The following is a 205,825-nucleotide window of genomic DNA, read 5'->3' on the forward strand; positions in this document are numbered from 1 at the left end:
CAAGCTCTGGTTGCAGAGGTTAATGCCTCCATCTGTGATCCAGACAAGCACAATCCGGTTTGTTTTTGCCTCTGCTTCCGGACAATTGATTCGCTCGATACCAACGCCGGTCTGGTTCGCTTCTGCACATGCAAGTCAGAGCAGACGCAAGGAGCTAGGCGCTAAGGTACATGTAGTCAAGGCCAAGGTTCCTCTGCGGGTTCATGACCCTTTCTGTAGCCGGTCGAGATATGGTTTCTGCAAGGCGATGCGAGGTCGCAAAACAAGGAAGACAGAGGTCGATCGTGGAGGAGCATGGGGCACGACAGCTTGTTATATGCTACGAGGCTATAGTCGTTCGATCTTAGCCATCAGTTCCCGGTTCACACGAGATGGGCGGGCCATCGGTTGCCCTTGGAAGTGAGGACGGAGAGCTGCGCCAGGCCAATGACGGGCGTTAGCGGGTGAAGCTCTGGAACAGCGGGTGATCAGTAGCGCTTCGGAGCAAGCTTTCAGTGGGCTCACAGTGGGCCTCACCCCTGCACGCGGGCAAAGAGATAAATGAGACGCCAGAGGAGGTATTAAGAGAATTACCATACTCCTTCCTTATGAATATAACTTATAAAAATTAGTATAAAATAATAGAATAATTAGGAGATTCTTATAGATTTTTATTATAATTTATTGATTATATCTAGAGTAAGATTAACTACTATATTCATCCGCGTGTCTCTTTTTTTCCTTGACCCAGGTGCCCTGCCAAAAGCGTGCGACAGCGGGGTAGCGGTGCTGAAACACGGACCCGTGGACCGCCCCGAAATAGCCCACCAATGGCTGGAACCCTCTCGGGACGGTGTTGCCATGGCAACTTTCTGTCCCCATCCCGGTACCACTGCCCGTGAATACTTCGCTACAATTCACTCTGCTCTCCCACTCCGACGCACACTCTTGTCTCAGCCATTTCTCGTCTCTCTTTCAACTCCAACCCTTCCTTCAGAAATCCGCAACGGCGGTGCATGGCTATCGACCGCTCATTGCGCAAAGGATGCTATTCCCGCCTCGACGATTTCGCAACTGCTCGATGACCAACTGGGAGAGAAAGTAAACAACCGTTACTAGGAACACGACTGTACCGCACCGAGACGAAGACATACGTTATACCTCCCCTTCCTTGATATCGCACACCTCTCACGCCTCCATCACCGACCTTCTTCCCCTTACCGGCTTTATAGCATTGTTATCGCACTACACTCCTTTCTCGCACAACGGTCCACACATCTGAACACAATGGTGGACACCAGCTATCTGGCCCAGCAGGTCAACAGCAGCATTGGCCAGCTGCATGGTCTCTTTGATGAGATTGGTGTTCCTGATCATGAGCGTGAAGCTCGCGAGACCGAGGTACGTTTGGTTCACGGTTAGGAGGTGACGGCTTGCTAACTTGAGTGCAGCTCTTCTCGGCTCTATCCGAGGCCCTCAACAGCCAGGTCCGACTCGTCACTTCTGAGAAGAAGGAGATGATCGACGAGGCAAAGAGGATTATTACTATTATCCGGCAGATGGAGTCTTCTCTCGACGACTCGAAGCGTCGCCGTGACTATGAAGAGGACGATGACTTGGTCATCACATACCCCTTGATGCGATGCTTGCAGGTGCTCAAGGAGAAGCATATTCAGATTGGCCGACTCCACAAGGAGCGGTTTGAGCAAGTCAAGAGTGAGTTTCTCTCACAAACTCGCCCCTATGAGCATCCCGCTAATTATTTGCAGAGCTCGTCCAAGCCCTCGAGTCTTACTCGTCTCACCTTGAGCCCACATTCGTCCAGATCGCACTCCCTCCCACAGCACCGAACCAATCCATCCCCCCGAACTTTGATCTTTCCCCTTCCTACGTCGACAAGCTCGATAGCGAGTTTACGCGAGTATATGAGGAGTATTCTCGTCGCATAGCCACCGTTCAAGCCCTCGCCGACCAGATCATTGGACTTTGGGCGGAACTCGGCGTTCCCCAAGCGCAACAAGACGGCGCCATCGTCAAGTACTACCGCGACGCGCCCGAACAGCTCGGTTTGCATGAGGAGGACATTGATCGCCTGCGCACCAAGCGTGACAGACTCTCAGATGAGAAGAAGAACCGAGAGAGGAAGCTGAAGGAGCTTCGATCTGCTGTTGAAGCACTTTGGATCAAGCTTGGTGTTGATGAGAGTGAGACCAAGCCTTTCCTCAACTCGAACCGTGGCTGCGGCGTCAGGCAGATCAACGAGTTTCAGGATGAGCTGGCACGGTTGAACGAGTTGAAGCGCCAGAACCTCCACCTCTTTGTCGAAGACACTCGCATCAAGCTTCAAGAGCTGTGGGATGCACTGTACTTCAGCGAGGATGAGATGCTCGAGTTCACGCCTGCCTTTTCCGATGTCTATAGTGATGCTCTTCTGGAGGCTCATGAGCGTGAGGTTGCCCGACTTGAGGCTCTCAAGGAGCAGCGCGCACCCACACTTTCTCTGGTTGACAGGCACAAGAGTTTGATCAAGGAACGAGACGATCTCGCGACGTCGAGCCAAGATGCTTCGCGGTTGATGGCTCGAGGTCAGAAGGGCGAGAAGAGAGATCCCGGCAAGCTGCTTCGCGAGGAGAAGATGCGCAAGCGCATTGCCAAGGAGCTGCCCAAGGTCACGGCTGATTTGCGCAAGGCGCTCGCCAGGTGGGAAGACGAGTATGGACGACCATTCCTTGTGTTTGGCGAGAGATACTTGGATGAGTTGGAAGCTGCCGACGGGCCGAGGAAGAACGGCATCCCGCCAAACCGCTCCAAGACACCATCTGGACATCCTCCCTCAGCTATCAAGGCTCCCAAGTCGGTTCCCGCACGCGCTCCTCCCAAGACTATTCCTCCTAGGTCCATGACCAAGACACCCACAGCTGGTGGTACTCTCACTAAGCGCCCTCAACCCCCCGCATCCTCCACCACCAAGGGCAGCCCTTCACGGAGCCCTTCCCGAATCCCTGCACGCGTCCCTCTCTCCAACTTGAAGCATGGAAACAACTCTCCTGAGCGACCCCGGCCAGAGTCGAGAGCCGATTCTTTCCGACAAGCCCCTGCATTGATGAGAGCGCCTCCTCCCAAGATGCGAGACCTTGTGCCTCTGCCTGAGTTTGAGGCTCCTGCAAACCCTTACAAATCAGCTGGCCTAGCGTCAAGCATCGTTCGACATGTTGAGCCTGAGGATGTTTACGATGACCGGCCGCGAACAGAGCGTTCCAACTCTGGTCAGTCCCAATACAGCCAGTCTCAGTATAGCCATCCCAGCTACAGCGAGAGCCACCCTAGCTATAGCGAGGATAGTTATGACGAGCGATTTGCCACCATTCGATCACAGCCCAGCTACCGTCAACCTGTTCAACCGCCACGACAAATTTCTGGCAACTCGATGACCTCGACAAACATTTCAGGGTCCGAGAACTGGGAGACGTACGACGATAATAGCGAGCCTGAACCAGACGCGTCGGACGCCTACTATGCCAAGCTACGGGCAGCTCATAGCAAGCGATTCACCCCCGAGCAAGGTCATCGACCAGGAAGCAGTCAATCCAAGCGCATCCGAGGAATCCCTCCATCGGCATCGTATGGTGGGCCGGTGATGATTGACCAGGATGGCAACCGCATCATCTCTGGAAGTGAGTGGACTGATGAAGACGCCTACTGAGCGTCATGCATGATATGAGTCGATTGCAAAACGAATGATGCAGTAGAATGGCGTCGCCGTTCTAGACGATCGATGATGGATTCACGCAAGCTTTTCATGATGATGCGGGCATCTCGCGACGGCCTTGGGTGAGCTTAAAAAGAGCACCACGAGGACAACACAAAACAAAGCCTGTCTTGTTGCGGCGTTGGCGCATAAAAAGGACATCTCGCCTGCGACTATTCAAGTCAAGACAGGCGTCTTATCATCTCTCCTTTGGACATGTTTGCTCAATACCTCTTTCCGTTCTGACTTTTTATTCTCTTCTTACTGTTCATGTTACATTTCGTCGGGCCCGACGCCAGGTTCTGTATTCTTTTTCTTTTTTTGTCGAGAGCCTGTCTTTTTTGCAGCCTCCCCACTACGAGAGCGAGGCTTTGCTGATAGGAATACTCGGTTGTGTGCCCAGGTTAATGAGGGATGTGCATCGAAAGGGGGCGAGGGCTTTGGAGGGAAGGGTAGGGTAGGGATGGATGGATGGAAGGCGTCCCGGATGGTTGGCGTTTAGTGTATATATGGATGGAGTGAGGTCGAGCTCCTCAGCTAGGTTCTTCAGCGATGCCAATTTCCTTGTTGCTACTTTTGAGTTGTTTCTGTGATATCTGGGATAGCTTGCGAGTGTGGCAGGGTGTCTTACGGCCATAAACGAGCTGGTGGGCTTGAGCGTCCTACGTTACAAAGAGGCTCATAAAGGCTTGGGCTAGAAACTGGTCTATGCACAGTAAATGTATCACCCTGTACGGCACAGAAGAGATGTATGCTGAGTACGGAGTAGCGCTACGGTCATAGTGAAGACCAGTTGGCTCTCAGCGAATAAGCAGTGCGCACTCTATGGCCATGGCAGCTATTCTTGGTACAAGCTTGGCTTTCAGCCTGACAAGACGTCAACGTCGCTTGGAGGCAAGTCATGTGTTTGACTCCAATAAGACACTAGAGGATACAGCCAGGTGATATACCGTCGGAGCGTTCCAGAATCCGGTGAGTGAGCCTCGCCCGACTCCCGGCTTGGCGAGATGATCCCCCGGAGGTGGGGCCGCTGAAGATCGGATCTCGCCCACTTCCCTGAAGCGAGAGAAGCACAGAAGCGAGGGAAGTGATTATAATAGACCTGCAGTAGCTTTGCATTTCGGGATATTCTTGCGACCATGCCAGCTGAGTTCAATTTGTTTCAGGATCCGCTGACATTGCCAGTCAGTCTTTCCTCCTCTTCAGCTCATTTCATTTCCCCTTCACCGTTAATAGAACAACAAGCCAGCCTTACCAGAGTGGGAAACGCTTGTTTTGGTCGACGTCCATTTTTTTCTGTGCCGTTTCTAAAGGACGACGCCACAACTGGGTCTGGCGCAGGGGAGGGGGAGTCTTTTTGTTGCTTGTTTACGTGCGACGGCTCAGGAGGGAGGTTACTCTGGGTTATTACTTTTGGAGAGTTTGTGATTGGGTGTCAATGTCTGTAGGGATGCAGAGGTTGGATGGAAAGGAGGGAGTATGGAGCTGATTTGACATATCTTGACGTTAAAGAGTTCCATTAGATGTTGTCAGCGACATGTCTGCTGTCCTACTTTACATCGTGGCTGAGTGTCTCATCAACGTTGAAGCGCGTAAGTCGTTTGCTCTTCTCACCTGGCGTAGTGCAACGCCAACACTCTCAACATCAGCTAGGCAATCCAGACCACCTCCCGCCTTTCAATATTGACCAGGGCCTTGAACCACCGCCTGGGGGCCCATCACCGTGGAGCACACTTGCAGGCCGATCCTCCGGAATTTGAGACTTGGCGTCACGGGCGCTTGACTTTGAATAGACTTGCGGTTCGTGTTCTGTCCAATGGGATTTGTACAATTCCAAATCGGTTACCCCGTTGGGCTTGTGATGGCTTCGTTGGAGGATGATGGTTGCTGATACGATATTACATGCAGACGCGGCACGACATGACCAAGTTTTCTCCTTGAGAGAGGAATATTCTGTTCCTATGTGTCAATTGTCCATGGATACGGAGTATGCTGCTGGCTACACCGACTTGTTCTTTAGTGGTGATACTCAACTGGAACACAGTCTGCAATGAACTCGCCAGTTCTCAACACCATCATCACCTGAAGTTTCTCTTAGGATAATCAGGCCAGAATGGTCGTGATGGGCTCACCAGACACCAAGCTAAGGGCGTTGGTAAAGATGGACGGAGGCGTCAACGCCTGGCGCTATTCGGCTCCACAACCGAGCTTTTCCTTGATCTACAGCTCAGCTTGAGCAGGTTATGCTAAACCACTTTGGCAGGTTCAAAGACCTTGTGAAAAAAAAGAGAGTCCCCATATGGTCAGGGGTAGGGAAACACATGGCGTCCGGGCAACCCATGTTCGTTTTGTTTCTTCGCTTCGTCCGCGATCGAAGGGGGGTCCCAGGGGGGCTGGAACTGCCGTGCCGAGAGTTCTCGGCGTCCGGGCTGCGGATCAAGGTCCAGAAGTTGAGTATATATCAGTTGGTCCTCTTCGTCGAGTGTTGAAGAGGTTTGCTTGGAACTCACACCTTCTTTCTCCATCTATTCTTCTCTACACCTTTTTATTAGTCTCATTCTACACTCGCTACACACCTTATACTCAAGGATCTTTTACACACCATCGTTTATATCAACACTCACTCATCTCTCAACTTACATTCTATTCAACACTTACAAAGACTCTTTTACACACCAACAATATGAAGCTCTCTACCATCGCGGTAGCCGCTCTCGCGGCCGCCCCCATCTCCGAGGTTGCTGCTCACCCAGGAATGGGAGACACCATCCGTGAGATCAAGCGCATCGCTGCTCGTACTACATGGGGTAGCAGCAACAGTCAGAACAACAAATGGGGTAGTTCTGGTAGCTCGAGCAATGGCGGCAGCAGCTGGAACAGCGGAGGAAGCAGCAGCAGCAGCTGGCCAAGCTCTGGGGGAAGCCAGAGCAGTGGAGGTAGCAGCTGGCCCAGCAGCGGCACCAGTGGTAGCAGCCAGTCTGGGAACGGCTGGTCCGGCGATAGCTTCAACCCCAACCAGCTCCTCGGCGACCTCCGCACTCTCAGCGACAGCTCCCTCACCCGCGTCGGAAGCGACATCAAGAAGATTCTCCAGGGCAGCGGTAACCCCGAGAGCCGGGACCGCTACTTTGGAGTTCCCCCCATGAACACACCTCGCTGCAAGCGAGACACTTGCTGTGTGTGGAAGTACATCTCTGATGAGCTGCACACACTGTTCCAGGGTGACTCTGGTCGCTGCAGCAAGTGGGCTCGTTATGCCGTTCGCATGGGTTTCCACGATGCTGGTACATGGTCTACCAAGACCGCAGCTCAGGGCGGTGGTGCTGATGGTTCCATCATCCTGGCTGGTGAGCTTAGCCGTGGTGAGAACCTTGGTCTTCAGGATATGGGCAAGAAGTACCAGGAGGTTTACACAAAGTATCACGACAACCTTGGCTTCGACCAGGTCACCTACGCCGACCTCATCCAGATGGGAGCCAACATCGCCGCCGTGACATGCCCCCTCGGCCCTCGCGTGCGCTCCTTTGTCGGTCGCCAGGACACCAAGAAGGCTAACCCCAACAACCTCCTCCCCAACGTCAACGGAAACGCTCTCTACCTGATCAACCTCTTCAAGGACAAGACCATCGGCCCTGATGATCTCGTCGCTCTTATCGGTGCCCACACCACCTCTCAGCAGAACCACGTCAACACCGACCGTGCTGGTGATCCTCAAGACAGCACCCCCGGTGTGTGGGATGTCCTCTTCTACAAGGAGACCATTGGAACCGCCCCCGACCGTGTCTACAAGTTGCCGAGTGACGTTGTCCTCTCCAAGCACCCCCTGACCCAACCCGCTTTTGAAGCCTTTGCTGGTGGAAACGGAGCCCAACGTGCCTGGAACGTGGTAAGTTCAACTCTTCCTTCTCCTAAAGAACATTCACTGACTTTTATAGGACTACGCCCGTGCTTACGTCCGCCTTAGCCTTCTGGGCGTCAACAACATCAACGACCTCACAGAGTGCACCAAGGTCCTGCCACAGCCCATCGACGGCTACAAGCATCGCGACGGCAGCCGGTTCAGCAAGTGGCTCCAGAGCGACGACAACTCATGGGACTCGAAGAAGATTTCTCAAGAGGTTGAGAACGGATACACAATCTCGACGCCCGACAACAAGATCCCTACTAAGCGTGGACCCTGGCGCAAGTGGTGGTGATCTACACGGTCATATCCATATGATGCAAAGCACGGCGTTAGGGGTAGTAAGAGCAGGACAAAGGATACGGGACTTGGGCTTATACACATGCCACTTAGAGGCACAATTAATATACCTTTCTAATTCAAAACTCTTCTATACTTGTTGAGGCAATCGATAGTCATGTATGGCGAGTGAGTGAATCAGGATTGAGCCCATCTTCATGGCTCCTTGATTCGTGGCCGCACCTCAAGCCATCGTCCAAAGTATAATAGGTCTCCGCACCTTTCCCTGGCCCTCGTGGTTATACTGACCGCGTCCCAGGTCTTCTCGCTTGCATCTTCGAGAATCAGCTCATTGACCTTCCTCGTCACCATGTTACGAGGCACATCGACGATGATCCTACCTCCGAGAGGTTGTAAGACTGCCTCTATGTTGATTACGTAGAAACTATGATTGTTGAATCTGATCCTCCATTCTTTAATCGGAGCATATTCGTTCGTCATGTTGCACAAGTGCACCTTGTGAGGTTGAGCCACACCGTCCACCTTCTTGCCGAACTCCAGGGCCACGATGGCAATTCGAGGTAAGAGTTCCAGATCCGGGTTAAGAGGGAGGACCTCGGCCGGATACTCATCAGGAATCGCACCATAGCTTTCCATGTGACTCCCGAGACTGCCTCCACGTTCATAGCCTCCCTCTGTTGACGATAGCGACTGGCCTAGAAAAGCCATCAACAGCGCGTCCCAGGTGCCGTCGGAGTACTCGATATAGATACCGCCATCCGCTGCCTTGCCATTCTCAATTGTCCACTGTCCTGTGCTTCCTTGGTTTCTGTGTACGTTGCGTATCCGGCCTTCGTCGGCTTGTCCAAAGATGTAGGCCGTGGCATCACACTCCATCGCCCTCTGCACAAGATGGCCGATGTATCTATCCAGGTTATGGCCCACCGGGACAGTTTCGCCGGCCTCGGGATTGAAAATGACTGTACCGAACAAGTTGGGACCACGGCCGGTTTCTGTCTTGATGGGGTTCTAGCCCGATTTGATGCCTCCAAAGGGGTTTTGTACTGTGGATCGACAGTCTTGGTGCAGCCAGAAAATAAGACCCGACTCGGGGCTGGAGCCTGATCTGTTGTTGATAATTGCTTCGTAAATCCCTGTCTTGTCCCCTTGGTCGAGCAATATGTAGGCGTGGGTGTCTATCCTGAACGGGGACGACGTGAGGCTGAAGAACTTTCCTTTCCAAACTCCAAAATTCCTGATGGGCATGGCCGATACTGGAGGTTTTATGCTGTGTGATGGATGTCTGGATGTGTGTTGTTTGTCATTAGATGACTAAGTTTGCCTGAGTGCGCTGATGCTGTACGTGTTGTGTTGATGGTGCGTTGATGTTGATGGGAGGTTCTGGTCGACATCGGTGTAAGTGCCGGTATGTATGTCTGTATGCCGCTCAATATTCCCGCGATTCATGCTGGGGAGTTACTACTGACGCACCTGGCCAAGATCTGACTAGTCATTGACCAACTGAGAATCGCTTTGCAGCACAGAAGTGCCAACAGAAGGAACGCTGTCAACAGTCCGTCGTGTACAATTACCCATATACACTACCTAGTTCGACCCCTCCTTAGCCGAACAGACAGGAGGAGACAGATAATTATGAGATTAAGCTCTAATTAACGCTCAAGTAAGCCCCAAACATCACCCCTCGGCTGCCCCGTTAACCTGCTCTCGTCTCTCTCCTCTAACCAACAAAGCAAGACTCGTGCCTTCTCTCGTCCGGCATACACCCGCTCCAACAGCCGCCTGAATCGCTCTAATTGCGTACGAATGCACTGTCAAAGAAATAAACTGGTTATCCCTGGCTTCTTCAAAGATCTCTTCCAGCGCCCGCTGCTTCCTCTCGATATGCTCTCCCTTCGTCTCTGGTCCGCTTCGCTTTCTAAACCCATCATCCTCAGTGAACCCTTCTTCGATCTTGTAATTGGGATAGTTCTCGGCTATCCAGGTGCGTGATCTTCGAAAGTCGCATGTGTGCATGGTGATGCGCTCTCGGAGAAGTTCTTTCACCATGGGTTGGAACTCTGCGGAGTGAGACGACATGAGCGAGGAAAAGACGAGGGATGTTGTTTGTAAACAGCGAGCAAGGGGACTAGTGTAGATGATCTCGGGGATAGGTGCACCATCGATGTTGATGAGATTGGTCCAGAAGGTGTTGAGTTCAGCTGCTTGTTGAATGCCTACGTCGGTAAGAAAGGCGTCGAACCAAGTCTCTTTATCGTTTCCATCCTGAAATGATACCCTACTCTACTTTATTGTCAGAATCAGAACCTGAAGGCCGCAGATCAACTCACATTCCAGGCCTCGCTTCCCACCTCAGTATGGACCTTGTTGTGTACTCCAGTTCCATGTCGCGTTAGGTAGAGCAGCTTGTAGCAGACATTCTCGGGGCACGTCTCATTTAGCCATCTCACGTACGCTGTCAGCCGAGCCCAGTCCCGCTGATCTGAAGCGTTGGGATCGTCGGAGGGATATTTCTGACCCGGGATGAGACCCAGGCTGGGCTGAGTGGTGACCTTGCCTTGAGGATACTGATGGGCGATATCCGCAATCTCAACAAAGATGCCGGGCTCGGCCTTGAAAGTCCAGGTGGTCATGCCTTGAGCGGGCAGTATCTCGAGTGGTGTGTTGAGTCAAAGTAGGTCACTGCTAGCATATCATGGTGTTTGACTCAGATAATGACGTAGTTGTTCCGGCAAAATTGTCGCCAGATTCGGACCCGGAAATGCGGGGCTTCCGAACTGAGCGGCATCGGAGCTCCGGTTGGTTTCGGGGCCGGAAGTCGGTGTAAATGAATGTTTTATTTGCTACTAATTCAAATGCCTAACAAAGGAAACCCAGTCTATATCGAAGCAGTAGTGTCCATCCAGCACGTTCCATCCTCTATTCGTTCTTAACATTCTACCCGAAATCACCAATTCCCGTTATTACCGTAAGAACTCACGAAATTCGAACAAAATTGAGTTCAACCGGCGGTCTTGGCGCATTGCTTCCCAGATGATCACTTCCTCATACAGTTAATATGTGGAAGTGATCAATTGAGGGGTAATATCAGAAGATCGGATGTCCCCCCGGGCCATGATTTTTGGAGTTTCTCTTTCATCCGATCTGAAGCTATCACCACCGCGTTTTTCACACAATGCCGCCGCTTGATGAGGTTGATCCTAATGCCGGCTGGACTGTGGCCTCAACACCAAGGAAAAGGCCCGGCCCAAAGCCTAAGCCTCTTGAAGAGCGGAAGGTCAAGAGGATCATGCCAATCCAACGCCCGGAGAGAAGCTATTCACCGGAACAGAAGGCAGAAGTCCTCGTGTGGCTGATCCACGGCCATGTTATAAGAAGAGGGTGGAAGAGGAAACCTACGCTTCGTGATGCCGAGAAGCACTTCAAAATACCCCTAACCACGATCCACGGGTGGCACGTTAAGCGTGAGTCTTTCCTTGAAGAACATATCCGCAGACTTTGCCCTAAGTGGCCGGACCTTGAAGATCGAGTATACCTCTCTTTCTTAGAGCGCCGCGCCCAAGGGAAAGTAGCTACGACCTCCTGGTTCCGCCGGCACGCACAGGCTATTTACAAGGAGTTATACCCGGACCAAGCCTCCCGGTTCCCTTTCTCCACCGGTTGGTGGAGGGGCTTTCTTCGGCGTCATAACATTGTAAAACGACGAGTGACGAAGCAGTCAACTAAGCGGCCAGAGGATTATATCGATATTGTGAATAGATTCTTACGATTCGTTAGACGCATCTCTACATTAGGATTCCAATCTCGGGCTATCACGATGATCCTAAACTCGCCAAAACGCCGCTTTTATCGGCGCCTAATACTCAACCTAGACGAGACCCCAATACCATTTGAGTATCTCGATGGCTTCACTTGGGAAATACGCGGCGCAAAATCGGTCTCTGGGAAAAGCGACCGCAGTGGATGGAATAAGCGCCAGGCCACCTTGATTCTCTATATATTCGCAGATGGCGAATTCAGGCTTCGACCGACTATTATATTTCATGGTACCCCTACCGATGAAGGCGGCCAAAATTACGAGAAGGAGCAGCATCTTTATTCCCCTGACGTCGACGTGGAGTTCAATAAAACAGCATATAATAACGAGGAGCTTTTTTCCTCCTGGATTGACAACAAGCTTCTTCCCCTTATTAAGGGCGAAGAAGAGGATATGTTGCTCGTGATGGATGCAGCCACGTTCCATAAGACCGAAGGGATTAAGAAGAAATTAAGGGATAATAGTATTTCCCTTGCCCTTATCCCCCCTGGCTGTACGAGTCTTTTGCAACCCCTTGACACCGCTATCAACGCTCCTTTTAAGCGGTGGTTACAGGAGGCAACTGACGAGTATGTTGAGCGGATGGAAAGAGAGAAAGGAGAGGATTTTAACTGGTCAGTTAGTGATAAGAGAGTTATGGTTACTCATGTGGTTGCTTCTGCTTTAAAGCGTCTTAATGCACAGTCAGAGATGGTCAAAAAAGCGTTCTTGAACTGCGGAATAAGCGTACGCCCTGACGGGACCGAGGACTGGCTGATCCGGATCAAGGATATACCTTCTGATCAGATTGACTTCACTGGGTGGGAAGAAGCCGAGGAAGTCATCGTCAAAGACGAAGACCCCGTGGATCCCCTATGTGACGAGGAGGAATTCCTAGCTGCCGACGATGACGAGCTTCTTCTGCGTACACGATATCACGAAGAAGTCATCAAGCAGCTGCAAGAGCGGCTGCGGAAGAGGGGCCTCAAGGTATCAGGGAAGAAGGCAGATCTGATCCAACGACTGCGAGATGATGATGACTCGCAAAATCCTCGAGAAGGAGATACGATATATATTAGCTAACTAGACTAGAAGAATCAGCGCCTTCAGAAGTCTTATTGACCTTATTATCTTGCCAAAAGAAGGCTATCCCCTCTTGCCATTCACGTTCCTTTCTTAACCTCCAGTCCATCTTCCTCCACCTCTTTCCTTTGCCTTCTACCTTACAGACATAATTTCCCCTGCCTCATGACATCGTCAACAGGCTTCCTACTGCGCACCCTTACCCAGCCGTAATGAGAGCCTGATTTTACTAGGGAAATGGCCTCTTCTTCACCCGGTGAGGAAGGGAGTCGGTACTCAAGGCGGTAGGTCTGTCCGACCTCGAAGCAGGCTGCGGTCTCAAAGTCATATGTGACATCTAATTAGTTAGCCTCGCATAGCCTTATCATGATCTTCAACACCAAAAACACACATATGATGTCTATGAAGCCGGCGGCAGCCATCTTCGTTATCACGATGTCGGGGGGCAGCTTCAATGCAAGGAGGAGGTTGGAAGTGGGAACAAGCCCCCTACCTATTTTTAGTGCGGAATCAGTTCTGCCGCCCATCCCCGCCCTCTGTGTGGCTTGCCAAGAGACACTAGTTGAACTCAATTTTGTTCGAATTTCGTGAGTTCTTACGGTAGTACGCCAACTTCTCAAAGAGCCAAACTGCCTAACAAAGCAACAAACAAAGCAGCTCCCAATACAGGATTCCCTTCAACTTGGCACCTTAACACAGGCCAAATGCCCATTATCGGCTCAGAGACTGGAGCTGGTTCTCGGAATCCGTGTTGTAAAGGCGCTGCATGCTCTGCTTGTTGATAATAGCAGACGGATGGAACACATTAAAGATGACCGAGACGATCAGCATAAGCGTCGCATCAAAAATGTAGATATAGGCCTCCTTGGCCATAAGCTCCCCGTCCTCGCCCATAACGTACTCGATGACCCTGAAGATGGACCGGACCATGATGAGCGCGCTAGACACGTAAAGAGCGATGAGGAGCTTCTGCCACGGCGAGTGAATCTTGAGGCTGGCTGATGTTGGTTCGTTGTTGATTCGACGGTGGAAGACGATGGCGACAATCCCGAAGAAGCCGAAGAAGATGAGTTGGACAAAAAGACCGACGATGATGACTGTCTGTCCCCTATCACGGGCTGATTTAGTATCGGCTCCTGCGAGCATACCACCACCTGCACCAATGTCAGCCTCTTTGCTTTCTCTAGCGGTTCGTTTCGTGCTCACCCATTCCCTGAGCAAGGATGGAGACTATATCGCCAAACAAAAAGATCTTTGTGAGCCACTTGAGTCTGACCATGGAGAATTTATCAGCTTCGAGGAGTCGGATGAGTCGACCGAGGACCATGTAAATCGAAGCGGCGTAGAACGGGGGACCTAGAAGCAAAAGAAGAGCCTGGATGATGTAGGGACCCTTGGACCATTGTTCAGAGTCTTCGCTCGCGTTGATTGCTCTTCCTCCGTATCCGATTGCCTCGACTGTACATTCAGGATTAGTTTGTTTGTCACGTAGATCGAGGTGACGCTTTGGGTTCCTACCAGCGCAACCGATGACAAAGGGAATAAAGTACCACGACCTCAGGCGTGCGACCTGATAAGCGTGGTAGAAGCCGGATATACCAAAGGCGACAATGAAGATGACGGCGGCAGCCACAGACGGGTCATACTTGTAATAGTCGTTGGCCATGTTGAAGATTCGGTGTTTAGTTTCCTGTAGATGGTTTGTTGCTGTTTTTGTGTGTCAAAATCAAAGCTGATTGTTTGGATGTTGTTGTTTATCCATGGGGAAGATAGCCCAGTCTTAAATGCTTTCAAGTCAACATCTTGACACTGACATCTCGCGAATAAAGGAGAGAAGCGAAAACGAGCATCGCCATCGTCACCTCTCCACGTAAGCAACACGAGAAAGAAGGTCACCAAAGAAGCAACCTTAATGGCTTTAATTTCAGAAAAATGCACGTCGTTTATCGGAAATGTCTATAAGAGCCGTGATCTAACTCTGTTTCAGCTAGATAACCATGTATTAAAAAAAGCTTAGGAGGCTCAGCCTTGAAAATGGGGCTGTCTCGTTATCGGAAGTTGATGCGATTGAACAAGAGACAAGGTTAATGTTGGTCAAGACGAGGAGGCCTTGAAGGGCTGGGTCAAGCTGTGCACGGTTGAGGCTTGGCCTCCACAGTAACCGCTCCTCGTTATCGCATCTCGATATGATTGGTTGGTTCTCTCCCTAGAAGCAATCACTAACGTCGCATGCGGCTTAGTAACACTCGCATGGGTCTTGATCTCATCTCGTCGGGTCTGTCGGGAGTTGCCCGTTCTGCAACGGCCGACAACAAGATCCCGCCGCGTCATCAACTGTGGCTTCTGGTTTGTGTGACGATGGCATGGAGAAGGGAGGGGGGTTCAGAGAAGCTTCTTTTTGACTCTGTAGCCAAGATATTAACACTCCCGGGTCTAGGACTTGCATAACGCCCACTCTTTTTGACATCACACATCACATCAATCATGAAGCGCCTCGGGTATAAGAAATCCCGTAAGGGTTGTTTACGGTGTAAACAACGAAGAGTCAAGGTTGGTAAGTACTCCCCTCGGGTCAGAATGTCCCACTAATTGGTCCTCAGTGTGACGAAAAAGTCCCCTGCACTGCGTGTTGCAGACACGGCGTGCCCTGCAGCCTCGAGGGGTCAGGCTCTGTTACCCCTGAAGTCCCATCGGGTCGAGACCGTGTGCCGGCTAGACAGGTGGGTAGATGCTCCTTTTCATGTAGATCTAAAGTGCTGACAAGCTAGCAACCGTCTTCTTCTCGGTCTTCCTCTGAGAGGAGCAAAGAGCAGAACACACCGCCTACATCCGACTTGTTTTCATGTTTTTCACACTTCCAATTCGAGGCTGCAAACAACCCACAAGATCCAGGTTGGGTATCAGATATCGAACTCACACATCACTACACGGCCAACGCCCATCGGACTCTATACTCACCATGCTGTCACGCATACAACGCACTTCAAAACGATGTCCCAAGGGAAGGCTTTTCTCATCCCTTCCTCCTTCACCAACTCCTCGCCTTCTCCGCCCTCCACTTGGCGTTCCTGAAACCAGAGTCTCGCAACAGATATCTCATACAGGCCTCGCAGCACCAAGGTGTAGCCATCAGTACCATGAACTCGCTCTTGGCAAAGCCTCTACCGCCGAGTGAGTTCCACGCCATGTATGCGACTTCGATATTCGTCGCCATAAGCGCTTTTGGTACCTATCCCAGCTGCGACAGGTATCAAGAATCATTCCGTGCCATCGATGGCCTGGTCGACATATTCATCCTCATCCGTGGCATGAACATTCTCCTCCGCTCATCTGGTGAGGAGTTACGAAACGGGCCCTTGAAGGGTTTACTGAGCGGGTGCGATTGTCCACCTTTCGAAAACATTGGCTGTCTCAAGACGGTGGCTTCCAAGCTAGGAGATCTCCTACCAGCTGTACAAGACCAATTACCCTTGCTCGACACCGAAGATGGACAGCTCTGTGTAGACACCATCGCTGGGTTTATTGAAACCATCTCGAGGATCACCAGCACCCCCAGGTCGGCGCCAACACCCGAGCTGAGGGTCGTCTTTGCCTGGCCCATGGGCCTCTCCAACACCTTTCTGTCACTCTTGAGAAACTGCGAGCCACTGGCTCTGGTGGTTCTTTCTTACTATTGTGTGTTGTTGCATTCGCGAGAACCAAAGTACTGGTTTCTCCAAGGCTGGACGAATGCGCTGATGAAGGTTGTGGAGGCAAAAGTGGTTGGTACACGATGGGAGGGACTGATACAATGGCCGTTGCAAGTGATGGGAGAAAATGAGACGGCGACGGGGACATTAGGGGAGGACCCGGAGTCTCGCGCCGCCCAGGAGGTAACATATCCGATGTGTTGACCAGGAGCAGATGCTTTTGCTGTAAAGATAAGAGAGTTAGTTGCTATAGATAATACCTTTATCGAATCCTCACTTTTCACCATTTTCCATTTTCCATCACGGAGAAAGCTTTCCTTACAGATATAGCACTATCAGATCATATTAGAACTTTAATTGTCGGAAAAGAAAGAGACCAAACCACTGTGTTAGCATTGTGATATGATGCTATGACGTGTCGATAATGTGTTCTTTATTATAATTGAAGCCTGACCCTTGATGAGTTAACTGAATCAGAAGATCGCATTATTCTACTCTCGGGGATGATACCCTGGAGCTCTTCCACGGCATGTATCCTATCCTTGACCGCCTAGTATCCCCAAATTCAGGCTTTGGGCGGCCAAAGTTCAAAAGCTATGCTTGGAAAATCGAATGAGACCAAATCTATACTGCGGCGATTCATAGGGCACCGTATATTTGTCTTGAGAATGGTGTATTATTATCATTAATGTCACATAGGCTATCAGTCAAAGTTAGAGTTCCCTATGCACCAGAAGAGACAATAAAGTTTTCTCCCTTGAATAAAAGTATTAGCCTTGCTATCACAGATCCGTTCCACCTGCCGAGTCCCACGTACTACCTGTTCTGACCGCGTTTGTAGTTCTCGGCTCATTGTAAAGGTAAAAGTCCCCGAGCTTACAAGACTTGATTTGAAATCAAGTCACTATTTACTTGGAATCACAGACGTCAAGAGTCATTTGGTTTATTCCAAGGTGGTATCTCGTGCTTATCTTATACTCGATATTGTGGAGGCGCGGATCGGGTCAAGATGCTTCGGCCGACCGGTTCGTCGGACCATCCGATTAACAACCACAACACCGTCTGTGCATGTAGGTGCCTTACCATGTCTTGTATGGCGTGTATTTTAAATAGCATGGTTGATTGATATATAAACCTGGCCTGTCCTTCAAACAATTCAATCATCAATCCACACTTCACCCACTCGCACACTTACACCTCAACACCACCAAACAACAATCACCATGCCTTCCTACGCCATCACAGGAGCCTCCAAGGGCATCGGCTCCGAGTTCGTCCGCCAACTCTCCCAAGATCCCTCAAACACCGTCTTCGCCATCGTCCGCGACCCGGAACTCCCCAAGCTCAAGTCCCTCGCCGAGCCCAGCAACGTCCACCTCATCAAAGGCGACGTCACAGACCCTGCCTCTATTCTCTCTGCTGCATCTCGAGTCTCTGAACTCAGCGGCGGAAAGCTTGATGTGCTCATCCACAACTCCAACGCCAATGACATGGAGACCATTGGATATTCGCCATCCCAGGTCCCCTTTGATGTTGATGCTACAAAAAAGTTTTTCGATCTTTCTTTTCACACTGCCATCTACGGTGGTCTCTGGACGACGAATGCTTTTCTGCCGCTCATTGAGAAGGGAACTGAGAAAAAGATTGTCCACATCTCGAGTGGCATGGCTGATATCGACCTCATCCGAAAGGCAGGCATCAGTCATACCATTGCCTACGCGGTTGCCAAGGCCGGCATGAATGTTCAAATCGCCAAGTACGCCGCTGAGCTTGCCCCCAAGGGAATCAAGACGCTCGCCCTGAGCCCCGGATGGGTCGACACATATGATGGACCCCGTAAGTCTCCCTGCCAGTCTATGAGTAATTACTGATCTGAATCCTTGTTAGTGCCAAAGCCTGCAGAGTGGATCCAGATGGTCGAGGCCTTGAAGGCACAGTTTGTCAAGGTTGCTCCAGAGCTCAACGGGCAGATCAGTCCCGAGGAGAGTGTTACCAAGCAGCTTGAGGTTATCGCCAACTTGAACGAGGAAACGAGCGGCTCGTTCTTGAGCCACCGAGGACTCGTGGGTGAATACTAGGAGCATGTACAGATATCGTGTAAATGGTCACAAGGGGATCACATGTATAGACGGAGGAACTAGAAGGACATTGGTACTAGTATGATGATTCGATAGTGTATTGATCAACATACATACATATACATTCATTGGATACCCCCATTTCTTCCAAATCCATTCACAACCTCGTTCCACCAAAGCTCATCAAAAATCTGACCATGAGTAAGAAGCGGAACATCGGCCATTTCTTGTCTCAAGCCAACAGCCCCCTCCCACATGTCGTCGCTCTGCTCAACAACCACATCCTCGCCCACCTCCCATGGATCAACACCTGTAGAGTCCTTGAGGCGCTTATCGTAGCACTTTGCAAATAACTTGACTCTAGAGTGAAACACGTTGAATAGCTCCAACTCCTTGTCCCCCTCGGGAACGTTTCTCGCCGTCTTTTCCAGCCTATTCCTCACCTCGGATATGAGCTTGAGAAAGTTACCCTCTGCAAGGATACCTCGTACAGCTGTCTGGTTAACCGGCTGATCCTTTTCACCCAGAAGAGACTGGACAAGTGCCCAAGTGGACTTTGCCAAAATCTCAAAAGTCGTCCAGACCCGGTCCAGCGTGACAAACGTGATTTGTCGAACTTCTGCCTCTGGGGTATTGATCAAGTTTTCAATTATTGATCTGCTCAGTTTGAGAGCCCGCCATAGCATGGTGCTTCTTCTGGCAGCTGTGCTTTCGGAAACCCAGAGACTTTCTACGAGGCAAAATCGCAGGGTGGACAACTCGGCGCATTCAATCTCCATTTGTAGGAAGCGCTCTGGATCGCAATTAGCATATAAAACGAAGAAGTAATTGCTAACTCACCAACAGGCTTGGGAGAGCCAACGAGAGCTCTTGCTACTGAGCTCTTCAGCTCCTCGAGCTCACGAGTGTATCTAATGCTGAGGACTTGTGTAAGAACTTCAGCTCCGGCCGATTGATACACAGTCTTGTGCGCGTGGTGATCATCATCCACTTTACTCATGAATGACTGTAAGCGAGCAAGATGCCCAGCCCACGGGTCACTCGTGCATGTGGTTGAAGCAGCCAGCTCCCGAGAACAATCCTCCACCTGCTTACTATGCGGGAGACCCACTGGCTTGTTCAGCATGAACCTCAGACTTTGGCACATGATGAGTTAATACTTTGATCTATCAGCGGAAAGTGTACTTACCTTCCAGACAGCCAAAACGTCCCGAGAACAGCATGTTGTTCCTCCGGCGTTAAACCCGGCTTCTTGTCTAGATCTAGGTCGTACACCATAGCTGTGCACAACTGAACGAACATCACAGCCTCCCTCTTGCCGATATGGAGAGGATGGCGATACCACGCAGCATATACAAGAAGACCCTGCAAGAGATCCAAACTTCTCTCGGCGTTTCGGATGATCTTTGAGGTGATCTGATCCATGATCTCGTTGTATATACGTTTGCGAAGAGGGTGCTGAAAGTCCATGGTGACTCCAAGAATGCAAAGGCAGAGAAAGGGGTTGTGGGCATGAAGATCGACAGCCGACTTTTCAAGCTCAACGACAACAAATGGGAACTTTGCCGTCCAGTTGGATTTGAAGTCGTTTATAAGAGATTCCGCCTCATTCGTGCCAATCAACTCGTGTAACACGGTAACTGGTGGTTCATATGGGGTAGCATCTTGAGCGTCTACCACAAGTTCATCCAAGGGATAGTCTTCAACTGGGCCACCCGAAGACACAGTAGAGGTTGAAGCAGTGCTAGTCTGAGGTTCGTTCTGCTTGGTCAAGTGTGAGATCTGAGCCATGAGGCCATCAATCTTGCTCTCGAGAGCCTCCACTCGACTACATCAAATCAGTAATGCCCATACCAATCATGGAAATGCAGAAAATACCCTGTAACTCTTTGCTTTCGTCTCCTTTCGGGCATATTCTGATACTCGCAGTGCTTACCCAAACGGGAGCACCGCTCACACCGGCCATTGGCATGAGGAGTGCATTTCAGCTTAGCCGATGTGCATGACACGCAAGCGCGACGCTTGGCGATCGAATCAGGAGCCATCGGGTCCTCTCTCTTTTTGGTAAAGCAGCAAAAGATGGAGGTGAAGTTGCACCCGTCGGCCGATCGAAGTAATGAAGGGATCGGGTCGGGTCTTGAAGTATCCGACCCGAGCCGTGCTTGTTATGTCAGCGCTTGCATCCTCGCCATTGGCTAGATTGGCTGCCGACCCAGTGTACGGAGTAAGCAGACAGCATCGGCTGGTCGGAGCGTCCGAAGGCCGATACGGATCCATGTACTTGATGGCACCAGACCGACCCTCTAGGCACTCAATTTGCCATCTATATAATTTTGTTTAATATTGAAAGAGTAATAATGTGTAGTCGCTTGAATAATACCCGAATGCAAACTTGTAACTCCCTCCCGCGGTTTTACGCAGACTCACCCGGCTCCTACACAAAGCTTCTGTCAAGCCATCATCCACGGCAATGAGCCAAACACCAGTCGCGATGTCTCTCACAGAATTGCCGACCCAGCTCTAAGCAAGCTCAACAGGCTCCTTCTTGGGTGCATTATCGGCAAGCTCCTGTGGATTATCCTTGACCTCAACCTCATGGACAGCAAGAGCAGCATTTGGCGGAGTGTCAGAGTACGGTGTGCCAGCCTGCTGACCAGGCTGCAGAGCTTCTTTGTTGCTGTTGTCGTCGCGAGGTGTCGCTTCGTACTCGGGAGGGCTCACATCCTGACCCTTCTTCTTTCTCCTCATTCGGAGGAAGAGAAGAATCGCCACGGCGAAAAGAGCAACAGCGCCAACACCTCCGACCACACCGCCGACAATAGCACCGGTGTTGGTCCCCGAACCGCCAGAATCGTTGGACTCTGTGGCGGCCGGGGAAGAACCCTTGGTAGCTGTGCCACCGCTGCCTTCAGCCGTTGACTCGGCCTCGTCCTGGGAATTGAAGAGAATGCTGACTTGATCGCCACTCATGGTGAAGAAGTCCCTGCCCTCTTCACCCTTGTACGTGAGAGCGGCGCTCATCATAGTCGTGATATCGACGTCGTTGCACGAGTAATCGATCGTGTTTCCTTCCCAAGAAATGGTATTGCAGTATGGGCCGTCCTCCGCTGTGCTGTGCTTTGTTAGTCAAAACATGTCTATGAGCTCGAGTGTGAGAGCCTCACCATTTCAAGATGTAGTTGTCAACCTCGCATCCATCTGTGCACTTTTTCGAAGTAAAGTACTCTCTCGAGTTGTAGCATGTCGAATACCATTGGCATGATGTTTCGCCGCAGCAAATGACTCGTTTGTGCGATGGTGTCTGTTGAGCAGCTGCCGGGAAGAAGTAGCAATAGTCATCGTTTGGACAGCCAAGGCTGGCACCAGGACGCTCAGAGATGAATCCGCAGATGCCGTCCGGTGCCCTAGTGACTGTCATATCTTCATATTGTCGCCGGTCAAGGTCTTCGAGTGAAGGAGCAGGGGTCTGCATTGAGCCATAGTCGTTTATCAAGCCCATGATGCCGGCCGAGGTGATGGTAGGAATTGAGTCGTTGAGATTGAGTCACAAGTTAATTGAGTACAATCAGGCGTCAGGTATACAGACAATCCTAATGTTCGGGGCGAGAGGCGAGAAGCTCAAGAGATGACGGTGATAATATTGAGTGCTGAGGGTGTAATACGGCAGCGGATGAACCACACAAAATCGCAGAAAAAGAAGAATCAAGCCCTCATCAGCACCACAGACAATTCAGCAGCAGGAAGAAAAACGAGGGCAGAAAAAAGAGTATAAAAAGGTTCCAGAAATATGAGCAGTCCCATCCACCTAGCCAGCACAGCCAGCCACTCCCTGAACCAACGGATCCTTCACCTCCCAGAAAACCAGACCACCCCATGCAGCATAGCCCTATAAGGCTCCAGACAGACAGATTTGATACGGCGACATGTCGGAGCTGAGCAGGCATGCCTCCATCGCGACGCCCGAACCCTTGTTGTTGTGATTACCCTTTTAGGTTGAATTCTGCGCTCAGGATCAAACCAGCATCAGCCAACGGACGAATCAGCTTGGCGTATGCAGGGTGCAAGGCAGAACACTGCTTTGAACAATTGGTCCCCGTAAGATATTCTCTGCTCGAGATAAAACTGGTGCTTATGCTTGGCATGCCATCCTCTCGTGTTTAGTTCTTCGGAGCTGAAAATGGTTTGACCATTAATGCTCGCAAAAGTTCCACTCATGGCGTCGTATCTCGCCCTCGGCTGCCTCTTGAATCACACTCCGCTCAGCCATGAGCTCCTCTCGGATCTTCTTGGCATCTGTCAGGGTGATGGGGAAACCCATGTTGTTGATAACCATCTCTGTCACCTCTGGCGGTAGCTTGCCAAGGCGGTCTCCGGGTATTGTCTCCTCGCTCCACCAATGCTTCTGCTGAGGCGGCACATTGGCTGTCGAGATGATGGGCATGACAGGGTCGATGAGGAACAGAGCCAGGATCTTGCGGTGGCCAGGCCGCGTTTTGTCAGCTAGCTCAAAGGGGCTGACGTGGTGTTGGTATACGTTGGGGAAGAAGAGCATCCGGTCCTGGCGTGTGAGCACACTTCCAATGTTCTGCACGGTGTCTCCTTGCGAGTCAATGTCAAAAGTACGCATAATAGAAGTATGATCGTCCTGTTCGTAGCTGAGCTCCATCGAGAGGTCATCCCCATCGGCAATCGTGCGAAAGTCGAGTTGACAGTCAGTGATGTTGTCGCAGTCATAGTAGTAGAGAGCGGTTGCGCAAATGTGCTCATTCAGCTGGCCCTCAATATGCCAAGAGCCGCCATCGTACTTGGGCTTCTCGGGGGTGAGGTGGATGTTGGCAAGCTTGACAATGACCTGGATGCGAGATTTGCCTCCAAAGAACTTAGAGGTTTTCACGTCGCTGGTCTTGAGCTTGAAGAGATCCTCCAAATCCTTCTTGGGCTGCGGCTGATAGACCGGATGTTTAGAGTTGAACCATTCTTTGTCAAGCCTCTGACGCTCTGAACTTTCGTACCATTCCTCGTCTTCTTCATCCTCTTCCCGAGGCTGCTCGCCTTCGTTTACCGGTCGCTTCACAGGGGAGCAATAAGAATACCGCCCGGCACTGCATTCGTCAGCCTGGCAGTCGGTGCCGACGCGAGTCGCCACGACACGTTGAACTTGATATTCGTCATACCATTTGTGGATGACGTCCCAGGCAGGTAGAGATTTTGCAATGATTTGTTCGATGATGGGGTAGAGAGGAGCATGCTGAACTGGGTGGAGGTTGTTGATGTAGCTGTCAATGCGTGGGTGCTCGCCGGTCAAATCAATGTCACAGGGAAGCCATTGAAAGCGAGTTGAGGAGATAGCAGTCGGGTGACTGCTACGGCCGTACCTGGGTTCTGGCCTGGGCGTCTCGGGCAACTCAGGGAGCACATCACCCGTGCCACAATGCTCGAGACAATTCTCGACGTTGATGCGCTTGTTGGGGAGAATGTGCGAGCGTCCATAGACAAGGGGCAACAGTGAAGGATGAACAAGGTCAAGGACCTTTTCATCACTTCCGGGATGCCAGTCCTTGTGCTTTTCGGGAACGTTTTCAAGAGGAGCGACAGCAGCCTTGAGAGCCTCTCGAAGCTCCTCAGGGATGAGCTTGTCAGACTTGATGGCGGCTGAGCTATAGTCCATGACCGGGATGAGACCCGTCTCTTGATAGAGCTTGGCCTTTTCGCGCAGCTCTAGGATACACTGCCATAATTGTCAATCATGTCCACCATCTTTCAATATCAATTCCAGCACTTACAGCGTCGGCCATTGCCTCGGAAAAACTGGCATGCTCATGAAACTCGGCCCAAGGCATCTCGAGAACCTCCTTGGCCCATCTTGCAGAAATCTCTGGGTCCTGGACCTTGACCCACCACTCTGGTTTGTTGGTGATGTCCTCAATGAACTTGAGCATGCATTTCTCACGGATGGTGAGAGTAATAGCACTAAAACCATAGTCACTCAAAAGACCTGGGAAGCGGCCTACAGGTTTGTAGTTCTGAGGCAGTCCAAGGCCAATGACGGCAATCTTTTCGTCGCTAGACATGATAAAATGTGACAATGGGATTTCAGTTGGTGATTTTGATTGAATTGGTTAAAGAACAATCGACCAGCAATGGGCGTCTTTTATGTAAACTCCAGAGATGTCGTTGAGAGGCGTCGAAACGCGGTGAGTGCTGGAGGATTCCGACCAACAAGGCACCAGCGTCCACTCAGGGTTCAGCTCAAGCCCCATGCACACTGGCTTTGGCTGTGAGGCCCACCGGGCTTGCTCGGCGCTTGCCAGAAGCAGGAACGGCGTCACCATGAAGTTGAGGGGGAGAGATTAGGCATGCGGAGCGCGACGGGAGTTCACGGCTGAGCGTGTGGACGCGATGAGGTCGTCACGCGAATCACGCGAAGTCACGTTACCAGCCAAGCCTGCTGCTGCCTCTGGGGCAAGGCAGCAACTCGGCTCTCGTCTCCATATGTACCTAGTAGACCTTGATGACTCGGCCCAGGGACTCACAGATGGGGAAAGCTTGAGCTCTACGGATGGAACATGGCAATGTCGGTGAACAACTCACCATCCATGCATATTTCGCTCAGCGGACAACTAATTCCAGCTTCATCACGGCACATTGTTCCTCCGACCCGCCAAGCCTCGTCAGCAGGTTTCCGTTGGACAAATGGGACGAGATCAAATGCATCATTACCTTGCCTCGGGATCTTTACGTGACCCCGTGTTGGTCATGTCACAATGTGTTGGCTCGCTTCCCCAGGTTTTTTTTTTCTCCTCGCGGCTCTTGACACGGGAGTGAGATGCGCCGATGAGATATAGGAGATGTTGTGGGCCCGGGGCTCAAGGAGTGTTTTCCGGGGGCGTGTCGGACAATCATCATATGTTGAGCTATTGCCCGTTGTGGTGATTTTAATGAGAGACTTCTTTTTGCTCGGGACTGGTAGCCGATAATGAGAGCCCCTGAAGCTCTTAGATCTTGTCTCTGTTGTTCATAAATCTTGTGTGAATGGCTTCCATCAACTTCCCTCTCAACAACTCATCATTTACAGCCGGGAAATCTTCGTCCAAAAGGGGATAAACACCATTCCCTCCCATTCCCTTGAGCAACTGCCTTGACTTGACCCCCCCTTGTACCTCGGTTTCTGCCCTGGCTCATCTCATTTTCTCCTCGTTCCCGACCTTGCACCCCACGCTTGAACGAATCATATCCACAAGCCTACCGAGGCACGGCGCGGCTTTTTCTGCTTTTCTCTCTCGTAAAGTCTGGACGGACCGGTGCGGCCTCGGCCACCTCTGCGATCTTTTTTATCAGCTCAGCAAGCTCTCCCACTAAGTTATCAATCAGCGGATGAGGTCAGGTCCCTCCACCCCCCACGACCTCTACAAGTTAGTGCATGTACAGTACTGTACCAAGCCAGGTTCTTGGGACCACTAGCACTGCTACCGTCGAAACAATTACCGATTTATTTTTTGTATGAGGCCATTGATTCCTCCTTGAACCCTATTGTGTCATTTTTCTTTCTTCCTCTCCTTTCACTTCCCTTCACCTTCGATGCTCACCGTGAGCTTCTCTTTTCCAAACCACCCGCCGCCATGACAGAGACCGCCGTCGAGTCCCCCGCCGAGGCCATCGCCATTCCTTCGGCGGAGCCCGTTGTCGCCGATGCACCTCCGGTAGCCGACCCCGTCGAGAAGAAGGCCAACGGCAAAGCCACAACACCCAAAACCGCCGCCTCGAGCCCTCTCAACCGCCTCGCCGCGACGCCTTCGGCCATCGATGATGTTATACGCCATATCCATCGCGCCATCCGCACGCGCGGCGGCACCGACTGTGTCCTGCTCTTCACCACCTACTCTGCCCGTCTCGTCGGAGCCCTTCTGAACCTCCTGGGCCGGACTACTCTCCGCCACTCGGCCCGTAAGCTGGTCGAGCTGGCTTTCAAGCTGCCGCCCTCGAGCACCGTCGTCCTGTCCACCGCGACCGCGCCGCCGCTGGCCACCCTTGCGCTCAACCTCTCCAAGCGCATCCAGGGTTTCACCGACATGTTGGGCGAATGGCGCACCATGAACCGTCTATGGGGTATCTTTGCCACATACCTTGGACTTAGAGACCTCATCCTGCGCATTCGAGGCAAGAAGGTTGATGAGAATGGCGAAAAGGTGCCTCCTCCTAGCCGATTCAACACCATTATCGAGCTTATACAGTACACCCTCCTCATCGGATACCACTTTGGCGAGGCCACCTGGCTGCTCACCGCCAAGGGCGCGACCAACCTGTCTCAAAAGACGGGTGGCAAGCTCGCCATCTGGGGCGCGCGTTCGTGGAGCGCCTGGGTCTTCCTGGAGCTGTTCCGTTTGCTGGTCGAACGCGCGCGCAGGACGCCCACCGGAGACGTCGCCGCCGAGGAGGAGTGGCAGACCAACTGGAAGGCCGACTTTGTGGGAACCCTGCCCTGGGCTCCCCTGTCGGTTCATTGGAGTAGCGAAGGCGGTCTGCTCCCCGAGCTTGCTATTGCTGCTCTCGCGACTTGGCCCGCGACCGTCAACATCAAGAACCTGTGGCGCCAGACTGCCTAAGCAGGCAGTTGAATTTTGCAAATAACATGGTGGCATCACGGACGTACAGCGAGAATAAAGTACTGGCATGGTGATGTGCCAGGAAAGAGAAGGATCACCGCACTAGACTTGACTTCTGGAGCTGGGGAAATTGTCGGCATCGGCGCTTCAGGGGTAGCAACAGAGAGCACTCGAAGGGATCGGTTAACTTCTCATCTGGAAAAATGGCGAAGACACATGCCGCCATTGAATCATGACGCGATACTGGGGGTCATATGGAGGGTATTATATATATAAATGGGCGCTTAGAGATACCTTCTCGGTAGAATAAACCTATGCTTTCTTGTACTTGTGAGTTGAGCAGCCAAAACATCAAGACATGCCCTCCTCTAGACACATCTCCTGCTCACATGGGCAACCTCATTATCTCCTCCTTTGTCCAATACCTCCTCATATTCTCCGCTCCCAGCGTCTTGACCTCCTCATCCAGATGCTTCCACAACACCTCTCCCCACCCCTCCATCTTTTCCTTAAGCACGTCCATCTCAAAGTCGACCTCGCCGGCCCTGCATTGTCGCAGGTATTCTGCAAAGACATCAAGCCCAGCGTGGATCTGCTTGTGCTGGCGCAGGAGCTCGGCCCGCCCACCGCGGAACTCGGGCATCTTCTTGGCCAGCACGGGAAACACGTACGTCTCCTCGATGCCGTGGTGCACCGTGAGGTGGTCGGCAAACTGGATGCCCTCAAGAAGGAACTGCTTAAGCGACATGCCCTGCGGCCGCTTGTTGGTTGTGCATGCTCCCCAGAGGAGGTTCCATGATCGGCGGAAGTGGTCATGCTAGGAGTTGTTAGTGTTATTTCAATATGTTATCAACTTGTCTCACAAAGTAGTCCATCTTCTCGGCAAGACGGTTATAAATCTTAAAGTCCCGGTCCGACAGAGGCGGCAGCTCCTCTACCACAGTCTCTGTCTTTTCCTCAACAGCCCTTATCGGCTCCTCGGGGGTGGGGTTTGATGTCGACATTGCAGCTTGGTGATATCTTCGTAACGGCAAAGAAGGTACAATAAATCTCGTCTTCGCTGGTGTAACAAAATTTGACAGAGCAAAAGAAGTAGCTAGTCGTCCTGTTTGTTTTTTGAATATGTTCTCGTAGCTTGGTCTTACACGATATCGCTGCAGCATTAGCCTCATTGCCGACCTAACTTGAAGTGAAAAAAATTCGAGAAAAAAAGAGACCCAGGGACTGGATCTCACTAAAAAGGACCCAAGGCAAGACTCCGCAACGCTCTCCCTCTCAAAGAACCGTGATCTCCCCGGACCCTTTGCCCCCTTGAGCCACTCAGGAGCCGCCCATTGCGGTTGGAAATAGCTGACTGAGCCCGACTACCCGCGCGCCAACTGAGTAATCTCCGGGTCGTCGCCGCGCGGGGCGCTCGTCTCGGTGCGCTTGGCAAAGTCCGAGATGCACATGTTCGGGGACTTTTAGATGGACGGTGCATTCCAGTTCCTATCTGGATCTTGAAAGAGTATTTCTCTGACTCGTAAGGCTGCCGGTACTTGATTATACATCTCGCCGTCTGTGCACTACATACTGCAGCGGCGTGGCATTTCCGAGTCCTCGGCAAGAAGACCGACCCTGTCTCGCTCTTCATTCCCAAGTCAGGATCGACTCTAACATGATTAGAACGCGCCTATCTTGCTTTAAGCTTTGTTATAGCCGCTGATAGGCCCTAACTGGAATCATGCTATGTTTGTGGTGGAGTGCTATGGATGGCCACCTTTACACACTTGACATCCAGGTATCCCTCTACCAACCACTTCTACAAAGACATTAGTACCGGAGTCAATATTATCTTATAGAGTGGCTTGTCTATAGTATCCCTTCCATTGTTTATTATTGTTTGTTGTGACAGGATACCAAAACCTAGTCAACTCTTTACATCCAAGAGACTGGCCCAACTCACAACTCCGATATTGCCAACCTCATAACCATGGGCAAGTTCGTATCACATCACTCAGCCTTACACAGCTTGAAACATCATTCATAAGAGTAGCATCTCTCACACCAACCCGATGCATTCAGTTCATGGCATTGTTGCCTACACACTATCTCTCTTCCACCCAATCTCAAATGGTTCGATAGTCCCGCCAACTTTTCACAACATAGCACAAGCATGAGACTGACGAGTTCTATGGATCCTTATTCCGTTTCGACCTAATGACACGTAGCGAGTGCTCCCGCATCCTCGCCCCTTTTCATTAAAAGCAACCATCCCATGCAAAATGCAAACGATCAAGACGCCTCATCTCGTTCATTCTTCCCATCTTAACCTCGGACAGCCGCACCCAGCGCGCCACCCGTGAACTGCGTTCCACCAGCTTGTCGCTGCGTGTTGCCGCCCGTTCGTGCTCCTCCTCTGCCCTGTCCTCCCGTCCTTCGTCCTCCTCGGCCTCGGCCGCCTTGTCGCTCAAAGGCGTTTGAGGTGCCCTGTGTTCGCTGCTCCAGAGTTCGCTCGTTAGTCTCAATGAGTGCGCTAGCCTTGTCTGACAGGGCAAGAGCCAGGGACTGGAGACGGCTGAGCTCGACACCCTTGCGGAAGATGATAGTAGAGGTGACCTGGTCGAGGGAGGCGGAAAGCTCCTCGTGGCTGATCATCTTGCTAACAACGGCCGAAATCTTGGTAAGATCGAGCTCAAACATAGCGCTGAGGGTCTCGATGGAGAGGGTGTCGTAGAAGGGTGCGTAGGTGAAGAGGTAGGTTCGCAGACCCTCCTCCTGGATCTGCTTGGAGAGCATTGTCTTGATCTCCTCGGCACTCGGCATGAGGTCCCAGATCTTGATGCTGTGGATGAAGGTGATTGACTTCTTCCACTCACCAGCAGCCAGAGCCTTGGACGCCTGCATCACATGGTCTCGTGTGTTCTCGGGAGGACCAGTGAAGATTTGCCTCTCGTGGTACTCGAGCATGCGGCGGTAGGTCTTGCTGATGACTCTCTTCTTAACATCCGGTGAAGAACCGGTCTGGGCCAGCAGAGGAATCTCGAGGAGCATGCTGCAGGTCAGGTAGACACACTCAAGGAGCTCAAGGTTGATGTGCATGTGGAAGGGCAGTTGTCGCTGCTTCTCAAGGCGCTCCTGCTCGGGAGACACCTGGTTGTATCGCTGCATCATGACACCCTGGGCGAGCAACTCCTTCTGACGGCCGCTGCCGCAGATCTCTTGCAGAGTGTTCTGGGCATCATAGACAAGACCCTTGCGGAAAGCGCAGAGACCAACTTGGACCAGAGTTCGGTTGTACAGGATCTGGCTCTGGACGTCAAAGTTGGGGATGTTCTCCTGCAGATGCGACATCAACATCATGTCACGGGCCTTGTAGTACTCGCCGTGAAGGGCGAGGAAGTAAACCTGGCACAGCATGGCTCGGGCACGGATAATACCGTCGCTGTTGCTGAACAGGTAGTTGCAGAGAACATTGACGAGGTTGCCAGCGTTCTGGGCCTGGTCGCGGGGAGTGATGACAGACTCCACAGAGTCGCCAACAGTCTTCCAGCAGTTCTCCTCGAAAGTCTTGACAACCTGGGCGGGCTAATGGAGAGTCAGCAACAAATCGAATATTGATAACGAGTTCACATACCTTGAAGTAAACGTGTTCCAATCGGCGCATAACAATTCGGTTCACGCTATCTTGAGGAGTTTCCAGGGAGTCGTCCTTTCGGATGTACTCATAGTAGAGGAGGCCGCGGAAGATGATGTTGTAGAGGGCACCCTCATCTTGCAACCGCTCGATGTACTCGGAGGTGTGGGGGTCGATGCTCTGGAGAGAGCGAACGAGCTCATCGTCAAGTCGCTCAATGTAAGAGACGATGCTGCCGGGAACCTTGATGTGCTTCTCACCAGCCTGCAGAGTAGGGGGCTTCTCGTCATCATCCCACTCCTCGGCGTTCTCAACGACAACGTAGTCACGGTTCTCCTCGAGGACCTGGAGGAGGCTCGAGAGTTCCTTCTCGGCAGCCTTCCAGTGCTCAAGAGGCATGGCAGTAGCACCACTAGAGCTAAGGTCGAATCGGGCAGAGACAAGAGTAAGGAGGAGGCGGATCTTCTGGTAAGGGGTGTTGGCGATCTCGTGCAGCTTCTCCATGACCTTGATCTGCTCAGCACGATCGGTGTTCTTCTTTCCTCGGGACTCCATGATGGTTCGAAGGTGCTTGAAGATGCTCTCGGGAGTGTACTGGAGTGTGCGGCCACCCTTGCCGACGGTAGCAAAACCCTCATCGTCAGCCTCCTCGGTAGGAGCAGCCTCAACCTGGAGAGAGACCTTCTTGGCCTTGACGGGAGCCACAACCTCCTCCTCGGATGACTCCATGAAGCCATCCTTGTCCTCTCGGTAAGAGTCAATCTGACTCTGGTACTCCTTGTTGGTCTTCTTGATCTTTTGCTTGACGGCGTTGAGGGCTCGGGCCTGGGTTGCGTTCATCTTCTTGGGGGTGACCTTGGCCTTGGCCAGTGACTCATTCATAAAGTCCTCGAGCTCAGCGAGAATTCGGATGTAGGGCTTGGGAGGTTTGCTGCCGGGCAGCTTGGTAACCTGGCGGTTGAGCTTGTCATATTCTGCATGTTGCTGTCAGTATTCATGTTTGCGAGATGGGTTCGATGATTTCTCGTCTGGTCGTACCGGCAGAGATGAGGGTCCAGTCGCCGTTCTTTTGGCCGTTCTCGATCTGCTTGATGGATGCCTCCAGCTCGTCCAGGCGCTTGTCCTTGGCACTCTTGACCTTGCCTCGGTGCTCGTCATCGCTCTCGTCACTATCCGAGTCGGATTGTCCGACCAGGAAAGCACTGGCACCCGTCTTCTTCACGCCGCCCTCGTCGGAATCATCGCTGTCGCTGTCTTCTTGGGAGGATTCCTCCTGGGAGTCCTCCTGCTCCTCCTCCTCTTCCTCCTCCTCGGAGTAGAGCTCCTCCTCGTCGCTGGAGCTGTCGGTGGAGCTGTCGTCGCCGCCGCGGAAGAATCGAGACATTTTGGGCGAGTTTCTTTGACGCTGAGCCTTGTCTGGTGAGGGTCAGGTTCGCGAGGTGCGTGCGCGGGGTTGTTTCGACGGAACGAAAATTGTTGATTGTGGGAGGTGGGGGCGTGCACCGGGGCTTAACGATACGGCGACTCGCGAGTCACAAGCCTCTCTGCTATCGATAAGCGGGCGGAAAAATCAGATGGATTATGTCAGCGCAGCCCACAACTCAGAGATCGAGTCATTACAGAGTCATAGGGGGCGACAGTGAGTCTTCAGGGCATTACAGGTCATTACAGCGCCTACGAGTCACTGAAGGTGCCCTGTGACAGACCTTTTGCCCGTGGCCGGAATACGATCGGCTACCGAAGTACGTACTTTTCTTTCCCGAACTGGTGGCCGCACCTTGCCTCGTCGAACCGGCGTGCCCTTCTTCGGTCCCCGGCTCCGTAGCAAAGAAATTCGAGGTCCGGCAAACCAGTGAGTGCTTCGGCTTCTCGCATTTCTCAGCAAGCATCCACTACCATCACCTCGACCGCCACCATCTGCACCCACCTTCGACCTGCAACTCTCTACAAGCCGTCGTCATGGCTTCCCTTCACTGCGCGAATGCGCCATCCGCTGCTAGATCTTTTATCCAGCTTGCACGACGCAGCTATTCCACCGCCGCCGCTTCTCAGTCCTCGACACCTCTCGAGTTCCTCGTCCCGCGATGCGCACCCTCTCCGCTCCGAGTCACCGAGGTTTCGACCACTGCTTCAAGAGTACATGTCCACACACGCAATTCCAATAATTCCAGGTGGCTTTGGCGTTCCAACTTGCATGCTCGGGCTGTACGAGCGTTTTCCACTTCTGCCGCTCGACACCAAACACGAGCAATCTTGAACCCGCAAGAAGACGAGGATGGCAAAGAGATGATGCTGGAAATTACTGAACGGGCTGCCAAGGTATGTTATGTCATGGAAACCCCTCTCGCCGACCCAGACTAACATTGAGAAGCGCCTCAACAAGATTATGGAAAAGGACGGCAACCCGAACCTCGCACTACGAATCCAAGTCGAAAGCGGCGGCTGCCACGGCTTCCAATACCTCATGAGTCTCATAACTCTACCGCCAAAGGACACCCCGGAATGGTCAAACATCGTCAACGAAGACGATACCATCTTCCAATACATCCCAGAGGACGCAGACCCGGCCACAGCTTCGGAGGACGGTCCGAAGGTCGTGCTCGATGAGCCATCTCTCGATCTCCTCAAGGGCAGCAAGGTGGACTTTACAACGGAGCTGATCGGCTCTCAATTCAAGATTGTCGATAACCCATTTGCTACTAGCAGTTGTGGGTGTGGCACAAGCTTCGACATCAAGATGTAAACTCCCAACAGGTTTGGACATGGAGGTTACAGAGCCGGATGACATAGACATAGACAATTGTTCTCCACATGTAGACTAGGATTATTAATACCCCTCTTCAAACAAGATCCTTCCGAGGTCGCCCTTCTCAGGGACTCACGGAAACTCACAGGGACAAGGCAGATCGGTACAGCAGTCACAATTCACATCACTTGGCCATCAGGGTCATCACGAATGTTTGAAATCTCGGGTGTCATTCATCAAGGTATCAATTGCCAAATCCCTGTCGTGATATGAACGCCGAGCAGCCATGCAAATCTTTTTTGAATCCGTTAAGGTCCTAACAACCATTCCCATTTAACCATTTTCCGAGAATAACCATCTTAGTTCATCTGGCGGACGAGGGCGTTGATGGCCTCCTCACGGTTGCCAAGGTCACCACCCTCAATGAAGTGCTTGAACTTGCGGGGGCGGAAGCCACCGTTGGGGTTGGAGAGCTTGAAGGGCCAGAGGAAGTTGGAGGCCTGCTTGAAGTTGGGGCCGACGGTGTAGATCTCGTGGATGAGATCCTCAACGCAGACAATGCCGTACTTGCCGAGGGACTCCTCAACAATGGCGTTGTCGGTAAGGGCAATGCGCTGCTTGTTGACCTTTCCGTAGCCACGCTTGTAGACGAGCTCCTTGACGGTCTTCAGGTTGGGGTAACCGTAGGCGATCCAGGGCTCGACGACCTTGAGCATCTCGGTGGTGGCCTTGGTGACCTTGATGAAGACACCGTTGTTGATCTGGAGGAGACGGAGGAGCTGGAGGATCTTGCGGGGCTTGGGGGGCATCTTGTTGATACCCTTGATGCGGACGACGAAGATGAGGTTGGCCTCAGCGGGGATGTAGGCAGAGTCCTCGCTCTTGGCAACGCGGTGGAGGCGGATCTTCTCACGCTCAGCATCGCGGTACTCCTTGACGTACTTCTCAGCACGCTTGAAGATGACGCCACGCTTCTCCTTGTTGGCCTATTTGACTTGTCAGTCACAGATCTTTGACGAGTGTGCAGAAATCATGTGTTTCAGTCAGGCATTGTCAGACCCGAAAGAAGGTTAACTATCAACAGCATCGACTGTGTCTAGTTGATGTATGTATGTTTTCCATCATATGCCAGGGAAGATAAGAGAGTAGTACTCACAGCCTTCTGCTTCTGGATGGCGTCGGTGCGCTCAGCGCGGGCCTTCTCCTGAGACTTGCGCTTCTTGAGAAGGGTCTCGGGGACCAGGATCTGGTCGTTGGTAGGGACGCTATTGATCAGATTAGTTCGAAGTCCGAATACCACAGGTGTGGTATGGAACAGAGCGCCGGTGCGAGAACTGTTGCAAGCAGCATTCTCCGCCTTGGCTAACTCGAAAGATGATTTTGATCGGTGAGCTGAGAGGTCCTTGACACATTGTGTCTACAGGCGGTGCCATCTCGTAGCCGCTCATCCGACAACACTTCAGACAGGATGTCCGAAAGAAGTAGTCAAGGAATGGGATTGCAGTGCATGTTTCAGCAGACCACAAGCATCCAGTGACAATGATTTTAGGAGCGAAGAGTTTGCATCTTCATCTCCAACACCCCAAGCAACATCTCTCAACACACAAGCCATGTTCCAGACCTGGGCAATTGAGGGAGAAACCCGAGAAAGATCGAGCTGGCAGGCCAGCGAAACTCGAACGAGGATCGCGGCTTTCCAGCGAGAGGACCACGATTAATCCGCAAGCGAAGGAGAACTCGGGAGACCGGGGCATCTGCCCATATCGTCCACGTCTTCAGGGAGGAAGCACATACGTAGCACCCATTTTGTCGGCGACGGCTGTTGAGATGGTCGGTTAGTGGTTGTCGGTTGGGGAGGCTGTAGAAAGAAGAGAAGAAGGGGAAGCTCTTTTTCTGGGGGGGAATTACAATGAGTGGATCCCCTCGCCTGCGAAAAAAAAAATATTATTCCCTGCTAGGGCTTGGACCTTTTTTTTCCCCGCCCACCATAATTTGCGCGAGGTTTTCTGCCGCACCCCACCGCTCGAGCGGGCAAATCCACCACCACCAAACTGGCACCTCGCGAGAAATCAGTTTGGAGAACCTCATTCTCAACCGCCAAGTGACGAGTAACCAGAAGTCGCCCATTTTCAAAATGCCCCCCAAGAAGGTCGCCCGTGCTCCCCAGGAGAACATCTCCCTGGGCCCCTCCGTCCGCGATGGTATGCGCCCACGTCGAACCGAACAAGCAACGAAAAGACTAACTGTTTTTGCGCAGGCGAGCTCGTCTTCGGTGTCGCCCGTATCTTCGCCTCCTTCAACGATACCTTCGTCCACGTCACCGATCTGAGGTTCGTCAACCCATGAATAAGGAAGAGAGCTGGTTGCGGCTATGAAAAATTGTACGGTTCATTGTGGCTAACTTGGGTGATTCCAGTGGCCGTGAGACCATCTGCCGTGTTACTGGTGGTATGAAGGTCAAGGCCGATCGCGACGAGTCCTCCCCCTACGCTGCCATGTTGGCTGCTCAGGACGTCGCTGCCCGCTGCAAGGAGCTTGGCATCAACGCTCTTCACATCAAGATCCGTGCCACTGGTGGTAAGTTCTGACTTGTCCAAGCACATCAGACTCTTGCTAATTCACCCCTCCAGGTAACGGTACCAAGACCCCCGGTCCCGGTGCCCAGTCCGCTCTCCGCGCTCTGGCTCGTGCTGGCATGAAGATCGGCCGCATTGAGGACGTCACTCCCACTCCTTCCGACTCTACCCGCAGAAAGGGTGGTCGCCGTGGTCGCCGTCTCTGAGCTGCTCACAATTGGGTGGCTTGGATCGGACAGGAGATTCGCTATCTGGTTTCTCTGTGGCGTTGAGAATCACGAGGAGAACGGCCAATGCGCCTGGTCTCCAGTCTATCCTGCTATGCCTTGTCCGGTTATGGGTTAGGACGCAGTAGACAGTTATGAATTCGCCCGAAGAAGGCCTATGAATCATCCTCCTTGTCAGACCAACTCTCCTTCGTGAGACTTTGATTTATGATGCAACATGGACATAGTTTCTCGTTGGCCATGATGATGAGCAAGAAGAAAAAAAAGCATATGAATTTGTCAAGCTGCGGTATCTATTATATGTGATCTTGTAGTATCCGAACGCCTCGCCAAGCAATCAGCCAATTCATGATGCCCCTTCAGGATTTCATCCTCAGCTCAACCTCCTCTCCATCACTTCACTCCCGGTTTCAATGTCCAGATTCCTCTGCCCGCGCCGCCAGACTTGTTGAGTACGGCAACTCTGTCCAGGGCAGCCTTGAACTCGTCGCTTTGTTTCTTGCCTGGACAGTACGGGTTGAAATGGTCCACCAGCATCTTGCTGGGAACTCGGCCATTATGACGATTGATGAAGGTTTTGATCATCGCCACGAAATCTTTGGCTTTGAGATTCCGATCTGAGCCTGGGGTACCAGATCGTGAGCTGCTTCCACTGCCACCGTCGAGACCTTGACGATCAGCCAGGTTACTAATAATGCCTGTCGAGCCAGGTCCCCCACGCCGACGGTTACCCCCTGGCCGACCAGCCTGTCCAACCTCTCCGGTCCATGTCACAGTACCGATCGGGACTCTGCGTGCCTCTAAACCAGCCTGACGAAGGTGTGCTGCGGCTTGGCGGGCAACTTGGTTCGCCTCATGTCGAAGGACAGACATGTCCGCCTTGGCTTTCTGGGGCCCATTGACGATTTGTTCATGATCGTAGGCGCTGTTGACAGACTTTGCGAAGATGCCCTCCAGCATGCGCTTCTCATCATGAGCAGTCTTGTCTTCTTTGAACTCCTCCATCGCAGCCACCAGATCCATCTGCTGGAGTTCTCTACCCTCAGCGTCGTTGGTGTCACGTCCAATGCTGCTGATGGGTTGTACGTTCTGGTCTCCGCCCTCTCCTCCATCAGCATTAGCCAAGTCAACTTCAGCCCCTTTGAAGACTTCACTTCGTTGAGCTCCCGCCTCTCCCACTGGGTTGAAACTGAAGAGATCGTAGAGATCCGACAGATCATAGCTGCTTCGCTGCTTTGGATCCTTCAGCACCTTGTTGGTCATGAACTGCTTGAAGATCTGACGATGGTAAATCTTCTCTTCGATCGTTCCCTCAGTCATCAAACGGTAGATCTTGACTGGCTTCTTCTGGCCCAGCCTCCATGCTCTTTCTCTGGCCTGGAGATCAGTCGACGGGTTCCAGTCTGGGTCGAAGATGATGATCCGGTCGGCGCCAGTCAAATTCGTTCCCAGTCCTCCGGTTCTCGTTGTCATGAGGAACACGTGGATGTTTGGATCTTCGTTGAACTTGTCAATCATGGGTTGACGTTGATCAACGGGAGTTTCGCCATCCATTCGAACGTAGCTGATGTCGCATTCCCTGATGCACTTCTCAATAATGTTGAGCATTTGTTTTCCTTGGGAAAACAGAAGAGTCTTGTGGCCGTTGGGAATCATGACCTTTTGTAGCAAGTCTTTGGTCAGTTGGAGTTTGGCGGAAAGCTTAGGGTTGCCAAAGTCGTATCCAGGTTTGCTTCCAAGACTCTTGTCCAGCAGGTCGGGGTGATTGCAGATCTTGCGGAGAATATCGATCCCATAAAGCGATTGTCGTGTTCGGGACAAGATGGACGAGACCTCATCGGATTTGAGAAATGTCTCATAAGCTTTACGTTGCCCGTCTGTCAGCTTGCAAAACAAGACCTGCTCCGTCTTCTCAGGAAGATCAGCAGCAACGTCGACTTTCAAGCGCTGGAGCAGGTACTCGCTGATGGTCTCCTTCAGGGCCTCGGCGCATTTCTCTGCAGTCATGACTTGCAAGTTGGAGGCATTGGCATAACCGCCTTGTCGAATTGGGATCTCGAACTGTGTTCTGAAATTGACAAGCGTTCCCAGGCGCATAGGGTAGATGAAGTCAAACAAAGACCATAGCTCTGTCAGATTGTTTTGAACGGGTGTTCCTGAAAGGATGACACGGTTAGGGGTGTTGAGTTCTTTGCAGGTGACTGTGATCTCAGCATTCGGATTACGAATCTTGTGTCCTTCATCAAGAACGGCATAGTCCCAGTGAACCGGCAGTAGAGTGTCTGCGTATGTCTGAAGGCCGGCATAGGTCGTTACCAGAACATGGCCATTCTTGACAACTCCGTTGACAATCCTTCTTGCAGCCTTCTCTGATTTGGTCGCAAGAGGCTTGAAATGATCTAAATCGGCCTCGTCCTCGACTTTGGGGTCCATCATGCCGCTACCAGAAGCGTGGAGGATTGCCACGCGAAGGGGTGGCCACCAACGATGAAATTCGCTTACCCACTGTCGTAGAAGCGTAGCTGGAGCAACAACAATGACAGGGCGTGTGAGCTTTTTGCTGTAGTGAAGAGCCGCGAGAAATGCGATCAGTTGCACAGTCTTGCCCAGTCCCATCTCGTCACCCACGATGCCTCCAACGTGTTGCTTGTAGAGTTCCGCAAGCCATTGGACGCCAGTCTTCTGGTATCCGAAAAGGGATGGATGAATATCTCCAGGGAGTTTGAGTCCGTCCCCAAAATGGTGATCTGGAAAGTCTGGAGCCGGCTTGAACCATTCTTCTTCTTCCTCGTCGCTCTGTTCGGCGTCGCCACCAGCCTCAGTTCCTTGTCTGCGTGCTCGTCTAGCGCGACTCCTTCGGACGACCCAATGATTCAACCTCTTCTTGTAGTGCGCTGCGTTGCCATCGTCAATCTTGCTAAGATCAATCTCGGTTTCCTCGACGAGTTTAGCTTTGGCCTTGGCCGTGCGGCGTTGTTCCCGAACGAGATCATCCTCTGTTCCTTGCTGCCAAACACCGTCGTCGCCTGATTCGGAATCAGGGGTTCCTTCAGGCTCAAAATCGGCTGATGGGCTTCGATCCCTCTGGACACGTCTCTTCTTCCTCGGTCGGAGGGAAAACTCAGTCTCAACTGCAGTGGTCTCTAGCTTGGTTGCCGGCTTAGTCGCTTCAAGCTCGAACTCGTCAACAAAGCCAGGACGCCTAAGGCGCTGGTGAGACGTAGGTCCTTCGAACTCCTCGTCCAACTGCTCTGCCTCAGCCTGTTCCTCTGCATCCAAGATTGTATCCGCAAGCTGTCCCTCAATGTCGGATGGTCGTGGTCCACCAATTTTGGCGAAAGGTGTAATCTTTCCAGTTCGGATGAGAAATTCACGATTGCTTTCGCCTGGAAGCTTCTTGGATTTGGCGTGCTTCGAATCCTCGGCTGGGTTCTCCTGGTGTCGCTTCTCGATACGTGCTTGGAAATCCGAAATGTCGCTGCTGACTTGTTGAATCTCGTCGTCTAGCTTGGCAATTTCCTTCTGGATATTTCGGGACTGGTAAATGTTTGTGCCTACTTTCTCGAGGCGCTTCTTCTCCTTGTCCAACTGAAGTTGAAGCCGATGTTTGGTTGCTTGCAGCTTGTCGATACGGTTCTGGTCCTTTTTGTCATCGGCTTCCATCAACGCAGCGTTGGCTTGGAGAGTGATGTCTCGTTCAAGTTCATTCTGATCTCGGACAGCACCGGTCAGGTTCCGAAGCGCATCTTCCTCGTTCAGGCCCTCTGTCGTGGGCTGTTCCTCGATGTCATCTTGGGAAGCACCTGCTTGCGCGGCGGCGAGCATTAGATCACGAAGTGCGGCTCGATCAACCGCTTGGTTTTCTGAGTTTGCATCTTCTGGTGCCATGATGAAAGGCGGTTGTCGGCGGGCAGGAGAACAATGCAGGCGCAGATGCACTAGAAAGGAAAGTGATGAGAGGAGCAGATCGGTTCACTCCCGGAAACAGAGGGATGAGCGTGAACAGTGAGTCACGGTCAGATTATTGGCATCTTCTTAGGTGGGAAGATGGCGAGTGTATGTGGCAAAAAAAGAGGAAAGGGCTTGTTGGAGGCAGAGCGTGAACGAGATGGTGAGTGTTGCTCTTGATGTTGACACCGTTAGGCACCATGTGGCTCTTCCCCGCAGGATGATCTCTAGAACCGCAGCCTCAAGAGGCAGATAAAAAGGAAAAGGACAAATTTTCAAGCGTATAGACGCAACACTGAGTTGTGAATATGTCAAGTTGAAGCCATTGTTCACTATCGCAATGACGCACAGGAGTTGAGTGCGACTCGGCCGGAGGAATTTAGATGACACGCGCGCGCTGATTGGTGCACTCGAAATTTCCAGGCACCAGGCGGGTGTGGATTTCTAATCTAACACCTAGCGTTCGGGATTCGGGAAGAGGTACCTCTCTCATGAAGCTTTCCAAATTCCGACAGGCAAAGGAGGCGAAGTGGATGGCCATTCAAGTAAAACTATGCAGTTCTATATACTCAAGTATCAGAGAGTTTCAAGGTTATTCCATATTTCAAATACCAAACACATAAGTAGTTGCCCTTTCAATGTGTCCATGGCTGCCTCATCCGCATTCCGCACCCGCTTAATGCCTGCTTCCGAGCTGATACAGTGTATTTATTGATCCAATCACACTCATTGACACTGTGCTACCAACTCCACAGCCCCAGCATTCATCTCAGATCACCAGCCTCATTTCCAACCTCACCTGAAGTACGATGCCAATATCACACGGCATTCGTTTCGACTTTCACGGCCTACCTTATCATCTCCACTAAATTTTCACTCTGAATCAACTCCTAGTGTTCAATCCTTCACCGTAAGCACTTTTCGGCCCTCCTCACCGCATCAGTCACCCAGGGGGTCATCCGAGCCTCCTTGGTACAACATTATACCGCGAAGACGATACGCTCGCTTTATAGCGTTACCAGACATGAGACCTCTTCCAATTGGATCAAACATATTCCATCGTGTCAAGTCGCCTAGCTATCAACGGCCAATCCAGCTCTCGTCAACCAGGATGTACTCCCAAAGCCCACCATGGCTCGAAGCCTTCCACAATGACTCAGGTCTACCCCCAAAGTTGTTTGCCTGGAAGCCTTCAAATCTCAATCATGATTCCAGCCTTGGTGCTTCTTCAAGCGGTTCGACCTCAGGTGTCTCTGGTGACTCGGAACAGCGCATATATGTCCTAGGAATTGGCAACCTAGGTCGACTTTTCGCAAGCTCTCTGGCACAAGCACCCGAAAGGCCTCCTATAACGCTCGTTGTGCACAGAAAGGAGCTTCTGACACAATGGATGCAAGGTCAAGGCATCGAGTTGTTGCGCTCAGGCACACTAGAGAGAAACAAGGACTTTGACATTGAGTGGTGGACAGAGTCCAAGCCAGAAACTGGTCCAGTCAGCGAGGTTGCTCAAGGCGGAAAGCTGAAGAACCTAATCATCACCACCAAAGCCTCTGCGGCACTGCCACAAGTTGATCGGGTTCGAGGATATCTGGATCGAAACAGCACCGTCGCCTTTGCTCAGAATGGAATGTCCAAACTCTGGCCACCTCATGGGCCGGCTTATGCCAACCATCGATTCCCAGTTGGCGACGCACCCAACTTCTTGGCCTGCGTGACAACACACGGGGTTACCTCTCAGGGACCGTTCAGAAGTCTGCACGCTTCTCAGGCGGACGTCACAGTTGGGTCCGTTCTCCCGAATGAGTCATCGAGTGGGCAAAGTGCATACTTGATAAAGCAGACACTCGAGGCACCTCACCTCAACGCCAGATCAGTGTCTAGAGGAGAGCTCTGGATTCTACAGTTGGAGAAGCTGGTCGTAAATGCCATCATCAACCCTTTGACGGCCATTCTAGGGTGCAAGAATGGTGCTCTATTCACAGAGCCTGATGGAGTTATCGCAACCATCATCGATCAACTACTAAGCGAGGCAAGCCACGTTCTGCAGCTTCTCGTTGCTCACGAAAGCAGTGCAGAAATCATTGGACAGTCGTCCAACCAGGATGAGACAGCAGCAACGCAGGCAGACACGAGACTTGACCTGTCTCCAAGCAGCCTGCATGAGAGATTCTCTCAGCCACACTTGAAGGAGATGGTGTACCGAGTGGGTCACAAGGTGAAGGACAACACCAGCTCCATGCTGCAAGACGTGCGCTCCGGCAGATCAACCGAGATCAGGGACTTCAACGGCTGGCTAGTTGAGACAGCTGCCTTCCTGGACGGGAGCTTGGACGTGGCAGGTCATCGTGCAATGGTGGACCTAGTTGAGGGAGGCCAGACCCTGGATGTGGATCGTCTCGGAGCGCGTCTCAACGGTTCCGGCGCAGGCGCCAGAAAATAGTCAAGAAGGAGAATAAATGAGCGATCTCGGAGGATACCCTATCACAAGTTAAGATCAATCCCAAATCCTCCTCCCCTCCGCGATAGGAAAGCATGGGCCATGGGGTCTGAGAGAGGGAGAACAGGCCTTTCAAGGACAGACCTTGACCTAGAACTAGTTTTGACTAGGGTTAGCCACGATCGACTCCGGACCAACCTCGACGACGACGCTACTCTACTGTTCCCTTCTTGTCATCGTCGAGGGCTCACTCGCGTCCCCTTTGGGAAACCGAACCTCGTACCGCCGAAGGAAACTTGGCTTTGGACAAGGCCCCATCTTGGCAATTCCCGCAAGTGGCGTGTTTTGTTTCGTTTGCCTTTTGTCCCTGTCCGTTTCGACAACCTTCCGGCTTTCGTTGCCAGGGGGTGTGGAGGTGCGAGCAACACTTATAACATCCGTGATATAGGCCATAAGACAGGCGAGTATCGACTCGCGCTAGCCACCACAAATCGAATGCCCTGGCAACCGCCAGCCAAACGAAACATTCGTTTTAGGGGCCCTTTACTTCTTTCTTGTCCCGTGGGGCAAAAAAAAAAACCGGCAAGGGGCTTGTTTCCCATCTTGACCCATACCCAAAGAAACAGCGTCGCACTGCATCACCACCAAAGCCCGGTGTCGCGCGCCTCTCCTCCTCAAAAGAGGGCGGCCGATGCTACCTCGGGACCCGGCCATTATAGCCCCAGGGATCTTGTTGACGAGAGGAGAAGGAAAAAAAAAAGCCTTTGCTGCCTTGCCAGCCGCCGGCCAGTGAGGTGAGGTGTGAGGTGACAAATCCATGACGAAGCTCTCTGCTCTGTCTCCCTCCCTCGTTGCCCCGTCTTGCCTGCCCGAGACACACATCGCTACTCTATGTACCGTACGGTACCCGTTACCCCCGGGGATGGGATGGGGACGGGGACGGAGACGGGGACGCGAGACAGGCCGTACGATCCAGTTTCAACCTTGATTCTGACAGATCGGGCTGGGTTTGGTCTGGAGCAGAGACAAGACCACCAACCACCCACGGCCCTTCGCTTAGAAACTGCGCGTCGGAGATTTCTCACGACATGTTTCAACGGGCTAACCTTCTTGTCGGCTTGCTTGCTCCCCGATGCACACACACAGACACACACGCAGACACACACACATGCTGCCATGCCATGCCAGGCTAGCAGGCCATGTCATGTCCATGTCCCTTTCCCCATGCCATCATCCATCGCCTGCTTCTACCGGACCACCTCTCAAACCCTCCCTTGTCAGGCTCCTCCCGACGTGACACTCCCCGGAATGCTCAACAGATGCTCGATGGGACCCAGACATGATGCCCATCTTGCATCATCACCCAGTCAGTCGCCTTGCTCCTCGCAGCTTTCTCCAGCCTCCCTTCTTTCTTCACCGTAACCACGTCACCATGAAACACGCGTGGCTCACCGCAAGGAGTTGTTTTGAGTCCCCCTTCACACTCACCGTCCTCGAATGTTCTAGGCTCTGACTCTGTCTCTCTCACCAAGTGCCCTTCCTACCCCCCCTTCTTCCCTTTAGCGCCCTGCGAGTCGCATGCCATGCCATGCCATGCGATGTGATAGCCCATCGTCCTGCGGGGCGCTCCAAGTCCAGCCGACCAACCAAGCAGAATAGACTGACAAGGAGACTCGGGAGAGAGACGAGAAGAGTGAGATCGGGCCTTTTGTTTTTCTTGTCTCGCTCGCTCGCCTTCTTAGACCACCGTCAAGGTATCACGAGGCTTCTCGGAGTCAAGGCTCAAAGACGTTCAAAGCCCCGGGGTGACACAGAGGAAAGAGGCCGTCTATACTCGTTTCATCGGTTCGATCCGCTCGGCGACGAAACAAACAGGCGCCAGTGGGAGCTTCCACCAGTCGGTAACTACGGCGATCGGGCCGCCGGCTGCTGTACTGTACCGTACTGTACCTACGTGGCAAGGTCCCGCCCTCCCTATATCACCGTTTACCGTAGCTCTTATATCCCAAGGGCCCAAGCCCAAGTCCAAGGGGGGGGGGGACGAAGCGCGGAGTGGCAGGGGATGGGGATGGGTGCTTCGCTGTCAACTGTTAGAGCATAAACGTTACCTTTTGCCTCCAGGTCAAATGTGGAGAGTGATCCGGTGAAGCAAAGCGGCCGGGGGGTTAGGTTGTTAGTTAGTTTGCTAGCTCAGGCAGCTCTTCAGACCCGAGGAACTTTGGACGCGTCTTGAGGACAGGCGGGCGTATATCGCAATTCTCAACCTCAACTATAGGGCCAAAACGCAGAAGGTATAGGGATCCATTTTTTCGCTATCGTAGTGCCGCTGGCATGAAACTCAACAGGAGCCTCATGGCGTGATTTCAGTGATGATCCAGCAGATCCTCTTCCTGTCTGATCTAGCCCGCTTTTCTCCAAGTCCACCCAAGGTCGGTGCTGTGCTGTGCTGTGCTATACTCCAAGAGACGACGCCTCGTGTCTCTGTCCCTCCCTGTCAGCGCCTGCTTACTGCTCCCTCTGACCTCTCCCAGCTTTTCCTTTCCTTTCCTTTTCCTCTCGTCAAGTAATAGCAGACGTGCCCCTGCCTTCGCCAATCTCCAAAATGTAGTACACCAATCTTAGTACAACCCTCCAAACAAGAAAAGTCCTGTCATGTCCAACCAAAACCCGTAGAGACCTGTGTCATCCCGGTCTCAACGGTAAAAAGAAAGCAAAAAGTAATAATAGTAAAATAGATGAAATGAGAAAATGTGATCAGCCACAAATAATCCCAAGCGATTGGACGGTTCCCCTGGCTGAAGGATGGGGAGCATTAGGTGCATGTAAGTAATTCTCTCTCCTTTTCCGGGGTTCCCAAGTCTATAGTTTTCGTAAAGTGACATAGGAGATCATAGACGTTCAGCTGCAAGCATAGAGTACAAGGCAATTTCTAGAAGGTGGAAATCGGGAAGTGAAATACAGAATTAGTGTGAAAGGGGTAATGGGGAAAAGAGGTCAGGATCCAAACGTGAAAAAATAATGATGCGACCTGCAAACATGGGATTGAGAGAATAGTACAGAGATAAGAAAAAGAAATCAAGTCGTAGAATGTGCTCTTCTGTCCTGGTCCGGTCTGACCCGTGTGTTCAGGCTGTCGTCTCTAAAAAGATGTTCCGTTCAAAGTGATGGTGATGTCAGGTTATCCAACGGGACAACGAGGGTAAAAACAATGGTCGAATGCGGTTCCGGGAGGTAAGTGAGTGTATTCGAGGCTCCGCGGTTCCGTTGCAAATTGATGTGTGTGTGTGTGTGTGTTTGAAAAGAGTGTCGTTTAGGGGGGCGGTGTATGTTGTCGTTCCGTTGATTTCGCCCTTCGTCCTCCTAGATCGAACGGTTTCTGGCATCACTGAAGTTGCTGCGAGTATATTGAGTCTCCAGGTTCGGGAACCGAGGCAACAACAGGTGATAGTGACTGTGAAAGAGTTGCCAGAGTCGTAGTGTCTCCAGATACGAGTTGTTCGGCTCTCTCCCGGCACGCCGCGGGAGTGAATCCGGTGCCAACCTTGTTAGCTACGATTCTCCATTTCTCGTTCTCGTAGTCCTGGAGTGCGGTTCGAAGTTTTTGGTCCTACGGTAAGAGTTAGTACGATATCCCGGCAAATAACGGTATGGATGGCAGTCTACTAGTTTAGTAGCAACAGGGGCTTCACTTACCGTCTCTTCTGTCCAGTTTGTAGTCTTGGCCTTGAGCTTGGTACAATACCGCACCTGTAACGTCCCAGAAGAGCGCCCAGGGAAGAAATCCGCAATTTGCTTCCATGTGAGGTTCTTGTTCTCCTTGAGTTCGATCAACAGCTGGTCATCCTCGGGCGTGAATTTTAGTTTTGGTCCTCGAGGACGAGGTGCCGGGGCAGGCATCCCTGCTTGACCCACGACGCTTGGAGCTCCTCCTCCCCCGTCGTCGCGACGCATCATCTTTGAAGGGGGTCCTGAGTCAGGGAGGTGATGGTGGTGATGTATCGGCGGCGGTTGGGACACGGCGGCAGCGGCAGCTTGGGCGTATGCCGCGCCCAGGGGGGTCTGTTGCATGCCGCTGAGGTCTGAGTGCTCCAAGTCTCCCAGGCCTGCAACAGAGAGGTCGAGTTCACTTGGCCGTGGACGCTTGCTGGAGCCGGGGTGATTTGGCGGCGTCGGAGTCGACATGGCCTGGTACATGGGCGCCATGACTTGACCCGGTGCTCCAAACTGAGGTGGCCCAAGACGATGATGGCCCATCTGGGATGGGTCCATCACCATCTGAGGTGAAGGGTGCTGTTGGTGATGTTGAGCCATGGCTGCGTGCTGGACGTGAGGGTTGGCGTGGTGCGGATCCGAGGCGCCATGAATACCAGCAGCCGGGCCTCCGGGGTGATGAATGGAGGCCCGATGCTGCTGGTGTCGGGGACGTTGGTGAATCGACGGATCATATGCGTGCTGATGCTGGCTGTCTCCTTGTTGTGAGTCCTGGCCAGAGTAGTCCACATTGTAGTCCCCTACTCGATAAGTGCCCGCCAGCGTGCCTCCGATACATGAGGTCCGCCAGAGCGAACCGCTCTGGACGGCCGCCGGGCTCTGGATGGAAAGAATTTGACAGGATGAAGCCCTTGCGGGCTGCGGCGCGGAGAGAGAGGAATCGTTTATCTGAGGGCAATACGTTGCGGGGTCGTGTCCGTCGGCTCAGGCTTCTCCAACTTGCATCCGGTTGTCAAGCTATAAGTCGACAGCGATATTGGCTGCTGGTCAGCTTGCCACATGCGTTGTCGGGGTCTGAGTGATTGGCACGGGTTGGGGGCTTTCCCGCTTCCGTAGTTGAGCGAGACGGTAGTGGTGGGCGCTGGAGGGCTGTGTTGGAGGGGTGAGCTCAGGCTCAAGTTATGATGTCGTAGTGGTGAAGAGTAGTCCAGAGGAGCCAAAAGAGTGTGTTGTAGGCGCATGTAAATCGACGACGCCCTTGTGTTCGGGCCAAGGGCACAAAGGAAGGACGTGTTGTGTTCAGGACAGAGAGGGCAGTGTCGAATCGTCTCAAGGATCGATCGATAAAAGAGAATCCACGAGAAAGAGAGTGAGTAAGTCGAAGTGGTGATGTTAGTCTTTGTATGAGCGCTACCGCCACTTGTAGGGCAGTCGGAAGTGTTCCCCTCTTCAAGATCTCTCTTCTAGCTCCCGGGCCCGGGGTCATAAACGTATTTAACACAAGGGCTAGCAACCTGGCAGCGCTTGCCAGGGCAAGGGCCGCTCTCTATCGTCTGATGACGGAGTTGCTAAGGCAGGGTAGCAGAGGGAGTGGATCTCTGGGTCTGCCTCTCTGTTCATGCTGCAGGTTTAAGCACTTCAAGATTTTGTTCAGTCCCGTAGGAGAGCAACCCCCGTCCGCCCTCTGCTGGGTTGCGGAGACTGCCTGCCAACCCAGGCCAGGGTTGGGAGGGTAGTCAATTTCGACGATCTTATGCCATGGCCTCCAGGGTGCCGGATATAGAAACAAGAGTCACCCCTGACATCCATCATGGCTAGCAAGGGTGACAAGGTAATGCGGTAGCAACGCCCTCGACGAACGCGGGCTATCCTGTCCAGATGGTAATTTGCCATGACGAGATCCCTGCACACAAAAAGATTTGGGCAAAGGTGACCGCGTTGAAGCAGACGACATGGAAGGACTCTGGGCGGTCGCGCTTATTGGGGGACGAGCCAAAGGTGAAACGCGCCTCGCCTTGAGAGCGTGGGACTAGACCAGACTGAGGGTGACTGAGCTGGCCACGAGCAGCAATGACAACAAAACAGCCAATGCCCGTTTTTCCGCCGCCTTTCTAGACCAGAGGAGAGCCACAGTGAGCGGGTGCCGAGCTGATGGCGTGGCAACAAGGGAGCGAAAAGTTCTGGTGGTCGTTGCAGGACAGGAGAGGTCCACCATTGAACGTTGTGGAGCGGGGGGGATATAATACATCCAGGGTCTCCTATATTAGATGGCTCAACCAGGGATCAAGTCCACCACATAGGCTAGATCGCAAAGAGAGCCATCTCCACAAGCCGGGAACTGCCACTTGACAAATCTGGATGCAAAAGCAGGGAAATGCCCATGCGGAACCATGAGAAGTCAGTACGCCGGGTAGCCGGGACTGGTCCAGATTGGTTAAGTGAGCACGCACGCCATGATGTCGCCCTCGACGCAGTAGATCAACAACCCAGTCGCCTGTGGCTGAGGCAAGGAAGTTGCCCCCACCGAGAGAACAATCACATTGCGTAGAAGTGGCTGTCGCCCAGAATCGGGGCTAGACCGCTGAGCTCCTGGACAGGGCACAGCTGGGTGCGTGACCTTGGGGACTAGCCGGGGACGGGGACGGGAAAATCAACCTTGTGAACCAACCCTCTGGAATCCAAGCAAAAGGGGACCAAGGGCTGAAGGTGGCGGCAGCCGCATCCGCATCAGAGAGCAAGCCGAGATGAGTCGATGACAGCTCCCTCGGCGACAGACAGAGTGAGTGTGGAAAGGAGTTGCTGGTAAAGGTGATTGAGTCCGAAAGGAGGCAGCGCCGAGATGCTTGCAATGGAGTACCGAGTGAGGGACAAGCGGATCCAAGATGATGGGAACCGAAGCCAGCCAGGACCAAGCTCAACGGCTCTAGACGCAACGGCTTTGAGCGCTTCTCGTTTCCGTTCTGGAGACGGACGATAACGAGATCACAGCGTCTAGAAGGCACGGGCGCCAATCGCCATCCACGGCCGGCGTGCTCGGAGCAGCCCTACTGAGTGGGCGATGGCGTTCTGTTCGGGGTCTCCAAGATTGCACCCGTCAATGCTTAATGCCACTCGGTCAGGCTCCCCCGCGGAATGTGCTTGCCGGTTTCCTCAGCGCACCACCCAGCTCAAGCGAGCGTTTCGACATGCTCCGAACGCATGTTGGCCAGGGACACGCATAAAGTGAAGGCAGGAAACGGTCCTGTCTCCGGATGAGGTACCTGGAATATGCGGAGCCTCCTGTAAAACGCATTGCTGTCTCGGGCATGCGACAAGCCAAGCGGCACGGGTGCTGCAATCATCGTCATGAGCGTCAACGGGGAATCGGGTTCCAGGGCCCTGGCCCAGGAGTCGGGATGGTCTTCTAGAAGGACCTTCTAGCGCGTCCAGGGCAGACTCGACTAGCGCCATGACCCCGGCTGGCAGTGGAGGGTGACGCCAATTTCGTAATTCAAGACGGGCATGAGCGGGCGTGAGCGGGCGGTCGGTCGGTCCTCTAGAAGGTTTTAGGGAGGATAAGCGATGACGGATGAGCTGAAAGTTGAGTGATTACAGGAAAGGGACAATGCGAAGAAGGGGAGGGAGGTTGAAGATGGGCCAAGTTGGGAAAAGGGGAGATGGAGGTTCATCACATGTTGAGTTGACATAGCAGGGGGAAGGAGCAAGTCGATGAGAATGGACAGAAATTGAGTTGACAGATACTAGATGGGAAGGAGCGAGGACCAAACCCCCAAAAGGGGACGAAAAGAAGAGGGAAAGAGGGAACAGGCAGTAACAGGGCAAGAGCCTGAGATAACCAACAGCAAGTGCCAGCAAGTGCCAGCAAGTGGAGGCAAAACACCAACATTCACCATCAAGACAACCTAATCCCAGCAATAGCATCCATCAACAATATCAACATTGGGGTCATCACTATATTCAGCTATGTCAAGACAATATATCCCGAGATTATCAAGATTAGGTTTCTTCAATACACCGGTACATCAATCTCATCGCCGATTTCTAGAAGCTCGCACCGTTGACCTACCTAACCCCTACCCGAAAGCTCCCCAGATTCAGCCAACGGCAAGCCCAACATTACGATACGACAGAACACAGAGATCGTCTTCCACCGGAGAGCCGAGGTGCCGTCACCGTTTGCGCCAACTCGATGCTCACTCGTCATATCGGCCATCCATGCACCACTAGATTGTCAAAAGCCCCAAGCGCGCGCCGCCAAGAGTAAACCCAACGGCCGGGAGCTAACTAGCAGGCGGCAGGCACCCAGCTGAGCTGAGCTGGGCTCCCAAGCTCCCTCACACGAACACCCTCCATCTCGAGTACCAACTCTGGGGCAGGATCGACCATCTTGCCGAGCTCCCCTTTGACGCCATCGGGGGAGGACACTCGTACCACCGCTTGCGCAGGTACAGACGCCGCGTTGACCACAGCGCGGCAGATTATCCATTCACTGCGGGTCATTACCATGGTTAGGCGTTGCTGACATGGGTGATGAAAATAGCAATCGACGTCAGCACAAATCACCCGCTGCAGATCTCATCCCCCGTTGGACGAACGGCCGAACAATCTCAAGATGGCCTATCCAAAACCTCGGGTTACGTCCCTGATTAGCGTCCATCCCAACGTCAGGCTGCGCCTAGAGCACCAACGTGCAGCCAGAATTCCTTTTGTCATGCCGCCCAAGCGACTCGTGCCGTGCGTCGATGAAGCCGCTCACGCACAGTCCCAGTCCACTTTACGCGTTTTTTACTTTACTCACATCTCAGCTCGCCTGTAAAGTACGCGACGCATGAATGCATAAACAACCAATTTCACTCCCCCACGCACATGATCCAACTCACGGCGCGGTTCCACGCCCTCGGTGAAGCCGCCTCCCAGCAGACCCAGCAGACCCAGCAGGAGGACCCCAGTTGGGAAGACTGCTTGTGCTCCCCAGCCTGTCGAGCCTATTCATCCCAGTCGCCTGCCAGGCCAGGCCAGGCCTGGGACCCGTCTCTTCCCAAGAAGTCGGACAAAGGCCCGGCTACCGACGTGGGTCATTATGCGGCCCCTGTCTTGGAGCCGTTTGTCAACTGTCTTCACGAATCGCAGAATCTGTCAAAGCCAGATCAGGAAATCATGCCGCTCGGAAACAACTGACATCGGATGTGTGCGTCACCCAAGAGCGGAATTGGTTTGATTGGGTCATCTCGGTCTTGATTTCTCCATGAACCATTTTAAATCTTATTTTACAGCAAAAAAAAAAAAAAAAAGATCAAGTATGCCTAACACAATCAATTACAACAAGACAAGAGGCCATCAACAACAAAAAGAACGCCTCCCTCCCTTCCTCATTAGCGCGCATCTGATGTCAAGATGCCGAACAAAATAGATTGCGCTGATCGTCCAGTGTCCCTCCTCCTGTCTGTGCTTTTTCTTCGTATGGTGATCGATCCCTCCCTCTCCCACGTTCATCCCAGTTCCCATCCCATTCTACCGTGCCCTATATCCATGCTCATCCCCACAACCCTTGATCTTTTTTTGTCCTGCCGCTTTACGCAAAGTTGTCCGATCGGTCCACCCAAATGTCTTCCAACTCCGCAAAACTGTGGAAGTGCACAGGTCTATGCTGGTCGCTGTAGAATGGGATCGGCGTATCCAGCTTGACGTGCACCGGCTTCTTCTCCATTCCTGCGAACGCACTGCCCATGAAGCTGTAGTTCCACCTGCCATCGTCCGGTACCAGGAAGAAACCCCTGAATCGGGGACTGAGGAGCAGCTTGCGCTTCTCTCCCATGGTTGTCGTAAAGCCCTGGGGCTGGTCGCTCTGAATGTCCTTGTTCTCTGCACCCCACTTGTAGCCAGCAGGAGTGAGACCCCAGGCGGAGAGAGACACACTGCCGGGCGTGAACGCCACGGACACTGTGACCGTGTTGGTCTTGTCCCACTCACCGTGCGCATCGAGAAGCTTGGAGTGTTCCGTCACATCCGTGGCAGACATGTACGGCAGCTCGTTGCCAGACACGGTGTGGATCACACCCAGGGGCTCCATGCCGTCGAGGAACTCGCTCTGGGGGAGCTGCTGCGGCAGCTGCACGTTGCGAAGACCACCAATCTGGGGGATCATGACGATACACTTGACCTCCTTGACCTGATCGTTGTCCGGTGCCGATGAGCCGTACAGGTAGCCAGCCACTTGCACCCTAAGATCCGCAATGGTGATAAAGCGCTTTAGGATATTATTAGGCATAACGTAGGTAATGTCGTCCAAATCATTGTCAACTGATGAGACGTAGATGTTCTTGGCTCGAGTCCGCAGGTTGGATGTAGCGATGGCCCGGGTTCGCCATTCGGTCTTGGAAGCAAACGTCTGCTGCTCAAACTGCGATGTGGTCGTAACGATAATCTCCTCGCCGTGAACGTTCTGCGTCTTGGTGGTCACGGCCGTCAACTGTGCCTGTTCCTGCTGCTGCTTCTCGATCTCGGCTGCCTGTTGTCGCTGCATGGATGGTGCCGAAATCTCCATACCAAGGATAATGTCTCGCACTTCACTGGTAGTCAAACTCGACACATTAACATTGTTCTTCTTGCCATAGTCGTTCAGGATGAGATCTCGGAGCTGCGTTTCAACCTTGATCCACTCCTCATCCGGCAGAGATGGCCAGATGTGGTGCTCATGGGTGATGACGGTCTTGTCGGGTCGGAGGATGAGCTTCGTCTTGTCCGGGTTGACGTGGAGCGCACGCAGGATAAGGACGAGACGAGAGAAGGCAGTGTAAGACGAGATGCTCTTGAGCCACTCATCGTACAGGTTGAAGAGCACCATCTGAGGTTCAGTCGCACGAAGGATCATGTCTCCCAGCTTCTCCACCTTCATCGCAGCTTGGAAGGGCAGTTGAAGCTCAGAAGCTCGGATCGAAATGTTGGGGAAGTCGAGCAGATGGACCTCGAGGGGGTCCAGAAGACCCTTTCGGGTCACGATCAGCTGCTTCGGCTGTTCCTCCACAGGCAAAGAGCGAATCAGGGCAGCCACTTCTTCGGCAGTCTTCCACTTGGCCAGCTGACCCAGACGTTTCTGTCCGGCCCAAACGCTAGTGTGAATGATCTTGAGGAAGAGTTGACCGGTTCGGGGGTTGAAAATGAAGATGGCACCGTTGATAGGCTTAGTCGTCAAGTTACCCTCGAATGTCTTGTGGATGGTCACACGGTAAACGTTAGTGTCATCGATGAACAGCTGCGTCTGGTTGCTGAAGAGTTCCGAGTAGTTTTGTGAGTTGAGGAACTCCTGGTTGCTCTCAGAGGCGTACAGCTGCAGAGCCTTTCGAATGCGCTCCCGCAGAACGTACAAGGCGGGGTTGGCCTTCATGATCTTGGCCATGGCTTGCTGAACAAGGACCTTCAAGCCAGGGAAATACATGCCATAGGCAGAGTACAGGTTGTAAGCAAGATCAATACCAACCATGAGACCAGTCGCCGAGGGGTAGATGCTGGCACTGTCGGTTGTGTAGTCGAGGTACTTGGCACGGGTATATCGTTCAATGTCGTGAGAGTCGTAATCACCGTATCGGAGCTGGACATCAATCCAGAACTTGTTGGTGGTTGTGGGCTCAATGACGTCCTTGGTGTCGTAAAGGAGAGATGGCCGTGTGACATTCCACTTGTGGTTAGAGAACAGCAGGATATCGGCGCAAGAACTGTTCATCTTGTACGACTTTCGCGGATGAATGGTCTCCTTTTGGACTGTCTCAATGCCGAGAGACTCCAGCTCCTGGTCAAACACCTGACACAAATCCATGACAACGGACTCGTGAATCTTCTGCCACAAATGGGCTCGGAAGATCTGGATGAGCGAGATCTTCAGAGTAGGGATCTTTCCGTGCAAGAAGATACCCGTAAGATCAAGCTGCACCTGGAAACCGACGTAGACGTTGGCGCGGTTGATGGTGGGTGACCACCACAGAGTGAATCGACGGTTAGGAATTTGGTTCAAACCGGAACGCTGAGCGTTCGTCAACTTCTTGAACTTCATGGATTCTTCAAAACCGCTCGCTTTCTCCCAAAAGAGGCCTTCCCATGACGGGAAACCGGTGGCTTTGAACAAGGTGTGCTCCAGGATAGTTTCCACACCACCCAGGGCTTGGATGACATCGGTTCGGTAAGCGTTGAGATTCCAGAGTTTTCCGTCATGACGCTGACTAGTCCACCAGAAAGGATTGTTCTTCATGAGCTGGTAGACCTTGAACTCTGCTCGGGCACGGAAACCCTTGTCGAAGCTCAGGGTACTTCGGTCCTTCTGGAACAGAGTGTTGATTCGAGGCAGACCACGATCCCAGCTATCCTCGAGATCCTCAAGAGTAAGACGACGGTTCTGTTGATTAGCTTCGAGACGCTTCTGCGAATACTCGGTCCAGACGCGCTGTGAGTCGATGAACTCAGCCTCCCAGGGGATGATGTACCGGAAAATGTTGGGAATCAAGGTCTCCTCATCATGAGTCATTCCAGCCCTGTAATGAGTAACACCAGTGTCGGTTTGCTTTGACCAGCGCTTGTCACTTGCGGGAATGAGGATGTGAGAGCCGGAAATCATACCAAGACCACCCAACTCCTTCGGGGTATAGAAGACCGCAGGAGGGAAACGAGACGGCATCTTGGAGTTAAGACCAATCTTGACACGGGTCTGGATCTTGGTCTCACACTTGACAATGGTATCAAGCAGGTCGACGGTGGAGACAGCTGCCTCTCGGTAGTAGGTGAAGAGTGCGATCAGGGCAGTGTTCCACTTGTTGGCAATCTTGGTGAAAGTGGTGGAACCCGAGGACATGAGAATTTGTCGGATACGGTTGTTGAACTTTTGAATATCCTCCTCAGTGACCTGCAAGAAGGCGTGCGCTGTTCTCTCCTTGGTGGTATTGTCGACGAGAGACCAGACACTGTCCTTGACCGGGAACTCATCGTTCTGGTTCCGAATCTTTGGCAGAATGCGGACCTCAAAGCCGCACATAGAAAACAGCAGGTTAGGGTTGTCACGACTGTAAACGCTCACGAAGCTGTCATCCCACTCAATCGTTGTCACAGATCGAGGCAGACGGTTCTTCATATCCCAGAAGACAGCTCGACCGAGGTTCACATCGTGACGCATCAAACGCATACGAGAGTCTCGGGGCCAGCACTTCTTGCTCTTGTAGCCAATAACGTTCTCGAAGTTGGGATCAGGCTGCTCAGTGAGGAACCGCTGGATGAGGTCTCGGGACTCTTCGGCAGTAAATCGGAGGAAGATCCAGACCTTGTCGATGTATCGAGTATAAAGGCGGATTGGGTGGCTGGTTTCTGTCTCGCGGTCACGGAACTGCAAGAAGTCGTTGGGGCTCTGGGGAGGTCCAGCAATCTCGCTGGCTCGCTGAGGTCCGAGCAGGAGAAGATCCAAGACAAGGCCATAGTACTGGAACACGAATGCAGAGAACTGCAGACCACGAATCATACCGTAGCTGTTGACATGGTTCATGTCCTTGTACGTAAGCTGAACGTTGTTCTTGGCTGTGATGTAGTCGGCCAAGTTGTGGTCCATGATCAGCCTCAACAGAGAGTTGAGCAGTGTAAGCTCCATCTTCTCGTACACCTTGGAAAGCTCCGTCTCGATCATGACGTTGCACTCGCCGTTTTCAGACTGCCAGACACCACCCAGGTTGTTGATACCTTGAGCCCACTTGTAAACCAACAAGGGGGGAACCTCGGAGTCCGAAGGTTTGATCCATGCTGGGAAGAGGTGACGCTGGTCCGCCTGGTACCAAAGGTACTGATCCAGATAAGCGTCGCTGATCTTCTCGATGGGCTCAATGTCATAAACGGGGTTAATGGTGCTGTAGTTGTCGTTCATGTCGATGTTGACCTCCTTGAAGGCTCGCTGAGTAAGCAAGAACCGCTTGATACGCTCCAGGGTTGTGCCAGGGCTGTCGTAGGCTTGCTCAATCAACGCCAACTCTTCTCGTTGACTCTGGTTGAGGCGGCCCTTTACCGAGTACGCTTCCCTCAGACGCTCGAGAGCAAGAATCAAAATCTTGGTGTCGTGCTTGTAGGAAACACTGGGGAAGGGGATGGGAGAGAACTTGCGCGACTCGAGCCAGTGGACAGTAGTGGTGTAAATGGCAACAGCCTCCTCAGACGAGACATAAGGACCGTCCTTCATGTGGTTGTGCTGTCGTTCTTGCTCAGCCTTGAGCCAAAGACGTGTCAAGCGGCCAACGTTCTTCTTCGCCACCGTCTTGTCGACAGTGGCGCCTCTTCGGATACGCTCACGGTTGTAGTGAGCAACCGAGATCCACCAATCTGCCTTTGACTTGACATAACGAAGGATGATGTTCTCGATGGGCGCAGGCAAACCAGGCACCTTCCAGGGGATGTTGCTCTTCCAGCATCGCCACGCCTCAGACAAGTGCTGGAGGACGGTGTTGACCTTGTTCTGCTTGATACCCTCAGGCATCATGTCCATGAGATCAGCCATCACAGACGCGCGGAGTTCTAAATCGAAATGAGACTCAACACGCTGCTTCGTGACAGTCTTGGCCACTCCCTTGCTGTGTCGACCCTCGAACTGACGAGACAGGAGGTTGCCCAGCCATCGTTCGAGAAGGGGAATTATACCTCGCATGAAGAAGAGCCAGACTCTCCAGGCGGGAGCCCAGAAACCACAACCAGGACCCTTGCCAACCGGTCCGGAGTTGAAACGGTAGTAGATGAGATGCTTCAGATCCTTGCAAGTTCGAATTTGGTGCATCAACTTGTACTTGTATCGGTACATACCGGTAAGCTGACCGACGTGGTTGAAGGCGTACAGAATACCATCAGCGAGCTGGAAAGCATCGATGTTTCCAAGTCTGTATTGCACTTGAGCATCCACAATCAGCTTTGTCAACCTCAAAATCTCACGCATCAGATGGAATGCGTTTCCGAAACGAGACTTCTTTCGCTCCTTGGTTGTCAAGGTCTTGACGGGCTTCAAGTTGAAGTTGTAATCAAGATGGAGGTATGTCAGATTCTTGCGGTGGATGAGAAGGTTGAGCATGTTGAAACCCTGACGGCAGACCTGCAGACCAGCCTCAACCCAGTCAATTGTTGTCTGCTGGAAGAACTTGGTTTGCTTGAGAGATCGCAGCAAGTTCTGTTTGTTCTGCGCCTTGGGGGTCTTCTTGTGAAGCTCGTTGAGAACAAAGTTCTTGAGGAGCTTCTGGTACGAAACTCGGACCTTGACTGGGGGTCGGTCAGATGGAGGGTGCTCGAGATACCACTGCTTAACCAGAGGCACGTCTTGTGCCCGCACCATGTTACCCGAACGTCGATCGAAGGGATATGGCGCCCACCATAGCTCAACCGCTGACGATGTGTCCTCATTTTCAAGGTCTTCGTCAGCAAGGAATGGCTCCATGCCGGCAGGGAGCTGGAAAGCATCTTCCTCCGGCTCCTCGATGTTTCCGGGTCCAAAAAGCTCATCCTCCAGCGAAACCTCGACGTTCTTTGACGCAACAGTTCGTGAAGAGATGGGGTTGATCCGGCGATCGAAGTGGAAGGTCGGCAGGTCGGGGTCATCGGCTCTGTTGAACACAACCTGGGGGTGAGAGTGCCATGACAGGTGCACACTTCTCGGGAGAGAGTTATAAAGGAAGGGGTAAGCCACTCGGAACTCGGTTCGAATGGGGTTTCGGAAGATGATACGGTCGATGGCGTTGAATTCGCCAAAGTCCTCATCATTAGGGTCGATATCCTTGTATAGGGGCTCGAATCGAGGGCCACCGGGCAGAGCGACGTTGAGGGCCTTGGCTGTTAATAGACTCTTCAGGTCGAAGAGGTAGAAGTAGTTTTTATCCACCACATCCGAAACAAGAGGCCGACTGAGACGGAATAGTGTGGCCATCTGGGGTAATGTGAGGTTCCAGGACTTGTAACTGGGTCCGTTGACATGGGGCGTGTCCAGGAGAGGTCGGTGATCGTAGAACCATTCGTAGACTGCCGCATCATCATCCTCATCGAGTTCCATCTGGATAGGCTCCAGGGGCTCGACATCCTCCAGGTTCTCAGACCACGACAGGGGAGGTTCTTCATCGTCGAACGGCGGGAATCGCATGCGCTTGAACAGTCGTCGATCGGCCTTTTCCTTTCGCATAAATGTCCACATCATTGCCCACTGCGCAAAGAAGACGGGTTCGATGACTCGAGGAATCTCGTTGACAAGGGTCAGGCAACCGTTGACGTGGTATAGAACCTTGACTTCACGCGCCGACTCCCATGGCATGGGCATGTTCTCGAGGAGCTTCAGGACCGCATGAGGCATGAACTTGAGAGCTCCCAAGTAGCTTCGCTTGTCGTTCGTGTACTTCTTTTGCGAAACATCACCGATATCCTTCACGATCTTGCGCAAGTGCTCCGGTGGCATGTCCGCCTTCTGTGTCTGCACAAACCCGCCCTTCCGCTTCTCGCCAAATCGATTGCGCTGATTTCGAACCCATTCCTTTTTCTTCTGGGCGAACTTGGCGATCTGGGGATCAGTCGGAGGACGATAGCCTGGCGGAGGAGGTGCCGGCGTCGATGGGGGAGGAGGTAGTGAGGACGACGGCGGAGGAGGGGGAGGAGGTCCCCAGCCGGGGGGCGGTGGCGGGGGATGCTGCGACATGATGATTCCGCGATGCGCGCGCAGCGACAACCAAGGCGGAGATGAAGTGAAGTTCTTGGTGTATGGTCGCCTCCGTCGCGACAAATTCAAGTTCTGGTCGCAGGGGCGACGCGCTAGGTAAGGTGGGTCCGGTCACGTGGGTCATGCATGAAGGCAAATGAGCGCTACTCAGGCATGAAAGATTTGACACCGAACTTGGTTGACATAAACTCCTGGGCAAACAGCTGTGCTAGCAGTTATCGCGCAAAGTGTACCTCTTATTTCTACAACTTGTGAAAATTACTTTTGCCTAGTAGCGCAGAGGTCAAAGGATTTGATAAGGGCCTGAGAGGGTCTTCAGAACGGCTTAACAGAAATACACAGCACTAACAGATCCGAAGCTTACACTAAAGGTTCAATAACGCAAACAATGGGCATCAATTAACCTTCAAGTGCCATAAATCATGTCGCAATGGCCTCAGCAAGGCTTCATACGAGCTCCCGTAGTGTATGCCTGGGCACCATTTGTGGGGCATACTTGTGCTTGAGGCTTGAACTCGATCACCCTCAATGGGTATTAATTGCTGGCCTACTTACGGTATCTTCTCCTGAATTGAATCACTGCTTCTATGTCTTATTCCTCTATGCACCTGTGCTACATACCCCGTCGTAGACATCGTTTGGCTGGTTCATATGTGCTGGATTATACGAAGTCTACTAACGTCTCAGTGACAAGTAGTTCAGTCTTGAGCTGGATGATAATAGGAACACAATGAGAATGTGATTCAACACATGGGAATACATGAACACAACACTCGTAATGAACAGGCAAAAAATTGAAATACAATCAATAATACATCATTTTTAATTCGAAAGACAATGTATTGGCACAACACGTGCTCTCCAAACATCACGGACATATTGTCTCCAAGTTCACATCTGGTTGCTACAGGGTACTTACCCACTTCTGTGAATCGCGCCCGGCTGTGATGCTCAGCTCCAGCCAATGGCGACTACTGGAATTGCGTTACCTAAGCCTCGAACCTTCAACTTCCGAGCATCGTCGTCCCAAGGTAAACGACCTCCAGTTTGACCACCACGACGGCCAATTCGCCCCCGAACCGCACCAGCAAGACACCCGCTGCCGTCAATCAAAATGGCGCACCTTAGTAGGCTCCCCGACAGGCCGAATTGCTGTCCATCGCTAACCACCGTCCGACAGACGTCAAGCCGGACCCGGCTTACCTGAAGTATCAGGGTGCGTGACTTCTCCCCGGCTTCGACGACAACCGCCCTCCCCCGAGCCTTTCTAACAGGATGGAATAGCTATGATGAAGACCCGTCACCACTACTTCCGATGGACTCCCCGAACCGCCAAGATCACCTTCATCTACGTCGGTGTGATTCCCGCCATCATGGGCTACATTGCCTACAAGACCGACGTGAGTTTTGCCGAGGAATACGGTCCACGGGGCGAATCACTGACAACACAAGGGACTTTGGGATTTCCGAGCGAAGCGAAAGGGCGACCTCGTCTACGAGAAATAAGTTCACTTGATGCCGGAGATGTGGGAATTGTACATATAAAGCGTCCAGCTTGGGATAGAACCCATGGTAGGAATTCAATGGAACGAAGAGGTCAAGACGACGGCATTTACAAGTTTCGAATGACGTGAAATTTCGGAATGAATTGTCAAACGGCAATTGGGTATAACGCATGACGCCGCCAACCTAACAACAGCATGGTCCTCACTCTACTACCACCTTCCTCTACCTCTCGATCTCCCACCGGGGCCATCTGGCAGCGTCTCGCCTCTCCTCCAATCGCCCATTGGGAATCCACCCCCGATATCTTCTCTCCAACCGCCTCGCCCTCCCCGAGATCCGCCACGACCAAAGCCATTCTCACGATCCCGAAACCCTCCTCGCGAACCACCTCGACCTTCACGCGGGCCTGGACCTGTCTCCCTTCGAACGCTCGATGCCGGAGCCACTGACCCATCTGAAAAAGGTGGTAGAATAGCGCACGAGATGTAATCGCCCACCACGAATCGCGCGTCGCTGAGTGTCTTCTCCACGTCCTTTGGCCCTCTCAACGGGGCGTCCATATCGACATCTTCTGTTGATTCTGTATCTGGCCCTCGCTCACCTATCACAATGCTGCCGAGGTCCTTAACACCAAACCGGGGAGGCGAATTCGCGATTTGACTGGTGTTGCGCAGATCTGGAAAGACGAGTTGGAATACAAGACGAGTTCCAACGGCGGGGGAGGGGAAGGCGGATGGTTTGGCAGCTGCTAGTTCAAGAGCCAGCTCATGAAGAGTGCAGTCCGGCCATGTGTATACAGAAATGTGCGCCGGTTGTGTATGCGACGCGAATTCATCAGGCCTTTGATAGTTGTTGGTGAGTATTCGATCTTGAGAGCAGCAGTTGGTGGGCCTTCAATACCTGTGAAGTGCTCCAGTTCGATAGAAGAGCTGTAAGAGAAACGGGGTCGTGTCCTCGCGAAGCGATTTTTGCGGCGGAGACGCCATATCTGAAGGCCTGATCGGTAAGACGTGAATATCTCCCCCAAAGTGAAATTAAATTATCCAGAGATCTCTTGTATATCGATAGTTGTAAAAGACGAGAGGGTTGAAATGCCATCACGTCCTGATGAGTCGGCCCATATTCAGCCGGGGTATAACCGCAATCGATAACCATGTCGCGACCAGGAAACTTCGAGATCCATTAACTTCAACTTTGCGACAACTGTTGGAACCATTCGAATTGTAGACCTCTAACGGTGAGACCTACAAAAACCAGACTATCAATCATATTCAACGCCATATCCACGTCAAACCAACCCACATCAGCTACACATCTCCTATATTACCATGGACTTCGCGGCGTTGATGAACAAGGAGCTCTCCAAGTCCAAGAGCAGCGGCAGCAGTGGCGACAAGAAGTACCTCAAACGCTCAGAAGTCGAAGCCCAACGAAAAGAAGCATATCTCGCCGAGCAGAAGGCCCTCGAAGCCGAGCGTGAAGCCAAAGTCGCCGCGAAGCGCAAGCGCGAGGAGGAGGTTGCCGCCGAGAACGCCGCCCGCGAAGAGAAGCGCCGCAAACTCGCCGAGGAGTCACGCCGGAGACGTGAAGAACAAGAGGCCGAGGAGGAGCGCGCGAGGCGGAAGCGCCTCGGCCTGCCGGAGTTGGTGAAGGCCAAGAGCGAGGATGCTGAGGATGGTCTCCAGGGCAGTGAGGATGTGCCGGAAGAGGAGCTTGTCGAGAAGCTGAGAGCGCTTGGCGAGCCGGCAGTGCTATTTGGAGAGAGCCATACTGCAAGGGTCAGAAGATATCGCAAGTTGACGACGGTGGTGACAAAGGGGCCGATACCGACAACCCTACAGCTAGTGGAGGAGAAGGATATGAAGGTCGACGGGACGGTACCGCAGGACAAGGAAGGTCGCCAGTGGCTCTTCCGACAACTGGCGAGTTACTTCACCATGGTTCTGACAGAATATGAGCGGGCAATGGAGTCTGAAAAGCGGGATACGAGCGCCAGCAAGACGGCATACAATGCCATGGTGCAGACTCGTGAGAATATGAAGCCGGTATGTCTGACTGCCTTATTGATGCTTGGATCTTGAGACTAACGTTATGCAGCTGTTTCGCAAGTTTGAGCAAGGAGAGCTCGATGATGACATCCTGAAGCCTGTCATCGAGATCGTCCAGGCTCTTCAAGAGCGACGATACGTGGATGCCAACGACGGATACCTTCGTCTGAGTATTGGAAAGGCAGCCTGGCCTATTGGTGTTACCATGGTTGGTATCCACGAGCGAAGTGCTCGAGAGAAGCTGCACGACGGTGAGAAGGGACATGTCATGGGCGACGAGGTCACGCGCAAGTATCTACAGAGTATAAAGCGGTGCCTCACCTTTGCACAAGTACGGTGGCCGCCTACGGATCTGAGGCAGTTGATGGGCTGAGAGAAAAGCTGGAAGCAAGATAGGAGATGGAAGACTGGATGCATTTTATATATGATACCCCCGCAACGATGCGGAAGAAGTGAATACCAAATAACTACAAAGCAATTGCCAGTGATCCCATTTCAACGCATGCCCCTGTACGCCTGATCTAACTCTAATAGGGCTACCTATGCACCTATTGATGTGTGATTTCGTGGTGACCGGATACCTAAACGCCCGGATCGCAAAGGTGCAATTTCGTCTCTCAAATTTTGTGTTGTTCCATCAAGCTTGGTCTTGAAAAGCATAATCTGCTGAGCTTCTTCTAAAACATTCCAGAGCGGCCGACGATGATCCCCTATGCTTCAGCAGCGGCGCCTTGCTCAGATGCTTTAGATTCGTCATACCAAGTTTCCTCGACTCCTCGACCGAGAAGAGGCGGCTGCCTCTTACCCACGACCTCCAGCCCAGCCGAGATTATGCTGATGCGGCGGAGTCTCTCTTTGGCCTCGAGCTCGTACTGGCGGGCGACCTCAATAGCACTCTGCTGCATCTGGAGTCGGGGGTCAGGCTGGACCGCGATGAGCAGCTGGGCAAGTATCAGTAAACAGTCGTCATGTTGCAAGTATGGAGTAGTGTTACCTTGTTCTTTGCGTCCAGTCGGGCCCTGAGCGTTCCATCTCGGATCATTGATACGAGCTCATTCTCAATGGACTCCCCGTCTGACGCAAAAGCCTGGTTCAAGTTGTCCAGAGTAGCACAAGAGAAGGGAACAAAGTACTGAGTGATGCACTTGCTTCGAATCTGCGTGTAGATTGCCGCGACATGTCGTTGCAGGTAGATATCCAGCATGTAGTCATTCCGGAACGACTCTAGAATCGACAAGCAGGCTGAGTATCTACCATTCACGAAGAGGCTGATAGCTTTTCGGATATGAGGCTCGTGCTCAAGGAATGATCGGAACGATGGGTTGTCTAGGACGCGAGCCTGGAGTTCCTTTCTCTCCATGGTGGCCAATGCCAGTAGACCTCCGTATATAGCGATATCATTGGGACTGGCGATGTGGTTGTACTGGGTGGGAGGGATATCGAAGTCAATCTGGAGGAAGTTCTTGGCTGCGTCCGAGTAATGCTTCAACCCAAGGAGGGCAATACCGGATACGAGCTTGGTGAAGGGCTGGTAGAACTTCTCTTCCTCACCACTCTGGACTCCGGTGACTTTGCCGAGACTGTTGATGACCATGGTCCAATCTCGGCGATAGAGATAGATGTTGACAAGATGGAGGCCGCAGTCGATGATGTGCTTGGTTGTCGTTACATCCTGACGCATGCGGTTGTACGCCTCGGCTGCATCGCTAAGACATCCTGTCTTCTCAAAATGCACTCCAAGCTCCTCGTTACCCATCTACGCATCTTAGCACTGCCTGATTCCGTGTTTTACACTAGTGGAAGAAACACACCCGAATGCTTTCCTTGATCAAGTTATGACGGTATTGCTTAAGTTCGGCTTCGAGGCGTGCGGTTTCGGCTCTGTTCGCGCGATCGGTCTTATCGACCCAAGCCTGGTCTTTCTGAGCTTCTGGCTCCCCGGGAGCTGCGAAGCGGATGCAGTCCCAGGCATCATTATACTGGGTTACATCTGTGCCAGACTTGGCCTCAGCGATAGCGGCCTTGAGGGCGTCGACACATAGCGGTACCGAGGACTTTGCGATGTGGAGGAGACGATCGAACCTCGTTCGGCCTGGGCACGGGAGCTATTAGCCGGGTGGAAGGAAATCGACGAGGTTACTGCAACGTACCGGAGTAGTTCTGGATGTAAAGATCGAGGTCAAGCTTGGGTTGCTCTGGAGGGAGTCGAGTCAGCATTGTGCTCAAAGAACGGCAGATTCACGAAGCTCATGACGTGAAGAGCACCTGCTGGCGGTGGCTGAACGAACCTCTAACGATGGTACCACCCTGGTTACTCATCAGGGTAAAGAAACCCAGCAGAGAGTTTGACGTCGACATGGCGAATGTGAGTGTCGGCAGTCAAGACCCTCGAGCTCATCCGAGGGCTAGGAATGTGAAGATCAGAGAGCTCTGGAGCTTGACGTTTGGAGGGTCGCACGTGTTGGTGGCCTTGCGATGCTAGGCTGCGGTGGGGGTGGAGGAGCTGGGGAATTACGTGAGGTGGGGGATCTCGGTGAGACCAAGGTGAAGAGGTGAGCACAAGACAAGGTGAGTCAAGATTGCTTGGCAAAAATGTCTGAGAATGGTCCTTCAATTACGGCTCATCATCTGTCAAACTCAAATTTTTATACATGATTCATCAGTGAAGCCTGGAATAGTGATTCTGTGAATATTTCTCCGCAGTCGATAATGATTATCTCGCTCAACATGAACCTTCGAATTGGACCAGAGGACTGTGAATAACAGCTGCGAAATACCGCCTTTCGTCGACCGCTTCTCTTCTCCGTCTTCACAGCTCCGATGCCGGTTTGCGGAGCCAAATGTCGGTCCCGAAGCGGCAGGCTGCTGCGCCGTAAAGCAGATAGGGCGGCCGACTTCACCGTCTTACTCGATAAACACTTACACTGTGGTCTTGCCAAGACGGCACATCGAGCCTGGGATTCACAACGTTGGCGATTAGACGTCATGATATTGGCTCTAGAGCGTTGCACTCCGCCATTTGTTGTTATGCAAGAAGCGCTTGCGATATCAGCCACGAGAACATGCCATTCGTTCGGGGGCACAGGAATCTCGGCTTCCCCCAAACTCGACTCGGAGTCATCTTTGGCATCCTACGAGTGGTGGATTTCGCGCCGTTGCTGGCATCAATGCGCCGCCTCTGTCGTCATCTCACCTTTGTCCAAAAGAAAGCCAGGCGACTAGCTGGGATGATTGAGGCTTGAAGTTATTCCCGTGGTCTTCTAGAAGCAGGGGAGGAGAGACAACGTTGCAGATGGGCGCGAGGTTATCCACCATCGTGCATCAGACGAACGAGCCATGCCACAAAGACATGTCCGGCACTTGATGCAGCCATCGTCCTAGCGATATCGCCACAAACTCGAGGACCCTTAATCCCCAGAATCAACCCCCAAAGTCTTATTGCGCCAAGCATGACGTCGTTGGGGATGTGCCGGCTTCCCGGTGCATTGCTTTTCGTGTCTTGCGTAAGCGAGAATGTCCATGTTGAGGACATCGTAGAAGCAGAATGGCATTAGCTGGACGCTATTGTGAAGATGCGTCGTAAGCAGGGGTGGCATGATGGGAGCACCTCACGACGCGAAAAAGAAAATGGCGCGTGTAAATATGGACAGGGAGGATTCGCCTGTCTGGGAAACGATCAGCGGCGTCACTCGACTCTGGACGAGAGACGACAGCGTCGGTTTACTCGAGAGTTAATATTTTAAAGTCTTGGTGAAATATTTAGAGTACAAGAGGTGTAAGTCATAAGGCTGAACGAGCCGGCACTCGTGGTTCCATCTGCCCTTCCAAGAAGCATCGTGGAAGAGGTTGAAACAAAGCTTTAGTGCCAAGACCAAAGCCAAGACCTCGTCTCAGCGCGGTTCTTCTGCACAAACTCGTTCGCCTTTCTCGTCCGGCCTGCTCCGCCCTTATCGGCCGAAGAGAGAGCCCATGCCGACCCAGAAAAAAGGACGACGGTTGCGCATGGGTCTGACGTGAAAAAGAACCACCGGGCACCTTTTCAGCCAATGGGTTGATCTCGCGACTCGAAAGTCGGGGCCGAAGAAGCGAACAAGGTGAGAGAGAGCCTTGCCTGTTGAGGTTCGTCCTGTGGAGGGCGGAATGGCTTGGCGACCCAGCTGAAACCCCGTGCCCGGAGCAAACCCGGGCGAGAGCCGGAATGTGAGAGGGCAGGTAAAAGGAGAGGGAGGGATGATGTCATGGAAGAGGCTCTCGTTCTGCTGAAAATAGTCACCGAGAATAGAGGACGCGCATATCTTTGACAGACAAGATACGCCGCGATTGTAGAGTGGGACGCCGTTTTGAGTCTATTCTTTACTCGGCCGTACTGTTAGTTAATTACGAGGCTTTCTTGAGTCTGGAAATGCGGTATGGCACGTCGAGACCAGGATTTGTGGCATTTCGTGGCTCCCCCTGCTTCCTCGTGTGGCGCCCACCTTCCCAAAAGGCCCCGGCGAAAAAAAAACGACCCACAGTGCCGTGTCAGCCAGGCACTGGGCGGCCGCCATCTTCCGTGTCTCCCGGAGCCGACGACATGGTTGCTTCCAGATTAAGCTTGCTCAACATTCGACCCTAGGGCTGAGGCTCGTCGGGAACCAGCGCAAGAAGGGCCTGCAGTCTCGTTCTAACTTTGCTGTTTGGCTACTTGTCCGTCAAGAAAGTGACTGGTTGTGCCCGTACGTCATGATGCAGAACATGCCATCCGTGTGGCTTCTTCGGGGCCGCCGTACCAGTGAGAAACGGGGTGTGTCAAAGAGTCGGCCACAGTACGGTCTTGGGTTTCTGTCTCACCTTATTCCACACAATTCGAGGGCTCGCTGCTCACACACGGGCCACTACTCAGAAGGTTGTAGGATAAGGTATGAACAGAGTTGGGCCCGTTTCTGACTGTTGGGAGATTCGCGTAGGTGACACCGGCCTGTCCGGACCTAGATGAACCAGTGATATGTTACTACGAAGACTTGGCTTTCCTGACGTTTGATATTCGGGATGCCATCGTTTTCTTTCACGACTGGTATTGTCTGTGAGTGAACGGAAACTGGCCTTGGAGAACCCTCAAATTCGTCTTACACTGCCACCACGAACCAAGTCAGAATTGTAACACTTGACAAAAAGGTTTCTGATGCCCAAGCCGTGAATCTCTCGTACGATGTAGGCTTTATTTCGGCAGCTATTCTTTCCACCACCGCAGATAAGACGGGAACACGACTTCTCTCCACAAATCCTGGCAGTCTCCGTTACGGTCCGCTCTGCTCAACCACTCCCGTCTCGTGTTGGCATCCAGATAGAGGCCTGCAGATGCAGTCTCATCGAAGTGGATGGGGGATCTCGCTGACGATGGTGGTCCAGAGCCTTTGCTGGTTTGCTCATTCGTCCATGGGTCCCCATAAACCTCCGTTTGGCCATGGATTGGATCCATGCCGCCTTACCCCCTTGTCGCTATCACAACCCTCGCGTCTCGCGGCTTCAGAGCCCACCAGCAAACTAGCCGCAGCTCACTTATGCAGTGCTGGCAGTATCTGTATCCGCTGCGGTACATTGCTGCCGGCCGTCTCATGCTGGGCTAGGCTAGACGCACAGCGGCCGACGCGCAGCAGGCTCTAATTGTCTTGAGCTATGAGCCCGCCTGGCCGGCCACCGTCCGGTGGATGGAGAGGTCCTCGCTCAAACGGGGGGCGCCCTGAGACTGCGAGTTTATTTTGTGGCCGCGCGGCTTGGGATCATGGGTGGTCGTCTCTGCTCCCGTTCCACTCGCATGCCCTGACTAGTGGAGAGGCCTTGCTCTTTTCTTTCGAGGTTACCATCCCGTCATAGCCGTTTTTCCGCCTGTGCAGGTAGGTGGTAATGAATGATACGCGCTCTCATTTGCCATGTCAAAAGAGACATACAGAGAGAGCGTTGAAGAGGAACGGAACCCCAGCCGCCAGCCACCGACGCGTTATTTGGGACACTGAGTGTCGAGCACAAGGGCTTACCGGTGTAAACTCAACATGAGCTGAACGTCTTTGTTTAGAAAATAGAAAAAAGTTAGCATAGAGAGTTGGCTTAGATCAATTGACACGTTCCATGGCGCTGCTCAGCGCAGCGCAGTGCTGGGCTGGACTCTGCACTGGCCAAAGTCCTCCTGCATCTGGGCTCGCCCCCCTAAAGGTTGTCCCCCAGGGCCGATCCCACCTGCAGCAGCGTGGAAATCGCTCGGTCAGGGCACAGTGCGAGTTGCAAAACACCGAGCTCCCTCCACAATCACCCCCATCCACCCTCCACTCGAAGCCTCCCGTCAAGTCCCCCCCATTTCTCCAGATGCCGTGTATCCAGCGCCATCTTCCATTATTCCCGGCCTTGAGCATCATCGCGAACAAGGTGTCCCTTCAGGTTTGGGGCATATGTTCCTTTCTCTAATTTTAGTGGTTGCTTGGGATCAATCAATCGACTTGCCTACTCGGACGGACTCCGTTGTTCGGATTGAAGGACCTTGGCCTATTACTCGCCCCGTCCATTTAGAGTCCTCATCTCCCGTGTCTTTCACAGCGCTTGAAGCCATCGTCGCCTTCAACTCAATTCTTGCCGCCCTCCCCTCCCCCTTGCTACTACGTTAGCTCACGGAGACATCCTTATCTAATATTTGACTTGCGCGTCTCCCCTTCCTCTTCGCTCCATTCTTGTCCTTCAGCCCTCACCAGTCAATCGCTCGTTGGCGCTTGGATTTTGCTTGGCTCCGGCTCTTGGCTCGACATATCCTGTCCCTTGGTTCTTCTTGGCACTCGACTTTTCAGGCCTTTTGTCTCAGCATCCCCTTCCTTCCTCTCTGGCTCGGGCTCCTCTCACAGCCCTCCCTCAATCTGCCACGGCCGTCCCTCACCGGCCCCGGGTGTTCGTTCGCTGTGCGGCATCTCCCTACGGCGGCTTCATCACCCGCTTCTGGCACTCTCCGTCCGTTCCCCTACCTCTCCAGGTTGGAAGACGGCACCACGGCACGGCCGTACTGTGTCGATTATACAGTGCTGATTGGCTCTGACAAGCCTCAAAAGGACCCGATCGAAAGCCCCAAAAGCCTGGCCTGGTCCTTTTGAGAGTCGAGGTCCACTCTCCACTCGCTGACTCTCTTCTCGTTCGTTCGTTCATTCGTACTCTCGCTCAGCTAGCTCAACTCAACTTGGTCGCCCGCTTTCCTGCTGCTGGTCTGGTCTGCCCGCCCCCGTCCGTCGGTCGCGAATTCTCTCCCCCATCCCAACTCCTGCTCTGCGACTGTACTTGACTGGTACTATCGTCTACTCTTGGCCGCCCCTCGCCATCATCGCGATTCCGTCTTCGGATTCGATTCTACTGCTGCTTATTCCCCGCCTCTTCGTCTGCGGGAACCTCTCTTGGCGCCCTCTGTTTCGCGGATGGCCTAGGCCTTGAGTCTTGGGGCGATTGGGACATGGGCTGCCGCTGGCCTCGCTACCTGCGACCCTGCAACTCATCCATCCAGCAGCCCCTTCGACTGCCCGCCTCCGTCTCCATTTCTGCCGCACGCCGGCGACGACTACAACCTTCTCCTTTTTGAACACCTCATAGTATCTGATCCGTGGCGTTCGGCTTTAGTGTGGCTATCGAGCCCGATACCTGGTGAGTGAAAAGTGCTTGCGAATCCGTCTGCCCATTCTGCTCAAGTCCCACCGACACCTGAGCGTTGCACTCCTGAAGTCGCCTTTCCTGCGCCTTATTACCTCCGTTCTCGACACCTTCGAGGCTGAACCCGCGCAATTTGCTCACGCTGGTCGATTCAATCGGCCATGGCTCGTTGTGCGCCCTGCCAGGACATTCACGATCCCTTGTCTTCCGCGCCCTGGCCCCTCCCACCTCGAACTTGCTCCATTCATTAAACAAAACCATCAAATACATCGCCTTTGCTAATTCAATCAAGCCCAAGATGTCACCAGACGTCGCCGACGACGACGCCGGCCAGTCTTCGACGCAAGACTGGCAGGATAACGACGCCCCATCGCCATCAGCCAGCATCAAGTCCGATAACGAGGGCGATGAGGATGGACCCAACGCGCCATCCCAACCCATCCAGAAGCGACGGCGAGTAACACGCGCTTGCGACGAATGCCGCCGAAAAAAGATCAAGTGCGATGGCAAACAACCTTGCACACACTGCTCCGTCTATAGTTATGGTATGAGGCCGGCTCGATTTCCTCCCTCGCCCAATACGCCCATTTTTCGATCCCCTGATCCCCACGACCGACAGCGACGCGCGAGCTAACCTTGACCCATAGAATGCACATACGACAAACCCTCAAACAGAAGAAGGAATCCGGCACCACAGTATATCGAGGCTCTGGAAAGCCGTCTGCAACGCGCAGAATCACTATTACACAAATTCATGCCAGATGTCGACCTGGCCGACCCCAATCTTGACCCAGCCATTCAACAAGAATTCCGCAATCGAGAAAATGCACGAGCACAAGCCGCCAAGGCTCGACAGCCCCAGCCCCAGCCGCCCCAGCCCGACCCGAATGACGCTCACCTCACCTCCATGATCGATTCGGTCGGCCAGCTTGATCTTGACGAAAAGGGCAGCTGGGATTTCCACGGTATCTCATCCGGCGCCGTCTTCTTGAAACGCATGAAGGAGCATTTTAGGGGAATGCTTGGTCCTACAGGAAAGGCACCCTTTTTACCACGCGCCGAACGACCTCCGGGTCTCGAGTCACCATCTCTATCCTCCGTTGGGACGCCATTCTCTGCCGTATCGAGTTATCCCGAGCTACCACCCAAAGACGTCGCCAGGAAACTATGTTACTATTCTCTTAGCTGCGCGACCTGTCTAGTTCGAATTGTTCACGTTCCCACTTTCTACGAAAATATGGAAAAGATTTATGACCGACCGCTTGACAACTTGACCAAGGAGGAAACGCAATATCTTGGATTACTCTTCTCTGTCATGGCTCTCGGCTGCATGTACAACAATCTTGACGACAACGACCCTGGAAGCATGGCTTATCGAGAAGCGACGGAAGAAGGTCTCAAATATTACAATGCGGCACGATCCGTACTACAAGACCTCACGGATTGCCGCGATCTCATCTCATTACAAGCTCTCTTATTCGTCATCCTCTTTCTTCAAGCAACATCAAACCTCAGCAGCTGCTACTCTTTCGTCGGCATCGCACTCCGTTCGTCACTACGAATTGGTCTGCATCGACACTTGCAGCACGAAAAAATCGACACCATCGAGCAAGAAGTCCGCAAGCGCGTTTTCTACGTGATTCGACAGATGGATATTTATGTTTCAACACTACTCGGCTTTCCTCTCCTCCTCAATGTCGACGATATCGACCAGCCTTTCCCCACAGAGGTGGACGATGAGTACATTACATCGACTGGAATCCTACAACCACCTCCCGGATCCTCATCTTTCTTCCAGGCTTTCAACGCCCATTCAGAACTGATGGAAATTTTGTCCAAGGTCACAAAATACGTGTACCCAACCAAAGGACTGGGTCAAAGTGTCGCTACTAAGGATAGCGCACCCGCTTCAACCTATCTGATCAGCTATGGCCGGATCAAGGAAATTGAAGCTGACCTTCACTCATGGTTTGAGAGGCTGCCTCAGCATTGGCGACCAAGTGGTGAGGGTCCGATAGAAACGGTCCGGTGAGTAGTTGGTCCTTGAAGACTCAGACTGAAGTGCTAATCCGAGAAATAGCATCCGACATCTGCTCCGATTTGCTTATGCGCATGTGCAACTTGTGCTATACCGACCATTCCTACATTATGTCTCTCCTCGCCTGAGCCAAGGGAACAAGGTCGACGAGCTGTCATACGCTTGTGCGGCAGCTGCTATCAGCGTGTCTCGGAATATCGTGCACATTGGCCTGGAGATCCGGAAACAGCGTGTGCTCAGCGGACCTTATTGGTTCATGTTGTACACCGAGTTCTTTGCTGTGCTCTCACTTGTGTTTTACGCCACAGAAAATCCCGAGAAGCCTGGCTCTGGAGAGGTTCTCGCGGATGCCCGCGCCGGAAGGCAGATGATTGCAGCACTGGCAGAAAAGAGCATGTCGGCAGAGAGAGTGACGAATGCTCTCAAGGTATGTTTCCCCCTTTCGTGTAAGTCATTCTTATTAACATGACGGATTTAGGTCTTGTTTGACCAACTGCCTGAGCAATTGGATGCTGGACGTGTGCGACCAGCTCCCTCCAAGAAGAGGTCGGCACCCACTGGGCGACCATCGTCTGTGTCGTCTCACCACACTCCGATCCCTGCAAGCATGTCGTCACTCGGAACGGCCGATTTCACTCGCACCAGCCAGATCTCGACCAGCTCGTATCCGACCACACTCTCCCAGGGCACTATTGATCCCATCGCGGGCGCGAATATGCCAGGCTTCCAGGATAACGGATTCTCGGCCAACTTTGGCGACTTTATGCCGGTTGACATGCAGCGAGGCACGCCTGAATCGACCAGCAGCACGGCGACAAGCACACAGCGAAACCCTTACACGGGACAGCCGCTCAGCATCCACAACCCCGTCAACAAGCTCGACTCGCTCATGTTTCCCTCTGAGGATCCTTTTGCGTACCCGAACCAGCCTATGATGGAACTCGGATTCCCCAGCAAAACCGAGCAGTCTTCCAGCATGGGTGATCATAATCAGGACATGCAGCTCTTCCTGACTGGAACGTTTGATGATGTGGAGAGCCAAATCTTTGGACAACCACCACCATACATGATGCACCAGCAGGGCCAGCCCATGATGGGTATGCCGGGTCAAATGTACAACCCGTCAAGCGTGATGGGCATGCAGCAGGGCCAGCCAATGATGCAACGCCGGCCGATGTCGCAGACGCACGCAATTCATCAGGGACATTCGATCTCAAACCGGAGAGCACACACACAACGCCACCAAGAAAGGCAAATCCAGCAAATGTTTACGGAGCAGGGAATGCAGGCGGACTGGGGAGGTTTCTTTGGTTCTGGAAGAGGAGGATTTCAAGGAATGTAACGGTCTCTACATTTGATACCCACTTTACGATACGGGAGGAAGGAAAGCGCGCGAGGCGTTGGCCATTGAATTTCACTTTGTCTTTTTATTCGGGGGGAGAGCGATTATGATTTGAACGATGAGCGCCGGGATGATGGCTGTAGGCGAGGATAGGGGGAACCGGGCAACGCCAGCGACGCAAGGACGAAAAAAGAGGACCACATTCTTAGAGAGATGGACCGGGCACATAGACGGGGCGCGATTGGATGTATATACATGGAAGGTCTCGGGAATGTGTAGGATGGATATACGCAGTAGACCGACATGTTGGGTTGGGAGGATATGATAGGGGTGAAGGGATGAGATGGGATGTAGGACGAGGAAAGCTGCATCTTGTCAAGGAGTGCATCTTGTCATGGATATAGATGTAATGATATTTGCCTTGAGGGCATGAAGAAGCAAAAGCTGTTCTGTGTGAAGAAAGTGTTGAGGCCAAGATAGCCACTTGCCGAGGCGCTATGGATGATTAGATGAGATGGACAACTTCCATGATAGGACTGGGGCTATTGGCACATGCTTGAGAGGTGTCTTGGAGCTTGTATGCATATGATTAGAGGCGCTCTAGATCATCCAAGACAAGGGGTAGAGTAACTTGCTACGTAGTATTTTCCCTCGACAATGAATTACACGTGAATCTTGGACGCCAACTCCCGTCCTCAACATTTGGATCGGGGCTGGTTGCGTCATGAGGTCGATGCATTAGTATCGGGTCGAGGCGAATGGCACCAGCCACCAAACGTTAGCAGTTGGGGCGGGTAGCTATGGTTGCAGGGCGTTATCGCTGAGACGCGATACGCTGAGCTAAGCCGTCGAGCACCGCAACGGGACGGGAACTGGCGCATTCTGGGAGGAGACCTAGATACGGGCTGTGCCGGTCGGAGCTTCATATTGCGTCTTTGTCCTTTCACACAAGGTTAGGTTTCTCATACCTCATACTTCATACCTGACATTCTCCGAGCTCAACAAGGCTACGCTGGCCTTCCTCTCTCGACTCTATTCATCTGGCAAGCTCAACAGTCTGCGACACCGGTCATGGCAGCTCTCACAACGCCGCCCAAGCTGGTCGGCGGGGATGACCGGCGAGACGCGCCGCTAGCACGTGAAAGAAACACCATCCACTTCGAACTTGTGCCCGAGGACGAGTTTGACGCGCTGTGAGAATCCTTGTTCGTCTCTGAGCGTTTCTGAGCTGCTGGCTAACCGCGCGGTAGATGCATCGAGGTCAAGAAGGGTAACGAGGGCCCGAGCAGTCGGAGTAGCGGTAACAAGTATCCCGGTATGCGACCAGCTCACCAATCTCACCCGTTGAGGGTCTATTCCTTGCTGACCGTTGAATCGTAGCAAAACTCCATGCCCGCAAGGTCGCCGCCGAGCTTGGTGCTACTGACGGCCTCATCTATCTTCCCGGTGAACCCACTCGGCTCTACGAGGACTCGGATCAGTCGCCTCCTTTCAAACAACGCAGATAGTCAGTCACCTGTTACTCATACCGATGAGCCGTCTTCTAACAAACACCCAGCTTCTATTATCTGAGCGGTGTCGACTTTCCCGACTGCTCCGTCACTTACGAGATAGCACATGATCGCCTCACTCTCTGGATCCCCTACGTTGAGCCACGACAGGTGCTATGGTACGGTGCCACTCCCGACGCCGCGGAGGCGATGCGCCGCTTCGATGTGGATGATGTTCGATACACGGCTCAGCTGCCCAAGTTTCTCCATGGCCACCTCCGACCGGCCACGACTCTCTACGTCCTCCACCCGGACCAGGCTCCTAAGCTGGCCGACCGTCCTCGTGGACAGACGCAGATTAACTGTTCCAAGCTGCGGCCTGCCATGGACCAAGCTCGAGTGATCAAGACAGACTATGAGGTTGCGCTTATTCGCCGTGCTGCGCGTATCTCGGCAGCTGCTCATCGTGCTGTGGCTGAACGCATCCTCAGCATGCGGAATGAGCAGGATGTTGAAGCTGTTCTCCTCTCAGCCTGCACCTCCCGTGGTGCTCATGCCCAGGCATACCCCATCATTGCTGGAGCCGGTCCCAACGCCTCTACTTTGCATTACGAGGCCAACAACCAGTCTCTGGAAGGAAAGCAGGTCATTGTCGTCGATGCTGGCTGTGAGTGGCAATGCTACGCCAGCGATATCACTCGGACACTTCCCCTCACCGGTACCTTCACCAAAGAGGGTGCTGCTATCCATGCTATCGTCCAGCGTATGCAAGATGAATGTATAGCGCGGATCCGCCCTGGCTGCATCTTCTATGAGCTTCATCTGCACGCCAGCGACGTGGCCATTCAGGGGCTGCGAAAATTGGGCATCCTGCGAGGCAACTTTGATGAGATTCAAAAGGCTGGCACCGTCGCTGCTTTCTTTCCTCACGGCCTGGGTCATCACGTTGGCTTGGAGGTTCACGACGTGACGGGCGCTGAACGTCTCTTGATGAGAGACAACTTCCACATCGAGGGTGGAAAGCGTGAGATGGTTACGGCCACAGCCCTGGTCGCTCTGCAGCGAATGGTAGCTGCGCCGCCACCTTATAAGGGACGACAGGCTCTTCGACCCAACATGATTGTTACGGTTGAGCCTGGAATGTAAGTGTAACTGTCTTCACTGTGACCTCCTTGGAGCTAACTGGGTCCCTTAGCTACTTCTGCCGACCTTTCATCGAGGGATACTTCCTCAACAACTCGGCACACGCCAAGTTTATCGACCGCAATGTCCTCGAAGCCTATTATCCCGTTGGGGGCGTTCGTATTGAGGATGATATCCTTGTCACATCTGATGGACATGAGAACCTCTCCGCTGGCGCACCCAAAGGTGATGAGCTGCTGGATGTGATAAACGGTAGCTTTGAGAAGATTTGAGAGCTGGTAAGAGGGCAATATGCTCAGCGAGCAGTGGGGTTAATATGAGAAGCGCGTGAGGAGTATATATGGCATATGCATTGACTACCTTGTCTTTTGCTTGCCTTGGTCAGTTCAGCGCTTGGCTTAGTTTCTGGAATGAGAATGATATAGGACAACACAGGTCAGCAGGCGGCACTATTGGTATCAATTTATGGAATTTATCATGCTCATTGCTACCCAAAACATAAACTCTCGCATGTGCAGCTCATACATCTAATATACAAGAACACATTGACGATTAAGGAAAGGCGTGAAGTCGTAACAACCTCACTCTACTAGATACACAACCGCCTACCCACCAGTTATAAACCCTCGGATACACCCAAGGCATCCGCTTACAAGTACTTCTTGGGCATGGTGTCCCGCCGCCGCTTGTAGATGACATAGGCGGCAACGAGGGCGAGCTGGGTGCCGAGGAAGAAGAGAACCAGGAAGCGGTGGCCGGGGGTGCTGGCCATGACGGCCTGGGAGAGCGAGTTGTGATGGCTCGAGAGGACATCGCGGACGGAGCGCTCGGTGGACTGCAGCTTGCGGGTAAGGTCCTTGCGGAGGCCCTTGACCTCCTTCTCGAGCTCGATGACGCGGGTCTGCAGCGCCGTGATGTCGTCGAGCTTTCGCATGTCGGCGCGAAGCTGGCCGATGAGGTTGGTCACCTCCTCGTGGCGCTTGACGTCCTCTTGCTGGTGGCGCGACGAGGTGCGGTGCAGGGATGAGAGCTGGTGGTTGGTGTTTTGGAGACGGTTGTGGAGGTCCATGAACTGCGTCTTGGACGTCTGGAAGATATCGGGGTCCTCATCGGCGTAGTCGCCCTCGGCGGTCTCCCTCTTAGGGGGAGCGCCTCGGCTAGGGGGGCTCTTGTTGGGCGTCTGCTGCTGCTGCTGCTGCTTCTTGGGAGGGTCGTTGTTGCGGACGGGGGCTGAATCGGAATTGTCGGCCATGACCACCACCTTGAAGACCTCGAACGAATCCGGGTTGTCGGGGGTCGCGGCCGTGACACCGAACTGGTAACCGGTGGGGATGCTGAAGCTGCCAGACTCGAAGCACAGGTTGCCGTCGACCTCGACGCGGAACGAAGTGGATGTCTGTCGGAGCTTGATCTGCGAGGGTCGACCCAGATTTCGGTAGTTGTAACCGCAGTGACCAAACGACAACTCATCGACGTTGTTCTGCCTCGTGAAGTCGACGGTGCCGTCGTTGAGGAAACCACGGACCATACCGCCCGCGCCGCCGTGTGTGTCCACCACAAGAGCCAGACCGTCAAACTTGCCAACAGTGTAGATGCTGCCGGAGCCGACAGAGGCAGGACCGTTGCGGACTAGCCAGATGTTGAGGTTGCCTCGGCCGCGATCGGGCCCGTTGGCTCGGAAGTCGAAGTCGGCGATCCATTGGTTGCGGAGCAGAGGCTGCTGACCCCAGACGGCACCGCGCTGGTTACCGGGAGCAAGAGGCGTGAGGATGATGCGGTTGGAGAGAACCTCTGGCATCTGGGGGATGCCCTGGAGGGCAAAGTTGGGGATCTCCCCGCGGGATTCTGGGGGACTTATCCTAGACGAGGGGGTCAGCGACACACGAGGGTTGTACTACACGGGAAGAACAGCAACAAACCTTCCAGCATGACCGAAACTGAGCTCGCTGATGAGGTATTGCGCCTCTGAGAGGCCTGCTGCCAGCAGCGCAGCCAAAGATAGAGAGAAACGCATGTCGAAGAGAGACGTAGGTGGCTCCAAGCTGCAAGAGGCCGGTTCAACAAACAAGGGAGAACAAAGGGCGGTCGCTGACGAGAGCGCTCAACCTCGTGACTGGACAACAAAAACGTCCGTCTATCTACCCAAGCTTGGGGGTTTGGATTGTCGAAGGGAGGGGAGTGGAGAGAATGGTACGAGCAGAAAAGGCGGGCAAGGCTGAGGACACTTTGCACTATCAACGATGGAATTGGGCCCCTGGACGGTCTTTTTTTGGCGGTGGAGGGCACCAATAGAAGAAACAGAAACCCAACCTCGTCAGAAAAAGATATCAAGACAATGAACAGGGCTAACGAAGCTATACAGAAGATCTCAATTCTCCAGTCAAAGGAAAAGGGAGAAAAGAAAACAATTGAACAAATGCTTGCAGGGAAAAGGGTCTCATGAGGGGGGCGGCTGTTGGAGTGTGGGTTGATGAAGCCACACGCGACAGCCACGACAAGCCCAGTTTAACTCAGCCTTGAGGAATGCCCCTGAAGGGACCTAGTAGATGCCAAATTCGGCCATTTAATGTCAGTAAACTCATGACATACATACAAATAACTACTATAACAACAGAAGAGACATTCAATCATTTACTTCATATCCCTTTCAGTGCTTGCCTCTCTCAACTCGTCTCTCTTTCAGCTCACACTGAATCATTGTGGCTAGTTTGACATGCAGCTGTCTTTCGGTTATTGGTGGGATCCAGCTCAACCCCAGAAGAACAAGGCCAGGGGTTCAAGAAGCTCGGGCCCTCGCTAGCGGAGGAGCATCGCATCCTTCTAGAAGCACGACGAGGTTGGAAGAGATGGACACAAGATGCAGAGACTGAATTTCTTTTCAATGTCGATTGTTACTATATAACGGCCTGTATCCAATATGAAGTCTCTATTCACTATCATCATTGCCTAATAGGATCATTCACAGTCAACTTCCAACCTCCCCCAGCTTCAATGGAACGATGGGTACACATTTCCCCATTCGGCTTAGTGGGGACCCTACTCCAAAAAAGAACAACGAGCCAATCTCTGACTCCTGAGAGCTCCTCATCATGATTGCTCCCCAACAGCAGCACGCACCGCACCCCTTCATCTCTTCCCTGCCAGTGTCATGAGGCCGAGTTAAAAAGTCCACACTCGGCGACACACCATCACCATGAGCGAGTCGTACCCGACCTTGACGCAGACGGCGCTGGTGGCTGCTGCTTTCAAGATCCTCTTGTTCCCAGCCTAGTGAGTTCCCGGAGCTCCCATCATGCCTTAGGTAGAGCTAACCACCTCGTCAACACAGCAAATCCACCGATTTTGAAGTTCACCGCAATTGGCTCGCCATCACTGAAAGCCTCCCCTTGGACAAGTGGTACTTTGAAAAGACGTCGGAGTGGACCCTCGACTACCCGCCCTTCTTTGCCTACTTCGAATATGTCCTCGCCCACGTCGCCCGCCTCGTCGACCCCCTCATGGTCAAGGTCTACAACCTCGACTACGATAGTTGGCAGACGGTCTACTTCCAGCGGACCACCGTGATCATCACCGAGCTCGTTCTTGTTTGGGCTCTCCAGTCGTTTATCGATTCCACGCCTCTCAAATCGCGACGCGCCGCGCAAGTCGCCGCTCTGTCCATTGTCCTCTCCCCGGGTCTGCTCATCATCGACCACATTCACTTTCAGTACAATGGCTTCATGTACGGCATCTTGGTGATGTCTCTGGTGCTAGCGCGCAACAAGGGAACTCTCCTGTATAGTGGACTCGTGTTCGCCGCGCTGCTCTGCTTCAAGCACATCTACCTGTACCTGGCCCTGGCCTACTTTGTCTTTCTCCTGCGGGCGTACTGCCTGTCGCCCAAGTCCATCTTCCGAATCCGTTTCCTTAACTGTATCAAGCTCGGTGTGGGTATCGGGTCCATCTTTGGAGCTGCCTTTGGCCCATTTGCGGCCATGGGTCAGATTCCGCAGCTCTTGAGCCGACTGTTTCCCTTTTCGCGGGGTCTTTGCCATGCTTACTGGGCACCCAATGTCTGGGCCCTCTACTCCTTTGCGGATCGCGTTCTGATCCATGGTGAGTTCACTACGTTGCAAATGAGATCTCTTGTCGCTAATTCATCATAGTTGCCCCGCGACTTGGCTGGGCGGTTAACCAGGGTGCATTGCAAAGCGTCACTCGCGGCCTTGTCGGAGACACTTCGTTCGCTGTTCTGCCTGAGATCAGCCCCAGAACGTGTTTCATCCTCACACTCGTCTTCCAGGGTCTGCCGCTTCTCAAGCTGTTCTCGCAGCCTACTTGGGAGAACTTCATTGGCGCCGTCACCTTGTGCGGTTATGCCTCTTTCCTCTTCGGCTGGCACGTCCATGAAAAGGCCATCCTCCTCGTCATCATCCCTTTCAGTCTCATTGCCTTGCGTGATAGACGACACCTAGGCGCATTCCGGCCTCTCGCCGTTGCAGGCCATGTGTCTCTCTTCCCGCTCCTCTTCACGCCCGCTGAGTTCCCTGTCAAGACCATCTACACCATCATGTGGCTGGTGGTGTTCCTCATGGCATTTGACCGTCTCGCTCCAGCGTCCAACAAGCCCAGAATCTTCCTCCTGGACAGGTTCAGCACTCTGTACATCGCAGTGAGCATCCCGCTCATTCTGTACTGCTCGCTTCTACACCAAATCATATTTGGAAAGAACTACGAGTTTCTACCATTGATGTTTACCAGCTCGTACTCCGCAATTGGAGTTGTCGGCAGCTGGGTGGGCTATATGGTGGTGTATTTTACCGCATAACAGGTGTATATAGCAAAGATACCCTAAAATAATTTCCTATTGTTTATAAAACGCTATAAGATTCTGAAACCACCAAATCTTCCTATCTAGGCAGGTATCTAGAAAAGGGGAAACCCAGTCAATAATGCCTTCCATCCTCACTTCTATGAAGCCCCTGGCGGATTTGCTCGGGAATGTTTCGAGCTACATCAGCAGCTGAGTCATCCAAATTTGTGGGGCTCTTCCACGTGAAGCGCAAGGCTGAACGCCCCTTTGGTCTAAGAACCTCCAGCTTGGTCCCCTAGGATCCAGGCATCCTCCAGATCGACGCCAAAACCCAGAAAAGCCAGGCATTTCATTATGGCGGCCTAGAACGGCATGCAGGGGGATATCAGGAGCTAACACGGCCAAATTAAATATGTTCTGCCTGGACATGATGTTGCTCATACGACGCGTTCAAGTTGAGTTATGGAAACTTGCGATATCGTATATCACACAACCTCGATACGAGATAATGCCGTATCACTGTTTTTGATAATCTGCAGTGAATTCAGCATCGCATATTCCCTGATTGGCGGTTTTGCGTGCTCTTGCGGGACGTGGATGGTCGTCGCGTCAAACCCGCCATCGCGGTCCCGGAGGAGGCGGGCAGACGAGACGGCCCACCCTGTATAAAGATGAGATTTGCAGGTCGAGCAATAACGGCAATATCTAGTCGAAACTAAGTCGAAAAATCATGCTTCAGGGCTCATTGGATGCAGCGGAAGATGACGATCCCAACGAGCCCAAGAACGTGGGCAAAAGTCTACGAGGCGCCCGTTTTGTTGGCCGGCGAGGGTCAGTCGCGCCGAGTGGAGGGAGAGGAGAGTGGGTGGTTCTAAGGCGAGGAGGACGGAGGACGAGGAGGATGTGGTGCCGGCGCGCGGGTGACAGGGGTACGTTGATGCGTGGGTGCCCGGGAAGGCTAAAAAAAATCTGGGACATTTTTTTCTTGGGAAAATGTTCCCTTTTGAGCAGGCACAAACGGGTCGTCGGCCTGCAAACGGATATATCTTATAATCATCTTCAATGAGTTTAATCTTCCTGATGGGGTAATTTATAGCTTGATCCCAGCTTGTGTGCATCCCATGGTAGAGCTGTTGACCCTGGTGTTCAGCACGACCATGCTTGATGCTGGCGGTACCTGGGACGGCACTGACAAGGAAGTAGATGTACCTTCAAGATACCGCATCACCACCTGTACCGACAGTGGCACGACAGGTACTCCCAGATTCCCAATCGACCCACTGTACACCCCCATCTCTCGAGGTACCTTACGCTGGCGCCCACCCTCGCTCCTTCTTTTCTAGTTCCTCCCCCCGGGACCACCTCGCCGTTGCTCCCGTCGCGTCAGCCCGCTTCTTTCCTTTCCTTCCTCCATTCTTTCTTCCTACATTATCGTACTCGAGGCATCCTCGTCCACCATTGTGCTCTACCTCGACGCACACATCTACGACATCCCCCTACCGAGATACTTGAATATCAAGCATCTCTTCCCGTTTCACACCTTCTCGGCCACCTCCCGCCGTGTAAGTCGTTCGTCCCGGGCTCGATCAAACCCGCGACGCACCCACCCCCGGTTTCCCGCCCGCGCGCCCGCGTTCTCCTCGATCCGCCCACACGAGCGACGAGGCACCAATTTCGCCTCGCAAACAATCGACCGCCCGCACTCGCGTCTCGCAACCGCATCTTTCACCCTCGCCCATGCCGCGCCGTCGCGACATACTGCAACGACAAACTTGTTAGTGGGGGGGAGGCTGCTTCTCAGCCTTGCAGGTGGTTTCTTTTGCACTTCATTCTCGACCGCTTGCGCCTAGCATCACTAGACAATGGTATGCCCTCCCGATCTTTTGCTCTGGCCGCCCGCGCACCCGCTAAACCACCATCGCCAGGTTCTCTTCAAGCGAAAGCCCGTCCAATTCCTGCCTCCCGCAGAGATCGAGGATGAGAATGCCGAGGTATGCCCGTCAACTTCGACCGGGTTTCTTGCTTCGCGCAGGAACTGATTCTTGACAGGTCTGGTACATCCCCCAAACGGGGGAGATATTTGCTTCCTATGAGGATTACTTAAATCGGTAAGTGCTGTTCATGCGCTTCTGCTGGAGACGTTTGTAGCTTACACCTTCTTAGCATGGATTTCTACAATCAACGTCGGTTCAATGATCAAATCACCGGTCACTCAGGCCTGACCTTTTTTGAAGCTTTCAAGAGCGAGGTTAGTCTTTGATTCTCTCGATCACCGTGCACCCACTGATCATCAAATTAGCTTGCTGGAGGCAAAGAAGTCGAAGCTTCCTTTCCCGAGGCACTGAAGGGTCCTATTCTGCGTAGAGTGCAGTTTCAGACCGTTTCTCGCCTCGATAACCTCGTTGACCAGATTTACGAGGAGTTCAAGCTCGACTACTACCCTGGCGAAGAGGTTACAGTAACCTTGGATGGCGGCGAGCGCGTTCATGGCTTGGTTCGCGACAAGACGACATTTGGCCCTCGTGCTCTTCCAGACGGCAGCAAGGCCCTGCCTACGACTCGCTACCTCGTGAACCTCAAGGACTCGGAAAAGGAGACCATCGTCACTGACGAGCACATTTGCCGAGACCGGGGTGTCTTTACAAAGGCCATGCTCAGATCGTTCATCAAGAAGACAGTGACTCGCGATGCGTGGAACGGCGCGCCTTGGTTGGTCAAGCATGACTATGCGAGCCAGTACCACATCGATACGCGCGTACCGCCTCACCTTCGTTACGACACCAAGATTCTGGAGCGCAAGCAGCTTCAGGCGCAAAAGCGAGCCCACATCAACCATGACACCAACGGTCACAACTTGGTTGCTGCCCTGCACTCGGGTCCTGTGCGATTACCGGAGCTTAAGCCAGCTCCAAAGAGCAAGGTGAAACCCGGTCAGCAGGGAACCGCATCCAAGGGACTCAAGTGGCCTGTGAACATGCCCGTCCATAGCAACCCCTTCAGCTCCCCTTCGGATTATGGCATTCAGACTCCCATCCACCGCGACCCAACCCCCCCACCACCCCCGCCACCACCTCCTCCCAAGTACCCGATTGAGGATCTCCAGCTCGAGCCTCGAACCGATCGAAAGCGCCCTGCTTTGAAGTTCCTCTGTAAAGATCCGCCCGTCAAAGTTCAAAACGGCGATTCTACCCACGATGACTTATCTAAGAACATCGACATGTCTTCCGTCGGCCTGTTGCTCGAGACCTGGGACACCCTGAACGTCTACTGCGAGGTCTTCAAGCTGGACTCCTTCACATTTGACGACTATGTCCAAACTCTGTGTGCTGCATCTGAACAGGTTCCGATCCAACTTTTCGACGAGATTCACTGTTCGGTCCTCAAAATTCTTGTCGATTCCGAAGCCGATGGCGGCAAAGTTCGAATCACACTCCCAGAGATTGAGGAAGAGGATAGCGACGAGGAGGAAGACGAGGACACAAGTGCACAGCCTACTCCCGAACCGGAACCGAAGCCCGTTGGACGTGCTACTCGTAGCAGCCTTGCCAAACTAGAGGCAGAGAGACTGCTTGCCGAGGCCGCTGCCGCTGAGAAGGAAACCGAGGAGGAAACCAAGCACCGCGCCGAACAGCTTCTGCGGGACTACGACTGGATTGAGCATCTCCGAAAGCGCGATTTTGTCAACGGTGGCTGGGAACGCATCATGGTTGGTTTGCTTCATCAGCTGTCCAAGAACGAGCGCCAATACGACGCTTGTGAGGAACTTCTGCTTGAATTGGTGCCTCCTGGATTCGAACCGTCGCAGGAGACAGTGCGACAGCGATACGCTGAGCTCGACGTCAACCACCGTGTCAAGGCGCTGCAGATCATCTGCATGTTGACCACCGAGACCAAGGCCATCCGAGGCTACATGGAGGATTGCAGTGAGACCATGACTACATATCGCAAGGAAAAGATTGACTGGCAGCGGCAGCGCAAGCAAGCGTAAGTTGAAACTGCTTCAATTACTGATAGTTGTTTGCTAACGAAGCACATAGCGTTGAGGAGCTCCGTCACTTGAACGAGCAGAAGAAGCTGATGTTGCCGGACAACATGCCGCCTTCGCCACCACTGAATCCCCGCGAAGATGAAGAAGATGTCAAGATGGCTGACGCGGATGACTCGCACATCTCCCGTGAGGCGGATGGCGAAGAAACAGAGGACGACCCAGTGTCAACGAGAAAACGACGACGCCCTTTGACGGCTAAGCAACGAAAGCGAGAAGAGGAGAAGGCCCGCAAGGAAAAGGAAAAGGCTGAAAAGACCCCCAAGGGCCCAACTCAGTCCAAACAGTTCATCAAGCTACTCAAGGACATCCAGAAGAAGGAGGATGTCGTCAAGAAGTGCGAGGAGGAGATTGCTGTCATTGACAACGACCTACGCGAGGCCGACTGCCCACGCACCAGAGTTCTCGGCAAGGATCGATTCTGGAACCGTTACTATTGGTTTGAACGCAACGGCATGCCATACGGCGGTCTTCCCGACAGCTCGACTGCATCGGCCGACTACGCCAACGGTCTGATCTGGGTGCAGGGACCCGATGAGCTGGAACGAGAGGGCTACATTGATCTACCTACCGACCTTCAGGACGAGTACAAGGCCAAGTTCAACATGACGGTTCCCGAGCGAAAGACCCTGGAAGAGGGTGACACCAGCGTCTTCAACGCCTACCAATGGGGCTACATCTCGGAGCCAGAACAGGTCGATGAGCTCATCAAGTGGCTCGACCCCCGCGGGTTCAATGAGCTGAAGCTCCGCAAGGAGTTGCTCAACTACAAGGAGAAGATCGCTAAAAACATGGAGAACCGGAAGGCGTATCTTGCGAACGAGGACGAAACAGAGAAGAAGGAAGAGTCTCATAAGCGGATGAGCACTCGCATTCGAGACAAGACGCCCGAGATTCCCCACTACCGCTGCCTCAAGTGGGAGAACACGACGGCCCTGGAGGAGTTGGGTCACCTGCACAGTGATCCTCCCCCGCCCCCGCGATCTCGCAAGCAGACCCGGAAGCGAGAGGCAGCTCATGAAGCGCCGGCACCAGCAGCAAAGTCCCGACGACGATGAAGAGTCAGGCGGCTATGATTTAGCAAGTTTGAGCATGTGATCTTTTTGGAATGGAATGCAGTGTTTTGTTGCATAGCGAGATGCGTTGAGGAGGAAGGCAAGCATGGCATGCAAGGGAATACAGGAAGCGGACGGCGGCAGGTTGTCCTTTCAGGTACAGGAACAGGACGGAGTCTAAGAGAGCTTTTTTGGCGTTTATGTCCCACCTGGCTTCGGGATAGGGAGCTAGCAGCATAAGGGGGGTAAAATAGACTACAGCTAGCCAATATCAAGACATGTAAGAGTTCAAATCTCGATATACAACAATTATGGAAGACCACGTCGGAGTTTTGAAATGATTCGGCTGCACATGTGACAAAGCGAGTAGCGGCCTGAATAGGAAAACTGTACCAGATCTTTGATCGGCATCTCAGCATCCGACCGCCGATCCGCAGGATCGGATGTCATCATGATCGGACAGTTATTTAGACCGGCCACATCGGGCAAATCGACCGGGACTAGAATATATAACCTGAGGACAATCCGCAGAATTATTGACTGTTTCCTTTGATTCAGACATCATAACACAACCGAACCATCATTTCAAGACTTTAAACACTTTTAATTTATTAATTCCGAGACACAATGGCTTCAAACGAACTTCCCGAGGTCAAGCTCTACTGGTACGTCACATGCCGGGTACCTTTCCTATCATGATACTGACCCTGGCTCAAGGCTCGATGAGTCGCGCTCACAGCGCATTCTCTGGCTATTGGAGGAGCTCAAGCTGCCGTATACTCTGGAATTGTTTCACCGCAACAAGGAGACCAAGCTTGCCCCGCCAGAGCTTGAGAAGGTGCACCCTCTAGGAAAGTCGCCCATCATTAGTGTCGCTGCAGGCGAGGGCGTGGAGCCTGTGATGTTGGCTGAGAGTGGTTTCATCACGCAGTATCTCACTGAGCACTGTCCCGAGGGGAAGAGGCTAATTCCACCCCGGTGGAAGGAGGGAATGGAGGGCAAGATTGGTGGAGAGACTGAGGCTTGGATGAGATATCAGTATTATCTGCATTATTGCGAAGGAAGTCTGATGCCTGTCCTCGTCATGGCTCTCATCATAGGTGGTAAGTCTACAAATCCGCCTCTATCCAACCTCAACACTAACAATTCATCTCAGGACTCAAATCCCCCGCCGTCCCTTTCTACATCCGGCCCATCTCAACCATTCTAGCCAACCGCATCTTCTCTTTCTGGATCTTCCCCAACGCGCGGCGCAACTTTTCCATGATCGAGGGCCACCTCGCAACGTCAGGCGGCGACTACCTCTGCGGCGCCACCCTGACTGCTGCGGACATTCTCATGAGCTTCCCGCTCATCGCAGCGCAGAACAGGCTGGACCAGTTTGGTAGCTGGGAGGGAGGCTCGTGGAGAGAGGAGTTTCCAAAGGTGGCGGCGTATGTGAAGAGGCTGGAGGCGGAGGAGGGGTATAAGAGGAGCGTGGAGAAGGTCAAGGAGATTGATGGAAGTTTTACAGCTTCACTGTGAGAGGGGCTTTGTTTCCACTAGTTTGCTATGCTAGAGACGATTCGGGTTATTGCGAAAGATTATGTGTGATGGTTCAATATAAATGATATTCCAATCAACTCTTCAATACGAAGTACCTAAGATGAGAATTGCGTGTATCAGTCGATATTACCAATTAGATACTCAAGATTAAGACTGCATAAGAATTCAGAAAGAAAAAAAAGACCAATCAGATGAGAAATATTCAACATTCAAGTCGCTATGGATGCCAATAAGACCACTGTTGGTGAGAGATAACTTATGCCAATAGAGCTACCCGGTACATTTTACACCGAGGATTACCGAGGTGGTGTGCAACTACCGAAACCTGATTGGCTGCACACCTTGACTCCGACCTCACCTTGAAAATAATGGAGCTCAACCATCAAGTTTCCGACATCTGTAATCTTCACCCACTAAAGCCCGCTGCGGCAATTCGCCATGTATGCATCTCGAATAGTCTGTTCAAGATGCTTGGTGCAAGCCCGCACGGCCTCCACAAGGCGGCTGGGGGCTGTGGCATTGTATTCGACAAGGGCTGATGCCTCGATCTCGCACACGCCAGCCTCATCTTCACCACATAACCCCGGCAATGGGCATCCAGCACGGCGTCGAGCATGGGGAAACTCGAAGGATTCGAAAAGAAAGCACGAGGACTCTGCATTGGCTTTGTTCAATGAGGTGGTTGACCCTTCCGGCAACAATAAACCCGCCAATGTTCCTATTCTTGGTGAGCTCGAGATCGCCTCGAGGCTCAAGGAGCTTAGGGAGAGGAACATCAAGACGCATGAGCAGTTTAAGATCTTTGACGAAGAGATTTGGCCCAGCATCCAGGAGCTCCGAGGCCAACTGCCCAAGCCCATCTACATGGCCGTCACCGGGCTCCTCAGCGACCAAAGCCTGGCGATGCTACGAGATGGGCATTACCTACGCAGCGTACGGCTATCACAGGTGTATAGCACCCTTGGGAAATACGACCTCGACATCCGGAACGACCTTATCCTGAACCTCTGTATCAGGATGACGCAGGCCAAGAACAAATCTTATACCCGCACTCAGATGAGGGATGAGCTTATTGGCATGTGGAAGCACGTCTCCCAGCTCAAGCGGCCTGGAGAAGTTGACCAAGAGCTCCGCTTTGCAATGCCCTCGGTCCCTGAGGTGCTGAAGGACGCAGAGAAGGCCAGATTTGTCGAGAAGGACGAGACACAGGACTCCAGCAAGAACCCAACAGCACGCGCGCTGGCCTCGATGTTCCTACAGTATCCGCCACCACAAGCTCAAGACATTATCCCGGCTCTTTTGGCTACTCTGGCCGTTGCGTCAGATGTCAGGTATTTTGGCCGTGAGAAGAGGCCTTCCCTGTCTCCGCTGTTGGTGCTCGCCCGAGCTGTGCTATCCAAACACCAGCTTACCGAGGACAACATCCAAACCATTCTCTCCAATTACCACACCTTCCCTGCTGACAAAATGGACGCACTCGGGGTCTACGTCAAGAACCAGTGGCCAACTGTCATGACCTTGCTCACAACCGAGGCGGAGCAGTGGATGAAACCTGAGAGTCATGAGTGGGCAGAAGACCCTGTCAAGATAGCCTCGTCCCGTGTCACTTCGTTCTACAAGCTTTTGAAGGCGGCGTACCGCGCGCGCAACATTGGCGCCATGAGTGCCATCTGGGAGGACATGATGAAGAGCCTGGAACAGAACCCCCGGGTGAGGGAGCAATTGGCTGACAGCCCCGACTTCCTCGACTATTGGATCTTTGTGTGGTGTGCGGTTCGTCGAACAAAACGGCTGGAGGAGACGATTGACCTGATGCGCTCGTTGAACATGCCCATGACGCTCAAGTCGTACACGGCCATGATGCACGGGTGGAAGAAGTGCAAGGACCTTGTCAAGGTCGAAGCACTATGGAGTCAGCTCGTCTCGGCTGGCACAAAGCTGGATATTGTCATCTGGACTGAGCGTATCTCAGCTCTCATCGAGCTAGGCAAGACCCAGGCGGGTATCCAGGCGCTTGAAGAGCTGGTGATGACATGGAAGAAGGCAGTCCAGAATGGAACCGAGGCCCAGGCTGTGCAGCCTACTATCCATGTCATCAACGCGGCCTTCAAGGGCATGCTGCACCTGTACCCAGATGCTGCTCACGAGCTGCTGGCATGGGCTGGCCGAGAGGGCTTTGAGCCCAACGTCCGAACATTCAACATCCTCATCAGTGAGAGCCTCCGAGCTGGACACACGGACAAGGTGACAGATCTGCTACGCGCCATGAGACAGCAGGGGATTGACCCCGATACTGCTACCTTTACCATTCTTCTGGAGGAAGTGGTCAAGCGGATGGACTATGCCACCTCGGAGGAGCAGGTGGAAGCCGTTCACTCCATCTTTGCTGATATGGAGGATGCCGGTCTCAAGCCTAACCTCGAGACATATGGCAAGATGTTGTATGCGGTCGACGGCATTCAGGGCAGCTCAGACGACGCCATGGCCGCGGTACAGAACCACATGCGCAATAACGGCTTCGCTGTCACGCCGCACATGGTTACGATCCTCGTCGAGCGTGCCCTCCGTCGAGACCCCCCAGACATCAAGCGAGTACGACTGCTACTCAAGGAAAACAAGCTCTCGGTGGTCAAGCAGGGTGACCAGACACTCTGGGAGCGTGTCATGAGTGCCCACGCCATCAGCGGTGAGACTAAGGAGGCCATGCGCATCTTTGACGACCTCGCCAAGGCTGGCCGTCCTGTCACATCGTTGCCGTGCTTGTCGGACCTAGTGGGCGCTCTGCTGCAGAAGAAAGAGACCGAGTCTGCACAAAAGGTCATTGACACAGTGCTGGCGCACAAGGCCAAGAGTACCGACAACCTGGAGTCGAACCAACGGTACTGGAGGCATCATCTTTGGTTCATGGCCAGGCGGAACGGGTTGATCAAGAACGACACGATTCCTCTACCTCACTGATGATTCATATGAAGTGGCATGTTTTTGGTCTATGTAAGAGAAGGGGAAGGGAAATGTATCAAGTAAAAAAGACATGTTTTCAAGTTTATCAGAGGTAGAAAGTCCTCACTGGATGAATGTATGTATTTCTCGTGCTAGAGACCGCACGCCTGTAACATAGCAAAAAGAAGAGACGACAAAGCCATGAACCAAGGGGGGTCCAACCGTTTTCCTATCCTGCGCCGACACGCCGTTTCCCGATCCTTGAAGATGACCAAATCCAAATTTATAAACGATGTCGATGTTCATGACTCGTCCATTGGTTTCCCATCGTCACCTTTTGACTCTGGTGACTTGTTGTTGCCCAGCATGGAGACTACTTGCTCTAGACCTTCGACGTCTCCTCGTGTTATCTTGCGTCCCTCGCCTTGCCACTCTCCATCGCGGACTTCGCCTTGAGCTCCTAGCTCCAGACCCCTGGCTGTTTCGAGATACTTGCGTGATGCTCCTTCGACGTACTCTACCCGCTCACGTCTCCATGTCTTTGAACCGCCTGCAGCATCCTCATCAGCAGCAGCATCAGCGTCCGCGTCATCAGGTCCAAGATCAGGAAGAAGCGTGCGCAGAGATGTCGAAAGCGCACGGAGAGCCTGAAGTTGAGAGAGGGTAAACTCTGTCGTCGTAGCAATGGGCGTGTTGGCGTCCGCATCCTGCAGACTGGCTTTATCACGGAGGAATCCAAACGCCGACCCGGGCTGTGCCTGTCCCTCCTCCGCCTTGACGCCTCCCGGCACGACACCTAGCGCCGCCCTCAGCTTGACGAGAAGCGCGTCGTTGCGCGCCCGCTCCGCCTCGAGCGCTGTGTGCAGCTTCTGGCTGGCGTGCAGTCTCCTCCGCAGGGCCGTGATGGACTCGGTGGTCGGGCGGTCGGGAGCTTCAAGGGCGTTGAAATCGAGACCCTCGTAGTGAGCGAGGCGCATGTACGGCTGATCGTCAGGCCGCACTGTGAGGATATTGCGCATGGTGTACAGCTCAAACAGATCAAAGTTCTTGTCGATGGACGCGTTCAGCAACGTCTCGAGCTGATGGGTGCCATGCTCAATCTCGAGCTTGGCGGCTTCATCCGGAGGTAGTTGTGTCTCTCCAGCTGGAGCATGTTTTTCGGAGAAGCCGAGAGATTGTGGAGGAATGGAGAGAAGAAGACGCTCGACTGAATCAAGGGCGCGGTCGGCGAGGACGTTGATTGTGTTGATGATGTCGTCGAGGAGGGACTGTAGTAGGTTAGATAGAGCCCGGGAAGAGGTCATGGTAAACATACGACTGGCGGGTAGCCAAAGTGCTCCGTGAGAAGCTCATAGTCTGAAGACACTGGAGCTGCCATTGTGGTTGGAGTTGTAGGCGGTCGGGTTGGAGAGTCGTGGCTGTGGTGGGGATGATGGTTTGGCACTTTAGACGCGTCTCGTCGCGTTAATTGGAGTGGTTCAATTCAATTCATGGGCTGAGTCGCAATGGGAGGAAAATCGGATTTCTTGAGATCTTGTAACATAAAATGAACCTGAAATCCTCAACATGAATATCCTTAGAAACTCCAATCATAGCATGTTTAGTGATGTGTTACAAACTGCCTGTAAGTTGGCGGCATCATGAAGACCCAAATCTCTGCGCCTGAATCGCAAGGCGTCAAATACTCACAAGATCCGAACCTTCCCAATCGAGCAAACATGACCCCGCCAAAAAAGGAACGAACCTGTGGCGCGGCTGCGCTTCCGAAATTGTGGCTGAAAGTACGTCACTTTCCACTGGGGGAACGTCCCCCTCCTACGGACGGACTTGGGCTCCCTCTGAGCTAAGCCCAAACCTCGTGTGTCTCTTTTTCCTCTTCCTTTTGACCTTGTTTATTCTGACCTCACCTATACCTACTTCCCCTAAGTTCAACCATTGGATATTGTCATCATGTCGACGGGGTCCAAGTATAAAGATATCATGAAGAAGGGGTGGCACCCGGAGAAGCCGGGCGAGAGGATCAAAGGTCAAATGGTAAGTCGTCCTTCGCCTCTTCTTTCACTATCGCCGCCGCGGCTGACGAGATATCTTCAAGAATGGCCTCCTTCATAGGAAAAAGTCCGACGACGAACGCTCCGATCACGTCTCCGTGCCTCTCTCCCAGCTCAAGGACCCGTCAACCTTTGCGCCACCGCCAAAGCGTACCGGCTCTGGTCTTGCGCCTCCGCCGCCTCCTACGGGGCCGAGAAAGGTCATCACCGCTCCATCCAAGTACATGGATCCGCGGGCACCTGTTGTCGAGGAGCCTCAGTATGCTGAGCCGGAGGAAGAGGAGGAGCCCAAGCCCCGCGGGCCGTATCGTGCCAACACCACAGGCCTTGCGACGAACCACCTCCCCAAGCCGCCGGGTAGGAGAGACGGTGCTGATGGACGACCTGCGGAGCCACCGTCGTATCAGTCTGCCATGGCAGCCGTTGGAGGAGGAAGATCTGCGCCTCCCAGCTTACCGCCCCGTCTACCACCTAGAACCAACTCGGGCAGTACAGTCTCGTCTGGTGCTGCAAGCCCAGCTCCCTCGAACAACCCCCTTATCAACCAAGGGTCTTTGAACCAAGGAGCCATCAGCCGTCTGAGCGCAGCAGGCGTATCGGTCCCTGCCTTTGGCATTGGTCGTTCCAGTCCTGCGGCTTCAGAGTCTGATGGTCCGCCCAAGCCCCCGCGTCCAGGAGTTGCCTCGCCTCCTGCTACTCCCTCGCATATGAATGAACTGCAGAACCGCTTTTCCAAGCTCGGAACATCAAACGCCAACGCTGCGGAGCCGCCAAGCGAAGGAACGACATGGGCGCAAAAGCAAGCTGCCCTCAAGACAGCATCCAACTTCCAAAAGGATCCCTCATCGGTATCATTCTCCGATGCCCGGGCGGCTGCCGGCACCGCCAACAACTTCCGCCGGCGTCATGGAGAGCAGGTTGCTGCAGGAGCAAAGACGGCCAACAACCTCAATCAAAAGTACGGGCTTATGGACAAGGCAAAGAGCTCATATGCCAGTGTACAAGGCACTCAGCAGGGTCAGGGAGCTCAGGCTGGAGCTGCTTCTCCGTCCCCTTCTCCATCCCTGTCAGGTCTTGTAGGGAAGAAGAAGCCACCTCCACCCCCGCCAAAGAAGAAGCCGGCCCTCGTGGCCTCGGTGACCCCGAGTGCCCCCGCCGACGATGATGGACCACCGCCTATTCCCATGGCAACGAGGCCGCAATTTTGAGCAAACCTTTTCTGTCCAGTCCTGTCTTGTCTTGGTTGGGATAAACAAACAAATCAGCATTGCCGGGCGTATTCGGAGTTTTGTCCACTATCTTTCCATGCCGTCCATACATAGCATCACTCGCGATCATTAGAATGTTAGACTGAAAATTGGTGACATCGTGACGATCAGACTGGATTGGAATCTGCAGCCTTCTTTTTTTCATTTCATCGATACGTCTCGGGGGATATTCCAAGCGCCGAGGACGAGTTTCGTGTGGCTCGTAATCTTCTAAATAGGTGCTTGCCCGTCCATCATCACGGGTATAGCAGAACTTGCAGCACCTCCACCACGCTTCACCAGCTTAAACCTTCATCTCGGTAAGACCGTGCTTCCAGACGATGATGTAGGGGGTGACACCATCCTCACGGTAGTTGAGGAGGACAACCCTGTGGTCATTGTTAGTAACCTATATAGCTTGACTGAGGATAGTGGAGTAGAAAACGTACATTCCGTCGGGGTTCATGGACTCGCCAGTGTAGAACTCAAAGTCCTTGAAGTTGGGCAGGAGGTGCTCCTTGACGTAGGCCTGAGCACCCTTCTCGAAGGCAGTGATGGTCTCGGCGGGGGCGTTCTTCTCCTGAAGAGCAGCCTTGACAGCCTTCATGTAGCCTGGATTCATAGTTAGAGACGGGTCTCGACCGAATGGAAGAGGAATTGTTACCCTTGAGGTAGGTGAGGTAGCTCTTCTTGTCGAAAGAAGTGCTCTGGAGACGGAAAGAGCTGACGATGTTGTTGACCTTGACGACGGTGTCATCGAGGGCCTCCTCAGCCTCCTCAGCAGAAGCGTTGGCACCGATATCTAAGAGAATGTGGTGTTAGCGTGGGACAGAATTGTTAACACCACGAACCGCGGGCCGTCGGGCACAGCTTGGTCGACAGTGTAACAGAGAGTTGAGTACATACCGACGTTGACACCGCCCTCCTCGATCATGGCACAGTCAGCCTCATAGACGGTACCGGCGACCTCCTTGAGGTCGTACGAGTCGGAGATCAGCTCGTCGCCGGTGAGGATGTCCTGTTGTTGCGGGGTTCAGTAAAAAAAAGATCATGCCAAAGTCCACAAAGTCCAACGCGGGGTCGTTGTATGTCGAAGGCGGGGGATTTCGGCATTGCGGGGGACGAGATCGAGTGACGGGTGTTTCTTACCTTGAAGATAATCATGGTGACGGTTGGGTTGGATCTGAAAGGATGGACTTGGAGGGAGAGAGAAGCTGATGTGACTGGCAAAGAGAAGCGAGACCAGAGGAGGAGAGCCTGATGGTGATAAAAATCAAAGTGGGAGAGGGTGGCGGGGTCATTGTCTGGTGGGGCTTTGGGCGCCAGGTTTTGGTGCAAGTATTGTACTTGCCCCGCTCGGGTCTTATCGATAAGATCTGTTAGTGACTGACTTTGTCACTACTGGAGAAGCGGCTGATTTAAGGAGTCAAATTTTGTGTCCTTGAGGTCTAACTCTAACCCACAAGTAAGCGGCGATACTTACATCGTGTGTTAATTTAAGCTGCAGCAAAAGTCACTTTTCTCTCTACATGCTAATTGGCCAAATACCCCTGTCGGTACGAAAATTGCACCAGAGCTCTCGAAAGATCACCTCGGCGTTGCCAAAACGACCAGAGTGATTTGATTTTGGCTGTGGCGCGCCCACCAATGTTATTCCGGGTCCCTATTTTTGCGACCCCATAGGAGAGTAGAGCTTGACATGTGCATAAAATGCAGGAAAGCATTGGATCGGCCGATAAGCGAGTTTAGTCATGGTTGCCCCTGAACAGAGAGCAGAGAAGGACCCCAGATCAAACCCGTCATGCCGTCTGGTCCGGCGGCCGGAGCCCTCGCAAGCCCGCTCCGAGCCTTGTATTCCGAGTTGGGAAGGAACGCCACCCCGACCGTCGATTCACCAGGGGTCAACTTTGGCCCGGGCTTATACGCGGGAGGGAACTCATCTACAATCATCTCATCGAGGGTCTAAACGAGTAAAGGGTCGGGACCTTCGGGTTTTGGGGCAGCGAATCTACGCGAGACGAACTGGCATGACCTCGAGAAATGCTCCAATACCGACATGTGCCGTGCGCAGAGCTCGCAAAGACAGACCAACGATAGCGAGTGCGAAATCACCATGACCTGTTGGTGACGTTTCCATGGCGCGAGCCACAAGGAGGCTTCGCAGGGCACAGGGCTTGGGCTGGGGGCAGCTTGGGGAGAGGAGGATGAGAAAACATGCCATTGCAAAGGAAGATCAATTGGCGCGTCAGCCCTTCGTACGAGCGAGGTTCGAACGAGTTTGCTTTGCGCACTAACAATGTTTCTCCCCCTTGAAATGACAAAGCTAGAGCCCTGGTAGATCGATTGTGCCTGACTTTTGAAATATGACTTGATACCGGGCCGCCCTGAAATGGGCGTGGGCTGATTGTAAGGGTAACTCGCTTTTTTGCCTCTTGACCCCATGATGCAACCACCGGGGGGAGGCAAATGTTAGAACTTGTACCTGAGATTGCACTCTGAAGGTCATGATTAACAAGGTATCATTGACATCCATTGAAAGCAGACAAGGACAAGATTGATTAGCAGACAGCAACTCGCATCCCCTCGCATCCCCTGCTCAGCTCCCAGGATCTGGCCGCGTTTCGCACTCTTGACTTGGTCCGAAGGTGCCGGACGGGGCTCCGCCTCGGTCAATCACTTTCCTCACTGGCAAGTAGCAAAAGTCTTTGCTTGGCGCCACATGAAGGAGACGAAAAGAGGGCCCCAGCGGCGCGCGCGGACGAGGATTGGCACGCGCCTTAATCTAATCTTTCCCCCAACTCCAGTTTAATAAACTTGGCTTCGACATCCCATCCCATCGACGCTCCCTTTTCCCATAAAACCCTCCTCATTACCTCCAGCTAGTTACCTTCCTTTAAATCTTCCCCCTCGAGGTGCTATCTTGGGTCTTGTTTTGTTTTTCTTGATTGCTTCATTTTGGCGCTGTTTCTATTGCGTGCCAACCTAGCCGCACCCTGAGTCTCTCCCTGCTTCAACCAAAACCATCAACGATACGCGACGCTCCGACGCTTTTTTTCGCAGCAAATCTAACCGTCATGGGCAACGACAGCTCCATCCTCGCCGACGGTTCCGCCATGGCCGCTCCAGGCTCCCCCTTTAACCAGACTCTCTTCGAGACAGCGCTGCCGCCGCTGCCGACCTTCAGCCTCGAGACTCGGCCTGACCTCCTGTCGTGGATGTCAGACTTCTGGCTCTCCCTCGTCATCCCCGTCGTCGTCTACTGGGCCCTGTCCCTGACCTTCCACGCTATCGACGTCTATGACTACTTCCCTCAGTATCGGCTACACACTCCCGAGGAGATCACCAAGCGCAACCATGTTTCCCGGTACGAGGTCGCTCGCGACGTCATCCTCCAACAGGTCATCCAGGTCATCACCGGCGCCATCCTCGCAATGACCGAGCCTCCCGAGATGGTCGGCAAGTCCGAGTACGATGTTGCTGTCTGGGCCACTCGCATCCGTGTCGCTCAGAGAGTCCTCCCTACTGTTCTGGGAGTCTTTGGCTTCAACGCTACCGCCATCTCCAAGAGTCTCCTCGAATCTCACCCGCTGCTGGCCGGCGCTCTCGCTGGTGGCTACTACCCCTCGCTCGTTACCGCCACCAACGAGCCGGCCTTTGCTTCGTGGGAGATTAACGTGGCCAAGGTCATCTACCACTTCCTCATTCCCGCTGTCCAGTTCTTTGTCGCTATCTCCATCATCGACACCTGGCAGTACTTCCTCCACCGTCTGATGCACGTCAACAAGTGGTTGTATGGTGAGTTTCATGATGGCTCTCCCCGGACGCGGCATTGCAGCGTGCTAACTTGATTTCACAGCCCACTTCCACTCGCGACACCACCGACTCTACGTTCCTTATGCCTACGGCGCTCTGTACAACCACCCTGTTGAGGGCTTCCTCCTCGATACCCTCGGCGCGGCTATCTCGTTCAAGGCCACCTTCATGACCGTCCGCCAGGGCATGTGGCTCTTTGCCATGTCCACCATCAAGACTGTCGATGACCACTGCGGCTACGAGTTCCCCTGGGACCCCCTCCAGCTCATCACCAGCAACAATGCCGCGTACCACGACATTCACCACCAGCACTGGGGCATCAAGACCAACTTTGCCCAGCCATTCTTCACCTTCTGGGACACTCTGCTGGACACCAAGTACAAGGGCAAGCGGTCCAACCACCCTTCTGGCATCAAGAAGGCCAAGACTGAGGCCAAGAAGCAGTAAGCTTACACATGCGACTTGATCGATTTTCGGCACATGGGCATATGAATATGAAAACCACGAAACAACAAAAAAGAAACCTTTACATGGATATCGCCCGGGTGCGCGGTCTAGTTCACTTATCTGGGAGATGCCCTTCATCATGTTTCTTGATGGCGGGGCATGACAGCAAGCATCATTACCAGCATCACAATTTTTCAAGACGGCTCGAAGCTGACGGTAATAATATCAACCTTTAATTCATGGCTCTAATGAGAAACCCGGTGGATGAAGCCACTGGGATAATGCATTCAACCTACTTTCGTTATCTTCAAAGTACCATTCTTACACCCTCTGCTTCTGGCCTCCCCTCTGTCATGACGGGAAGGGGACCGGCAACCGAGGGGCAGGGGCAGGCGTTCCGAGAATGTTGGTGTCGGGTGGACAAGGAACGTCTTTCCGAATTGTTTCATACATGTTGTACGATATTTGTTAGGGCCTTGAGATGTGAGGCAAGTTGAGTTTGGTTTGGCGGTGAGAGGGCATACAATACAGATTATGGAAACGCCAACCATGGGCGCGCGTGTTGGGTCTTGTGTAATGCGGAAAGGTTCGGAATCAGGAGGACAATGGCATGATGGATGTTATGGATATCTGGGGAGGTGTACAAAGGCTGTATCTAGGGTTGCCTATCGAGCAAGACTGGAATGAATCATTATCATCATCATTACTATTTCATTTGCAATTGGACGTGAAGCAAGAGCACAAGTGCTGTATTGAGCATGAACATGCTGAAAGGATTGAGGTTTACCGAGGTATCCATGTGATGGTAACCACCTAGTTTTCGAGCTCATGACAATTGACACGTGTAAACCTGCGGCCGTCATCTGGCGCGCGCGTGCAGAACTGGTTCCTGAATGGATCTCAAAGATAATGGTGTGATGTTGGCATGGACAACAGCAGACCAGGGGGACAAAGGAAACATCGAACGAGGGGAGCGTGAACTGGCAATGGGCATAGGGACGGGGTGCGCAGGATGGTCGATGCACATCTGGCGCTTCATCATGACCAGAGTTCTGGAACAAAGAGGTTCAAGAGGGAAATGCTGGTTGTCATGGGCATTGAATGCGAGATTGATGAGACTCTAAATGTAATGGGATATCAGCCATATGAGACGCCAATATCAACGGTCCAATATAAGTGGTATTGACAGCGTCAATCAAAAATGGAGTGACATGCAGAATCTCCACATTTCAGCCCTAGTGATGTATCTCTTGTTGTTTTTTTCTTCTCATGAGCTGAGATTGATGCCCGCCCACTCCAGCTGAAATGCACAGATGCAGGTCATGACCGTGAATTGGGGAGAGACACAGAAAGAAGAAAACAAGCAGGCGGTTAGGCCGCATTCGGCGGAAGCTCTCGGAGCTCTCTTTTTCGTCTCTCCGAAGTTCACCATGTGGTTGCACGATCCGAAACAAGGGGCGCTTTGATCAAGTTTAATGGAGTTGAGAGACAAGCAAATTCCATGCGTGTGAGCTAACAACTAGACAGCCTTGCGTGAATTACTAGTCGGAGAAATAAAAAGATGGCTGGGTAATATGAGATACGGTGCCGTTTGCTTTTTGAGAATCTCGGGGCTGCCGGACTATGGCTGGGATAAGGTGGCTTGCGATGGAATGGAAGAACTTGATGGACAGGGCGAGATGAGGTGGAATGCTCATCTTCACGTCTGACTCTTTTTGCTCTTGTGTTACGCTTCACGTACGCGTTCATGCTAACACTTTTATGAGTGACAAGCTTGTTTCAGCAAGAAGTCGTACAAGCAACCGCATTAGGTTCCCTAAGGTCATATTCAATGATCCGTCTGCCGACGTTCAACTCTAGCGGCCCATCATCGTCTTTTCCCTTCTCGAACGTTTTTTTTAAAAGCTCCACACGTCAAAGCCCACCGCCACCCACCGACGTGCACCGCCGCAGGGGAGATGGGGCTGGAGATGAAGAGCCTCATTAGGACGTCTCCAGATGCCCAAGGATTTATGGAGAAGGTGACTGCCTAGCCCAGGTACAGGTATGTAGCAAATATCGTGCACGCAAGCACAGAGTATCGTGAATGTCATGCCAGAGAAAGCTGGTTGCACCGACGGGGAGCCGGGTGCATCGTCGACTGTAGGCCTTGTGCGTCCGAGACACAATATGTCCAACTATTGAAATCATGCATCTTGACAACCGTCGGGAGCTGCACCACGTCCTGAAAGCGGCAACCAGCAGCAGCGGCTGCTGATGAGATGGTGTGGTCGCAGGTGACGTGGGCGACCATAGGCCGCGGCATGCGATGCATTGAATGCCTTGCCTGACTTGCGCATCAACCTGCCTGCACTGATTCCGGCCACTCTGCTTGAAACCTGCTGTCAGAAGCTCTACATCATTCATCGCTGGGAACGGCTCTCTATGTCTGACGATGATGCCATGCTAGGCGAGAGAGTTTCAGATGGGCGGTTCGACGATCCCAGACGGGCCGTGAGTGGTTGATTGCTTGTGTGGGGAACTAAAGAGACCCTGATTTCAGGAGGGTTGTATTTAGTGGAGGCATCCAGAGAAGCTACCCGATTGATGGCGATTGATTGGTTCTTGTCTGCTCTCATGATTACACCTGAAGAGTCGACCTTTTCTCAACTTGATTTCTGACAAAATTGACATAGCCCGTTCTGCAGTTGAAATGCTGGTAACCTATCACATTGCATCGCGTGTGCATCTCTCCAATCCCAAGCGCACCCGCCCCTCCTCCCCCTTTGGCCGCACAAGGGTTAGAATGTCTCTGGAAACTTGTGCACAGAATAAGTCAGACACTTGACTGCGCGTGCAACGCATTAGTATTTATGTCCTGTACAGCCTTCTAGACCCCCTGGCCTTGAACCCCCATGATCCTTGCCAAGGATTGGATCCGCAATGGTCTCAGGCTGATCGCTAGGCCGCTTCCAGCTCCTATCGAATTCCCCTTTGGGAATCATTCCAGGAGTCTAGTGGATGCGTGGTAGCCAATCATGAGAGCCAGAGGCTTTAAACACCAGGTTCCCTGTCGACCATCGCCCATCAAGATGCCACCCGCGCGCTCCGTGCCCGCGAACCTGTTCCCCTGAAATGTCGCCAGTTGAGGGCCGTTTCGCATTGTCTCTCTGTGTCCGCCGTGTCACAGAGTTTTATGGTTTCGGTGGCCTCCCCCGTCTCGAATGTGTCTAGGATGTTGAACGTTTTCGGCGGCACCGTTGGATAGACTTTAACAACGGGGGGCGCAGAGAACGATGGGATGCAATCTGCACATATCGACGACGATCAAAGGGCGGGAGCCTTTCCACGGTTGTCGATAGTAGCTGGGCCACATCCTGTAGTGTAGCGCAGGGCCAATAGGCTTGGTCAAACCTGATGTCGCTTGCTGAACCGAACCCAGAAGAGGCGCTCCCACCCCCATGGCCCCCCTGGACGCCGACGCCCCTCGTGCATGGTTCGTGGCTTCTCAGCCTCTCACGATCGCCTCTTCTTCAGCTGGTCTCACTCACCGGTCCCGGGGCCCCCAATCGCAATTGGAAAAAAGAGAGCCCAAGCTGAATTCGAGCATGGCTGAGCTGAGGTCATTTATCCTGTTGGCCAGTTTCTTTCCTTGGCTTACCTGCTCGCTCAAGATTGGCGAGGTAAGACGTAATTAATGTAGGGAAGGAAGGAAGAAAAGAAGCCCTTCCTTTCCCCCATCCCCAGACACAGCTTGGTCTTCCCGCTCCTTCCGCCATGCCCATTCGCAATAGCAACTAATCTCCTCCCACATCCAATCTCTTTCTCCAACTTGCATCTCTCCCTCTTCTCTAACCTTCTCCCCCATTCCTCATCTGAAACCGCCAAAAGCAAGACCACCAGCAGAAGAAGAAGCAGCTCGATTTAGCGGCGACGACAACTTGCGCTGGGCCTTCTTTCCGATCGAGTCCCGGTCTTTCCAGCTTCGGCCACTCCTGGACCACAACTCAACTCCCGAGCGTCGCTGGCGACACGAACTTTGGAGCAAGCAGCGTCACTAGCCGCCCGCGACCCCCCGCCCGGCGCGTCTTATTTCATTCTTACTATTGTTCGCTACTGTACGGCACGTTGCTTCGCTTTCAAGGCCCGGATATCCACGCTTCGCCTCGTTCTTTGTCTGTCGTTCAGGGTCTGCGCTTCTTTGTTTGCCCTGCACTGCGCTTAAGCGCCCGTACCGTGCCGCAATCCATTATCCACCCCGTTGTCTGGTACACCTCGACATTCGTCAAAGCTCGACCTGACACCCCGTCGCGGCGCTTACCGTCCATCCATCTCAGCTGGGTCTCGCTTTCCCATTGGCCGGCTCTGGCTCGTCACCAAATTCGCAGTAATCTGAGAGTCTCAACTCCAGACTTCAGCGGCCAGCCTCAAGTCTCGAGAACCACTTCGCGTCTGTCTGAACATGCGGCGGGCGCCTTGTGGTGTTTCATCCGGCTGCTATTATTGATTGATCCCCAGTTCTCCGAGCTTCCCAACAGAGGTTTGTTTAGGCGCCGTCGTGGGCCGTTGCTGCGGGGCCAAATTGGATCGATCCGAGTTCGTCCATCATCCCTACGACGACGTGCATCTTGCTACATATTTACATCGGGGGGACCCTTCCATCTGTTGCCCATCATGGACCCGTCAACGACACTCTTCACTTTCATGTTGTGAGTCGGGACCTTTTCTTTCTTTTCGTCCTTCCTTTTCCTTGGCCATTGTTTGCCTGTCATTGTTTGCTTCCTCCTCCGCCTCTCGCTGGCCGATCGATCTTGAACCCACTGTCTCGATTCGCCGTTTCCGGACCGTTGCGCCGGGTTAAACGATACCTGAGCCATTGATTCATTCATTCTTATTACTTGCCCTCTAGAGGCAATTTCCTTACATTCCCTTTGTGTTTCAATTGTCGAACGTTGTCATTCCCTTCTAAGACCGGGATTGGCACTTATCACCCCAAAAGTGTCTTAATTGCCGTGGTATGCTCGCTCTATCTGTTTTATTTATACCCTCGCATGAATCTGTTCTGAATCTGGCTCTCACCCCCGGTCAACCCCTGTTGTCTGAGACACGAACTGGAAATCTTGTTTTCTGAATTGGATGCTTTCTTTTGAGTTCTGGGCCACGCGAGCGAGAGAAGGGAGGCGAGCTGAAGTCAGCGCCGGTCCCATCACGGCCAACCTCTGCGAGCGTGCAGTTGCGTGCATGCATGGCATGGCATTGCATTGGCAGATGGCTGGCTGGGTTTGGGCTTCACTGCAGAGGCGGGTATCCATGGACTCCATCTCTCTGGAACTATTTGCTGGTTGCAGTGGACAGTTGACCAAACAGTTGATGGATGCTGGGTGTACCTGGTCTCCCTGGTCTCGCTCCCCACGATTCTCAGCTGTCATGCCAGTCAGTCCCAGTGCCGTTTCTCCCTTGGGCTGGGGAGCCCGCGTGTGTGGCTGGCTGTTTTATGCAATTTCCCATGTTTTTCTTTTCTTCTATTCCCCTTCGATGCCGTGGCCCGATGCATCGTGCGTGGCTCTGAGCGGCGGGCGCTGACATGCATCCCCAGTCAAACACACCCTTCGACCCAGTCCGTGCAGCTTATTGGGTCTTGGGACAATTTCAGCCAATCTTACCCCATGCAACGCGACGTCCGGCGTGGCCGTGGCCAGTGGAGAGGCTGCTATTCTTTTCGCGACATCGTCTGCGACGACGCTTCCGTCTCGGCTTCTGCGACGTGTGTTGGCACAAGCTTCGGCTCTCCCTCAGGCTCGTGTCTGAACAAGAGGCACGGTGGTCTCAAGATGGGTCATACCTATTATTACTACGTATGTCATTCCACTTTGGCATGTGTCTTTTTGCCATTGTGTTTCATCTCACCATCCATACCCCATAACAAACATAAACATTCATTCCATCCCTTGCATATCAACTAATAACAACCACCCACCACCACCACTGCCATTCATATACATCTACACTCGCTGGCCCAACCCCTCAAGAACATTTACTCCACCTCTTCACTCTTTCTCTTGTCTACCTAATTCAGTCACTCATTTACAACACTATTATAATTCTAACAATGAACTCTCAGTATGAGGTGGATGGTTCTGTCGAGACACACGACCCTAGTCTCCCTTCAACAACTGCCTGCCCTTACCTACCAGGCCAAGCCGTCAACACCTTGATTGTCCCTGTCGAGCAGGCTCTCCGACAGCGAAGTGCATCTCTCACATCTATTCGTGCTGCCGACTTCAAGACAATGAACCCCGAATCAAAATACACCACCCCTCGACCCGCTCCTACAACAGCCGCCAACCATCTCCCTTACCGTGTTGGCTCCTCTCCCTCATTACACCACAAGGCTTCGTCTCGGTCATTGTCCCCCGCCCCGGCAGCTTGGAAACGTTTGTTTGGTCGCAAGTTGAATAGTCGTGATGGCGAACGAGGTCGATCTCCTGTCCGCAACGACATGACTGGCCTCACTGAGGAGGACTTTGACGATCGGTGCACAACCCCATCGGAGGGTACCCGTACCCGGGATATCTCCCCCGAGTCCCTTCGCCGCTTCCTGTCCGACGATCTTCCTCCCCGACCCGACTCAAATCTTAGTGAGAGGCCTTCGTTGGTCATCCCTGAGGATATCGCCGACGACAATGACAATGACGACGACGACAACTTTGCAATTTCGGCAGCATCCGAGACTCAGTCTTATGTCACCCGCCTCTCACCTCCTCCCTTCAAGCGTTCCGCTTCCACAGAGTCATTTAATGCCGAGGCGGCCAACCAGAGCTCCATCACCCTCATTCCTACCGAGCCACCCAAGCAAAAGGTTCACGAGACAGAAGAGGTGCCCGCATCCGCTGTGCTGCCCTCTCGACCCCGGCTTGAGACACTCTCAGTGCCTCGTGCTCCTTTCAACCCTGCCACGAGTTTCTTCCTCTCTCCTGTCTCACCTAACTTCGCCGAGGATGAGTACACCAACTTCTTCGACCTGACCGACGACGAAGACGATGTTGTGTCAAGCAACAACAGTGATATCCTCTCCTACCAACCCACCGCTGGCATGCCCTCGACGACCGACTCTTTCGAGTGCTACAGTCTTCCTGAGCCTCAGGAGCAGGGAGCCAAGACTGCGGAGCCTAAGCCGACCTACGGCAAAGTCAACTCCCCTTCTCTACTCTCCAGGAGCGATTCTGGTTTCACTGTCAGTGGTGGCAACTTCCTGGGTGCTCCCATTGACACTGGATTGGATGACTTCGCTGCCGAGCTGGGCTGGATGGTTGATGTTATCGGCACCAAGCGCAACTAAATCGCAACACAGCTCTCAACTTTTTCTTTTCATCAGACAGCAGCATCATCATCATAGAGACGGCGTTTGGTCTTCAGTTTCAGCATCTGTTTTTGTATTACTTTACTGTCCCTGCATTTGCAGGTGATGGGCTTTGCATTTTGGCGTTTACTAGGAATGGACAAAAACATATGGGGATGGCGCAAGTGTCGGCAATGGGAGCGAACTGAAAGTGGCATACTATACTACAAACATTTATACCCTTAGTGGTAATACGGATGGAAGGAAGGTGGGCATATGGGGGCATAGGGCATTGGGATGGTGTACGAGGCAAAATAGACATGGATCAAAATGGGATTCGGGGGGCACGTGGAAGAGGACGTTATGGTCATGTCTGCAACGCAATCTTGGTAGGACAAAGGTGCAATGTTTGGGTTGAACAACCATGTTCTTTCCATCTGTTGATGACGATATGCTCGTCATGAAGGGTCTAATAGGACTTGTATAGATGAAATGAAGTTGATCTTCGACTCGAATTTGTTGTCTTGACTTTTCTTACTCAAAGATGATGTACTTTTTGATCCAACAAAGATTGTCTTCTATCAACGTGGAGATATGGTATGTTCCCACATTGATTTCTTGTCATCATAGGCATCTTTCTATCTATATAGTTTTTGATACACGTAGAAAATACACTGGTTCTGTCATATCGCATTACTACTACTCTTCCTCGCCTCAAGGTAACAACCAAAATGTGCTAAACAGCCCGAGACCACAACGCCCGTATCAATAATCCAAGCAAATCATTTCACTTTGCCTCTTGAGCTGGTGTCGTGGCAGTTCCCACGGTAGTCGGCGGTGGGTTTGTTGGAGCCTGTAGCTGAGGTTGGGGAGTAGGAGCGGCAGCAGAAGAGGGGGGAGCAAAGGCTGGAGCAGTAAGAACTGGAGCCGAAGCCGGGGCTGGAGCTGGAGCCGGGACTGGGGTTGAGGGTGAAGGCACAACCGCTGAGGGCTGTGTCGAGTTGATAGGTGCAGCCGGGTTGACCTGAGCCGTGGCCTTTGCCGTGTCGGGTTGGGAAATAGGAGAGGGCTTTGGCTCTTCTTTGGCGGCATTCATCTTGTTCTCTGGAACTTGAGCGCCCGTCGTCCCATCGGGGCCCTTTAGTACAGGAGCCGCATCCGTAGTCTTCGCAGCCTCTCCCTTGGTCTCATCACCAGGTGCCGGCTCCTTCTTCTCAGGACCCTTCTTGTTAGGATTTAGGAAGCGCTCAGGGACTCCCCTGGCCGCGTACGTCCCGCTGCCGACCCAAGCGTTGAGGGCGCAGCTCCAGCGGTACTCGTTCCGGATGAGACGCTGGATCTCGCGGTACGCGTACGCGTTGTAATACGGGAGGCCAGTGCGAGGATCACGGTAACGGGCAGGGTGGTTTGTGATGACGCAGAGTGGAGCGGGTGAAGGTTCTTTGAGGGTGGAGCGTTAGCAACAGAGGTATGAATAGGGATTCAAGGGTCTTACTGGGTAGCTTGTTCATCTTTCGGCCAAAGATGATCTGAGTTTGGATGGTACGATCCTTGAGCGCGTTATTGTCAAAGTTTTGAAAAACCATGGCGTTGCGAGCTCCGGTCGATGGCTGACGTGGCTGTGGTTCAGCTTCAGGGGGGTTAGGTGCAGTTGAAGGGTCGGCATTAGGGGTTTTAGCAGGGAGATCGGAAGGTTTGGGTGCAGGCTGTGGAAGGGCGTCTTTTGGAGCTGCATCTGTTGTTGATAAGGTAGTTGCCGGCGCCAGTGTAGGCTTTGGGATAGGGGGGGCCGTAACTGGAGGGGATATAGAGGGAGGAGGGGCGATGGCCGACAAGGTGGGAGGGACAACACCTTGGGATGTGTTCGGCGGTGCAAGGACGTTGGATTTGGGGTTGCTAAAGCCCATCATAGGAGGCACTGCTCCGTTGACACTTATGCCGAGAGGGGGGGCAAGAATAGGGGCTGCCAGAACACCAGAAGGTTTCGGTTCTGGTGGACGGGCTAGACCTGCTGGAGGAGTCATGATGGACTGCTGAGTTGTGTCTAGTGGTGCGGTGGCGGGAAGAGGGGATGGAGCGGCGAGGCCACTTGTTGGAGGAGCAAGGGGAGATGGCGGCGGCGGCGGCGGCGTTGGTGTTGATGATGGAGGTTGAGGAGCAGGTATGGCTAGACCACTAGGGGGAGGTGGTGGTGGCATCGCCATCGACCGAGAAGGCTCTTCGGTCTTGAGAGTGGGAGATGTCGTTTTCGGCGCCGTTGAAGGAGGCTCTGCAGGTTTCGTAACGGCATCGTCGACTTTGGGCGCGGCACTTGGCTCAGGTTCCTTGGCCCTTGGTGCTGTAGCCGGTTCAAGTGATGGTGTCGTTGATGGTTGCTGTTGTGCTGGCTGCGACTCCTCACCCTTGGCCTTGGATGAAGCATCGCCAGCAGCCAGCGTTCCATCCTGATTACCATCCTTCTTCTCCTCACTAGCAGGTGTCTTGTCCTGGCCCTTGCCCTTGTCTTTATCTTTGCCCTTAGCCTTCTCACCCCTCTTCCTCTTCTCCTTAGCTGGTTCCTCGATCACCATGTGCTTGCCCATCCACTCGCCGATGCCACTCCAGAACGTGATGAATGGTCCCTTGAGTGTCCTCTGATGCAAAGCCGCAAGCTTCGCTCGTCTTTCCTCCTCGCGTTGTTTCTCTGCCACCTCCCACCGGTTGAGACTCTTACTGTTGCGCTTCTCCACGATGGCCGCCTCGCGCAACCTCTCTTCCTGTGTCATGGGTGGCTTCTTCATAGCCTCGAGACGAGCCGCCTTCTTCTGCATCTGTGCGACCTGCTTTAGTCGACGTGCCTCACGCTCCACCATCTGCTGGTGAAGCTGCTCCTTGGATAGTCGGGTCGTCTGGCGGGACGACGCTCGGGTCGGTAGATCGGCCGGTGAGGGCAGCCACGAGGTTCGCTCGGATTTCTTCTTAGGTCGCGGCGGGGGCCTCGTGGGTGCAGCAGGCGTCTTGGTCGTGGGATCGATGCGAACCTTCTTGCGAAACTTTGCAGGGATGGCCTCTTGGGCCTTTCGCTTCCGTTGGGCGGCGCGCCGCTCCTTGGCCTGTCTCTCCAACTCCTTCTCGCCCTCCATATCATCATCGTTGTTGTCATTATCCTCATCGTCGGAAGAAGAGTCCATGTGCACGTCCGATGCATTTTCACCAGCATCGGAGAAGCCCTGGTCGTTCTCGTCCTCTGCAAACAGGAGTTCAAGGTCTGAATCGGGCTCTTCATTGGCGAGCATCGACTTCATCCGATTACCGGCGGTCGAACGGCGCTTCCTTGTCGTGGCCAGCCATTCTATCTTGTCTTCATTATTTGTCTGGCCATCGGAGTCGTTGCTGCGGCGCTGGATATTCTTCGCTGTCTCGCTGTCGCTGTCACTATCGCTGAGGCTCGACAGGGAGGATGAACGGGGAGTGTCCATCTCCGAGGGCTTGGATTCCGTCTCCATCGCGGTATATCATCGGTCAATGAGATGAATCGAGGCTGGCGACATCATATGACGCTGTTCCGGCTGCCTTTGGTTTGTTTCGATGGGATGTCGTGGTGTCGCGGCTTTACGCCAGGAGTTTGTTGGATGTAAGGAAGACGCGTTTTGGTGGGGAGCACTTGAGAATTATTTCTGGCTGCCCGCTGACATCAACCAACTCATGTGCCGGTGGAGGTGGATATCCATGACAGCCTTAAGATGACAACTACATACAATCATGATTCACGCATAATTACCATTATTCATAGTTAAATATAATTTCAAATATTCTAATGCTAATGTCTAACGGTCGCTGTTATCCGTCACTGACTCTCAGGTCAAGTAGAGTTGATCTATCTGTGCTAATCCAAAACCATCAAATTGCTTGCATGTAACCATCCCAACCCAGCCCAACGCCCTCATCAATTCGAAGACGGAGAAAAAAAAATGTCTCTCACTGTTGCGAGCGAGAGAATGCCGCCCGTATCACTAAAAACCCCAGAAGCATCCGCCTCAAGCTAAAAACTGAAAATAAGACCAGATAACCTCAAACTTGTATCCGGAGCCCGAGCTTTCCGAGATTGCGTGTATGGTCAGGTACCATGATGTCGGATGGTTAGCATATGACCATCTCGACATGAGATCTCATTCATCACCCCATACTAAATCTCGTCGGGGTCGAACTCCGTTTCCTCTCCCTCCCACTCCTTGCAGAATCCAAGCCAGTTGCGGTGGAGACACTTTGATTTCTCAGGTGGCGAGGCACTCGAGGGATCCGTTGACGTAGCTGTAGGCGCAGCAGTGATAGGAACTTGCGTCGCACTACCAGGCTGAGCACTCGTTGTCACGACCACTTCATCCCGGCAACCCCAAAACCTGCCTGGAGTTTCACAAGTCGTGGTCGGGGTCGGTTCCGTCGTAGTAGTTTCAGTAGTCGTCTTATCCTTGCATCCGAACCATCCAGGTGTAAGACAGGTCGTAGTTGTAGACGACGTTGTCGATGTTGTAGTCGCCCCTGGAGTGGACTTGTCCAGGCAACCCCACCACCCTGGCGTCTCACAAGTTGATGTCCGAGTCCGAGTCCGTGTGGTTGTTGATGAAGATGATGTTGTCGTAGTCTCGGTTCCGTTGCTTTCGTACATCTTCCATTGTGCGCAGTCTCGGCATTCGGGTGTACGTTTACACTCTGGAACATCGTCATACTTGGTGATGATGTCGTCAATGACGGAGCGAATCCGGTGTGTGCCGATCCCGACCCTCCAGCCCTTATCAGCCACGACATCATACACACACTCGTAGCCCGTATGGCACGCGCTTTCCATAGCGTATCCGGCAAATGAGCAGGACGCCGCGGCACCGTTGCAGGTCCCGATGTAGACCGGGTCTGCGGTGTGGCCAAAATGAAACGTGCCCGTGTTCTCGCGCAACTGAGGGAAGCTTGGGTCAGCACCGGGAGGAAGGGGCAGGCCGAGTCTCGAAACCGGAAGAGCCTCTGGTACAGCCTCAAAGGTGACAACAGGCAAGCCGTATGTCATGCCCAACATGGACGTGACGGCACCACCGAGGGAGTGGCCTGTGAGCCAGACATTGGCATCAGGATAGAGCTCTGTAACGTTCGAGTATAGCTCGCGAGCAGCAGCGTAGTATCGGTTCTCTTCCCGCAGTGCCTGAACAACACAAGTGTTGTTACAGGTGTATGTGCTAGTAGCGCAATCGCAGACCTGATGCCAGGTCCACTGGCCTTGCTGAGCACAACAGCAACTGAAGAAGAGGTTGTCATTGACTTTGTCATTAGTCGTGGTTCCTTCGCCATCAAAAACGGCAGTTGTTGTTCCCTTCAAGCCGATGACAATGGTCGAGTTTGTGTCGTCGGCGAAAACATGCCCACGAAGACCGTCACCCTCCCAACCGAAATCGGCACTTCGATTCCACCGAGGCCCGACATCCTCCCAGTCAGCATCAGTGTCGTGCTCAACATAAGCGTTGGCAGTCATGCGCGCTAATGTGAGGACAGTATTCTTGTCTTTGATGTCGGGGGATGGAACTTGATCTGTGGTCCACGCCGATGCATCAAGGACGGATACGTAACCTCGCTGCCGAGACTCGGCGACCATGGGGTCAACAACAGATGGTCTTCGATCTACCAGACGATGGATCGGTTCGGCGCGGCTCTTGGCCGTGAGCCGGGTCATCTCGTATTCCTCAAAACCATCTTCAGCGGCCAAGTACACCCTTGACTCAGCGTGGTTGACATCGCGCTTTCGATGGAGGTTGGGATGGAGATAGGTGCCGTGGTGGTATATATGTCGGAGTGTGAAAGTGTGCTCGGCGGGAGCAGGCACTTCGGGAGTTGATGGTATCGCTGGCCCAGGAGGCAATAGGATATCGTCCTGGAAGCGACTACCGCGGTCGACAACGCCGGAGGCGGATGATGGCGTAAAGGCGAGGAATGATAACAGTAGCGAAGCAGATACTCGAGCAGTCGAGGCGCATCGAAAGCCGGATGACCGGCGGCGATTATTTGTTGTCATGACGGTATGGACCATCCAAGGGATGGATGAGCAATAGGCATAAGTGTTGGCCAAAGAGGAGGAGAAGATGGATGGAGATGATGAGGAAGAAGAAGAGGGAAGAGTCGGAGGAAGGCGACGAGTGACGGATGGCGATAGCCAACGACGTCGTCATTTCAAGCACGCGGGCGCTATCGCTGGTGGAGCATTGCCGGGAAGGTTGCACAAGTACCGTGATGCTTTGTCGGAGGGCAAGCCACGCATTGAAGATAAGGTTTGATCCATTTTAGGTAGCTTTCCGCCACTTTTGTAGCTAAGGATACCGACCTTCTACTAATTACTATCGTCTCATGTTAAGTAAGTAGTCTTGGCCCCCTCATGATACCTCCAACAGCATGACCATGTGACTGCACGGACCGGACAAACGTTGGGGAGGCCGACGCCGCCCAACCATTGCTGCAAGAGGCATTCCCCAGGGCGAGCTGACGCCTAGAGCACCCTGGAGCCTTTGTTGAAGTGGGGCCTTTATAGTGGTTCACGGGGGAGCGCGTGTTTTCAGGCACTTGGGGGACGCGACCGCGAAGCTTAGCTGAGAACCTATTCTCAAATTTCCAAAGACCGTGCTCTGCATCACAGCCCATTGTCGCCTCGAAAGGAGAGAAAGAGACGACACTGTCCTTTTCCAATCTCATCTCTCCACACCAAAAGTTTGCGCAAAGTCGTCGCGATGACTGCCATGTACGTTTTGGATCAATTTCTTTCACCCTCGAAGCGTCTTTGATGGTCTCGAGGCTCCGTCGAACTCTAGATCTCCTCACGAAGCATCTCCATGGCAACAGCTAACCAAATCATCAATTTGCAGCGAGAGTTTCGACAACATTTACTTGGACCTCTCCAAGGAGAGCGGCAAGTGCAGATTCGCCGAAACTGGCTTTGGTTGGAAGCCTGCGAGCGGCGGCGACACCTTCACACTCGATCACAGCAACATCGCCTCTGCGCAATGGAGTCGCGCCGCCAAGGGATATGAGATCAAGATCTTGCAACGCGCCAATTCTGGCATCATCCAGCTCGATGGCTTCCAGCAGGAGGACTACGACCGACTCTCCAAGGTGTTCAAGAACTGGTACAGCACTGTTCTCGAGAACAAGGAGCACGCTCTTCGCGGCTGGAACTGGGGCAAGGCAGAGTTCGCCAAGTCTGAACTCACCTTCAGCGTGCAAAATCGACCTGCTTTCGAGCTCGCCTACTCGGAGATCGCAAACACCAACCTTGCTGGTCGAAATGAAGTGGCCGTAGAAATGTCCCTTCCTGCCACAGCCGCCGATTCGGGCGCCAACCCGTCGCTCGGCGGAGCTCGATCAAAGGGCTCCAAGGCTGCCGCTGGTCGCGATCAGCTGGTCGAGATGCGATTCTACATCCCCGGTGTCACCACTCGTAAGGAGGCCGAGGGCGAGGATGCTGGCAGTGATGCCGGCAACGCTGAGGAGGAGAAGAACGCAGCTACTCTCTTCTACGAAACTCTGATCGACAAGGCCGAGATTGGCGAAACAGCTGGCGACACCATCGCCACATTCTTGGATGTTCTGCATCTCACTCCCAGGTATGACTCAAGACTCCGGTACCTTGCTGTTCTTTCGCTAACGTGTCCTTTCCAGAGGTCGCTTTGACATCGATATGTATGAGGCATCATTCCGCCTCCGTGGAAAAACGTACGACTACAAGATCCAATACGATGCCATCAAGAAGTTCATGGTGCTTCCCAAGCCCGACGAGGTTCACTACATGCTTGTCATTGGTCTCGATCCACCTCTGCGCCAGGGTCAAACTCGCTACCCCTTCGTTGTCATGCAGTTTAAGAAGGACGAGGAGGTTACCATTGACCTCAACCTCAACGAGGAGGAGCTCAAGAAGAAGTATCAAGACAAGCTCGAGCCTCACTATGAGGAGCCTCTCCACCAGGTTGTGGCCAAGATTTTCCGTGGTCTCGGTAACAAGAAGATTTCGTCCCCTGCCAAGGACTTTATCACGCAAGTTCCCTACTCTTTCCTAGTTGAAACGACTGCTAACTTGTGCTTAGACACCGCAACCAGTACGGTATCAAGTGTTCCATCAAGGCCAGCGAGGGTTCCCTCTACTGCCTGGAAAAGGCCTTCATGTTTGTTCCCAAGCCGGCAACTTACATCGCCTACGAACAGACTCAGTCGGTCACCTTCTCTCGTGTCGGCGGAGCTGTGTCAGCCTTGTCGACATTCGATATCACTGTTCTCCTGAAGAACGGCGCCGGCTCATCGCAGTTCAGCAACATTAGTCGTGAGGACCTGAAGGCTCTTGAGACCTTTTTCAAGCTCAAGGGTCTCCGCGTCAAGAACGAGATTGACGAAGACGCCAACCTTCTCGCTGCAGCACTTGACCAAGAGATGGATGATTCCGAGGATGAGGTGGTCGCTAAGGCCGACCGAGGCTCAGCGGATGAAGACGAGGAGAGTGTGGATGAAGACTTCCAGGCTGACAGCGAAAGTGATGTCGCAGAGGAGTTCGACAGCGCCCACGAGAGTTCCGGCTCAGGAAGTGATGAGAGCGGTGTCGATGACGATGGCAATGACGATGATGATGACAATGAGGAGGAGAGGCCCAAGAAGAAGAAGAAGACCACCTAAGTATAGTCTCGGGGTTTCAATTGGAGGGGGTGTAAGCTATGCGGGAATCCGTGGGAGAATTTAATGGAACGAGGCTGGGAAAAGCTCTTGGTCTTGGAGATACAGATGTATTGGCGGCGTTCAGGCTAGAAGATGATATCACACATGGGCTCATGCTATAGTGATAGCTATAAACATTTCGCGGTTATTGCACCTGTCCCGGCCCCGGATTGTCTAGATCTTTACAGGGCTAGTTCCCAGCTGACGGCAGGCAGCCCTGTCTTGTAGACAGCCATTGACGAGGGTTCCTTGACTTGTGACATTCTGATCGTCAACTACTAGTTATCAGCCGCGAAGAGCGGCCCCAAAGCTTGGGCATGTTGTTCAGCTGCCTCGTATGAATGTAATTTTGATAGCACAAGCCACCATTTAGTCATTTGTGCCTCAGGGTGTGTCGTCAAGGTCCATTGAATGCTCAATTGGATTTCCTAGTCATTACTTAGTTATTAGCAGACCCCATTGCCTTTCAGGGCAACTATCGCCATTTAACAGTGAGAGGTCATTTGTTTCGTGGCAGCGGTGCGGTTGGTGGAGAAGTTGTATGTTTTGGTGGCCGTTTTCGTCTTGGCAGCGACGATCAGGGGCCCCTCGATCGGCGATGGCAGGTTTTCGAGAAGACAGGCTACTGCAAGGCGATGCGACATGGCACAGGGAGGATTCTTTAGTGGCATCTGGAGGAGGAGTGCGTAGATGACGCCTCATGGGAAGCCAAGTTTATTTCCAGCCAGTGGCTGATGAGATCTAAGCAGCTAAAGTAACGAGATCTGGGAGGTGCGTTTGTGGAAAAGAGAGAGACGGTGGTTATTGGAAAGAGTTTCATCTTAAACGCGCGCTACTGAGTTGATTAAGGTTTGGACAAAGATCAGATCAGCCAGGGTGTAAGTCAGGGAACTTGCTTTTTTCGCGAATTTCCAAGAGGGGCTGCAGGAAGGGAAAAAAAGAAAAAATTTCCAGCTATGGTTGAATTTCCCATTATGACAGCTCATTATATCCGGCTCCGAAGACTTGTGTTAGGCGGTCCGAACGAGTTGAGAGGGCCCGCTCGCGTAGAGGCTTGGGAGTGAAGCACAGAAGCAGCCAGGGTCAAGGGCATGAGGCCCTCGTTCAGTCGGACTGGATTGCATAAACACTCCATCTCAGATTGACGAACGAATCCTTCCTTTACGGGCGGCTACTCGGCTTACAAGATGTGGCACGGCTTGCGGCGGAAGGGGGGAGTGTTTGGGGAGCATCGTCAAGTATCATGGTGCCTCATCTAGTGGCGGTTGGGTTGCGAAATTGGGTCTCGCGAATATATGATCTGATCCTCAACTTGGTTAAAAAACACCGAGAGCAGCCCATTCAGGGGACTCGAGTGTTTGAGAGAACTTGAGTAGATTCATTCAGTCGTGAAGCTGTAAGTAGGAATAACCTCTTCTCGTAAGATGTAGCTGGGAGGGAGGTCGTCCACCACAACTATAAATTCATCTCATCCATCCGTCCATTGTCTTTCCCACCAACCTCTCCCCAACCTCACTCCCTCTCTTCTTTTCCCCTCAAACGGCAACACACCCGGCATCCTCGGCGATCCACCGTCGACACCGATGCGTCCATCGTGTAGCACCCGGCAAAGTGTTACGGATACCTCTAGGGATGGATGGATGGACACTTCCTGCCTTACCTTGCCTGTCTTGCCATACCTACCTTACCTGAGCGGCACCTTCCCAAACACACTCATCCAGGGTTCATCTGCAACTGCGCCTTACGAAGCAGGAAAGAGCGGCTCACATCAGAAATGGGAAAGGGGTCCCCCCGTCCATTCTGTTTCTCGTCATTGGTCAGCCTCGAGACTCGACCTTTACGCCATGCCGCCGCAGCGTCTCCGTTACATCTTCCCTCGGCAAGGCGCTCTCTCGAACCCTAGGAGGGATGGATATCAGCTTTTCCAAAAGTCGATGTGTCACGGCTGAGCAAGCCGCGAATTTCCCATCATGCAGCCCCTACATTATGCTGTTTCACAGAGAAGCCCAGGTGGGAACCAACAGTTTCTTTTTTTCCCTCTCTCTTTCCCCTCCGGATTGACTGATCTGACGGTTCGAGCTCACTCTTGGTGTTGCAGGTGGGCGGGCGCCTCCTCGATCCGCGTACCCGCCCAGAACGAGGGCGAGCGAGCATGGCAATGTCAAGAGAATGCCATTATACCCCAAAGAGGAACAGAAAATTCCCCTCAAAGCGGTGACGTCGAGTAAAATGTACTACACACAAGCCTAACCCACAAAAAAACCGTTGTCCCTTCTCGTCCCCTGATGCCGCCCCCCCCAAACGACATATCAGCCCAACGGCCAACGACCACACTTGACTCCATCAGTCTCCAGCCCGCCTCAAAGCGTCCTAGCCCCAGCATCCGACGTGAATCCCCTTCGTCCAGGGCCCTCTTTTCCCAATCATGGCATACTTTTTCGTTGGCTGCGCTGGCCAAGCTTGCGGCCCCCCCTGGCTATAGCCAGCCACCCCCCCGCTCCTCGGTTGCGAATCTAGGATCAGACCACCATACCACGGACATCTACACACCCAAAGCCTGCGCCGTCCACTTGGTGAGAGGCGAGCCCATCTGTACCTCGCAGAAGGGTTCATGTCCCGAGCAACAGATCAATGGGGCCGCCTCGGGTCCGTGTACAGCGTCGTTTCCGTCCTGCTGGGACTAGGAGAACCGGTTTACATCACAAGATCATGTTGGGGACGCATGTGGTGCCATCTAGCGTCATGATGACCGTGCCTATTGTCTCCCAGGCAAATATACCCAGTCCCTTCTAAACCTATGGGTGGCCCGTCCTCCAACAAGCCCCCCAGAGCAACCCAGGCTGGCTGAGCTGGAAACTTGGCATGGGCCCTGATGAGATAACGGACGGCTACTGTACTTCCTCTCCACCGGGTATCAGAGACAGGAGGACGGTGGCCGGGGGAGGGAGCAGCCTGACCTCGGAAGATCGAGATTTGACCGCTCACAATGCCCCCCCAGCAATATGATACCGTATCGCGCCAGACTGATGAGGGCCCGGAGACCGGCTCTGACAGGGAAAATCTATACGCCTCTTCATGCACCCTCCCGCGCTTGACATGTGAGCAGTAGGGCTTGTCGGGCCAAGGTATCCAATAAAGACGGGATGGGCAAGGCCTTGAGATGCCGATCGCCCTGAAAGAGAACGAATGCCCAAGCACCAGTCTCGGTGCCAGACCCCGTCCCGGTCCCAGTCCCAGTCCCAGCCCAGGCTGTCCCCCCCGAGCCCACCTACTTACCCAGTTCCAGCTCCAGCTCCAGCTCCCTAGGAGCAGTCCTTAAAACCCCCTTTGGGGCGGTAAAGGCGGGGACACTGACCAATTCCAAGGTCGAGTCATTGCAAAATGCAATCAAGGCGTCAGCTTGAATCCACACATGGCCTTCCCCATTATCCGGCATTGGGTTTCCCACGGCCACGGGTTCAAACCATTCAACCCCTCCTATTGGAAGCCTTCCCATTCACGTGGGGAGGAAGGCCGAGAAGCTTGTCTTGCCTCGACATAAACCCCCCCTTCCGAGTTGCCCTATGTTATTTTTGACACCAAGATATCTCACCACATTCGATTCCCGGGGCGAGTGCAGAAACACGCCAGAGCAGTGCAGTCATCAAGGGCCTCGAACCATCATCTGCTCAGGCCTCGGGTTACCATTGGGTGTCCCCGTGACTAGTCACTCGACTCTAGTAGCCTCAGGAGAGGAGACGCGGGAAGCCGGGGGAAGACGACAGAAGGAAAGGAAAGGGGCCATTGTTCCCGAGACCGAGACGTGAAGGAAGGGACGCTGTTGAGACCGGGCGTCCGATAGCGCGGCAGAAGAGGGAGCTGGTGAGTAAAGATGTGCCGATGGATGGAAAAGTCACCCTACCCAGCATGCGCTCTGACGTTAACAACAGCAACCAACAGGCAGACCAAAGGGGCAGAGAAGGAGACGTTGAGTGCCGTTAGCGAGAATACGGGCATCGTAATTCGCTCATCTGAAAAGAAGCAAGGACTGGGAAGGACATCCGATCGGTCGCTTGACCGATTGTCTCGTGGTGCCGAGAAATCTCTTCAGTGGGGTGACTTTTTGTCCGGCTTCGTGGGAGCACGAGACGCCGGCATAGCCTCGCCCGACGGGAATAGGAACATCAGTTTCTAGGCTGCTGGTCCGATGCGGCGCGCCGCGGGTGGCGTTGGAACTATCGAGCAGGCTCCGGTGACGTCGAATCTGCGGCTTCACCAGGACCGTATAAGCAGTTCGGCCCCTTGATCACCGGCCTCCAAGGTGAAGCACGGTGCCGGCCGTAGGCCCAGGCCGACAAAGGTCAACGAAGAATCGTTTATCAAGACGTTCACGAATCGAAGACAGAAGACCTTTCACCGGTCTCTGCATCAAAGCCACTTACAGCCTCGTCGACAGAGACGAACACAATAGCCGCCGCTACCGAGCAAGGCAACCTGGGCACGCCTAGTTGCAGAGGACATACAATCGGATACCCGGCCCACACCTTCGAACATCGACAACGCGGGGGCCGGACGAACACCCAAGGAACCCCCAAGATCCAGGATTTCTTGCATCCTGCCGACTCCCCGATCCCTACCATGGCGGGGGAACACAGCGGGGACCAGTCATTCTATGACTTCCTCATAGAGGAGCCAGAGGTACGTTTGATGCTGGTAACTGAAGCTGTCGTTGTTTCTGTCTCTTTGCGCAATGTGATGTTGAGATGGTAGGTGGTGAGGGTCAGGAACGCCGACGCTAGGGCGTTCGAGATGGTTGCTGTCTGCCCTCTCAGTTGCCGCTCGCAGCAACTAAGACATGGCTGCTCCAAACATCAGGCCAGTGGCTGTGGCTCGAATCCACCAGAATCCATCTCTACCCCGTCTCTTTGGCGCCATGACTCGAATGACTGGTCATGACATGTGGTCATGGCTTCTCATAGATCTCAAGAGAAGGTGCTGGAGGGAGCCAGATTGGACGGAGAAAACCTCCGGACCAGCCTCAGTGGCAATGTCGCTCAAGAAAGGAAACGCGCCCGACCTGTGAAGCGGAGCCACGAGACGAGACGGGACGGGAGGCGGCGCGCAGCAGATTTGAGCTGTAGAGACGGGACAGGACGACAGCATGAGGCCAGAAATTTTTTTGATGATGAAGAAGAGAGTCTAACGTTTGTGATCTTTGATGGAGCAGATGATGGCGCCAGCGCCACCCGGTCATTTTCAGCATCAACAGCCCATTTCGCCGCCGAATCGACCCAGCCGCGATCCGCCGCAGCGGCCAGACCCGACCGAGATCGAGACCCACCATCCAGCCCATCACCCGGTACTCGGGATGCAACTACCGGATTCATCACGTGCGCAATCACGCGGGCACCTTCACCTCGACTTACACGGTCCTCCGACTCCTGTAGGTCATGGAGCGCATCCTTCGCAGAGCTTGCAAAACCTCCATGGGGGCGTTCATTCGACGCAGGGCCCAACGGGCTATGCGAACCAGCTCCCAGTGTCTACAGGCCCGATGTCAATAGATTGGGGTCTTTACAGCGTTGGACATAACAGTCTTCAGCTGAATCCACCTCAATTCGACTTCCCAGGAGCCATGATCCCTGCTGGCGACGGCACGATCGGCCATCAGAATCATCTCTCACATGCGTCGACAGACCCCGCTTTCGCGTATGGAAGCGAGCTCGTCTCGCCATCCAGCATACATTCATCCAGGGGTCACTACGACGGTACCGTCTCCAATCACTGGGATGACGCTCTCAGTCATGGAGCGAGCACCCCAAAGGTGACGACGCCCGCCGCTCATGTAACTACAAACCCCTGGGCCGAAGTGGACGAAGTTCAGGAAGACAACCACCCCGCGCCCTCATCGAGACCACGAAGAACGCCCCGACCTAGAAGGCAGAAGAAGGACGCACGGAAAACCTCTGAAGCTTCTCAGGGCGGCAGCAGCAGCGCTGGTGGTGCGCCTTCGGTATCCGATGCAGCCAGCCCCAGCTCTACGTCACAGAACAGTCGTGCCAGCGTTGGCTCTAAATCCGCATCCATGGCGTCAACGACATCGACAGCTTCCAGTCGCCAGAGCAAGCTTCGCAGTGCCTCTCGAACGTCCAAGAATAGTCGTGACAAGCCTAATGATACTCCAGAAGAAAGACGGACCCGAGCGTCGCATAACCTCGTCGAGAAGCAATACCGCAACCGTCTGAACGCGCAATTCGAATCCCTCCTCAGTGCTCTGCCAGAGCAAGCTCGATCTGGAGGAAGCGGAGGCGGAAACGGAAACGGTGACGAAAACGAATCCGATGCCGCGAACGATGCAGACCGCCGTGTGAGCAAGGGCGAGGTGCTTGAAATGGCGCGCAAGCATATTGAAGCACTGGAACAGGAACGAAACCAGCTTGAGCGCGAGAACCTCGAACTACAAGGCAGTCTCCGGCGACTCAAAGGATCTACCTCGGACGGTACTACGTCCTCGTCAGGCCAGCAAACGCCGCTCGATTTCAATAGCAACACGGATCAGGACAAGGTCCGTGACGATCGAGATGAGGACTGACGACAAGGGAGCATCAAAGATTGGAGGGCATAACTCAAGATTGTGACAAGGGACAAGCCCTGGAAGATGCTCTCAGGGATACAAGACCGAATTTCCTTGTTGCGAATATCACATTTCCCCTCTGTCCTTTCATTCATTCATTTAATGTTTGATTTTTGTTACACATGTTTTTGTTCATCATGATTGTTTGGCACAGCGCAGTTGCAATATGGCGACGACTGGTCATGGACAAGGGGGGTCCATGCACCATCAGCAACAGGCTCATGAAGCAAATTGTTTATTGTATTTTGGTTATGTTGTCCCCTTCTCATGGTTCACGAGTGTTGGTGATGGTGGTGAGTGGGGACTGGATCTTGTTCAACAAAAAAAATTGGTGAAGATAAAGGGATGGTACGGGATGGTACGGACGAGTATCAAAAGGGAAAACGGATATTTGATATCTCAAAGGGTGAGGGAGGGTGGTTGTTGGTGGGCTTTGTCCTTTTGCAACTTCATTCAGTCTCTTCTGTCTCATGGGGGTTTGACTTGATGCTTTTTATTTCTTTCTTTCTTTTCTTCTTCCATCAGCATGTGTGTGTGTACATATGTCTTGGCCCTTTTCCCCCCTTCCCTTCTCTTATCCCTTTTTCTTTCTTTCTTCCTTTCATGATGCTCGACATATTAGAACCTCGACATCAACGAACTCATGTAGACTTGGGCTGGGTGGATGTGGTTTTGTGTTTTTTATCTTTTCTTTTTCTATCTTTCTTCTTTGGCTGCATTGAACATGGAGCATTGGTTGGTACTGGGTTACGGCACAAAGTGAGAAAAGAAAACATCAGACGTTGGTTGGGTTGGGGTCGACAAAGATAAGACGGTAAAGAAGGAAGAAGGTCAGGGAAAGGGGGGGTTTCGGAAGGGGGATCGGGATAGACATGATGTTTGGACAAGTGTTTACACAGCATTGGTTCTTGGGACGAAGGAATTCTGGATACTTGCTTGCTTGGAGGGGAAAAACAAACACCGAATAGAAAACTCGACTACGAATTCGACTTGGTTTGGCTTATCACTTGTCATGTTCCCCTTTTAATAGTTCTTTATGTGATGTGTCGATGCCATCTTTCTTAGTTCATCCCTCATTACCTTTGTTCATGTAACTTAACATGACAGTATGGGGTATGGCAACTTGCCATGTCTTGTCTATGCAAGACATTATTGATAGTGTACCTCAGATCCCCGGTCTCGCCCCAACTTGGGGACATGAATGTCAATCAGCTTCCATAGCATGACTGATTCTAGGGTTCATCACCGGCGCGACTTGGTTGTAGCGACGACTTGTATCTTTCCAAACAGTACCAATCAGTAAACTACTGTGTGCCTCAGGTCCCTAGTCTTATCCCATATTCGGGACATGAATGTCAACTCTGCCGTAGAATTGATTCTTCAGGTCTCATCATCGGCGCGACTTGGTTGTTACGACTTGTATATCCTCAAACAGCTTCGGCAAGCTATTGAGTACCTCAGGTCCCCTGGTCAAACTCCACGGGACAATAAATGCCAACCCGTTGTAAAGTTGATTCTCTGGATCTCATCATTGGCGCGGCTTTGAACTTGTTACGATTCTTTGGTTCATCCAATAGCTGAAGGAAGAGGCTATTGTTGGTTGTTTTTTGTGTACCTCAGGTCCCCAAACACCCACGCATTTTGGAGACATGAAATGTCAGCCTGCTGCAGAGCTGATGATCTGGGTTCTCATCATAGGTGCCATGTCGTTACGACTTTTGTTTGTCTGATCCGACTGAAAAAAGGGGGCGTTGTTGTTGTTTCTGAATATCAAGTTACCTCAGAACCCCCAATGCAGCAGCAACTTAAAAGACATTTGGTTTTGTCAAAAGAGGGAATTTTGATGTCGGGTTCATCATTGGCATCGAGATAGGCCGCTGGTCAGGCTGGCGTTGTTTTTCCGATATTTCACAAAGGTTGACTCTCTCCATGTGTGGAATGGGACGTCTTAAATACCTGACTGAGAGATAAGGTTTTGTTGAGAGTTTACATAGACTTTGTATAAGGGCAGTCTAATATTTGTTGACATTGGTCAAAAGGTTTGTGAGTCACTAGGTACATCTTGGAAGGCACAATAACACAAGTGAGGAACGTCATGGTTGGTTAAACTTTTTTTTTAAGTCTTTTTTTGTTTCTTCTTTTTAGTTATATACAGATGTGAACAAGCATCGCTCAAAGCTAACAGCCATCAAGGCAATTGTTGTACAAGGTAGCTGTCGATGCTGGTCTGTCTAGAAGGTCATAAATCCATCACTCATAAGAACCGGAACCTCGATCCGGTTGATTCCAATGTCGCACCCCGAGGATGCCTTCTGCCACGCTGTTGGCTTGTCTCAACCAACTCTAAATGGGCGCAGCAAAGTAAAATATGAACAGTAAAGGAAAAGGAAAAGAAACACACCCCGATGCCTTGTTTATCTTTTTTTGAGAAACCCCCAATGCCCCAAAACTGCTTTTATGCAGACCCGCGCTTACGCCTTGGATAGCTTAGCTTGAATGTTAGATGGAAACATGACCAGACAAATAAGAAAAAAAAGCAAGGAGGTCCATGGGACCGAGTGGCCAGCCAGGCATGCGGGAACAAAAGAGGCCCAACAATGCAACGCCTGAAACGAAAGACTCGAAGTCTAACAAAAGGAAACCCATCCATGGGTCGACATTCCCAACTAGGGGATGGGGTGTAGAGGTCGGTATGTAGGTAGGATAGGAAAGGGAGGACAGTGCGAGCCAGGAACGTCCTGCTGCTCGCATGTGGGACAGGAAAAGGATCTTCAGGGCATCAAGCCCATATGTAGGTAGGTAGGTATGCAATGCGCTGCAGCAATGCAATGTGACTGAGACGGAGACGGAGACGAGACGGAGGCGGGCATGGAGCCGCACGCAGCACGGCGGCGTAGCAAAGCTTGAAACAAAGCAAAACATGACGCCAGAATCATACCAGCTTTGCCCGGGAATTCGCGAGATGCGTTGTGTTGCTTGCTTAGATTCGATCATTGTTTCCCTTGACGTATGTCCGAGGGAACAAGGCATACTGTCCGACAGGCGGAACCGCTGCGCTGAGGCTCGTCGTTCTCGCTCGTGGGCGTCGACCCTTGGTGACCTCGGCCGACTTCATCGGGGGCACCTCGTCTCGGACAATTGACTCGCTTGCGTGGCTCTTGTGAAGAGATCGCTTGCCAACAGGCACTGACGGGAAAGGTGTCAGCTCCGGCACCGTATCTTTCTCTCTGAAGGCGGGAGGAGTCGTCTCCTCTTCGTCGCTGTCATTCTGTGGGTCAACGAGGTGGGACTCGGGGATGCTATCGTTTGCCTCAGCCCACTTGCTAAGCGATGTGCTGCTTGTGAGGCGCGTCAGGTTGGTCCATGTCGAGTTGGTTGAGACATGGCGCTCTCCCGTCGAGTCCGAGATGGTTGTTGAGCTGGTCGCTGTCGTCGAGACGCTGGCGCGCTGATGCGACAGGGTCAGCGAGGCGTGGCTGGCTGCGTTGCTGGCATCCTCGTAGGGGAGTCCAGAGCCAACCATGCCGTGGACAATCTCGTCTTCACCCGTGTAGCTGTGCTTCTCAGCCTCTGAGAGGAGCATCTGCTGATGGTAGTCGCCAGGAATGAGGAGAGACGGTGAAAGGGTGAAGCCATGAGACTCCTTGAAGCTGGACGCGCGAGAGTCGGAGCGGCTGTGGCTATGGCTCAAGTTGGGAGGTCGAGTCGCCTTCTCCCCGCGTGGGAAGGAAAAGTTGTTCGTCACCGCAGCCGAGCTGGGGGTGAGAGCCTCGTGGCCGACGGGAGGCGAGGCTTGACTGGCTGGGCTTAGAGCCGGTATATCAAAACGGGATGCGGAAAGCATACCGGGAGACGACTCGGCCGTGCCGATGGTCGGTACCTCCCTCAACTCATCATCTGCCATGGCCACTTGCACCGGCGGCGTCATGTCTTGTTCAACATCCATAGAGGGTCGCTCCCACTCATAGTCAAAGTTGGCATCGGCCTCGTGTTCGTAGCAGTAGTCGATATCGTCCTCCCAGCTCTCCCTGATCGATGGCACGTCGGCTCCACTGCCGTCGTGATGACTACTCTTGCGGTTCTCCAGAGGTCCCAGTGTGTCTGAAGCTCCGCTCATGGGCCTTTGGAATCCTCGGAGAACAGGTACCGACTGGCTGGCCCTCAAAGAAGACCTGGTGCTGGTGACGCTGACTCGGGAGCGCCCAGTGTGGACAAAGTGCTCCTCCTCCTCTGGCACGTCAGGCAGTGGCGACTCATAGGAGGCAACGCCAGGGGCTCCCAATGGCCAAGCTGCGTCGTCGGGCGTGGTGATAGCATGCGAAAACCGATGCTCATCTACCACCAGCTCCTCCGATTCCTGAGCAGCCCCATAGCCGTGAGAGGTTGCTGGAGGTTGATCCAGGGCCTCATCGGGGCTAAAGGGTCGGGGTCGTCGGAAGCCACCGCTGGTCTGGGGGCGATCTGCGGACTCGCCATCTCGCTGGGTCGATTGGCGGCTTGACACTCGCGGAGGAGGTATAGGGCCCAGGGTCGGAGAGTGTAGCGGCTCCATGGGGGGTGATCTCGGGGGTCGCACCGGCCGGGGAGGAGGGCTGGTCCGGAGCTGCTCCTGTGACCGGGCGTGCTTGAGCAACCGCCGAGCTCCCGTTTGGAACCTGGGCGATGGGTTCTGATGCTCACCCAGATGTTCTGAAGAGAAGTTTCGAAAGTGGAGATCCTGGCTTGTCGGGTCTGCAGTGCGCATGGCCGACATCTCAGACATCAATTCCATGCGGCTGCCCCGCTGGAGGCTGACGATCTGATCCCGTGGTGTGTGGGTAACATGCTGAAAGTTGAAAGGTCCAGATATGTGCAGTTTCTTCTGCAGTGCCGATTCGTCTCGAGATGTTTTCCGGCGGGCGAAAATGGTTGGAATAAAAGAGTCCTTGAAGGTCGCCAGGGAATTCTCACTGCCAGTTTCCGCAGAGTATAGCGAGCTTCCTGATGAGCTGTGTGCACTGCTTTCGCGCTTCGACCGACCCGACTTGCTCGACTTGGCACGGCGATGGAAAATATTCTTGCCCAATACCTGGACGCTGTCGGGTCGGTCTCGAGAAGGGCTGCCACTGGTTGTAGATCGCTGCGAGGATCGGCGTGTAATACTCATGCTGTCGAATTCAGAGGCCAGAAGTGACGAGGAGCCCGAAGACACGGTTCGGTGGCCCCGGTGGAGGTGAGACGCATGTTTCATTTGCTTGCTTAATTGACGAATTCTCTCTGGGGAGGGAGGACCCTCGATGGCTGGCCCCATTAATTCATTCAGGTCGACGGGTGGCTGTTGGTTGGGAGCCACATCTCGGAAACTATGGTTGCTGCCGTCCATGTTGCTGTCGGCGTCCGCGTGCGTGCTTGACCTGGCGGAAGCGTTCTGTGGTACATCGCGTTCGGAACGGTTTGATTGATATTCTGAGTAGTATGGCATCGTCGAAGCCCACATGTCGATTGAGGGCCTCGAGGGGGCAGATGGCGGCGAGGTTGAGGCTTACCCTCCAAGTAAACAAATAACTGGTCCCACGGTTGTCGAGGTTGTGTCAGCTCCAAATAAGAGCAAATTGATCCAGGCAAGACCCAGTAAAGACACCAGGTAAGACAAGGAGGCAAAGACCACGATAGGATTCAATCCTGTGGCAAAAGGAGGGGCAGGAAAAGGAATTGGGGGACAGCAATGATGAGGGTGCTATGTATCATATAGGATAGCCTAGGAGCAAGAGATTGATGCAATCTTGGGGCAAGGCAACTTTGTACCCTCCAAGATTAGACAAGCCCTGCGAGCTGGGGCTAGAGAAGACAGGGAAGACTAGGGTGGTCGTAAGGGGGGGAGGACCCTCGACAGGGCTCCGGTTGGGTTGGCCTGGCCCGTCTCGACGGACACAAGCCCCGGGAATCTGGGGGGGTTGCAGCAGGGCCTGGTCAAGGGGAGGGATGGATCGATCAGACGGACTGGGCGTCGTACTGTGCGAGCGCTTCCGCAGTCTCATGCGATGCTGGACCTGTTGTAAGGCGACCCAAGGTCCGTGGTGGTGCGACTCGACGCCCTGTCCAGGGACCAAGTGGGCGAGGCTTGTTTGATAGTGACCGTCCTAGCAGCAAACAAACAAGACAGGATGAGAAGAGGATGAAGAGGAGGTGGAAAGCCCTCCACGAAACCCCCAAGACCAAAAGAGGGGGAGGAGAAAAAGTAACCAGAAAACTCTTCACGGCCGAAGAAGCAACGACGAGAAAGTGGATGTTTGATGGCTGGGCCGCCAGACCTGCGCCGATCGGCTGGCAACGCTGGTGTGGTTTCTCAACGGTTCGGAAAAAAAGGATCGAGAGCTCAAGACACGTTCAGCATATTAGGACGCTGCAATATAGGGTCAGGATGGGGACGATGACAGCAAGACACACACACAACATCTGTCCAGGCAATGGTGAGCTCTCGAGTAGTGGGCCACGATGCAATGACCTCCCTCGCTCCCCATCTTAGAACGTCGCTGCAAGCCCAAGCCAGGACGATTCAGGTCAAGACACAAACCCGCCAAACAGCGGACACTGGGAGGATCGTCATGTGGGTTGTGTTTCGTCGTTGCGCGTCGACAGTCTAGTCAGGTCCTGCGCTGTGCAGTCGAGTAAAGGCCTCCTTGGTGATACAGGCCGCGTCAAGCCTCGATCCAGGGCCTCAGTGCGTGCTTCCCAGCACCAAGGGCCTGTTCCCTGTTTAGGTCTGGTCTTAGTCAGTCGTCTGGCTGGGAACCGGCTCCGTTGAGCAATGCAGGAACGAAGCCGTAGCAACTCCACCCGGCAAGGGTGACGAGGATAAATCCACAGAGTACGTACACCATTATGCCCGCGCGGGCTTGCTGACGTCGTAGCCTCGTACAGTGCACAGGCTGGACACTATTGGACCTTGCACAAGCCGAGCCAGGATATGAACACTCTGAGAGCTTAGCAACTGGACCCTGCAGGCACGGGCACAAGTAGGACGAAACTGAGGAGTCAATCAGCAGACAGCGTGGGATCTGATGAAGGGTCAAGTCAAGGTTTACCAACCGAGAGACACTGACGCGGGAGCAGCAGAGCCCAGCACCTTGGAAGGAGAGACACAAGGCCGGTTAATGGGACCAGAAGAGAGGGGATCGGTGTATGGACAAGGATGTTCCCAGCCAGCACTCCCCGCCGCTGCATTCCCACCCGTAGAGTCGGAGCCTTTTCCCTCGCGCTGGGCCTTGGGACGCTGCTCGGTTCGTGCTTCCCCCAGCCGTGCCTTGTTCAGTGGTGTCCTCTGGCTAAGGCATGCTGTGCCGCCGCTGTGCCCCCAAAGAGCATTTGGTCCAGAGGAATCCTTATGACAGCTGGTAGTCAGGCACCTTCCTTCTGTTTTCAGAGCTCATTGAGCAGACCAAGCTCAAATGCAACGCACTGGATAACGCGCTAGTCGAGGTCCCTGTTTGCGGGTCTTGGGAAGAAACGCGTTGCAAGCTTTGGAGTCGCTAAACCAGCTGTGGTTCGTTTTAGTGTCGGGGAGGGCGACGATGAGACAAACTGTGACCGAGCCTGAGCAGGGGGGCCACCTTTGCAGATTGCTTCATCTGTTCTCCTGGTTCAAGGGGATGAGTCGATTGCCTAACTGTGTTACCCAAACAATGACGCCTCAACTGTGTTATTTGCCCGTAGCGCCGATTTTGAGGATCATGGCGGTTTTGGATGAGATCCAGCTGAGAGCATGGCTAAAACACGGCTATCGTGGATCAGGCCAGAGACGTGGGATCTACTCGACAAATGGGCTCTTCTAGTACGAATCTGGCGCACCTAGCGCATCTTTGCTACATCGTGGAGCAGACAGCTGATGCGCAAGCTGCATCAAACTGGATGCAGCGCTCAGGCTTCAGTCACTCCCCGGTTGAACTGCTTCTTCGATTCAAATCGATAAGAGGGCGAGAAGCAAGCCATGGCCATGGCGAAGTTACCATGTCTCTCTTCCGTGTGCTAGACTCGGGCCTTTGTCGAAGTTGGCCTCAATGGAGTAAGGTGCTGTCCCGTTGAGAAGAACGATGGAACGTCCAATGTCTCTCCCTTTGCAGGGCGGGCGGCCAAGGGGATGAGAGCTCTCCAGCTAGGATTCTTCAACCCCACGAGAGAAACAAGCCAGAAGGCTAGAGAAACACGACTCTTGGGGCTAGGGGCTTGGCCAGTCTGCTTCTTGTGCAGCGGCCCAGCGCACAGACGGAACGGCAACCGACCTGAGCGTTGTGCTGCGCTCTCGCGCACGACACAAAAGAGAACAACAAAAACAACAACATGTCGCTCAGGCACTCTTGAACGTGACGACCCGCTGCGCTGGGAACGGGGCCAGGTGCTAAAATGTGGGACGACTCGCGACTCGTGGAGGTTGCAAGGTGCGAGCCCCAAACTCAGTACCTATGTTTGCTTAGTACTGGAGTATGTAAGTATAGTAGTAAACAGAAGGATCGACTCGTGGATGAGACGGAGGAAAAGCCGGATGAGCCAAGCTGAGGCATAGGTCCGATGCCGATGACCATCGAAACAGACGCGATGCATCTCTTCTAGGATCCCGCCGTGACCCTGTTGGTTCTACAGTTGCATGCAAGTTACTGTGCCAGTCTGGGAGGGTCAGCGAGAGAAGGAAAACAAGGGCCCTGGAGCCAGTGTGCAAAGCAACTAACTGTACGGATTTCAAGGACCAGGGCTCAAGACTGAGGTCGGCGGTCAGGGGTAAGAAGCCATGTTCAAAGGGAGCTCAAGACATCAAGAACATGTCTGCTGCATGCCTATGAACACATCAGCGGGAGTTTGCAGAGTCCGTGTCTGCTGCGAAAAAAAAGAGCTCCTGCTCATGGGGGATTCTTGTCTCCAGGGCTCCATAGCCCCTGTCCCAATCTCCACCACAGGCTGCACCATTTGTCGGAACTAACACACAGTGGGCGACGGGATGTTTCCCGCGACTGGGCCAGGCCTGCAGGAGCTGCTTCTGGAGGGTTGTGACCTGGGACGCTAGGCCTGGAGTTGGGTCGTTCGGAGGCTGCTGAGCCGGAGACCAGGCGTCGAGACAGACGCCAGAAGCTGTGATGGAACCTTCGATTTGGAACGTCGTTGTGACGCTGTCGAATGCGATGACCCGCGATAGGCGCTCGAAATTGACTTGAGCTGTGCTTAACCTTGATTCGAGAGTGTGGATGCTTGTCGAGAGTTGAAGCTGGAGCAGCTAGGAAAGTAAGTGCGTAGGTCCGTACTGTAGCTACATTCAAAGTCGGCAGGAGCCACAGTTGAGATCAAGCCCGCTCCTTCCTCATTGCCGTGCCTTTGCCTTTTTTTTTTTCTCATCCCCGGTCCACAGGATCGGACCCGGGACTGATAAGAGGTACTTGAGCCAAGCTTGAGAATCCACCTAATTGACCTCCCTGCATGGTACAGTATAACTCATGGGAAGTCTTCATCATCATCCATTCAAATATTCTGGATGATTCCGATGTCAGCACGCACAGCAGACCCATATCACACATCCACAGGACCGCATTCAAGCATCAGCCGTCAGCAACTAACCATTGGCCCTCAACACAATACGAGGATTGATTCTCCATCACCACGCACGCATGTTTATGCGCAGGGTGGAATACATGACGGAGAAGTGGTCTCCGACTCCGTAGACATATTCAACGTGCGAATTGGGGGTTCGACATACGACACACTGTGCCTAGGTTGTTGTACCCCAAAAGGTGTTCAGAACCCGCTGCTCTGGAGCACTCGTTCCTTTAGCTCCCGCCCCATTGGAATGGATGGATTCAAACGGCTACCTGCCGCCGAAGTGACGAGGGACAGCTCGTACAAGGTACAACATAGGTAACTAGTTCAGGCTGGGTTCTCATAGAGTGTCCATCATCTGCATCCTAGTCTTGACCAATTACCGCGTACTTTAGCCGGTGGCTGACGTTTTCATGCGCGGGAAGATATGTCGCAATAAGAACTTTCAGCAAGGGCATTTCCAGTTACTTGCCTAACACGGTAGGTCCCAACATCATATCCATGTGTCCAGGCTGTCAACTTATCTGATGGATGTCCGGGCTGCCTTAGTCTTCGGTGAAGGGCCTGGTAGACAGACTCAAGGTGTGGGAGCAATTTAGACTTGCAACGCAGGGGACGATCAAGAAGGAAGTGATGAGAAGGATAAAGGCAACGAACAGGAAGGTGATGGGACCGCTAACAGGGTCTGTCACCTTTGGAGGGCGGAAGGAGCATCTTCCTAGATGTCTAGTGAACGGGAAGGAACCTTTCCCCTCCTCCTTCAGACAAAGGTCAGCTTCCAATTATCCCAGCGAACTTGAACTTTTCGTCCTCCTACATGCTCATTGCATGCGAGCAACCGACCAACATCTGCTCGGGCCCGGCTTCTCCCTTGCGATACGTGACAACCATGGATGCTTGATCATAAGAACCAATCGGCCTCGTACAGCCGAGATGCGCACCATGCTCGGTCCAACCCCCTGCGTGCCTGCTTGAGCGCGCGCTCTTTGCGGCAATTGTCACCACACAGTCATCGTCCCCCACAGGAACCTTTCCAAAGCTGCGGATCCTTTCCCCTCCAACGGTTGACGACAGGCTCAGGTGCAGCCGCAGGCACAAACACGGGGGGACAGGCTGCGGCTGGCAACTCTACTTAACCGCATATCCGCATCCTCCCCCTCAACACGGGCAACCAATGCGCCCATGTACGACGTTGAAATTCATGCAGCCCCCAGCTCCGGGCTAGAGGACGAGTCGGTGTGACGGTCTCGCTTTGCCTTGCGTTTGAGTCCTCGGACCTTGCAGCTATCCTCCTGCAGAACTATGCTTTGACACTATTCCCAAGAGGTCTGTGCCGTCTTCTTGACAGACAGCAGATGATGGCCAAAGACCTGTCGTCATGTGGGACAATCGAAGGCCTCGAAACAGGAGCAGCCATGGCAGTTCCATCACCAGACCTAGGTACTCCGTACGCCTACCTATCCTTGACCCCAGCCCCTACCGATCTCTCGAGCATCTCGCGTGTACCGCGGGACGATACCCCGTCCCTCACATCACGCCAACAACCTGGCCAGGTCATGATGATCTTTATCGAGACCAGCATTGCCTCGTCGGGTGTTCAGCCTCTCGTGGCTGCACATGCCGTAAGTGCGCTCATGTCAGTCTGCACCGCCCTCGGTCCTCCCCTCCCACCCTTCCATCCCTCCCGCCGCTAACGAGGCCTGTCAGTTCTTCGAGGCTTAGCGCCGGGGAACATGTTCGGCCTTCCGCCCGTGGCGTGTGGCTCGCTTCACCGGCGTTCTTGATCAAAATGTCCAAATACTGCAGGGTAGGCGGGCTTCATGGACTGCCCGGCAAAAGCTGCTTGCGCAAAAGCTTCCGTCATCTCTGTGGCTTCTTGCTGCCCTGTGGATACAGAGTGCTCGTATGAAACAAAGCAGTCTATTTCCAGTCTGGCACAAACCTTCTTTCTCAGCGAATGAATCAGACTCGTATATCACAACTGCCTACGTTACATGGCAGCAGAGCTACCCAACTGCCGGTAAATGAGCAACCGTCACTCCGGTACTGCCCTGCTGGTCATTTCACCGGCTCCGTATTTTGCACAACTAATATGGGAATAATTTCAAGCGAGCAATGGATTGTCATCGACCGTCGAACTCTATTCATCCCGATGCCCAACGGTCAAATTCAGGCACGACCGGGGGATTCCGTCTAGTCCATTATCGCATTTTTAGGTTCGGAGACCAACGAGAACTAGACTGCCAGTTCACAACCAGGGAAGCTGATCGCAACCCAATTGAGTCGCCTCGCGCAACGATTCCCCTGCGACGCCAAATGAACGAGAAAGGGGCCGTTTCCTTTTTTTGTTCCAGGGACCATGTTTGACGTCTGACTTCTGCAGCTGGCCTCTCTCCAACGTACGCTCACTCACAGCTAAGAGCTCAAGAACCTTGGTGCCAAACTTGCAGGCAAACTCTTTTCAAGAGTCGCATTTGCCCAACCATCACGAGTGATGCCGGCTAGACGATGTAGGCCAAACGCATCTACAAGCCAACAGAACACAGCTCGTCCATCGACAGGGTCTCGCAAACCTGGCTGTCCCTAGAGCATGTGACTGCCTTGTGTTTGATACACCAAACATCCTCCTGCAAGTCCCGTCACCCAGGATAGGAAGAGGCCTTCCAAAACGCTGGGCGTCGTAGCACGATGCGACACCAGGCACAAGGCTTGCCAACCCGATGCGACGGAGAATTGCCTAGCCTGGCCAATTACGGCACTTCTTTCTTCCTCCTCGTCGCGATCGACAGAGGAAATGGACGGTTCCGTTTCAGGATTGAACGTTTCCCTTGGCTGTGACCGAGGAAGCGGTATACACGTATATATCCATTATTCAAGATTAAGAAGACCAGGACAGACTGAAGCCGCCCTGGTGATCACTATGAGACTACGCAATCCTTGGGTGCCATCCAGAGGTTTCACGCCAAGAGAACCCGGCCACCATCCTAAAAACAGCAGTTCAAAAGTCCAAAGCATGCCAAACCAGGCAAAAGGCTCCAGGTTCATCTCCCCTGCCCGCTCTAACAATCTACCGAACCCAAACGCCGACGCTAGAAGCCCGGGTAATAAAATGACTCCGGCGCCGGCCAGAAACAAGATATGCATGCTAACGAATGCCGAGTCGCGAGAAGATGAAGATGATAATTAGAAGTAGTTGGTGTTGTTATACGTCGTGGGCCCCTTCTCGTCGATCGCCAGACTGCCCCTCGTGGTTGCGTCGTGGGGCGGTCGTTCCAGTCGGCCCATCTTCTATGTCGCCAGCAAAGTAGCCGTCTTTGCGCTTCTTCCTCCTGACGCCAAAAAAGTCGCCCAGGGTGTCACTGACACTGCGCGACCTCCGGCGCACCTGATCATCGCCGTCTGCGGGTCCCTCAGCCTCGTCTAGGGCACTGGCGAGGTTGTCCTCCGAGCCCGGGACCACCGCGTGCGCCGGCAGGGTACTTGCGCGGGGGTTGCCCGCGTCGTTGCTGTCCCCAGCCGCTTCGCTCTCCTCGTTGAAGAATAGGCCGGCGCGGATAGTGGAGCGTATGCGCCGCATCGAGGACTGGCGCAAGCGGGGGTCGTCCGAGGCGCGCAGGAAGGCGTCCTTCACGACAGCCGTGACCGTCGACGAGAGAGGCGACGGCGAGATAAAGGTCCTGGAGCGACCGTGTGTGCCGCTGCCACCAGGCTTGGTCGGGCTTGCGCCGGGACGCGGAGGAAGCACCCCGTCGGGATCTCTCAACGGGGTTGTTGGATGTGATACAGATGCTGTTAAACCAGCAGTGCCAGACGGCCCCAGGACCGAATCCGTTGAAAATGCCCTTTTGCCTCTTCCCGGGGGCGTGGATGGCCCCCCCACGTCGTTCCAGGGGAAGCCGGAAACTGGAGCCTCCTGACGTGGGGATTGCTGCAAAGCACTTGAATCCATGATCTTAACAGACGGTACGTTGCCATCATGCTGTGGCGTGACAGCTGCTATCAGTGCCCTCTGTGCCTCAGGGTAGCTGAGGGGCGACAGATAACTAGACCGGCGCGATTGCGACTTTGGGGTTGGGAAATCTTGGTTATCATGGAGTGGTGAAGCTGGGTTGGCGTCTTGATTGGCAAGCCCAATCGTCTCCTCCACGCCTTCGGCATCAGATAGAACCTCGTCATCGTCGTTGTGGCTCTGCTCACGACCACTAGTGATGAGAAAGACACCGAAAAAGGTGAGTAGGCAGCCGCCGACAAACTTGGTCGCCTGCTCAGCCGTGGTTCGCTCAAAGTCGCGGTAGAGGACGGCGCTGCCTACGATAACGCACAGAGTGAACATGACAAACTGTATGGGGATGACCTGCGTTGAGTCGAAGCGTTGTAGGGCTTTGTTGACATAACGAATCTGCATGACGGCGGTGGCGAGAAGGATAAAGATGAGTACGTAGGTGACGGGAGTAGTGAATGCGCGCCAGAGGGTAGAAGACAGCATCGACGAGACGCCCTTGGTTGCGAGAGCAGTATATCCGCCTATCTCTCAGTCAGTATTGAAGTTCTGTGCTCACAACAGAACATGATGTCACATACCAAACAGACCGACAAGCCCAAGGTCGATGAGGATGGTTTGCCTCCCATACCTCGGGCTTGCCCACATGAGGACGATGATAAGAAGGATGGTCACGGCCAAGTAAATCTCAAATGGCAACGCCGTGATGGCATCCAATACGTCATGGGGATTCAGCTTGGTCTCCTCTTGCTTCGCACTCAGAACAACAGTGACAACACCGGCGACGGCAATAACAACGCCCCAGAAGTCCCGTTGACGAAATCTCTCATGGAACATGGCGGGAGCGATGATGCAGTTTGATATCAACGCGACGACACCGAGCGGGGAGACGATGGACGCGGGAGCAAAGCCATATGCGAGGAAGTTGCCCATCTCACCAAGTGTGATCAAGACTTGGCCTAGCCACCAGTAGGGTGACTTGAGATATGTCGATGCGGCCTTATCCTGGTTGTTTGATTCACTATCAGTGCTGATGGACTCTTCAGAATGAAATGATCCTGTCAAAGGATCAGTCTCGCGGGCCTCGTCGATGAGATTCTCTTGCTCCGCAGAGATGCCAGAAGCTCCGTGACCGTTCTGATATCCATTGGTATGGCTGTCCCCTCCAATGGCACCGTAAGATGTACCATGATCGCCATTCTGAGCATGCTTCAGGGCCTCTCTTGCTCTTTTGCGGTTCCTACTCCGTTGTCTGTGAAGCTTGATGTGGGCGTATCGCTGGACATTGAGGGCGAGGGCGATGAGGATGTTGCCCACGATGGCGGTGATTATGCCAATGAGCGATGACCATTCCTGCAGGTTATCGCCAACATCGCCGGGGTCGGATGTGTCGTTGGAGGTGGCTCGCGGCCACTGGTCGACCACGAGCGATGGCCATGGCGGCTCGACAATGGCCGGCGGCATCGTCGGGCGCCCGGGGGAGGAGGAGAGGAGATGGAGGAGAAGAGAGCGACGACGCGGTTTGAGGTTGCGGTGGTGGAGAGAAAGAAGGAGGTCAGAGCAAGACGCGGAAGAGTCGGAGAATCGGAGTTCAGGTCGCCGGAGACGGGGGACAAGACAGCCGAGCGTGTGCGGATGACGGGCGTAATTGGCGTCGTTGTGGTGGAATCGGTAGTATCATGGGGGCAGCGAGTGACCTCTAGAGAGCTGCGTCGCACACAACATGGCCAGCCACCAGCAGCCAGCGGAGGAGAAGAGTCTGAGCGCCAGACAGAGAGAGAGATAGAGATAGATAGGCGGGAAAGGACGGCGTCTCAGAGATGAGCAGCCGTCGTGAGCGAGATCAAGATGGAGTTTGCCTTGGAGTCGTAAACGTGGAGGAGTAACGGGCTGTAACAATCCCCGTCCATTCTCCGTTCAGTAATTTTTGGCGGTTGCCACGGGCTTGGCGGGCCCCATCTGGATGCTGTCATTTCGCATTTGCTGCCAGAAACCCGAGGCATGCGAATGGGAAAGCACTCCACCTCGCTCAAGAACCACGCGGTACGTACCGTTATCGTGGCGTCCTCTGTGTGGCGTGAGAGGCTTGAGAAGAGGGTCCAAGCCTTTTCCAAGGGTCCTGACGAGCGCAAGCCACCAGTCGTAGCTGCCCGTTTACTCTCCTCACCCAAGTTGAACCCCCCACCGGACTTTTCCGTTTCCCGGATCTTCCGTCATAATAGCCCCACACTCGAAGGATGAGCTCAGTCTCGGCTCGCGTCGTCATGAGCAGTTCATTTCACTCCCAATTTCTAGAACCATCACGAATCGCTTCGACTTTAGCGCCAACAACAGCGACATTATCGATTTAACCCACGTGCCCTTCTTCGTTATGGGTCGTGAAGACAACGATTCGCAATCCAACCTTTTTGGTCGCCTCGTCAAAAGCGATAGCGAAAGCGACAGCTCTAAACGGTCAGGCTTTGGCTTCAACGGCTCATTCTCAGCATCAGCCTCAACCTCAGGTTCGACTGGAGATTCATCTCACCATCAAGACTCGGCCCCGACGACGAAATACACAATGTTTGGCCCGTTCGAGATTGAGTTTGGATGGCCTAATGAGAGCATGGCCTCTGTAGCTCTCTCCTCTTACTCTCCTCTCGCCCTTCGCGACATGCCACAACCTCGACCTAGTGATGCTCCCTCAAACCTGGATGCTTCCATCTTTACTTTTGAAGACGCCTTTGAAGATTTGCTTGCCGTATCACAGGGTCAACCATTGCCTGATATCACCGCCCGATATGAGCAGCGAAAGCTCCTTCGATCCATGTTTCCGACCGGCGAGCCTGCGTGGTTCTGGATGCGTAGGCTGAGATCTCAGGGTCTCTTGGAGGATACAGGACCTAGTCAATGGATGAAGTCGGCGAACCACAATTGGGAACAATTCCACCGCGAGTTGGACCGAAGGGCTGCCAATGTCTGGCGGGCAGCCATGGGTGAAGAAGAGCGGCAAGATCGCATCGATGATACCCCCCGCCATGAACAAAAGGACGAAGATGAAGGCTTCCACGGTCACAATCCTCTTCTCGAAGACTCCGAGCAACATAGACAACGCCGACGTGAGCCCGATAATTTTGATGAATTCTTCAACTCGGTTCAGTCATCCTTCTCCGACGCCCAATCCACATGGGATTCGTTTGTCAAGTCTATAACCGAGGGCCATCCTTCTTCCTTCGACAGGAAACCCCTGTCCGATAAGCCGGCAGATGATAAGAAGCGTGTGGTGACCAAGGATGAATACGTTGATCGGTTTGGCTACCTCCACAGCAAGACCACGGTCAAGACCCTGGACGAGGAAGGAAACGAGATTGGAAGTGAAACCCACTATACCGTCCGGCCCGCCGAGAAGGATGAGAAGAATGCAGAGTCTATTGAGCAGGCCAAGGATGGCGAAAAATCTGGGATCAAGGCTGAGGGTCGTGTTGAGACCAAGACGGGATGGTTTTGGAAATAAGAGTCGAGGAGAGTTTCTAGGTCTTTTCTGAAATCTCGACTCAACGATGTATGATTTGAATGACATGGGAAAATGTATTTGTATGGCTGGAAAAGGGAACCGAAGCCTTTCACATTCTTAAACAGTTTTGGATAGTCTCTAATCAGAGTCACTTATTAACATCTCACTTACACACGTTTGAGTAAACACTACCCTGGTACAACGCCAAAATCAACATTTTAGGTATCAAATGCCAGCACTTATTTCTTGCCTCGGATCTGGGCCTTCTTCTTCCGCATGAGCCTCTTCCGCGCAATCAACTTTTGCTTCATATCCTCCTTGCCATTAGGCTTGCCGGTGTCCTCCTCCGCCGCATCGGCCTCGGCAGGCTTGCCGCCCTTTCGTCCACGTGGCTTGCCCTTGTCCTTGGAGAATCGTGAATTCTCTTTAGGCGCAAACTCGGTCTTAGGCTTGGATTGGTCTGGTTGCATCTGCCTAGACTTCTCCTCGTTGGCTCGTCGTCGCTGCACGACCTGAGCGTTCTCAATGGCGAATTCCACGACGAGCCTCTGCTTCTTGCCGGCATCGTTCTCAAGCTGGAGACCGTTAAGGTATCGGAGTCCCATCAGCGCCCAATGGTGCGAGTGGTATTCGATGAAGCCGTAACCGCGGCTCTTGCCACCCTCCTTCTCTTGTAGCTTCTGTCCCTGAGCGCTCTCAAAGACAATCTTTGCCTGACGGACGATACCCTTGCCCTTGGCCTTGCGCTGCTGCTCCTTCTCCTTGGCATCCTTGCCGTCACGGGCATTCTCCTCCTTGGACAGGGGCTGTCGGCGACCGGCCTTGACGTCCTTGGCGAACTCGACGACGGCCTTTCGCGCAAGCTCCTTGAGCTCCTTGGAGCCAATGTTGCGTGGAATGTTGCGCAGGGCCAGACGTGTCAGACTGATGTGTAGACTAGGGTTGCCCTGGACAAGCTTTTTACGCTGGGCGGCGCTGGCCTGACGCATCCGGATCTCGGGTTCTGTGAGGAGGTTGAAGATGGACGAGTTCCTGTCGATGTTGCCCTCGGTGAGGAGGAAGAGTCGGCGCTTGTCCTTCTGGTTACGCTTGGCGAGAGCACTGTCGGCGAGGGTGCTAGCCTCCTCCTTGTTGACGGCCTGCGCGACCTGGAGAAGACGGCCGTCGAGGGTGTACTTGCCATCAGGATCGGCGCTCTCGTCCTGGAGGATCGAGTTCTTGTTCGCCGTGACGGCTTGAGTAGGACGGGGGGCCCCCTTGATGCAGTTCTTTGCGTCCTCGACATCAAAGAAGCACACAAAGCCAGTTCCGGCGGGCTTCTCGGTGACCTTGTCCATGACGACACGAGCATACCGGACCTTGCCAAAGTGACCGAAGAAACCCTTGAGTTGCTCGTCGGTGGTTGTGAATGGTAGGTTGCGGATAAAGAGGGTCGAGGTGTTGTCCGTTGTTCTCTTGGGGGCCTTCTCGATATCGTCTTCCTCCAAATCGTCCTCCTCATCCTCGTCTTCGTCTTCTTCCGAATCTTCCTCCTCGAGATTCTCCATATGGTTCTTGAAGAAGTTTTCCAAGTCGGCGTTCAATTGATCATCTCGGTTTTCGGTCTTGGCACCTCCATCATCGTCCTCATCAGCGCTCTCAGCTTCGTCATCCTCTTCATCCTTCTCCTCCTCGTCCTCCTTGTCGTCACTCTCCTCCTCTGCTGGTTGTTGTTTCGCCCAGGTTTCCTTGTCAACAGCCCAATCGACAGCAAGGGTTCTTCCGTCAATTTCCTTGCCATTGATAGCCTCTAGAGCCTTTTCGGCATTCTTCTTTCCCCTGATGGTGATGAATCCGAAACCCTTGAGCTTGCCCTGGGATTGTGGAAGATCGGCAAACTTGATCTTGCCGAAACTTCGGAAGAGGTTGCTAAGCTGTTCCGAAGTCTTGATGCTCCAGGGCAGGTTGCGAATAATCAGCTTAGGGGGCTTCTGGAGCTCCTCCTTGCGGGCCTTGTTTGCAGAAACCTCGCCGGTTGCCGAATTTCGGTGTCGCGGCTCAGCAATCTCGATTCGGAGTCTTCGACCGTCCCACTCCTGGTTGTGGAGTGCCTTCTTGGCCTCGGTAGCATCGTCGGCGTCGGCGAAAGTAACGAAACCGTAGCCTCGAGACTCCTTCGTCTTTTGGTCGACAACCACAGTGGCATGCTTGACCGGGTAATGTTGGGAGAAGAAGTCGGTCAAGGTCTCGTTGGTGGCACTGGGAGGCAGCGAGCGAACAAAGAGCGAGCGTCGCTCCTCGACTCGCGCTCTCTTGGTTGACTGCACGGCGCCATTGTCGCGGTCTTCGAAAGAAGCAGGATCGAGATCATCAGCTTCGGCGTGGGGACGCTTCCGATCGTTCTTCGATTTGCCCATTTTGCTGCCCGATATACAAAAAGACAAAGAAGGAGATCGAGATGTGACGCTTTACAACAACAGGATCGCAAGCGCTACCTAAGAAAAAATAATGGTAGTTGACGATAAGGAATATTTTTTTGACATCCTGCTCTTATCGCACGTGATGGCGGGGAAGTGCCTGACGCTAAACCACATCTGGAAGACTGTTTACGCGCGGAGTGGTTCAACAACACACCGCGACAAGGGGAAACCAATACACAACTTCTAACAATTATATACAGTCTTTTCACGTTACTGCTACATATTAATGGGCTAACAGTCATTAACATCATGCCCGCACGAACTTCAGCCCGGTCGACGCGAACGTCGGCTGCGAGATCCTCGGTCGCATCTTCAGCGCCTGAGGTTGTCGATACTCCAGACAACGCTCTTCGAACCAAGATATGCGCAGTCTTTCGCGATGCGCAGCGAACCACAGCAACCCACCGCAAGCTGGTTGTGAATCTGCGAAAGATTCAAGAGCCATGCTGCTACGAACCCGAAAACCCGAATGCATCACAATTTAACGACTTCGACGAGGATGCCTTCAATCGCGAGTTCATTAGATGTGTCACCAAGATTATGCCCATCAAGAAGTCCGAGAGCGTTGGAGAACGGTCGATCCGATTTATCGGCCTCTTTCTGCGCCATGCAAGCGAGAAGGATAACGAACTTATGGGGGATGTTGAGGATGAGGCGAGCGTAATGCCCGAGACTCCGAGCACACGGCTTATCTCTCAGCTCCTGGAAGCCATCCTTCCGCTGATGACAGCCAAGGACAAGGTTGTTCGATACCGATCGACTCAGCTCGTGTCGCACATCATCAACTCGCTCGATGCCATCGACGATGACCTCTTCCAAAAGCTGCGTCATGGGCTGCTCAAGAGGATTCGCGACAAGGAGGCCATGGTCCGCTCTCAAGCGGTGTTGGGTCTTGGTCGACTTGCAGGGAATCAGCTTGAGGGTTGCACCAACTCTGATGATAGCGAGGATGGTGATACAGGCCTGCTTGAGAAGCTACTCGAGGTTCTTCAGAATGATCCAAATGCCGATGTGCGAAGATCTCTCCTCGTCAACCTCCCTATTCTGCCTGAGACTCTGTCCTTGCTTCTTGAGCGAGCACGAGACCAAGATGCAGCAACTCGAAGGGCTGTTTATTCCCGACTCTTGCCCGCACTAGGCGATTTCCGACATCTTTCAGTTAAGATGCGAGAGAAGCTCCTCCGATGGGGTGTCCGAGATAGAGATGAAAATGTCCGAAAAGCTGCGGGCAGACTCTTCCGCGAGCGATGGATCGAGGATTGCGCAGGAGTGCAACCCCGTGAGGATGGTGCCCCTGCAGAGCCATCACCTCCGAGCTTTGAAGGTCTTCAGGAGCTCCTGGAGCGAATTGACGTTGTCAACACGGGCGTTGAGAATGGAGTTGCTCTAGAGGCCATGAAGGGCTTCTGGGAGGGCCGGCCAGATTATCGTGAGTCGGTTGAGTTTGACGACAGCTTCTGGGAGACTCTTTCTGCCGAGTCTGTTTTCATGGCGAGGAGCTACAACGAATTCTGCCGTAACGAAGGTGATGGCAAGTACTTGGCCCTCCTGGAGGAGAAGCTTCCCGAGGTGACAAAGCTTGCCTTCTACTTGGAGCGATATCTGCACGTCCTTGTTGAAGCCGTTAAGAGGGTGGCTGAGGGCGATGAGGATGAGGATGAGGAAGAAGAAGACACGGTGGAACAGGAGTTCATCGTTGAGCAGCTGCTCCAAATCGCTCTGACTCTTGATTACTCTGACGAAGTTGGTCGACGGAAGATGTTTACCCTTCTTCGACAAGCCATTTCAATTCCTGAGTTGCCAGACGAAGTCACCAAGCTCGCTGTGGAGGCACTGGAAGGGATCTGCGCCCCTGATGCTGCCGGAGAGCGAGAGTTTATCAGTATCGTCCTCGAGTCTGTGGCGGACGTTCACGACACCATCGTCGATGAGCCGCCAGCTGAGGAGCCCGAGGACAGCTTCCACTCGGCCAGGTCCGAGGTCAGCAGCCGCCCAAGCACGCCAACTAATAAGAGTAGCAGGCGAGGCCACACTCCTGAGATGAGCGAGGAGGAAGCGCACGACAAGGCGGTCAAGGAGATCATTGTCAACATGAAGTGTCTTCACATTGTCCAATGCATGCTCACGCATGTGTCCATCAACCTTCAGGACAACACAGACCTAGTGTCGATGCTGAACAACCTGGTTGTCCCAGCCGTCCGCAGCCACGAAGCACCTGTTCGAGAGAGAGGCTTGGTCTGTCTCGGTCTCTGCGCTCTTCTCGACCGCTCGGTTGCGGAGGAGAACTTGACTCTGTTTATGCACTTCTTCAGCAAGGGCCACACTGCTCTTCAGATTACGGCGCTGCACATCTTGACTGATATCCTTAATGTCCACGGCGCAGATCTGCTATCGTCTACCCCCAGTCTGCTCAAGGTCTACATCAAGGCTGTCAAGGGCGGGGCCAAGTCTCCAGAAGTCCAAGCAGCTGCCACTGTTGCTGTCTCGAAGCTTCTGCTGGGACGTGTTGTCAGCGATGAGGAGGCTTGCCAGGATCTGCTCAAGTCTCTGGTGGTTGCTTACTTTGACCCCTCGTCAGCATCAAATCAGACAGTTCGACAGGCCCTGAACTACTTCCTCCCCGTGTTTTGCTTCTCACGGGCTGAGAACCAGGATCTCATGCGGAGTATTGCACTCGATGCCATCCATGCCCTTTTCAATGTCCGCGAAGGCTTGGAAGATGATGATGTGGATGTCGAGGAGGACATGGTCAGCATGACCACCATCGGAGCTTGTTTGGTGGACTGGACGGATCCCAGAAAGTGTTACAGCCCCACAGACTTGTTGGATACCGAGAAGAAGGTTGTGAATGGCGATGTGCATCTGGAGTTTGCCATGGATATTCTGGAGAAGTTGCAAGGCAATATTGCCAGTAAGTTGAGAAGCTGCAAGACATTAACGAATAGTACTAACTCCTTAATAGAAGAAGAGAAGAAGCTCCTCGCTACGCTCCTTGGAAAGCTTCATGTGTCCCCTGGTTCGACCGAGGAGAAGCTGCGCGAGGCATACACCGAGGTCAGCGTCGCTGTCGAGGATGGTTTGCTGTCTGATGCCACCAGCCGCAACGCCCTCTACAAGATCCACGTCAGCTTGGGCAAGATTGTCAACGCCCTTGAGGATCAGCAGCAACAGCCTGCTTATAGGCGCTCTAGCCGTAGCACATCAGTGACACTGGACCGACAAACACCCGAGGAGGAGAAGTCGGTAGTTTCGGAGCCACGTATCAAGGAGGAGGACGAGGAGAGCGATGATACCATTGTGCCCAAGGAGGAGAGGGAGTCATTAGTGGAAGAGCTCTTGTCAGACGGCGACGTCGATATGACGGACGTCTGAGACTCAAGATGTAACGAAGTAATGACTGGACCTTTGGATGATTTGGCATTGTCACGAGTGGGTTACGGGACGGTTTGAATGGGTAGAGCACTGAGTTTTGGCGATGAGGGTTGATACATCTATTTATGCGTGTTTTGATTGCACTGATTGTCAACAATGTGACGATGTTCTCATGACATGTATAGATTGAGTCTTGGATTACCACCAAGATGTGAGTGTATATCCTACTGTCTATCCGCGCGAGCCGTGCCAAAACAATTGGCCTCCAAAGGCAATGTTGATCAAAAGGTGCTGTCCAAGACTCCAAGCCATGCAGTAAAGGTACTTGGGCGAGAACACAGTCCAGATGAAGAGATGTGTTCTAAGCGCCGTGCAAGCCACCATGACAAACGCGGCGCTGACGGCAACGAAGAGGGTCTGAAGGGAGATGTACTGCACAAAGGCATCACGACGACCCTCGTGGTACTTGCGAAGCAGCAAGAGGTTCGCGGCCGAGGACCAAAACAGGGGGCCGGCCCAGTTGCTGACGAAGGTGAGGACGCCAACGGCGACGACGTTGAAACCGCTGATGCCGTTGTAGGCGCTCGAGAGGTCGACAGATGAGATGGCGTTGGAGCCGCCAAAGGCGAAGAAGGTGGCGTATTGGAGGAGGATGGTTGTCGTGGCGATCTCGGGGACCGACATGTCGACGGCCTGGAGGGAGTGGAAGATGATGTCGGAGAGGAGGAATAGGGGGATGTTTGTGGCGCGAGACTGGGTCATGCCTAGGAGGGTGAGGAGATGGTGGAATAGATGAGCTGGATATATTGTTAGAGTGTCATGGATGAGGTCGGGGATAGAAATGGGGTGTTACCTGATTGCAGCTGACCATTACGACCACCAGTGAAGGAGCGATATGTTCCATACGCCGAAAAGATAGCTAGGATGATGAAAACAGTTCTCGCCCTCCAGAGCAGAGACTGCCCCTGAAACAGATCATTAAGGCCCTTTGCGAACCCAACAACAAGCTCTGGCGCGTCCTCGCTGGTAAAGTCAAGCTTGAAGCTAAAGGCGCTCATCAGAAGGACCGAGGTGAGGGCGGTGCTGGTCATGGATGGTAGGCTCTTGAGACGGGCGAGCATGCGGAACGAGAGGATCATGTACGAGAAGATGAGGAGAGACCAGAGGAGCTGAGGGTGTGTGACGATGAAGCTCTTGACGATGTCAGGACTTCCAGCGAACTTTTGGCCTGTTTGGTTCCAGGCTCTGGTTATTCGAAGGGCGGCGAGGGAGATGAATAGCCAGCCAATGTCTTGCAAGCTGTTGAGTCTATTACTCAGTTAGCATGATAGGGGTGTGTCCGATGTTACACAAACATACCTTCGAATGTGTCGAACCCCCAGAAGAAGCAGCCAGATGGAGCTAGTCCAGTACCAGAAATGTTGTTCCTCCTCGACGTAGCTGCTCGCAAACATCATGGCTCCATACGACAGCGTGAGAAGAGCGTAAGGGAGCAGAGGTCCTTGTCGATGTGCTCCAAGCTTAAAGACCACCAAGCCGCTTGCAATAGCAGAAACCGCAGCGATTGCTTGACCAATGTACAGCTTGGGCATCTCGTAGTTGGAGGCCATGCTGCTCATCAACTCCTGAGCACGACGAAGCCATTCTGACATGGCGTCGAGCCACTCCTGGTCCACCTTATTGCCGGCAGCGAGAACATGAGCCTCCTTGTTGATCTTGCGCCATTGACAAGCAAGTTCATTGATCTCAGTCTTTTCCAAAGCACATGGGTCAGAACTGCTCTCTGAATCAAAGAGCTCAGCCCCAAAGGCAGCAGTGACAATGTTGAGGATCTGTCGAGCATTGCGAACCAGGATCTGGATCTTGTCACTCGTCTTGGGCCAGAAAGGAAGAAAGTCAGGGATAAAGGCCCCGAGGTTGTTCTTGGACACGGGAAAGCCCAGGAGAGCGGCAATGGTTGGCGCTATGTCGGATTGCTCGACCATAGAGTAGTAGTTAAACTCATCCTTGGGCTGAGCCGGTGCGGAGAGCTTGGAGGAGATGGTCTTGAGCTTGGGGGACATGAAGACCAAGGCGGGAGATGTTTCGCCCGGCGAGGAAGCACCGTGGTTTCCAGCGTCGTTCATACCGTGATCGCCGCAGAGCACGAGGAGAGTCGAGTCCAGATGAGGCTTGGACTGCATGGCCTCGAAAAGGGTCTGGACGATACCGTCCATCTCGCGTTGCTTGGGAACCATGTTGGAGCTTTTCGGCGTTAATATAAGAGATTGAATCATTTTGTGAAGAATAATTACCTCCTGGGTCCTGCTTTGTGGCCAATATGATCCAGGCCAAGGTAATGGAGGACCATGAGACCCCAATCATTGTTCTCCAGCTCACCAGCAATGTTCCTAGTGACATTGTTGTCCACCTCAGTAAAGTCCTTGCATGGGAATGTCAGTCATACTGCCATGATTGTTGTGAGTGAGTGACAAACCGCGACAAAGAAGCTAGAGGTTCCATCCTCGCGGTCAAATGTGTTCGGAAATAGCTTCAGCCAGGTGTCATCGCCGTACATAAGGGCCTTGCCCATCTCCCTGGCCTTGATCTGAGCAACCCAGGTGTCCTGAGAAGCAAGAGTCGACGAGGTGTCGGCCTCGTCAAAGTTCAAGATGAGATCAACAAAGGAAGGGATAGAACCAGTGGTCATGGACTTGATCCTGGGCATGGTAACTGTGGGTGATCTGGCATTGGCCGTAAAGGGCATTGCGCTGCCATCTCGAATAAGACTAATAGCGCATAAGTAACAGGATATTTGGCAGAAAGGTTTGGTTATACCTTTGAACATATTGGAAACCCGACACATCCGAGTATACAAAGTCGCTGCATAGAGTCAACCCAGTTCCCATGAGGGATGCTTTTGGGACATATCCCTACCTCCTCAAGGCATCAACAACCATGAAAATAAGACGATTAAAGGGCGCATCGGGCGGCGACCCAATGTCTAGAGGCTCAAACTCGGCCAGTCCAGGCAGAAAGGGCTTGTATGGGAAGAAGCCCATCGCGAAGACGAGGATCGAGACAGGGATTAGAAGATTGGCCGCAACGAGCAGCAGGCTGCGCAATAGCGAGCCATTACTTGAGGACACCATTACGAGACGTAATTAAGAGTAAAAGGAGTGACTAAGGACACATGAAAAAGATGGACATGTAGACAGAAATATGGTCAAAAATGTAAAGGAAGAAGTGAACGTGTCGTGTTGGAGCGTGAGATATGCCCATGCTAGTTCAGCCTCACCAAGATGAACCAAAAAGGTAGGGGGCTAGGGATGAGCCGTGATTGGCTGAGAAGAAATTATTGGAGAGCTACGCCACACGAGGCTGAGATTTCGGGTATCACAGATTCAGATTCAGATTTGCTGCTAAACGACGAGAATGAAAGAAAACATGTGGCAGTATTAACGGTTGATCCCTTAGGAGCTTCTCTTCTTCTTTCCCTTTGACCTGGTTGCGTAAGGGGCAAAGACAATCTTGGACTTTTTCTGCTTTCGCTTGTCGCCTCGCTTCTTCTCAATACGGCCGCTTGAAGGCTTACCAGAGTCGACGTCCATCGCTGAAGGACAAGTTAGCACCTACAAAAGTAGATTCTGGGCCCATACTCACTTGTCACCTCCTCGGCGTCCTCCTTTTCATTTGACTCCTCGTTGTCCTCATCAACTAAAAAGCGAGTTAATGTCATGTCTCACGAGTTTCCAAAGCCTGAACACTAACCACTCATCTTGACATCTGAGGACTCGGGCTTTGGCTGCTGGGCCAGCTCAAGCAGCTTTGCGGAGAGACGCTCAGCTCGCGCCGATTCGGCCGGGCCAAACACGTTGGCCACCAGGCGCCGGTTGTTGGCCTTTCGGGTGCTTGATCGTGAACTCTTTGCCATGTTGTCGACGTGAATTAGTTGCTTGTTGAACAAGGTGAAGAGAGAGAACGAAGGTGAAGATGTCCGTTATCGTAGATTGGCGATAAGACAGAAAAAAAAAAACTATGATCTGTGGCGGCGGATGTGGCTTAGTTTCAACCCAGGCACTCAGGGACTCGACGCGAACCTAGAATTAACTTAGCCCCCCAGTATCTGCCAGTCTCCACCGCCTACCGTTCCAAGACAGGGTCGCGCCGAGGATTCCTAGGCGAGCATGACATCAAACGAGACAGAACGACGACCGTCTGGAGATCGCGCGCGGTGGTAGAGGAGATAGACTGAACAAGGTATCGCCGTCGCTGAAAAGACGAAAAGAATAGCGCCGCGGCGTTTGTTCTACTCCTCTTCTCACCGTTTAGCGTACTCTCGTGTTTGCTTTTCCCTTTCCATTTCCATCGCTGTGGCGCAGTTTTCTCTCCTTCCTCGCAACCTGCCCACCCGCTGCCACTGCAACTCTTCACTCACTGCTACTGCTACTGTTAGAGTAGGGGCCTCTTTCCTTCCCGACAGGCTGCATCGGCATCGGCCTCCATGCGCACTTGCCTTGGATGCGGCTGCGCGACCACCACTCGACAACGTCTATTCTCCTTCTCCTTCTCGCGCCCGCCTAAAGGCTCCATGGCTGCACCTCCCTCCCACAACCTCGAGCCTCCTTCCTGAATCACTCACTGTCTTATCCATATCTTCATCGGCATCGATTATGGCGTCCTCAGGCCTGGGGTCGGCCATGAACCCCGTCTTGTCAACACAAGCCGCTGCGGTCTCGCGGAACGAGGCCAACGCGCTTGTGCGGCAGGTGAATCGCCTTCTGAATCGACAACTCTCGTCAGTCTGCCAGGTCAACGGCGTTAAGAGCACTGGCATTAAGGCGGAACTGCAGAAACGCATCGCCAATCGTAAGTCATCCCATCCCCATTCACGCGGCCAGCCGGCCGTCACTGTCACCCACTTCAACATGCATATCTTCCCACTCGCCCTCTTTGTCCTTTACTCTACACATTCTTTTTGCATCTGAGAAAACGAGCTGACCATGTTGGTACCCATAGTCATCCAGGAAGCCGTCGACGCCAACGATCCTGTGCGCTTCCAACAGATCCGACAGAGCGTGCACAACACTATAGCGAATGCGCCCGCCGGAACCTCGCCCGCCCGAGCCACTATCTCGCATGCACACACTCATGGTCACTCGCAGCCGTACTCTATGCAGAGTGTGTCATTCTCTAGCAGTGCGCCCGGTCTATCCAACGGTCATCGGTCTACCGCCGGCTTCGGCGGGTCGCAAACAATGGCACTGAGCTTCAAGTCAAGTCCGTTTTACAAGATCGAGGCGACTATTGGTGAAGTGCGAGCTTGCGATGGTATGTCCCCGCGACCATGATCTCATGGGTCAAGACCTTTGCGCGACTAACGCCCTTGTCTAGCCATGTCACAGCACCGTAACACGGTGTCTATCCCCATCAAGCTCAACGACCACCCCTCTCTCCAGAACTGCGTTGACGATACTTCGTACCGAGTCATGGTCTTTTGCGCTGGCGACTCCACGGGCATGCAGGATATTGCGTTCCCTCATCAGTCTGAACTCAAGGTCAACGGTGGCGAGATCAAGGCAAACCTGCGCGGATTGAAGAATAAACCTGGCTCTACTAGACCGGTTGACATCACCAAGGCTCTGCGTCTTCGACCACACTACACTAACAATGTCGAATTCACATATGCGTTGACGAATAAGGTGAGTGGTCACCAAGTCAGGATTTCTTGTTCATCTTGACGCATGTTTGGTTACACGTGAGAACTAACCCTCGGCAGAAATTCTACCTCGTGCTTAATCTCTGCCGGGTCACAACCGTAGACGAGCTTGTGACACGTATCTCTACCGGCAGGAGGATACCAATCGACATGGTCAAAAAAGAGCGTAAGTATTAAGCTGGAATTCACTAGGAGCAACACCTCTGACACTCTGTAGTCAACGAAAAGGCACAGGATCCTGACGTGGTAGCAACGTCTCAAGTCCTGTCCCTGAAGTGTCCGCTGTCTTACATGCGATTGAGCCTCCCATGTCGCGGGCTAAGCTGCTCGCACATTCAATGCTTTGACGCGACATCGTATCTGCAGCTCCAGGAGCAAGGCCCGCAGTGGCAATGTCCAATCTGCTCTAAAGCGGCGCCCTTTGACCAACTGGCAGTTGACGAGTATGTTCTGAAGCATATGCTATTTATACGTTAAGATTGCTAACAATTTAACAGGTACGTCAAGGACATCCTCACAAGAACCTCGAAAAGCCTGGAGTCGGTTACCATCGAGCCTGATGGGGAATGGCACCTCAAGAACTCGGACGAGAGTCTGGGTCTGAGCAATGGGGATTCATCTTACCACGATGACTACGACGATGATGACGATGTCTTGATTTCAGAGGTCAACCCCATCGGTCATCGCCGCCTAGAGACTCCCAAGACCACTACCCCGAGTATCGGCACGCCTGTCACAGCCGGCCGGGATGGGTCCTCTTCTGGACCTAGAGGAACATCCTCCATCAGTGGCAAGCGTCCGATTGCCGCCATCATTGACCTGACGCTTTCGGATGACGATGATGAACCGGCTGTTCAGCCACCCCCTAAGCGTCAAAACACGGCAACGAATGGCTTCTATGGATCTAATAACCTGGCGAATAACTTGGCATTGCCTCCCAATGGACCTAGTGGGTATCTGTAGGAAGACACCCAGCCTCCAAGGCAGAAAAAGTCCAGGTCGCGAAGACGCAAGACTTCGTAGATTTACAGCGGCAGAGAAACTTGAGGTGGTCTGGGATAGGTAATCACTTCCCAGGCTGCATGGCATCGAAGGGAGTTGGTTGATAATATTTCCTTTTTTGCCTGTTCTGGTCTGGAGTTGGAGGAGACGAAAAATGATTCCCCTGTCGCCAAAGGATGAGGTGGCTTTTCTTTAACAGGCATGCATGCATCTGTTATCATGTTCTTTTTTTTTTGGTTCCGCGAGGCGAGGTGTAACGGAGTAAATGGGAACCGCCACGATTCTACGACGACTCCATATTCTTGGCGAGGTGGATTGGGAATCATGGGAATAGGTTTTGGGCATGGCAACGGCGAATAGAGAAAGAGGGATGAGGTAGCATGATCTCGTCCCATACATGATGAATATGGAGGACAGCCTTGGTTGTTGCATCAGATCAGATACAGCGAGCCTGAACGGTCTAGTTGTGAATCTTTAAACGGGTCTCATCTGTTTGATCAATGTGAGGTTGAGGAGGTTTGATCACCTTTTGTCTTGTTATCGTGAAATGCCATAGTATTGACTCCTATTTAGGAGGGAGAAGCCTACCTCCAACATGAAAAGATATCGCATACTCCCACACACATAGGACACTTTGAATAATAAGCACCAGACATCAGAAACACAAAACTTATATGCCATTCATGTAGGAGTAGGCGTGGCGAGATACCACTTCAGCCATGCCTTCTATCTGTCCTTAGTCCTAGACAACCCCCTTTTTCATATCATTTCCCATCGTTAACCCATCCTTTATATCAATTGACTCCATAAATCCCATGCTTTTTTTTTCTTCTCTCTTTTCTTTTCCTATTATGACTCCATCTCCTTGCGCTTGGTAGGCACCGCCGTCTCGGCACTCCACGAGTCAACGTTGTGGATGAGGCACGCCTCGCCCTGGTCACGGCGGGCAAGACGACCGATGCGGTAGACCTTTTCACCTCCGTCGACCAGAGCTTGGGCGACGGCATCGGCCTTGGCTGGGTCGACGGCAATGACCATGCCTACACCAGAGTTGAAGGTGCGGCACATCTCCAAGGGGGCAACGTTGCCGGCCTCGCGGAGCCACTTGAAGACGGGGTTGATCTCCCAAGAGCCGAACTCGATCTCGGCGGCGAGACCCTCGGGGAGCATGCGGGGAACGTTCTCGACGAGACCGCCGCCGGTGATGTGGGCGAGACCCTTGATGTGGGGGAGAACGGGGAGGAGGGACTTGACGTAGATGCGGGTAGGGGTGAGGAGGGACTCTCCGACGGTGGTGGACTGGTCCCAGGGGGCAGTGTCGTGGTAGCTGAGGCCGGCGCGGGAGACGATGCGGCGGGCAAGGGAGAAGCCGTTGGAGTGGACACCCGCGGAGCCGAGACCGAGGAGGACATCGTCCTGGGCCATGGCGTCCTTCTTGGGCAGCTTGGTGTCAGGGGTGACGGTACCGACAGCGCAGCCAGCAGCATCGTAATCGTCCTTCTGGTACATGCCAGGCATCTCAGCAGTCTCACCACCGACCAGAGCACAGCCAGCTTGACGGCAGCCGTCAGCAACACCTTCGACGAAAGCAGCGGCGGTAGGGAGGTCCAGCTTGCTGCAGCCGTAGTAGTCGAGGAACATGACAGGAGTAGCACCCTGAACGACAAGGTCGTTGACGTTCATGGCGACCAGATCAACACCGACGGTGTCGTGCTTCTTCATGGCCTGGGCGATCATGAGCTTGGTGCCGACGCCGTCAATAGCGCCAACGATGATGGGAGCCTGAGGGTAGCCACACTTGGACAGGTCAACCTCGCCTCCGAAGCCGCCAATCTCAGCATCGGCACCGGGTCGCTTGGTGCTGGCAACAGCCTTCTTAATCTTCTCGACAAAGTCGTTTCCGGCCTGGATGTCAACGCCAGCCTGGGCGTAAGTCATGGAGGCTTGAGCAGTAGAGCGGAATGCCCGGTGGGCAATGTCCTTTCGGTAGAAAGCACCCTCGAACTCGATGACCTTGGCGTCAAGAGCAGCGTAGGCGGCATCAACAGCAGCCCGGAGGGAGTCACCGACAGCGTTGATAGCGATGACACGACCACCAGAAGTCTTAAGAACGTCGCCATCGAGGGTGGTACCAGCATGGAAGATAGTGGCACCGGTAGGAGGAGTCTGGACAGACATGGCCTTACCCTTGGCGTAGGAGCCAGGGTAACCGCCAGATGCCAGGACGACAGTGGCGCTGAACTTGTTATCGATAGTCAACTTGCAGTTATCCAGGTAGCCATTGGCGCAAGCAAGCATGATCTCGGCCAAGTCGGTGTCGGCAGAAAGGAGAGGGAGAACGGTCTGAGTCTCAGGGTCGCCAAAGCGAACATTGTACTCAAGAACCTTGGGTCCGTTGCTGGTGATCATGAGACCAGTAAAGAGGACACCGCGGAAGGGCTGCTGCTCGCGTCGCATGCCCGAGATGGTGGGCTCGAGAATCTCACGGTCGATCTGCTCAGTGAGTTCCTTAGTAGCAATGTTGGTGGGAGCGTAGCAGCCCATGCCACCAGTGTTGGGGCCTTGGTCGCCGTCAAAGATGCGCTTGTGGTCCTGAGCAAGGGGCAGAGATCGGATGGAATAGCCGTCGCAGAAAGTGAGGACACTGAGCTCATCACCGATGAGAAGCTCCTCGATAACAACCTCATCACCAGCATCGCCAAACTCCTTGTCCACCATGATCTGCTTCAAAGCGGCCTTGGCCTCATCCTTGGTCTGGGGGATAATAACGCCCTTGCCAGCAGCAAGACCAGTGGCCTTGATGACGACGTCGTGGTTGATGCTGTCGAGGTAGGCAATGGCCTTGTTGTAGTCGGAAAAGTTCTCGTAAGCGGCAGTAGGGACGTTGTACTTCTTCATAAAGTCCTTGGAGTAGGTCTTGCTGCCCTCGAGGCGCGCAGCCTCCTTGGAGGGACCGAAGCAGGGGATACCAGCAGTTCGGAACCATCCCTCAACACCATCGACAAGAGGGGCCTCGGGGCCGGGGACGACCAGGTTGACTCCATTCTCCTGAGAGAACTTGACGAGGCCGGCAAAGTCCTCAGCCTTGACAGAGTTGACGTTGGTCACCTTGGGGCAACCGGCAGTGCCTCCGTTGCCGGGGACAGCAAAGATCTGCTGGACTCGAGACGACTGGCTGAGCTTCCATGCCAGGGCGTGCTCACGGCCACCATTGCCGATGAGGAGAATTCGGAGGTCCGCCATGTTTCGATCGTTGTATGTGAGAAGAAAAGATGCGAATGCGATTCCGATGGTCGGCGGCTGGTCGGTAATGGTAATTGGGTATCTCGACCAAGATTGTCCTTTCAGATGATCCCGGACAGGTACCTTTTACCAGATCCCCAGTAATTGAAAGTTCGCAGAATACAATTAGTCCGCCAATGATATGGGAACCAACCCCAGAAGGAGAGAATTTGGATCGCGAGTCTTTTGTAGCTGCAACCAAAACTTTTTTTTTTCTCTCTCCGAGTCCTGCCCCGCGCCCGCTCTCGACCTTGAAGCCCCGCGTTTGCCAAGACTCTGATAACACCCCATCCACTTCTTATCAGCACGTGCAGGCGGCGCAAGCACGGGTGCCCCTGGCTGGAACACCTCCCTCAGCTCGGTGAGCTGGAGCCAGTACGTACTGTGAATGTAGCTTGGGGCCAGCAGACAGAGAGCGCTCACCAATTCCCACTTCTCAACAGCACGACTCTTCTCTGATCACCGTATTACCAGGCGCACCGACAGAACAACCCGATCCGACTCGCCTATCATGTCTTTCGAGACAGTCATGCCTCCGTTCAACTCGAGCGATCCATCCGCCAACTTCCTAAGCTCATCCTGCTTAGACTTCCTCCTTATTGAGCTCGTCCCGCTCGCATACCGCGTCACTCACGAGCGAGACACGGCCCTTTCAGACCCGAGCAGCACACCCGCAGATGTCGCATCGACGAGCCATGCCGTGAGCTCCAATGCTGCCGGCGTAGTCGCTGGCACCGCCACAAGGAAGGACCAGGAGGAGGATCTAGATGCAGTGCATCATCGTCTGGAGATGCTGGGCTACAGAGTCGGCCAGGGGCTTGTGGAGAGGTACGAGTGTCAGGTCAGCGCACGTTGTGGCCTGATGGCTTATGCTGCAATAGGTTCTCAAGAGATCGGCCCCGGTTCAACGATACCCTTGACGTTATCAAGTTCCTCTGCAAAGACCTATGGACACTGGTGTTTGGCAAGAACATTGACAACCTCAAGACAAATCACAGGGTACGAATTTGCGACGCCACTGTACTGAGGGATATCATGCTCATGCACTCATCTAGGGCGTCTACGTCTTGACAGATAACGTCTTCCGGCCCTTCTCCCGCATGAGCACAGAAGCAGGCGGCCAAGCCATAGTCCGCGCTCAGCCGGTACGTCCCCCGCCCTCTTCCGTGATTCCGTCGTCTACCTTCCCTCGGTCCTAACCGTGCATGCTTCAGTTCTTATGGTTCCCCTGCGGCATCGTTCGAGGCGCCTTGGCAGCCCTGGGTATCAACACCACGGTCCAGGCCGAGATCAACGAGTTACCGGGAGCTGTGTTTCAAATCAAGACTATTCCCAATAAGCCCTAGGAGAGCTGTCTACCTAGGTACAATATTATGATACCCTTAATGCAAGTCCAGCCACAACGCGCCAGATTCCCGACCATCGGCTGTCATGGGCATAAAAAGAGCCAACCACCGCACAGGGCTTCGACTAAGCCTTGACCAAAACTCCATCCATACCTGCAGCAATCCCTGAGACCGAGAGACCGGGGTCATGAAGCAGACACGACCAACGCCGCCGAGACATTTCACAGCCTGTAAGAGAGAGCCATTTCATCAGCAATTGTGGTCATGATTCATATTTACTATGCCCTAGCGCCATAGTTGCGGACCTCGACTCGAGTGTCCTTGGCTTCTCTGGAAGCCTCTTACTGGGTATTGGAAAGATGTTTATAGGGATATTCACTTTTGGGGAGGGTTGTGGACGAAGCTGATGCCCTTGGTAATGTTGCCCTTGAGACCCTCAATGCACTTGGCCAGAAGGCCCTGCTCCTTCTCGGTGATGCCCTCCAGAGGGTTGATGGCCTTCTCAGCACCGTTGGGCTATGTAAAGTTAGCCAATTCAACATTTCAAGACACTCAAGATTTTCAACTTACGCCGAGCTCAATGGGAACGGAGAAGAAGTCAGCACCAGTCTGCTTGGCAATAGCCTCACCTCCGGGGATACCGGGAAGGTAGACGTAGCTGGGCTCGATCAGGCCGGTCTCGCCCTTGACGGCACGGAGGACCTTCTCGGCGAATCTATGTCCAGGTCAGCCATTGATGAAAGAGACGACAATCGAAGCAACATACCGGAAACCGGCGTAAGCCATGGACAAGGTGGCAGAACCAGCACCATCCTTGGCCTTGACAACCTCGTCACCGCCAAACTGGACGCGGTTCACGAGAGCATCGTACTTGTCGTCGGGGATAGAGACAGCAGGCTTGGCCTTGCTAAAGAGAGGAACAATGGTCTCACCAGAGTGACCACCAATGACGGGGATGGTCAGGCTCTGGGGGTTGGCCTCGCCAACGATATCAGCGACAAAGGTCTCGGCTCGGACAATGTCGAGGGTGGTGACACCGAAGAGGCGCTGGGGGTTGAAGACGTTCTTGGCCTTGAGAACCTCGGCCGAGATGGGGACTGTGGAGTTGACGGGGTTGGAGATGACGAGGATGAAGGCCTTGGGAGCGACCTCGGCGGCGACCTCGATGAGGCCCTTGACAATGCCAGCATTGATGTTGAAGAGATCGTCGCGAGTCATACCAGGCTTGCCTATGCGGGGAAGGTGGTCAGTCAGGAGCTAAAACTGGGGGAGGGGCTCCGGGGTCGGACGGCCGGGGGAGGGGGGACGCGGCGGTCGTCCGGGGTAAGGGGCTCACTTACGGGGAATGCCAGCGGGGATGACAATAATGTCGGCGTCCTTGAAGGCGGCCTTAGCGCCGTCGTTGGCAGGGAGGTAGCCAGTGGTCTTCTGCAAAGGATGTGAGCAGGGCTAGTGCGACTCGGAGGAAGGGAAATATCCCCTGTTGGGGAAATCCGGGGTCGACCTACGGCGCGAGAGGAGATGTGGGAGAGATCGGTGGCAACTCCGGGGGTGTTGACAACATCGTAGAGAGCAAGCTCGTCGACGTGGGGAGAGGTCTTGAGGAGGAGGGAAAGGGGCTGGAAGAAGTCAGTATACGAATTGTAGTTTAGAGAGTGAGTGCACATACCTGGCCAATGCCACCAGCGGCGCCAGCAACCACTAGAAACACGTCAGTATTCCGTTACAGGAGCTCTCTCGAGCCAGATTGAGGTGTGTATGAGCAAAAACACCAAGACAGAGGCGGGGTTTGGGCAGAAACAGAGCTCAGGTTTAACATACCAGCCTTGACCATCTTGACTAAGTCTGTGAAGAAAGAAGTGGGTATAAGTGATAGGTTATGAAGAGAGAACAAGAGGAAGCTCAACAAGAGACAACGGCTTGTGGGAGAGAAGGTGGAAGAGATGGATGAATGAAGAGGAAAAGAGGACAAAGTTTTTTGGGTTCAGATGGAGGTGGGAGGAGGGAGATCAAGTACTAAAGCAGATATGGATTGGACGGGATGGATGCTCGTGAATGCGACGGACGGCGGCATGAAGCGATGACCGGGGGAGCAAGCATGCGGCAAGTACGGCGAGGCGGGCGAGGCCCAGCTCTTGCTCCTGCTTTCATAACTTGGGCTATGTACCCTTTAGGCCTCTGCCATGTTCCAATACCTCCGCTCTCTAGGTAATCTTGCCTCATCCGATCTGGCCGGGGACCTTGCAGCCATGGGCTTTTACATGTCCGAGACCATCATCACCTCACACACGCACGCACGCCTTCTTCTGGCGCGCACACATGTGCGACAGACACGGGCGGGGAAAGGAACAAGACAGGAGCAGGTAGCTCTAGTGGGGGGTTCCATTGCAAGCCACGCCGCCAGGAGGGGCTCTCCTCTCCAAGGGCCAAGGGTCGGTCATGGAAGTCAACAGGCGGCCATCAATGAGGGGCATCATCCACTATCCAAACCCACCGCCCACTCCCAGACCCATCGAACTGGCGAACCAAGGACGCGGCATCATCATCCTCCCTCTCTTTCGCCAGCTGTGTTACTTGCGGTATCGACGAGTTCGGCAGTCGAGTACGTTATAGCCTAAAGGTACATGTACATCCACCGACCGCCCTTCGAGAAAATCCTTTCATCAAGGCGGGGTGAGGGTGGAGGAGACATATTGTTCATGATATCCTCCACCATCATGGACTTTGCATATCCATCCATCCAGCCGCAAAGAACACCTAAGCGCGGGTCTTTTTTTTGCGCCCCTCTCGCCTGCCCACTCGCACCTGGACGATCCGCTCCAGTTGTGAGTGACCTGGCAGCTGGCGCAAAAGCCTCGTGCAGAGAAGACGGCGCGGGCAGTCATGGGCGCGCGTAGCAAGCCCAAGCCTCTTCTCCTCTCACTCAAACCAAGACTATGGAGACATGGAAGCACGGTGCCTCTACCCATACACCTATCAATGGACCATGATTCCCGGTCGCCCGTCTCTGTCTTGTCTCGTTTCGTCTCATCAACCATACGATACCTAGTAATAGGAGGCTACGCTCTACGGACCCGCGCCCCTCTTCTTCTCATCCAAGGCCCTGAGTATCGCATCAGTCTCCCGCCAACTGGCTCCCGGGCCCGCGGGGAAGGGCTGCCCAGGGGCCAAAGCTCCCCTCCCCTCCCCTCCATTCATGGATCCAATGGATCGCGACAAGCATCGCATTGCGCTACGTCCATGCATCGTTGGACAATCTTAAAATTGCATTGCCTGCTGGGTTCCTCTTCCAAAGTGTTCCCGCCCACGCTCATCAGCTCAGTCACACGTCAGGACGGCTGACCGGCCCCGGCCGCTTCAAGCCCGAGCCATGGTCGGTCTTTACCCCGAGCCAACTCCGTCTTTTCTCAACCACAGGAGCTACCCAAGCAAGCTAGCTTGAATGTCCGATGAGCCTCCGTAGGGCGGAGAAGGGCGCTGAAACAAAGTCGCTCATCAACCACCCTAGGTAACAAGCGGCCGTGTGAGATGATACGGGTTTGTAATGTCATGGGGTAAATCCCACGCGCTTTTTCTTGCCTTTTTCATTCGTGGCTGTCCTACTACAGCTGCAGGGACTGGCTTAATCCATTACAGCAATGATAGCCTTTCGGACACAATGCCATTCCCCCGGAGGCCAGCAAGGTGAAGAGGAATAAAAAAGGGCCGCTGTCCCATCACCCCCTTCCAGAACTACCCAAGATGGTAATCCAGGCTGGGTTCGGGGTCTGACCTTCGGTGGTTGGTTGCCTCACCTTGGGCTCATAAACCGAACCATCTGAGACTCAGGCTTGCTCCAAATCCCACGACGGCTACTGGTACTGGTACATGATCAGCCCCTTGCCAGTACCTCAGAGACAATAGTCTCCGGCATCCGGACTTTGATTTGCTTCATACGCGTGCGTCGAAACGAAAACAGGGTTCGGCCTCGGATTTCCAAGTGGACATTTACCTGCCATATCGCGCATCTGCTACACCTCGGTCAACACCAGGAACTTGATCTGCGATACGGATTCCGGCTCGCGGCTATGTGAACGCTTGAGCTCTCGAATCACCTTCCGATATTTTTAACCTCATGGGCTCGTCCCTCCGGGCTTATCCGGGAGCGGGAGGTGACGTCTTGTTGCCGTCTTCTCTTCCTCGGCGAAAGTGCTCCAGGTCAGACTTGGCATGATCCTCGGTATCTCGTGGCGCCGATTCATGAGCCGAACATGTCTAACACCGTTTTACTTACACGTCCATGCGGCAACTCGGGAATGGACGTCTGCGAGAAACATGCAGGCATCTCCACGAAGAGCCTCGCTTGTGAGATGTGCGGATATTTATGACGACACTACACGACGGCAATCTTTCAGCCGCTCACCTCATGTTACAAGCGACAGCCGCCTTGCACAACCTAACCTTGCAAATTGACACGTGTGTCGCTGGTTGCATTCTCACGTACTAAGAAACACATGCGCACTTGCAACGGGGACTTGACTTTGGGGTTGCCAGCATTGTTGCTGGCCGGATATTCATTCATCTTGAGTACAAATGCCAACTCCAGCCGTGAATGACCCAGAGACCTCGGTTGATGCTCTTTTGCCCTCCCTGATAATCCCTTTTTTTTTACTCATCAGGATTAGAGCTATGCAGCTTGCCTCCCCGGCTCCATTTCCCAAGTCTTATTCATCCTCGCCTTTCCTCGCTCCACCTGCGCATCAGAGGTTGTATTGAGGCTCTGCTGCTTGGGAGGAGAGGTCCTTCTTTACCACCAATTGCTGAGTGATCTTCTAGTTCTCCTCAGCAGCGGCGGCAGCCTTCTTGGCCTTGTTGCCGCGGAGCTTCTGCTCGGGCTCGGGCTTGACGGGCTTGTTGGATCGCTTGACGGCGGAAGCACGCTCGACGGCAGCGGCGCGGAGGTCAGGGCGGTAGCTGTTCTTGGCGACCTGGTTGGCAACAGCCTGGTAGGTCCTTTGGAAACAGTCAGCGCAGTCCTTGGGGGGATTCTCCGTCGCAATGTCCAAAACTTACTTGCGGTTGGACTTGACGGCGCTGTAAGAGGTCTGGGTGGTGTTCTGGGCGGGCTTGTTGGGCTGAGCCTTCTTGGTGGTGACGACAACCTCACCCTTCTCACCAACGGAGATACCAACGGCCTGTAAATTCCATTTGTTTAGCTTCCCCTCGTTCGTGCGTCGACGTGTGCTCATCGTAGTCGTACCTTGTCGTTGACGAAACCAGCGTGCTGTCACAGAGTTAGCCCACATGATTCAACATTTGATAACCCCTCCAAACTTTCAAAGATTGTCATACCTTTCGGGAGCTGATGTTGGTCAGGTTAAGGGGGTCCCGGGAGAACTGGACACCGCCATTCTTCTTGCTCTTAGCAGAGAAGGAGTTGTTGTTGCCTGCGCAATCGCAAAGAAATTGTTTCAGTAAACCCAATTCCACCAATTTTCCAACTTTGACGGCGTCGAAATATGCCATTCAGCAAGGGGACGAGACTCACGGACGATCTCCCAGACCAGGTCCGAGGAAATGTTGGGAAGCTGAGCGGAAGGCATTTTGACTGTGGTTCTGTCGTGAAGATTGGCCGGGGAGGGTGAGGCTTTCGACGATTGAGGTTGATCTCGAAATGGTATCCAGGGCTTCAAAATTCCAAACTTCGTGGGCTGGGCTCGCTTAACGAAACGAGGTGGGTTTAGCGTCGACCCTCCAAGGTGGCTATCACCCGTGACGTGCTTATCGGTGTTAATTGAATGCAACGCGGGCAAAGTGGGTTGTCTGTGGCTGTGCAAAAGGTCAGTCATTCAATCGGCCGCAATGGGGGTGCGCCGCGTGGCTCGGGTGATTGATTGGGGACGGGAGGGAGGGAGCCACGGGGCACGTCAGCGTCCCGTCTTCCGAGAACAAAGAACTTCATCTCCCTCCTTTGCTCAACCTTTCGGATCCAACGGAGGGCGAAAGAGAAACGACAACGATCAACGACGCGACGCCCTTTTTGGCACTTTGCGACCTCGACGCTCCTGAAGAGGGCACTAAGGTCTATCATGCAACTTTGATAGATCTCCCTTGTCTCACATCCAACTTTCGTCTGCGACTCCGCGATTCCTCTCGTTTCAACTCAATCAGTCCATTACTCTACGCTACTTGCTCTTCTATAACTTTAATTAATTCGATCAATACCCGATTTTATCATAACGAATATATCAAATAAATACACAAACCGCCACCATGTCGTACCTACTCTACTCAATCTCCGTCTTCTCCCTGATCCTGGGAACCGTCCTCTTCTTCACTCGCGCCCGCTGGCTTCCCCACCTCCAGCAAATACGACCGCGACTCCCTGGCGCCAACTACCTCTACTCACAACTTCCCAACAGCTTCGCCGACGATATCGAGGCCGGTCTGTCGAGTAGCAACTTTGACCTGTCGGGCAACGTTGAGGCGGGCGACTCGCGCGCAGGACTCGACGATGCGGCCAAGGCTGAGGTCCTGGCCATCATGAAGAAGAGGAGGATGAACTTTGACCAGGCGAGGAAGGTGTACATGGAGAACCGATTCAAGGCCAACGGTATTGGTGCCGACGGACGACCGAGGGATCCCAAGTTTGTGAGCTTTTCATAAGCGACGGATAACTATCAAAGGCCTATTACCACGCACTTTGGTTTCTTTATTACAAAAACGGCGGCGGCTGAACTCGACCACCACTCGAATACAACACGTTGCTCGACTCTACCACTATTACGACGAAATGCGCCTTGTTCAGAGATGAACATGGCCTCACCTCTACGTTGGCACACCGGATGCAGTTTTCCTATACTTGTCAATTTCTTTATGTTTTATCACTTGGGATTTTATTGGTTTCGGGAAGAGGGATCAGCGGTTCTCTACCAGAGGCCCAGCAGTCACTTGAAAGTCTGCGAGGCGAGGAGTTTAAGAGGAATTATTATTATAACACCAGGTCGGAGCAGACCTTTTTCCCAATCAGATCTTGGACTTTTTTCTCTTTTTGGTTTTCTAGTCTCCGAGTATCAAATATGCAAATCAATCAGTCGTCAAGAATCGTACCATCCGCCCAACGCCTTGAAGAACGAGTGTGGACCAATATATACAGGTCAGAAACTATGTACAGGGGGGTTGGTTCACCAGCGTGACCTGGTGCTTTGGTTTGCCATCAAGGCTGCACGCTTATAGGTGCTTCAAGTGAGCTTCTTCCAGAGACATGAATATCCCGGTTATCTCGAAGTGCCGTGGATTCGCCAGGATCTCAGATCCAGCTTATCCGTAAGCAGATCTGGGGCTGCCAGGGGGGTTGAGCAAATGACCAGGGCCAGGTCATTTATTGCGTCTTCTTGTTGTCGGGCGGGCCGTAGGTACGGTTGTCATCACCCTCAATCTCCTCAATGAGCTCGTCCACCTTTTCAACTTCGCTTCTCCACTTCTTCTCGGACATCTTCATGTCACGCTCAAACATCCACTGCTCAGGCATGCGGTAGGTACCACCGAGACGGTCAAAGGCAGTGAAGAACTGGCCGTAGTTGACCTCGAAGCGTGAGTGGTGCAGCGAGTGGCAGGCGGCACCGTTGACGATGGGATTGTTGGTGAGGTACTCGCCGTCGTGGATCATGACAGACCAGAGGTTGACAAAGACGAAGAGGGCGACGTAGGCCAGCTTTTGAAGGGGGAAGATGAAGGGGAAGATGTGGTAGGGCAACGACTGGGTGAAGCCATCGAGAGGGTGGAAGGCGTGGCTGGCGAAGGGCGTGGGCATGATCCACTTGTGATGAGCCTTGTGCAGGTGCTTGTAGACCCAGGGGTGGTGAAGCCATCGATGGGCCCAGTAGATGCAGAAGTCGGTGAAGAGGAGGAAGAGCGGGAACTGGAAGATGTCGTACCAGAAGCCGGGACCATCCTCAGTGGTATCGTAGAGCTTGCCGTAGCCGCGGACCTCGAGGAGGAACAGGGGTGCCGTGATGATGGCCATGACGGGCATGGCCTTGTTGGCCTGGATCATCTCAAGGCGGATCTGGTTCTTGATGAAGCGGGGGTGGTTGAAGGTGCGCTTGTCAAAGATGAAGATGTATGAGAGGGTGGCAACGATGAAGTAGACGGCCAGTCCAAAGATCCTGTTGAGTGTCAGTTGAGTATCGAGTAGTTGGCTGTCATGAGCACTTACCATGTGATGAGGTATAGAGTAAGAGCTTGACGGAGAGGGTTATCGCGATCCCATGCGCTCATGTACGCAGCTTGAGGAGGCTCAAGCGTCAGGAACTTTGTGGCGGGCTTATAAGTCCAAGTAGAAAAGGCGGCATGGGCGGTCGATTCGGTCGAATTGGAGGATGCAGGGAAGTCGTAGGGAGTCGGCTGCCTCGGATGGAAGTAGGCATAGCCGTAGTCGGCGATGAAGGTGTCGACAACCTCGAGGACGACGTCCATGATGGGCGGTTGGGGAAGCGAGTTGCCAAGCTAGGTAGATGATGTGATGGCGGTTGATAAGGAGGGAGGTCGCGTTGACGAGCGGGTGTAAGTCAATAACTGAGATTGAGGTTGCTATTACCCTCGAAGCAAGAGAAACAGTGAAACAGAGCGGGCACCAAAAACAACCCGAGTCCCCGACGACAACTAAAGATTAACCAGCTCAGGAAGGGAGGGACCTCGCCTTCTTTTATCTACAAAGTCCATCAGTGCAATTGGCATTGTCCGATACTGGGGTCCCTTTCGGCGGCTCGCGGCGCGGGGCGGATGGACGTTTCTGGTCAGGGGTGCTTGCATTGGATGAGGTGTGTGGGGGGGAGGTTGGAATTGGGAAAGGGTCCTGTAGAGCTCGGTTGAGCCAATTGGATCGTTTAAAAGGGGGAGGTTCTAGAGTTGAATCTCATGATGAGGTTGTTCTCGTTGCGATTGATGACACCTTGTTTACCTCCAACAAAGAGCAACATCAAAACCAAAGTGAAGCAATTTTTAAAATTTTGATCAAGTCGTAAATACGAATACAGGAACTCAATCATTCCTATTGGCGAATTCCTCGTTGGTCTGTGAGCAACGCGAAGGGGGGGGGATGAGATGAGATGCGCCAAGTGCCGGAGCAAGCAACGGTCGTCTTTGGAGCAGAATCGCATGATGGAAGACCAACGGCTCCGAAGTAGCCCGTCCTGACAGGACCTCGTTCCAGGAAGAAAGAGGACCAAGGGCGGCTAGGCGCTCATCAGTGGATTCCAACAGTGGGAAATGGAACATTTTTCCAAGGGTTCAGGGAGCATGGGAAGCTGTTGCGCGTGGTGGCCTGTTTCGGCTGGCACGGGCCCGAGCATTCGTCTGCCAATCAGCGACGGGGATATCCCCAGCATCCCGAGAACGAGAGATCGAACGACTTCTAAATGCAATCATTGAATGGGCTTTCTGTGCCGCAGCAGGCATGGAATAGACGTTGTTCAGATGGTTGATCAGTGAATAGTGCTCTGTTGATCAATTGGCATTGAATACGGTAATGTTTCAGTGCCGCAAAGTACTCAATTCAGGTGAATTGATACATAAAAGCAGCTTAGTAAGACCATGAATCACTAACAAACACCACAGAGTATCGAAAGCCTCAAAAATGAATTGTTTACACTGACGACATTCAACAAGTGGTGGGCAGCTGTGGAACCCGGGATTAACCTCCAACAAACTCCTATTCCCCTGTCCATCCAGGCACAACAAAACCGGCACGGCATGTGAAAAAAGGCAAATAATTATGCTCTTCCATTGGAAGCTCGCTAGGAATCTACCGGTCAACCCGTGTAAAAAAAGAGGGCATAAATAATTGTGAGGGTGGTGATACGGAAACGAATACGTCGGGTACGTACCAGCCTGAGACGGGAAGCTCTCAAAGACCCCTAACCCACGGGCGGGATTGTGGTGTGCCCGCCCGGTCGGCTCTTGACGGGCGAAAATGCCGGTCGGTCTGCAGACTGTCGAGCCCGGGGACAATCACGGCATCTTTGAGCCCGGCGTAGACTTGTGACGAATCAGAGTCATCCGGCCGTAAGAACTCTGAATATATGCTCGTACTCACTGATGTGCCGGTTCTCTGTCGTTCCGGGAGTCGACTGTGAATACACCGTTGACGCCTTGTCTACCGGATGTTAAGCATTTCGCTGATAGTACCTATTCGGCGCCGTTTCAATTAACACTTTGTTGCCCGCTGAACCCTGCAGATTCGTGACTCTTCACCGTGACCGGTACGCCTTCTCACCTCCGTTTCAGCTTCACACCGAGTCCGGCGGTCTTAGGAAGCCTGGCCCGGCCAGACCGGCCTCGACCGGCGTTGCTTGGCTTATCTATCTATACACTATCCCGTCCAGTCGGACTGGGAGGTTGAACCCCCGGATTATCAAACGGAAAAATACTTAATATTCTCCTTGGCCACATTTCCCCGAATTGACTTTAGACTGACTCAGCAGGTTCCTTCGTTTTCCGCTTTGAGTAGTCTCTTTGAGTCGTGTTCGATGTGAGTGATCCCCATGTTTCTTGAATCACTTATATGTGTTCCTGCACCTCCAAATTCCAACACGACAAAAATAACCTTGATAGTTCCATAACTGTGGCGTCTGCACTCATCGGCCTAGACGCCGCCCAGCTATGCTGTATAATTCTGTTCCTCGACGGCGCGCCAGATAATCCAACTTTGTCCTCCTCATCACCACTGGAAGTGTGGCACCAGTCACCTCTCGTCAGCCGGCGCACAGGCGTTACACCAAGTTGCCAGAGAACATATAGCCACCCTATCACACCTTGCCGTCAGGATACATGTGTCTTGGTGGCGGCGCGGCTCTTTGACATGCAAGCAATTCGCAAGGGTAGGCGTGGCCACTGGTGTAGGCCACTACTGAGGAACACACCCTCATTTTCTATCCCACGCGGGTCTCTTTGTCGGCCGGTGAGGAACGGGTGGGTTGGGGATGTTGACACTTGGTAATTCTTGGCCGCACCCTGGGGATTGTGTTGGTTGGGGCCCCCAATATGCGTGTCCTGTACTTGACATTTTCAACCATCGTAATGGTGCTTAGCTGCAATGCAGAAGCATGCAGTCCCGCACAAGTAAGCCTGCATGATGTTGACGACACGCTGCGAGGGTGTCACCAGAGAGAACGTTGTCGAGGGAATCTCCCATGACTCTATAGGGTATGTTTCACAGCATGAATGGATGCCATCACTGAGCAGGGGATGCTGCAGCTAGCTTGTCAAACCCCATGGCCACTAGCGTAGACGGACACATGGGGACTTGGCCCAACAACGATGTTTTCCATCGTGCCATGTCGCGACATTGGTGTTGTGAATGGCGCACCTGTAGATCGTGAGCTTCAAAGGAAACGTAGTATACAGGTCCCGGCTTATATCACAGCGATGGACATGGCGATGCGAGGGTATTTATCTGTACCAGGTCCTCGAGTGAAATTGTAACATCTTCTGCCGCAAGGGTGCTTCGTCTGAAGGATGCATCGGGGATGGAGCTTCGGGCAGCGCTCCGATGACACTGAAACCACCCCTCACGCTCACACTTCGTTTCCTCATCTCGGCCGGGGGCATCTGTGAGAGCTCAGTGGCTGATGATAGTGGCGACTCTTCCCGCCTCGATCAGTACCTGGGCGCTGGGCACCCCAGGATCTGTCGCGGTGTTGCATCCCAGGCGGAGGGAGTACATGCTAAGGAAGGGAGGCGTGAGTTGAGAAAATGTCCCCAGTTATTAGGCGAAGGAGGCTCTTTAGAAGACCGCAATCATTCTGGGCGAACCACCAGAGAGAAGCCAGAGCCAGGTCTGGGAGGACAAGGGTCATCTCCTCAGCCACATGGAGTCGATTTCGAAAGTCAGCGGCTGACCCGCAGCAAGCCCCGTTCCTTCCTCCCAGGATCCACCACTGCATGTGCCCGGCGCCAGGTCAAGCTGGAGGGTGTGTGCGCTTCCGTCGGGACGGCAGGTACGTTGGCTGCAAGTACCCTGCACCGTGGGCATGTACCTCGACCCCACCGACCGTGCCCTGTCCCCACTCATCCCCGGCCCTGACCCACATCCGCAAAGGGGACCCCACTCCGGGTCACCAAGATATCGCCAGGATCGCAGGGATGCGGTAGCCCTGGGGCACTACTCCGTAGAGGGATGCACACAACAGGCTGACAGGGCACTCGAATTCGTCCCAAGGTCGCTGAAACGTGATGAGGCACATGACGGAGAGTGAGAGCTTCCTGCCCCTGTCTGTCCCCCGATTCGGCCCCGTACAGCCGCCCCACCTGCAGTCGCCGCTTAAAGTACCGCTACCTAGCCTTGCTGCATGTTCCCTGCGACCGCCCGGCAACCTAACCTCTCCCCATATCGCTGCCCCTAGGTAGCCCACCCCCTCAGCGGCTCCCGTCCACATTTCGAGAGCTCGTGGCTTCTCTCATCTAGCATCCAACACACATGCAGCATGTCCCAATAGGCCTCGTTCCTTTCAACAGTCTTTCCTGCACGATTTATAGAGGCTTACAGGGATCTTCAACTGGAGGCGCTCACCCTCTCACCTTGGCAAAGGCGAGGCTTGCTCTTCCTGGTCTCCGTTCGGCGTAGTTCCAGCTGCCCCACTTTTAACTGCGGCACCCACACCTCCCCTGCACCTTCCGTGCACGAGCCTGTTAGCACAGCGCTGTACCACGCTGCTTGGCCTTAGCACACCTCCAGCACCTCCATCGGGTGCTGCCTTTTTTTTCTTGAAGAGCACTTTTCCTCCCCCTTCCACCTTCCAACAACATCATCGCGCCTAACCCACCCATCCCAACCATCCGACTCTGGGCTCGGGATCCCCTCTCCATCTCCGGTCGCATACTCACTACGATACTCACTGGCCCTTGTCCACCTCGGGCCTGTCGAGTCAAGTTTTCTTACCGACGCCTTTCTCGTCAACGTCCCGCGTTCGCGTTCGCGTCGTTGGTTGTCGTGGTCATCAAAACCACCTTGGCACCCAGCCTCGCGCTGTCCTCTACGTCCAACGGCGCGCGCCAAAACCCGATAATTCGCGCCGCACGCGAAAACACATAGATTACGATCCGCTTCTCGTCCGTCCCGATCTCTCATCGCGTTTTTGGTCCATCTCGGCCTCGCGGCAAGCGTCGTTACCGAACTCGTCGCTGAGACCCGCCTTGCGCAATGTCGATGTACCAGCATCGGGGAATGGGGGCAGCCCCCCCAGGAAGCTCGAATCGTCTCAATGACTTGCTCAACGAGATCAGGCAGGAGTTTGAAAACCAGTCGCGCCAGACCGAGGGCTTTGAGCACCAGAGTATGTCTAATTGTCTAGCTGTGTCATAGTGGTAGCGCATTTTTCTTTGGACGTCGCTGACTCGTTTAAACAGTCGCAGCGCAAGTCAGCGAGATGCAGCTCGTGCGAGAGAAGGTTTACCAGATGGAGCAGACTCACATGACCCTCAAGCAAAAGTGAGTTGCATTGCGCGAGCTGAAAATCTTGACAAAGCATTAACCTCTCGATCTCTAGGTATGAGGAGGAGATTAGCATGCTCCGACACCAGCTCGAGGCGGCCAGAAAAGGTGCCCCTCAGCCCGGCCTCCCCGGACCTCCGCAGCACGCAGCACCCTCCCAGCAGCCTCCATCTATCGCTCCCGGCAATGGCCTCTTCAGTGGCATAATGGCTGGTGGTAGCCAAGCTGGTCTTGCACCTCCTCAGCAGGGTCAGCAGCAAGGACAGCAGCAGCAGCCACAGGGCGGACAACAGCAGCCACCATCGCAGCAGGGCCATGCCCCTCCTCAGGAGCAGCAGATGGGACCTCAACACCAGATGGGTCAGGGTCCTCCTGGCCTTCCTGTCCCTCCCCCTCATCCCAATGCCCAGCAGGCTCCTTATTCTCAGAGCTACCCTCCAGGCCCAGTCTCCAACGGTATGGCTCCTCAGCCTCCTCAGAGTACTGCCTCTCCTGGCCCCGGCCGACGAGGCATCGGCCGACCTCCTAATGCCGTTGGACCCGCGACTCCTCAGATTAACACTCCAGTCCCGTATCCCGGAAACGCAGCGTCGCCTCAGGTCAGCCACCCGACTCCCGACCACGCTCGTATGGGCGGCCCTCGCGCTCCTCCTGTGGGAAACGCCCTGGGCGATCTCGAAGTTGATGCTGTGGCTCCCCACAACAAGAAGACGGGCCAGGACTGGTATGCCATCTTCAACCCTCAAGTGCAGCGCGTTCTCGATGTCGATCTCGTCCACTCTCTTAACCATGAGAGTGTGGTCTGCTGTGTGAGGTTCAGCCACGATGGAAAGTATGTTGCAACTGGCTGCAACCGATCTGCTCAGATCTTCGACGTACAGACTGGTGAGAAGGTTTGTGTTCTTGAGGACCACAATGCTTCCGATATGAGCGCCGATCTCTACATTCGAAGCGTTTGCTTTAGTCCTGACGGTCGTTACCTCGCTACTGGCGCGGAAGACAAGCTTATTCGCGTAAGTACTCTATTAATACTCGCCTCCGTTCTCCTAGAGCAAACACTAACTTGCTACAAAGGTCTGGGACATCCAAACCCGAACGATTCGCAACCACTTCTCTGGCCACGAGCAGGATATTTACTCGCTAGACTTTGCTCGCGACGGACGAACAATTGCCTCGGGTAGTGGCGATAGGACTGTTCGCCTGTGGGATATTGAGCAAGGCAGCAACACTCTCACTCTCACGATAGAGGACGGCGTCACTACTGTCGCCATCTCTCCTGACACCCAGTTTGTTGCCGCAGGCTCCCTCGATAAGAGCGTGCGTGTCTGGGACATCCACTCGGGCTTCCTCGTTGAGCGTCTCGAAGGACCTGACGGCCACAAGGACAGTGTGTACTCGGTCGCTTTCTCGCCCAACGGCAAGGACCTCGTCTCTGGCAGTCTTGACCGTACTATCAAGATGTGGGAGCTCAGCACCCCTCGTCAAGGAAATCAGCCTGGCCCTAAGGGCGGCAAGTGCGTCAAGACGTTTGAGGGCCACCGTGACTTTGTTCTCTCGGTTGCGCTCACCCCTGACTCGAACTGGGTGCTGTCCGGATCCAAGGATCGCGGCGTGCAGTTCTGGGATCCCCGGACAGGCACAACGCAACTCATGCTGCAAGGCCACAAGAACTCTGTCATCTCGGTTGCGCCGAGCCCCCAGGGTGGCTACTTTGCCACAGGATCTGGCGACATGAAGGCTCGCATTTGGTCGTATCGTCCGTACGCTTAACCAACCACCCACTGAGCGGCTCTTTGCGTAGATGCCGAGTGGGAGGCAATATCATCATGGTTACGAAAAGCGATACAGGAAGACTACGAAAAAAGAAATGCAAGTTAGGGAGCAGATGTACTGGGAAGATGTTTTCGGGAGCCTTTATTGATGGGAAGCGGCCAAGGGGAGCTTGTGACGGGAGTGGGCGACGACTATTCTTGTTTCTTGGGACTTGGACACGGCAAAGACGATGCGCACGTTCAGCCCAACGGCGCGAGGGAGGATCTTGCGAAAGAGGCGCAATAGGACTGGAGGAAATGAGGATCAATCACACCTCTCTTTGCACTGGGCGGAACGAAAGAAAGAAAGAAGGGAGGGAGTGGAGGCCTTGTATGGATATTTGCCGGTTCGATGCTTTTCTACTTGTGCGTCTTGTGTTTATAATGAATGATATTTTTTTTCTACTCTGAAGGCGTAGCGCATGTCAGATGTATTTTGTGAGATGTGACCGTGAAATGTGACCGTGATATGAATGGTGGGGTATGTGACTGAAGTTGTATTTGAATGAAGCAAGAGATCATAGCGAGCCGAAGAGACTTGAGAGTGCGTCGCCGCCCTTTTTCTTCTTTTTCTTGGGTTTGTCCTTGGCTGGATCTTTTGACGAGGTCTTCTTGGTGTCTTTTGTTAGACTCTTGAGCTTGCGCTCCTTTGGAGGAGGGTCTGTCAGGTGGGCATCTGGCTTGGTTTCCGGTTGTGACGTAGTCGTCTTTCGAATGGGTAGCACTTCGTTGCGCGAAATGGTAACGCCCATGTCTATATCTGGGCTATCCGTCTCGGCAGGCGTTGAAGTTTGGTAATTAGAGGAGAGGATTGGGCCGGTAGTAGTTGGCTTCGTTGGGGCTGAAGCTGTAGGTATTGTGTTTTGATCGGCGGGCACAAGGTCGGAGAGGATACGGTTGATGCGAGCGAGAATAGAGAGGAGGAGTAGGCCGAGGGGGGCATGTTGATTGTCGGCGGCGAGCTGGGAGAAGGCGCTGTTGAAGGAAAGCATAGTTAGTTACATATGATTCATATAATAGCATTACTGCGACCAGGCGCATCGTGTAAAGCTGGGCTAGCGGGCAGGACATAATGGACTTACATGTATGTGCGGGGGACTACATGGCGAATCATCCACTTTGCGCGCGCCAGAGCTGGATGATTGTCGCCCTCGACATTTCCAGGCTTGTTCTTGCTCTTGATCGGTCGAGGGCGAGATGTGAGGTCGGTGGAGAGGTTGCGCGCAGCGCGGCGAACGAGAGAAAAGGAAGACCACCAGTGGGAGGAATGGTGCTGATTCCTATGGCGGTGGGCAAAGGCGTTGAGGATGGGTAGAACTGGCGCGAGGGACTCGTTTGCGGTGGAGAGAAGGGCGGCGCTTGGATGTGGACTTGTCATGATGATGGATGTGTCATCTTAGATAGATGCAAAGGTCCAGATCAATTGAGTGGATATGATGGCCAGGACGCGACGAGCTTGAGGTTGATAGGTTTGGTGTTGAAGATGTGACGTGCAGTGGACTTTTCCTTGGTGGAGCGATAAGATAAGGAAGGGGTGATGTGCACCGCACCATGTCCACCATGCAGGTCAACGGGCGGGTTTGAGCGGAGAATAGTTACTCTGCTAGTTTCAAGATGTGAGATTGGATGATAACACATGATAACAATAGACCGAGAGTTTAGTCAAGCTGTCTACCTAATTATATCGTGGCATTAAGTAACGGGAATGGTTCGTGGGTAAGGTAATAAAGTGCTAGCAGAAGAGGTGAGATCAGGAACAGCTTACCTCACCAAGTAGGTACCTACCTACAGAAGCAATGCCTTCGACCTGTATCATTCTCTCCCTCTGCATCATCTCTCGTTGCACCACATACACATTCTCTCCCCTCTCAATCAAGTTTGGTCTCGTGAACACCATTTTTTTCTCCACCGCCCCATAGCGAAAAAAAAATCAAGGCCTGGTCGATGGAGTCTCGCGAGCCCATCTGCGGGCAAGGGTGAACGGAGTGGAGATTGGGGCGGGACAAGACAAGACAGCTGCAGCAAGGGGGGGCATGCGAGTCGCTCAGATGTCACGATAGACACTGCCTGTCTTGTCTTGCCTTGCGTTCCGGAGTAACAAAGACGTCAAACTCATGCTTTGCTCGTGTCTGCTGTCTCGGACGGTTGGACTGCCAGCCACGGCTGTTGTTTGAGAGGACGGCACACACCAACAACAACGGTTCTACCACCACTACGAGAACAGACTAGCCAGTTACCGTAGCGCCCGTCTGGTGTCTGGTGCCTCGCGTGGGGATCTGGTTTGGTTCCATGATTGCAGTACTGATGCTGCAGACGGTACAGCCGACATGGAGCGTTACCAATGACCATACTGGCTTGGGCAGGTGTGTATCGGCATCGACGATCCCTGCTGGTCCCCTCTGGTCCCTAGGGGCATACGGCTACGGCTATCGCGTGCACTGGTCGCGGGCGTCTCGAGCCATTCTTGGCTGCGATAAGCGTCATGTCCCTGCTTGCTTCGCTTCATTCACCTGAGTCGGGTCAGGTCAGGTCAGGTGTGTTGGCGCCAAACCCGACTCGTCTGTTTTGTCCTTGTGCCGATGCTGTCCTGCTTAGCTTCTGCTTCTCTCTCGACCTTTCTTCTACATCTCATTGTCTTTAACTGCACGGTCTGACGCTGTCTGTAATCCCCTGTCCACCGTTGCATCGCTACCCTCGTCGCACCCCCTCCAACCCGTTGGGTTTTTTTCTCTTTACCTTTTGCCACCTCGGCGCTTTGTCTGTGCGAGCGAACGGCAGACAAGGACGAGTGTGAAGAAAATTCTTGCGAGGGACTTGGGCGAAGGAAAATAGACAAGACAGACGAAAAGACACGAGGAAAACAGGTCGAGACGATACACATACAGACCCAATGGCTCCAGCGCGGAACCCAACCAGCTGGGACGAATACGATGGTAGACCTTCGCCTACAGGCAGTGTGACGTCGAGCGTCCTTGCGCGGGAACAAGCTGTCGAAGACGATGATGACGATGCTAGCGAGCATGATCATGACAGAGGATTCATGGCGCGACGACGGTATGACAGCCCAATACCACCTTGAATAATAACCCATGATAGCTAAACTTGCCCAGATCCTCAGTCACCAACCACCTCGCCGCGATAGCAGACATTGGCGGCGTCAACAGCTTCCGATCTTTCGCTAGGAGCTGGCAGCGAGCCGCAGGATTCCCAGAGGTCATTCCTCGCCGGCCGAGCTTCGTCCTTGCCGGAGAACAAGACGGGGAGAATATCCAATACGGACGAAGCCATGTCGAGGGTACATCACAGTCGCAAACAGGACTCTTGCGCCAACACCTGGAAGCTTCGTCGTCGTCGACGGTGCAGCCCAATGGTGAGCCCAGCTCGAGTCTCGGGTCGTCGCCCCGGCTTATTCGGGGCGCATTGAACGATGGGGAGAGTAAGCCGCTGCTCGATGTCGAGGCTGCTGGTGCTTTGCATGTTGGGTCCTTCTCTAGCCGATCCAGTATCTTTGCTGTTCCTCCTCATCTCGCGGCCCCAGACATTGTTGGCAGCTATGGTTCGTTCCGGAGCACTTCGCCATATGGCGCTGTAGACGGTACCATGCGCCACCGTATATCTTTTAGCGAAGGCAGCGGATGGGGGGTCGCGGATGAAGAGCCAGTTGAAGATGCTGCGCATGGCGAGCATCAACCGATTCTCATCAAGGAGGTGAAGCAGGGTGACAAGGTTGTGCTCGCTGTCGAGGGTCAGAGTACTCTCCCACAGTCCGTCTTCAACTCGATCAACGCCCTCATCGGTGTGGGTCTTCTCAGTCTCCCACTGGCCCTCCAGATATCGGGATGGATTCCCGGACTCATTATCCTCACACTGACGGCGGCTGTCACTTCGCATACCGGAAAGCTGCTGGCCAAGTGCATGGACTACGATGCTACACTCATCACCTACTCAGACCTGGCCTATGTCTCGTTTGGTCCTCGAGCCCGAGTTGTCGTCTCCGCGCTCTTCACTCTGGAGCTGATCGGAGCATGCGTCGCCCTCGTGATTCTCTTTGCTGACTCGCTAGACCTGCTGCTTCCAGGCTTAGCTACTGTTAATACCTGGAAGGTTATTGCGGCTGGGTTGGTATTGGTCCTCAATGCGTTGCCGCTGCGCCTCCTGAGCTACACCAGCATCGTAGGCATCATGTCAACATTCTGCAGTGCGTATTTACATTCTCCGTGCTTGCTGTGTTCTCTTACTCACCTCTAATAGTTGTCATGATCGTCATCATAGATGGTCTCTCCAAGCCTCACTATCCAGGTTCTCTGCGGGAACCGGCCACGACGTATCTCCTTCCCGAGAACTGGCTTGCGCTGCCTCTTGCGTATGGTCTCTTGGCTAGCCCTTGGGGTGCTCACTCGGTCTTTCCATCGGTATGGTTGTTTGCGCTTGTTGTCGAGGTTCAAGGCTGACTGAACGGTATAGATCTATCGAGATATGCGTCACCCCTATAAATGGGGCAAGGCCGTCAACGTGACCTTTTCGTTCTCTGTAAGTTATCAGCATAGTCTCTTGTATTGTGCCCCTTTCTAACTGTACTCAGTATGTCTTGGATACTTGCCTAGCTGTCATCGGCCTGCTTATGTTTGGCGATGGCATCAAAGACGCCATCACCTCCAACATCCTCAAGACGGCAGGATACCCCGATGGCATGGACATTGTCATGTGCATCTTCATCGCCATCATCCCCCTGACCAAGATCCCCCTCAATGCCCGACCCATCATCACGACAATGGACGTCCTCTGCGGTGTCCACGAACACCATCACCATCACCACCACCATGAACACCAGTCCCCTCGAACCTCACCCTTTGTCACCCAGCTCATCCGAGGTCTCGTACGCGTCTTTGTCGTGCTCCTCCTGCTCTTCATCTCCATCGTATTCCCAGCCTTTGACTCTGTATGCGCCTTCCTCGGCGCTGCACTGTGCACCCTCATCTCCATCATCCTCCCCATCTCGTTCCACCTCAAACTGTTCTGGGATGACGTGCCAGCACGTGAAAAGGTCATCTCTGGTGTCTTGCTGGTTCTCTTTTCCATACTGGGTGTGCTGGGAACCATCTGGACCTTTTTGCCCAAGCATCTCATTGGCGCTGATTAGATGTTCAAGTCCATTTTTCGTATCATCTTGGCGGGAACGTTTCTTGATGAAAAACTTGGTTTTAGCTGAGAGTTGGACATTTTAATCGATACCAAAGACCTAGATACAGGGGATATACATGCTTGACATGTAACTTCTGCCACTTGACCAAACATTGATACCAATAACACTTGACAAATACTGTACTCATAATCACCTTGTTACTTGCATGCCTTGGGTCTATTCACCTCGCACACCTACATCAGCCTGCATTGCATGACGCAACCACAGTGTCCGATACTAAAGTAGCTTCGTTTCCCATCCCGTCTTTGTCCGTTGACATGACGAAGCCATGCAGCTGCTTTGAATCGAGGGGATTCAGTCGTATCGAAAACTGTGACAGTGGTATCTCTTTGATAGACACTGTCATAAAGAGAATGCTTCTCCGTGTATCAAAAAGATGATGGTAAGAGATACCTTTGAAACCAAATGTACAGAAACCTGCAAACTTGACAAGGATTGGCAAAATACGCAATCGAACAAATCAAATCATACACACTATCCAGAGCTTCTATCGTCTTCTTCCCCGCCCGCTGATCTACCCAACATGAAATCCTCATGACATCCGCCCAGCCCCGAAACCACGCCATTCTCTCCGATCACCTCTCGGGAGAGAAAAAAGCAAGTTCCGAAGAAACCGTTCGATCGGGCCACACATTTGACGGGCCATCGACATCAAAGATGGGGTTCTCATCCACTTCCAACGATACCCTTCAACTGCCGTGGTCAAGCACGCGAGCTATTCGAGCCTAGTCTTGAAGAGAAGTGTGCATACTACAATCCTTGTCTCAGATGATGGAGAATGGGGAATCCATCGTTCCACACTGTCGTCTTTGCCGAGAATCGTTGGCTTCCACCCAGGTCAAGGAGAAGACGAGACACAATGATAATTCTCCCCTAAAGATGGTCAATAGAGTATGATAATAATAAATAAAAGTGCTGTAAAGTATTAGATTACTTTATAATATCATCTCTAAATTTATTCATAATAGTTCAGAGTAGTTAGGTCACCCTCTTGATATCCAATTCCGGCGTATCGTCTGTTTCGTTATCGGCAAACATACCTCGGTCTACACCTACGCTATCATATTAGTTAGCACGCCATGCTAAGAACAGTACAATTCATGACCATCACTAAGGGGTACAAAGTAAGCTTTGAATGGCTTCAATTCAAACAATTGAGCCATTTAATACGCATTAGAATTAGAGTGAGTAGAGTAGGCATCACAGGCATTGAGTAAAGTCTTGTTTGAGTGGGTACTTCTGGTATTCGCATTATTTCTAAGAATATCTGATACTCAGAAAGCGAGTCAGGCTCTCATCTCCATCCAAGCAACGCCCGAAATATCTTCGAGTATCGCGCCAGGGACGGCCGACGGCCAAACTACGATTGAAGGCTGCCAAAGAGAATCAATCTCCTCTACCAGCCTCCAACCCACTCAACGTCTCCGAGATCGTTGCGTCTATCCCGACGCCAGTTCCAATCTCTGCCCTTGTTCCACGGACATTCCTTGACATCCTTGACCCGTTCTTTCGCGGTCCCAAATTTGTGGTGATAATTAGAATGATCCCAAACTCCCGCTTCATAAGACTTGTATCCAAAACCAATATTGTGTCGTCGGGGCTTAACAAAGTCCACCGACTTAATCGAATCCAAAGCGGCAACAGCAGCCTGACCCCGGCGTCGCTCGCCAAGCGCCGCCCACTTGTCCAGAGGACTCTTCTTGAGCGGCGGCGAGTAGCGAGGCGTAATGGTGACATGATGTTGAGGCTTGGGAGCCGGGGCTTCCTGGAAGAAGAAGCCGTCGGCAACCAGGTCGTCGTCGATGTCCCCCTTGATGTCGTGCGCATGCGACACCGGCTCGGGTTCCCGTTCCACCTTGTAGGCCATCTCGGCCTCCTTCTTGCCCTCCTCCTTGCTCTCCTGGCTCCACGTCCGGGCATTGAGCTCCTGCAGCATCTGCATTTGCTGCTCACGTTCCTCCTCTTCCTCATCCTCGTCCCACATGTCACTCCAGCTCTTGGACACGGCTTCCTGGCGTCCTCCAAACACCATCGACATGGCTGGCGCAGGCTTGGCCATGGTGATGGGGAGAGAACCGGCAGTGGGGGAGACCCTGTTGAATCGAGCATTGGGCTTGATGGCAAACGACTTCATGGAGACACCCATGTGGGAGTCGAGAACAGATGACATGGGAGTCTGCATGTTAGCAGAGCACCAGTCAGCGGTAGTCGCCTCCGACTTGGGGAAGAGCTCTTCGGTGTAGCTCTCGTCATCGGGAATGACACTGAGTTGCCGGCCAGTTCCGTGAAGGGCCTTGGCCCAGGGGAAGGCACCGGTCTCGACCTGGGGAGACTGGATCGAGGGAGTGCGCAGGGGCTCACGGTTGGCGGTGGCAAGAGCGGCGATCTCGGCGCCGCAGTAGTCGTCGGCATCCTCATCCTCGGTGGTGAAGCTGACAACCCGGAGAAGGGCATCGCGAGCTCCCTCCATCGACCGTCGCTTGGGGTCGAGGTTCATGCACTGCACGAGAACCTCGTATGTGTCCTGAGACATGGAAGGGAACACATCAAACAGAGACTGCTTATCTCGCGAGTAGTCGAGGAAGAGAGGGTCGGCCTCAGTGGGGGTGGTGAAGGGGTTACGAGAGAAGAGGATGTTGAGAAGGCAGATACCAATGGCCCAGATGTCCGCCTCGGCAGGCGAGTAACCGGCGCCAGCCGAATCGAACTGCTCGGGAGCCATGTAACGATCGCTGCCAACAGTCATCTCATAAGACCACTTCTCGGTAGTTGCCAGACCGAAATCACCGAGCTTCATGGCACCATCCTGGCTGAGAAAGATGTTCTCAGGCTTGATGTCGCGGTGATAGACACCCTTGGAGTGGATGTAGTCGACGGCATCAATAAGCTCAAGCATGAATTGGCGGACGTGCTCGGTCTCGAGAGGACCACGGCCCTTTCGGATAGCCTCGTAAAGATCACCCTGACCGCAGAACTCGAGGACCAAGTAGAAGTGCGACTCAGTCTCGAACGAGTCGAGCAGGTTGACGATGTTGGGGTGAGAACCCAGGCGGCTATGCAAGACGAATTCCTCCGACTTTTCATCGATGGCAAAATCGGAGCTAGCTTCCGGGCAGGCATTCTTCTTGGTAAGGCACTTGATGGCCACGATCTCGTTGGTCACGAGATCTTGGGCCTTGAAGACCATACCGAAAGATCCATGGTTGAGGGGAGAGATTGTCTGGTAACGTCCACCGAGGAGGACACCGCCAATGAACTTGTCCTTGAGGCATTCCATGGCGAAGAAGGGGAACAAAAAGGGCTAAACAAGAAAAGGGTTGAAAAGAATTGAAGATAATAAAATGCAGTAGTCGTACAAATGTGTTTTTGTGATTTGTCGATGACCGGTTCTGTAGGTGTGTTCCCGGGGAATAGTTGAAGGTTGAAGCTCTTGTAAGAAAAGGCTAGAGCTTAGTGAGGAAGTGCAGATGCAGAAAAAGTAGATGGATATTTCGCAGTATGTTTTGAATGTACAGGTTGTCGTAATGTCGAGGAAAGGGCAGCAAGTGAGCAATTGTGAGTAGCTTGAGTTTGTTGATGGTCGTTTCGGAATCAGAGGCTCATTGGAGGGTATTCGATAGGCTGAACAAATGAAATGATTATCGAATGGTCGTGACGGTGAGTTGCGAAGACCGAAGCGGCCGAAGAAGGTTAAAGACAAGGAAAATGGAATTCGTTATAATGACATGGATGCGTTTTTTGGTTGTTTTCAAAAAGAATGACTCTGACAGTTGAGGAGTTGGGTTGGGGAAGGACGGCTGAGGACGAGGCCGACCAGAGGGTTTATGAAGGTTGACTGGAGTGAGGAGGTTGTAGCAAAAGAGGGGATCCGGATTCGACGTGGCCGATGAGTCGACGTGTCGGACCAGTCAAGCTGGCACCGGGATATAGGGGAGCGGAGCTCACCCGGGCGGAGTTGCTATCGCTCAGCCGGGTGGTTGAGTCACGCGGGCCGTGTAGGCCGAGTTACGGAGTCGGAGGCGGCTAGGCGGTTGACAAAGTCGAAGAGCAAGTACTCGACGACTCAATGCAGCACAAAGCGAATCTATGCGACGTGTCCGACTGCAGGTAGCGATTCGTTGATGGGCCGAGGTACGGCGTCGAACTAGTCGAGGTGCCGGTAAGGAGTAGCTGGCTCGGTGAACGGCACTCTATAGGTAACGGAACGGAGCAATCGGCTCTAGGCGAACAAGGACTTGGAAGTCTAGGCAGCGACAAACAACACAAGTCAAGGACGCTTCTTCTTCTCGATGATAACCAAGCTGGATGTATTGGTTGATGGTGCTGGTGTTGTCGTCGCTTGGGTCACAGCTGGGCAGCGTTGCTTGCTTCGGAGGTGGTGGCGAGGCGGAGTCGTTGGGGCGTTGAGATTGGGTGATGGACGGTTTGACAGATGAGATGAGAGTAGATAGGGAGAGAAGAGTGGCAAGCTCGAGAAGAAAGAAGGCCTTTGAAGATGCGGAAAGCGTGCAAAAGAAGGGAAGGAGAGGTGGAGAGATGGCAGGGAGACGATGATAAGAAAGAAGACGAGAGAAGAGAAGTGAGTTAGGGAATGGCGGTGATGGAACAAGGTGGAGAGGGATGGATGGCCATGGATGGATGGGATGGGCCATGGGATTAGTGAGTGACTGAGCGAGCGAGCCAGGCTTGACAATAGCGACGCCCCAAGACCCCCAAGACCCATCCAAGGCAGGTGGAACAACGAGTAGGAGCGAGGGAAGGAGCGAACGGGGGGCGTGCCTTGATGGACTAGCCACCTTGGGTCAGGACATGAGCGACCTGCCGATTGAGGTACCTCCCCGCCTTCGTTTGGCTGCGTGGATACATGCATTCGTGCTCTGCCTGCAGTACCGGGGCGGCCGGGGTCCGGAGGTGGACAGCCAAGGGCAGGTATGCGTACCTACCTACCTACTGCACCGTACTGTACAAGATGGCAACACTAAGACCACCAAGGCAAAGGCAGGTACGGTACGTAGCGAGCTGCACTGTGACCCCCCGGCCCCGAGCATAAGCCCCCCTGGCTTTTCTTATTACTCCACTCGAGGCGGCCTTGATTGATTCCCCTGCCACCCGACCATTAGTGCAAGCCCGCGGCCAGCGAGCGGGAGGCTAACGCTCAGAGGTTTCCCTTGGGGGAGGCTTGCGTCGTGGACGAACCGCGAGCGAGGATGGATGGCGCTACAGTGGGACGATGGCCACGACGGGACAAGGCAGGGCCTGGCCGGCCAGGGAGAGAATGGCGGCATGAAGAACTGCAGCGACCAGACCAGAAACAAGTTGGGGAACCAGGATTGGCGTTGGCCGTCGACGCTGATACAGTGACGGGCGTTCCCTATCGTCTCAGAGTCAGGAATCATTGCGACAGCAGCGTCAACAACATGACGACAATCGAAGATCAAGATTCGTTATCGGAGCACCGTTGTGCATGCGATGCCTGTACTGTATTGCACAATTCGTGTTATGTACAGTACAATTCGCAACCCGCTATCAACACGATGCACCCTTCCGTCTCACTGAGCGGGCAGCGTTATGATGGGATTGCGACGGACCTGACGTGACGTGACGACTTGCCCCTCTGGGTCTAGGCAATCAAGCTGCGTCGCTCTCGACACTGTGCCCTCGACGGCACGGCGCCCTCTGGCTCAGGCTCAGTGCGGACAGTCACGATGGTGCACGGCGGGTCGGGGTTCCAGTTCTTGGCCCCGGAGTCCATTCTCATCATCAACGGGAGTCATCAGCGTCCGGTGCCGGCTCGCGGCAATCAGTCACACGGAGGGTACGTGGTCCAAGCGGGGAGAATTGGTGAGAGTTCGAGTACCTTCTGTCGGCGTCCAGCTGCCGGGCTCCTCTGCCAGAAGCTCCAAGGTGTCCTTGACGGGAAATGACATGTTGGTCAGCGTGACCCTACAGTACGCGCCCCCGTCACGCACGGTACCTTTGCGGCAGAGACAGAGACAGTCGGCTTGGGGCCAGGACGGGCTCAGACACTGAAAGGACCTTCTGGACCTCTCTGGACTCAGCACCGTGATAGCGGCTTCACCGCCCGATACCCGTGTGGGAGGTATCTGCAAGGCCTTGACTCGGTGGTTGGACGACCAGCCAGTCCTGTACCAGCCGGCGCAGATCCCAACACGGCTGGGCAACAGAGCTACTGCTGGACGCTGACGAGAGGGTGTATGGGCACGAGGTCTGAATGGGCTGCTTGCCCAGAGGATGCAGCAGTGCGCGTGGCACCAATGGGCTCACGGACGCAGAGAGAGATGCCATCCCCAGGTTTTACTGGGGCAACGAGGCGAATACCATCCCGTACTCAAGCCCAGGGTCGTCTTCCCCAACAAACTCAGGGTCACGAACTGGGAGGTGCTGCTTCTGAGGTCCTTCTCGATCTGTCCCCGTGAACAAGGAGTGAGCCCATTTCTGGGCGATCCCGAACAAGAGCGCAGACAAAGACCCTGATTTCTCGGACTCGTTTACCGTACACATTGTGCTCGGTAAATCACAATTCATAATTCGGCTTCACCTTGTTCATGCTTTGGCTACTTGGATAGCTCCCGCCACAGTGACAGACGGCTATCAGCCAACAGCAATCAGACCAGGACTCGGCCAAGCCTTGGTTCAATTGTGCAATTGAGCTACAATGGTACAATGGCAGATCTATCTCTAACGCGTTCCTGGACCGGCTTCTGGCCATCAATCATTTCTCCACCCGATGTCGAGATATCGATTGCAAATGATCCCTGTCAGAGCTATCAATTCCAATGCCCCCAGCTTTTGCCGCCATTGGTGTCGATCCTTCCTTCGTCCCGTCGCTCGCTTTAACGCTTGAACCTTTGGCGTCTTGCTAATCTTATCAGCGAATTGTGCCTGTCAGCTTGTCTTGTCTCAAGTGCTCGACGAGCGGGGCATGCAGGGCCTCGAATGGCTTTGGTGGTGCCTGGGATGGTCATGCACTCCTGGATCCTGCATTCCAGTCGGGCATGCCACCCTGGCTTCAGAGACCTTCTTGGTCTCAGAGCTAGCGATCGTGGAGCGGCTGGAGAAACTCATTGTTTACTTTGGAGGGTGAACGAGTGCCATAGAACAACCGCCAGAAGCTTCGAGGTTGGCGAGGGGTTGGCTGTCGTCTCGTACCGAGCAACCGGTGCGCGTCTACTGCTTACGACCAACATGCTGTTCTTCTCGTACTCAATGCCCCAGAAATAGAAGGGTGTGTGCAGGCTGCTTAGAAGGCAGTGCACCGAGGCTGGGACTGTACGTGGAAGACTGTGTACGGTGGACCGTGGCCAGAGTCGCCAGTTCTCGACCATGACTGGGCAATGTCCAAGGGTCCGTGTCGCATACTGTCCAGCCATGCACAAAGCTTGTGCATCTCTCGACTCCGAAAACAGTAACAAGTAAACATCTGTGCACAAAAGCCATGAGGCCAGGGGGGGGCCTGATACAGATGCTTGGCGTCCAATCCAATCCATTCGGGATAAACAACAACAACAATCCATCCCACAGGTACCTGTACCTGTCCTCTGGAGAGCGTTGATCGTACAATCTTGCCAAGTACCGAGCGAGAATGCAACGTGCAACACGCAATTGTGCAACGTCTTTGCCCCGAGTGGCCGGTTCTGAAGGACGCGCCCGTGATGCATCACTTTGTCTTTCATTGTCGTCCTTGGAGATGCCGACATGCCAGTCTCCACGGGTGGTGGAGAGGACAGCAAGCAGCAGACAGATCTCAAAGGGCCCGCCGCCCCAACAGACGGGGTCCTGTGATGATGAAGCTTCCGCCGGACGACGACAACTGTACTGTATAGCTTCGTAATCCAGCATTCCCGGCTTGTCTCTGCGACCCCGCTTCCCGCTTTGTCAGGGACCAGAACAGGAGAAATTAGATGCCGTCATGGTCTTGTCTCGTGTGTTCGAATTGGCCCTGTCTGCTTCTTTTCTTGTTTGCTGCTAATGTCTGGGCTTGCGTGTCTCATCTTCCCTGACCCCCGTCGTTTCCGGTTCTCCCCCCATGAATGTCTGTGACAGTCGTCATATTGGAAACACAATATTTACAATTATCACGCACTGTATGATGAGAGATCAACTCATTTTCAGACAGAGATTCGGCAAGGGCGGGAAGAGGGGGGGAGATTGAGGGGGGAAAGGGATGGGATGGAAGGGGAAGCCATTCTTCAGATTGACCTCCTGACAATCAGATTCTTTCAGATTCGCCTGACAATGAAAAGACGAGTGCATGTCTCTCTTGTCCAGGGTAGCACAAATGTCATAGGATTGGGGATACAGGCTACACAAGGGATGTGACCCATCACCTGGTTCTAGGCTCAAGGTGAGGTGACCGAGAAACTAGAAGCCTCTCAGCTTCAGGTCTGGCGCCAGGGGAGGCTGGGGACGGGCATGTACAGTGTACACGGGATCAATAGTCAGCAGCCACGCGAAGAAGCGTTTCCACAGGCTAGGTCATCAAGTACTGATGACCTGTCCCCCTTCGCATCATGCCGACAGGCCGCATCCTGCGCGTCCTCGCCCAGCTTTCCACCACGAGGTCCGGGAACTCCACTGTTAACCCGATGGAGCTTGCAGGGTCCTTGCCGCTCAAGTGGGAATAGGCGACAACAGCTGTTTTCTTTGCTCATCTCTTCTGCTGCATGAACTGGCCACCTAGGGGCGTAACGCCCGTGGATGCTTCTGGCAAAGTTGTCAGGGATGCGTTACGGGATTAGCGACAGTCACAGGGGAGAAGGGGGAGTCATCTTTGTTTCTCCGGAGTACGGAGAAGCGAGTAGATGATGACACTTGTCACGGAGCTTCAACAGATCCAATTTCCTCCGGTCCTGACAGCACCCGCTCCGCTCCGTCCTCCGAGCCGGGTGACGTGACTTGCCTTGATTTCCGAATCGACCTACCCTGCAGGACAAAACCGGAAAAGTTGAGCATGATGCACGCTGATTGGTCAAAGCTCAAGGCTGAATGGATCCATCTTTGTTTGAACCTCTTGACCGCTTTTCCTCTTGAAGCATGCGCCGTCCAATCCAACGCTGCCATCCTACCACATTCTATTAGATTTCCAGATTCGATCTTCAGCTGCAACACAACAGGCCTCCTTTTTTTACTGCACCAAGCTTAATCTGGATTCAGCTCATTAAACGCAGGATAACGCACTCTGAAGCAGTCAGAAGGTCAAGAAAAAAAAAGACTGTGCTCGGAACGAAACTAGCGGCCCGCATTGAATCCGGGAACAAGGACCACCAGCTGCCACGGCCTCAGCAAACATTTTCCAGGGATCTTATTCTTTTGGGCTCAAACAAGGCCGAAACGGGAAAACGAAAGGAAAAAAAAAGTTTTTCACATTTTTGTCTCTCTCTCGGTTCGGTTCATCTTGCTCCGCCTCAAATCTCAATTCTTTTTTTTCCGGAGCCATCTCTTCTTGACCGCCTCGGGTATCTTGCCGTCCTGTTCATCATGACTCTCAATCTCGCCGAGTACGACGTCCTGGTCTTTGATATTGGTAAGACTGAGTACTGTTGTTTGTTGAAATTGAGTTTACCGCGAGAACTGTATTTGGGTTTATGGATGTAATATCTTCATCGATTGTACTTCTCTTCATCTTGTTCACTCAGTTATCAATATCTTCAGAATAGATTAATAACACACGCTTGTAGAAGGAACCGTCTGTCCCATCTCCTTTGTCAAGGACGTCCTGGTAAGTCGTCCCGTATTCCCGTCTTACTGCTGCGTGTCTCGCGCCCTTACCGCCTCGGAATCTTTCTCCCAACCATCCATGTGCCACCTACCTACGGTACCTCCGTCCATCACTCCCCTTTACCGCCTTCCGGGCCCGGACCTCCGTCCGGGAACCCACTGGAAAAAACACCTTGCCCAACCTCCTCATCTCCCGGGCCTCGGCCGATCACCTGCCGGCCCTCACACCCAGTTCTCGGTGCTCCTCCCCTGGCTGCCAAACCAGGTTGTGCCAAGTTGCTAGTAGCGCAGGTCTCGGACGTATGCAGGTTGTTTTGTTTGCTTGTTGTTCGGCCGCAGACACCCAATCTTTCCAGCCTCTCCCGTTCTCTCCTTCACCGACTTCTGCTCCTTCACACGTTTTTTCTGCTCAGTGTCGTCACTCAAGCAACCCGACTGACCAAGGTTCTTTCTCTCTGCTGGCGCTAGTTCCCATACGCCCTCGAAGCTCTCCCCAAGGTCCTCGACCAAGAGTGGGACAGCCCCGAGTTTGCAAAGTACCGCGATGCATTTCCCGAAGAGTATCGCAACTCACGCCCCGACTTCGAGGCCCACGTCCGCGATCTCGTGAAACGCGATGTTAAGATCGCCTACCTCAAGTCCCTCCAGGGATACCTCTGGCTGCAGGGTTACAAGTCGGGTGACATTGTAGCTCCCCTCTTCCCCGATGTTGACCCTTTCTTCAACCAGGCCGTCAAGGACGGCAAGAAGATCATCATCTACTCGTCTGGTTCTGTCCCGGCTCAGAAGCTCCTCTTTTCCCACACAAACTCGGAAAAGTCTGACATGACGCCTCTCATCGCCGACTACTTTGACACCACCAATGCTGGACCCAAGACCGAAGTTGACAGCTACAGGAAGATCATCTCCAGCCACCCAGAGCACAAGGACCTGGGTAGATGGCTCTTCCTTAGCGACAACATCCACGAAGTCTCAGCTGCCGTGGAGGCGGGTATCCGTAGCGTGCCCGTCATCCGTGACGGCAACGCGCCCTTGCCGCCAGACAACTCTCTGACCAAGCTCGCCATCTCCGAGTTCAAGCATTCGGAGGATGCATGATAGACAGCTGCAAAGGTCCCGGTGGGGAAAAGGGCAATCGTCGAATCGTGTGGCACCCTGGTGCGGAGATGCAAAGAGTAGTGACTCGCTAGACATTCTAGTCCCCCCAAATCTGAGACCGCACCGTCCAGCTGATCTTTGCCCACTGGTGACTTTGGTGTGCCCGTTATCCATGCATGCATTGCCGTCGCATGTATCGGTGGTGCGACACGGCATACTGCGAAGAATCGACCCATCTTCCCCATCGCAGTAACCCAGTAGACGTTCGCCAAGACTCCGTAGATAACCTCCTCGTCCAGATCAAGTCGATCCTCTTGTGCCAGTTCATTGCCGTGTGCCCGAAACTCCATGAGTTCGTCGATTGTGGAGGGGGAGTTGGTTGGGCACGCGCGCATATGCAGCTCGTTTGAGGTCCCACGCATTGTCGTGTCCATCCACATCCATCAGTTAGCTTGAGTGGAATGAGTGGTCGAGGCCTTCAACGTCATGACAAAGTTGTTTCGTGTTCTCCCTGGGTTAATCTCCTTCTTGGCAAAGTCGGACCGCTTATCGGAGACTCGTCCAGCTCTCCTCCACAGTGAGTAGGCCAGCTTCTGAGTCATCTTGGACTTTTCGCGGACGTAGCCAAGCATCGTCATCAGCTCTTCCAACCGGGTCTCGGTAAAGTATCGTGAGTTGTCAACACAGCTGCGAGGGAGAACCACAAATAGACAAGGAAACAGCTTTTCAGCCGTCACCGCCGAATGCTCAGATGCAGGTCGAAGAAAGGAGAGTGTTCTCAGGAGCATCTGACCACGCCCCTCGGCTTCGGGCACGAAATTGAGCACCAGACTGAGCGAGATGATGTCAAACAACTCAGATTCGTCCTTCGGCAACGGCCGCTCCATGAAGTCTTGCTGCTTGATCCCTGGCTCTTGACTATTGAGGTCGATATGCTGCATGGAAAAGATGCCACTCGTCGAACACGCATTGCGCGTGCTCAATGCACCAACCTCCAACATGCTAAGGGGTTGGGAGCGCTTCTTGAGATCTGACACCGGCAGCCACTCGAGGAGAACTCTTGACGTGTCACCTCCTCTGTCGACACTCTGTCCCTGCAGACTCGCCTTTTGGTAGTGATCGAGGCCACCTAGCTTGGCGATTTCCGACGCAAGTCGAGACTCTGTGTCCTTGTCCCCCTTGGCCGCGGCCTGCCTCCTTTGCTTCTCGAGCTGGTGGTGTGTGTTGATGAGGGTCCTGCTGGCTTTCCTTGACATGGACCGAGAAGACTTGGCAGTTGGCGGACGACCGCTGGAAAGGCTTTTCAGCCTTGTCTGCTTCTTGGAGACCATTCTTCCCTTCAAGTTTAGAAGCCTGCTGTGTTGACCCTGAATTAGGGTTCAATCCCCTTGAATCTGAACGAAGATATCTGTTAGTCTCAGGGGAAAACTTGAATCAGATGTCTTGAACTCACTCTTCGGCAATACTGATGAGTCTCCTTCAAACAGTAAAGTCGTATGAAGTATGCGTCATTCCAATTGGAAAGACATATTGATCAATATGAAAATTGGCTACAGAAATTGAAGAACCCTTGCAGCTTAGCTCCCACCGGCCCTCAGTGTCGCAAACCTGTGATTACCTAACACAAGCGTGCTCAAAATTTCCCCTCGCTCTGATCACGTGGTTTTCACAGTCAAAGCCCCTTTGACCAATCAGACCCTCGCGTGCGTCAACCCTAATCGACAATCCACACAGAAGCTAAATTCATCTTTTTTCTCGCGCTCGTGAATTTGAACTTTTGATCAACCCCGACGACGACAACCAGCACCACCCGACAATCTTCGTGCTCACGACAACCCATCGACACAATGGCCGGCAAGGATACCAAGGGCAAGAAAGGTACGACATGATTTGAACGAAGCAAAAAGAGGGAGAAAGGAGAAAGAAGAGTTGGAACAAAAAAATATTCAAGAGGGAAACGGCGACGGGAATTCTTTTCGAAGCGATGCGATATTGGAAACGATAATCTCGATCGTCGATACGATACTATGGATTCTCGAGCCGAACTCCCGCCTTGAACATCTCTCTCTCTCCTCCTCCTCTCGAGCTTCAATACTCCTCTTCGCGCATCATGCAGCAGCAGACTTTGCGAGTTCTGAACAAGAGCGATTGCTGATGCTTCTTGTGATATAGCCCCCAAGGGCCTCTCTAAGGCCAACGCTGCCGCCAAGGCTGCTCTCAAGGGCGTAAGTTGAACAATCCTCACACAGGTGATTAACAGGTAACTAACCATCATCGCAGGCCAACTCCCACAAGAAGACCAAGGTCCGATACAGCACCTCGTTCCACCGCCCCAAGACCCTGGTCGTCTCGCGCACCCCCAAGTACCCCCGCAAGTCGATCCCCTCGCAGCCCCGTCTCGATGAGCACAAGATTGTCATCCACCCTCTCAACACCGAGAGCGCCATGAAGAAGATGGAGGAGAACAACACCCTCGTCTTCATCGTCGATGTCAAGGCCAACAAGGCCCAGATCAAGCTTGCCCTCAAGAAGCTCTACGACATTGACACCGTCAAGATCAACACTCTGATCCGGTATGTTTAACCACACGAATTTTCACAGCTTTTTGCTAATAGAGTCAAAGCCCCGACGGTTCCAAGAAGGCCTACGCCCGCCTTACCCCCGATGTCGACGCTCTCGACATTGCCGCCAACAAGCTCTCTCTCGTTTAAGAAAATTAAACGATGAATGGGCTTGTGGGTTCCTGGCGTGTCTTTGGGTTGGTTTTTGGTCTGCTGAAAAATGCGAGGCAATGGGCATCGGAAAATTAAGGCGTACAAAGAGCTTGTCGTTTAGAGTGCAAATGATCATGAATTCAAGGCCGCCCAGCACGCCGTGCCCGTTGGAATGAGAATTGTAACTGTGAAGAATATTGGTGTTGCGAGTGTCAGAGCAGTGCATGTGAAAAGTTGTGTTCTTGTCTATCATTATTGCCGAGTGTCATTCAACGTAGAGACGGTTGACCGTCAAGACGGACCAAGGCCAAAGCATGCCCAACACACCAGGCACATCCAACCGTAGTGTCTTCCCCTCATAATATACAAGGCCGTCCGTAAATCTCTTCAACCGACAAAGCCGAGCCAGTCCTGGCCATTGTCCATGACCCGTCTATTGTACAAACCCCTCCTCCTCTTGTTCCCAATACAAGGTCATTATTGCTCGTTTAGTTGCGCATGCCGTTCAGGTGCTTCATCGTGAGGTAGTTGACATCGAGGAATCGCTCGACGCAGTTGGCCAGGCACGTCTCCTCGCCCTTGTCCAGCTTGTTGTTCTTGATGCTGCCCTGGACGCACTTGTTCCAGCACATCTGGGTCAGGCTGTGAGTTTCTGCACAAATCAAGTCAGCATTTTGACCCTCTTCGCTTTTATTTCTCTTGTAGACGTACGGGCCTGGATCTGCGAGCGCTGCTGCTCGTTGGCGAGGAACTGGCGCAGCTCGTTGCGATCGTTGTCGCTGAGCTTCTCGAGGTCGGCATTGTCGATGGAGAGTTGGGTACTCATCTTGGCGGTTTTTATGTGCGGTGCGTGACGACGTGGACGGTGGACGAGAGAGAGGTTGTGTGCGAGTTGAAGACTTCTGTGAGTGTCGGTTCAAGATTTTCGATGATCGCAACGCTTGAAGCAGCTGACCAATAATGGACCGTGGAGGATGGACCCACCACTTGCTCCTCATGAGTAAGGCACTCCAAGATTGTATCAAGAGAGCACCAAGAGAAGATATTAAGCTGTTATTGGGTTGATCAATACCTAGATGGACAAGTCCGCTGAGTATATGTGCTGTTCCAATCTAATGCTCATATAAAAGTCTTGTCAACCTCCAACATCTTCACATCATGTCTCACAGGTCACACAATCAAATACACCAAGTATAACTCTATCAGTAACCTCTATTGACTAATTACTTAGGAATCATTATAATGATCCTGCCTAGAATACCCTTCTTCGCATGTCCATTTCTATACAGAACACGCCTTCAAGTATCTACACCAGTCTAATAAAGTCCAAAGAAACCTTGAAAGAATGCACGGCGCCTCAAAGACAACCCGATATAAACAACATCTAGATGTAGCGCTTCCACCGGGCAAGCAACATGAAGATGATGCAAAGGAAGACCATGAAGCTAATGATGCAAAAGAAGGCCGTCAGGTTACCAGGATCACCGAACGGAACCGGCACGTTCATTCCAAACACACCACTGACCAAGTTCAGAGGGACAAGTACCGAGGCCAAGAAGGTGATCTTGCTGAGAACCTCGTTGGTGTGCGTACCCTGCGCGATACTGTTGATCGAGACTGTCGCCAGGTAGTTGCTGTGTGCCCGGGACAAGATCTTTTCGAAGTGACCCAGGTTGGTAGCCATGGTCACAACGTGATCCTGAATGTCACCCAGGTACATGCCAATGTCCATTCGTGGAGTCACCTTGTAGTTTTCGTTGCATCGCTTGGTGAAACCACGGAGAACATCCGCCTTGCCACCCAGGAGCCGGAGCAGAGCCAAGCAGTTCTTGCGGGCGCGGCCAATGGACCGGAGGAATGAGTTGGAGTCGTCCTCACGCATGACGAACACCTCATCCTCGATAGCATCTGCCTCGAGCTCAATCTGGCGAATGACGGGGCCAAAAGAATCGACAATGTCGTCACTGTAGAGATGGTCAGACTAGTTTGTGTAACAGAGAAACGGCCGATACTTACATCAAAGCATAGCAGATCCAGTCACTGCTAAGAGAGACGTAATCCTTGAGGGCCGTAATTCTCTTGCGGACCTGAGCGGCGTGCGAGTTGGGCTCAAAGCTAAAGCTGAGCGTACCCTCCCGGAACACAATAACATATGTGTTGAAGGGCTCATACTCGATGCCATCAGGCTCCTGGACAACCGAGAAGGAGCGGAAGCAAGCAAAGTAGTACGACGGGAAGAGTTCAATCTTCTCGCGAGCCTCCTGCGTAATGATATCCTCAATGGTCAGGGGGTGGATACCAAAGGCCTTGCAAATGCTCTGGACCTCGTCCTTGGTGGCCGTGTTGACATTGAGCCACCACACACCATCTTCCTCATCTTCTGGAAGCTCGAAAAGCCCACGAATGTCCTCGCCAGGAAGCACGAGATCACCCATCTCGGCCGCATGGATAGTAGACTCCCATGCTGAAGAAAAGAAGCTGTACCGGTTGGGGTCAATCGGCGCAGCGTGATGCTTCTCAGAGACGAGCCCCTCGGCGTTGGTCTGAGCGGTCTGGTTCGTCTTCTCACGTGTCATAGAGTCTTCCGACAGTGGCTCCATAATATCTCCATCAATGGTCACCATCTGCTGTGCTCGAGACTGGAGCCGCTGATCCTCGAAGCTCTGGACTGAAGCTTGACGTTCAGCAGCCCTCTCGGCCGCACGCTCAGCAGCTTGCTCATTGATAAAGTTCTCGAGATAGTCAAAGTCGATGTAGAGCTGATCCTTGTGGTGGCTTTCTTTGACGGGGAAGCAGACGTCCTCTTCGGCAGTTCTATTGGTAGAGATGCTGGCATTGTCATTGTCGATAGTGTGAGGCTTGCTCCGGTAGCTGCGCTTGCTCGAGATGGACATGGCACGGCTCACAATATCCTCATTGTCGGGCCTGGACTCGGAGAAGGACATGTCTCGCTCTCGGCGACGGGCCTGAGCAAACGCCTTGACCGAGTTGGGTGGAGAGATGGAGCGGTCCGTAGAGTCCACAGTAGGTCGACGGCTGCGTCGAGTAGTCGGAGAAGCATCGCCGGCCTCTTCATCGATAATGGCCTCTTCGAAGTCGCGAACTCGGATGGCAGGGGGCGCAAGGGACTGGTTAGGCTCGCTCTCAAGATGTTGAGCACCGTATAGGCTGTCAAAGGTGCCACGGCGGGGACGCTCGACCCTCTGAGTCGAGACCGACTGGTTGCGGTGGTCGTCGAGCTCAGGGACGGGAGTTCCGTACCTAGGCATGACGGCGGATTCTTCGTGGTCAGACATTTTGACTTGATGTGATTGTTGCCTCAGGGGTATCAATGCCGATATGATGACGGTGTATCGTGGATGAAAGGGGGTTGATCCAGGGGAGGGAGGTTGGTGACGGACTCGAGATTATAGTCCCATAGCTTGATGATTATACTGGCGTCGTCTGCTCAAGTCGATTATAGACGTCGCACCCGGCGCGGCATGGGCGCGCCGCGTCTGGGTTTTGTTCAATGCGAAACTATGGCCCGGCGGGTGTCGCCAGTGGCCGCTGGTGGTGAACCGGGAGGATATATAGAAGCAGGAAGATGATGGTGTGGTAGTATCGAAAGACCAGTTATGGAGGCTTCTGGTTTACTCCGCTGTAGACCCAGAAGCTGGGACCGAAGAGCGAAGGGAGGGAGACGTTGGAAAAGGCGAGTTGAGCCAACTTGAAAACTTGAATCGAGATAGGCGAGACGCCGGTTATTCGAGATGATGTCGAGTGGCGTGGTCGAGGTGGTTGCGCAAGTCAACAACAATAGGAACGGTCGAGATAGAAACCGTTGGGGATTCGATGAGAGTAGTCTCTGGGAGAGAGCAAAGGTGCATCAGCCTAAGGGAGTCGGGCTGATTTTATTCTGTAACCAAGATTGTTTTTTTTCCCTCCTTGGGCCTGAACGGGGGAGAAGACGGGGCCGGGTGATGATGCTAGGGCCTCTCGTATGACGGTGCAGGGTTAAGGGCCAAGTTGGAATGGATGCCGGCGCGGCTAGGCCCGACGAGATTGGTTCTCGTTTCTGGTCGAGCGCAGCCGGTTCGAAGTGCTGTACTCAAAGAAAGAAGCTGGTTAAAACAACGAACACGAAGAATAAAAAATAACTCGTGTGTTGTTGAGAGCGACGAAGCGAGGGATGAGTTGGGTCAAGTTAAAGAGGAGTTGGGATGGGGTTCCTTAAAAAAAGAAGTGGGAAGGGCTAGTTTAGAAAGAAAAAAAATTGTCTCTGGTGGTGCCGGGGACCGAGTGGCCGATGGCGCCAATGACTATCACAAGCCGAAAGAGAGCTCTCGGGTTGGTCGAGAAGGAAGAAGGGGAGGCCGCCACTTCCCGAAATTAGGCACTTGTCCTGCAGGTTGAGAGCTTGGCCTGACTCCTCGTCCTTTGTTTGGTGTGTGTCGGCTCCTTCCCCGATTCTGGGAATGTCTGGGCGCGGCATGGAGCATGGATCCCGCATGGATTCTGCCATGGTTTGCAGTGGGCGCCACACAAAGACGTGCCAGAACTCGGGATTTACAGCGCTTCATGCGCCACATCAGGAACGCCTCAGGTAGTTGGATCCTGATAAGGTCCTGACAGACACGATAAGCAGCGGAGACGGCCTGATAAGATAGTGCCATTGGCCAGGCCGTACAGAACGGAGTCAGAGAAGGAGGTGGTACGTACCTCCGTTCTGGACCAGGCCAGGCTGTTAGCACCTGAGCTCCATCATTGCCAGGTAACTACTGTGCTGTAATTAGCAGCCAGCGTGGTCCCTCGATGATCCATTTCTCCATACCATCAAAGCAGCCATATCACGTCGCCAGCACGACAGAGCCAACCCAACCAGTCGCGGATCATCCATTGCAGCCGCTATCGCCTGACTCGCTTTCCACCGTCCGCCATTTTATCCAACCGACCAAAGCTTGTTTCTAGTCAGTTTCCTACAAGCGGCATAGTCACCGAACCTGTCTACAAAGGGCCAGCTGTCGACACCACAGCGTGACCATCACATTCTCGTCTCCCGATCGGAACTATCACGAGCCGTAGACTCCCGGAATACAGCCATGGCGGACCAGGTTCTTGACCAGCTGCGAGATGTCGTTGACGGCCAAATTGTATATCCCCCTTGTTGCTATGCTGGTCAACATTGGATCTAACTGAAGCTCCCCTGCAGGACTTTGAAGGTCAGAAGATCGCCGAGCTCCTTGCTACGGTTCTTCTCGTCATTTCGGGCGTATGTTCACTCTTCCCCCCCGTCTGATCCAACTGGTTGACTGACCCTACTCTAGATTCTCTCCTTCGTTGTCGGCTACGTCCTCCAGGATATCAAGCTCGCCGTCTACATAGGGCTGGGCGGCACTGCCCTGACCTTCCTCCTCGCAGTACCCCCGTGGCCATTCTACAACAAACACCCAGTCAAGTGGTTGCCAGCAGGTTACGCATACGATCTTGCGAGCAAGGGAAATCAATAAATTGGCTGGCCTGCCTCTGGCACGGCTGTGTCATCATGTCTAAAACTATCAAAGCTTGTCCATACTCTGTTGGCAGTTCTTTTTCCCGGCCAAGTCTTTTCCTTGCCGTCGTTGAATATGATGCTCGAATGTGTCGCTTTCTCTCTTCATCGTCCGTACTTCTGGAACTCCCAGTCTCTGTTGTCCAATGGGCAAACAGATCGGGCCTTTAGCCATCGTGAAATGCAGTGGAAATGGAAAGCATGCTAGATAATTGTCAGCCAATGTTGGTAGTAAGGTCGTAGAGTCATCTTACGTTGCAAATACCCCATGCCACAGTGCACTCCTCGCTAGTGGCAGACGCCTGGTTGGCCTGGCATTCAATGCCTGAGACTTGTTGTCAGCACATGCCCATGATCTCATGTAGAGGGTGTGGTGAGTCTTACAAAGGTCCATGATGTGGTTTCGGCAAATGGCGCAGTTGTCGACGACAATGTCCCAAGCCCAAAGAGCAACGGCATTCCACTATGCGGTTCCAGTCAGCATGACGCACAGCAAGACCATGCCTGGATGATGGGCTCGCATCATACCTTCTTGACCTCGAACTTCTTCCTGCCCTCGACAGCCTTGCTGCTGGAACCCTCGACCTTCTTGGCGACGGCGCCAGGCGCATCGCTCATCTCGACATCAGCCATGGTGAATGTAGGAGTCTAAGGTCGGTGTGGGTATATGGCGGTTGCGTCGGACGGGATACGGCGGCGCAGTTGGTCACTGATGATGGTCAGCACGAGACGTTTGTGCGCGACAGAATTCAGCGAGCGTCGTGAAGAGGAGTAGGTAGTCAAGGCTAGGGTTGCGGTCGAGAAATCGAGGTGGAGGACGTACGAGCTGAGCTGATAGACAGGTAAATGCTATGGACTGTGAAGGCCTGCCTGCAGTTGTTAGAAGCAAGAACCTGAAAGAAATGCGGGCGAAGGTGACTGCTGAATAAAGGAGCACCTTGATGGTGCAGAAATAAAGGGAGACTTACAGCTGCTTATATGTTCGGCCGAAGTGATGATGCGGCTCAGAAGATGGACGAAAGGCTGGAAGTGGGATGGAGAGCTAGGCAGCTAGGCAGAGATCCATCCACTCCGATCCGGTATCGTTGGTTCCAGTGTTGGCCGCCTCAGTCACAACGGGCGGGCAGCCCGTGTCAGCCGCCAACTCATCATTGAGTCCCCTGTAATTATAGGGCATTTACAGAGAGGGGTCCTCGTCCTCCAGCCTTGCAGCCAAACACTTCAATGGCGGGGTGATGATGACCTAAGCATTCTGGATGGTCTGGATGGGCGGCCAGGCCGATCGTGGTCGGGAAGCATTAACCGTCGCTTATCGGGTTTTGATAAAACGTTAGGTTGCTTCTCTCGAAGACGCCACCAAAGAGTTGAGTTTGATTCACGCATAATTGTTAGGAATATTCTTCCGTTGAGGGGACCTTCTAGAAATTCAATACAGTTAATCTCAAAGCTTGAGCCTGATCAACCCCAAATTCTTCCATGGATACCCGGTCGTCGCTGAGTTTTTCTCGCTGTTTGCGTCAGGTGCGGATTCTGCTTAGGTCGTGTACCCAATCGCTACCCTGTTGGGCGCCTGGGCGGACACTGCTTTCGCTGCGTTGGTAGGTGCGTGCTTCGCCTCGCCCTGTCACAGGCTCTGAAGCGCCTCAGGCGCCCACTCACGTCCCTTGTTTCCCGTCCCGCAGCAGGCCAGTCTTGTTTCTCTCCCTCCCACACCACCCAGCGAGCGTCATCGCCTCTTCCTTATTAACTCGCCCTCCCGTCTTTGCTTCCCCCCTCATTACTCATTCCTGGACTTATCTTGCCTCGCGCGCACCATGATCAGACTAGACACTTCTTTCTTCAGGATAACTGCTTTCTATTCAATCGTCACACCTGCTTCCTATTCTTCACATCTTTCAGATAATCCACCCGGATCTTAATTCGTCGTCTTCTTTTTCGCGCCTGTCGCAATCCGTCGCAACCGCCCTCGACAGTTTCGGTTTCGTCTCACCCTTTTTCTTCCCCCTCACGCCCCGGCCGACGCCTTTGACGACTCATACGTCGCCACCAACACCATGAGTGAGACTCCATCTCAGCCAACAACCACACCCGCGCGCCGTAGGCAGGGTCGCGGGAACGGTCGCCCTGCCGGCCACAAAGCCTACGCCTCGGAGAATGATGTCGTCAACCTCGACCCTTCTCGCTATGAACGTGGTCCACGAACTCCTCAGAAAGGTGCTGGCATGGATTCTCCCGCTGCCCAATCCAATCACACCTACTCTAAGCAGCGATCTCGGAGCAACAACAATAACAACCATCACGGCAACAACAACAATCATAACAACAACAACAAGCCTCGGAACAACAAGAACTCTCCCAACTCGCCAGACTCTGCCCGTCCCGGTCGCCGTACTCCTCCGAATCAATCATCCATGAAGTCGACTGCTGGCCCTGCTTTCGCCGGAGCAACCTTCCACGCATCTCCCGCTCCATCCGCCCTTCCGCTTCCCAGCTTCGTCACCCGATCGTCAATGGAATCGCCCAGTGCCAACAGGACCTTGGAAGATGCTGTCCAGGAGCCTTCTCCTCCCAGCTCTAATGCACCCACTCCTTTGCAGCAACCCTCTTCTGCTGCCAAGGGATCTCCTCTCGACTTCATGTTCCGTGCTCATCGTGAAGAGAAGGAGCGCCAGCGCAGTGGCAGTTCTGTCAGCTTCCGACCTTCTGGCCTTGCTCACGATTCGCCTTCTTCTCAATCTCCATTCGAACCTGGCAGTGTTCCTAAGCCAGCAACTCTTCCGCAAACGGCTCGTACTCAGGCCCGATACAATGGTCCCATCGACAGCGCCGACCTAAACGCAACACCCGGCCAGCCCATGGGCCCGGCCTTCTCAACACCTTATCAAGAGCGTATCAAGGCAGCTCGCTCAAACTCTGCGCGAACCCCTGCTACGCTGGGCTCTTCACCCTCTCTGCCAAGGTCTCAGTCTCACCCTGAATCAGACGACCCTACTGAGGCCCTCAAGAAGTTCCTGTTCGGATCAAACGGTGCCTCTGCGGCCAAGACTCTCCCTAACGGTTTCTCTTCTGCCCCTCCTTCTCAGCCATTCAACCATCCCCGTAGCGGACCTGGTGCACCGGTTCCTTACGAGGGCCGTCCCAATAATCTGCGGGCTATGGAGGATGATCTTCGACGTATTCTCAAACTTGACTTGGCGGCTGGATCTTCAGGCCAAAACCCACGTCTATTTTCCTAGACTCTCTACACACACACACCATCATTCTGGGCGTTTGACGGTTCAGGGGTTTTCATTACTCCTTTTACATCTCTTTTCGACTGACGGCAGTCCTCTGACCAGACGGCATCAACGGAACGCGATATATGACGACGGTGTTTCTCGTCACATGACAGGGGAGAATCGGCTTTGTCTCTTGGACTTGGGCGTTTCAAGGATTCAAGACATATCGGACGGAGTGTCGGGTTAGGCTTTGTGATTCAGCTATGGGATACCTCGGAGTCATCTACTGATTTTTCTTTTACTGCTGTCTCAGACTATGCTCTTAAGGAAGAGTTTACAGATCGAGACGGTGGGTTGTTTATATCGAGGGAGCCTGGATGTACATTTGGGATGTGCGGGTTGTATCACGATCAATCATTTGCTCCTTGGACTGTTTTTGACGATACCCAAGGGTTTTTTCTTTTTCAGTTCATATGAAAGCATGGCGGATAGGGAGGATGGAGCGAGATGTTGGCAGTAAGGACGTTTTTTGGCATCTAGTATGAGGCGCGTTGCTAGCGATGATTACTGGTAGTTGATGAATCTCATGATGCGTTGCCCAGCAACTGTAGAGTGACATGTTCCGCAATGAAGTAACAGTAAAGTTGCAAGTCTAATGTGAGATTTACTTTATTGTTGGCATGTACAACAGTATCAAGCTCTTTGGTTTGGTTGGGGTGTAATTTGTAGAGGCAGGAGACTTGGAAGCAACTCAGTTAACGGTGAGATCAACCCAGCAGGGATACACAACAGCAGCGAGACGCCCATGACCCCATGGGCATAACCAGATCTGAAGATTAGCTCTATCACTTCTTGGACTTCTGCCTCCTCTTTTCCTCTCGCGAATACATCATCCCATGAGAAAGAAGCAGATACTTGGAAAAGAAGTCCTCAGCAAAGTCGTCAAACTTGACATAGTCGGCACCGAGATGGTAGGCTGCTGCGATACCACTAACACAAGCAAGTTCGTGCATGTTCTAGAACCATCTGTCAGTTTCTAAAGTCAGACATAGAGTTGGGAGAACATACAACCAATGCCCAGGAGCCAGCAAAGAAGGTGCTCTGCTTGCCGTGCAGAAACATCATTCCCGGGACGACACGCAGGTAATGCTGCCACCTATGTCCTAGCTGATGCCACCAGTTCTTCTTGATGATCTTGGACTCGTCGATCTTGTCAATCGTCCACTTGTCACGCTCCTGGCTGTTTAGGAAGATGGTCTGGTACACGGGCTCATACGCATCCCCAGATTCGAGGTTTGCCTTTTTGAGCTGGTGCTGATAGTTGCTGCAGTTGAAAGACATCTCAATCTTCTTGGGATCCTGAGGATACGTATACGTGTAGTACATGGGTCGGAATCCGTTGGAATCGCCCTCACCCTTGGAGAAGGACACCTGTTTCTTCTGGTCATCCGACTTGGGCTCGGCGCAGAGATTAGGTTTGAAGTGGGTTTCGTAGTGCTCCTCGAAGTACTTGGAATCAGAGTGAGTAATGGTAATATCGTCGTAGAAAGCTGCGCCTCCAAGGACGAACTTTTCACGCATGGTGGCCGTCTTGCCCAGGAGGTTGAGGGCAGTGTCTGCAAGAACGCAGAGGACCATGCCATCGAATGACTCCTCGGTGACCTCCTCGGTCTTGCTGTTCTTGATTCGGAGCTTGACACTATTCTTGGATCTCTGCAACACTGCCTCGACCTCAGTGTTGGTCCTGACATCGGCGCCCTTACTCAACAGATCATCCTTCCATTTCTTGTAGAACTCGTGGAGATTATCAAAAGTGACCATCTTTGGCAAGTTAGGCAACAATGTCTCCGAGTCGTAGTCCCACAGCTTCATGTTGGGGTCATCAAACAACCGCTCTACAATGGCCGAAGGGACATTGGCAGTCTGGTTCCCGGTGCCGAGGAAGAGGGCGATGAGGGGGTACACCATCTTGTCGCCAAACTCCTTGCTGAAGAAGAAGAGCCGCATCATGACTCTAATGGGGATAAGGCCGAAAACCGGCATGGTCCACTTGATGAATTTGAGGAAGAAGCCGAACCGCTTGATGTCGGACGAGAACTGGGAGATGAGATTGCTGGGGAAGCAGTTGGTCCAGAAGCGATCTTCCCCCTTGCCGAACGAGACCTGCAGCTCGACCTCCTCTGGTGGGTGGCCATGCTGCTCGAAGAAGTTGAAGGTGTGCTTGAAAATCTGAACAGCATGTTAGTACCACCGATACCTGATGAGGTCATTGTAACTGACCGGAGAACCGCCTTGCACCCCATTGTTCATCCAGGCAGCACCGTATCGTTCCTCGTCGAGAGGGATTGAGGTTGCCTGACCTCCCACAACATCGCAGGCCTCAAGCACAGTGACCTTGAATTTGTTGGGGTGGTTCATGAGAGTGGCGGCACATGACTGTTGCTCGGTCAGTTGGTGTTGATGGCTTACAGCATGGGTTAGGTAATTCATCACTCACCATGCCGGCCGCCCCCGCGCCGACAACCACGATATGCTTTTTATCGCTGCTCATACTTGCAGATTGAGGTCACGGAGATATTAACGGTGAGATTAATGGATGCAAAAGACCGTGGTGGCACAGCGACCGAGATATAAAGCCGGATGGCGTCGTGGACGTCATTGACTCTGATCCAGCCTTGTAACATGATCGGAGCCACCATGCAAGGAATTATCCACATCTCGGAGGCACCGCGGGTCATAGACTGCAGCCATTGTATCTGGTGACCAGAAGGACCTGATTGAGGGTAACTGTGACAAGAGGCCACGCTGTGATATCGAGGCTGTGATATTTACGACATTCATGTCGCATCCCGCGTCTTCTGTAGGGTAGCTCAAACATCACCTGCCTCCCTTTGACAAGGATCATGGGCGACACGATGGCACGTGACCTCGCGTTGTGTAACATTAAGATGAATGTGAATGCAGGGATCCTGACGTAGCAAGCCTCGTCTCGACTTTAAACGACGACATCCGTTTTGATTAAGCCATCCAAATTCAAAAATTACACTCGATAACCGTCGCCCAAACCCACAAACTCAGTTGACTTCATCCAAAGCTCTTTGCCTTCAGGAACCAACGCTGGAGCCGAAACTGGACGGGATGACTGGATCCCGCCAAGATGTCCCCGACCCGGGGAGCGACATGGACGAGGACGAGGCGCTGCGCTATGCCATCGCCCTCTCGCTTCAGGAACAGGAGAACCAAGATCAGCAAACATCACCCCAGGTCCCACCCGCATCAGCTTCTTCAGCTTCATCCAGCCGCCGGAACGGGACTGGTTCGGGCGGGGCCTCGTTCGGCCTCCTCTCGCTCGATCGCAAGAAGATGGAACAGGAAAGGCTGCAGAGGTTGGCCAAGCGGCGCCGCTCCCCTTTGGACGAAGACGACGACGACGTTGTAGAGGTTCCACCGCCCAAGAGAAGGACGCCCGTCGAACCGTCTAGGTCTCTGCCCGGGCCATGGTCCCCGAGCTCGCCGCCGTTTCCAGGCGGTGTCGTCAAGCGGACTTGGGCGAGGGGATATCCACGCACTTCCGAGGACATCAAGATCGAGGAGGTGTTTCAGAAAGATAGGCTGGAGCTTGCCGTCCTCAGCTCATACCAGTGGGACGACGAGTGGCTTCTATCAAAGATCGACCTCAGGAGGACCAAGTTGCTGCTCGTGGCATCTGCGGCAGACGAATCCCAGGTGTGTGTCAATCACGACTGACTCGAGGTTCTCCCCCTTTGGGAATTCGTGACACGGGACAAGACCTGGAGGCTGACGACGGACCCTGCCACAGAAGAGAGAAATGCAATCCAACACGCCACCGGGCATCAGGTTCTGCTTCCCGGCCATGAATGGGCCCGGGGCGATGCATTCCAAGCTCCAGCTGCTCAAGTATCCCGACTACCTCAGAGTGGTAGTACCCACTGCGAATCTGGTCCCCTACGACTGGGGCGAGACTGGCGTCATGGAGAACGTTGGTAGCTGAACGAGGCTGCGCCTACCGGGGCGCCCTTGAGCATGATTTGCTGACCAGATCTCTCCAGATGGTCTTTTTGATCGATCTCCCCAAGCTAGAGGCCTCGGTCGACCACCAACCAACCCATTTCAGTACCGAGCTCGGCCGATTCCTGTCAGAGACCGGTGTTGGTGCGGGCATGGTCAGCAGCCTCAGCAACTACGATTTCTCAAGGACGAAGCACTTGGGGTTTGTGTACACCATGTAAGCCCGAGCAAACCCGCGATGAACCGCCAGCCAGTCAACCAGTCAGTTCAGTCACTCACTTGTGATGTGACCTGACATGGCTTGGGCGGACCCCACATGAATGATGAATGATGCGCTGATTGCGGAATTCCAGCCCAGGAGGTCATGTTGGTGATTCTCTCAAGCGAATAGGTGAGTTGACAGGTCTTTTCTGGCGAGATTCTGTGTAACAGTGGCTCACATGGTGGTCGTCGTCTCCGAATAGGATACTGCGGACTCGGCAACAGTGTGGCTTCTCTCGGGCTAGCCACCGACGACCCCGTCGAGGTGGACATGGTGGTGGGTGCCGTCGCTGCCGCCGCCGAATGGCGATTCGAATGAGCAAATCACTAAGAACCATTGGACCAGTGCGCATCTCTTGGATCCCTCAACTACGACTTGGTGGGCGCAATGTACAACGCCTGTAGAGGTAAGGAGGCACCTCTATTTTACCCAGATACTGTGCCATGCACCGCGCTGCACTGCACTGCAATGCACTGCGCTGCACCCCTCATCCCCTTCCCGACTGACTCCACCCCACACATGGCCCTTGGATCGCCGCGATGTGGACTGACGGAGACGGATGGCCTGACGCGCGACATAGGAGACGATGGCATGGCCGAGTACAAGTCGAGGATAGGCCGAACGGGCGCAGCAGCCAAGAACAAGTCGTCAAGCCCATGGGCAGCCAAGCTAAAGGACCGTTTCCGAATCTATTTTCCGACAGACGAGACGGTGGCCCAGAGTCGAGGAGGACGAATGGTGAGTTTAGTTTCTGCCCGTCTTGTTTGCAGATCGGGAAAAACTGGAGAATCCTCACATGCAAACAAATGACGAGAGCAAGAGGTGCTGCAATCAGTAACTACAGTATGTGCGCTAACACAAGAGGCGCGGGATGCAGGCTGCGGGCACCATCTGCGTCCAGCCCAAGTGGTGGCGCTCGCCGACCTTCCCCACCGAACTGGTGCGGGACTGTGTGAACACTCGGGAGGGACTCTTGATGCACAGCAAGATGATCTTTGTGCGACGGATCCCCAAGAGTACGGAAGCGGAAGATGGAGACGGAGCTGGGCAGTCCAGTGCGGAGCCGCGACTGGGCAAAAGACGCGGACAGCATGAGCCGGATCACCATGATGAAAATGATGATTCAGCGGAACTGAATGCGGCGGTGCTATCTCCGGGTTGGGCGTATGTGGGCAGCGCAAATCTGTCGGAGAGCGCGTGGTGAGTGAGACCCTTTTTTTTCTTAATCCCTAACCCCCTTTGTGAGACATGGGGGAAACATGAGACAACGAGACACCAAGCGACATCCATCCACGGACGGTGCGATGGTGCCGTGGTGGAGCGCCCTACGAACTAGCTAGAGAGTCTTGGGAACGACTTAGACGGAACGGTGACGAGTGTATGAATCTGACGCTGACGGGTTGCGGCCGCGATGCGCCAAACAGGGGCCGCATAGTCAAGGACCGAGCGACAGGGCAGCCCAAGATGAGCTGTCGCAATTGGGAGAGCGGCGTTGTGGTGCGGGTGAGCAGCCGCAACAGCAGTAGCAGCAGCAGCAGCGGCATTAGCAGTAGAGGCACCACCAACAGCATGGGCCGCGCCAACGCCAACGCCGGCAGCACCAGCAGCACCAGCAGCACCAGCAGCAAGAACCGCCAGAGCAGTGCCGTCCTCGTCAGCTTGAGTGGTGGCAGCACCGAGGTCAAGGCGGCGGAGGCCCAGGCACGCGTGCAGGCGGGGAACCCATCGGGCGAGCCGGACAAGGGAGGCGATACGAGCCATACCCAGCAGCAGCAGGTCACGGACATGGGCATATTTGATGGGACGGTTCCAGTCCCGGTGCGAGTGCCAGGGCGACGCTACCGAGCAGGCGAAGAGCCCTGGTTTTACAGTGGCCAGGGCTGAGTGACGAGGGCGGCGCGGGCGCATGTATTGGCCATTTTGGACCACCACGACGTCGATGAAGATGCTGATGCTTGCGTCTGATACCATTTTTGATGTTGTTGTTGGCCTTTGCGCTGCGACTGCGCCATTTCACCTCACCAGTAGAGCACGGGGCATTTGGAGAGAATGCATGTGAATGAAGGTGTATGGGTAGGGTACTGTAATGTACTGTAATGGGTATGGGTAGTGTAGAATGGACAGATTGTAGATTGGTCAAGGAGGGGGGATTTCGGCTGATTGTTGTCGTTATGACGATGATGGTGATTGTGGTGATGCTGACGATGTTGTCGAGTCTTGGAATATCTGTCGCTGAAGGCTGGCGCAGACGCTGGCTGGCTGGCTTGCCGGACGACTCTCACTCAGCAAGAAGTGGCATGTATCATAACTGCTAGCTAGGGGACTTGCTAAGGCACGAAGACGTAATTGTTGAGCTATCTCGATTGTGTGTCATGCCAAGATGGGAGTTGGTAGAAGAGCCGTGGGACCGGGGGAGGGGGGGGGGCGGCGCAGCGCAGTAGCAGCAGCTGTGGGAGCACGCAGAAGAGTCGGATGGCGGGCTTTCCAGCTCGGTATGTAACGGACGGACACTATCAAGAGTGCGGCCGGTACAGTGTTGTCGGAGCCTGACACGGTAGATGCCTGTTACGGTAGAGGGAGACGGACAGAGACGGGCTTCGATAGAGTGCTGTATTAGAAAGCCAATTGGAGAATCCCACCCAATGGCAAGCTGAAATCCCGCCTCGTCGGCTCTCCCACCTTGGGCCCTTGCACGGTTCCCGGGGCCCTTGCTCTGCTGCTCTGTGTCTCTCTGCCTTGATGAACCGAAACCGAACGAGGGGGAGAAGGAGAGGGAGAGGGGAGCCATGCTATGCCGTGCCGTGGGCCATGGATGCCATGGAGGGGGAGCATGAACAAGGACAAGGGGGGGTGGGAACCCAAGCCAAGCCAAGCCTCCAAGGCAAAGAGAAAGAGGACGACGAAAAGATGGGGATGGGCCAGGCGTCCAATGGCGGAACGAGGCAGAGATGGTCTGCAGGACGGCAGAGGCAAAAGGCCAATCCAAGGGCCAGAAAAGGTACCAAAGAAACTAGGGACGGGTGGGGGCCGCTAAGAGCTCCCCAAGAGCGACGATACAGGCACCAAAGCCAATGCCGGAGGAAGATGCATGCCAGACGGGGATGGAGGAGCTGGGAGGGTGTCATGGCATGGACCGTGGGTTAATGGGAATCTCCTTGTCCTGGTGTAGGTGTACGTACCATCCTGGTCGTGATGTCGGACCTACAAGTGTGGTTCTTCACAAGCCAAAAAAAGAAAGGTCATCATTACTGGCCCTGCGTGCCCTGCAAGGTGTGGTATCACAAGACAAGGCGCTAGAAGGAAAAAAGAGAGAGACGCTCAAAGGAACAGGGTAAGGCAAGGCGACGCCGACAAGGCAAAGACAAGGAATAACACAGCACAGAGTAGACAGCCCAGGGAACAAGGATTCGGCACGGCATCCTTGTATGAAAACGGGTGGGAATCAGCAGCTAAAATAAATTACGGCTTCTTCCTTTTATGTCTCTGCTCGTTTTTGTTTGATGGATTAAAAAAAAAAAAGATGGGGGGTCAATCCCAATTACATTACATCACGTATAGTATGGTCCTAGATGCGACTGTAGTTCATGTCGATTAAGGCTGGAAGGGGGGGG

The 205,825-nt window shown here is 53.4% G+C and overlaps 67 protein-coding genes across 67 annotated transcripts; 33 read left to right on the top strand and 34 right to left on the bottom strand.

Moving 5' to 3' along the window:
- Positions 1 to 1,266: 1,266 nt before the first annotated feature.
- On the top strand, positions 1,267 to 3,682 carry NECHADRAFT_43873 (uncharacterized protein; the record flags this gene model as incomplete). Its single annotated transcript, XM_003044814.1, has 4 exons — positions 1,267 to 1,380; positions 1,431 to 1,695; positions 1,749 to 3,249; positions 3,322 to 3,682. The coding sequence occupies 4 exons, from the start codon at positions 1,267 to 1,269 to the stop codon at positions 3,680 to 3,682; spliced, it is 2,241 nt and encodes a 746-aa protein (XP_003044860.1).
- Positions 3,683 to 6,743: 3,061 nt separating this feature from the next.
- NECHADRAFT_4582 (uncharacterized protein) lies at positions 6,744 to 7,803 on the top strand (the record flags this gene model as incomplete). The annotated part of the gene is made up of 2 exons (XM_003044815.1): positions 6,744 to 7,613; positions 7,663 to 7,803. Coding segments are annotated over 2 exons (1,011 nt in total), but the record flags the coding sequence as incomplete, so codon positions are not given.
- A 1,799-nt stretch (positions 7,804 to 9,602) lies between these two features.
- On the bottom strand, positions 9,603 to 10,558 carry NECHADRAFT_43219 (uncharacterized protein; the record flags this gene model as incomplete). Its single annotated transcript, XM_003045216.1, has 2 exons — positions 9,603 to 10,208; positions 10,256 to 10,558. The coding sequence occupies 2 exons, from the start codon at positions 10,556 to 10,558 to the stop codon at positions 9,603 to 9,605; spliced, it is 909 nt and encodes a 302-aa protein (XP_003045262.1).
- Positions 10,559 to 11,100: 542 nt separating this feature from the next.
- Positions 11,101 to 12,804, top strand: NECHADRAFT_81850 (uncharacterized protein; the record flags this gene model as incomplete). The annotated part of the gene is made up of 1 exon (XM_003044816.1): positions 11,101 to 12,804. One exon carries the CDS (start codon positions 11,101 to 11,103, stop codon positions 12,802 to 12,804), a length of 1,704 nt encoding a protein of 567 aa, XP_003044862.1.
- A 711-nt stretch (positions 12,805 to 13,515) lies between these two features.
- NECHADRAFT_44031 (uncharacterized protein) lies at positions 13,516 to 14,470 on the bottom strand (the record flags this gene model as incomplete). Its single annotated transcript, XM_003045217.1, has 3 exons — positions 13,516 to 13,958; positions 14,011 to 14,262; positions 14,323 to 14,470. 3 exons carry the CDS (start codon positions 14,468 to 14,470, stop codon positions 13,516 to 13,518), a joined length of 843 nt encoding a protein of 280 aa, XP_003045263.1.
- An 818-nt stretch (positions 14,471 to 15,288) lies between these two features.
- Positions 15,289 to 16,697, top strand: NECHADRAFT_81852 (uncharacterized protein; the record flags this gene model as incomplete). The annotated part of the gene is made up of 2 exons (XM_003044817.1): positions 15,289 to 15,358; positions 15,697 to 16,697. The coding sequence occupies 2 exons, from the start codon at positions 15,289 to 15,291 to the stop codon at positions 16,695 to 16,697; spliced, it is 1,071 nt and encodes a 356-aa protein (XP_003044863.1).
- A 1,019-nt stretch (positions 16,698 to 17,716) lies between these two features.
- Positions 17,717 to 18,571, top strand: NECHADRAFT_94545 (uncharacterized protein; the record flags this gene model as incomplete). Its single annotated transcript, XM_003044818.1, has 2 exons — positions 17,717 to 18,329; positions 18,381 to 18,571. The coding sequence occupies 2 exons, from the start codon at positions 17,717 to 17,719 to the stop codon at positions 18,569 to 18,571; spliced, it is 804 nt and encodes a 267-aa protein (XP_003044864.1).
- A 59-nt stretch (positions 18,572 to 18,630) lies between these two features.
- Positions 18,631 to 20,616, bottom strand: NECHADRAFT_81854 (uncharacterized protein; the record flags this gene model as incomplete). Its single annotated transcript, XM_003045218.1, has 5 exons — positions 18,631 to 18,647; positions 18,768 to 19,364; positions 19,412 to 19,707; positions 19,761 to 20,315; positions 20,426 to 20,616. 5 exons carry the CDS (start codon positions 20,614 to 20,616, stop codon positions 18,631 to 18,633), a joined length of 1,656 nt encoding a protein of 551 aa, XP_003045264.1.
- Positions 20,617 to 21,091: 475 nt separating this feature from the next.
- NECHADRAFT_81855 (uncharacterized protein) lies at positions 21,092 to 22,070 on the bottom strand (the record flags this gene model as incomplete). Its single annotated transcript, XM_003045219.1, has 2 exons — positions 21,092 to 21,683; positions 21,736 to 22,070. The coding sequence occupies 2 exons, from the start codon at positions 22,068 to 22,070 to the stop codon at positions 21,092 to 21,094; spliced, it is 927 nt and encodes a 308-aa protein (XP_003045265.1).
- Positions 22,071 to 22,760: 690 nt separating this feature from the next.
- On the bottom strand, positions 22,761 to 24,531 carry NECHADRAFT_22286 (uncharacterized protein; the record flags this gene model as incomplete). Its single annotated transcript, XM_003045220.2, has 2 exons — positions 22,761 to 24,299; positions 24,355 to 24,531. Coding segments are annotated over 2 exons (1,716 nt in total), but the record flags the coding sequence as incomplete, so codon positions are not given.
- Positions 24,532 to 26,190: 1,659 nt separating this feature from the next.
- Positions 26,191 to 27,174, top strand: NECHADRAFT_81857 (uncharacterized protein; the record flags this gene model as incomplete). The annotated part of the gene is made up of 1 exon (XM_003044819.1): positions 26,191 to 27,174. The coding sequence occupies one exon, from the start codon at positions 26,191 to 26,193 to the stop codon at positions 27,172 to 27,174; it is 984 nt and encodes a 327-aa protein (XP_003044865.1).
- Positions 27,175 to 27,559: 385 nt separating this feature from the next.
- On the bottom strand, positions 27,560 to 28,178 carry NECHADRAFT_94547 (uncharacterized protein; the record flags this gene model as incomplete). The annotated part of the gene is made up of 3 exons (XM_003045221.1): positions 27,560 to 27,991; positions 28,038 to 28,106; positions 28,137 to 28,178. 3 exons carry the CDS (start codon positions 28,176 to 28,178, stop codon positions 27,560 to 27,562), a joined length of 543 nt encoding a protein of 180 aa, XP_003045267.1.
- Positions 28,179 to 29,230: 1,052 nt separating this feature from the next.
- NECHADRAFT_70394 (uncharacterized protein) lies at positions 29,231 to 32,174 on the bottom strand (the record flags this gene model as incomplete). The annotated part of the gene is made up of 3 exons (XM_003045222.1): positions 29,231 to 30,741; positions 30,791 to 31,764; positions 31,829 to 32,174. The coding sequence occupies 3 exons, from the start codon at positions 32,172 to 32,174 to the stop codon at positions 29,482 to 29,484; spliced, it is 2,580 nt and encodes an 859-aa protein (XP_003045268.1). The 3' UTR covers positions 29,231 to 29,481.
- Positions 32,175 to 32,749: 575 nt separating this feature from the next.
- Positions 32,750 to 33,533, top strand: NECHADRAFT_43837 (uncharacterized protein; the record flags this gene model as incomplete). Its single annotated transcript, XM_003044820.1, has 2 exons — positions 32,750 to 33,109; positions 33,159 to 33,533. 2 exons carry the CDS (start codon positions 32,750 to 32,752, stop codon positions 33,531 to 33,533), a joined length of 735 nt encoding a protein of 244 aa, XP_003044866.1.
- A 362-nt stretch (positions 33,534 to 33,895) lies between these two features.
- NECHADRAFT_43942 (60S ribosomal protein L7) lies at positions 33,896 to 34,884 on the bottom strand (the record flags this gene model as incomplete). The annotated part of the gene is made up of 2 exons (XM_003045223.1): positions 33,896 to 34,522; positions 34,693 to 34,884. Coding segments are annotated over 2 exons (819 nt in total), but the record flags the coding sequence as incomplete, so codon positions are not given.
- Positions 34,885 to 35,670: 786 nt separating this feature from the next.
- On the top strand, positions 35,671 to 36,518 carry NECHADRAFT_70400 (40S ribosomal protein S14; the record flags this gene model as incomplete). Its single annotated transcript, XM_003044821.1, has 4 exons — positions 35,671 to 35,737; positions 35,794 to 35,866; positions 35,953 to 36,113; positions 36,167 to 36,518. The coding sequence occupies 4 exons, from the start codon at positions 35,671 to 35,673 to the stop codon at positions 36,316 to 36,318; spliced, it is 453 nt and encodes a 150-aa protein (XP_003044867.1). The 3' UTR covers positions 36,319 to 36,518.
- A 214-nt stretch (positions 36,519 to 36,732) lies between these two features.
- CHR2119 (transcription-coupled repair protein CSB/RAD26) lies at positions 36,733 to 40,227 on the bottom strand (the record flags this gene model as incomplete). The annotated part of the gene is made up of 1 exon (XM_003045224.1): positions 36,733 to 40,227. The coding sequence occupies one exon, from the start codon at positions 40,225 to 40,227 to the stop codon at positions 36,733 to 36,735; it is 3,495 nt and encodes a 1,164-aa protein (XP_003045270.1).
- A 1,171-nt stretch (positions 40,228 to 41,398) lies between these two features.
- On the top strand, positions 41,399 to 42,727 carry NECHADRAFT_43146 (uncharacterized protein; the record flags this gene model as incomplete). The annotated part of the gene is made up of 1 exon (XM_003044822.1): positions 41,399 to 42,727. One exon carries the CDS (start codon positions 41,399 to 41,401, stop codon positions 42,725 to 42,727), a length of 1,329 nt encoding a protein of 442 aa, XP_003044868.1.
- Positions 42,728 to 46,106: 3,379 nt separating this feature from the next.
- Positions 46,107 to 47,035, bottom strand: NECHADRAFT_81864 (uncharacterized protein; the record flags this gene model as incomplete). Its single annotated transcript, XM_003045225.1, has 2 exons — positions 46,107 to 46,331; positions 46,418 to 47,035. The coding sequence occupies 2 exons, from the start codon at positions 47,033 to 47,035 to the stop codon at positions 46,107 to 46,109; spliced, it is 843 nt and encodes a 280-aa protein (XP_003045271.1).
- Positions 47,036 to 52,007: 4,972 nt separating this feature from the next.
- Positions 52,008 to 59,114, bottom strand: NECHADRAFT_43203 (uncharacterized protein; the record flags this gene model as incomplete). The annotated part of the gene is made up of 1 exon (XM_003045226.1): positions 52,008 to 59,114. One exon carries the CDS (start codon positions 59,112 to 59,114, stop codon positions 52,008 to 52,010), a length of 7,107 nt encoding a protein of 2,368 aa, XP_003045272.1.
- Positions 59,115 to 60,201: 1,087 nt separating this feature from the next.
- Positions 60,202 to 60,740, top strand: NECHADRAFT_73768 (uncharacterized protein). The gene is made up of 4 exons (XM_003044823.1): positions 60,202 to 60,262; positions 60,316 to 60,351; positions 60,420 to 60,535; positions 60,588 to 60,740. The coding sequence occupies exons 1-4, from the start codon at positions 60,250 to 60,252 to the stop codon at positions 60,639 to 60,641; spliced, it is 219 nt and encodes a 72-aa protein (XP_003044869.1). The 5' UTR covers positions 60,202 to 60,249; the 3' UTR covers positions 60,642 to 60,740.
- Positions 60,741 to 60,850: 110 nt separating this feature from the next.
- HCP2101 (uncharacterized protein) lies at positions 60,851 to 61,627 on the bottom strand (the record flags this gene model as incomplete). Its single annotated transcript, XM_003045227.1, has 2 exons — positions 60,851 to 61,481; positions 61,542 to 61,627. 2 exons carry the CDS (start codon positions 61,625 to 61,627, stop codon positions 60,851 to 60,853), a joined length of 717 nt encoding a protein of 238 aa, XP_003045273.1.
- Positions 61,628 to 62,038: 411 nt separating this feature from the next.
- NECHADRAFT_16505 (uncharacterized protein) lies at positions 62,039 to 63,062 on the top strand (the record flags this gene model as incomplete). The annotated part of the gene is made up of 2 exons (XM_003044824.2): positions 62,039 to 62,686; positions 62,739 to 63,062. Coding segments are annotated over 2 exons (972 nt in total), but the record flags the coding sequence as incomplete, so codon positions are not given.
- A 337-nt stretch (positions 63,063 to 63,399) lies between these two features.
- NECHADRAFT_43081 (uncharacterized protein) lies at positions 63,400 to 65,047 on the bottom strand (the record flags this gene model as incomplete). Its single annotated transcript, XM_003045228.1, has 4 exons — positions 63,400 to 63,630; positions 63,684 to 64,445; positions 64,501 to 64,781; positions 64,978 to 65,047. The coding sequence occupies 4 exons, from the start codon at positions 65,045 to 65,047 to the stop codon at positions 63,400 to 63,402; spliced, it is 1,344 nt and encodes a 447-aa protein (XP_003045274.1).
- Positions 65,048 to 70,640: 5,593 nt separating this feature from the next.
- On the top strand, positions 70,641 to 74,161 carry NECHADRAFT_70404 (uncharacterized protein; the record flags this gene model as incomplete). Its single annotated transcript, XM_003044825.1, has 4 exons — positions 70,641 to 70,887; positions 70,990 to 72,370; positions 72,423 to 72,807; positions 72,859 to 74,161. The coding sequence occupies 4 exons, from the start codon at positions 70,641 to 70,643 to the stop codon at positions 73,720 to 73,722; spliced, it is 2,877 nt and encodes a 958-aa protein (XP_003044871.1). The 3' UTR covers positions 73,723 to 74,161.
- A 1,543-nt stretch (positions 74,162 to 75,704) lies between these two features.
- On the top strand, positions 75,705 to 76,627 carry NECHADRAFT_43981 (uncharacterized protein; the record flags this gene model as incomplete). The annotated part of the gene is made up of 2 exons (XM_003044826.1): positions 75,705 to 76,354; positions 76,408 to 76,627. 2 exons carry the CDS (start codon positions 75,705 to 75,707, stop codon positions 76,625 to 76,627), a joined length of 870 nt encoding a protein of 289 aa, XP_003044872.1.
- A 190-nt stretch (positions 76,628 to 76,817) lies between these two features.
- NECHADRAFT_62153 (uncharacterized protein) lies at positions 76,818 to 78,369 on the bottom strand (the record flags this gene model as incomplete). Its single annotated transcript, XM_003045229.1, has 2 exons — positions 76,818 to 78,214; positions 78,275 to 78,369. The coding sequence occupies 2 exons, from the start codon at positions 78,367 to 78,369 to the stop codon at positions 77,005 to 77,007; spliced, it is 1,305 nt and encodes a 434-aa protein (XP_003045275.1). The 3' UTR covers positions 76,818 to 77,004.
- A 1,179-nt stretch (positions 78,370 to 79,548) lies between these two features.
- NECHADRAFT_123177 (glycosyltransferase family 57) lies at positions 79,549 to 81,215 on the top strand (the record flags this gene model as incomplete). Its single annotated transcript, XM_003044827.1, has 3 exons — positions 79,549 to 79,625; positions 79,684 to 80,450; positions 80,501 to 81,215. 3 exons carry the CDS (start codon positions 79,549 to 79,551, stop codon positions 81,160 to 81,162), a joined length of 1,506 nt encoding a protein of 501 aa, XP_003044873.1. The 3' UTR covers positions 81,163 to 81,215.
- Positions 81,216 to 83,009: 1,794 nt separating this feature from the next.
- On the top strand, positions 83,010 to 86,250 carry NFE2101 (chromatin assembly protein; the record flags this gene model as incomplete). Its single annotated transcript, XM_003044828.1, has 6 exons — positions 83,010 to 83,012; positions 83,073 to 83,138; positions 83,197 to 83,255; positions 83,311 to 83,395; positions 83,447 to 85,131; positions 85,185 to 86,250. The coding sequence occupies 6 exons, from the start codon at positions 83,010 to 83,012 to the stop codon at positions 86,248 to 86,250; spliced, it is 2,964 nt and encodes a 987-aa protein (XP_003044874.1).
- A 624-nt stretch (positions 86,251 to 86,874) lies between these two features.
- NECHADRAFT_94562 (uncharacterized protein) lies at positions 86,875 to 90,750 on the top strand (the record flags this gene model as incomplete). Its single annotated transcript, XM_003044829.1, has 6 exons — positions 86,875 to 86,912; positions 86,965 to 87,254; positions 87,404 to 87,767; positions 88,167 to 88,191; positions 88,250 to 88,266; positions 88,326 to 90,750. The coding sequence occupies 6 exons, from the start codon at positions 86,875 to 86,877 to the stop codon at positions 90,748 to 90,750; spliced, it is 3,159 nt and encodes a 1,052-aa protein (XP_003044875.1).
- Positions 90,751 to 91,034: 284 nt separating this feature from the next.
- Positions 91,035 to 92,110, bottom strand: NECHADRAFT_94563 (uncharacterized protein; the record flags this gene model as incomplete). The annotated part of the gene is made up of 2 exons (XM_003045230.1): positions 91,035 to 92,000; positions 92,048 to 92,110. The coding sequence occupies 2 exons, from the start codon at positions 92,108 to 92,110 to the stop codon at positions 91,035 to 91,037; spliced, it is 1,029 nt and encodes a 342-aa protein (XP_003045276.1).
- A 572-nt stretch (positions 92,111 to 92,682) lies between these two features.
- Positions 92,683 to 93,991, top strand: NECHADRAFT_94564 (uncharacterized protein; the record flags this gene model as incomplete). The annotated part of the gene is made up of 2 exons (XM_003044830.1): positions 92,683 to 92,766; positions 92,852 to 93,991. 2 exons carry the CDS (start codon positions 92,683 to 92,685, stop codon positions 93,989 to 93,991), a joined length of 1,224 nt encoding a protein of 407 aa, XP_003044876.1.
- Positions 93,992 to 94,140: 149 nt separating this feature from the next.
- On the bottom strand, positions 94,141 to 95,249 carry NECHADRAFT_70417 (uncharacterized protein). The gene is made up of 5 exons (XM_003045231.1): positions 95,180 to 95,249; positions 94,937 to 95,048; positions 94,695 to 94,832; positions 94,480 to 94,642; positions 94,141 to 94,419 (listed from the first exon to the last, which is right to left on the bottom strand). The coding sequence occupies exons 1-5, from the start codon at positions 95,192 to 95,194 to the stop codon at positions 94,335 to 94,337; spliced, it is 513 nt and encodes a 170-aa protein (XP_003045277.1). The 5' UTR covers positions 95,195 to 95,249; the 3' UTR covers positions 94,141 to 94,334.
- Positions 95,250 to 96,906: 1,657 nt separating this feature from the next.
- Positions 96,907 to 98,991, top strand: NECHADRAFT_70420 (uncharacterized protein). The gene is made up of 2 exons (XM_003044831.1): positions 96,907 to 97,825; positions 97,887 to 98,991. The coding sequence occupies exons 1-2, from the start codon at positions 97,105 to 97,107 to the stop codon at positions 98,288 to 98,290; spliced, it is 1,125 nt and encodes a 374-aa protein (XP_003044877.1). The 5' UTR covers positions 96,907 to 97,104; the 3' UTR covers positions 98,291 to 98,991.
- Positions 98,992 to 103,833: 4,842 nt separating this feature from the next.
- On the top strand, positions 103,834 to 105,797 carry NECHADRAFT_70422 (uncharacterized protein). The gene is made up of 2 exons (XM_003044832.1): positions 103,834 to 104,124; positions 104,391 to 105,797. Exons 1-2 carry the CDS (start codon positions 103,936 to 103,938, stop codon positions 105,606 to 105,608), a joined length of 1,407 nt encoding a protein of 468 aa, XP_003044878.1. The 5' UTR covers positions 103,834 to 103,935; the 3' UTR covers positions 105,609 to 105,797.
- Positions 105,798 to 106,395: 598 nt separating this feature from the next.
- NECHADRAFT_81881 (uncharacterized protein) lies at positions 106,396 to 109,093 on the bottom strand (the record flags this gene model as incomplete). Its single annotated transcript, XM_003045232.1, has 2 exons — positions 106,396 to 107,048; positions 107,104 to 109,093. 2 exons carry the CDS (start codon positions 109,091 to 109,093, stop codon positions 106,396 to 106,398), a joined length of 2,643 nt encoding a protein of 880 aa, XP_003045278.1.
- A 449-nt stretch (positions 109,094 to 109,542) lies between these two features.
- NECHADRAFT_62166 (uncharacterized protein) lies at positions 109,543 to 111,657 on the bottom strand (the record flags this gene model as incomplete). Its single annotated transcript, XM_003045233.1, has 1 exon — positions 109,543 to 111,657. One exon carries the CDS (start codon positions 111,655 to 111,657, stop codon positions 109,774 to 109,776), a length of 1,884 nt encoding a protein of 627 aa, XP_003045279.1. The 3' UTR covers positions 109,543 to 109,773.
- Positions 111,658 to 112,348: 691 nt separating this feature from the next.
- NECHADRAFT_81883 (uncharacterized protein) lies at positions 112,349 to 114,278 on the top strand (the record flags this gene model as incomplete). Its single annotated transcript, XM_003044833.1, has 4 exons — positions 112,349 to 112,359; positions 112,484 to 113,221; positions 113,277 to 113,624; positions 113,699 to 114,278. The coding sequence occupies 4 exons, from the start codon at positions 112,349 to 112,351 to the stop codon at positions 114,276 to 114,278; spliced, it is 1,677 nt and encodes a 558-aa protein (XP_003044879.1).
- Positions 114,279 to 118,934: 4,656 nt separating this feature from the next.
- NECHADRAFT_81884 (uncharacterized protein) lies at positions 118,935 to 120,888 on the top strand (the record flags this gene model as incomplete). The annotated part of the gene is made up of 3 exons (XM_003044834.1): positions 118,935 to 118,994; positions 119,537 to 119,739; positions 119,892 to 120,888. 3 exons carry the CDS (start codon positions 118,935 to 118,937, stop codon positions 120,886 to 120,888), a joined length of 1,260 nt encoding a protein of 419 aa, XP_003044880.1.
- A 3,022-nt stretch (positions 120,889 to 123,910) lies between these two features.
- On the bottom strand, positions 123,911 to 126,391 carry NECHADRAFT_44052 (uncharacterized protein; the record flags this gene model as incomplete). The annotated part of the gene is made up of 1 exon (XM_003045234.1): positions 123,911 to 126,391. The coding sequence occupies one exon, from the start codon at positions 126,389 to 126,391 to the stop codon at positions 123,911 to 123,913; it is 2,481 nt and encodes an 826-aa protein (XP_003045280.1).
- A 6,907-nt stretch (positions 126,392 to 133,298) lies between these two features.
- Positions 133,299 to 135,952, bottom strand: NECHADRAFT_104817 (uncharacterized protein; the record flags this gene model as incomplete). The annotated part of the gene is made up of 3 exons (XM_003045235.1): positions 133,299 to 133,817; positions 133,855 to 135,012; positions 135,070 to 135,952. The coding sequence occupies 3 exons, from the start codon at positions 135,950 to 135,952 to the stop codon at positions 133,777 to 133,779; spliced, it is 2,082 nt and encodes a 693-aa protein (XP_003045281.1). The 3' UTR covers positions 133,299 to 133,776.
- Positions 135,953 to 137,048: 1,096 nt separating this feature from the next.
- NECHADRAFT_81887 (uncharacterized protein) lies at positions 137,049 to 137,981 on the top strand (the record flags this gene model as incomplete). The annotated part of the gene is made up of 1 exon (XM_003044835.1): positions 137,049 to 137,981. The coding sequence occupies one exon, from the start codon at positions 137,049 to 137,051 to the stop codon at positions 137,979 to 137,981; it is 933 nt and encodes a 310-aa protein (XP_003044881.1).
- Positions 137,982 to 138,220: 239 nt separating this feature from the next.
- NECHADRAFT_43518 (uncharacterized protein) lies at positions 138,221 to 140,377 on the bottom strand (the record flags this gene model as incomplete). The annotated part of the gene is made up of 1 exon (XM_003045236.1): positions 138,221 to 140,377. The coding sequence occupies one exon, from the start codon at positions 140,375 to 140,377 to the stop codon at positions 138,221 to 138,223; it is 2,157 nt and encodes a 718-aa protein (XP_003045282.1).
- Positions 140,378 to 140,704: 327 nt separating this feature from the next.
- CPG2101 (uncharacterized protein) lies at positions 140,705 to 143,617 on the top strand (the record flags this gene model as incomplete). The annotated part of the gene is made up of 2 exons (XM_003044836.1): positions 140,705 to 143,351; positions 143,403 to 143,617. Coding segments are annotated over 2 exons (2,862 nt in total), but the record flags the coding sequence as incomplete, so codon positions are not given.
- Positions 143,618 to 143,931: 314 nt separating this feature from the next.
- On the bottom strand, positions 143,932 to 146,558 carry NECHADRAFT_70430 (uncharacterized protein; the record flags this gene model as incomplete). Its single annotated transcript, XM_003045237.1, has 5 exons — positions 143,932 to 144,609; positions 144,666 to 145,120; positions 145,172 to 146,056; positions 146,107 to 146,234; positions 146,289 to 146,558. The coding sequence occupies 5 exons, from the start codon at positions 146,556 to 146,558 to the stop codon at positions 144,044 to 144,046; spliced, it is 2,304 nt and encodes a 767-aa protein (XP_003045283.1). The 3' UTR covers positions 143,932 to 144,043.
- A 706-nt stretch (positions 146,559 to 147,264) lies between these two features.
- On the bottom strand, positions 147,265 to 147,725 carry NECHADRAFT_81891 (uncharacterized protein; the record flags this gene model as incomplete). Its single annotated transcript, XM_003045238.1, has 3 exons — positions 147,265 to 147,404; positions 147,455 to 147,508; positions 147,563 to 147,725. The coding sequence occupies 3 exons, from the start codon at positions 147,723 to 147,725 to the stop codon at positions 147,265 to 147,267; spliced, it is 357 nt and encodes a 118-aa protein (XP_003045284.1).
- Positions 147,726 to 148,908: 1,183 nt separating this feature from the next.
- Positions 148,909 to 150,863, top strand: NECHADRAFT_62176 (uncharacterized protein). Its single transcript, XM_003044837.1, has 5 exons — positions 148,909 to 149,122; positions 149,186 to 149,497; positions 149,614 to 149,676; positions 149,728 to 149,953; positions 150,008 to 150,863. The coding sequence occupies exons 1-5, from the start codon at positions 148,966 to 148,968 to the stop codon at positions 150,471 to 150,473; spliced, it is 1,224 nt and encodes a 407-aa protein (XP_003044883.1). The 5' UTR covers positions 148,909 to 148,965; the 3' UTR covers positions 150,474 to 150,863.
- Positions 150,864 to 151,361: 498 nt separating this feature from the next.
- Positions 151,362 to 153,755, bottom strand: NECHADRAFT_43084 (uncharacterized protein; the record flags this gene model as incomplete). Its single annotated transcript, XM_003045239.1, has 1 exon — positions 151,362 to 153,755. One exon carries the CDS (start codon positions 153,753 to 153,755, stop codon positions 151,362 to 151,364), a length of 2,394 nt encoding a protein of 797 aa, XP_003045285.1.
- A 550-nt stretch (positions 153,756 to 154,305) lies between these two features.
- NECHADRAFT_62179 (uncharacterized protein) lies at positions 154,306 to 155,394 on the top strand (the record flags this gene model as incomplete). The annotated part of the gene is made up of 4 exons (XM_003044838.1): positions 154,306 to 154,622; positions 154,676 to 154,814; positions 154,850 to 154,960; positions 155,009 to 155,394. The coding sequence occupies 4 exons, from the start codon at positions 154,306 to 154,308 to the stop codon at positions 155,138 to 155,140; spliced, it is 699 nt and encodes a 232-aa protein (XP_003044884.1). The 3' UTR covers positions 155,141 to 155,394.
- Positions 155,092 to 157,105, bottom strand: NECHADRAFT_62182 (uncharacterized protein). Its single transcript, XM_003045240.1, has 8 exons — positions 156,962 to 157,105; positions 156,810 to 156,841; positions 156,649 to 156,759; positions 156,481 to 156,568; positions 155,907 to 156,369; positions 155,711 to 155,855; positions 155,520 to 155,656; positions 155,092 to 155,368 (listed from the first exon to the last, which is right to left on the bottom strand). Exons 1-8 carry the CDS (start codon positions 156,972 to 156,974, stop codon positions 155,362 to 155,364), a joined length of 996 nt encoding a protein of 331 aa, XP_003045286.1. The 5' UTR covers positions 156,975 to 157,105; the 3' UTR covers positions 155,092 to 155,361.
- A 2,538-nt stretch (positions 157,106 to 159,643) lies between these two features.
- NECHADRAFT_100986 (uncharacterized protein) lies at positions 159,644 to 160,782 on the bottom strand. The gene is made up of 5 exons (XM_003045241.1): positions 160,668 to 160,782; positions 160,472 to 160,566; positions 160,380 to 160,403; positions 160,193 to 160,314; positions 159,644 to 160,132 (listed from the first exon to the last, which is right to left on the bottom strand). The coding sequence occupies exons 1-5, from the start codon at positions 160,720 to 160,722 to the stop codon at positions 159,952 to 159,954; spliced, it is 477 nt and encodes a 158-aa protein (XP_003045287.1). The 5' UTR covers positions 160,723 to 160,782; the 3' UTR covers positions 159,644 to 159,951.
- A 379-nt stretch (positions 160,783 to 161,161) lies between these two features.
- On the top strand, positions 161,162 to 162,218 carry NECHADRAFT_102732 (uncharacterized protein). Its single transcript, XM_003044839.1, has one exon. The coding sequence runs from the start codon at positions 161,393 to 161,395 to the stop codon at positions 161,783 to 161,785; it is 393 nt and encodes a 130-aa protein (XP_003044885.1). The 5' UTR covers positions 161,162 to 161,392; the 3' UTR covers positions 161,786 to 162,218.
- Positions 162,219 to 162,500: 282 nt separating this feature from the next.
- Positions 162,501 to 163,597, bottom strand: NECHADRAFT_43685 (uncharacterized protein; the record flags this gene model as incomplete). The annotated part of the gene is made up of 2 exons (XM_003045242.1): positions 162,501 to 163,287; positions 163,338 to 163,597. 2 exons carry the CDS (start codon positions 163,595 to 163,597, stop codon positions 162,501 to 162,503), a joined length of 1,047 nt encoding a protein of 348 aa, XP_003045288.1.
- Positions 163,598 to 168,320: 4,723 nt separating this feature from the next.
- Positions 168,321 to 170,832, top strand: TUP2101 (chromatin associated protein; the record flags this gene model as incomplete). The annotated part of the gene is made up of 5 exons (XM_003044840.1): positions 168,321 to 168,453; positions 168,527 to 168,608; positions 168,667 to 168,827; positions 168,873 to 169,624; positions 169,686 to 170,832. The coding sequence occupies 5 exons, from the start codon at positions 168,321 to 168,323 to the stop codon at positions 170,379 to 170,381; spliced, it is 1,824 nt and encodes a 607-aa protein (XP_003044886.1). The 3' UTR covers positions 170,382 to 170,832.
- Positions 170,833 to 170,940: 108 nt separating this feature from the next.
- On the bottom strand, positions 170,941 to 171,800 carry NECHADRAFT_81900 (uncharacterized protein; the record flags this gene model as incomplete). The annotated part of the gene is made up of 2 exons (XM_003045243.1): positions 170,941 to 171,397; positions 171,505 to 171,800. 2 exons carry the CDS (start codon positions 171,798 to 171,800, stop codon positions 170,941 to 170,943), a joined length of 753 nt encoding a protein of 250 aa, XP_003045289.1.
- Positions 171,801 to 173,312: 1,512 nt separating this feature from the next.
- On the top strand, positions 173,313 to 175,562 carry NECHADRAFT_43136 (uncharacterized protein; the record flags this gene model as incomplete). Its single annotated transcript, XM_003044841.1, has 5 exons — positions 173,313 to 173,476; positions 173,533 to 174,620; positions 174,674 to 174,834; positions 174,887 to 174,952; positions 175,005 to 175,562. 5 exons carry the CDS (start codon positions 173,313 to 173,315, stop codon positions 175,560 to 175,562), a joined length of 2,037 nt encoding a protein of 678 aa, XP_003044887.1.
- A 1,286-nt stretch (positions 175,563 to 176,848) lies between these two features.
- On the bottom strand, positions 176,849 to 178,902 carry NECHADRAFT_70449 (uncharacterized protein; the record flags this gene model as incomplete). The annotated part of the gene is made up of 1 exon (XM_003045244.1): positions 176,849 to 178,902. The coding sequence occupies one exon, from the start codon at positions 178,900 to 178,902 to the stop codon at positions 177,022 to 177,024; it is 1,881 nt and encodes a 626-aa protein (XP_003045290.1). The 3' UTR covers positions 176,849 to 177,021.
- Positions 178,903 to 185,099: 6,197 nt separating this feature from the next.
- Positions 185,100 to 186,595, top strand: NECHADRAFT_70452 (uncharacterized protein). The gene is made up of 3 exons (XM_003044842.1): positions 185,100 to 185,169; positions 185,324 to 185,364; positions 185,832 to 186,595. The coding sequence occupies exons 1-3, from the start codon at positions 185,124 to 185,126 to the stop codon at positions 186,459 to 186,461; spliced, it is 717 nt and encodes a 238-aa protein (XP_003044888.1). The 5' UTR covers positions 185,100 to 185,123; the 3' UTR covers positions 186,462 to 186,595.
- A 309-nt stretch (positions 186,596 to 186,904) lies between these two features.
- NECHADRAFT_104828 (uncharacterized protein) lies at positions 186,905 to 187,997 on the bottom strand (the record flags this gene model as incomplete). Its single annotated transcript, XM_003045245.1, has 2 exons — positions 187,915 to 187,997; positions 186,905 to 187,855 (listed from the first exon to the last, which is right to left on the bottom strand). Exon 2 carries the CDS (start codon positions 187,790 to 187,792, stop codon positions 186,905 to 186,907), a length of 888 nt encoding a protein of 295 aa, XP_003045291.1. The 5' UTR covers positions 187,793 to 187,855; positions 187,915 to 187,997.
- A 258-nt stretch (positions 187,998 to 188,255) lies between these two features.
- NECHADRAFT_62199 (60S ribosomal protein L25) lies at positions 188,256 to 189,365 on the top strand. Its single transcript, XM_003044843.1, has 4 exons — positions 188,256 to 188,339; positions 188,634 to 188,686; positions 188,742 to 189,034; positions 189,085 to 189,365. Exons 1-4 carry the CDS (start codon positions 188,309 to 188,311, stop codon positions 189,170 to 189,172), a joined length of 465 nt encoding a protein of 154 aa, XP_003044889.1. The 5' UTR covers positions 188,256 to 188,308; the 3' UTR covers positions 189,173 to 189,365.
- Positions 189,366 to 189,398: 33 nt separating this feature from the next.
- NECHADRAFT_73774 (uncharacterized protein) lies at positions 189,399 to 190,055 on the bottom strand. The gene is made up of 2 exons (XM_003045246.1): positions 189,887 to 190,055; positions 189,399 to 189,827 (listed from the first exon to the last, which is right to left on the bottom strand). The coding sequence occupies exons 1-2, from the start codon at positions 189,999 to 190,001 to the stop codon at positions 189,664 to 189,666; spliced, it is 279 nt and encodes a 92-aa protein (XP_003045292.1). The 5' UTR covers positions 190,002 to 190,055; the 3' UTR covers positions 189,399 to 189,663.
- A 319-nt stretch (positions 190,056 to 190,374) lies between these two features.
- Positions 190,375 to 192,471, bottom strand: NECHADRAFT_100993 (uncharacterized protein; the record flags this gene model as incomplete). Its single annotated transcript, XM_003045247.1, has 2 exons — positions 190,375 to 191,139; positions 191,192 to 192,471. 2 exons carry the CDS (start codon positions 192,469 to 192,471, stop codon positions 190,560 to 190,562), a joined length of 1,860 nt encoding a protein of 619 aa, XP_003045293.1. The 3' UTR covers positions 190,375 to 190,559.
- A 1,653-nt stretch (positions 192,472 to 194,124) lies between these two features.
- Positions 194,125 to 194,799, top strand: NECHADRAFT_102736 (uncharacterized protein). The gene is made up of 3 exons (XM_003044844.1): positions 194,125 to 194,307; positions 194,367 to 194,426; positions 194,482 to 194,799. Exons 1-3 carry the CDS (start codon positions 194,257 to 194,259, stop codon positions 194,662 to 194,664), a joined length of 294 nt encoding a protein of 97 aa, XP_003044890.1. The 5' UTR covers positions 194,125 to 194,256; the 3' UTR covers positions 194,665 to 194,799.
- An 11-nt stretch (positions 194,800 to 194,810) lies between these two features.
- On the bottom strand, positions 194,811 to 195,323 carry NECHADRAFT_42915 (uncharacterized protein; the record flags this gene model as incomplete). The annotated part of the gene is made up of 4 exons (XM_003045248.1): positions 194,811 to 194,909; positions 194,960 to 195,030; positions 195,090 to 195,168; positions 195,234 to 195,323. 4 exons carry the CDS (start codon positions 195,321 to 195,323, stop codon positions 194,811 to 194,813), a joined length of 339 nt encoding a protein of 112 aa, XP_003045294.1.
- A 1,177-nt stretch (positions 195,324 to 196,500) lies between these two features.
- On the top strand, positions 196,501 to 197,941 carry NECHADRAFT_104831 (uncharacterized protein; the record flags this gene model as incomplete). Its single annotated transcript, XM_003044845.1, has 1 exon — positions 196,501 to 197,941. The coding sequence occupies exon 1, from the start codon at positions 196,760 to 196,762 to the stop codon at positions 197,939 to 197,941; it is 1,182 nt and encodes a 393-aa protein (XP_003044891.1). The 5' UTR covers positions 196,501 to 196,759.
- Positions 197,942 to 198,768: 827 nt separating this feature from the next.
- NECHADRAFT_42807 (uncharacterized protein) lies at positions 198,769 to 200,474 on the bottom strand (the record flags this gene model as incomplete). Its single annotated transcript, XM_003045249.1, has 4 exons — positions 198,769 to 198,939; positions 198,992 to 200,152; positions 200,204 to 200,359; positions 200,421 to 200,474. 4 exons carry the CDS (start codon positions 200,472 to 200,474, stop codon positions 198,769 to 198,771), a joined length of 1,542 nt encoding a protein of 513 aa, XP_003045295.1.
- A 587-nt stretch (positions 200,475 to 201,061) lies between these two features.
- Positions 201,062 to 204,098, top strand: NECHADRAFT_94592 (uncharacterized protein; the record flags this gene model as incomplete). The annotated part of the gene is made up of 10 exons (XM_003044846.1): positions 201,062 to 201,649; positions 201,744 to 201,923; positions 201,994 to 202,169; positions 202,306 to 202,343; positions 202,417 to 202,490; positions 202,560 to 202,620; positions 202,795 to 202,952; positions 203,092 to 203,414; positions 203,639 to 203,867; positions 203,901 to 204,098. The coding sequence occupies 10 exons, from the start codon at positions 201,062 to 201,064 to the stop codon at positions 204,096 to 204,098; spliced, it is 2,025 nt and encodes a 674-aa protein (XP_003044892.1).
- Positions 204,099 to 205,825: the final 1,727 nt, after the last annotated feature.

This window comes from Fusarium vanettenii (assembly GCF_000151355.1).
Source record: "Fusarium vanettenii 77-13-4 chromosome 6 genomic scaffold NECHAsca_20_chr6_4_0, whole genome shotgun sequence".
NCBI classification, from domain to species: domain Eukaryota; kingdom Fungi; phylum Ascomycota; class Sordariomycetes; order Hypocreales; family Nectriaceae; genus Fusarium; species Fusarium vanettenii.

What these genes read in the sequence shown, in the direction of transcription:
- NECHADRAFT_73768 (XM_003044823.1), top strand. An exon ending in GGCTTACCTGAAGTATCAGG is followed by an intron (nt 60,352 to 60,419) that starts GTGCGTGACTTC and finishes AGGATGGAATAG; the next exon opens with CTATGATGAAGACCCGTCAC. An exon ending in ACATTGCCTACAAGACCGAC is followed by an intron (nt 60,536 to 60,587) that starts GTGAGTTTTGCC and finishes TGACAACACAAG; the next exon opens with GGACTTTGGGATTTCCGAGC.
- NECHADRAFT_70417 (XM_003045231.1), bottom strand. An exon ending in CTACCTCACCTACCTCAAGG is followed by an intron (nt 94,643 to 94,694) that starts GTAACAATTCCT and finishes CTATGAATCCAG; the next exon opens with GCTACATGAAGGCTGTCAAG. An exon ending in TCCATGAACCCCGACGGAAT is followed by an intron (nt 94,420 to 94,479) that starts GTACGTTTTCTA and finishes CAATGACCACAG; the next exon opens with GGTTGTCCTCCTCAACTACC.
- NECHADRAFT_70420 (XM_003044831.1), top strand. Translation starts at nt 97,105, where the DNA reads ATGGGCAACGACAGCTCCATCCTCGCCGACGGTTCCGCCATGGCCGCT. An exon ending in CGTCAACAAGTGGTTGTATG is followed by an intron (nt 97,826 to 97,886) that starts GTGAGTTTCATG and finishes TTGATTTCACAG; the next exon opens with CCCACTTCCACTCGCGACAC.
- NECHADRAFT_70422 (XM_003044832.1), top strand. Translation starts at nt 103,936, where the DNA reads ATGCAACGCGACGTCCGGCGTGGCCGTGGCCAGTGGAGAGGCTGCTAT. An exon ending in GTCATACCTATTATTACTAC is followed by an intron (nt 104,125 to 104,390) that starts GTATGTCATTCC and finishes ATGAACTCTCAG; the next exon opens with TATGAGGTGGATGGTTCTGT.
- NECHADRAFT_62176 (XM_003044837.1), top strand. Translation starts at nt 148,966, where the DNA reads ATGCAGAGTGTGTCATTCTCTAGCAGTGCGCCCGGTCTATCCAACGGT. An exon ending in TGAAGTGCGAGCTTGCGATG is followed by an intron (nt 149,123 to 149,185) that starts GTATGTCCCCGC and finishes GCCCTTGTCTAG; the next exon opens with CCATGTCACAGCACCGTAAC. An exon ending in CGACATGGTCAAAAAAGAGC is followed by an intron (nt 149,677 to 149,727) that starts GTAAGTATTAAG and finishes GACACTCTGTAG; the next exon opens with TCAACGAAAAGGCACAGGAT.
- NECHADRAFT_62182 (XM_003045240.1), bottom strand. An exon ending in CCGCTGGTGGCATTGGCCAG is followed by an intron (nt 156,760 to 156,809) that starts GTATGTGCACTC and finishes GACTTCTTCCAG; the next exon opens with CCCCTTTCCCTCCTCCTCAA. An exon ending in CCGTTCCCATTGAGCTCGGC is followed by an intron (nt 155,657 to 155,710) that starts GTAAGTTGAAAA and finishes AACTTTACATAG; the next exon opens with CCCAACGGTGCTGAGAAGGC.
- NECHADRAFT_100986 (XM_003045241.1), bottom strand. Translation starts at nt 160,722, where the DNA reads ATGCCTTCCGCTCAGCTTCCCAACATTTCCTCGGACCTGGTCTGGGAG. An exon ending in CCTGGTCTGGGAGATCGTCC is followed by an intron (nt 160,567 to 160,667) that starts GTGAGTCTCGTC and finishes GCGATTGCGCAG; the next exon opens with GCAACAACAACTCCTTCTCT. An exon ending in GCCGTCAAGTCCAACCGCAA is followed by an intron (nt 160,133 to 160,192) that starts GTAAGTTTTGGA and finishes CTGTTTCCAAAG; the next exon opens with GACCTACCAGGCTGTTGCCA.
- NECHADRAFT_102732 (XM_003044839.1), top strand. Translation starts at nt 161,393, where the DNA reads ATGTCGTACCTACTCTACTCAATCTCCGTCTTCTCCCTGATCCTGGGA.
- NECHADRAFT_70452 (XM_003044842.1), top strand. Translation starts at nt 185,124, where the DNA reads ATGACTCTCAATCTCGCCGAGTACGACGTCCTGGTCTTTGATATTG. An exon ending in CGTCCTGGTCTTTGATATTG is followed by an intron (nt 185,170 to 185,323) that starts GTAAGACTGAGT and finishes ACACGCTTGTAG; the next exon opens with AAGGAACCGTCTGTCCCATC. An exon ending in CCTTTGTCAAGGACGTCCTG is followed by an intron (nt 185,365 to 185,831) that starts GTAAGTCGTCCC and finishes TGCTGGCGCTAG; the next exon opens with TTCCCATACGCCCTCGAAGC.
- NECHADRAFT_62199 (XM_003044843.1), top strand. Translation starts at nt 188,309, where the DNA reads ATGGCCGGCAAGGATACCAAGGGCAAGAAAG. An exon ending in GGATACCAAGGGCAAGAAAG is followed by an intron (nt 188,340 to 188,633) that starts GTACGACATGAT and finishes CTTGTGATATAG; the next exon opens with CCCCCAAGGGCCTCTCTAAG. An exon ending in AAGATCAACACTCTGATCCG is followed by an intron (nt 189,035 to 189,084) that starts GTATGTTTAACC and finishes ATAGAGTCAAAG; the next exon opens with CCCCGACGGTTCCAAGAAGG.
- NECHADRAFT_73774 (XM_003045246.1), bottom strand. Translation starts at nt 190,001, where the DNA reads ATGAGTACCCAACTCTCCATCGACAATGCCGACCTCGAGAAGCTCAGC. An exon ending in GCGCTCGCAGATCCAGGCCC is followed by an intron (nt 189,828 to 189,886) that starts GTACGTCTACAA and finishes TGATTTGTGCAG; the next exon opens with AAACTCACAGCCTGACCCAG.
- NECHADRAFT_102736 (XM_003044844.1), top strand. Translation starts at nt 194,257, where the DNA reads ATGGCGGACCAGGTTCTTGACCAGCTGCGAGATGTCGTTGACGGCCAA. An exon ending in ATGTCGTTGACGGCCAAATT is followed by an intron (nt 194,308 to 194,366) that starts GTATATCCCCCT and finishes GCTCCCCTGCAG; the next exon opens with GACTTTGAAGGTCAGAAGAT. An exon ending in TTCTTCTCGTCATTTCGGGC is followed by an intron (nt 194,427 to 194,481) that starts GTATGTTCACTC and finishes ACCCTACTCTAG; the next exon opens with ATTCTCTCCTTCGTTGTCGG.